The sequence below is a fragment of the Bemisia tabaci genome, chromosome 1 (genome assembly GCF_918797505.1).
Source record: "Bemisia tabaci chromosome 1, PGI_BMITA_v3".
Classification (NCBI taxonomy): domain Eukaryota; kingdom Metazoa; phylum Arthropoda; class Insecta; order Hemiptera; family Aleyrodidae; genus Bemisia; species Bemisia tabaci.
The window spans coordinates 90,750-334,542 of NC_092793.1; the positions used below are offsets into that span (position 1 = coordinate 90,750).

General features: G+C 39.3%; 4 protein-coding genes and 1 long non-coding RNA gene across 10 annotated transcripts in view; 3 read left to right on the forward strand and 2 right to left on the reverse strand.

Moving 5' to 3' along the window:
• Positions 1 to 5,613, forward strand: part of LOC109037969 (uncharacterized) — a 10,107-nt gene extending 4,494 nt beyond the window's left edge. Inside the window, exon 2 of the long non-coding RNA XR_011899391.1 lies at positions 2,487 to 5,613. This is a non-coding gene — a long non-coding RNA (uncharacterized lncRNA). The remainder of the gene's footprint in view (positions 1 to 2,486) is intronic.
• Positions 1 to 79,284, reverse strand: part of LOC109037968 (major facilitator superfamily domain-containing protein 12) — a 97,304-nt gene extending 18,020 nt beyond the window's left edge. Inside the window, exons 1-5 of one of the 3 annotated variants that reach the window (XM_019052861.2) lie at positions 78,891 to 79,284; positions 51,485 to 51,813; positions 36,107 to 36,190; positions 34,032 to 34,227; positions 21,434 to 21,551 (exon numbers count right to left, since the gene is read on the reverse strand). In XM_019052861.2, the coding sequence (XP_018908406.2) occupies positions 21,434 to 21,551; positions 34,032 to 34,227; positions 36,107 to 36,190; positions 51,485 to 51,722 (636 nt within the window). In that variant the 5' untranslated portion in view covers positions 51,723 to 51,813; positions 78,891 to 79,284. The remainder of the gene's footprint in view (positions 1 to 21,433; positions 21,552 to 34,031; positions 34,228 to 36,106; positions 36,191 to 51,484; positions 51,814 to 78,890) is intronic. The other 2 variants (XM_019052858.2, XM_019052860.2) reach the window with 2 other exon arrangements.
• A 9,657-nt stretch (positions 79,285 to 88,941) lies between these two features.
• Kdsr (3-ketodihydrosphingosine reductase) lies at positions 88,942 to 199,008 on the forward strand. The gene is made up of 7 exons (XM_019052783.2): positions 88,942 to 89,356; positions 154,701 to 154,869; positions 162,012 to 162,154; positions 181,096 to 181,287; positions 181,521 to 181,688; positions 193,012 to 193,113; positions 198,451 to 199,008. The coding sequence occupies exons 1-7, from the start codon at positions 89,324 to 89,326 to the stop codon at positions 198,556 to 198,558; spliced, it is 915 nt and encodes a 304-aa protein (XP_018908328.2). The 5' UTR covers positions 88,942 to 89,323; the 3' UTR covers positions 198,559 to 199,008.
• On the forward strand, positions 102,716 to 110,262 carry LOC140223703 (uncharacterized). Its single transcript, XM_072297533.1, has one exon. It carries the CDS (start codon positions 102,803 to 102,805, stop codon positions 105,041 to 105,043), a length of 2,241 nt encoding a protein of 746 aa, XP_072153634.1. The 5' UTR covers positions 102,716 to 102,802; the 3' UTR covers positions 105,044 to 110,262.
• Positions 199,009 to 203,895: 4,887 nt separating the features above from the next.
• LOC109037925 (arrestin domain-containing protein 3) lies at positions 203,896 to 243,204 on the reverse strand. 4 transcript variants are annotated; one of them, XR_011899415.1, is made up of 8 exons: positions 243,003 to 243,204; positions 240,308 to 240,460; positions 237,875 to 238,083; positions 225,507 to 225,689; positions 215,019 to 215,207; positions 213,811 to 214,006; positions 209,261 to 213,306; positions 203,896 to 206,319 (listed from the first exon to the last, which is right to left on the reverse strand). XR_011899415.1 is itself a non-coding variant. In XM_072297635.1 (8 exons), exons 1-7 carry the CDS (start codon positions 243,115 to 243,117, stop codon positions 213,296 to 213,298), a joined length of 1,056 nt encoding a protein of 351 aa, XP_072153736.1. In that variant the 5' UTR covers positions 243,118 to 243,204; the 3' UTR covers positions 203,896 to 213,032; positions 213,261 to 213,295. The 4 variants fall into 4 exon arrangements, 3 of the variants coding, with proteins under 3 accessions (XP_072153736.1, XP_018908330.1, XP_018908331.1); XM_072297635.1 differs by having other exon boundaries at positions 203,896 to 213,032; positions 213,261 to 213,306; XM_019052785.2 differs by having other exon boundaries at positions 203,896 to 213,306.
• Between the last annotated feature and the right edge of the window lie 589 nt (positions 243,205 to 243,793).

Here is a 243,793-nt window from a genome sequence, read left to right on the forward strand (position 1 = left end):
TTTGGTTATCAGCAGGTCTCTCTCTCCGGATTTGAGGCAGGAATCCAGGGGCTCAGGAACGATCCCAAAAGAATCACGGCTATCACCACCTTACCTCCTTCAAATACTGTGAAAAGGTGCAGATCCTTGTTGGGAGCTTTGAATTTTCTCAGACATTTCATTCCGAATTTGGCTGAACTCACAAGACCGTTTATTGACGCCATTAAAGAGAAGCCGTTTCGATCGACGTGGCAGTGTCAAGAAAATTTTGGAAAAGTAAAAGACATACTATGTAAGGACCCCGTGCTGGTCCCATTTGATGGAACAAAGAGGTTATTCGTCTGCACCGACGCATCTACTGTGGGAACTGCAGGCGCACTTTTGCAAAAAGATGAAAGAGGTTTCTTCAGAGTTATTGGATACACGTCAAAATTACTATCACCCAACGAGAAAATGTGGTTCTCCAAGGACATTGAGTTGTTAAGCGTTGCCCGATGTCTCGACGAGTTCCGAGAATTTTGTTTCAATCATGACGTCACAGTAATTTCAGACAACATAGCTTTGAAGTTTTTCTCAAAGGTAAAAAATGCAACTTTAAGATTGCAAAGACTGGCGTTACGAATTGAGGAGTATAACATTAAGGTGGAGTTTATTAAAGAAAAAATGAATACGCTTGCTGATTATTTATCGAGGAATATCGCGAATATGGACGAAAAAGGTGTTTTAAGGAAAGAAGAAGAAGAGGAAAGGCAAGAAGAATTGATGATAAGGAGCATTGTATCTGAGGACGTAAATGCATTTCAGGATCTAAAACTGCGGCAGAGTAAGGACGATTTCTGCAGAGACATGATGGCCGCACTAAAGCAAGATGAGGAAAACGACTTTCCTCAAGAAGAAAAGGACAAATTAAGAAGATTATCAAGGCAATTTGAAATGGTACATGGTATTTTATGCAAAAAAACATTCATCAACAACAAGGCTGGAACTGTGGTGGTTCTACCAGTGTGCTTGATACCCAAGGTGCTACACTCTTACCACTCAGCCGTAGTAGGGGGAGGACATTGCGGTAAGACGAGATTAGCCGCTCGAATACGGGAAAAGTATTACGTTCAAGATGTACAAAGAATTTGCGCGGATTTTGTGAAGACGTGTAAGCAGTGTCAGAAAAACAAGGGAACTTCAGAGAAAAAGGTGACGGCAATGAAATCTATTGAAATCCCTCCCGGTCCTTTGGAGTGTTTAAATTTAGATACGTCTGGTAAGTATTGCAAAAGTATAACGAATAAATACTACATTGTGTCGTTAGTGGACTATTTTTCTCGATATATTGTCTCAGTGCCGGTGAACTCTATTGATGCGAAGTCAATTGCTGATGTGATTTTTGAGTTTATTTGTAAATTTTCGTGCCCTAGAGTGATTCGTTGCGATCAAGCGGCGACGTTTTCAGCTGATCAAAGAACTTACTGACAGATTGGGCGTAGAGATGAAATTTTCTGTCAGTTATATTCATATCACAAATGGATTGGTGGAAAGATCTTTCAGGACTTTGGTAGGTATAATAAATTGTTATCCCGAGAAAAGTAACAGTAAGGACTGGTGTCGCTTGGTAGGTCCTGCTTGTTACGCTTATAATGCAACCCCACACGTAGGTCTCGGAGTTTCACCGATGGAAGCACTTTTTGGAGTGAAACCAAGGCTGATGATCGACGTACCACTGTTTCCAACTCCTTCACAGCCTTTGGAAGTACAGGACCGGTTGAGATGGTTGGAAGAGGTGAGAATCATTTTAAAAAAGAATTTGGAGAAAAGTCAGGTGACTCAAGCAAATAATTTTGCAAAAAGGCATCGGATAATCACTTTTGAGCCGGGGGAGAAGGTCCTCATACGATCCTGCAAAAAAAGTGGGGGTAACGGAGAAAATGAGGAAAAAGTGGGAAAAGGAGGGGGTGGTTGAAGCAAAAATAAACGACGGACTTTACATGGTAAGGTCAAACGGTGTTTCCCAACAGTTCCAGATCGACCGGCTGAAGAAATTCTACGAAGGAGGCAAAGAATAGAGAATCTTGAAGCTAAAAAAAAAAAAAAAAGATTTGGCGTTAAAAGAAATTTTTCAGAAGATTTGAAAATTACTTATAGTTTTATTTCTTCTTATTCTCTGGTCGTAGGAATTTTTGTGTTCCTATGAAACGTTGTAAAATGCATGGATATTAGGATATAAGGTCTAATATATTATATGAGAATAAGGTTAGATGGTTGTAAATATCAGTTCGTTTACCTAATTCGTAAGTGTTTAAGAAAAAAATTTTCGGCTAAAATTCCGTCTGTATGCACAACTAAACTGCGGCAATTCCGCTTACGAAGAGAAAAATAATAAATAAACATACACATATAAAAATATAAAATATAATAAAAAGAGGAAAAAAACAAGCTGGTAGTCTAGGAGGGCCATGTTGGGTGTTTCGACGTGTAAATTGTTTTGTTCTGATGTTTCACTATGAAATTTTTAGCGTTGATGTTATTGACCGGCGTCTGCGGCTCGACATTAGCCGAGGTGAAGATAGAAGAACTGTCAACAGACGTGCTGTTTGAAAAACTTGGAGGAGTGGTGTACACAGCAAATTCGTATTCTGCGGTCATCAGATTCAATTTGAGCTTGCTGCGGGAGCAGGATTTGAAACTTGAAGAAGATTTCAGGGTCTTAACATCATGATTAGAAGGAGAGTCGGCAGCGAATCAGATGCTGTCCTCTTTCGTTGTGAGTTTAAGGAAATTGCACAAAGAACTCTCGGAGTTCGAGGAGCAGACGGATTCGCTTTTCGATTTGCTGCCATCAAAGAGAGCAGGGAAAAGGGGACTCTGCGACGGACTCGGGAAGCCGCTTTCTTGCGTTACGGGAGTGGTGGACCGAGACGAAGCGGACGAATTACAAGCGAATATTCAAGAAATGGAGGCAAAGGAAGGTGATTTGAAGTTAGAAGTATCCGCAAATAAGCTAATGGTGAAGAATATACTGGAACAAGCGGTAAACAACACGGAGGTAACGGGATCAATGGCTAGGAAGTTGTTTGTATCGGACAACTCGATAGCCGAATTGAAAGAATGGTCAGCTGTAGAAACGAAATTAAGAGCTTTGAACTTTTGGGTGCAAAAGATCAAGATGGACAGAGGAGAACTGAGGTTGGGATTGGAAAATGCATTAAATAAAAGGTTGAGCCCTGAATCACTCGCACCCAAAAAACTCAAGACAGTTTTGGAAGCAATTGAGGCCTCAATACCTAAACGATTTGAATTAATCACGGATAAGGAAGGATTAGAGGAGTTTTATGCTGTAGTTCAGGTAATGGTCAAAAAAATGGGGGAGATTCTGGTGGTAACACTGGAAATCCCTCTGAAGAAGGTTGGCCTAGACTTAGAACTGGTTGGGTTGCATGCGATTCCGATCTATTCCCCGGAAATTTTACATTTCGTTCAGGTAAAAGTGGAAGGTTACATAATAATTTCGAGAGACTTTAAGTATTTCACTCTCCTGAGTGAAATAAGGTCCAGGAGTGTAGGAGGAGCCGGGACACCTGGCTGTGCGAGGTTTCGGAACCATTGATGGAAGGCACGGACCAGGATTGTGAGTACGCCCTCTGCTGCCATTTGGGGCTCGAGGCATGTGAAAGAACGATAAGAGCGGAGTCGTCGAATTTTTACCAAAAAATCCTGGGAGACTGGGTATTTTCGGTGAAGAACGAGACGAAAATAAGTATGAATTGTGACGGTGAGTACGATTTCAAGTGGTTGAGGGGAGCGGGCGTACTAAAAGGTTCTGGTGGCTGTGAGTTGGGAGGGGACGGACGCCTTATGTTGGGGGGTTCGAGTGTAACGAGCATGGTTAAGGGTGATTGGTGGACCCCTAGGTCTCCTGAAGGGAGTGAATTAGGTTTGATCTCGGGAAAAGAGAAGGAGGAGATAAGATTGGCGGGAGAGGAAGGAGACTTGTTGCAGAGGGTTCAAGCCTGCGTTAGAAAAGCGAAAGGTGACATACAACTGAGTACGATCCTGGGAGAGTGGAAAAGCGAGAGGGCGAGTAGACCGTGGATTACACCTGCGACTCACATGTGGTCGTTATCAGCGGCTATGATGGTATTCTCTGTAGTGGCTCTAGGGGTGGTCGGCAGGTTGTGCTGCTTTCTGAAGAAAACAGTTGACCTGGACGGCTAATTTTCAGCTACATGTTTTTTTTGTTTTTCTCCTCGCGGTCATCAAGGGGACCTCATGAGGGGTTTAGCTCTACAGTTTTTCCTCTCTCTTCTTTCCTGATTTTTTATTTATTTTTTTTTTTTCTCTCTGTCGGTTTTGTTCGCGTAGTATAATTGTATGTTTTTTTTGGCATTACCTTACTTCAGTTCTCATGTTTTTTTTGTCTTTTAATTATTTTCGTTGTACATTCGTTTAGTCATGTTTTGTTCATACTAGTTGTAAATTCCTTTCAAGTTTTATGATTCTGACAATGAGCATAATTTCTCAACTCTTGAGGGTATCGGAATCTAAGGGAATCAGGTATATTGGAATGACCTTGCAGTCTTTCTCGCTTTCAATGCGGGCTGTTGCGTCACCGTTACCATAGAAATGCAGTTTTTGACCATCTTTCCAGTGTGCATCTGAGTGGTAGCTTGAGTGGATTTTGATTGTCCTTGCTTCGTCGGTATTTTTTCGGTGAACGAGGACTAACTCCTGTTCGGATCGGTGGATCCAATGGTATCAGGGTTGCCCCCCTGAGCACAAAAAGGGTTGCATCAGTGAATGACATGCTTGTACTTTGTTATGAAGATGTGTTCGATGCTTAGGGTAATACCTCCCTGAAAAAAGGTGCATCATTCGATGCTATGGGTAATACCTCCCTGAAAAAGGTGCATCAATGTTCGATGCTTAGGGTAATACCTCCCTGAAAAAGGTGCATCAATGTTCGATGCTTGAGAGGACGGCCAAGGAAATGGAGAGCGAGTAGTTGTCAGGGTTGCCTCTGATGACATCATTAAGGATTGGATTTTCTGAATCCATGAGTTTACATTAGCACAATAAATGCAAACATTAATGAGGTTTTGATTTATTTCAGTTTGATATCAAGAGTTTACTTTAAAGAAAAATGGAAGTCGATTCAAATTTGAAGCTTTAATGGGTGATGCGGAAGCTTACTTGGTGTGAAACTACAGGTATTGGGGTTAATGGCTTGCTATTCCTGATTGCAGTGGATGAGGTACACGTTGAGTTGAGTTTGAATATTCAATGGACGGAGAAAGATTCAAATTCTAGGATGAAAAAACAGAAAGAAGTAGTTCCCTAAATCTTCGCCAGGTAAACTAATTTTTCCCCCAAAATATAGCCTGTATGAAGTTAGTGTGGCAGGAAATGAGGAGGTGTGTTTGCCGGAGGAGCTCTGGCAGGATCGCTGTCGGTGGCGGTTGGGTGTTGCGGAGCACACAGAAGCGCTGTGAGAGCGAATTTAATTCAGTATGAAGAATCTGTGAGTCCTTGTAATGAACGTAAAGGACAATTTAGTCGTTCAAAAATATTATTAGAGCTGCGCATGGAGTAAGTACGGAGATTTGATTATAATATTATTATTGGCAAAAATTGAAAATATTACTAGCTAATGAGTAATCAGTAACGGGAATTTTATACTCAAAGAGCATGAAAAAGAACAGTTCTCGCCAAAATTCAGGATCGGGTGAAACATTCATACTTTTCGAAATTTGAAATTCATAGTGAATACTTCCTCATGAAAATGTCACTATTGTGTCAATCGATGCTCAAGAGGGGAGGTGTGTATGCGGTGCGTTAAACGGTTTTTTTCACTTCCATGAAAAGTCTCAAGTAAATTTGTAACAGATAAAATGATGATAGAAGACCTGAGTTAAGATGTGATCCGCTGGTCCATTACATTGCGAACATCTCGTCATCTTGAGTTTGGAGACGTCAAAATTATTTGACCCGTTAGGTATTACTGGTCAGTTAATAGTGACAGCTAAACTTACCATCCAGGACTTATGGAAGTTAAACTTCACTGGGATGAGTCTGTACCTCGACTGATTTTTAAGAGTTGAAGACATTTTATTCTGATAATTCATCCATTTCGGATCTAGAAGTTAAGATTTGCCATGTTGCTGAATGATGTGTAAATTGAGTTACAAGGGTTTGCAGATGCTTCAGAGCAGGCACGGTATGCATCTATTTACTTTCAATTAATGCATAAAACGAGATTTAATGTCATCTTTTGATCGCAAATTCATCAGTTGCACCTCTTCACTCAATATTCATTCCAAGATTGGAACTATGTGCAACTAGGTATAATTTTATCCAGGTTACTGCCTCAACTCGTAACTGCGGTGTGTTTAGAATTTGTATTAATTGGGCATTTTCATTCTAAAACTGCCTTTAGTTAGATTCATGAACTTCCTTCCGTTGGAAAATGTTGTTGCAAACAGATTTGCTGAAATTTAAACACTGAATTTCAATGTATAGTTATGTCATATTGAATCTGATTGTGAGATCCATTCAGCTGGTTCAATTTCGCGGAATTGTTTCTAGGGGTCAGGTAAAAACCTGAAGATTTCTCTCATATTTATCTGGATAAGTCAGTGACGGTAGAAGAGGCTTTGAAAGAGTGAAAAAAGAATTGTCTATTGTTTACTGTACCTGATTTGGTTCAAAAATCTCCCTATCAAATAAAAAATTAGGAAACATGATAGTTAATGGTCTAGTTTCAGTATATTTTCGATCTTTATGTGAAGTGCAGTTGTTGAGCATCGATTGCCACTTCGTCATTTTTTAAGAATTGTAGCTGAATGCCGAATGAATTTTACATTGTAATGAGTCAATATTACGTATTAATAGTATCTGAAATAATACTACCTGATAATATATCCTTGGTTGCTGATAACGAAACCGTAATTGTATGTGAGTTTACTCACTTTTAGAAGAATTTGAATGAATATAATTTTAATGACACGCTGTGAAATCGCCAAGAAAGAGTTGCGAAGATAGTGATACAAATGGAATAATGTTAGTTCCGGAAACGCAGTTAGGTTTTGAATCCCTGCAGGATTCAAAGGGGGCGGCATGTTGCGTCACCGTTACCATAGAAATGCAGTTTTTGACCATCTTTCCAGTGTGCATCTGAGTGGTAGCTTGAGTGGATTTTGATTGTCCTTGCTTCGTACATTTTCTACTTTATCATCCCTTTGAGGTCAAGATATCTTCAGTCTCTTATGTTCAGTATTTGTCATTTCAGTATCTGTCATTAAACTACGTGTGTTCTGTAAGTCAATTGTATTATTTCTTATGGTATTATTGCACTAAAGCTCATGTTCTTAGCACGAGATTGGAGGGGGAGATAACCTCATCTTTTTTGGAATAAAACATGGAGAAACACGGGCCATTGTAGATAGCACTAAGAAAGCGGGTGGTGGAAATGCCCCCATTATATTCTATGTTTATTTTTGTTAAAAAAAAAAGGGAAAAAAGCGTTTTCAAAGTTTTTCGGGATAAGTTTTATACTCATGTTAAGCATTCGTTCCATTTTCAATCTCTAATTTTGTGTATTTCTATTTAATTTATTATAGGCTCTCGGATTCCGTCGAGGACAGTAATGAACGTGAAGGTGGTTCAGACGCCCTTGATTGCAAAATTTTTCAGGCAAGCGTAAATTAGGGAGATTGGCGCCCTAATACCTGCTGAACCGGAAGCCGGCTGGGAACTTTATTGACTCAGTACTGATCCCTTGTGCTAGCGGGCACAGCTAAGCAAGTCCCTGACCCGGGTCACGGTCGAAGATCATCGGATGCGACAGACCGGGGATGTTCTGAGAAGGAGTTGGCAGGAGTCTGGTGGAAGGTATCTGTTCCGACCTGTTGCGGAATTTTGGGTTCCGGCGGACGCCAAGGAAAGGCATGGTATCATGCAGTCATCGCGGTCTACAAAGGCGATGGATGGTCGATCGCGGCAGGGGAGTCTGTACTGGACATTCTGCCCCTCTCACTACGAGAACAGGGCGTAGAGGCGACCTAGGTGAGGACGAATTGAGTCAGCGCGGGTCTGCGTAGGTGCTGGATGGGTCTTCGCGATTCTGCGGTGATGCTGTGGACTGCCGCGGCTCACGGTGGATCGAGTCAATGGGAGAGGTCGGTCATGGAGCGTTGCGCTTCCAATGTTACGAGGATAACGAATATTCCTGGTCATTTGATCGATTATGAACTACTAATCTCATGTAATTTTTCGCGTAGAATTCATTTTTGATGTTATTTTTGGTGAACAACGTACCTGAAGACCCGTATTTGTCCATTTTGTCGGGAAAACTATACAGGTGCAAAGTTTAGGCGTCTGTGTTTTTCTTCGTAGGACGGAGTTTTTAATTTTTCATGATGGAAAAGGATAAATTATGAATGAAATTGTGAAAACTTACTAATAAGTGTCACAAATACGCAAAAATACCTCCTCAGTTATGAGCTGCTGCATCAGATAAATAATTCCCTTCAAAGCAAAGTTAATTTCGAAACTTTGTCATAAGATATCGATGATATCATTCTTATGCATGAAGATCGTTGAGAAAACAAATGAAATACATTTATGAATTCTTTGAAAATATTCAAGATCACTTTTACTTTAAATTCATATTTACATTCAGAGGACGGAACAGGGACTTAGAGTAGGAAAAACACTAGATGGCTAGAAAAAAAAAGGAAAGAAAAAAAAAATTTAAACATGTAACAGTCATCTGTCATCTGCTTCTCTTTATTCTTCTTCTTCTTCTTCATATTCAGTTCCCCATCACTCTCATCCTCGTCTTCCGCTCTCAAACCGCATCAAACTTAAAAAACAAGCAACGCAAAAAACCGCAAAAATTCCAAAATTTCCCGGACTTGTAACGTTAAAACGTACTCGCAGTGTAATCAGTTTCGCACTGACTGCGCTTTGTTTACATCGAAATAGGTGACAAATTAAAAAGTATGTACGTATTTGAAAGAAGCATCGGTTATCAGAGTTCACCAGTGACCGGTCGCGCGCGATCGCGGAGGCCAACAGATAAAATGGCATCATAGTCAGGGGCCAGGCAAGTAAAGGGGGGAGGGTTACTTGCTAAAAGTTTCCTCAAGCTATCTACGCATACGTCCCAAAAAAGCTTTCTATAAGGGATATAAAGGGATGTCCGAGTGAAAATATGCCCGATTTTTTTTTTTAGTTCTCCTATAGATATGTAGTTTAGGAAATAATGAAAATACGAAAAACGGGCCAAAGAGCACGTCTTGATGGTGAAACTTGTTTTTCAGTTTCCGACGAACAGGAATCATACCTACCTGGGTCATTTAGCAGTTACGAGAGTTCACTGGTCGCTTGATTTTGGAGATAAAGCTCGCGCGCAATCTCGGAATGCAACAGAAAAAGTGACGTCACGGCCAAAGTGGCGCAAAGTGGCACCCAAATTTTGCGGGATCGTATTCTCAGGACTCCTACGAACATGCCTATACAAAATTTTCTGGCGGATGGTGGCGGATGGGTAGTTAAAAGTCTACCTTAACTTTTTTTTCCTGCATTTTGATATAAGCACATTAGTGCAAACATAATCATAGAAAAAATGGGCCGAATACAAAAAATTATTAGCGGTATGTGTTCTCCAGACTCTGGAAAATAAGAATCAATTAATGAAACCATCATTAATTTAAACAGAAGCAAGCTAAGTGCCGCGGCAGCTAACCGGTCGCTTGATTTTCGAGATAAGGCTCGCGCACAATCTCGGAACGCAACAGAAAAAGTGACGTTACGGCCAAAGTGGCGCAAAGTGGCACCCAAATTTTGCGGGATCGTATTCTCAGGACTCCTACGAACATGCCTATACAAAATTTTCTGGCGGATGGTGGCGGATGGGTAGTTAAAAGTCTACCTTAACTTTTTTTCCCTGCATTTTGATATAAGCACATTAGTGCAAACATAATCATTGAAAAAATGGGCCGAATACAAAAAATTATTAGCGGTATGTGTTCTCCAGACTCTGAAAAATAAGAATCAATTAATGAAACCATCATTAATTTAAACAGAAGCAAGCTAAGTGCCGCGGCAGCTAACCGGTCGCTTGATTTTCGAGATAAGGCTCGCGCACAATCTCGGAACGCAACAGAAAAAGTGACGTTACGGCCAAAGTGGCGCAAAGTGGCACCCAAATTTTGCGGGATCGTATTCTCAGGACTCCTCCGAACATGCCTATACAAATTTTTCTGGCGGATGGTGGCGGATGGGTAGTTAAAAGTTTACCTAAACTTTTTTTTTTCGCTTTTTGAGATGAGCACATTAGTGCAAACATAATCATTGAAAAAATAGGCCGAATACAAAAAATTACTAGTGCAATGTGTTCTCCAGACTCTGAAGAACAAGAATATGTCAATGAAATTAGCATTAATTTAAACAGAAGCAAGTTAAATGGAATAGAAAGACTCGGACGATTTTTCGCTAAAATAAAAAGTTACGCAAAGCCCCTCTTTGATGCCTTCTGTCACAAAAATGAACATGTTTCGTTCCAAATCAATGTCAGATCCTTAAAATATAACTCTTGAGGAACACTTTTGACCCTTAAAAAATGCGATTCGCCCGAATCGCCCATGACCGACCTGTACCATTGACTCGATCCACCGTGCGGCTGTGGAGCCTGTGCGATGGCATGCTGCTCCTTTTCACGGCGAGGACAAGGCGTGATGCAACTGGTGTGGTATCGTATGTGTTTGAGGGCGCTTTCCGGGAACTTGTTGATGTGGTGTCTAGCGACGATGGCAGAGAGATACCTGGACTGGTGGACTGGCAACTCTGGAGGGGAAGGGACACTCGGACGGTAAAGCAGGCGGTCGCTCGGGACTCTGTCTTCGACGGGATGACCGAGAGAGGAGAGAATAGTGAACCGGATACAATAATTGACAATAATTGTAAAGTGAAATTTGTAAGCGGCGCAGATTTTTTACCACTAGGGGCTTAGCGGGGTAAATTGGGGTTTTCTTGTGTGGGTTTTTCTTTGCTTTTGTTTTGTTTCATATTTTAAATTTTTTACCTGAAGGAAAAAGGGGGGGGGGGGTCATCACGACTGTTTTCGCTAAGACCCGGTGGGTCATGTGAGAGAGCATGAAATAGGACGGCACGATTTCCGGGAAATCGTGTGTCCTTTGGTGCAGCGTTCGGCGCCGTCTCGGCATCGTTCATGTGTCAGCGGCCGCGGTTTTCCGGACTGAAGTTTGGGCGAGCGTGCCGTCTCGGGGCCAGCTTTTCAGGGTCGGAGTTAAGCTGGGTAGGCTGAAGCTCTGGTTCTGGGCAGTTGGCTACGTGTACGCATAGAGGCATCACCGAGGTCCAGCGCCCTTAGTGTCGGTAGGGCCCACTAAGTGTAGTTTGAGTGTTTTGCATTGTGGTAAGAAATCTGGGCCGCCAGTCAGTAGTTTGTGGCATCGTTTGTTCTGTTTGAGTAAAAGTGTGTTAGACATATACACCCTGATACGTTCTTGTTCCCCCTTTTCTTCCATCCTCGAGCTACGCTACGCCCCCCAAGCAAGGCGGTTCGTGTGGGGACCATTGACCCATTTTATCCCCGGTCTATTACAACATGATCATTCCGGGGATACGTTCACTCAAAAAAAGCTCCGGCCGTGGAGGCCAGAAGCAGCGGACCTGGAGCACGGACTGGATGGGCTATATGGCACTACCGTTCGCCTACGCGCCTGACGGCCGGAGTGCTACGTGCAGGGACGACGCGGATTGCTACGGACATGAAAACCGTAAGTCGCGGCCTCGAGCGGCATAGGCAGCTTGCGCTCTCGGCGCTACTTACGGGCTGGTGCTGGACGGCCGGAGCTCTGCGCGCCGACGCTGTCCGCGACGTGGTGGATTTCTTCGGAACTACAGCTGAAAATTCACCATTAAAGTACATAGAAAAGAAAAACTTTCCAGCAAAGTTTTAAACATTGAGTGAATTATCTTGTGTCAATTTCTGAACAAGATTTTTTTTCTTTCCTTCTTTTTAAAATAGGTATATATTTCTTTGTTGATAGTTCATAACAATTTAGTTTCAGGAAAGTTATGGATAATTCACTGTCTAAGAAAGAAAAAGAGCATATGAACGTTAGCTTGTTGATCATGTTTCAGATATCAAGAGAGATTTGAACTCCTTGGCTGATAGTTCAGCAAGTCAATTTGAGAAAAGAGATGAATCTTAGAGAAGAGATGATGCTTATTGAGAAAGAAAATCAGCATATGAATGTTAGCTTATTCATCGTGTAGAGATATCAAGAGAAATTTTCAAAAACCTAACTTTAATGTTGCAAGCTTTCCTAGAAATAAATAAAGCACTGGGGAAGCACTGGAAGGAACAAATGTAGATAGATCAAAAATTCTTGCTACCTATTTTAAATGTAGAACAGACTGCCCAAGGTATGATAAATTGCTAAAACTCATTGCAGCGAAAAATGTAAATTGAAAAATCATTTTTATCACTTGGCAGCCCGTTCTCAATAAATGTAATTACTTTTACTCAATGAGAATTCAGCATTTGTCAAAAACAAAACCTGGTTCATCCCTCAATAAAAAATACGAATGCAAAGTAGGAAATCACCTAAATGATTAACAAAGGAAAACCACAGGCGTAGGTCTGGATACTTACAGATTTTTACTCCTTACGACTAGAAGAGCTTCAGAATCTTGAAAATGAGGTTGAGAATATTTCAAAGTGTAAATTCAGTAGTAAAAGTTGACAAAACTTCAAGATATAACTCTCCGCAATAACTACCGGATACAATTTCCACAAAATATTAGCGAAGAAATATACCACCGAAAATTGTCACACTTGTTAAAATTGTAGATCTTCCCTTCAGCAAACTGAAGCGCGATTCACACAAAATTTTACCACTATTACAGTACACTGAGCTCCCTAGAATTGGGATATGGAATCAGAGAGATATTCACAGCAACAATGTTTGCACTGGCTCTTATCGGATAATCAACGCAGGCAAGATTGGCTTATAGCTTCCGCTGGCGGACAGCTATTTTGGCAACAGAGAAGGGAGGTGTTGGATGTCGGAGAGTGAAATACTACCTACTCTCAATTGAAAACATTTAAGTATAAGCCAGAGATTAGATTGAAATGGAATAAAAAATCAATCCAATCTTATGAGCAAGCAAAGGTGGCACAATGAAGTTGCAATCGGTAAATAGACATTCTCGTGTCTGGGTCGTTTCAAATAAGCGTTCATATTTGAGACCACTATTTTTCCGAAATGCTAAAAATTAAAATTTGTTGAAAACCTTCGGTGTGATATTTTGTGTGGCATTCAAGACCTCAGGAATCAGCTTTAAGCAGTGGTGTCGAAAAATTGGCCTTGTGGCCTTGTGGCATATGGTCGCCTTATTGGCGCAGGTTACGGTAATGACGAAATTTGTTGTTTTTCGGCGATAAAACACACGAAAACTCATCAATGTTAATGAAACTGCATATTTGAGGTTAGGACGATACGTTACAATAGAACATGCTGACATTTTAAAATAAAAATGAATTCTTGCCACATTTTTCCATAGTTACGGTAATGACAGTAGTAAGTTACCCTTAAACACAAAATTCAATGTAAATAACACAAAATTACTCATAAATTTGAAACAAAATGTGATAATAACTCTCCATGCACTCAGCTTCCGAACACTTGTTCACTCAATGATAAACACTGTTGCTGCTGCCCTTTAGCGGCTAAGAAAACTCTTAAATTCGGCGGTTACGGTAATGACACGAAACTCAGTAACAAGCATAAATCATTCAAAAAATGCCGAAATAGTTGGATTTAAAACCTCTTCTTGTGATCAAATATTCTCTAGGATATACTGAAACTAATAATCCAGCTGAAAGTCAAATCAGTCAAACTTGTCTCGGTTTTATGATAGGCTAAAAATACCAAATCAGAAAAGTAACAGGTTACGGTAATGACATTTTGGACATTTGGAGCCCAAAAAATATTAAAAATGGAAGATCTTTGGGAAGAATGAGGTCCGAATCAGATAGAGGGTAAACTTTTGAATAGGAAACAAGAAGAAGGGAAAAAAAATCAATCAACTCGATGCAAAAAATTGGAAGTAACGTGGAATATGAAAGCTTATTTGAAACGACCCGTCTACATTATCAGTATTTTAGTGTGGCGGTAATTTACTCTGTGGGAAGATGCGTGGCAGGTAATTGATTGCTTTTCTTGGATTTAAGTTCTTTCCCTTAGTAGGGGGAAAATAAGTGAATTGCAAACGAACTTACAGGAGGAGAGGATATGAGCTCAGTGCGTAGGTAAAACTGACAATTTTCACTTAACTCTCGTCGCATTTCCGAAAGTATTTGACAAGCGTTATCACACAGAACTTTAGAATCAATCGTGCACCGCACAGAATCAAGAAAATATAGCGAAAACCTCCAAAATTAAACGAAAAACGAACACACGTAATGAGCAATGACCAACAATGACAAGCAATTTACTAGATTCTAACCTCAATAAACAACGCTGAGTGGTGGCTGCGATCGCTCCCGAAAATGTTCAAGGCTGGTGGCAACTTTAAATTCACGCACTGAATAACATTGACGTAAAATATTATAATTTTCTGCGAATATACACGTAGCCGTCTCAATTTTAATCTGATGGTGACGCCATTTTCCGAAAACTGAATCTCACCTCACTGCCAACGGCCGTGGAAGCGGTTGGTTCCGATCCTGAAACCCGTAACTTACGCTCGGCTCCTAACCGGTCTTACGGCCACGAAGGCCGCGCGGGCTCCACGGGACATCGGCCGCTGGGTCCAGTACTAGCTGGCGCACGGCGCGTTGACGCAGGATCACCAGTGTCCAGAGCAGCCGGGTCACAGGGCCGTAGTTTTTTTTTTTTGAGTGTTTAGTTTCCGAGATATGACCGCTCAAAGTTGGTCACATGCGCTTTTGCGCAATGTGAATGCGTGTTATCACTGATTCATTCGCGAACTAGGGGTCTCTTACGTTCAATTTACGTTGAAATAATTACACAGAGCAGTAAGGTGTACAACACGAGCCGTCTTTTCACCTTCGGCTGCCGATGTGCGACGTTGCCATTTTTTGAAGTGAAAACTCTTAACAATGCATAACTCCGCTGCATTTCAACCGATTTTAATGAACTTTTTTTTAAAATATTCCTCTTAAATAGAGCTATCTAATGGCATTCAGGTTTCTGGATTTTATTTACCTTAGGGAAGCACTTAGGTCGTTTAAGTATATGGTTCTTTGCAGAGATTTTCCGTACCAAAAATAGTGTTGCTTTTTTTTTCTTTTTTGGAAGGAGGTCTGTATTTCCCTCGATTTTTTTTAACATTCAAACTAGATTGGAAGATCATCATCGCTTAAAGTTTAATGCACAAATCTTGGTAAATTAGCAACACCACCTTCTCTTGTACAATGAGAGCATCGCTATCAATGTTTGTACACGTTAGAATAGTGATTAAAAGAATCCCTTTTTCAAAAGTTCTTTTTTTAAAATTCTGCCATTTCAAACCCTCCCAGAACCCCCGGGAAAAACATAGCAACACTTTTTTGTACGAAAAATCTCTGCAAAGAACCATATAAACGACCTAAGTGCTTCCCTAAGGTAAATAAAATCCAGAAACCTGAATGCCATTAGATAGCTCTATTTAAGAGGAACATTTTAAAAAAAAGTTTATTAAAATCGGTTGAAATGCAGCGGAGTTGTGCATTTTTAAGAGTTTTCACTTCAAAAAATGGCAACGTCGCACATCGGCAGCCGAAGGTGAAAAGCGGCTCGTGTTCTACACCGTACTGCTCTGTGTAATTATTTCAACGTAAATTGAACGTAAGGGACCCCTAGTTCGCGAATGACTCAGTGATAACACGCATTCACATTGCGCAAAAGCGCATGTGACCAACTTTGAGCGGTCATATCTCGGAAACTAAACGTTTCCCCGGAATGATCATGTGCTCGTTAGAAAGGTGAGAACCTGAACTCTCATTTAGACTGGTTTTTGTTTAGATTACGTCGATTCCACGATCGTGGTAAAATAAAAACAAAATTTTTGTGTCTATAAAAACTGCTAAAACCGCGTAAGTGCCGCTTAAAGCCAAGTAAACCCCAGAAAACTATACACCACTAGAAAGCTCTATTTAAGAGGACCATTTTAAAAAAAGTTCATTGAAATCGGTTGAGATGCAGCGGAGATATGAATTTTTAAAGGTTTCCAGTTTAAACAAGCAGTGAACTCCAACACAATGTGTTGATAAGGCGCGTCATTAACTCGCACATATCAACCCCTTTAGTTTTCATTTACAGAGATTTCAAAATAGGCAACTAGCACAACAAGAGAATTCATACGATCCAACACTGAGAGGTCAACCACGCACCTTGACGAGACCGTGTATTGTGAATGTAAAAAGCCATTCGAACGAGTTTAAGTTTTTTGATCTGCCCCAAGCAAGACCTTATCAGATTCTTAAAGAAAAGTGCTAAGTAATAATTTAAGCGAAGAAAGAAAAAATTTTGTCGAACTCCTGAAAGATAAAGTCGATTTAAAGGTATTTTGGGGCTAAAATACCTAAATCACCGGTATTATAAATCCCGTTATATTATTGAAAAGAAATTGACTCGATATAAATGCAATTGCATTAGATATGTTTTGATTTTGTTATTTTAAACGTATTTCCATGCAAAGAAGTTCAACCATGACCATGCTTTATTCATTCATGAATTGAAAGTAAGCAATCTACATCCCGAAAATCTACCAATTTGCCGTAAAAAATTGCAGAAACTTGATGTACCAAGTCGATGCACCCACTCGTTGAATTTACCAACCAATTTCGTGAGTGCAAATATGTAAAAATCAATATGCTATAGTCATTTTGGGTGCATTTACTTTTCATGAAACAATAATTTCAATCCCGAAAAACCATCAATTTTCCGTATAAAATCGAAAAAATCGAAATGTGTCGACTCCCTGACGTGAACATTGGATTCTACGTGTAAAAATACTCACGTATCGATATGCATATCAGAAAACCAGAACCAGAACAGAAACCATGTGTGGACACAGTTAGCAGTCCGCGGCAACATTCATTCAACAGAATAATGGTAAAAATTAGATAGGATTTTAGCCGCTTTGCCCGCCTCTCCTCGTTATTTACAAACCGTTCCTATACTCATCTCAAAATTTTCCTCAGAGCTTTGTGTTATTATCAGCTTCCATTTAAATCCCGGTTCGATGACCGAATCGGCTGCCCAAAAAGCAAGCCATTTTTGAAAGGTTCTAAGAGAAATTCGTGATATTATCGGCTCTCAGGAAATCACCCCATGCCTATAATTGGTGGTATAAATGTTTGAGTGCTTAAAATAATCGTATTCAAGAAACTAAGGCATTAAACTATGGAGTCAGTTTCTTTTTAATAATATAACGGAATTTACTCCCGGTGACTTAGCTATTATAGCCCCAGAATACTTTTAAAGCGCCTTTACTTTCCAGAATCTTGACGGAATTTTTTTTTAGCTTAAACGACTTAAGAGACACTGTAGTTAAAAAATATAAAGAATTTTCGATTTTGACAAAAAAAAAATGTTCGTTCAGGCACACCGTGTATTGTACAGAGTACTGCTGCTATTCAAACCTTATCTTCAGGTCAAAATTCTTACAAGGAAGCCCCTTGCAAGAGGCGAATTTTTTGTAATTTCTCCCAATTTTTTCTCCGTTATATAATTGAATTGCTTGTCAAATTCTGAGGTCAATTATACTTAATTGTAATTTATACATTTCTTTTTTTCCCTTCATTTTATTTTTTTTGTCTGGAGAAGTTTCGTCGATTTCTTCGGATTTCGAATACTGTAACTTCTCTTCTATTCGGCCGATTTTTATGAATGAGACCTCTCTTAATTCGTCTTTTAACGGAGAGTAAGAAAAAAATTGCTAAGTACACGCGAAACAATTTTTTTTGAAAATTGGACGAATCCTAGCGTGACGGTGAAATGGTTAATCAAGCGTAAAATCAAGGGTGAGGGTCCGGGTCGGGTCGCTCGGGAGGACAAAAGACACTGCCTCGGTGTCGGGACAGAGGTCCGGTGTGCGGGGAGGAAAAGGGTAAGTGGTTTTCTGTAAAAGCAAACTGATTTCTGTATGTGTTATGGTTAGCACATGGTCTAATGAGTTTTGAGGCTCATCACAGATTGCACTTACGTCTATCCTGGGTGGCCTTCGCTATCAGAGGAAAGGTACCAACTTTTGAAAAGCCTAACAGTGGTGTGGAGATCTGTCAAAGCAACGTTATGAACGAAACGGAGGAGTAAAATTCTCATTCCTAGAGTGCCGGCCTGGTCAGCCATCCTCGAATCAGTTAGCTTGTTTCTGCTTATATATGCATATTTTAAATCAGCGCGCCCCATTCTAAGGTTTTTTTAAAAAAAACCAAGAAACGTAGACTCTTGGTATTCATTACACATAAACTAGCGAGCCCCAGAATGAGAAACAAATTTTAATCATTATTATTGACGGATTAGTAAACTTTTTACACGCTTTGGAAAATCTCAAAAGTTCGCGCCAGTCACTTTTCGGTAAGGCACTAGGGGACTCGGTTATTGTATCGAGGGGGGGGTCGAAACGATCGCAAAGGCGGTATACTACGTATACGCGCCAAAATGGCAACGTCCCAACCCGGCGCTTCTAAGCAAAACGGCGACCGGTTTTGGGCGTCTCGGAAGCTACTGTAGCACCCCAAGTGTTCAAAGTTCGAAAATGCTTGAGGCATTTTTGGCCATTTTTTCACACACCTCTTCGCTGAATTGACCGAACAGGAAATACGTTTGTAGTTTTTGTGACAAGGAAATTAAGCAAAAAATTCTAATGTCCCCTAAAGATTGTTTGTAAAAAAAAGTATAGCCCGAAAACTGGATACAAAAACACATTGTTCTGAACGAATGAGCCGGAGTTTTTAAAAGCTGAAGAAGATTTTAATAACTTATCTTTGTTAAAATAGTTAAGACATTCTTATAAAAAATTTATGCATGTTAATAATATTTAAGAAAAGAAAAAGAAAAAAGGGACAAAGTATTAAAATGTACTTAATTTTTTTCATATATTCCTGAACAACAAAGGTACTTTTGAAAGTAGGTATACCATCTTTAAATTATCCATGATAAATATTAGTTTTTGCCCTTATCCTGGTTTTGCAAATTCAAAAAATATTCCGCAATCCGTTCTGACGCATATTCAACAATAAAAATATTCACTTATACAGCGCAAATTCGCCCCTCTAATACAGAAGCCTCGTTTGCTCAGTAGGTAGCGCATTCGATTCCTGATAGGCAGGTCCCAGGTTCAATTCCTGACAGGTAGAGAATAAATTTGAAAGTTGATCTCAAGGAGAAATAATTGACTACAGATTCAGGTAGGTAAAAAGTCTATTTTTTTCTTTACGATTCATCATTTTAATCAATTTTAGGAAGGAAGAGTTTTTTGCGCATAACTTTTTACGTAAAGAAACTTGATCTTTTCACGTAAAAAATCTTGCACTCTTTACGAATTATTCTTGTAAAAAAGACTACATCGGCATTTCATTTTTGGTCTATTTTACGTCTCTTTTTACGAATTTTTTTTGGTAAATTTTACGTCTTTGTGCTACTAGGGAAAATGCTACGATCGCAGTCTAGACCGTCCAAAATACGTCGATAACACTGCGCCCACGCAGTTAACTTTACATTGTGGGAAAAACACATTTCTGACATCCTGTTAATTTATCCTGTGTACGTTTTTCTTCATCGAAAAATAATGCAGTATTTTTTCTAAAATGTAATAAATGTAGGTACCTATTCCTTCTACATTAAGATTATATTTTCACGAAGTTACTTTAAATCATCATCTATACATCTAACTTTTGGTCGTCAACCTTGAGATGGGTGCAAAGGTTTCATCCTTATTTTCCTTAACCTGTCAAAAGAGGGTTATGCAAAACGGCCAAAAAGCGACCAAGCGTACCTACACTGTACCTACCCAACTTTGTGAGATGGTTGTAGGTACAGGTCATTCTGGGCCTCCATTTGGCTGGATTTAGACGAAATCCGCAGGGAATCAAGGTTGCCATTTTTTTAAGTTGTGACATTTTAACACGCATAACTTTCGCAGAAAAGCAGTTACAGAGCTCGTAATTATACCAAAAACGCAAAAAAATTATGATCCATCGACCTTTGCAAAAGTAACAATGTTTTGAGTTCACTGTTGCCACATTTAGGCCGTTTGTTTAATTTCAATAATTATTAAATATCACGTTACCGCTTAAAAGTGTGTTTGCAGTTAGTGGGGATGGAATAAAAACCTGTCGGAATTATTGTTCGTTCGATTTCGCATCCATCAATATGTTATGCTTTTCTGGAAAGCTTGGGGAATTCGAGGTATAGCAATTTAAAAATTCTGCAACACGCCATACACCCGATTTTGACGCTCTTTTCTGTACGTTTCGCGACTCCCCCGTGTTGAAACAAAACACCTAAACCAGACTGACTGTATACGAATTTAAGTCAGTTCATGTTTTGCGCTTTTTTGAAACGTTGACGTGATTTTTAGGAATTCACGTATGTAACGACGAAAATGCCGGTTTTCAATGAAAACCACCTCTGTGATCACAATTTAAAGGAGGTAATGATCATTCAATCATGTCCAGCTACGGATTCCAACCTAAACTGATCATCGTCGACATGGTGTTCGCCAATTTTCCCAATTTCCGTAAATTTGATAGGAATTCACATAGCGGCGGAGTTGTCAGTTTTCAAAAAAACCGCCACCACAGTCACAAAAAATGTATTACCACTCACTTAATCACGTCCAGCCACATATACGCCCAGCCACATATACGCCCAGCCACATTTACGCCCAGCCACATTATACGCCCAGCCACATTATACGCCCAGTCTTTTTCTGTCGTTGGGTCTGTCGATTTCTCGAATGGACGGTATCTTCTGCCTCTCTGCAACGGCAGTAGTGCCCGACAAAAACGATAAATCAAAATTGAAAGCTACCAAATCACCCAGGTGGTCTGATACGTAAGTTTGCCAAGGGACCAAGGTCAATTGATCTTAATTCTCACTTGATACAATTATTTCGATCCCTCGTTTTTGCGGGCACCACTACCGTTGGTCGATAGAGCGTACTTTTCTGCGTTTTTTAGTATGAATACGAGCTCTGTAACTCCTTTGTTGCAAAAGTTTTGCGTGTTTGAATGTTACAACTTTAAAAAATGGCAACGTCGATTCCCTGCGGATGTTGCCTAAATCCTGCCAGATGTAAGCCGAGGATGACCTATAAAATCACCTCACAAAGTTTGGTACCTACAATCTCCGCTTGGTCACTTTTTGGCCGTTTTACACAACCCTGAAATTGACGTGTAATTTAAAACGGCTCTACTTACCTGAAATTTATACGAATCAGCCGGGCCGATGAGATCCATCCGCATGCCCATGGAGTCATGCAAAAACAACCAAGCGAAGACGTACACCGTTATGTTAGAGCAAACTGATGACATATATCTGGAATACGAGAATATATATCTAAGCTTCTGTTCTTAGTCAAATAAGAGCAAACGTAAGTTAGGCCAAGTCTCTTATTGTTGCAAACTTGGAAAACAATAATTCAGAAATTAAAAGATTAAATGACAGGCTTGAAAGATGAGGGGATACGTGCAGTTTTCGAAAAAAATAAAGAATGTAGTCTTGAATTTTTCAAAGAATACATTTGAAGACTGGTTTTAGTTGAAATCATTACCTAATATTAATGTTTTCAACTAAAACTAGTCTTCCAATATATTCTGGGAAAAATTCACCGCTAAAAGCCAATTAATAGGCATAAAAAAGTGATCCTGAATTTTCTTTTCGCCATGAGGCTCCATGTAATTTTGAACCTTCATACACGTTGTTCTTGATAATACCTAGCAAAAACTAAACTTATTCCACTTGTCCTCCAGCCTTGAAATTGCATCAAGAGTACGGCAAGAATGCGAGCACCATCAGCACCTCCTACTTTATTCACACATACATTAAGCCGCTTTCACAGCGCAGCCTCGCGCTCTGCGACGCCTAATCGCCATTGCCCCCTGTCCTCCCAGAGATCATCAGGCCCTTTGTCGCCAACCTCTCACAGGACGCCCATGCCGTCGCCTTCCGAGAAGAACCCAATCGAAAACCTGCTTGGGCAACCGATCGTCTGCCATCCTTCACAAATGACCATACTGTTAAATGAATGAACGCACTTTGAGAAACTAGCCATACTATAGCTATACTCATAGTTACTAATTAACAATACCTACTTAATTAAACATGATCGGAATGGCATTTATGAATAATAAAATAAGGATTAAAACAAGAACCTTGATGCTCATAATTTTTTACTTACATAATTTAGTACATGCAGAGGTGGGAGCTGAAGCTTTTCAAACGTATGGCGTTCATCATCAGGGCATACATAGTGATAACAGCGAAAAGGGTAATAAGCAACAAGCACTAATAATCTGCATCATGCACAACAATTAATTACATAGCTCAAATAATAAATAGCAAAAGCTGTACAGGTATGAGAGGAGAGATAACCTAAAAAACCTAATTCTTGTAAGTAATGTGTATTCTATCATAAATAGTCAAGATTTTGCCAAAAAATTGAAAGATTACAAAATAGGTGAAAGACATTCAATGTTATCCTTTGATGTAGTAAAGCTGTACACTAATGTTCCTCTTAATGAACTAGAGGCACTCATTAGAAAAAAACTGATTGATTCTAAAAAAGTTAGCAGACTGTATGTGGATCAAATAATGAAACTCTTATGAACCATCCTGAAACAAAATTATTTTCAATTTGATGATAAATTTTATATCACAAAGAAAGGATTAGCAATGGGTGCGCCTCTGTCAAGCACACTAGTCCAAATCTATTTATGTCATCTCGAGGAAACTCATATTATGAATAAAAAGAACCCATATTTTAATCATATTAAAAAATATTTTAGGTACGTTGATGATATATATATATATATATATAAAGGTCGCTTTACAGCACTTCCTCGCGCTCTAAGACTCCTAACCTCCACTGCTCTCTTTCAAACCACAAATCTTGGGGGATTGAGCACCTTAACATTTCCGCTTCAATCCCTTCCCTCCAACCTTTCATTGGGCGCCCTCTGCGTCTTCTCCCAGGAGGAACCCAGTCAAGGACCTTCTTCGGCAACCTGTCTCCTGCCATTCTCTGGACATGACCATACCAAATGAGTTGTTTTGTCATAATGTCATGCACGATGGTCTGTTTGGTATCCATGATCTCCCGTACCCTCTCATTCCTGACGCGACCCTTTCTGGAAGTACCAGCGGATCTACGCCAGAGGTCCATCTCAGTTGCCTCTAAAACCTCCCGGGTCCGCTGTTTCATTGGCCATACTTCACACCCGTAGGTTACTATGCTCTTGACAATCGCGTTGTAGATCCTTCTTTTGTTCTCTTTGGAGATCCTTTGGTCCCAAAGGACTCATAGCGATTTAACATAGCGATTGCCCTCCTACCCTGCACATTCCTCTTCTTGATGGCCTGGTCCAATCTTCCATCCTGGGTTAGAAACACTCCTAAATATTTGTAAATATCGCAGCTTCCAATTCGCCGCCCATCCTCTAATTCTATACTTTGCTGATTCCCGCCAACGGTCAACTTCTCGGTTTTGCTGACATTCACCTCGAGGCCCCATTTCCGATACTCAGCCACCAACTTTCGAGTCATGTACTCAGCATCATCCTGATCGTGGGCAATAATTACTTGGTCATCAGCAAAGCATAACGTGTAAAGAGTTTCTTCATCATTCAGAGGGACACCCATTCCGGAACATTTTTTCTTCCATTCACGCAGTACATGTTCTAAGTATATTTTAAACAAGGTGGGGGAGAGGCAGCACCCTTGCTTTAGCCCCTTCGTTACATAAAAACCCCCCGACAAGCCCCCATTACATTTAATTCTTGCGAAAGTCCCTTGATAAAAAAGCTTAATTGCGTTAATTAGTCCACGAGTAAAATCAGATTTTTCCAAGGCCTCCCACAGTTTCACTAAAGGCAAGCTATCATAGGCTTTTTGCAAATCCACGAACACCAAGTGCAATTCTTGACCAACCGCCATCTTCTTCTCAATAACCTGGGTGATGCAAAATAGATGGTCGACGGTTGATCTGCCAGCCCTGAAACCCGCTTCCTCTTCTGCCTCATGATGAATCCATTCTTCTTCGATTTTAGCTTTCAATATCTTACCATAAATTTTACTAATCGTTCCGGTCACCGACAATCCACGATAATTATAGAGATCGTCCTTTTTCCCTTTTTTGTGGGTAGCTGTAATCCAACATTCTTTCCACTCCCTCGGGACTTCATCACCCCTCGCACATTTATCCATCAAGTCCCTTAAGCAATGGAACAGTCTGTTGGACCCACATTTAATTAATTCTGAGGGAATATATCCGGGTCGATAAACTTTCACATTCTTCAACTCCCTGACGGCTTTCACCACATCAAAGAGCTGGACTGATAAAGTGGATGCCTCATCGGTGTTTATCTGCGTGCCTCCCTGAAACTCTGGTCGCCTTTCGGTCAATAATTGTTTAAAATGTTCCTCCAACTGGCGGATCGATATCGGAGATAAAACGTTGATGATACCTTTTTAATGTTTATTGGAACTGACCGAATTGTTAATGCTCTGTTACGATATACTAATTCTTTATCGCTTTATATCAAGTTTAATTACTCTAGAAAAAAGGAATAGTAGCACTTTAAATTTTCTAGATTTATCAATTAAAATACAACCTGACAGATCCCTAAAATTTAATATATACAGGAAAGCTATGACTACAGATTTGTTAATTCCATTTACTTCTAATAGGCCTCGAGAACATAAGAATGCAGCACTTGCACTACATAGCTTAGCCTACCGAGCTTTTAATGTCCCAATGACAAGTGAAGATCTAAACCAAGAACTAAATGTAATTCGATATCTAGCTCGTAAGAATGGCCACCCTGCATATGAAGTAAATAAAATTATTACACATCATTGTAAACGAAAAGAAAATTGTAATGATAAAGATGTAAAAACCAGTAGTACTAATAAAAAATATGTTAGCTTGAATTACTATAATGCAGCTAGTCAAAAAATTGGAAATATTTTTAAAAATTTGGATACAAACCTGCTTTCAGATCCACATTCCATTGTACAAATTATTAAAAAAATGTAGATACTACTGATAATTTTAATTGTGCAGGAGTAAACTGTATTAGTTGTAATATTTGTAACGCCAAATACATAGGTAAGACCGAGCGTAACATCAAAACTAGATTAAAAGAACGCATACAGCGAAATGACTCTAATGTATTCAAACATGTCAAAAACACTGGCCATGTAATTAATGACATTGATAACAGTGTAAATAATTATGCCATTAGAAGAACAACGACCAAGGGATGTTGCGTGTACTTGAAAAGTACGAAATAAGGAAGGGCGTATTAAATCAAGAAAATTTACTAAATGTGCAACTAGATATAGGCACTTGTTCCAATGTATTGATTGATTACTACTGTTCCCTGTGAGTAATCACACTAACTACCGAACTGGTCATTTCCTGTTCACCTCTGTTTTATCTTGTTATGCTCCTGAATAGTTTCTTCATGCAGTATGTAAACAGCTCTTATCACTTGTCAACTCGCTCTCTCCTCTCATACCTCGGATTGGTTGTGCGCGGGCATTGGTCTGTCGTACCGGACCGGAGCCTTTGCGTGGGTGACATACTGCAGGCCTCAGCCATGCTGTTCCTAGCGCCAAGGGGACGGTCCTCTCCTTACAAAGCCTGCTATGGGCCCGTTTGCCGGAAATCCCCTAACGACCGCCCCCACCCAGGACTTAAGCAACGCGCGAAATCCCTACCATCGGATCACCCGGCATACAGCACCGGGGAGCCGCCCGACGGCTACGGAGGAGCGACGGCGTCAACCACGATCGGCGAGCTTCCCCGCAACCCCTCGGCGAAGAGTCCGAGCCCAGGGCCGTTCGGAACGGGGTATCACAAGTATTGCGCGATAGGGCCCCGGACTCTGAGCCCCGGCTTGTCAGCGGTCGGCCTCAAGGGCGTTCTCGCCCGCCCGATAGGCTCGCTCCTGTGTAGTTGACTTGGAACTGGGATTTGCGGGCCGGTCTGGACGGCTTGCTTCAATACTTGACGGTTTTTCTATCCCGAGTCGATTTGCCCCGGCATGTCAGCGGTCCGCGTCACCAGGCCGCCCGCCGCCAGGCGCTCGCTGTCAGGAAAAGCGCGCGCGTCAGAGGCGCGCGTCCGGCAGCTAGTTTAGATACGAACCTCCTCTACGATCGCGTCTCAGTGATCGAGACTCCTGTGGGCAGAGCCCAGGCCCGGCCGGCGGTTGACGCCGTCGGCCGGGTGAGGCGTGTCGTCGGCCGGGTGAGGCGAGTCGTCGGCTAGTTCGTCCCGCCGAGCGGTCCTAGCTCGGCTCCCGGCTGGTGCGCTGTGAGCTGCGGCCCTGCCTCACGGCCAAACGACAGGACAGAAACAGTGACCCCATCAGCGTCGAACCCTATTCGAGCCTTCAGCCCAGAGCGAATCGTAGACCGTCGATACCTGGAGCACCAGGCACGGTCGTTGCTTTTGACCGGGCCTTCGCGACTAGAGGGTCCGTCGTTTTGGCCTGCTGCCCGCAGCTCGAGTTATCGGGCGGTCCAGCAACTCAGCGGCCGGGAGAAAGCCCGGTAAGTCCGGGCCCGGGCCGCCCCCCGCAGGTGGTATTCCGAAGAGACCCACTCTAACCCGCGAGGCGCCCTTGCGGATTCGTCGTACCTAACGTGTCTCTCACACGTGCTCCGCCAGATAGGTAGTTCGCCCCTATGCCCTCTCACGGAGGGTTCTTGGCAGTCCGCCATCGCTCGCCGCGGGCATCGGTCGGTGTAAGAATGGGCGGATATTCTGCCGACCCGGGGACACGAGGGGATGCTGCCCTGTCCGCCCGGCTACCGCCCTGGGTGGCGGGTCCAGCGGGCGGACGTCGGAGTTAGCCCCGCGCAGAAAGGGCCACGCCGGCCCCCGGCGTGGTCGTCCGCCACGGATTTCCGCCCGCAACCACGAGGAGGTTCCGACTTTACGAGCTCCTCTTATACCTGTACAGCTTTTACTATTAAATTATTTGAGCTATGTAGTTAATTCTTGTGCATGATGTAGATTATTACTGCTTTTTGCTTATTACCCTTTTTGCTGTTATTACTATGTATGCCCTGATGATGAACGCCAGACGTTTGGAAAGCTTCGGCTCCCACCTCTGCATGTGCTAAATTATGTAAGTAAAAAATTATGAGCATCAAGGTTCTTGTTTTAATCCTTATTTTATTAATACCTACCTGATTAGGAACTCGCCATTCCGGCTGCAGCCTGCAGCTGACAACAGATCACATTTTTATTTATTTATTTATTTTATACAGGGTGTTCGAAAAGTCCCCTCCCCCCCTCTAACTTTTGACCTAATTGAGGTAGAGATTCGAAACATGGAGGGTATTCCTGGATCAAAGGGAGCTACTTTTTGACCCCCCCCCCCCCCAAATTTTGGGGGGCCTCCCTTCGGGGCTTTACGGACCCTAACTTTTTTTTCCAAATGGGAAGACCCTTTTTGTGATACCTCGTTCGAAAGAGCATAAAAAAAGAAAATTTTTCGCGCAAACCCGAAGTCATTATCTCAAACCGTTTCAAAATGGCGGCCGGTCAAAGTTCAAAATGACCGAAAATTGGCACCTCTGCTATTTGCACATATTTTAGCTTGAAACTCGGTATCTGGGGGTATTTTGGCACGAGAAAAACGAATTTAACGTTACACGGAAAAAAAAGTACTGTCATTTTAATCGTCGCGACTGCTAAAGGAACAGTCATTGGATGTTAATAAACGGCACAGCATCCCGGCTTTTAAAATAACATTACCTTTGTCTGTTATTATAACAGGCGCTTTGCTGTCACATTGACAGTAAATGAATGTAACAATGACAACAAAATCTGCTCAACCTACATCAACTAGTCTGTTACACTAGCAGCGCAGCTGCTGGCGTAAGCGTCGGTTCCCCATCAGATTGACGCTCACGCTGCTTTCGATTTAACAGCGGCCGCTGCTGTCGAAAAAGCAGCGTCGCTGTTTTCATGACAGCCGGTTCGCCTTTGAATTTAAATCCACGTTGCTGTCGATGCAGCAGCGCTGCTGCTCATGTAAACGCAAATTAGCTTTTGAATTTTCATTCACACTGCTGTTAATGTGGCAGACACGATGCCACGCAGCTGTAAAAAATCATGGTCATATACTTACATGCTTATGTAAATAGCTGATAATTGCTTAACTGGTTTCAAGTAAATGATACAAAAACCGTAGATAATATTCCGGTCAAAGTAACATTTACAGACTAAATCAGTTTCACAATGAGTTAATTTCACAAAAATTGAACAGCTTAAATGCACAAAAACACAACACAAAGTATACATCTTTGCAGTTCTCAGTGGAGCAGAATTAATCATGGCTTAGGGGTCGTCAACAAATTAAGTGAGGCACATTTTAAACCCTCCCTCTCCACCGGTTATTTTCTTTTTTCCAAAAAACCCAACTTATCACTCGCGGCCTGGTCAGATATCGCACATACCTACACTGTATTACACATTGAAACACTTTACGTCATTAAGACAATGTCACGTTGGCGTCATTAATAAAAACAACGTAAGGACCAAACAGCCGATTGTGCTTATGAGTTAAAATCACGGAGAATGTATTATAAAAGGTTTCAAAAAATTCTACCAAGATTAGGATTTGCTAAATTATCACTTCATTTCATTTCAAAACAGCCTAGATTTCTTTAAACTTAAAAAAGGAAAAAATCACACAATGGAATTAGGATTCTGCAAAAAAAAAAACCATCGGAAAGTATAGAAGATAGGGCTGATAGTATAATCTACGGGAAACGAAATCAAAACCGTGCCTGCATATAAATATGTAAGGCACGCTAAAAATGATAATTGTATGCACTGAACGCAAATCTAATTGAGTCGAGAGTGCGTGTAATGTCAATGGTGAAGTTGAAACCAAAAAACACAAATATACGGCAGAAGAAATTCCGAGTTGAACGAATTCATGATGATGCCTCAAAAAATGGCGTCTGCCCGCAACTGATTCCAGTGTGCCCAAATTTGCTTATATCGTAAGAGTTACTTTCCTATGGAGCTACTAATTTTGCAGATCGCGCACTGAGTATCAAAACTAATCACTTTCTTTGCCAAAATTCACTCGCAAACACAATTTGAGCACGATTTCGAAACGCAAGCGCAAGACTTCTCTGACTCAAAACCACTAACTGATGAGCAAACGAAATCCTTTAAAACAGTGACATGGCCGCCTCAGCGAACAGACTGGAATGCGCGAACAACGCCGAAGGAAGAAACAGCCGAACACCGGGCCCGGGCGGTTACAGTTCTGAGAATTTCCCTGACCGGGCCCATTGTCAGGTTGGCGCGCAAGCGCAACCCTCGAGAAGGAGGGTGGACAGTGGAGGCTGGAGGGTAAGGAGAGGTTTTCTGCGTCACCGCTCGTAGCGGGGGTGGGGCGATCGACGACTGTATATAACTGCGCATGCGCTCTGCGCCGATCGCACGGGACTGGCCGGGATGGGATGCTCCGTGCAACGGTCAGCATTTTACAGTCAACCCGCTGTTAAATTGTCCGCTGCTATTTCAACACCCTCGCTGTTGCTTTAGCAGATTATTTCTGCGAATTTAACGGCCTTCAAAACATTAGACCAACACCTGCCCGAATGTAAATTTAATATCCGAACGAATGTCAAAATAACGTGTGGACTGTAAAATGAAAAGCCAATGACAGTCATTCCAAGAGCTTCAGGAACGTTGATTTAATGAACCGCACCTGACGTTAACTCAACAGTCGTGCGATGACGGAATAACATACAGAATGTTATTTCAAAAGCATCAATAAGATGTTGAGCTAACAGATTTGCATACTTTTGTTTCAACATACTTAAAATGTTCAATTAGCAGTCACGACAAGTAAAAGAACAGAGAAACGTCAAACAAATTTAACATTCAATGTGACTGTTAAAATGACAGTTCTTTTTTTTCCGTGTAGATTTTTAAAAAGAACCGTGTTGTTTCAAAATGGCCGCCGGTTTAGGCTCAAAGTGGCCGAAACTTTGACAAACTCGATTTTTGCCGATGGATTCGCCTGAAATTCAGTATTTGGGAGTATTTTGACCCGAGAAGAACGAATTTGACGTTATATTTTTAAACGAACCCTAATTTATCAAAATGGCTGCCGATTAAAGTTCAAAATGGTCAACATGTGGTTGTCGTAATGGTTTGTACCGTACCCAAATACCCCCAAACACCGAGTTTCAGGCGAATCCATCGGCAAAAAGTCGAGGTTGCCAATTGTTGACCCTTTTGAACTTTAATCGGCGGCCATTTTGATAAATTAGGGTTTGTTTAAAAATATAACGTCAAATTCGTTCTTCTCGGGTCAAAATACTCCAAAATACTGAATTTCAGGTGAATCCATCGGCAAAAAATCGAGTTTGTCAAATTTTCGGCCACTTTGAGCCTAAACCGGCGGCCATTTTGAAACAACACGGTTCTTTTTAAAAATCTAACGTTAAATTCGTTTTTCTCGTGCCAAAATACCCCCAGATACCGAGTTTCAAGCTAAAATATGTGCAAATAGCAGAGGTGCCAATTTTCGGTCATTTTGAACGTTGACCGGCCGCCATTTTGAAACGGTTTGAGATAATGACTTCGGGTTTGCGCGAAAAATTTTCTTTTTTTATGCTCTTTCGAACGAGGTATCACAAAAAGGGTCTTCCCATTTGGAAAAAAAAAGTTAGGGTCCGTAACCCCCCCCTAAGGGGGGGGCCCCAAGATTTGGGGGGGGGGTCAAAAAGGAGCTCCCTTTGATCCAGGAACACCCTACAAGTTTCAAATCTCCACTTCAGTTCGGTCAAAAGTTAGAGGGGGGAGGGGACTTTTCGAACACCCTGTAATTTGTACAATTGAGCCTCTGGCCGGGGCTATATGGCACACGTCATATTCGGTACATGTCGAACAGATATATACAGCGATATACATAAGGTACAAGTGTCAAATTTTACAAGCCTACAAGTTCCTGAAGGTTATAGAAGGCTTTTTCGGATAATAAGAAAGCACGCAGCCCCACAAAGAACGACGTTAGGTCAGCATTTCGAAAGTGTAGCTTCGCACTCCAAGGCAGTGCGTTGCACATCTGTATTACCGAAAATTTGACATCTTGCTCAGTCCGTCTCAATCGAATCATTTTATTACTGAGGTTCTTGTGCCTACTGTTGTAATGATGATTGGGCAGGAGGTCAGAAAGCAAAATAAGAGCACTGGAGATGACAAACAGGCAATCCAAGATGTAAAGGGAAATTAGGGTAAACAATTTATATTTAACAAAGATCGGGCGGCAGTGTGAGTTATGAGGAAGATTGAATATGGTTCTGATAATTTTTTTCTGCATGACGAACACTTGATCAACACTAGAGCCTTGCCCCCACAGAAGAAGCCCATATCGCATATGAGACACTATGTGAGCGTGATAAAAAGCCATACAGCAGCTCAAGGTGGAAATTCTGGAAAGGTTGCGAATGGCCCAAGAGACCCTTGATAGTTTTGACACAACCGAGTCGGTCTGTCGTTGCCACGTTAGACCTGCATCGATATAAATGCCAAGAAATTCTATGGAACTTTCCAATTTTACACTGAAATTATCATTTAACATACACGTGGATTCTGGCAATGAAGAGGTAGTTCTAGGGGATACAGAATAAAGAATTGCCTGAGTTTTCTTTTGATTGACAAAGGGGCCGCATTTGCCTCAAACCACATACAGGCCTGTTCATAGACTTTACGAGGTTTTAGCTTAACATCGCCATCTGTAATTACAGCGGAAGTATCATCGGCATATCATAAAGTGGGATGAGTAACATTGGAAGGGAGGTCATTCATGTATATAATAAACAATAGTGGACCGAGTATTGAGCCCTGCGGTACGCCAGTAATTATGTGTAGGAAATCAGATAAGATGGTTCCTGCAGCAGAGTTGATTTTCACTCTTTGCTTACGACCAGTAAGATATGAGGCAATGAGGGCTAGTGAATTTGAGGACATGCAGCCCATAAAGTTGAAGCTTGTCGAGTGACAAGGAATGGTTTAAAAGGTCAAAGGCTATTAGTTAGGTCAAAGTGTAGACTCATAATCGGAATTTGCAATTCGAAAGCATTAATCACATTATTAATTAGATTATAGAGAGCTTGTGTGATAGATAGACCTTTCCTGAAACCGTACTGTTTATATGATATAGTAGGTCATTTGATTTAGAGTACCTGTATAGGGAGAGTAGCGACAGATCTGAAACTCCGAAAGTCCATCAGGCCTTCACTGATGCCTCCGCGAGTAAAGTTAGGGCCCAAAAGGGCAGTCAACCTATGAATTTCGAATGTCCAGAGCGATTCACAAATACAATTGTTACGAACCGTCGTTTAGAAAGAATGTATTTGGTTTACTTTTTGCATAAATTTACTTATTTTTGCGAAAGAACGCTTATTTATGTACATTCTTAGCCATCTTGGTTAGAATTGAAATTCGTAGACTGGCAGTGAAATTTTGTGTGTTAGAAGTTGCTAAGAAGGGTGGCTGCACTTTTGGGCCCTAAGCCCTCCATGAACCGATCTGTCGCTTCTCTCCCTATACAGGTACTCTAATTTGATTCGAAATGACAAAGGAGTTGCTTGAATAAGATTCTCTCTAGGATTTTGCTTACTGTGGACAGGATGGAAATGGGACGATAGTTTGAAATATCAATTTTAGAATTATTTTTGTAAAGAATTACCGTTGCTTGTTTTAGAGAGTCAGGAAAAATTCCTTATGAGAGATGCATTCATTTAGCAATAAGATGTTTTCGCTTTTAAATAGCCGTATCAAAGTCAGAGTTCGTGGGCTTATATTTATATACTGTTCATTTGATTTATTTTTTCGTTTCACTTGCAGCAGAATTCTGTGGTATCAAACAAAAATGTCGTGCAAAAGATACTGCGCAGTTCAATAAATTTTGCGTGCATTCAGACGATTGTTGTGAAAAAAATTGCGTGCAAACCTCTTTTATTGCGTGTGCTTTATTATTCCCCTAATACCCCGCCCCCTTTTCTCGCGGACTCTCTTTTCACTTTCCTTGCCTCCTTGTTCCTTCCATTTCCTCCCTTCCTCCTTACCTTCACTGCTCAACCTTTTTTCATTTACCTTTTTTTCCTTTACCTTTTTCCCTTCTCCTTTTTTCCGCTTGCCCTCCTTTCCTTCCCCCCTTTTTCCCCTCTCTTCTCCTCTCGTGACGCCCCCCAAAGGCTGGCGACCGAATGCGCCGCACGCCCTGCACACTCTCTTTGTCCGAGCCTGGCCTGAGGATCTGCAGACTACCGTGAGAGCGCAGGGGATCCCCTGTTTACTCTCCTGGGTGCACAGGGGGTCCCCTTGTCCATTCCCAGGAGAGCAGAGGGGGTCCCCTTGACCATTTCCAGGGGAGCATATTTGATCTCGCGTCATTCCCATGAAAGCACATCTGATCTCGTGTCATTCCCCTGGGAGCACATGAGATCCCGGGTCCATTCCCAGGAGAAATTTTTAATAGTGCCGTGTTCCACCCAAGCGAGTTTTTTTAGCATTTATATAAGCATTTGCATTCGAAATTATTCAAACATGACATTTCCTTGATTTTCCCAAATTTTGCTAAATCATCAAAAATAATGTGTATTAATAGCTACTTCCTAAATAATTAGAAGATATAAAAACACTGTTTATGTTTACGGCCAATCTGAGGTACACCTCTTTATTACTACTGCAATTAATATATAAGGAATCAATAAATTTGCTCAGAGGTAAATGAGGAAGATGCTTACCGAATCGATGTCAATTCTGCTCTCTCTTCTGTAACGTGCGTTAGCTCCGGTATCAGAGAAAGATGAGATATTTGAACTAAAGCCCAAGAAATTTGGAAAATTGTGATGCACGCTGCATAATAAATAAACTGGACCCATAAAGTTGCAAATCGTGGGTTGAAAATTAGAGGAAAACTAAGGCAAACCATAGAACTACCTGCTCTGCAACATAGCAAAACAGTGTCAAGAGATAAAATGGTACGAAGGTGAATGGAAACATTAAAAAAAAAAAATCTATAGTACATACAGCGTGTTCGAAAAGTCCCCTCCCCCCTTTAACTTTTGCTTGTTGCTTATTACCCTTTTTGCTGTTATTACTATGTATGCCCTGATGATGAACGCCAGACGTTTGGAAAGCTTCGGCTCCCACCTCTGCATGTGCTAAATTATGTAAGTAAAAAATTATGAGCATCAAGGTTCTTGTTTTAATCCTTATTTTATTAATACCTACCTAATTAGGAACACGTCATTCCGGCTGCAGCCTGCAGCTGACAACAGATCACAGGTTTATTTATTTATTTATTTTATACAGGGTGTTCGAAAAGTCCCCTCCCCCCCCCTCTAACTTTTGACCTAATTGAGGTAGAGATTCGAAACTTGGAGGGTGTTCCTGGATCAAAGGGAGCTACTTTTTGACCCCCCCCCAAATCTTGGGGGCCCCCCCTTAGGGGGGGGTTACGGACCCTAACTTTTTTTTTCCAAATGGGAAGACCCTTTTTGTGATACCTCGTTCGAAAGAGCATAAAAAAAGAAAATTTTTCGCGCAAACCCGAAGTCATTATCTCAAACCGTTTCAAAATGGCGGCCGGTCAACGTTCAAAATGACCGAAAATTGGCACCTCTGCTATTTGCACATATTTTAGCTTGAAACTCGGTATCTGGGGGTATTTTGGCACGAGAAAAACGAATTTAACGTTAGATTTTTAAAAAGAACCGTGTTGTTTCAAAATGGCCGCCGGTTTAGGCTCAAAGTGGCCGAAAATTTGACAAACTCGATTTTTTGCCGATGGATTCACCTGAAATTCAGTATTTTGGAGTATTTTGACCCGAGAAGAACGAATTTGACGTTATATTTTTAAACAAACCCTAATTTATCAAAATGGCCGCCGATTAAAGTTCAAAAGGGTCAACAATTGGCAACCTCGACTTTTTGCCGATGGATTCGCCTGAAACTCGGTGTTTGGGGGTATTTGGGTACGGTACAAACCATTACGACAACCACACGTTGACCATTTTGAACTTTAATCAGCAGCCATTTTGATAAATTAGGGTTTGTTTAAAAATGTAACGTCAAATTCGTTCTTCTCGTGTCAAAATACTCCCAAATACTGAATTTCAGGTGATTCCATCGGCAAAAAATCGAGTTTGTCAAAGTTTCGGCCACTTTGAGCTTAAACCGGCGGCCATTTTGAAAAATTAGGGTTTTTTTAAAATCTAACGTTAAATTCGTTTTTCTCGTGCCAAAATACCCCCAGATACCGAGTTTCAAGCTAAAATATGCGCAAATAGCAGAGGTGCCAATTTCCGGTCATTTTGAACTTTGACCGGCCGCCATTTTGAAACGGTTTGAGATAATGACTTCGGGTTTGCGCGAAAAATTTTCTTTTTTTATGCTCTTTCGAACGAGGTATCACAAAAAGGGTCTTCCCATTTGGAAAAAAAAAGTTAGGGTCCGTAAAGCCCCGAAGGGAGGCCCCCCAAAATTTGGGGGGGGGGGGTCAAAAAGTAGCTCCCTTTGATCCAGGAACACCCTCCAAGTTTCGAATCTCTACCTCAATTAGGTCAAAAGTTAGAGGGGGGGGAGGGGACTTTTCGAACACCCTGTATAAAATCATAGTTATCAACTTTGCCTTACACAAATCTGTTGCGTCTCATCATTGTGCCTTAGAAAATATTCAGTAAGCATAAAGATTGCAGAATTTAAACAATTAACAATATATTAAAGTCATTATACAAAACGTTCATATTCGGGCACAGTACCCGCTGCTATATCTCAACTTTTAAATTTTATAATAAAGTATACTTTATTTACTTACCAAATAAATGCCACGCCCTCCGACTTCCTTTCCTGTCTATTATAGTACCAACTACAGGTGTGGCCATGGCATCCACCGTCTGACCTGTTTTGAATCATAATTAATTATTGTTTTATTTACAGGAATGTACAGCGTTATTAGCTGAAAACCCAATTTTTTATAGGTATTTTAAATAACGTCTTGACATGTCTATAAAAAGGAAACGTTAATTGTTTGATTCTTGTTATCAAGCTGCCAAGATAAGCAATGATCTTCCAGTGCACCATCAATATCGCAAAGCGAATAAACTTAAGTAGGGTGTTATTAGAAGTTTACTAGGGTTATATATAAGAGGAAACACTGTTTTAAGACAATGTGTGATTCCAAATTTAGTGGGCCAGGGCTGCCAATAGGGTGTAGGTATGAGACTACATCCCAGTTGACTAACAATATTTTTTAAATGTTTCCAGCAAAAATATTATATTTTAACATTTCAATGTATTAACAAAAGATTTTAAAATATTACCAAAATATTTTAAAAAATAATTTTGAAACGCTTTAAAATTTATTTTATAAATATTTTTGCGGATATCGACGGCAATTGTCTCTAAATGAGCCCGTTTTATTCAGATTTTGAAAATATGACCTGAGTTTTTTTTTATATTACTGGTAAAGTTGCAAATTTTCCCATTTAAGTAATGTAAATTTTTATGTTTTGTCATAGTTCGTTTAATCGTTTTACGTAGCTAATTTCCAAAATTTTTGCGGTTATCGACAGGTGATAGTCGCTAGGTGAGCCCACTGTAATTAGATTTTGGAATTGTGACCCAAAATTTTTTATAATTTTCAAATTCCTGCCATTTTTCATCAGCGAGAATTTCTAATTTTCCGGAAAATTAAACTAAGCGAGTAATTAAATCAGTAGGTTTGAAAACACACCAACTCGGGTTTTTTTCGATTTTCACTTTTTTACGCTTTAGTAACACGTATGGATATAAGCATCTGCACGCAAAAGGACATTTTGAAATTGCAATCGGAAGTGCTCGAAACAGCGACGGGAAAAAGGAAGAATCGAAGTACTTCATTGGAAATACCAATTTTTGACCATCTCAAGGGAAACGGGTGACCATCCGATTTTGCTATTTTCTTTTTTCGGTTCAGTAGGTATACCTTGTACCAAGAAACTATATAAATATTTAAGCGTTATTCAGGTCGAAAAATATAAATTTTTCAGGACAGACTATGAAAAATCAGTACTTATCTGAAAGTCGGTGAGAACGAAAACACACCAACTTGGAAATTTTTAAAAGCTTAATTCTCTGTCATCAAACTCGGTGTATCGATTTCAACTTGTTGCTTTACGAAGTCTCTAAGGACTCGTCCTTTGGCACCAAAAAGGTTTTTCTTAAACTAACTTCTTCGCCCGCTCCGCAGTTTTAGGTGTTTCCTGAACAATTTTTTTTGCCCGAGTTGGTGTGTTTTCGAACTCACTGATTCAATTGTAAATCTTGGTCTGTTAGTAGGACAAGGTAAGTGAATCGAAGGTATGCTCCTTTACTACAGACTACCTATCCAAAAGTAAAAAAAACTCTGTATTTATTTTTTTGGTCCTCAGAATTTCCGAGGTCTTACAAAGTAGCGGTTTAAAAGACTCATTTTTCACGAAAATAAGTCGAAAGAGGATATAAATGAACTGTAAGCAAGTGCTGAGGATGCAAATGTCATGAGAACTTCCTGAGTTTCAAAAAAGTTCCAACTATTTTGCACAATCCTCTAAAAAATGTACTGCTCGAAAAGCAGGATCGTACTATTATCGTAAGGGAGAAATGCGGTTAGTAGGGTAAAAATGGCGACTTTAGCGCAGTAAAATGTCCCACAGCGTTGCACGATGGTGCAGAAAAATACGAACTAAATTACTGTGTTGTAAGGTGCTTATTGTTCAATATGGCAACGCTGTAAAAAAAAGATTGCATGTTGCCCCTTCAATATGCGGGTTATGCAATGGTGTAATGTAGCCCCTTCAATACGCAGGTTATGCAATGGTGTATTCTTCAAGATGGCGGTTATTCAACAGCGTTGCCGGACGGTGCACTTAAATAAATGATTTAATTATTGGTGAAATTTTGCAACATCGATTTTTACAGTGTTGCCGGATGGTGCAAGAAATTAGTAAATTCTTCGATACAATGTTGCCAGATTGTGCAAAAAATCAGATTTTTGGACTTTTAAAAATTTTTGGTTTCGAAAGACCGTATTTTACAGTATGGGCCTGGTATCGGATACTGGATTGTAGGGTCTGATTCGAGAAATTGAAAAATTTTCGAAAAATTACCCTCGTCCGATCCGCCGCGGACGGATGCGATTCTTTTCCATTATCGAAGATCGCAAAACTGTACGGACCAAATTTTGATGCGACTTTTTGTTTTCGAGATTTCGGACTTGTAAAATTTTCGGCTTCGAAAGACCGTACCGTACAGTTAATGGGCCTGGTATCGGAGACTGGAGATTAGGGTCTGATTCGGGAAATTAAAAAATTTTCTAAGTCCCGCGCTGGAAAATATTTTTCGGAAAATTACCCTCCTCCGACCCACCTCGGACCGATGCGATTATTTTACACTATCGAAGATCTGCAAACTGTACAGACCGAATTTTGATACGAGTTTTAGTTTTCGAGAAAATACAACTTTTACCTAAGTCACATGCGTATCTTATGTGCATATACGAGTTTTTATGCTTGCTTGAATACATGGGATTCTTGACTTTACTAATGACAGGTTGTATGTCTGATGGTAAAAACACATCTATGAGACATACCTGTCTTATGTGTATACGTGATTTTGTTCCTTACATTGTTTTCAGATTGTGCAAAATATTCGGATTTTCGGACTTGTAAAATTTTCGGGATCAATAGACCATATCCTCCAGTATGGGCCTGGTATCCGAGACTTGAGAGTATAGCGTCCGATTCGGGAAATTGAAAAATTTTCGGAAAATTACCCTCCTCCGATCCGTAGCGGACCGATGCGATTCTTTTCCATTATTGAAGATTGGAAAACTGTACGGACCGAATTTTGATACGACTTTTTGTTTTCGAGATTTCGGACTTGTAAACTTTTGACGGCATCCACGATATACCATATCTTACAGTGTGGGTCTGGTATCGGAGACTGGAGATTAGGGTCTGATTCGGGAAATTAAATAATTTTCGGAAAATTACCCTCCTCCGATCCGCAGCGGACCGATGCGATTCTTTTACACTATCGAAGATTGGAAAACTGTACAGACCGAATTTTGATACGACTTTTAATTTTCAAGAAAATCCAACTTTTTTTTTTTTCCTAAGTCGCATGGACCATATCCTCCAGGATAGGACTGGTATCAGTGACTGCAGAGTAGCGTCTGATCCGGGAATTTCAATTGTTAGTGGTGTGCGCTTGGAAATGTGGATCCGAACCTTGTGTTTTGGAACTAGCAACTGGGATTGCATATTGCAATTTCAGTTTGATGAATCGAAAACTTGTAAAATTTTCGGGATCAATAGACCATAGTCTCCAGGATGGGGCTGGTATCGGTGACTGGAGAGGAGGGTCTGATTCGGGATATTAAAAAATTTTCAAAGTCCTACGCTGGAAAATATTTTCAGAAAATTACCCTCCTCCAATCCACCCCAGCCCGATACGATTCTTTTACACTATCGAAGATCGGAGAACTCTTCAGACCGAATTTTGATACGACTTTTCGTTTTCGTGAAAATCCAACTTTTACCTAAGTCGCATGCGTATCCTATATGTATGTACGAGTTTTTATGCTTGTTTGAATAAATAGATTCTTGACTTTTACTATTAACCGGTTGTATATCTGATATTATAAACACGTCTATGACACAAACCTATCTTATGTGTATACGCGGTTTTCTTCGTGGCCTTCGTAAATTACGGTCCTCGCTCCGTCCAGAGTTCAAAATTCATCGTGAACTAGCTGTCTGTTCGTGGATCGCACAACGATGTGAAGTCTAGTTTTAGTTTCTACAGATCAAGGGAATCAGAAAAACGTAAAATTTAATTGCGGATAGCCCGGGGTCTTAGAAAATGCTCCTTTGAAATGATGATGTTTTATTTATTTATTTATTTCATAATTTGTACAATTGAGCCTCTAGCTGAGGCTATGGCACACGTCATATTCGGTACATGGTGAACAGTTACAGCGATATACATAAGGTACAAGTGTTAAATTTTACTAGCCTACAAGTTCGTGAAGATTATAGAGGGCTTTTTCGAAAAGGAAAGCACGCAGCCCCTTAAAGAACGACGTTAGGTCAGCATTTCGAAAGTGTAGCTTCACACTCCAAGGCAGTGCGTTGAACATCTGGATTGCCGAAAATTCGACATCCTGCTCAGTCCGTCTCAATCGAATCATTTTTTTTTACATAGAAAAAAAAACGAATTAAATTACAATGCTGTATGGCGGGTATTGTACAATAAGGCAACGTTGCAAAAATTGTTCAACGAAATGGCAGGGTAATATTACTCCTTCAATATGCGGGTTATACAATTCTGATAATACGAGGTATTGGATGTAGCCCCTTCAATCTGCGGGTTATGCAATGGTTTATTTTACCCTTCAACTTGTAGGTTATGCAACATAATTGCTACTGATTGAATTACCGGTGATACTTGACAATATGATATTTCTTTGTGTAACGAGAGTTGATGATTTCGATTATTTACCACAACTTTATATGAGAATGTTGTTGGTTGATGATTTTGATACTTTACCATAGATTTAAATAGAAAATCAATAAATAATCGATGGTTTTAGCTCGATATCTCGAAAACGGTGCGTCTTTGACGAATTTTGACGGCACCAAATGCACCGAAGGCTTATTTGGCATCCGCTAATCCTCAATAGAGTCCCTTTATACCCAGAGTTACGACAACTCGATTATCGGCTGACTGGCAGCCGGCCTTGGCTGGCCATGGAAGCCGAAACGAGTGCACCCAAACGAACGATATTGAGGGATAATGATCAGGAATCCTGCGATGTCTGTCACACAAAAACAACAACATCAACAAAGTGATCAATTAAAAAGAAAATGAGATTGGTTTGCGAATAATTTCTTAATCTATTTTCATTTTGGACCTATGGCAATAACAATTTACTCTTGATAAACCACAATTAGGTAATATTTTCATTATTCTTGTTCACATTCAAGGTACCGCCATCTTGGTGCACTCGTTTCGCCCTCCATGAGCGAGAACCAATCAGAATTGGATTTTTTTTTACGCCACTTTCAGCCCAATCCTGGCCCAACCAAAAGTGAGTTGTCGTGACTCTGGGTATAAAGGGACTCTAATCCTCAATTATGAATGCAATGAGACCACCGGGAAGCCTTCATAACAATTGGACGTATTTCTATCAAACGGACCTAAGCGATATAGGGTGAGGAAGGTACAGGGGCTTGGATTGGCGGCGGAATCCGGCGTCCGGCTTAATTATTCCGTCCTGTGCTCGCAATGCTTTTCCATAGCGTTTAGGTCCGTTTGACAGAACGCGCTATCCCAGATTCTAAATTCCTAAAAAGGAACTCAAATTAGCGCCTAGTTCCGCTTGATAGGAATACATCCAATTAGGAAGCCTAAAATCAATTAATCCATTATGGACAATTGGTTTTCGCTCGATATTTGGTACTGTACAAGTGAAATTTGTATTGGTTATGCGGTAGTGTTTGTAATAACATAACATGAATGGTCTCTCCTACAACGCACTCTGACGCTCTGCGACACCCAAACACCACATGGAATAGCGTGTTGAATAGGAGTGTTAATTATTTTTGCTCGATATCTCGAGAACGGTGCGTCCTAGACGATTTTTTGACGGGACCAATCCGTTACATTTCGATTATAAATTCAATGAGACCAATGGGAAGCCTCCAAAACAGTTAGGAAGCATAAAATCAATCAATCAATAATAATCTTATGGGATCCACCGTATTGCTTTCAGGGATGTGTTGTAACCCGCGATGGACCGTTCGATCTAACATTTAAGGCAGGGTAAAAGATTGATATTCGGGTCCAAATTACTTCACACTCGATAATTTACCATCGTTTTAAATAGAGCACCTGTATATAGCGAGAGTATAGACCGATAGGAAACTCCGAAAATCCACAGGGCCTTCACCGATGCCTCCGCGAATGAAGTTAGGGCCCAAAAATGCAGCCAACCTACGAATCTCAATCATCCAGAGCGTTTTACTAATACAATTGTTACGAATCATCGTTTATAAAGCATATATTTGACTTAGTTTTCGCATAAATTTACTCATTTTTTGCGGAAGAACGCTCGTTTATGTACATTCTTAGCCATATTGGTTAGAATTGGAATCTACGGACTGGCAGTGAAATTTGGGCGTTAGAAGTTGGTTAGAAGGGTGGCTGCACTTTTGGGCCCAAAACCCTCCATGAAGCGATCTGTCCATACTCTCGCTATAAAGGTACTCTAGTTTTAAATAGGAATACATCAGTATTCAATTATTTCGATTCATTACCATAGTTTTTAATAGGAATACATCGATGGTCAATTATTTCGATTCTTCACCGTAACATTAAATGGAAAATCTAGTCAGTTGATGATTGCGAATATTTACCGTAATGGACCACCAGACGAGTTTCTTCGCCAAAATTTTACGTAAACCATGATGCGCACACCGAAAATTACCGAAATATGATTCTTGCTGTGTAAATTTAAACTACCCGCTCATGAAAGCTCAATGCTCCGCGTGATTCACATCACACGCTAAACGTTATCACGACAGTTTTTGCGATATAAAAATCTTGACACTTTGGATCATAGCTATAGCAAATTGTTTACAATTTGAACAACACATGATGGGAAATGAATACTTATTGCTCGATTGAGAAGCTTGCTGAAAGCGTTGTAGTGCTCCATTTGATTGTCGTAGAGCTTTGAGTTTCGAGCAGTTCAAATTCCCCGTAACCAATGTGAAATGAAAACGTTAATATCTTCGTTAGGAGTTGGTTTCAGTAATTTAGTTGCGTGAATCGTGTTCTCCATGAAGTTATGGTTAAGATACACGTATCAGAATGCTTAAATTCGCACCTTGTCTAGTGGTCCATTTTAAATGGGAACGCATTTGGTTATGTTTTAAGTGGTCCATTTTAAATGGAAACAATACTCGATGATTTCGATTACTTACCACAACTTCATATGAGAATGTTGATAAAAGATGATTTCGATATTGTACGTCAGATATAAAGGTAAAATATCAATAATCGATGGTTTTTGCTCGATATTTGGAAAACGATGGCGCAGCAGCGTTGCCGGACGGTGCACTTAAATAAATGATTTATTTATTGGTGAAATTTTGCAACATCACATTTTACAGTGTTGCCAGATGGGGCAAGAAATTAGTTAATTTTTCGATACAATGTTGCCAGATTGTGCAAAAAAATTCGGATTTTCGGACTTGTAAAAATTTTCGGTTTCGAAAGACCGTATCTTACAGTGAGGGTCTGGTATCGGAGACTGGAGATTAGGGTCTGATTCGGGAAATTGAAAAATTTTTCGGAAAATTACCGTCCTCCGATCCGCCGCGGACCGATGCGATTCTTTTCCATTATCCAAGATCGGAAAATTCTACGGACCGACTTTCGATGCGATTTTTTGTTTTCGAGATTTCGGACTTGTAAAATTTTCGCAACGAAAGACCGTATCTTACAGTATGGACCTGGAATCGGAGACTGGAGATTAGAGTCTGATTCGGGAATCTCCATTTTCAGTAGTGTGCGCTTGGAGATGCGTATGGGAACCTTGTGTTTTGCGATGTGCGACTGGGATTGGATATTGCAATATTCAGTTTCATGAATCAAACATTTTTATTATTCTACAATTCGGTACAATAAACAGAAAAATCATATAAAGAAAAGAAAGCTATACAAGTTAAAATAATCCATGCTGATACATCCCAGTATCACCCGTTGGACATACATCGGGCACAGAGACAACGTTCTGAATAATTTTGGCGCGCTCTAACTTGTAAAGGAATAAGATGAGTGACTTATATCTTCATTGTGAGAAAATGGAACACCTCGACCGCTCGACTCTAACTCATAAAAATGGGTACGAGCCCAACTTAAAAACGTGCAATCATCTTCAAACTTCCATGAGATGACCCCTCAGGTGTTGTCTGATAAGTAAACCAAGAATTTTCCGACATTTTCACTTGTGCAGCGAATAGCGGCGGTCGGCATCACATTGTCCATTCTGCGTGTTAAAAACAAAGTGCTCCGAACTCCAACTCATAAAAATGGGTACGAGCCCAACTTAAAAACGTACAATCATCTTCAAACTTGCATGAGATGAGCCCTCAGCCGCTGTGAGGTCAGTAAAGCAAGAATTTTCCGACATTTTTACTTGTGCAGCGAATAACAGCGGTCGGCATCACATTGTCCATTCTGCGTGTTAAAAACAAAGTGCTCCGAACTCCAACTCATAAAAATGGGTTTTTAAGTTGGACTCGTTCCAACTTAAAAACCTGCAATCATCTTCAAATTTGCATGAGATGAGCCCTCCGCCAATGGTCCATATCCTCCAGTATGGGCCTGGTATCGGAGACTGAAGAGTAAGGTCTGATTCGGGATATTAGAAAAATTTCGGAAAATTACCCTCCTCCGATCCGTAGCGGACCGATGCGATTCTTTTCCATTATTGAAGATTGGAAAACTGTGCGGACCGAATTTTGATACGACTTTTTGTTTTCGAGATTTCGGACTTGTAAACTTTTGACGGCATCCACGATATACCATATCTTACAGTATGGGTCTGGCATCGGAGACGGGAGATTAAGGTCTGATTCGGGAAAATAAATAATTTTCGGAAAATTACCCTCCTCCGATCCGTAGCGGACCGATGCGATTCTTTTACACTATCGAAGATTGGAAAACTGTACAGACCGAATTTTGATACGACTTTTAGTTTTCGAGAAAATCCAACTTTTACCTGAGTCGCATGGACCATATCCTCCAGGATGGGACTGGTATCAGTGACTGCAGAGTAGCGTCTGATCCGGGAATTTCAATTGTTAGCGGTGTGCGCTTGGAGATGTGGATCCGAACCTTGTGTTTTGGAACTAGCAACTGGGATTGCATATTGCAATTTCAGTTTGATGAATCGAAAACTTGTAAAATTTTCGGGATCAATAGACCATAGTCTCCAGGATGGGGCTGGTATCGGTGAAGGAGAGGAGGGTCTGATTCGGGATATTAAAAAATTTTCAAAGTCCTACGCTGGAAAATATTTTCAGAAAATTACCCTCCTCCAATCCACCCCAGCCCGATACGATTCTTTTACACTATCGAAGATCGGAGAACTCTTCAGACCGAATTTTGATACGACTTTTCGTTTTCGTGAAAATCCAACTTTTACCTAAGTCGCATGCGTATCCTACATGTATATACGAGTTTTTATGATTGTTTGAATAAATAGATTCTTGACTTTTACTATTAACCGGTTGTATGTTTGATGTTATAAACACGTCTATGACACATATCTTATGTGTATACGCGGTTTCCTTCGTGGCCTTCGTAAATTGCGGTCCTCGCTCCGTCCAGAGTTCAAAATTTATCGTGAACTAGCTGTCTGTTCGTGGATCGTACAACAATGTGAAGTCTGGTTTTAGTTTCTACAGATCAAGGGAATCAGAAAAACGTAAAATTTCATTGCGGATAGCCCGGGGTCATAGAAAATGCTCCTTTGAAGTGATGACTTTTTTTACATAGAAAAAAAAAACGAATTAAATTACAATGCTGTATGGCGGGTATTGTACAATAAGGCAACGTTGTAAAAATTGTTCAACGAAAATTGCAATCATCTTCAAATTTGCATGAGATGACCCCTCCGGTGTTGTCTGATAAGTAAACAAAGAATTTTCCGACATTTTCGCTTGTGGAGCGAATGGCAGCCGTCGGCTTCACGTTGACCATTCTGCGAGTTTAAATGATTGCACGGTTTTAAGTTTGGCCCGTACCCAATTTTATGAGATGGAGTACGGAGTTCTTTCTTTTAAACTCGCAGAATGGTCAATGTGAAGCCAACCGCTGCTATTCGCTGCACAAGTGAAAATGTCGGAAAATTCTTGGTTTACTTACCTCACAGCGGTTGAGGGCTCATCTCATGCACTTTTGAAGATGATTGCACGTTTTTAAGTTGGCCTCGTACCCATTTTTTTGAGTTGGAGTTCGGAGCACTTTGTTTTTAAAACGCAGAATGGATAATGTGATGCCGACCGCTGCTATTCGCTGCATAAGTGAAAATGTCGGAAAATTCTTGCTTTACTGACCTCACAGCGGTTGAGGGCTCATGTCATGCAATTTTGAAGATGATTGCACGTTTTTAAGTTGGGCTTTTACCCATTTTTATGAGTTGCAGTACGGAGCGCTTTGTTTTAGGAAACGAAACTTGCTGCAAGAAGGATAATTTAATTTTTCTATGAACATTAATTTTTGAAGTTGTTGCTTGCATTGACTCAGTAAATTGAGCTGATCGGATGTTTTGCGCGTTCTGTCAAACGGACCTAAACGCTATGGAAAAGCATTGCGAGTACAGGACGGAATAATTAAGCCGGACGCCGGATTCCGCCGCCAATCTAAGCCCCTGTACCTTCCTCACCCTATAACGCTTAAGTCCGTTTGATAGAAATACGTCCAATTGTTATGAAGGCTTCCCGGTGGTCTCATTGCATTCATAGTTGAGGAGTAGCGGATGGCAAATAAGCCTTCGGTGCATTTGGTGCCGTCAGAATTCGTGTAGGACGCATCGTTTTCCAGATATCGAGCAAAAACCATCGATTATTTATTGATTTTCTATCTAAATCTATGGTAAAGTATCAAAATCATCAACCAACAACATTCTCATATAAAGTTGTGGTTAATAATCGAAATCATCAACTTTCGTTACACAAACCAATATCATATTGTCAAGTATCACCGGTAATTCAATCAGTAGCAATTATGTTGCATAACCTACAAGTTGAAGGGTAAAATAAACCATTGCATAACCCGCAGATTGAAGGGGCTACATGCAATACCTCGTATTATTAGAATTGTATAACCCGCATATTGAAGGAGTAACATCACCCTGCCATTTCGTTGAACAATTTTTACAACGTTGCCTTATTGTACAATACCCGCCATACAGCATTGTAATTTAATTCGTTTTTTTTTCTATGTAAAAAAAGTCATCACTTCAAAGGAGCATTTTCTGTGACCCCGGGCTATCCGCAATGAAATTTTACGTTTTTCTGTTTCCCTTGATCTGTAGAAACTAAAACCAGACTTCACATCGTTGTACGATCCACGAACAGACAGCTAGTTCTTGATGAATTTTGAACTCTGGACGGAGCGAGGACCGCAATTTACGAAGGCCACGAAGAAAACCGCGTATATACATAAGATAGGTTTGTGTCATAGACGTGTTTATAACATCAGACATACAACCGGTTAATAGTAAAAGTCAAGAATCTATTTATTCAAACAATCATAAAAACTCGTATATACATGTAGGATACGCATGCGACTTAGGTAAAAGTTGGATTTTCACGAAAACGAAAAGTCGTATCAAAATTCGGTCTGAAGAGTTCTCCGATCTTCGATAGTGTAAAAGAATCGTATCGGGCTGGGGTGGATTGGAGGAGGGTAATTTTCTGAAAATATTTTCCAGCGTAGGACTTTGAAAATTTTTTAATATCCCGAATCAGACCCTCCTCTCCTTCACCGATACCAGCCCCATCCTGGAGACTATGGTCTATTGATCCCGAAAATTTTACAAGTTTTCGATTCATCAAACTGAAATTGCAATATGCAATCCCAGTTGCTAGTTCCAAAACACAAGGTTCGGATCCACATCTCCAAGCGCACACCGCTAACAATTGAAATTCCCGGATCAGACGCTACTCTGCAGTCACTGATACCAGTCCCATCCTGGAGGATATGGTCCATGCGACTCAGGTAAAAGTTGGATTTTCTCGAAAACTAAAAGTCGTATCAAAATTCGGTCTGTACAGTTTTCCAATCTTCGATAGTGTAAAAGAATCGCATCGGTCCGCTACGGATCGGAGGAGGGTAATTTTCCGAAAATTATTTATTTTCCCGAATCAGACCTTAATCTCCCGTCTCCGATGCCAGACCCATACTGTAAGATATGGTATATCGTGGATGCCGTCAAAAGTTTACAAGTCCGAAATCTCGAAAACAAAAAGTCGTATCAAAATTCGGTCCGCACAGTTTTCCAATCTTCAATAATGGAAAAGAATCGCATCGGTCCGCTACGGATCGGAGGAGGGTAATTTTCCGAAATTTTTCTAATATCCCGAATCAGACCTTACTCTTCAGTCTCCGATACCAGGCCCATACTGGAGGATATGGACCATTGGCGGAGGGCTCATCTCATGCAAATTTGAAGATGATTGCAGGTTTTTAAGTTGGAACGAGTCCAACTTAAAAACCCATTTTTATGAGTTGGAGTTCGGAGCACTTTGTTTTTAACACGCAGAATGGACAATGTGATGCCGACCGCTGTTATTCGCTGCACAAGTAAAAATGTCGGAAAATTCTTGCTTTACTGACCTCACAGCGGCTGAGGGCGCATCTCATGCAAGTTTGAAGATGATTGTACGTTTTTAAGTTGGGCTCGTACCCATTTTTATGAGTTGGAGTTCGGAGCACTTTGTTTTTAACACGCAGAATGGACAATGTGATGCCGACCGCCGCTATTCGCTGCACAAGTGAAAATGTCGGAAAATTCTTGGTTTACTTATCAGACAACACCTGAGGGGTCATCTCATGGAAGTTTGAAGATGATTGCACGTTTTTAAGTTGGGCTCGTACCCATTTTTATGAGTTAGAGTCGAGCGGTCGAGGTGTTCCATTTTCTCACAATGAAGATATAAGTCACTCATCTTATTCCTTTACAAGTTAGAGCGCGCCAAAATTATTCAGAACGTTGTCTCTGTGCCCGATGTATGTCCAACGGGTGATACTGGGATGTATCAGCATGGATTATTTTAACTTGTATAGCTTTCTTTTCTTTATATGATTTTTCTGTTTATTGTACCGAATTGTAGAATAATAAAAATGTTTGATTCATGAAACTGAATATTGCAATATCCAATCCCAGTCGCACATCGCAAAACACAAGGTTCCCATACGCATCTCCAAGCGCACACTACTGAAAATGGAGATTCCCGAATCAGACTCTAATCTCCAGTCTCCGATTCCAGGTCCATACTGTAAGATACGGTCTTTCGTTGCGAAAATTTTACAAGTCCGAAATCTCGAAAACAAAAAATCGCATCGAAAGTCGGTCCGTAGAATTTTCCGATCTTGGATAATGGAAAAGAATCGCATCGGTCCGCGGCGGATCGGAGGACGGTAATTTTCCGAAAAATTTTTCAATTTCCCGAATCAGACCCTAATCTCCAGTCTCCGATACCAGACCCTCACTGTAAGATACGGTCTTTCGAAACCGAAAATTTTTACAAGTCCGAAAATCCGAATTTTTTTGCACAATCTGGCAACATTGTATCGAAAAATTAACTAATTTCTTGCCCCATCTGGCAACACTGTAAAATGTGATGTTGCAAAATTTCACCAATAAATAAATCATTTATTTAAGTGCACCGTCCGGCAACGCTGCTGCGCCATCTTGAAAAATACATCGTTGCATAAACCACAGATTGAAGGGGCTACATTACACAATTGCATAACCCGCATATTGAAGGGGCAACATGCAATACTTTCTTTTTACAGCGTTGCCATATTGAACAATAATCCCTATACAACACTGTAATTTAATTCGGATTTTTCTGCACCATTGTGCAACGCTGTTGGACATTTTACTGCGCTAAAGTCCTCATTTTCATACTCCTATCTTTGTCCTCATACACAATCAGCAGAATTAGCATTGTAGCCACGGCCGCCATCTTGGATTTTGAAATTCAAAAAATCTGACTAAAAATTCGAGTTTCCCGTTGAAAAATACCTCCGGATACCGAGTCTCACGAAAATCGGGTGAATAGGAGCCGACTTAGCATTTAGCCACGGCCGCCATCTTGGATTTCGGAATTTTGATAATCTGACCAAAAATTCGAGTTTCCCGTTGAAAAATATCTCCGATTACAGAGTTTCACGAAAATTGAGCGAACAGGAGTAGACTTAGCATTTTAGGCCACGGCCGCCATCTTGGATTTCGAAATTTTGAAAATCTGATCAAAAATTCGATTTTCCGTTGAAAAATACATCTGGATACCGAGTCTCACGAAAATCGAGCGAATAGGAGCCGACTTAGCATGTTAGGCCATAGCCGCTGTCTTGAATTTTGAAAATTTGAAAATCTGACCAAAAATTCGAATTTCTCGTCGAAAAATACCTTCGGATACCGAGTTTCACGAAAATCGAGTGAACAGGACCCAACTTAGCATTTTAGGCATTAATACACAACAACGCCGCCAGGGATGAATCCGTCCATGAAGTAGTACGACTAGGAGGCTCCAATCGTGGCATTCTTCCAAAAAAGCGCGAAAACTTATCGGTTTGAAAATTCAGATTTTAAACGCCAAGTACATTTTTTTTCAATACGAGATTAAAACACAGACCAGTTTTGAATTATCGACAGTATCACCATGATTCCAATTATACACTGCACAACATATCATTCGCTCACAAGAAAAAACAATGAATTAAAATAAAATCATGGCAAGGTCCACAGCCGAAAATGGCGACGATTCCCATCTACCAACGCGCGCTCTAACCAATGGTGGATGTACCATTGGTAACATCCACTGCAGACACCGATCGGAATAGCAGCTCTAGGTGCTAGGATCAGAGCCGCTAAAATACATACGGTCTAAAAAGCTCATCATGGCGTCTTTCCACGGCAGTAGATCTACCCAGAAAGAGGAAACAACTCAGGCGCACAGCATTCCGCGCATGGTCGGTCCGATGTCCTATTCGATTTCTACAAAAGTGTACGTTTTAGATAGAAAAAAACGAGGAAAAAAAGTTGAGATCCGTGATTTCATCCGGGCTCTTTTAAGAACAGCTGGGTATATCAAAGTCTCCTCTTTACTTCTAAAATTGAATGTCCCATGGTTCGGAAACCACCCACCTTGGATAAATGAAATATTCTGGGGATGATATGAAAACTGCGTAACGGTCGGACAATGAGTGTTTCTACACAAATAAAATTAATATAGTAAAAAATCCGAATCGGGTCATTTTTGAACTGAGATTCAATTTACAATGATCCATACACGAGACGCTACAAGATTTTCACGGACACCATGTATTAACTCATAGACGTAAGAAAGTGATCTGATGAATTGCTTACCTATGAATAAAAGATATCCGGCGTAAACAGGTGGAAAACCAATGACTATTTGATAAAATATAAGAGCATATGAGAACCACATGGCTGCACAGACATCATTGCAGATATGTCCCAAACCATATGCATATCTCTCATATTTGGCCAATCTGAATGTTTCTTTTTCATCCAGATCGCTCGAATCCACCAGGAGAGGGCTATCTTCTGCCGTTGAATGTATTTCATCTTCCTTTTCAGCCATGTTCTCCGAGCAAGTTAGTGATCAAATTTTATTACGTTCTGTCACTCGCTGATAAAAACTTCTGTTTGTCTATGTAAAAGAAACATTTTACCTGAAAATTTTAATAAGAAAATAAGAAAAATTAATCAACAAATTACTTTTCAGATACAAAGTACTTGAATAGATATTCAACTTAAATTATATGATTGAAATTTGCTTGAAAAACAATCGAAAATAGAGGGAACATCAATGACTGAAGTCGATCACTGCATCTACCTATATCACTGTCTAAATTGTTGTATACTTAGGTCTCAGCTCATGTTTTATTTCTGTAAAAATAAATTTAACCGTCACATTTCCCAGAAACCTCACTGAAAAATATAATACTTATGCTGTTTTCGCACCTAGTATGTCAAAACTGTGTCTGGTGATCCGAAGATGCTGCCTTTACTGCCCTGGCACTAAGCTTTACATCCTATGAATGCAAAGTCAACTGCGTGGGCAATCAAGGTAGCATCTTAGGACCGACAGACATATTTTTGACATCCTCGGTGCTAAAACAGCATACCATTTTTTTCAAGGCGTTTGTGAATTTCATTAATTTACATCAAAATGTGAGCAGACACTAGGCATACCGGGGTAGTCCGGGAATCATCAAACTTAAAAAAATTGGCGGTAGCTTAACCTAACTAGAGGAATCTGCTCTGTTATTGACAATCCACAATCTGTTAAATTTTATCTAACAATATTTAAATACCGCTGTTAAATATAAATTTAAAAATAGTATTTGAAATCTACCGGCATACCGGGGTTTTCAGGGACTGGAAGGGGTGCGCCCCCTGAACCCCCTGTCACTCGCTGCGCGAGTGAAATTCGGCACATTTCTGATTAGTTGGACATTCGCACTATGATGTATACATTTTGGAGACTCTCAAGACAAAAATAATTTTGTAATAGAACCTTGTTGCCGGAGCGTGCCATCACTTGCACATTAATAAGTATGTGGAAATGAGGCAATGATGGGGATCGATCATTTCTTCAAAATTGCATTTGACTGGGACGTTAGTCTCATCGGGTGGAGGAAAGTGACAACCGTGGATCTCTTGCGCAATTTGACTTGCTGAAGTAGCAAAAGTTCATCTTTACTTCGAAAGAAGATCATCGGTGGCATAGAGATTACTTAAAAACTGCTCAACGATAATATAGTCCGAGTTCCGAATAGCTATGAGCCCACACGTTTTTTTTTTTTTTTTTTGGCGCGTGTTCGTAGTAGGTATACCGCCTTTGCGATCGTTTTGACCCCCCACTCGATACAATAACCGAGTCCCTTAGTTCCTTACCGGAAAGTGACTGCCGCGAACTTCTGAGATTTTCCAAAGCGTGTAAAAAATTACTAATCCGTCAATAATTATGATTTAAAGTTTTTTGTCATTCTGGGGGTTTCTAGTTTATGTGCAATGAATACCACGAGTCTACGTTACTTGGTTTTTTTAACAAAAACCTAAGAATGCTCCGCGCTAATTTAAAATATGCATATATAAGCAGAAGCAAACGAACTGATTTGAGGATGGCTGAGCGGTTCAGCACTCTTCGAATGAGAATTTCACTACTCCGTTTTGTTCAAAACGTTGCTTTGACAGATCTCCACACCCCTGTTATGCGGTTCAAAATTTGGTACCACTGCTCTGACAGCCAGGGCCAGCCAGGGCAGCCGTAAGTGCAATCTGTCATGAGCCTCGAGACTCATTAGAATATTTGCTAAACGTGGCTCATGCAGGAAGCTACTTGCGCACATATGGAAATCTACCTACCCCTTTCTTCCCCGCGCGCCTGACCCCAGCGTCGGCTTCTCGAAAAACACAATAGCTCGGCTCCCGGCGAGGCGGCCGCCGCTTAACTTACGCTCGATTAACCATTTCACCGTCACGCTAGGCTTCGTCCAATTTTTAAAAAAATTGGTTCGCGTGTACCTAGCAATTTTTTCCTTACTCTCCGTTAAAACACGAATGGAAAGAGGTCTCATTCATAAAAATCGGCCGAACAGAAGAGAAGTTACAGTATTCAAAATCCGAAAAAATCAACAAAACCACGACCTCCCCATGAAAAAATTAAATGAAAGGGGGATAAGAAGAAATGTAAAAATTACAATTAAATATAATTGACCTCTGAATTTGACAAGCAGTTCCATTATATAACGGAAAAAAATTAGGAGTGATTACAAAAAATACGCCTCTTGCAAGGGGCTTCCTTGTAAGAATTTTGACCTGAAGACAAGGGTCGAATAGCAGCAGTACTCCATACAATACACAGTATGCCTCAACGAGTTAAACATGTTTTATACGTCCAAATCGAAAATTCTTTATATTTTTAACTACACTGTCTCTTGAGTCGTTTAAACAAAGAAAAAAAAAAGAAAAAAAAAAAAATCCGTCGAGATTCTGGATCGTAAAGGCGCTTTAAAAGTATTCTGGGGCTATAATAGCTAAATCGTCGGTAGTGAATCTCGTTACATTATTAAAAAGGAATTGACTCTGTAGTTTAATGCCTTAGTTTCTTGAATACGATTATTTAAACCACTCAAATATTTATACCACCAGTTTTAGCCATGAGGTGATTTCCTGAGAGCCGATAACACCACGAATTTCTCATAGAACCCTTCAAAAATGGTTTGCTTTTTGGGCAGCCAATTCGGCCATCGAACCGGGGTTTAAATGGAAGCTGATAATAACACAAAGTTCTGAGAAATATTTTAAGATGAGTATAAGAACGGTTTGTAAATAACGAGGAGAGGCAGGCAAAGCGGCTAAAATCCGATCTAATTTTGGTGTCTTCCTGTTGAATTGATGTTGCCACGGACTTCTAACTGTGTCCACAAATGGTTTCTGTTCAGCATATCGATACGTACGTATTTTTACATGGAGAATCTAATTTTCACGTCAGGGAGTAGACATATTTTGATTTTCGACTTTATACGGAAAATTTATGGTTTTTTTCAGGATAGAAATTACTTATTATTGTTTCATGAAAAATAAATGCACCCAACATGACTATAGCATATTGACTTTTAAGTACATATGTGCACTCACGAAATTGATTCGTAAATTCAACGAGTGGGTACATCGACCTGGTATATCAAGTTTCTGCGCTATTTTATAGCAAATCGGTAGATTTTGAGGATGTAGATTTCTTACTTTCAATTCATGAATGAATAAAGCATGGACATGGTTGAACTGCTTTGCATGGAAAGACGTTTAATATAACAAAATCAAGACATCATCATCATCATTAATTTATACAAACTTCGAATGATTCAGACTTTCAGCGATTCTACCTTTTTCTATTTCACTCGAGAGGTTGCCAGATTGTGCGATAAATGTGAATATTTTACATGGATTTGAATTGGGAAAAGTGCTAAAAAAGCAACTTATCTGGCAACAATAGAGTCCGGGAGGGACGAGAGGCAGCCTACCTGGGAAAACCCATGATTTAGCCGAAAATGTCATTAAAACAATTGATTCCGTTTGAAGCATCAACTGCATACCAGGGAAAAGCTATTTTAAAATAATAATTGTAAATGGACACAGATGCTATAGAAAGGGAAAAAGGAAAGGGAAAGGAAATGAAATGAGGATATGATTACTGATATGCAATCTGAGAGAATAAAACAAAAACCTCAGAGAAATCTGTATGCAATGAATGTATAAGAAAAAAACACGAGTGGGCTCATTGGCATCACGAAATCATTTTTGCACATGAATAGATGTGTGGAGATAAGGCGATGATATGGATCGATCATTTCTTCAAAAACGCATTTGACAGGGACGTCATCCCATCGGGTGGCGGAAAAAGACAATGCATGGATCTCCTTCCGCGATTTGACTTGCTGAAGTAGCAAAAGTTCAACTTTACCTCTTAAGAAGATAATCGGTGGCGAAGGGGTCTAAAAACTGCTCAACGATACTATAGTTCCAGTTCCAAGCAATGATTCCACTCGTGTTTTTTTATTATACTTTCATCGCATATAAATTTCTCTGATGCAATGGTTTTATTTTATTGTCTCTGATTGCATATTAGTAGGTAATCATATCCTCATTTCATTTCCTTTCCCTTTCCTTTTTCCCTTTCTGTAGCATCTGTATCCATTTACAATTAATATTTTAAAATAGCTTTCTCCTAGTATACAATTGATGCTTCGAATGGAATCAATTGTTTTAATGACATTTCGGGCTAAATCATGGGTTTTTCCAGGAAAGCAGCCTCTCGTCCCTCCCGGACTCTATCGTTGCCAGATAAGCTGCTTTTTTAACACTTTTTCCAATTCCAATCCACGTAAAATATTCATATTTATCGCACAATCTGACAACCTCTCGAGTGAAATAGAATCGCTGAAAGTCTGAATCCTTCGAAGTTTATATTAATGATGATGATATTAATGATGTCCTTTCACATGGAAAGCACAACATTTTCATGAAGTGCCATGGAAACCAGGTCACTTCCATAGAACTTTTGTGGGAATAAAGTAGGTAAAATATTTCTTTGTGAGCTCGACATAAAACTCACAACACTTTCATGCAGCTCACATCGCAGGCATAGGTCTTTTGCCACACTGTGTAATGAAGGGAAGAGAACTTTAGCGTCCAGCCCACCTCCAAACTAGGGACTTCAAAGAGGCTCATCGATGGAACTGTTGACTGTTGAAAGCCAACAGGCTTTGCCGACGATCTTTGAATGTAACCGATTGTGTTTGAGATACATCACAGATCAGATCTGAAAATTTTCAAGGAATTCCGTGCAGAAATGGCTGAGAAATAGAAGAATTGGTGCCAGTTTGAGGGCCCCAGTTTGTAAGTGGGCTGGACGCTTTTAGTGAGATCGCTAGTAGCAAAACTAGTTGCACCAACCGTCGTAACCCAGAGTGGCATCCAGGACTATGAGCATAATATCCATACAGTTGGTCCGTAGTTGTGCTTAGCTTCTTTTTGTATTGCCCCGGCAAATATTTAAGATATGATTACTTAATGTAAAAATTAATAAAACCGCATTTGTTGGCATTTAGAGTTAAGGATGAAGAAATGTATAGCATGATTGCCGGTGATACGATAGGTAAGTTTATGTTGGCAATGCTCAACTTCAAACCAATTCGGCGGGTAGTATGAAAATACGGAAGGATTCGTATGCCGTAATATTTCTCTTAACTGGAGGGTTTCTTTTGGAGTTCAGTGCCCAACAAGATCAACCCATCAGCTGGTAGGTACGTGAGACAAGAAATCCAGAAGGTACTGTCCCGTGAACGCAGGAGCAAAACCAAAGGGAAAGGAAAACCGATATAACACTCCAGAAAATGTTTACTGGTCAACACCATGTGTGGCTGTGTAGAAAGTACATTTAAAAGTACGTTTGAAGTTTAAATTGAAAGTATAAGAGATCAGTTTAATCGCTACCTACCCTGATCGCCGGTAATAAGTTTACCGGCTGCTGTACCCATCTCACAAACATTTCATCCAAATCATTGCACAACCTAACAACATGGCCGTAAGTGTTCTGAGAATAATTATTTTTCATCAACAAGAATATATGTTTCAAGAATGTTGGACAACATTAATTATATTTCCCGGGCCTGATTATTTTTTCATGACCACTTTCTTTTTTCAGCCCTGAATATTTTTTCTCGGTCATTTTTTTTCTCTCTGTTAGAATATCTTTTTGCCAAAACGGCAAACTATAGTTTGGCATTGACTTAGAAATTGCATATTTTTACATGAATTTCGCGAAACCCCAAAATGGGAAATTTTAATTTGACTTATGCTCCAGCAGGCGCAATATACGAAAATTTCCCATCAGAGCGCAAGTGTCGTGTTTGAAGCATAACCACAATGTTCAAAACGCTCTACAAAGTGCGCGCCAGGAACTGCTCGCGATGGTTCGAACTAGAGATGCAAGATTTTATCAACTTTAACAAATTTATAAAATGAACTTTTGTGAATTTCGATGATTTTTGAAAACTTCTGTACTATATGGGCTCAGTGTGACATGAAACTGTAAATTCTTTATTTTTTTAAAAAAAAGTAGGAAAAAAAGAGGGAGAAAAGAAGAAAATAGAAGGATACCTAAGCCAAACGATCATTTGTTGCGGATTGCGTTAGCTGCCCCATAGAAATTTTTGAAATTTCTTTCACTTTTCAGCAAAACGGGATTTGGTTTTGCGTGTGTGCTTCAAAGTGTTTAATCCTTTCAGACCTGACGTGCACTGTAATGCACGTAACTTTGAAAAATCGTAGCGCGATTACTATTTATGCCACAGGTTTTCAACTTGGTGTGTGCTTGGTCTGTGCCTCTAGAAGGCCATAATCTATGCCAAAAGAATACATACAGCACTCTTGCCGCAATCACACGCTTTAGCAGCTGAATGTGGAAGTAAACTATCATTGCCCAGCGGCTGTTTCGCGAATTCGAGTTATTTTCATCCAGATGTGTATCAAATCTACTCGAATAGTTCAAACAAATCCGATGGTTCCTGAGAATCGTCGCGCTGAGTTTTGCGCGTCACGCGCAAAATTCAGGCATTGGGCCGATGACTTCCACATTTAAGCCGCACATTCAGCTTGCTTCCACATTCAGCGTGTGATTGCGGCATCTTCTATGAATTATCTGAGAACTAACATCAGTATACCAACTGAAATTTTGGAGAAAAAAATGTCCAACTTCGCCGTTCTTTTGTGTCCGCCCTAGAAAAGATATCGGGTCAAAAAAATTATGCTAGCATCGACGAGGGCTAGATCAGGCTGCACACAAAGTTTGCCGGAGATATTCAAAAAAGGTACCTGGAAAATCCTGGAAAAGTGCCTGAGCACTTTGGTGTACGTCGGGTCTTAAATGTGGAACGTTGGTACTCAGGTGTTGTTGCTTGCCCACAAAATAGTCGTGAGATGCATGTGCTAAAATGCTCTCCCACTTTTACGTAGATTTGAGAAAATTCTGATTAGAAAATGAGACTAAAAAGAAAAAAAAAATATTTCATGTTTTTTTTCTTTCAAATCCAGTATCTGAGACCTGATGGGTGATTTCACGATAAGAGGAATAGTCGTGGTTATAAACCACGACTCTAGTCGGGGGTTATAAACGACATAGGGCAAAAATATTGAAAACTAACGTGATAAATCAATAAGAATAATACCCCTGAACTTATCCATGCTAAAAATTATCATTATATTTAATAATACAAGACTTTAAAGTCCGAAAATTTCCGGTCGGTTTCGCGTCGCCAACCCCGATTTTGAAGCAAAAAAGCAATTTGCGGTAATAAATTAGTACTGACCATGGATTCTTTGGCAATATTTGCGGAAAGGAGACTCTAATGTTCAAGGAAATTGCCAGTTTGAAGTAAAATGTTTATTTTTAAGTGAGAAAAGTCATTAGAAAGAAGTGTCGCCACATTTGGCAAAATATCTTTGCAGTTGTATTAAGTGCAGTGTTTATCTCTCCAGAAGGAGTCAGGAGTTTCAAAACTATCATCAAATTGTTCGCTGAAGTCTTCTCGACAAAACCATTACCGAAAGGTAAGTCAGTTTTTTTTTACAGTGAAAACTTCAGTTTTTATAAAAACCAGTGATTTTTAGGTGTGTAGCACTAATTCCCCACTAGGTACACAAAATCCTCAATTTAATATTTTCAAACTAAAAGGAGGTCTCCAAAGTTTAGAAAACTTTCAAGGCAGCATTAGTTCCATCTCATAACTCAAGAACTGCCAAGTCTCATCTTTTGTATCATCGCTTTTATTTCACATTTTCAAGTTTCGGTTACGCTGTGTCGGTTCGGTTACGTAACCGACACAATTTGGCAGGGCCGCCATGTTTGCGTGGTGAGTAGTGAAAAGGAAGAAAGAAAAATCGACTCGAACTGGTGAAAAGATGTATTTCCATTTTCCGGCAACTTTCAACCTCGCTCTATTAGCACTACCCTTTCAGTCATACCACATCAACAAGTGTATCGGGGCCGTCTCGCCAGAATTGTTGATTTTTTAGCTATTTTTTTGCTCTTTTTAAAAATTCTGCCTCCTTCTACCCGACTTTTTTTCAATTTCCAAAGAGTGTGCCAGAATCTGAATTAAAAATATTTATTCTATTCTTGATCTAACCGAGGGAGGTCTCATAAGCATTATATATACTATGGTTCCTTTAGTACGGTGGCTAGTTGCAACTTAGTGGCAAATCGTGATACAGTTTAGCGGTTTTCGGGGGTCAAAGTAGATGGCATTTTAAAAGTTTTGAGTCGAAGAGGCATTTCAAATTTACCCAAGTAGCATTTTGCAACGAAAAAATTGCAATTTAAATGAAATAAAATTTCCAGATGATTTCAACTTTCTTGCAAGAAAATTTCAATTATTTAACAACATCTGACCCCCTCATTGTAAAAAAGTTGCAATTTTTTTGCGAAGAAATTTCAATATTGACGACCTTTAAATTTCAACCCCTAAATTTTCCGGGGCAATTAGAATAATTTGGACTCATACTTTCCTGAAGTCCTACGACGTTTAGCAGCGGAAAATACCGGACGTCCTCGTGTGGACTAGAACCCGACCCGCGAGTGTCATAGCCGAGTACTCTGCCACTGAGCCACAGGGAGCTGATGAATAGGGTTAAAATCACGGCTGTTCAGGCTGTTATAACATGCATTGCGTCAGTGCGCGGCTCAACTTTCATGATAGATTTGATTAACGCCGTGTTATCTCAGGCTTCTTTCTTTTGCCTATTATTATTTTTTTTTCTCGTTATTTTTTTTTCGTGTTATTTTTTTTTTGTATTATTTTTTTGTGTTAGTTTTTTTCGATAAGACGTAATATGTACTTACACTAAATTTACACTGGTGTAAATTACACCACATACTAACTTGAGAACTTAAAAATATTTTTAAAATATTTTCGAAACTTTATCTTAAGGAATATTTTAAAAATGTTTACAGACAATATTTTTGAATTATTTTAAAAATATTTTTGGTAAACATTTTCAAAATATACACTTAAAAAGTTTTAAAACATTTTAAAAATATTTTGAAAATATTTTATTTTCAATATTGCCATGAAAATATTTTGATAAATGGGTTAGGTGAGACATTTAAGTCGAAAAAACTTTAAAACAACCAGAAAATTGGATGCCAGGCACATGGCGTGAATATGTTTCAACATGATTGCACCGAAATTGCAGTCTTTATAGTGCCTTGAAAAAGAAGGTTAGGCAACAAGCATAACCTACATTTCTTGCAAACTCATTCCAATGAAATTGCAACTTTTTCAGCGCCTTCAAATGAACGTATAGGCAACAAGCAAAAATTGCAATCAACTCACAATCCATTGCAATGAAATTGCAATCCATGCTACTTGGGTAGTGGCAGATCCAAGATGGTGGCCATTCAAAATGGCGTCCGGGCACGTACTTTGAGCCGCTATCGATCGAGATCCACTGAACCGATTTAATTTTTCTTTTTTTTTGTTTAAAAGGTAATTTACAGGAGAATATAACAAAATCACGAAATTTTTTATTTTGACAATATACAGGGTGTTTATTCCACAAAAACCGGTTTTTCAGAAACACAGAAATCGTTTACATTTAAATAACTTTTCAGGATGGGCGTAACAGCAATTTAAGATGTATTTTTTCTGAAAGAGCTTGTTTTTGGCTTTCCAACGGTATATTACACTATGGGTCTTTAATTAACAGTTTGGGTAATATCTTAATCCGCGCGGCGGCGGCGCGCGATGGACCTCCGAAATAGCAGTGTAGCGCATACGCCATATCGCTCTAGTTCCGCTTCTACTGAACCAATTTCAAATTTTTTTGTTTTGTTCGGAAGGTGTATCAAAAGAGAAATTTGAAGACAGCTAAGGGGGATCTGAGCCCCCGACTCCTTTTTTATTCAATATAGAAAATGTCTATTTATGTGCTTTTCAGTGTTTTTTCCTTCTTGTACGTTGGCTTAGTGCCGAAAAAGGGCAAAATGCTGCGAATCGTGTTTTGCCACTTTGGGAGGTCAAACAAGATGACATTTGAAGAGTTTTGAGTCGAAGAGGCATTTCAAATTTAGTGGCAGATCCAAGATGGCGGCCATTAAAAATGGCGTTCGGGCGCGTACTTTGAGCCGCTATAGATCGAGATCCACTCACTGAACCGATTTAATTTTTCTTTTTTTTGTTTAAACGGTAATTTACAGGAGAATATAACAAAATCACAAAAATTTTGATTTTGACAATATACAGGGTGTTTTTTCCACAAAAACCTGTTTTTGTGCATTGAAAAAAAAAACCTTTAACCCATATAACTTTTAAAATTGCATGATTAATGCCACTTTAAATATGCAACACGTTAAAGAGCGTGTTTTAAGCTTTCCAACGATATATTATATGATGGGTCTAAAATTTCAGGTTTTCGCAACACTGCGATCCGCGCGACGGCGACACAGCGCGGGCCTGCATAAATTAATCCAGGGGCATATGTCGAAAAGAAGCCTCCCGTGGAATAGTGAATGGAGTAAGTGTGGAAAATGGCCTAATCACTTCTTTTCGATGTGTGGAAAAATGATTTTGATGTTGTCAAGCTCAATTTTGCGTCCAACCCCTCCAATTCAAGATGGCGGCCAAAATGGGGGCTTGGGGGTTGAAGATGTTGGAATTTGTTTTTGATGTCGTGTAAGGGGTCTATCACTATGAAACTTCGGTCGTAGAGTCCGCATTTGAGGTCCAAAATTGTCTCCGGCTCAAAGGGATGCCCAAAATCCAATATGGCCGCCATAATTTCCACGATAGGGTCAAATCTCCGAGAGTTGCGTAAATCTGCCGAGTAGGATATCTTTCACAGGGTTTTCTGGGTCGTGAATTTCACCGATGAGGTCAGAATTTCACTACAGGTTTATTGAAGCCCAAAAACTTCAATATGGCGGCCAACATGGCTGCCGCTCAGATAGTGAGAACGGTAGAGAAGTTACCTTTCCGTCTTTGAGGGATTGGCTGATGGTGGAATGTTTGGTATCGATTTATCTTAAATCTCAGCTTACTTTCTGCTTTTAATAAAGAAAAAAAAATTTAAAGTCGTACTGAGAATCCCGCTCTCCAAAGTTGGAATCCCCCTTTGTCCGCGGAACTCCCAAGGGTGACCGTTGTATTCAGAAAAGTGTATTTTGTCCTTAAATCGAGAAAAGTATTTTCTTGGGAAAAATCAGGAAATACGTTCTTGAACATGTCCTAGATGTACTACAGACAGCTATCGCTACCACTCCGATGTACTAGATGACTACATACGGAATCAGCGGAGTACATAACATGCACGAAAATTCATCATTGTATGCATGGTAACTTCTCTACCGTTCTCACTATCTGAGCGGCAGCCATGTTGGCCGCCACATTGAAGTTTTTGGGCTTCAATAAACCTGTAGTGAAATTCTGACCTCATCGGTGAAATTCACGACCCAGAAAACCCTGTGAAAGATATCCTACTCGGCAGATTTACGCAACTCTCGGAGATTTGACCCTATCGTGGAAATTATGGCGGCCATATTGGATTTTGGGCATCCCTTTGAGCCGGAGACAATTTTGGACCTCAAATGCGGACTCTACGACCGAAGTTTCATAGTGATAGACCCCTTACACGACATCAAAAACAAATTCCAACATCTTCAACCCCCAAGCCCCCATTTTGGCCGCCATCTTGAATTGGAGGGGTTGGACGCAAAATTGAGCTTGACAACATCAAAATCATTTTTCCACACATCGAAAAGAAGTGATTAGGCCATTTTCCACACTTACTCCATTCACTATTCCACGGGAGGCTTCTTTTCGACATATGCCCCTGGATTAATTTATGCAGGCCCGCGCTGTGTCGCCGTCGCGCGGATCGCAGTGTTGCGAAAACCTGAAATTTTAGACCCATCATATAATATATCGTTGGAAAGCTTAAAACACGCTCTTTAACGTGTTGCATATTTAAAGTGGCATTAATCATGCAATTTTAAAAGTTATATGGGTTAAAGGTTTTTTTTTTCAATGCACAAAAACAGGTTTTTGTGGAAAAAACACCCTGTATATTGTCAAAATCAAAATTTTTGTGATTTTGTTATATTCTCCTGTAAATTACCGTTTAAACAAAAAAAAGAAAAATTAAATCGGTTCAGTGAGTGGATCTCGATCTATAGCGGCTCAAAGTACGCGCCCGAACGCCATTTTGAATGGCCGCCATCTTGGATCTGCCACTAAATTTGAAATGCCTCTTCGACTCAAAACTCTTCAAATGTCATCTAGTTTGATCCCTGAAAGCCGCTAAACTGTATCACGATTTGCCACTATTTGCCCTTTTTTGGTAATTAACCACTGCACTACTTACATAGATATTGTGGGTAAGAACAGTTGCGGCTAACTGAAATGAAGGGGAATAATTAGCGAAATATTGAATAAAGGTCATTGATGTATGAGAGTGGAATTCGTTTCCGTAAATGCAAAACAAAAATGAAAGTGAGATTAGAAGATGGTAAAAAATCTTGACTTCAAAAGATATCAATTTTTTTAGGTTTAAGAATGAGAGGCCAGTGTTGGGAGAACTACTCGCTTAATCGCGAAGCACCTTCTCGTAGGAAACAAATCCGATAAGGTTTCCTTACATTGGTGACTCAGGCAACTAAACTTGCTTCAAAGGTAAGCTGGTTGCGTCAGAGACTAACAGAAGGGGACCCCCAGTAGAATTAACTGCCACTTCGCTCGTTGTAGTTCAGGGGCGTACGTGCACTTGAAAAATCTTGACCTCAAATGATATCAGGCATTTTGAGGTTTGAAATGGAAATGGAATACAAGAGTTTTAGCTATTTTTCTTTTCTCCTTTTGTAATTTTTGAGAGATTACTATTGCCTCCCCTCTCTTTCTTTAATTTTTTTTAAGATCCTTACATATCTATTAATATTGTAACAAGATCTCATAGGTTTGGCGGAATTCATACCCTTTTTGAGGGTTTTTTTAATGTACATGCAAAACTTCTTTTTTTACAATGATTCAAACTTGTGCTAATATGATAATATCTCAATCAAGCCAAATAGTTTTTCTGTGATGTTTAACAATAATTTTCTACATGTCATTTACCCCCCCCCCCCCCCAAAAAAAATATTAGAACATGAATATTTTATGATCATAATTTCATAATTTACGATTCAAACAGTTATCGGATCGAAAATTGTTCCGGTACTTTTTATAATCTAATAATTTATAATTTAGAGTGTAAGTCCTATATTATAATTTTCAAAAAAAAAGAATAAAAAGAAACGGCATGTTACATAGAGCCGACACGGCAACACTGTACGCCCAGCCGGGTTTTCTCGTAGCGGCGCCGCCGGCGTCCCCCAAGATCTCGTCTCTTCCCTTGTCGCCCGGTTTACCCAAGCTAACAAAAGTCTGGTAATCATTGATTGTTACATGACTTGTAGAAAAACGTAAAAAAATATGAGAATGAACCCATTGCGATCATTTCATATAAGATTGACGTGGAAATGTCGCAAAAATAAGCTTTAAAAAAATAAAATGGCATCAAAGTTTTGATACGTAAATTTTAAAAATCACAACATCATAATACGATACTAAATATAAAATAAACTGCACAATATACGACTTGAAAAATTTAGTTTCTTATTCGATTTTACTGAAATAAACTGATGATGTATAATATCCAATGTTATTCAAGAGTTATCGAAAAACTATCTGAAGATCTAAAAAGTTCCAGTTGACAGATCGCCTATGTTCTCGAGAATGCTAAGGATCCATTTTAAAACACAAGCGCCTTCCCAACGTGATGCAGAAAAAGATTTTAACCACGTAAAAAAGTCATACATTTTCTGATGCTGCCTAAACTGCTGTGATAGCGAAGAGAGCAGTAAGTGTCAAATTCTCGAAATCGAAATGACGTGAAGTGTTTTCCTTCGAAATTCCTCAAATCTCTATTAGATGAAATCACTGAAACAGTTAAAACAGCAAAATTCATCTTAATCATATGGAAACGAGATATATATTAAGGAAGCCGGTCGTACGCAAAAAATGACATAATTTCAGGCAAGAGAGCAGTAAGTGACATTCCAAAGAGCCAATGAAATTAGTGCTTTCAGGTAAAGTGCGACCCTTCTCTTCCAATTTCCAACCTGAAAATGTGTTTGTTGTGCGTCCAAAACGCAGCCACGAAAGCATGCAGAAGCATGCACTTACGGCTGTCTTGCCTTACATGTATATGAATAATACCTCTTTTATGTAATTGAAATAAAATCGGTCGATTTTTAATCATCCAAACGATTTTTAAGAGTCATTTGGTTGATAAGGGGCAATTTGACAATGAACGAAGGCTTCTTTGAATAAAATTTTCCGGTCAGAAGCTTCCCAGTCCGTTTTTTCTCAGAACTTCATCTTTGCACTTACTGCCCTCTTCGCTATCACGGCAGTAAAGCGTGCATACGTGTATTGTATGCCAGCGGTTTCGACGTGCCAACTGTCCTTTCCAGACGGAGACAAGAAAAGTCTCTCAACCCCGCTTTTAAGGCTTCGGATCGAAATTCTTCATTACGTAATAAGATGACGTAATAGGATGAACGAGGTCTCCTCTCATCGTATTACATGGGCTCGCATACGTGGTCACTGTTATAGCGGTTTAGAACATGGTTGTCGCATTCCTTCAAAAGCCGCAGAATTATTACGCCAACTCCCGCAAGGGATAAAATGAAATGGGAAATGCTATTGGCGAAACGAAATCAATTCAAATTAAGTATGTAACTCTTCCAGCAAAATTGTCTGCGCGAAAATTTTTAATTTTAATGGAATGAGTGTGGTGCGAATAAAGACGCTACGGTAATTTTTCGTTGGACAATACCACCGAAGATAGCACTTAAACTAAGGCCGATATGAAGTTCTGCCTAAGAAGCCTTCTCTGCTATTTGACCGATTTTTATCAACGAGGCCTCTTTTTACTCGTGTTTTAACGGAGAGTAAGGAAACACTTGCTAAAAACATGTTGCACAATTTTCAAAAAATTTTGGTTTTTTCTATAGTAGGAGGGTGAAATTGGAAATCACGCGTAAGTAATTAGGGTTCGATTGTGGCTCGGATCGGCATTGTCGCGCGAACTTGAGACGGTCCAGGCCGGAGTGTTGCTGTTGCCAGTGTTTGCAAGAAATACCCGCGGCTCAGGGATCGTCGTTCGTGGGCCCTACCATAGGTGTGCACATAGGGACCTGCGCTACAGATTTTTTCCTCCTTCCCCTCTTAACTTGTGTACATCATAGAGAGTACAATAGAATCGCAATGTTCTGGAGCGCCGAAGAAGTCAACTTATTGAGGCTGTTTTGTCCAGTACGGTACTGGCAGTACCTACTCCTAGGACTAGTGTGTGGCGACTGGCGATGCCTCATGCGCCGCGCCGGCGCGGCGTTCGCCCGATTGTTGAAAGTTTAAAGCAGCCCGATAAGACATCGAATCGCGATATGTTGCATGGTTAAGATAGGGCTATGTCTTGTCGTGTCGGGCTGACATAGTTCCCACTTTCCGGTGAACAAGAGGCTCGGAATGGCCCGTTCATGGATTGACTTCATCAGCACTCAGTTACACTGCGACTCTATTGTACTCTATGCCGTACATTTAGGAGGCGCGCACCTTCGCACGGACCCAAAAATCTTTTGACCATTTTTGATGTTACGAGATACATGGAAATGTTTGATTTTGCTGTGCAATGAGCGCCTTATTAGTCTTATTACCAAAGACAGAACGGGGGGGGGGGGGGGGGGGGGCAAAACAAGTTGACTCGTATCTATTTCGAGAAGCTGAATCCGAAAGAGACCTCGATTTTTGGACCGCTTTAAGCAAAAAGGAACCAAGCCACATCAGATATTGCCAAGTTTAATCGGGCGATTTCTTTTTTTACACGAACGGTTGTGAAGGAGTTAAGTGCAAACAGTGAATTTTCTGCATAGTGCGAAGCAAATTCCTAAAAATGTTTAACGGCATCCGCACGAACGTTCTCTTATAAACAATTAAATTGCTCGTTTAAATGTGGCAATAGCTGATTTGGTTCGGTTCCTCCATGCTAAACGTGATATATTTCCCAATCACCCTCCCATTCGCTAGAAAAGCAAAGTATTCTCCAGAAAAATTGGCACTTTTGAGCATTTTTGGTGTTTGGTGTTGGGTTTTGGTGTTTGGTTTTGGGGTTTGGTGTGGCGTCTAATTTTCACAGAATTGACGAGTAGATCTGCTGAAACAGATTCTCCTCGGCCCTAATCCCTAAAAATTGGAAAAGCCTGGAGCATGGAGATCCCACGATGTCTACGGACACTAAACTTTGTCTAAAGTTGGCTGAAGGTGCTAGACACGAAGCCATTAAACCAGCAGAAAGAAAAAAGAAGAAGACTGGTCATTACTGCTGAGTTCGAGAACGGCGTCTATCATTCTCCCTTACCTCTCAGTTCTCAAGGAAAGCCAAGTCTTCCCGGGAAAAATGAGCAAATTTGACTCGTTTTTATGCATGAAATTTATTTTTATAAAATTAAAAAATAAAAAATATGTATAATACATTTTTTGCACCCTTGGTAGAGTGATTTTTATGTATTTCGAGCGGCTTAATCCGAAATTGACCTCCAGTTTTTCCCGCCATCACCCGCCAGTTTTCCAGTAGGTAAATAAATCAGATTTTCTCGAACCTAAAGAGGTGTGTGAAAAACGACCAAAAATGCCTCAACGCACTTTCGGTTCCCGGATTTTTCGGCGCGGGTGTTTCGGCACGGGGGTTTTTCGGCGCGCGGACTTTTTGGTGTATTTCAGTGGACAGTAAATCTGGCACCTCTGAACTCGACACACTGATCAATTATCTTGATAGTTTTGTGGAAGACGTGTTTTGTCTTTATTTTTTAGTGACAAGGGATTTTTACTAAGGACTCAGCTAATTTTAATAATTTATACCTACGGAGTTATAACAATTTTTTAGTGCCAAGGGATAAACACACTTTTTTTACACTTCCATGGCCTTCTATTCCGTTAAGTCCAGCTAGTGGGCCGAGCTGGTGAGGTTTCATTCCTACCCCTACCTCTCTTATTCCTCTCCTATGTTATCGTTGTTTGGAAACTTATCTGGCAAAAGGGGGGTAAGAACTTCCAAGACTTTACTATATTAAAACATTTATGTAGCAAATTCTTAGAATTTTTTGTCAACCACAACCACAACTTCCACTTTATTTGTCTTCCTCTCCGGAATATTCTACCAGAAAACCGTTCTGTTAAGTAAGGTAAACAGTCCTTCCTTGTATTCTAAAAAGTATAGAACGTACGCCGAACAATCCTTTGCCGAATCACCCGCTCCGAAAAGTCCTGCGAAGAAAAGTCCGGACACCCGCATTTTCGAAATTTGAACGCTTGACGTGATAAAGTAGCTCCCGAGACGTCTTTAACCGGTCTCGGTTTTGCTTGAAAACGCTGTGTTGCGCCGTAGCCATTTTTTATAATGGGAAACCTTTAAAAATTCATAATTCTTTTCCACCTCAATCGATCTCAATGAACTTTTTTTTTAAATTATCCTCTGAAACAGAGCTTTCTAACGGTGGATAGGTAATTATTTAGAGTATCTCGGCCTTGGGCGGCATTTACGCGGTTTTTGCAGTTTTTGATAAACACAAAAATTTGGTTTTTGATCTACCACGATCGGGGAAACGACGAAATCTATAATAAAACCGGTCTAAATAAAAGTTCATAGCCTTTCACCTCTCTAACGAGCACAAGGGTATGGTTTCACGATAACTGGAATAGTTTTTTCGCCGTAACAGACAACACATTTTTCGGTCATATTTTTGGTAGTAATGACAACCTCTAGATTTTTTTTGCATTAATCTACACAGGGCTACGTGTTATAATGCTTTTCAAAGATTTATCGCTCTACTTTTCAATTTTTATATTTAAATGGCCGAAAATGTGCTGTCTGTTACGCTGACTTTTTACCGCGTACAAGTAATGAGGCTACGGGAGGGGGGGGGGGGGGGTTCAGACCCCCTTGACCCCCCTTTGTCTACGCCACTGTATCTTACTGTAAGTTATAGTTCATTCAAAACATAACACTGTTGGGTTTTATTACATCCCTAATACTTTTACCTCATGACTAATTAGTAGCTTGCGTCCTTGACATTTTTTGGAGGGGGCCAAGCAGAAATGTGGGGAGGGAAGGCTCCCCCCCCCCAACACACACACACCCTCACCACCACACACACCCTCACTCGCACACACATCCTCACGCACACAGAAAATTCCTAGTTCCGCCCATGATTATTACTCAGTAGGTCACCTCTGTATCGACACATCCGCAGAACACTTCAAAGTGCAATTGGCTACAGTTTTTATGCAATTTTTACCCAAGTGAAGACGTGATAATTATTGCTGTTGTGATTCCATGCTTTATACTCCATCAGGATGAAATGTATTTAAAATAGGTACATTTGCAATTTTAAGTGTTAACGTACTCAGGCACCTCTGACCTACGGCAGTGAAGTGTGGCCCATGAAAGAGCGTACCAAAAAGATTCTTAAGGCAACTGAGATGGATTTCTGGCGAAGATCAGCCGGAATCTCGAGGAGAGATCACGTAAGGAACGAAAGAGTCCGTGAGATCATGAACGCCGAGCAGAACATCGTGCATGAAATTATGACCAAACAGCTTGTCTGGTATGGTCATGTTCAACGAATGGCGGATGATAGGTTGCCTAAGAAGGTGCTAGATTGGGTTCCTCCTGGGAGAAGACGTAGGGGACGCCCAGCAAAATCGTGGATTGGTGGCATTCAAGATGAAATCACGAGATGCCATCTACCAGATGACCTCTGGATCAATAGGCAAGGATGGCGATTAGGTGTCGCAGAGCGCCCGAGCGCGCTTTAAAGCGACTGGAATGTATGTACAAGCGGGATCGTTATTCCTGCGAAAAATAGTTTTCCGTAACCCGCCATACACTTTAGTGCACCGCTATAGTGGCCACAGAATAATAGCTCTCGCACCGATTCTACATTCACGACTTATCAGTTATCAGCGATTGGGAATCCCACGTTTATTTTCTTGCTCTTTTCCTCTTTCCCCTACTTTCATCGTTGTCTCCACGGTCAGGCCAGTCGGTGATAGCTGTATGCCTTCGAGGCTTCCCTCCGGTTCCATATCTTTTCCCCATTCTTCACCACACCGCAATCGGTGGCGAGGCGTGATTAATCGATTATCGATATTTCTCCATTTGAAGCCATGGTAAAGAATCGATTATTGAGGTGTAAACACCCTGTCTATCGATCTTTTTCCATAGATTTATATGGGAGATCAATCGATATATCATAAAGCACGTCACGCCACTGACTGTAACAGTGTTGAGAGGTGTAGTGAGCCACAACGTGGACATATTGGATGAGAAATGGATCCCTTGAAAATAAAAGTTAGGTTCATGCTTAAGCGCCCGCAGTAGGTCATCTACAGCCAAGGCCAAGCTATCAAGTATTAATAGCATATGAATAGATTTTTTTTTAGCTGTAACTCAAAATTTTCGCTCCTATTTTATTTTTTAAATAAATATTACAATGAAGGATGGGTGCCATTAAAGTCTGATTTGAAGTATCTTTAGCTGCTGAATCCGAAAATGGCCTTGATTTTAAATATTATGCACCGTTTTCCCAAAAAAATTGAATCAAAATTGAATTTCCCCACAAAAAACTCCATTTTTTTTAGAAACCTCATTTTGTGGGAAGATAATGGGTCAACGCAAAAAATTAAGGTCAATTTTGAACTCAGCAATACAAATTACATAGAAGCTTGTCAACTATCTAGTTTACCATAAAGTCCACCGTGTTCAGATTTTTTTCATTTTTGGAGACCTGTGTTTTTCTATGATCAGTGACTTTTAAGTGCCTACTATTCCTAAAATATGTAACTTACTGAGCTAATATGGGCGCTTCTTAATGCTTTAGTGTCTAAACTACAAGAATACTATATGGTAGAACGGTCAAATCTGTCCACCACCCCCCTCCCCCAAGGGTGAGACTTACTTGTTTAAATCAAATCAAATGTTGCACGGTCTTAAAATGGTTCCATGTTCTAAAAAAACGCCAAAAGGATTTGGAAAAAAAAAAAATTTAACGCGGCCCGCACAGCACCTACAGATCGTTATTTTTCCGATATTTTTGGCATTTTAACCGTCTTTTTTTATAGTTTAGTTAGTGACAAAGATTTGACGCTAAATGTTAACGCCAAACATGGAGATGGATTAATGCGGAGGTGTTGCATGTGTGAGGAATTTGCGATTTGACTATTGATTCTTATGTAAAAGTCCGCGAGAAACACGATGGTCTCACTGATTTTCTCTGAAATCAACTCCCTAGCTCCAAAAACGGTCTCAAAGTTGAGGCTGTAATGATCCTGAGAGTCCACGTCTACGTAAAGACAAACTCTCCATGCAAAGATAGGGAACAAATATATTAGCAGGGTAACTGAGAGCACGGCAACCCTAAGGGTTGCCGTGCTTTCGTTGCTGCTCGTGCTTTTAGAGTCCCCAAGTAAAGTGGCAGCCCTGACAATGTATTTGCTCCCTATCTTTGCATGGAGAGTTTGTCTTTACGTAGAGGTGGACTCTCAGGATAGCGTGGGATATTTATTCTGGATAATACTGTGGTTTCCTTTTTTATTCAAACTTTTGGTGAAATTCTCAGGCAGATCATTATCATTTAAGTGTTTTTTTATGAGTATTTTTGAAAACAAGCAATGAAAGAGAAATTGTATTATTCTTCTTAAATTACCGAAAACTTGGGAGAAAAATTGGAATGGTGAAATTAGACCTCTTAAGTAGAAACAGTAATAGCTCATGCCTCTATGCTCATAATTTCAATGTGACTAACTTCATACCCTAGTATTCTATGCTGAACTTTTATTGAAAAACCTGAAAACTTTGGATAGGGTCTTCTTACCACGATTTGAGTTTCCTACGAGCATTCCCTTCTCGGAGAGGGGTTCAGAAAAGTTTGGTAAAGCAGCACAAGTTTACGCTATTTTCAGGTTCAAAGTTTATTAATCGTACTGAGTAAAAATTGTAAAATTGAACGTATTGAAGTGACCGACAGACTTCTAAAATTTAAGAAAACATAGAAAATTAAAGCCTTTAGAAGCATCCAAGCACCATTATTTCCATGAGAACCGCGTCAGTGCTGCGGTTTACACGAGCTTAAGACGTGGGTCTAAAAATCCATCCTAAAAAATAATCAGACAAGAACCTGAAAAAATAAATAATAACGAGTAGGTATCAACACAGCCGACGACAAGAAAGACGTATTCGGGCCTTTTTTTTAACTTTTCTCCCGAACCCAAGTAGCAGTGATCGCGATAAATTGCGATTTAATTGGAGAATGTATCGCGATTTTATCGACGTCGCGATTTATTGCAATATTATCGGGAGAAAAATCGCGATAAATTGCAACAAAATCGCGATATTATCGAACGCGATTTTATAGAGATAAAATTGCAATAAATTGCAATTTTTCATTAACGCATGAATGACGCATATGAAAGATGTTTCTATTCCGCCGCCGCCGTTTTTACCGAGATCCGTTGGTAACTTAACCATCTCATTTTTTTTTATCAATTATTAGTATAATGTTACAAAGACAGACTGGTAAGCTTACCTGAAAACCGGTATTTTTACTGATTTTTCCAGGTGAGAATACCACTTTTATTGGTAATCAATCCCCGGTAACTTTACCATTTTATCTCGGTAATTCTACCACAGTCGATAAAAACTATTGGCGTTTTTCCCAAGGTCCATCGGTAACTTTGCCATCTCACTATTATTGGTAATTTTACAGAGACAGAATGATGAGATTACCAATAGAACCTTATTTTACCAACCGTATTTCAAGGTATGAAATAAAATACAGAGGAGGGAAAATTAAAAAAAAAAAAAAAAAAAAAAAAAATTCCAATGAAAAATCGGTGTCAGTCAACGCAAAGACATAAGTTGTGAGGTTGCGAAGCGCCGATCCATGTATAAGAGGCTTCAATTCGCACACGCAAGTCATATAGCGGTCATAGCATAGTGACAATGTGCTGGCCTTCCACCGTAGCGATTGGGGTTCGAATCCCCGCGGAGGCTCCGGGGATTTTACGCTCGTCTTCGTCAAAGGACCTGACGGCTGAACCTAACGGCAATCGGCTGACAACTTTAACCCCTTTTTTTTTGGCGATTTTATCAATCGCTAGGATCATCAACATCTGAGCGATCATCCTCGATCTTATCGCGATAAAATCGCAATTTTTTCGGGCCGATAAAATCGCAATAAAATCGCGAAAAGATCGAGGATAATCGCTCAAATGTTGATGATCCTAGCGATTTTATCGCCGATAAAATCGAGGATAATCGCGACTTTATCGGCGATAAAATCGCGATTTTTCCGTTGAAAAATGCTACTTGGGAATCGGAGCGACACCTCATTGGCAGCATACAGCAGAGCATTGAGAACTCACGCTTCGCGTCATCGCGCCTTCAATTTTTCAGATGCAGCACGGACGTCCATCAAGGACGAATAGTTGTATCTCTGCGCCGTCGTAAACGCGCATCCTTTCCCTCCCTCCCTATCCATATTGTGTTTGTTTCCGTTTGTCTCATTCGTAATGGTGCTTCAAGCACTACGTGAATATAACACAGCCGAAGGTAGGAGAGATGTGTTCGGGCCACTTTTTAAACTTCCCTTCCGAATCTGAGCGACACTTCATCGGCAGAATATAGCACAGCATTGAGAACTCACGCTTCGCGTCATCGCGCCTTCAATTTTTCAGACGCAGCACGGACGTCCTTCAAGCACGAATAGATGTATCTCTGCGCCGTCGTTAACGCGCATCCTTTTTCTCCCTCTATTTCCATGTTGTGTTTGTTTCCGTTTGTCTTATTTGTAATGTTGCTTAAACTAGAGCGGGGCATTGCGAGTTCACGACTCACGCCATTGCGTCTTACATTTTTCATTTGCAATCCATCTTGCGAGAATAGTTGTATTGTTCTTAATTGCCAAATCTTCATTATTTTTTTAAACAGTCAGTTAATCGTGTCAGATATTTAAGTCAAATAAGCTATAGGGTACCAACCCCTGTGAAGTTCCTTCCTTTTGGGTGCTTCAAATGCTAATCAAGGTCATCTTAGCTCTTTCGGCAAGAGATATGCCACCCTCCTCTCAACATTCTCAGTATTACTTGGTTTTACAACATCTCGATTTTATTGTTGAATATTTGGCGTTTGGCCCACCGTTGATCCTGAAAAAAATAATTTTTTCTAGCTTTCTCATTATTTCCTTCTGGTTCCTAACAATTGGCGAGATGCTTTCTACCAAAGTTAACTAATATTGAGGATTTAGATTTCTTCAATACGTCTTCAAGGACAGGCGTGTCAAATATAGCGTAGAAGATTGTATTTATTTTTATTATATTGTTTTACAATTAGGTCAAATGAAATAAAGAAATCTCATATGGAGCCAGACTATAGCTTTGAAAGGCTTTGGGCTTCAACTTTTTTATTTTGTTGGTATTGATGTATTTTTGTTATACTTTGTTTCCACATTTCTGTTGACCTATGATTTTTTTTAAATGCTGTTTCATTTCTACTCCTCTACTGATGATATAAATTATTTTAATTTCAAAGATACAAAACTTACATCTTTATTTAGGAGTTTTCTTCTTCCTGATTAATTTATTCTTTGCATTGATCACATTATTGGAAGGAACTCATTGCTTGAGACAGAAAATACATTTAATTTAAATTTAATACAAATCTTCAATAGCATTATTTAGTACTATTCACGAAAGCTTTCGTAAGAGCAAAATATTTCATCCACAAACGACTGAAGCATTATTTACAGTTTCTTTATCTTATCAAGTTATGCGCTTATATCAATTATTTCTTTTTTTTTGGGGGGGGGGGAGGGGGGCGAGTATTAAATAAAAGGAAAGAAAATACTATGAAGATTAAACACGATTGAAACATGATTAATATTTTTTTTAATTTCGTATCATAATCAAGACAATACCTGATAAAAGGAAGTGATCCATAACAAACGACTTGTGTTACACAAGTTTTGAATATTTTGACTTTTTAAAAAGAAAGTAATATTAAAAAGAAACAAAAAATCGAAGTAATTTTCAATTAGCTCAAACACAAAGGCTGGTTGCCCCCCCCCCCTCCCCCCTGCTTGCATGGCGCCTTACACTGGCGCCTAGATATCAGCAGGGCCAGGGCGCCAAGAGCGATGGATCTTCTGTCCTCTTCGAAATGAAATTAAACTAACCGACTGTTGACCCAGTGAGACAAGTCTTGTCTTCCGTATCAGTAAAAGTGGGCGACGGATTCGATCAGATATGACGTGTGATCGTATATTCCGGATAATCGCAATTTGATGCATGCTGCAATGAGGGGAAACGAAGATGTGAGAGATACGGTCGGAGAAGATGCGATATCAATGAGGGGAAAGGCTTTCTTCTCTAACATGACTTCGAGCCCGGGTAATCTCCTGTGGTCAACTGAGTCATGTACGGCGGGTTACGGAAAACTATTTTTCGCAGGAATAACGATCCCGCTTGTACGTACTCAGGACCGACTAAAAAAGCTTCAAGCTCAATGACAAAAAACTGCGATTTCAACATTACGTAACAAAGAAGTGACCTTTAAATAAAAACACTCAAAAAAAGCTCCGGCCGTGGAGGCCAGAAGCACCGGATCTGGAGCACGGACTGAATGGGCTATATGGCACTACCGTTCGCCTACGCGCCTGACGGCCGGATTGCTACGTGCGGGGACGACGCGGATTGCAACGGACATGAAAACCGTAAGTCGCGGCCTCGAGCGGCATAGGCAGCTTGCGCTCTAGGCGCTACTTACGGGCTGGATGGCCGGAGCTCTGCGCGCCGCCGCTGTCCGCGACGTGGTGGATTTTTTCGGAACTACAGCTGAAAATTCACCATTAAAGTACATAGAAAAGAAAAACTTTCCAGCAAAGTTTTAAACATTGAGTGAATTATCTTGTGTCAATTTCTGAACAAGATTTTTTTTCTTTCCTTCTTTTTAAAATAGGTATATATTTCTTTGTTGATAGTTCATAACAATTTAGTTTCAGGAAAGTGATGGATAATTCACTGTCTAAGAAAGAAAAAGAGCATATGAACGTTAGCTTGTTGATCACGTTTCAGATATCAAGAGAGATTTGAACTCCTAGGCTGATAGTTCAGCAAGTCAATTTGAGAAAAGAGATAAATCTTAGAGAAGAGATGATGCTTATTGAGAAAGAAAATCAGCATATGAATGTTACCTTATTCATCGTGTAGAGATATCAAGAGAAATTTTCAAAAACCTAACTTTAATGTTGCAAGCCTTCATAGAAATAAATAAAGCACTGGGGAAGCACTGGAAGGAACAAATGTAGATAGATCAAAAATTCTTGCTACCTATTTTAAATGTAGAACAGACTGTCCAAGGTATGATAAATTGCTAAAACTCATTGCAGCGAAAAATGTAAATTGAAAAATCATTTTTATCACTTGGCAGCCCGTTCTCAATAAATGTAATTACTTTCACTCAATGAGAATTCAGCATTTGTCAAAAACAAAACCTGGTTCATCCCTCAATAAAAAATACGAATGCAAAGTAGGAAATCACCTAAATGATTAACAAAGGAAAACCACAGGCGTAGGTCTAGGTACTTACAGATTTTTACTCCTTACGACTAGAAGAGCTTCAGAATCTTGAAAATGAGGTTGAGAATATTTCAAAGTGTAAATTCAGTAGTAAAAGTTGACAAAACTTCAAGATATAACTCTCCGCAATAACTACCGGATACAATTTCCACAAAATATTAGCGAAGAAATATACCACCGAAAATTGTCACACTTGTTAAAATTATAGATCTTCCCTTCAGCAAACTGAAGCGCGATTCACACAAAATTTTACCACTATTACAGTAACACTGAGCTCCCTAGAATTGGGATATGGAATCAGAGAGATTATTCACAGCAACAACGTTCGAGCTTGCTCTCACTATCAGATAATCTGCGCAGGATGGGATCTGTACAGTTTCCGCTATCAAACAGCTGTTCTTGTAACAGAGAGGGAAGATGTCAGAGACTGCAATACTACTCACAGTTGAAAACATCTATGAGTTAGAGATTAGATCGAAATGGAATAAAAACTGTATCCTCTTACACAGGCAGAACAAAGCAAAAGCAGTGATGATAGAATACAGTCAGCAATAAATGGATATTCTCGTGCCTACATTATCAGTATTTTAGTGTGGCGGTAATTTACTCTGTGGGAAGATGCGTGGCAGGTAATTGATTGCTTTTCTTTAATTTAAGTTCTTTCCCTTAGTAGGGGGAAAATAAGTGAATTGCAAACGAACTTACAGGGGGAGAGGATATGAGCTCAGTGCGTAGGTACTACCAAAACTGACAATTTTCACTTAACTCTCGTCGCATTTCCGAAAGTATTTGACAAGCGTTATCACACAGAACTTTAGAATCAATCGTGCACCACACAGAATCAAGAAAATATATCGGAAACCTCCAAAATTAAACGAAAAACGAACACACGTAATGAGCAATGACCAAGCAATTTAGCAACTAGATTCTAACCTCAATAAACAACGCTGAGTGGTGGCTCCCGAATATGTTCAAGGCTGGCGGCAACTTTAAATTCACGCACTGAATAACATTGACGTAAAATATTATAATTTTCTGCGAATATACACGGAGCCGTCTGAATTTTAATCTGATGGTGACGCCATTTTCCGAAAACTGAATCTCACCTCACTGCCAACGGCCGTGGAAGCGGTTGGATCCGATCCTGAAACCCGTAACTTACGCTCGGCTCCTATCCGGTGTTACGGCCACGAAGGCCGCGCGAGCTCCACGGGACATCGGCCGCGGCATCCGGTACTAGCTGGCTGACGGCGCGTTACCACCGGGATCACCAGTGTCCAGAGCAACCGGGTCACAGGGCCGTAGTTTTTTTTTTGAGTGAAGCACAGCCGTTTTTCGCCAAAATTCAACGACGGTAAATTAAACACCTGGTCATTTACCTCAGCTCAATTTAAGCATGCGTTTTCCCCATGAAATAGTGACAAGGCGACGTAAAGAGAGTTAGAGGAGCAGGAACTCACCATCTAAATTTGTTCGCTTCCGATGAGTCCGTTTAATATTTGAGGCCTCCAGCTCCCAGCAGGACGAGATGGTGCTCTCCAACATAGGTACCATACCGGAGATAAATATGTACTTGGATCATTACCTACATCGCTACAATGTAACCGCAATCTTAAGCGTTTTTATAGACGACAAATCGAGTGAAAATCACAGTGTATTGTAAAATGGCGAGTGGCAACAATGACCGAGCCCACGATGGCAACTGGTTTTATTTCGTGGATCGCGACTGGAGTACGATCTTGTGAGGAACGCACTGGCGTTCTTACATCACTCCTTCTCTCGTGGTGCGTTGTAAAACACTGGCACACGTCAAAACCGTGCCGCGCCGCCGAGGATGCACCGTTGGGTAACTTTTCGATTCGACGAAAGGAGGGATCTAGTGCAGTGGTGTGCTGTGGTGGTAGGAGCAGCTTTCCCCCACTTTAGGTATTCGGTATCGCGGCTCTAATGTGGCTTCGACTTGGAACTTGGACCCTCAGGAGGAGGTTGGAGTGTTATTTGTCGTTTATCGTTCGTCCGTTCGGTAACTCACCGTGGGAGCACTTTCACCCACACGACAGGCGCGTGCGATGGCACGTTTAAGGGGGATTGTCCAGGCAAATGAGCCAAAACAGAGGGCATACCTACCCTAGTAGCAGCGGTTCGTGAAAAACATGGACAAATTTTTTAAAAATTTTGAAATGAAGATGCGCAACACAAACAGACTCGTAAAAAACTCGTAAAAAAAGATTCCAGTTGACGAATTTGGAATCATTCCTAGAATTATACACGTATAAAACTTGTGAGCACCTTGTGAGAGACTCATGTTTAAAAATAGTGCTGCCACTGAAACCTATTTTAAACAGGTTTTTCACGAGTTTTTTTACGTGTAAAACTCCAGGAATAATCCAAAATTTGTTAAATGGGATTTTTTTTTCACAAGTTTTTTACATTTTTAAAACTTCATTTCACAAGTTTTTCTGTTCTATTCAGATTTTTTTCTTTCTCTTAATTTATTTTATCATTTTATTTTGTGTGTTTCATTGTGAATTGGAAATTGATAATCCAATTAATCCCAAACACACAGAATAAAATCATGAATGGAATTAAGACAAGAGAAAAAAACCTGAAAAGAACAGCTCAGCCATAGAATTCTGACCCATCTTACAACTTCTTTAATGCAGAAATAACTGTTGGAATGCATGCTAGATTCATACTTCCCGCATTCAATACAAATCGATGTTGTACACCGGTGACTCGAGTAGTCACCACCACCTCTCTGTAGGTACTCTACCTCTCTGTACAGTTGTGGGTAGAGTACCTATATTGAGAGAGTATGGCCACTGGGGTTACCACCTCTGATTGGCTCAGACATCTTAGGCTGAATGGAGCCCTTAGGACCCAAAAATGGCGGACGCCATAAAGTTAATGTAATGCAAAATGATTCAAAATGTAGTTGTCTTTGCTTATCGTAACGAGAACTTTACCCAAATGCACTATTGCGACTTTTTTACATATTTTAAGGCTAATCGTGTGCAATTTTTGAGAAAAATGATCTTAGATGTAGTAAGGTTGGCAGCAAGTGTGGTTGGTGATAACCGTCAAAAGTTGGCAATGACCCCCCTCCCATCGTCAAAAACCAAAACAAAGCACCGCCATTTTTGGGTCCTAAGCCTCTCCATGGGGCCCAGTGGCCATACTCTCTCAATATAGGTACTGTAGTTGTGGGAACGCTAAAGGTTTATGTACAGCTGCGTGAAGTAAGAAATTTCTCCGCGCAGGGGGCGCCACCGCTGTGTTTTGATTTTTAGGTCCGCGCTTTTAGAGTCCGTACAGCTCCTAGTAAGTCCTTGAGCTTTTATGAAAGTTAGGGGAACTTCTGTTTAAATTGAAGAGTCATATGTTCTAGTCATAACATTCTTCTTCCTATTGACACTAGAACGACGTAAAAAGAAACTTCTGAAGCTCTGAAATTTGATCCCAGAAAAAAGTAGGGTTAAGCATGATGACCTTGATGCAACCAATCGCGATGGATAGCTCTCAGCGGTTGCAGATATCTCTCTCCCACCGTGAGCTGTCTCTCTCGCACTTACAGATATCCCGTAAGAGAAACTGGGATCAAATTGTAGCTTTTATTATTAAACTTTCAAAGCTCGCGTTTGTTTCTAAGGATTCCAGACGTATGCTGCTAGAACTTATGAGTCTTAGAATTTAAGATATCTATTGTGATATTTAAATATTCACTGATTTCGGAGTCGGATTTTAGCAGCGCGACGTGGTGGATTTTTTCAGAACTACAGCTGAAGATTAACCTTAAATAACGTTAGCTTTATTATTCTATGGCAGAACTTGCAGCAGAACTAGAGTACCTATATTGAGAGAGTATGGCCACTGAAGTTACCACCTCTGATTGGCTCAGCCATCTTAGGCTGAATGGAGCCCTTAGGACCCAAAAATGGCGGACGCCATAAAGTTAATGTAATGCAAAATGATTCAAAATGTAGTTGTCTTTGCTTATCGTAACGAGAACTTTACCCAATTGCACTATTGCGACTTTTTTACATACTTTTAAGGCTAATCGTGTGCAATTTTTGAGAAAAATGATCTTAGATGTAGTAAGGTTGGCAGCAAGTGCGGTTGGTGATAACCGTCAAAAGTTGGCAATGACCCCCCTCCCATCGTCAAAAACCAAAACAAAGCACCGCCATTTTTGGGTCCTAAGCCTCTCCATGGGACCTAGAGTACCTTTATAGACAGAGTATGGCCATTTCTGTTCCGGTTTTTCATTGGTCGCGAGCGAATAGGCTGACACGATGCTCTTAGGGCCGTAAATAAACAAAGAGGATGACTGTTATCAGCAAGCAAGATTGAGGTTATGCACATCTTACATCCTCCTGTGATAAAGGTGTGAGGCGGTTTAACAATAGTTTTCGTGTTTTTTTCGTGTGTTATTCGTAGATATGCTAGTTTAAATTGTTACTGCCGTATAATTGAAATTTTTGTCAAATTTAGCTTCTTATCGATGTTACGGTGAGTCGCCATCTTGTTTGTTAATTTACGGCCCTAAGACATAGAGTACAATAGAGTCGCAAAGTACTGGATCGTCGATGAAGTCACTTTTGGAGGCTGTTTTGTCCAGTTCTCCGGAGACTAGTGTGCGGCGACTAGCGATGACGCATACGCAGAGACTCGCGCTCGGCGCTCCCCACTCCCGACTCGGCTCCGTTCGTCGGCTAGGTCCACACACATTGAATCAGCTAAGTAGGCCAGTAATAAGTCTGAAATTGAGCCCATATATGAATATTATCTAGGAGTAACATACATTAATGGATTCATTATGGCTTAGAATATCTATTTCAAGCAAAATTTGCACAAATTAATATCGATGGAATTTAAAAAAGTCGAAAAAACACAAGCAGTCGTTGATTTCTCCATAAGCAACCGTGTTAAAAAACGCCGGTTGGTTCACACTTTGTATAAGTCAGAAATTAAATTCCTATATGAATATTATCCCGGAGAAACATACATCAATGGATTCATTATGGCTTTGACTATCTAATTATGGCAAAATTTGCACAAATTAATATCGATTGAATTAAAAAATGTCGAAAAAACACAAGCAGTCGTTGCTTTTCCCGTAAGCCGCCGTGATAAGAAATGCCGGTTGGTTCACACTTAGTATAAGTCAGAAATTAAATCCCAATATGAATATTATCTAGGAGTAATATACATCAATAGATTCATTATGGCTTTGACTACCTTTTAATGGCAAAATTTGCAAAAATTAATGCTGATTGAATTATAAAATGTCGAAAAAACACAAGCAGTTCTTGATCTCTCCATAAGCCGCCGTGTTACAAACATAGAGTACAATAGAGTCGCAAAGTACTGGAGCGCCGATGAAGCCAATCCATTAACAGGCGTTTCCGAGCCGCGTGTGCTCCGAAAATTGTGAACCATTTGGGAACAGTGGCGTAGGAAGGGGGGGCCAGGGGGGGCCTGGCCCCCCCCAAAATTGGAAATAGTATCATCTGGCCCCCCCCCAGAAATTCTGGATGGTGCAAAAACACCATCTTTAACAGTAAGTCTCTGTCGCCGTGGCCCGTGAGAGGATGCCTATCTTCCGATTCCGATTTTTTTCTAATTCATAATTCATATCTTTATTTTTTGGTACATGACAAATGCTCATTCGTTCATAGTTACGTCTTGCTCATTATATTATATTTTACTTTGCATGGGCTTTTCCTAATACAGAACAATGATTCTGGCATTCACTAAACATTTATTTCGCAATTTTCACACAAATGAGTGGTTAAAAGTGAGAAAATAAATGGAATAACCTGTTGAATGCAACAATTTCAAAGTATTTTAACCTTAAAATGCATAAAACTGGGTGAATTTTATGCAGAAATTGAAGGAAGATTAACGCCACAAGTGCCTCGAGATGCGCTCAAATAGAGTTAAAATTTCAAAAATTTTCCGGGGGAGGCCCCCCCCCCTGACCTGGGGGGTATTCCATACCCCCCAGACCCCCCGGTGGTGGGTAGAGTACCTTTATAGACAGAGTATGGCCATTTCTGTTCCGGTTTTTCATTGGTCGCGAGCAAATAGGCTGACACGATGCTCTTAGGGCCGTAAATAAACAAACAAGATGGCCGTTATCAGCAAGCAAGATTGAGGTTATGCACATCTTACATCCTCCTGTGATAAAGGTGAAAGGCAATTTAACAATGTTTTCATGTGTTTTTCGTGTGCTATTCGTAGATATGCTCGTTTAAATTGTTACTGCCGCATAATTGAAATTTTTGTCAAATTTAGCTTCTCATCGATGTTACGGTGAGCCGCCATCTTGTTTGTTTATTTACGGCCCTAAGAGCATCATGAAGCCTAAAAACTCGTTGACCAATCAAAAAGCGGAACAGTTTTCCTGTAGTAAAAAGATACGAATGGCCATACTCTGTCTATAAAGGTACTCTAGGTGGGGGGGCCAGGCCCCCCCCCCCCCAGCAAAATGGCCTAGCTACGCCTATGTTTGTGAACCCAACGGCATTTTGTAACACGGCGGCTTATGGAGAAATCAAGAATTGCTTGTGTTTTTTAGGTATTTTATAATTCAATCAACATTAATTTTTGCAAATTTTGCTATTTAAAGGTAGTCAAAGCCATAATGAGTCCATTGATGTATATTACTCCTGGATAATATTCATATTGGGATTTAATTTCTGACTTATACCGAGTGTGAACCAACCGGCATTTCTTATCATGGCGGCTTACGGGAAAAGCAACGACTGCCTGTGTTTTTTCGACATTTTTTAATTCCATCGATATTAATTTGTGCAAATTTTGCTATAATTAGATAGTCAAAGCCATAATAAATCCATTGATGTATATTACTCCTGGATAATATTCATACAGGGACTTAATTTCTGACTTATACCAAGTCGTGTGAACCAACCGGCGTTTTTTAACACGGTGGCTTATGGAGAAATCAAGGACTGCTTGTATTTTTTCGACTTTTTTAATTCCATCGGTATTAATTTGTACAAATTTTGCTTTAAATAGATATCCAAAGCCATAATGAATCCATTAATGTATGTTACTCCTTGATAATATTCATATATGGACTCAATTTCAGACTTATTACCGGCCTACTTGGCTGGTTCAATGTGTGTGGACCTAGCCGACGAACGGAGCCGAGTCGTGAGTGGGGAGGTGGGGAGCGCTGACATGGACCCAGAGAATAAATAAGGACCACCAACTCCGGTTAGCGCTGACATCAGCGCTCCCTGGCAGAGGGTGTAGTGAACTAAACCGACGATTGGGTCTTCCTGTTTATATTTCCATGCACCACTTATTTAGGCTTATCCCTCAGTGGTGCTCATACAAGGTAGATTTGTGCTCATAGAAGTTTCTAGATCCTCGTATCCTCGTGGTCGCCCTGCAGTTTGAAGAGTTTAGTGTGAAAAGTTTCCCATTTTCATTTCAATCTTCGTCAGTCTTCGGGTTCATGAACTGGTAATAATGTGAAGTGTTTTTTCTAACCGTTTTACTCATAGCAGCAACTGCTGTTGAGAAAGCCAAAGGAGGTGTGTATGTAGTATGCAGCAGGAATCAGGATTGTACTTTTAGCCGAAGGCGCTTCTCTGTTAAGTGAAATCTTTTTAGTGAGAAATAGTGTTGTACTGATAAAAATCAACTGAGTGTCACAAAATCAAAGATACTTGACTTCAAGCATTACCTTTAATTTGATTATTAGCAAGTCTCTTTGATTCTGCGTCAGAAGTTGACTGAATCATCTTTGCTCGTGTTTTGATAAGATACTTCAAATCAAAGTCTTTCGCATTGGCCTCTGCAGAAGGTATGTATCTATACCATTCATTAGTTTGCGAAAGTAAAATGTATTAAAGTATCTAAACAAATTAATAAATCATAGATAAACAAAGAACATTGCATGGAATAACATACTATAGAGGTACGATCGTGGACCATTGTGGCGTTAGTTCACCGCACCCTCTGCCAGGTTCGCTGCGAGCGCGCGGTAACGGTTTTTAACACAGGATTCAATAGGGAGTTGGGAGTCCTTATTTATTCTCTTGGTCCATGGCGCTGAGCGCGAGTCTCTGCGTATGCGTCGTCGCTAGTCGCCGCACACTAGTCTCCGGAGAACTGGACAAAACAGCCTCGAAAAGTGACTTCAACGGCGATCCAGTACTTTGCGACTCTATTGTACTCTAGAGTCCCTTTATACTGAGAGTCAAGACAATTCGGCTCATGGATGTCACAAACGGGAATAAAGATTACAGAAATCGAACGTTTTTCGTAATCTTTGATCGGCCCATTCTCGAATTCCTTTCTTCGTTCCTTCCCTCATTCCGTTTGTTCCTTGCCGAACCCGTAATTCCCCGGTCCATTCCAGATTATAATCTTTGCAATCGGTGAAACTGTAATCTTTATTCCCGTTTGTGACACTGTGAAGGCCTAAAATACGGGAACCAATCAGAAATGGATTCAAATTGTCTTGACTCTCAGTATAAAGGGACTCTATTGTACTCTATGGTTACAAAATGCCGTTGGGTTCACACTTGGTTCACACTTTTCGGAGCACACGCGGCTCGGAAACACCTGTTCATGGATTGGCTTCATCGGCGCTCCAGTACTTTGCGACTCTATTGTACTCTATGCCCTATGAGCATCATGATAGAAGAATAAAAACTCGTTGACCAATCAAAAAGCGGAACAGTTTTCCTGTAGTAAAAAGATGCGAATGGCCGTACTGTCTATAAAGGTACTCTAATGGGACCCAGTGGCCATACTCTCTTAATATAGGTACTCTAAGCAGAACCATCAATTCCTACTTAGAATTCCTGGCCATTGGAGAATACGTGTGAGAGTGTGTGAGTAATATCTCCCAAAAACGAAGGGAAGCCGCCGGGCTACGTTTGGCGGGTTGCATACGTTTCCCGGTTATCTCCCTTACATTTAGTACAGTGACATGCATTTAATACTTTTTTCCTTAATTTAAAATGTGATTCTGCCGAACAAATTTGTTTCTTTCGATAAAACTTGCCAAAATATTCAACTGAAAATTCCACGCCTAGAATAAATTCACTTTCTCATGTAAAAAAATCAACTTTTATAAGTCCTCCCCAAAGACATAAAGACGGAGGGCTAAAAGCAAAAAATGAAGCATCTTTTCAACCACCTCTACTATTGGCTAGAGGATTGGCGGCGAAATCGGGACAAGTTTGAATTCAAATATAGGGCGGGAACTGAATAAAATAATTGCGGAAACAAAGTATTTTAGGTTGATTTTTGCCCAAATTCAGGTACAAACTCATATTTTTTTAACTCTAGGTTAGTTTCCGTCCGTCGTCGACCGATTAATTTCATTTGGGAGTAACGTTGATCTAGAACTGTAACGGCCTGTTTGAACCTGCAGAACCACCATCAGCAGAAGAAAAACTAACTTTATCTGAGATGACTGCCTATTAACAAGCAAGAGTAGGTGTAATACAATAGGACGCAGTCCCAACTTTCTTGATATATTCGTTTTAGGCATTTAAAATACGTTTCGAAGAAGAAATATGGAAAAATTAAGAGGACAAGTTCAAATCAAATTTCCGTTTGCCGCCATGGATTCCCGCGCTCATTTACACACTCACACAAGCACCCAGCGCCAAACCAGGCTTCACTTTTTCCCCGTGCTTTCAAGGCCTAGATACACACGGCGATTAATCGCCGCGATTGCAATCGCGGCGTTTAAACGCAGGTGTATTCGGTCAATCGCCGCGACGGGCGAGTGAAATTCTCGGAATTTCTCCAATCGCCGCGATTGAATCCAAAGTAGGATTCAATCCTACTTTTTGGGCGAGTAGATGCATTTGTTGAGTCCTGTTTATTCTTGATGGATGCGAAATCCACCAGTACATGTGGTCTACATGTGTTTTTGTTTACGTTCTTCTGTCTTCGAGGTGCTCGTCAATTAGTTTTATAGTATGTTTATTTTTACATTTGATGCGAAAATTGTTAAAATTGCAGCAGAAGTGTGTCCGTTCATTAGCCACTTATTATTCAAGAGAGGCACCAGAACTTCAGAAATAGGAAACATTATTCAGTTGAAAATCTTCATCTTCATTCCATTAAAAAAAGGCACTAGTCTTTTGGGCACAGTACTTACGACTATCCTGTTATCAATATGATCAACTAGATAAGATACTGATCATTTTAAGGTTATAATAACATTAACAATTAGCGCTGATCGCGGCGATTAATCGCTAGGTGTATACGTGATCGCACTGATGGCCTCTGTTGATTGTATTGCGTTGAGCGATGCGACCCGAACCAACCCAATCGCGGCGATTAATCGCCGTGTGTATCTAGGCCTTTAGATACGAGCGCTCCGTCTTTATGTCTTTGGTCCTCCCCATAGAGTACAATAGAGTCGCAAAGTACTGGATCGCCGATGAAGTCACTTTTCGAGGCTGTTTTGTCCAGTTCTCCGGAGACTAGTGTGCGGCGACTAGCGATGACGCATACGCAGAGACTCGCGCTCAGCGCTCCCCACTCCCGACAGTCCCGACTCGGCTCCGTTCGTCGGCTAGACACACTCTGAACCAGCTAAAATAAGTAGGCCGGTAATAAGTCTGAAATTGAGTCCATATATGAATATTATCTCGGAGTAACATACATTAATGGATTCATTATGGCTTTGAATATCTATTTCAAGCAAAATTTGCACAAATTAATACCGATGGAATTAAAAAAGTCGAAAAAACACAAGCAGTCGTTGATTTCTCCATAAGCCACCGTGTAAAAAAATGCCGGTTGGTTCACACTTGGTATAAATCAGAAATTAAATCCCTGTATGAATATTATCCAGGAGTAATATACATCAATGGATTCATTATGGCTTTGACTATCTAATTATAGCAAAATTTGCACAAATTAATATTGATGGAATTAAAAAATGCCGAAAAAACACAGGCAGTCGTTGCTTTTCCCGTAAGCCGCCGTGATAAGAAATGCCGGTTGGTTCACACTTGGTATAAGTCAGAAATTAAATCCCAATATGAATATTATCCAGGAGTAATATACATCAATAGATTCATTATGGCTTTGACTACCTTTAAATAGCAAAATTTGCAAAAATTAATGCTGTTTGAATTAAAAAATACCTAAAAAACACAAGCAGTTCTTGATTTCTCCATAAGCCGCCGTGTTACAAAATGCCGTTGGGTTCACAAATGGTTCACTATTTTCGGAGCACACGCGGCTCGGAAACGCCTGTTCATGGATTGGCTTCATCGCCGCTCCAGTACTTTGCGACTCTATTGTACTCTATGGTCCTCCCCTATGGACGCTATTAGTGGCGACGTCATCATAGGGATTCTCCATTATATCGAATTGGATCCAAACAATAACATTGGCATAACCTCTTTCAATGCTACCAATGCGAAAAAATCGATAAATATCGCTTTTCTGTGACGTTGCACTAATAGCGTCTATACGATCCCGTGTGTTTTCGGGAGTTACGAACATTTAACCTCAAACCCATGGCCAGGAATTGGGAGATGGGAGATGGTATTGAGAACCATCAACATCAACAATTCAACAACATCAACCTCTGTGACTTGAAAATCGTGACTTCGAATGCTCCTGACTATTACAATTCCTTAGTTCGCGCTTGTAGTTATTTCAAGGACAAGAACTCTTAATTATACACGTCCTTAATTACATGAATTACAGTCGTAATCATATCTACTCATCAATTTTCTCCTCTGGTCTATGCTCATGGACACTTCAGGAGTTAAGTTGGTCAATACTCAGCTTCTTACTGCACACCCAACTCCAGCAGTTCATCCTCTGACACTGAATTAAGTACCTGTTTGTGTGTGCATGACGCTTGGTCTTTAAGATGGTTCATTCAATTTCCAACAAACATGTTTTGGTAAGTTAAATCTTCTTAAATTTCACGCAGACAAACTTGAATCATGTACTGTTTCAGCATTAAGAATTACAAGGATCAATAGTTACTGGTGTCAAGCCTATGAGATCCAAGACTGGAAACTGGGACTATATATTTACATGCAGTCGCCTGGTTTTGACCTACTGCGTGGTGTTGGAGGGTTCCCATTATGATAGCTCCGCGAAAACTGGCCGGAACCCAATAACCTTGGCACTTCGGAGCGCAGCGTAGGTTCCCTCGCACAATTGCAAAACTACGTGATGATTCATCAACTCTTTAATTAACAATTGCCATTTAAAAGTGGAAGTGGTTTTGATACTTCCCATAAAGCATAGCAGGTGCGTAAGGATGATTTCACGATAAAAGGAATAGCCGTGTTGTCGTGGGTTATAAACAACTTAGGGCATACTTAACAATTGAAAACCAAATTAATAAATCAATGAACATGATGTCCCTGAACTTATCCATGCTAAAAAGTATCTTAAATTATGATTCAAAAATGTCCAGTCGGTTACGCATCGCCAACCCCGATTTTGAAGCTAAAGAGCAATTTGCGGTAGTAAATCAGTTCTGATCATGGATTCTTTGGCATTATTTGCAGCAAAGAGACTCTAATGTTCAAAAAAATTGCCATTTTGAACTATAATGTTTATCTTTAAGCAAGAAAAGTCGATTTAGAGAATGTTGCCACATTTGGCAACGTATTTTTGCAGTTGTATCAGGGTGATTCACGACAAAAGGAATAGTAGTGTTGCTGCACATTATAAACGATTTGGGGCAAACCGATTGAAAGCTAAGTCGGTAAATCAATAGAAGTAATGTCCCTGAAGTTGTCCATGCTTAAAAGCATGATAAATTATGATTGTATTTAATAATATGAGACTTAAAAGGCCGCAAATGTCTTGTCGGTTACGCGTCGCCAACCCTGATTTTGAAGCAAAAGAGCTATTCGCAGTAATAAATCAGTACTAACCGTGGATCCTTTGGCAAAATTTGCTGAAAGGAGATTCTAATGTTCAAGAAAATTGCCAGTTTTAACGGAAATGGATATTATTAAGGGAGAAAAGTCATTAGTAAGAAGTGTCGCCACATTTGGCAACATATTTTAGCTTAGTTATATTTAGTGTAGTGTCTATCTTGCTGGATGGAATCGGGAGTTTCAAAACGGTGATCAAATTGTTTGCTGAAGTCCTCTCGACCAAACCATTACCTACTAATAAGTCGGCTTTTTCCCCCAAGAAAACTTGAATTTTTATGAATAGTCCAGATGTGGCGGATCAAAATCCTTTCAATAGCGAGAAAAATCGGGAAAGTTATCCATTCGGGTATAAAGGACGCTCACACAAAAAACCCCATGAATCCGAGTTGTGCTAAACCCATGGGAGGGGGGAAAGGGTCAAATTTGGGTATTTTCGGTTTTTTCTTGACTTTAGCGCTTTAAATGTTAGCTTGAGCGCAAAAAAAGGTTGTATTAAATTTGAACTATCGTAAGATGCCCGACAATGAGTGTACCTAAGACTTCGGACCCCCTTGCTTCCCCCTGCTCGCCCCCTCCCCTCCAAATTACGTTATTTATGACCCTAAAATCGGGATTTTCAGGTGTTCCCATTTGAAGTGGTATTAATATTACTTAGTATCAATGCAACAATACTCGTGTCTGCTTTGAAAAATCTTATAACTTGCGGCAAAAAGAGCTCTAAATACTCTTAGCCTCATTTGCATTACCGCCCCACTACCCCCAAATAGCCTTACCACCTCTCCAACTATCCTCTCCCTTTCCCTCAATCAGGTCATTTTTTGGCATTTAACGACCTAAATGGGGGGAAAAATGATTAGGTACCCGCAATGTAAAATGTACGAGTAGAATTGTTTAAAAAAAATGCTTAAGCCCCATGCAGCCCCCCCCCCCTTCCCCAACTTCCACAGAAAAAAAAAAAATTTCAACTCGTCCGATTTTACTCCTTGTAAGATGACACTGTGCAACCAGACAAACGGTAGGAAGTGATCCTTGTACAGTTCGTCGTGTCGAGTTGGGTTGGGTTGGCACAGGGTTGGAAAGATGAAATGATGAGACAGGCGCTACTTAGGCCAATGAATAGAGATAGATATGAAAAAGAAACATGGCATAGCTCCTTACAATGGGTATAAGTAGGAACACTACAGAACCAAGAGTTCGAGATCATGTCGAATGACGTAGTCACTAATCAGTCTATACATAAAAGGCATGTACGGTTTTTTTCCACTGTGTATCAATATTAGAGTCAAGATTTCCCAAACCACAGTGAGTGAGCAACATCTACCTATCTACTCTGAAGCTGAATTCTAGGAACCCTTCAGAAAACCCTTTTATGGCAAGCCAATTATGATGCACTCAAACCATACCACAGTTTCAGAAAATCTTTATGTTGATGAATCCATGCTAGTTATGAAGGTTCACTCATAAGAAAGAGGGTTATTCAAAATCGGCGATTTTGGCGGCCCCCCCCCCCCCCCCCTCGCCCCCCTCTTGGATTTTGCCCGGAGTTGGATATGATGTTCCCTATCACAAGACACGCCTTTTTCCGGCTTTAGCCGACTGCACACACAGCAATTTGGGACCTGCAAATGGCACCTCGGTGCCGCTGTGTTGAGTGTTGATCGTGCAAACTGCGCGGCCCGCGCAGTTTGCACGCTCACCGATGTAACCGATGAGCCACTTGCAGTCACTTGCAAATCCCCACTTGCTGTGTGTGCAGTCGGCTTAAGGCAAGTTCACCCAAAGTTTTTCCCGCGCGCTACAGCGCTGCCAAGTTGAAAGCAGGCAAATACCGTAAGTGGCATTAGAATTGAGCCATGAAGTTGCGGTTTTAACAAAAATTCTCTAAAAATTGCGCAATTTTAGGAAATGACCATGTTTTTAATGTTGCATTAATTTTAACATGCATTATTCTTGCCAAATTTTCGATGTTTAAATTCGACAAATCTTACAAATCCTCAATTATCCAAAAAGGCTATCTTTTGAGTTGTCTAATCGATAGTTCGCTCGATTCCGCATCCATCGATATATTATAGCTTGCAAGGAAATTTTTTGTTTGCGAGGTATCATAATTTTTGTAAACAGCTTTATGAAGCGACGACGCTTCTTGAGTCCAGGCAGACAGAAGTTTTAGCCTCCAAAAACACCGGGTAACATCAATTCCATGGTTTCCTATGTATTTTTGGCGCTGAATCCAAATTTGAACGTTTAAAAAAAAATTGTTGCCCAAAAGTTGACAAATTTGGCAAAAATGGCTTAAAATCGGTCTTTTTTGCGGATTATGGCCAGTGGCTTGCCAGGAGTTGATCAGACGACAAAAGTGATTATTTCTATAGTTTAAGTTATCGTTGAATTTTCAACAAACTAGATGCAATGTATTCTGTTCACGGCCAAATAAAACGCACAAGCGGAAAACTGAAAAAAAGCACCAAAATCGACACTTTTGGCGGTTTTTGTCCTGCGTGTTTCATGTTTTCCGACTGAATGAACATTTCTTAGGACAATCTGAATTATACAGAGTGTAACGACAAACTATTGTATGTTTACATGTATAGATAAGAGCCGCTTTAGCAGCGGTCTCTCGCGCCCTGCGACGCCTAACCGCCATAAAACCTTGTTCTCCCACAGGACCTCAGCAATTTGGAGCGCTCTTGTTCCTTTTCAAGCCCCTTATTACCCTTTCCTTAGCGTCTTCTTCACTTTGGTATTGTTATTTTTTTCTATTTAACTCCATTTCCTCAGAATTATAAAATTAAAATGTATACTAAATAAGAATAGGGCGATGAATGATTAAGGTCAAATACCGCCAAAATTCAACAAATGAACGTAATTTTGGCAAATGCGTCCCGTCTTGTATTAATGAAATCAGTCTGAAGAGTATACATTTTATTCATTAATTTTTAGCAGAAAGTTTTCCATTAATGTTTCAAAATTTGATTTCTTGACACGATTCGACCAAACTCACTGTTTTATAAATTTTTCCTCTCTGGACTAAATACACTATTTATTAGTATCACACCAAAAACACTTCCGTGTAAAAATGACCCGCCAAGCTAAAAATATAAATATTCGTCGCCTCAAATGCAATGATATCACATGAAGTAGACGCCAAGCGAATTTCCTGAATATAAATTGTAAGTTTCTCCTCCCTTCAACATTATTACCGGAAAAACAAAAATTATAGACAAAAAAAAAATAATTTAAAAAAAAACCGATACAAATTTATAATTTTTTTTTTGTACAATTGTACTACAAAAAAAGATGATAAATTTGTATCCCTTTTTTAAATTATTTTTTTTGTCTATAATTTTTGTTTTTCCGGTAATAATGTTGAGGGGAGGAGAAACTTACAATTTATATTCAGGAAATTCGCTTGGCGTCTACTTCATGTGATATCATTGCATTTGAGGCGACGAATATTTATATTTTTAGCTTGGCGGGTCATTTTTACGCGGAAGTGTTTTTGGTGTGATATCATGAAGTTTTTCGTATAAATGATCACAAACAAATAAAAGGAGCAGAATAGTCTGATTTTTATACCTACATTTATTTCGTTTTCAATCCAAGAGAGATTTGAAAACTTCTGCAGTGTCTGATGGGGTAGGTATTGATGAGCACTTGAAAGGTACCTGATTAATGAAATATAATGTAATTTCTTGACATTTTTAAAGCAAATTTTTAATAAAAATATCGGCCCGAATTTTAGCATCTTCCTCGACTCGAGACCTCGTTTGGATCACCTCCAACTTTCCTCAAGTGACTATCGCTGGAGGAAGTCTCGAGGTTTTCGTAAGGGAGGTCCTGACGCTCCTTTAGGGAGATCTGAGGAAACTTTAAAAAAAGTGATGATTCTTTTTTCTGGCTGTAATTTTTTCACCAGGTGGGCGAGAAAAAAAAGCGTAGAAGGAAATTTTTTCTCATTGTCTTGATTCTCCTTCTTTTTCTAGAAACATTTCCATAAATGTATGCTAATTTTCGCTTTAAAGAGAGACTAGAGGTCATGGATGTCCACTTTCATCCGAGCTGTCGATCATTCATCAAGTCATACTGAGTTGCTGTATTCTTATTTCTTTTTCAAAAAAGACTTAAGAGAACTCCAGTCTTGCTTCTGAAATGACTTGAGTGACAAGCTTTTGGAAACGACATAATTACGCCTTCATTGTCATTTACGCACTTATTTCGTCAAAAAGGACGTGAGTGGCCTGAGGCTTTTTGCCTCATAAACCTATGTGCATTCTGACAAGAGTAGACGTACGTGGCTTTCGGTTAATGTTCTAGAATGGCTTAAGGGGCATTTTTTTTTAAACGAGCTAAGTCATCCGATCCTGTATTTTTATTGTTCAAGTAAGATGTACAGACTAGGTTTTAAGTTCTGATTGGTCCGGAGTTAAACTACCCAACACTGAATTTTCGGATTTTTAGTGAGAAAAATTTCTGAGTAACTCATTATCCCTCCATCCTTTCCTCTCATCTCTAGGTGCCTCCATACAAAATAAACACAAAAATTAACACATCGGATGAAACGTGGCCATACTTTTTCAGTCAAATGAAGCCAAGAAAGGATAAATAATGGATCTCAGATTCCCAACAACTGAGAAATGAGTCTAAGAGGAACATAATTAAAAATAATTTCCACTGGTTAGGCCTCCAAAGAATGAACTCCTTGAGAAAATTAGAATTTATGTATCAGGCAAAATCCAGTGATAGCATGGGTACCTGATATTGCTAAAATAGTGATGAACTATTTGAAAGCATGCACAAGGACAATAACAAAAATATGGACACGCATCCTTTGACATTGTGCACCTTGCCCCTGAAAAAGTAAAAATAAAATTAGGTACCATAAAAACTAGAAAAGAAACGAATTAATGAGAAATGTTTCCAAGGCAGGGTAGAATTAAATGAAAAAATAAGTATTACCTACTTGAATAATCTATTCACAGATCCTGAATTAACATAGATCAATTTTGTAAGTAAAAAAAAATCATTTGATTGAGGAATTCAAATGCTTTTGAGGAGAGAGAAAGAGATCACTTTTAATTTATGAGTACCTTCACCAAACTTATTATAGCAAAGCAGGTACTCAAACGACAATGCATGTTTCAAATCAAGGTTGACAAGGAGCTTGAAAGAAAAACTCTGTGCTCTGGAAGAAGGAAAGTTGAAAAGCATGATGTCATAAATACTCACAGGAAATTGAACTCTTTCCACGCGATATTGTAGAAGATTTGAAGGATGAGAGCGTATATGGATAAGAGAATTCAGAGGCTGATGTGTTGCGTTGAAATTGACAGCTGTGGACAATCAATCCATGGTCTCCGCAAATTTTTGAATATCAAATCAGCGGAGAACCATGATTTTTGAATGAAACAGTCATTAGCTACCTACACAAACTGACAAGGTAAATTGCTTTCTGAAAAGGCAGCTAAGAATTGGCGATCTTGGTAATTTCTTGAATATGACGCTTGATGAGAATAGCATTCAAACCATGTCCCTTTGCTGCGACGAGATGGGATTAGCGAATATGACTCAGTAAGTACAGATTCTGGGTTCACTTTAATAACTTAGGGCCGGGATCAAACCACGCACATCTTGATTTCAAAAAAGTTTAAGCACTTAACATACCATCCCAAAGAAAAGCATCATGATAATCAAGTCCTTGATTATGCAATCAGTTCTGCGCCTGATGCTGTTAGAGCTTGCTCATTGCATGTTGAGACTAATGTCATTTTCTGATCAGCTCTGAATCAGCACCACTTAATAACACGTTAATACATGGTAACAGATGGCACCATCGGCGAGTTGTGACAAAAACAATACAAGAGCTTTATAGAAACATACACTCAGCGAGCTCAACAACGCAACGCTCACTAGAATAAGACAGATTTTCATGAGCTATATAAATCACTTTTAATGCAGACAATGCTCATGATTTTAGAGGCCACGTTGAAAACTAATAGTAAATCATGTTCAGTATCTGGAAGACGAAGAAGAATATCATCGTCATAGTCACAAATCAGTTTAATACAGTGTCGAGTGCTTAACATTGACTCAATAGAACTTGCGCTTGTGAAAACCACCTGCCAACTCGGCGAATCACAATCAAGTGAGGGTATCGTTTATAATGCTTGATAAGTTACCTGAGAGAAAGAGATATTCCTTTCCTATAAATCAGGAATGAAATAATAAACCATGGGGTTTCATGGCTAGTACCTATTTGAGATTGAGACGCGGATGTTTGGATGTGGCTACACCATCAACTTTTTCCGGAGAATAGGTAAATCACGCACTTCCGAAAATTTCCACGCAGAATTCATGATGGTATAAAGGTACATGATGATGATGAAAATAAGTAAGAGAAAACAAAGGCTTAGCCAAGACATAGCAACAGTATAAAGGGGCTCTAGGTGTGTAGTCCGTATCAGCTGTTTCCTCAAAGACGATTGGGGTGCGGTGGAAGCTTCAAGTGCTTGAACTATGATTATTTAGGACTAAATCACATTTAGAAACATATGAACTACAGAGAAAAAGAATTAATAACTTTAAAACGATTACAATTCACACGATTTTTGACAATAATTGACACTGAACACCTGTGATAACAATAACAAAACCTCGAATGGCCGCCGGCCGCCGCGTAATGGCATGCGTACTCTAGCGTCAGAAATAACTTACGAACCGGGAACTTATGATTGAAGCCGCTAAACTTTAATTTGACGCACTCTTCCGTAATAAATTCCCAAATTGTTCTTTTATTGACACTGAAAGAGTTCATTCAAGTGTTTTTGTTTGGGTTTGATAAAGAAAAGCGCGCTAACAATGAGAATCGGCAGCTACATTCAGGCCAGGAGTTCTAGAAAACGAAGGAAGTCCGGTAGCGTTTTATAATCTTTAAAACGTCATATCTCCGTTAATAATAAGTTTTGAAACATCAGACACCAAAAGGTATGGCCTTTGAATCTTGGAGAATCATCATGCCAAATTTAAACATGATCCTTTGAGTAGTTTTTTTGCTACGGGGTGATAAAAGTTAAAAAGCAGCGAAAACCGGCAATTCCTAATATTTTCTGTAGTGTATACCGTCTACCGACGGTTATCGGGTTATCGCACCGCGTGTGTGTGGTTGCTGCAGAGTCGTTTGAAGGCGTTTTCCGGTCTTACTCTGGGAGGTTTAATTTGGTTGTTCTCCTTATATTTATATTTTTAGCTTGACGGGGAGATCTACCGATTCGCTCCGTGATACATCTAAATTGTAATCTGCAATCTAAATTGCATCTAAAGTGTATAACATTGCACGAGAGATACATGTATAAAATTCAAAAATAAGAAGTAAACAAAGAATATAGGGCAAATATCGACAAAACCAGCAAAAAAATTCAAGTATTTTGTTTAAGCTTGGCAACGCTGGAATAATTTCGATTTTATTTTATTGTTCAATTTTATTGAATTCTGCTCACGTTGTTCATCAGTTTAGTCAAGAAACATTCTCTTAATCCGAAAACAAGACACGTAGGACAAAAACCGCGAAAAGCGCCAATTTTGGTGACTTTTTTTCAGTTTGCTGCTTGTCGCGCGTTTAACTTTGCTATGAGCAGAAAGAATTTAACACAGCTAGTAGATAGTTTAACAAGTTTTAACTGTAGAAAAAATCACTTTTGTCGTCTGATCAAATCCTGGCAAGTTACTGGCCATAATCCGCAAAAAGGCCAATTTAAGCCATTTTTGCCAAATTTGTCAACTTTTGGGCAACAATTTTTTTAAACGTTCAAATTTGGATTCAGCGCCAAAAATTACATAGGAAACCATTGAATTGTTGTTACCCGGTGTTTTTGGAGGCTAAAATTTCTGTCTGCCTGGACTCAAGAAGCGTCGTCGCTCCATAAAGCTGTTTACAAAAATTATGATACCTCGCAAACAAAAAATTTCCTTGCAAGCTATAATATATCGATGGATGCGGAATCGAGCGAATTATCGACTAGACAACTTTTCATTCAAATCAAAAGATAGCCTTTTTGGATAATTGAGGATTTGTAAAATTTGTCGAATTTAAACATCGAAAATTTGGCCAGAATAATGCATGTTAAAATTAATGCAACATTAAAAACATGGTCATTTCCTAAAATTGCGCAATTTTTAGAGAATTTTTGTTAAAACCGCAACTTCATGGCTCAATTCTAATGCCACTTACGGTATTTGCCTGCTTTCAACTTGGCAGCGCTGTAGCGCGCGGGAAGAATTTTGGGTGAACTTGCCAAAGCCAGAAAAAGGCGTGTGTTGTGATAGAGAACATCATATCCAACTCCGGGCAAAATCCAAGAGGGGGGCTAAATCGCCGATTTTGAATAACCCTCTTTGAATCGCTATTTTCAAGTTCCGTTTGCTGCCATGCTTAGAAAAAACAATCACCACTCTACTCCCGCGCCACTACAGATTTTGAGTTACGGACCAAATTTTACGATGTAGCAATAAATATTCTCTGATTGAATAGAATAAAAGTGATGCTTCCTACAATACTTACTTGTTGATAATGTCTCTATTCTTGCTGACTTTAATTTAATATTTTTATCATTTTCCTTCTTTTTTCTTTAAATTTCCTTATTTTACATGAGCCTGTTTTATGACACGTAAGGCACAGGTGCGTACCCCTCTCCCGTGTTAGCAATTCCTCTCCCGTTAACATCTATACTTTCGTTTTAATCCTTGTTTGCGCTTACGCCAGAGTTGGCCGCCCAAAAGTTCCAAACCTTTAATGTTGTTTTGAATTTACCATCATTATTAGTTTAACTATCGATTCCTCCGACGCAAAAATACCCGCTCCCCGAGCTGCCGCCATTACACTTGGGGCAGGTAAATCGCAAAGGAACCCCGAAAAAATCGGAAACTTTTGTATGGTGATAGGGTAAATTGTAAACTCGGCGTCGATGGATCCCTCTCTCTCAAACTACTGATCATATCAAACTGCTGGCAAATCAAATCCTAGGATGCAGTTAGCGATCGCAGGATGGCGTTGGCGACTTCGTTTTAGAGAGTGAAGAGCTGGAGCAGGTCTGAGCGGTGCTAGAACGAGCGGGAGCGCTAGGCAGTGCCGGAACGTGTGGCCGCGAGACAGTGTCGACGTGCGGTGAAGCATGGTGCCGGAAGTTGGCCGTTATATAGCGCCGTGCGCTAAGAGCGGGAGTCAGTGGGAGGCCAGAGCGGTGAGCGCGGCATAGGAGAACGTTAGCGACTGTAGGAAGACGTTAACAACTTTAGATGACGTTAGCGACTTTAGGATTATTGTAGGTTAGATTACGTTAGGAGGGTTGGTAAGGTAGGTTAAAAAAGGTTTTACGTAGAAAAATATTGCATAGTTACCTCTCTCGACATGTTTGATTATGAGAATCACTCTAACATATTAAATATCAAGTCGAAGATTTAAAAACGTACTGCATTTCGAAGTGGAGGTAATAGGTTAAAAGAGCGCCAAATACCAACTATGAGATTTGCCGGCAGTTTGACAGAAGGATGAACAATAGTTTTGAAAGATCCATCAACGCCAAGTTTACAATTTATCCTAAGTATCACTATCCAACAGTTTCCGATTTTCTTCGGGGTTTGTGATTTACCTGGTTTGCGGTCTATACTCGCATCGCAACTTTCCTCATAAGTGTGACGTTCCATTTCGCAATATTTGTAAAAACCCTTAAATGTACAGATTTCGCCATTCGCTGTCCTTTCGTTTATTTTTACGTGAGTGTATGCATGAATACAATGAAAATTGCCGTCACTTTGTATGCGTGGAGTATCTGTCAGCTCCACATTGCAGCCCCATCTATTTGCGCTCTTTGTAGAAAGCAGGGATGGGGAGGGGGATCTGTTTGCCCTCCTAATATTTATTTAATTTTTACTTCAATTAAGTTGTTTCCTCTGGAAATGATATAATATCTTCACATGATTGATGGAACATTTGCTACATTCATTTGACCTTTTAAGGGATGGTGTTGCATGGAAACTCAACTCTGCAAATGTTACCATTTTTTAAAATTTCATACCAAGCCGTGTCAAACTCAAAGATGACCGAAAATTTTTAAACAACGCACCGTTTTATACTTTAAATTTCATGTACTTTCACGTAGTTACAGTGGTTCATTGATCAGACACTTCTAAAATGCGTACGAATTAGGAAAATGGAGCTAAAAGCGGCCTTTTTTCTAAAAAAGGTCATTTTTGATCTCGGAAGAAATTTTCCTACTGGCGAATGTAAGCACATACTTATAAGGATGGTGAACACACTTATCTAGATCAAAATGTAACGTACTTTTCAGTTACGCCGTTTATTTAAACGTTGAAGCTGAATCAGAATGGGTCTTTTTTCAAGGCTCCTTTGGAAATGAATTTTCCGGATCAATTTGTTAAGTTGTTAAAGTTCTCTCAGAATAAAGACGGGATAGTAACAGAGCCCGTATAGAAATGAAACTCTAAATTCATCATAGAGAACAAGTGGAGAAAATAATATACTGAAATGAAAAGGGTTCTGAAATTAGTAGGAGCGTAGCCTTAGGCGGGCGTGCCAGTGGAAGGAAACAGCCTTAGACGGGCGTGTCTCTTAATGCATGAGTAAAGCAGCCTTAGACAGGCGTGCCTTTTAAAGCATTGAGAAAGCAGCCTTAAACGGGCGTGCTAGAGCAGCCTTAGACGGGCTTGCTCGCTGTGAGTGCTTTGAACGAGAAAAAGCAACTGAACTGAAAGTGGCTCCTGCCGCGGTATTTATAAGGGTGGTTACATAATCATGAAAGGAGGCGTGATGTGATTACATAATCGGTGATAACTGGCCTGGCAGTTACGCAACTGGTTATACAACCGCTTATCATGCCCCGGCCTGATTATGCAACCATTAAGTGAAATAATAAAATCATTAAATCCTTGGCGTGTCGAATGCCAGGAAACAAACAAACTAGAAATTTAAAAGAAAATACGAATCTCATAATTTGCATGCCCAGTTTGGGCAAAATAAACACAAAATTGACTCTTGTCCCATTCAGAAGCTCTTCTTAGTCGATCAAATCTCACAAATCCTAAAATGTTAAATTTTATCACAAATTTTTTACATAAAAACAAAATTCAGTGTTAAGACCCCTCTAAAAGGTTTTATGGCAAACTTGATCGACCCTAATTTACAGAGAATTTCATAAACTTTTTAATGCGCACCTTGTTTTCTTTATCAAACGCCTTTTTGCACGTAAAAAATGAGAAAAAACGTGGGAAATTTTTCCTCCAGCAAATTTCAATTTTGTTCAACTTTGCCCTCGCATTCTCTCGAGAGACACCAATAAGATAAATGAAGGTACTTACATTCCTTAAATACAATTTTACAAGCTTTCGAATGATTACCATGGTTTGATAAGAAAAATTGTTTGCAGCCATGAGAAAACACAAAAACCTCAGACAGAGCCTTGTAATTGAATTTGTAAGTTTTTGACGTCTCAAAAATTGGCTTATAAGTACACTTAAATACCTTAAAAAATTTATTCATTAACATTGTTTCAACTTTCATGTGCTATTACACTGGTACCAAAAAATTTACTCCAAACAATAAGTACCAAACTTGATTTTGGGTATATGTTAAGAAAGTTGTTCTAAAGCGATCAGCCAGGTTTTCCGATAGACAAATTTAACGCCATATTTAACCCTCTTTAAAAAGTTCACAGTATCCATTTCAGGTATGAAATTATTAGGAAATTTTACGTTTTAAACGTTTATAACCATAGATAAATCATATTTTTAGTTTCCAACTTTCAAAAAGCCGAAAATCGTTGAAATTCTAGAATTTCTAGAGAAATCATTTCTCAGCGTGATTCCCGTAAACACGCTTTTCAGTCGCATCCTGTAAAATTGAATGGAAAACCAGTGTTGTATTCGTCCTCAAAATTGTATTATCTATCTGAAAAGTACATATGAGTTGTACTATTGTCGAAAACTAATTGATCGAAATCGCTGCAAACGGAAAAAACAGCTAAATTTGTTGTTAAATGTTGACTTCATGCTTTTGAATTATTCGCCTCACAATGAGGCCATAAAATATAAAATGGTAAAACGGATAAGTGTTCCTATGTAAAATGTATCTTTATCAAAAGTCATATCGGCTGAAGAGAAAGTTCGAAATTTTGGTGTCGTTTTAAGTGTAAATTTCCAAGATTAAACTCCAAAATACTTGTCCAAGTATGTTCAAAATGTTCAATGTAAGTCTAAAAGACAATTCATTTTTTTCAGCTGCGAAGTGACATTTGGAGAAAAGAAAGGATGAAGCTTGATTTCATTTTGAGCTCATTGCAGCCCTAAAGGTATCTCATTGGAACTGGTGCCTGAAGAATATGCTTAAATCTGGTGATAAGTATATTTTTGACAAGTGACTCAGAGAATATATAAAAAAAAAAATGGAGACTGTAAGTGAACTCTCTTGTAACAGTGGTGTTCTCTTCTATGGGTGTCAATTCTGCTCCAAAGTTTTTCCGAGGAAGACCAGCTTGAATCGTCATGTAAGAGTATGTTCTCGGAATGATAATGCCAATAAAACTCTTGCCAAATGTGAAGTTTGTGGTCGGCCGTTTAATCGAATAGATAATCTGAAAAAGCACTTGAAAAATTGCACAGCTAGGGTGACACAAAACAAGCAGATGAAAAAGCGAAGTTGCCTGTATGAAAACTGTGAAGCTAATTTCTACCAAAAAGAAGCCTTGATTCAACATCTGACCAATATTCATCGTCATAATTTCGAAGAAACGTCCCGTTTGAACTTTCAATCATATGAAGATTTTATTAGCTGGAAAAAGCAAATTGAGGAAGAAACATTTGCACATTTCATCAAAGTCAATGGCAAAAAAGGCGCTGTTCAATATTTTTACTGTCAGCAAGATGGTGAGAGAGATAAAGTACAGTGCAGAATAAATTACTCAAATTTTAAGGATCAAACGAAAACTGGAAAAACTTGCATTGCATACATGAAACTAATTGAACTAGAGGGAACTAGTTTTGACGTATTATTTCAGCCCATGCACTGTCATCTACTTAAACCAAGAGAAACGAGTCAAAAATATGCCGATGAAGCTTCAGGTGCAGAAGAAAAGCCAGCAGTGGCAGAGTCTGTTGAAGTAATTGAAGTAACAGAGTTATTGGATGATACATTAATAGACGTTGAAAACCACGAGGATTTGTTACTGGTAGAGAGACTGCCAGATAACGAGACAACGGTCATTAATATTGTTCAAAATTGTCTCAGGGAATGTGATAGTCCTGTCATTCTATATAAATCTGATAATCCAGAGGTTTACGTAGGGCCGGAAGAATTTCAAGATATGTCCGTTATGGCTGATACTTTTATCCTCGGCATCCAAACGAAGGAGCAGCGCGAAATGTTCGTCAATGGCTGTCAAGTGGCTCTGTCACTCGACACATCTTACCGTAATGAAGGGAGATCGTACCAAATTTTGAACTTGGTAGTACCAGATGAGAAAATGAATGAGTATCCAGTTGCTCATCTCATCACAAATAGTATGAGCTCATCAGTTTTGAAAATCTTCTTTTATTCGATTCTGTTTCACTGTCAAGATGTAACAATAAATTGCATAATTTCAAATAACGATCCCGAATTGAATGAAGCAATTCAATCTGTTTTTAGCGAGAATGTGCGGCATGTGTTTTGTATTTGGAAGACTTACAAAGATTTCTTGCTGAACCTTTCACAGTTTGCGCCTGAAGAGCTTCACTATGAAATGTTTCAAGCTTTACAATCTGTAGCTCATTCTGATAATGAAATTGTTGCCCGTAACATATTAGAAAATTTCAAAGAATTGTACTCTGAACTTTCGCCGAATTTTTTAGAATTTCTGTCAAATTATGAAAATCATTTGAAAAAATGGATGCTGTGTTTTAGAGATTTCAACAATTCTGGCATCAATACAGTAATGCTCAGCGAGGCTTACCACAACAAAATATTAAAACACATGAGGCGGAAATCAAAGTGGAATTTGGAAGACTTCATTAACCTTCTACTTGAGCTTGAAGAAGACGACTACCTCCGAAGAGCGAACGAACAAATCCTAGGGGTTTCTTTCGGTTTGAGCGATCCTGGAAACAGTCGCCATGAAGAAGGGGTCCTTATTCCTGACGATGCAGTTACTTTCTTGTTTCAGGATCATTGGGAAATAAAGTCGAGTACCAACATCAGCAAGTTTCATCTGGTAGTTCGTGTAAATCATGAGTGCACAGCTGAATTGTGCTACAAAACATGTTCTCACTGCCACGAGCTTTGTGGTCACCTATACTATTGTACATGCACTGATAAGCACCCCATGTGCAAACACATTCACAAAGTTCATTTATTTTTTATTGGCTCCCAGAAAACTACTTGTGAATTAATTGGACCATTAAAGCCATTCGATGGAACAAAAGCAAAGCCAGTTATTGTTGGAGGATTCAACCTAGCGAAAACCAAAAGCTCTCAAGATCCGTGTGAAATTCCTCGGAAAGTCGAAATTACTGGTCTTTTAAGGGACTTGTCAAGCTTACTTTCTGACAAAGACTTATCATTAGCATCTCTAAAGTCTACAGATGAAAGACTAAGAGAACTTGTCGACCTATGTAAAGTATCCGTCTTAGATTATCAGAGGAACTTATAGCATTTTACGAGCACACTACGTTCGGATTTCTGAGAGAGCTAGTTCATAAGGTTTAAATCAGGATGTTGTTTAGTCAACGTAAACTTACACAAAAATCTACCAAGCTTGTATCTTTTGAGAGGTTTTTGAAGGCAATGCCTTTCAGAATTGAGTATGCCTCTGTGAAATACCAAAAAACCCGCACGATCCTAATGGGGAATCTCCCTCCGGTTAAATCTGATGAAACTTGGGTATATTTTATTTTTTTTTTTTTTTTACTACTACTTCAAATACCACACAATCCTTGCGCTTCCAGTTAGAGCCCCTCCCCCCTCCATTCCTACCATGTACCAGCCCAAGGCAACCGTTGTTTGAGACCATCAAACTCGGGTCGCCTAGCCGGGAATCGAACCCGGGACTCCCTGATTGTAGAGCCAGCGCCACAACCACTACACCACAGGAGGCCGACTAGCCCAGCTAGTCATTCTAATCAAAAGCTTTCATGGGCTGAAAGAGATCCCATGTGCAGTCTTCGAAATGTTTGCCGTTTTATTTGCGTGAACGGAGCTCCCGCCGGCCGGACTCTTGTGCAGCGCTACTCGTACCCTTCTCCTCCAGTCCACTCCGGCCCCTCTTCGCTTCCCCGCCACCCATACCCAAAGCTCAGATTCCGACGCTCACGAGGCTGTGCCTATCATCACCAGGCCGTGTGATAAGACGGCATGCGGTGCGGCCCGATGCGATGATGGTGAGCAAAGCCTCGTGAGTCCGCGCTGCGGGTACGTGTGGGGCGGAAGCGGTGAGGGTCCGGAGTTGACTGCAGGCTGATTATTTACATGCTGCATCTATTGACCACGGTAGACGTGGGTTGAGTATCTACGAGACAGAGATTCCAAGCGATTCAGAACTAATCTCAATAGATGCAGCCATACATCTATTGATAGATGCGGATCCCCCAACCCTCAGGCACAAGATGCAGTGACATCTATTAAAACTGTGCTTCTAATTGGCCGACCGGTAGTGCCGCGGCGGGATTCGAACCCACAATCGCCTGGATTGGTTACGACTGAATATCGACGCTGCTGTCCACTGCGCCGCAGCTGCTGATAGGACGAGGTTGAGTCAAACGCAATAAATGTTTTCTTCGGAGGTCAGGGTTCCTATGCGCTTCTTCTTCTTCACTCGGAGAATCGAGTTTTCTGCTCGGTTAGAACGAATATTTTTCTCTCAACGCAATCGTTTAACACTGTATTCCAATTTTGCTGATCTGTCTCTTATCTATCGGGTGAAATCACAGTGTAGAATCGCAAAAAGTTTGATCATAGATGCGCCATAGATCAGATTTGCAGATCTATAGCCGGGATCTATGAAAGTAAATAATCAGCCTGCTGGAAGGGAAGGGCACGAGTAGCGCTGCACAATGGTCCGGCCGGCGGGAGCCCCGTTCACGCATGTAAAACGGTGAACATCTCGAAAATCGCACAATGGATCTCTTTCACAGCCCATGAGAGCTTTAGGTCAGAATGACTAGCTCGGCAACATATCCAAGTTTCATCAGATTTGACGTGGAGAGATTCCCCTTAAGGATCGTGCGGGGTTCTTTGTCTTTTATGCTCTCAGTCGCTCAGTAGATCAGATTAGATTTAACACCTGGGGGACAATCACAATGCCCAAAATACGGAAAATCCAAGGAGTTTATTGTGATTAGTTGTCTGTTTAAATTACACGTGCCCCCCGAGGAGGTGCAACAGAGCCAGTCGCTTATACTGCAAGTAAAAATCACAATGAAAGATTTCTTTAAAATATTTTCTCCCCTTTGAAAGTGCATCAGTATTCAAGATAATTTTTTTTTTTTTTTTTTTTTTTTTTTTTTTTTTTTTTTTTTAAATGCTGTTTTCAAATTTAACCGAAAGTTTGTTTAACCAATTTCTGTAAGGGCACCCAAGAAAATTGTTTTCCACAACAAAAATAAACAATGAATACTTGTTTTTTTTGCTTAAAACATTCCTCAGATTAATAGAAGAGTTATCAATGCCACGGAATTTATGTTTTTTAATAATAGACAATGATTAACACGATCAAAAGCTTTTGCTAGGTCAACATGAAGGCTACTGCGGGCAATCGTTGTTCAAATGGATGATAGATTTTACAAAAGATCTGTTGAATCGCCTGTATGATAGGTATACTTTTCCAGAATCCAAGTTGATTTTCTGTGGATACGTAGTTGATTACTTTGATTGTAATTATACAATTCGACAAAGATGTTGAGGAGCCTGGACTCAGTGAAGTTAGAATATTTATATGTTACGGGTTTGACCTCCGTGATGTGAAAAAAGAAAGGATTTGGCTTAAAACCCCAGAACTAGGGTGGTTTTGCCTCCCTAACACACGATTTCCGGCTTTATATCGTTGTTTTCTTGTAGGGTCATCTACATATTAAGGAACATCAGGTTCGTTCGATTTGGCTTTTTTATATGATGTGGATCTCACCTCACCAATAATAATTTTGATTGTTCTTTGGTCCAAAACCCCCAATTAAGGGAGTTCTGCCCACCCGAATGTAACATTACCTGTAACCCCAGTAGCAGAACAAATTTTTGTTTCTCTAATAAAAGTATAAAAAAAACATATCTGCTATCTAAATGGTGGTTTTACATAAAAAACGTGTAACGCTTATATAAAAAAAAATCAAGGTTCAGACCTGGCCATAATATATTAAAAATGATAAAAGCTAGATAAGGTAATTTTTTTATTTTTTTATACCGGGTGTCCGTAAAGTAACTGAAAAGTGGGTATAATTTATGAACAAAAAAAGATAAAAGGTCGCGGTTTGTGGCATTCTTCATCATTCAGAGGGGGAAATTTTTCGACGGGGGGTTTTTCTTGGTGGACCCCCCTGGGGGGCCCCAAGGGGGGGCAACTTTCAAAATTCAAATAGCAACCCCCATTTTTTTAGACATGGTTGAAAAGAACTTAAAAAGACAAGGAAAATGACGCAAATAAAATTAAAATCGGTTCGCTCGTTCAAAAGTTACAGCCGGTCAAAATTTTAAATTGACCACTTTTCAAAAAATCACCGTTGAGCTCCCAATTACCGAAAAAACAAAAACAAACCTGGAATGAAAAGTTTGGAAAGTGCCCTTTAAGGCAAGGAAAACCAACTGACGTTGTCACAAGTTTGGATGGCATTGTTTCAAAATAAAATTTCGGAAAATTCAACATGGCGGCAAATTTGAGGAAACGCGAATAATGAAAATTCCAGAAAGTGTTATCTTTCAAATACCCTCTAGTTTAAGGAAATCAATGGTATCAACTTTTTTTCCTTTATTTGGCCAAGTAAGAGCAATAATTTGCTGACGTGAAAGTTGGCAAGCGAGACCCCTTCAATCGTTGGAGTATGCGACATCACATGCACAGGATTAAGTGTGCTGTCAAAAAATGAAGCCGATGTGAAAAAGCGCTCCGCCTTTGGGATGCTTTAGAAATGTTCAAGGTCCTCATCCTCAAAAAATAAGAAAAGAGAAATTAATCAATTTTTACCCACAAACTTGGTGAGCCAAATTAACATGGTATATCCTGATGGGGTAGGGGCGGTTGACATTTTTGACATTTCTCTATCTGAAAATTGAAAACGCAAGAATAATTGTGATTCTCTAATTCCTGGCACTCCGAGTTGGCCAGAAGGATATCTGCTACGCTTTCAATTCCGAAAACGCCGTTCTACTCTTGATTATTATCTGAGTTGAGATTATCTTATTGACAGCCTCAACCTCACGATTTGAGGAACCGATATTTTAGGTAATATCTGATGCAATATCTGATCGGTAACACTGTTTACGAATCTGAAATCAGTATGCTAAGTTCTCTTGATCATACTGCGTTCTGATTTAGTTGGCAATTACTATTGTAAATTTACTATTGTTTGCAGCAAAATGAAGATCACTTTGAACATTTGACGGAATAACAGAGCATCAGGTATAAGAACTTCCACTTTAAAAAATAATAAAAATAAAAAAATTGCTTAATTTTTCTCTTCTTCTTTTTTGAGAATGAGGACCTTGAACATTACTAAAGCATCCCAAAGGAGGAGCGCTTTTTCACATCGGCTTCATTTTTTGACAGCACACTTAATCCTGTGCATGTGATGTCGCATACTCCAACGATTGAAGGGGTCCCGCTTGCCAACTTTCACGTCAGCAAATTATTGCTCTTACTTGGCCAAATAAAGGAAAAAAAGTTGATACCATTGATTTCCTTAAACTAGAGGGTATTTGAAAGATAACACTTTCTGGAATTTTCATTATTCGCGTTTCCTCAAATTTGCCGCCATGTTGAATTTTCCGAAATTTTATTTTGAAACAATGCCATCTAAACTTGTGACAACGTCAGTTGGTTTTCCTTGCCTTAAAGGGCACTTTCCAAACTTTTCATTCCAGGTTTGTTTTTGTTTTTTCGGTAATTGGGAGCTCAACGGTGATTTTTTGAAAAGTGGTCAATTTAAAATTTTGACCGGCTGTAACTTTTGAACGAGCGAACCGATTTTAATTTTATTTGCGTCATTTTCCTTGTCTTTTTAAGTTCTTTTCAACCATGTCTAAAAAAATGGGGGTTGCTATTTGAATTTTGAAAGTTGCCCCCCCCCTTGGGGCCCCCCAGGGGGGTCCACCAAGAAAAACCCCCCGTCGAAAAATTTCCCCCTCTGGATGATGAAGAATGCCACAAACCGCGACCTTCTATCTTTTTTTGTTTAAAAATTATACCCACTTTTCAGTTACTTTATGGACACCCGGTATAACGCATGCATACGAAAGTGTTAAAAGTGAAAATTTTTATGTAACAATTATATGAACAAAAGGTCATCATTTTCGTGAGCTTTTCGCGAATTAGAAGATTTTTTAGTACGTTTGCGAAAATTTCACGAAAATCATGACTTTTTATTTACTGGTTACGTAAAAATGTTCACTTCCAACACTTTCGTATGCATGCGTTATATAAAAAAAATTAAATTTCGTACATGATCTTTATCTTTTCCTTCTACGGTTCTGCTACTAGGGAATCTGATTTCGCGATTTTCTCATTGCTTTTACAGGGTGACCCAGACCTACCGTACCAGGCCTTTTTCTCGGTTAATGTAGATCGTACGAAGTCCTGGATCGCGGGGCTGAACAGGGAACCGACCCCAAAGAATCCGAATTTCATGGTCCCAGAGCCCCCCGGCGCCCCTTGCGGAGGGGGGGGGGGATAAAAAGGGATTCGTATTTCAAAAGTCAGGGTTCATGTCAAAATTTTGAAATTATTCCATCGGAGTCAGGAAGTACAAAAATTTGTAACACAAATCGACACCAAGAAATCTAAAATCGGCCCATTCGTGTTCAAAATACCGACCCCTATAGGTGGGGGACAGAGCCTCCTTTCAAAAAATTCAAGTTCGTTAAATTGACGTGAAGACCCGGAAGAAATGTGTAGTCGACCTCAAGGAGTCCGAATTTGAGGGTCCCAGAGACTTTTCTGATGGGGAACAGGGGTAACCCCCCCCCCCCCCACACACACACAATGGTTAAATTCAACAGTTCTAAGTCCCCCAAGCCCCATCACAAAAGTCTCAGAGGATAATGGAACCCTCCAATTCGGGCTCCTTAAGGTCCATTATCCATGAATACACATTTTTCCGAGTCTTCACGTCAATTTAACGAACTTGAATTTTTTGAAAGGGGCTCTGTCCCCCACCTATAGGGGTCGGTATTTTGAACACGAATGGGCCGATTTTTGATTTCTTGGTGTCGATTTGTGAAAAAAAATGTTGTACTTCTTATGGAAACTCCTGGAAACTTAACTCCTATGGAATAATTTCAAAAGTTTGACATAAACTCTGACTTTTGGAGTACGAACCCCCCCCCCTTTTACTCCCCAAGGGGCACCGGGAGGGGGAGGGTTCTCTGGAACCATGAAATTCGGATTTCTTGGGGTCGGTTCCCCAATCAGCCGTGCGATCCCGGACTTCGTACGACCTACATTAACCGAGAAAAAGGCCTGATACGGTAGGTCTGGGCGAGCCCGTAGTTATTTATAGAAGGGAAGGCACTCAAAAATACCTGATATTCCTTTGATGTGCTTTATTTCACACATTTCCTCAGTCAATTTTTTGTTTTGTTCCTGCACTGTTTTTGTAGTCAGGTTCTTCTGGTTTGTCTCTGTTTGTCATCACTAAGTTTTGCATTGAGATTAAACTCGTCTTCTCTCACCAATAGAATTTTCATTTATTCTTTAAATCATTTCCTCTAAAAACGCCTGCCCCAAACTGCAGCACCAATTGCTACGCAGCAGATTTTTTTTGTTTTGTTTTTTTTTTTTTAAGAAGTAGCTGATTTTCTAATGGAACCTTCAGAGGAAGGAAAAAAACAGGTTGACCAGATTCTTCGCTCTGGTCCGACAATTCTTGGATGTATGCATTCTTAGCAGATATGCGATTTATGTGGAGCCCCTGTTTTCGACTGGGGTCACCCTAACTTACCTAGAAAGGTGTCGAAGGTTCAGCTCTCTTGAAATTTCTTCCCTACTTTCAAACTCTTTTTTGAGGCTCTGGTTTTGTTTTCACATACACCAGAACGTGTCTCAAATACAGTGTGTCAAGTTTTTAATTAATCTTCGTGCCTCTCTCGACCTTTTTCTGAGTTTTTGGCGTTTTTTGAGTGTTTGTGAGGCTTGTTTTGGACTTTGTTTTGTGCTGCGTAGAGTAGAGTTAGGTAATATTATTGCCAACTCTACACAGCTCCGCATCAATTTTTAGACTTTGCTCATGAGCATTTCGGGCGAATTTGGACTACATTGTATAAGCTACATTATTGTGATAAACTAACCGCCGCGACGACACATCGCCCTGGCTCATTTCATCAGAGATACGGTGATTTCAAATTCGGATTCCATACGTTGTGTACTCTCGCTACTCTTCGACCGGAGTACGAAATCTGATATGAGCCAAGCTCATATTTATTCTTTCACAGCGTACTCTATGAGACGGTATACGAAACCGTGTCAATCGCCGCCACGGCAGCCCTCTCTCCTCCTGCCACTCGCAACTCGGTCCTGAGAGGTAGGTTTCGTGCTACTTCCTCGGCCAAAAAATAATCATGGGTTGTGCCCACTGCAACCAACGACAACATGAATAAAAAGACTGGGGAGACGGTCCAGTGGACGAACGAAAGCACCCTCGCCAACACCAGCAGCGGAAAAACGCACAGCCAAAGTAAAATCAAAACCACAAAAACCGGTCCATCTCTTACGAATACTCTCAAGTCTGCGACCCACGCAAGCATCGGCATACAAAGCACATCAATAATACCAGTTCAAAATGTTAGTTTTTGGCAATTATCGCCGACTAGAGTCACGCAACTGGATTCTGGAGAAAACTCATCTCAACATAAGACTGATGATCATGAAGCTCATTTTGATCTACATGAACAAAGAGACGCTCTCATAAACGAAATTATTGCTCTGACGGAAGACATGGTAACTCTTATAGAGAAAAAAGTCCTTAACCAATGCAAGTCTTTAACTAGGAGGAGAAATAATTACTAAGAGAGAGTGTAGCATAATCAAAAAATGTCAATTAAACCAGGAAATGACAATAGGGTCTCTTATAAATAAACTTAAAAGACACAAAGTCAGCCAGCCAAGTAGGGCGTAGGGCACATGAATCTGAGGCAGATGTTTTTAGCCTCATGATCACCATTGTTTTCAAAAAATTTAGATTTAATGGAGAGTCTGAAATAATCAATAGATCAATAATAACAGGCAAATCTGATGACGAGACAGTCCTAATTTCTACAAACATAAATTGTTTAGGAAATAGTCAAATGTAAGCAGATCTAATAAGCAATGTGTGTTGGAAAAAGTAAATGGAGATGTTGCATGTGTGATGGATTTGCGATTTGACCATTGATTTTTATGCAATAGTTCGCGAGAAACACGATGGTGCCACTGGTTTTCTCTGAAATCATCTCCCAAGCTCAAAAAAAGCTCTCAAAGTGAGGCCAAAATGGAGGGGATATCCCACCCTACCCTGAGAGTCCACCTCCACATCAAAACAAACCCTCCATGCAAAGATAGGAAGCAAATACATTAACAGGGTTGCCACTTTATTTGGGTACTCCAAAACTGAAAACACGGCAACCCTGCTAATGTATTTGCTCCCTATCTTTGCATGGAGAGTTTGTTTTGATGTAGAGGTAGACTCTCAGGGTAGGGTGGGATATCCCAGCCATTTTGGCCTCACTTTGAAAGCTTATTTTGAGCTTGGGAGATGATTTCATGGAATAGCAGCGGCACCATCGTGTTACTCGCAAACTTTTACATAAGAATCAATGGTCAAATTGCAAATCCCTCACACATGTAACATCTCCATTGTCTGAAAGCTACGCAAACTAATTAGTGCAGTGGCTAATTACCAAAAAAGGGCAAATAGTGGCAAATCGTGATACAGTTTAGCGGCTTTCAGGGATCAAACTAGATGACATTTGAAGAGTTTTGAGTCGAAGAGGCATTTCAAATTTAGTGGCAGATCCAAGATGGCGGCCATTAAAAATGGCGTCCGGGCGCGTACTTTGAGCCGCTATAGATCGAGATCCACTCACTGAACCGATTTAATTTTTCTTTTTTTTGTTTACACGGTAATTTACAGGAGAATATAACAAAATCACAAAAATTTTGATTTTGACAATATACAGGGTGTTTTTTCCACAAAAACCTGTTTTTGTGCATTGAAAAAAAAAACTTTTAACCCATATAACTTTTAAAATTGCATGATTAATGCCACTTTAAATATGCAACACGTTAAAGAGCGTGTTTTAAGCTTTCCAACGATATATTATATGATGGGTCTAAAATTTCAGGTTTTCGCAACACTGCGATCCGCGCGACGGCGACACAGCGCGGGCCTGCATAAATTAATCCAGGGGCATATGTCGAAAAGAAGCCTCCCGTGGAATAGTGAATGGAGTAAGTGTGGAAAATGGCCTAATCACTTCTTTTCGATGTGTGGAAAAATAATTTTGATGTTGTCAAGCTCAATTTTGCGTCCAACCCCTCCAATTCAAGATGGCGGCCAAAATGGGGGCTTGGGGGTTGAAGATGTTGGAATTTGTTTTTGATGTCGTGTAAGGGGTCTATCACTATGAAACTTCGGTCGTAGAGTCCGCATTTGAGGTCCAAAATTGTCTCCGGCTCAAAGGGATGCCCAAAATCCAATATGGCCGCCATAATTTCCACGATAGGGTCAAATCTCCGAGAGTTGCGTAAATCTGCCGAGTAGGATATCTTTCACAGGGTTTTCTGGGTCGTGAATTTCACCGATGAGGTCAGAATTTCACTACAGGTTTATTGAAGCCCAAACACTTCAATATGGCGGCCAACATGGCTGCCGTTGCGGAGTGAAATATTTTGTTGAGGCTCGTATCCTCGAGTGAGGTATCCCTGCATGGGTTTTTTGGGTCGTAAATTCCACAAATGAGGTCCAAATACCAAAACAGGCCCATAAAAGTTCTCCAAGAACCAAGATAATGGTCAACATGGCTGCCGCTCAGATAGTGAGAACGGTAGAGAAGTTACCTTTCCGTCTTTAAGGGATTGGCTGATGGTGGAATTTTTGGTATCGATTTATCCTAAATCTCAGCTTACTTTCTGCTTTTAATAAAGAAAAAAAAATTTAAAGTCGTACTGAGAATCCCGCTCTCCAAAGTTGGAATCCCCCTTTGTCCGCGGAACTCCCAAGGGTGACCGTTGTATTCAGAAAAGTGTATTTTGTCCTTAAATCGAGAAAAGTATTTTCTTGGGAAAAATCAGGAAATACGTTCTTGAACATGTCCTAGATGTACTACAGACAGCTATCGCTACCACTCCGATGTACTAGATGACTACATACGGAATCAGCGGAGTACATAACATGCACGAAAATTCATCATTGTATGCATGGTAACTTCTCTACCGTTCTCACTATCTGAGCGGCAGCCATGTTGGCCGCCACATTGAAGTTTTTGGGCTTCAATAAACCTGTAGTGAAATTCTGACCTCATCGGTGAAATTCACGACCCAGAAAACCCTGTGAAAGATATCCTACTCGGCAGATTTACGCAACTCTCGGAGATTTGACCCTATCGTGGAAATTATGGCGGCCATATTGGATTTTGGGCATCCCTTTGAGCCGGAGACAATTTTGGACCTCAAATGCGGACTCTACGACCGAAGTTTCATAGTGATAGACCCCTAACACGACATCAAAAACAAATTCCAACATCTTCAACCCCCAAGCCCCCATTTTGGCCGCCATCTTGAATTGGAGGGGTTGGACGCAAAATTGAGCTTGACAACATCAAAATCATTTTTCCACACATCGAAAAGAAGTGATTAGGCCATTTTCCACACTTACTCCATTCACTATTCCACGGGAGGCTTCTTTTCGACATATGCCCCTGGATTAATTTATGCAGGCCCGCGCTGTGTCGCCGTCGCGCGGATCGCAGTGTTGCGAAAACCTGAAATTTTAGACCCATCATATAATATATCGTTGGAAAGCTTAAAACACGCTCTTTAACGTGTTGCATATTTAAAGTGGCATTAATCATGCAATTTTAAAAGTTATATGGGTTAAAAGTTTTTTTTTTCAATGCACAAAAACAGGTTTTTGTGGAAAAATCACCCTGTATATTGTCAAAATCAAAATTTTTGTGATTTTGTTATATTCTCCTGTAAATTACCGTTTAAACAAAAAAAAGAAGAATTAAATCGGTTCAGTGGATCTCGATCTATAGCGGCTCAAAGTACGCGCCCGGACGCCATTTTTAATGGCCGCCATCTTGGATCTGCCACTAAATTTGAAATGCCTCTTCGACTCAAAACTCTTCAAATGTCATCTTGTTTGACCTCCCAAAGTGGCAAAACACGATTCGCAGCATTTTGCCCTTTTTCGGCACTAAGCCAACGTACAAGAAGGAAAAAACACTGAAAAGCACATAAATAGACATTTTCTATATTGAATAAAAAAGGATTCGGGGGCTCAGATCCCCCTTAGCTGTCTTCAAATTTCTCTTTTGATACACCTCCCGAACAAAACAAAAAAATTTGAAATTGGTTCAGTAGAAGCGGAACTAGAGCGATATGGCGTATGCGCTACACTGCTATTTCGGAGGTCCATCGCGCGCCGCCGCCGCGCGGATTAAGATATTACCCAAACTGTTAATTAAAGACCCATAGTGTAATATACCGTTGGAAAGCCAAAAACAAGCTCTTTCAGAAAAAATACATCTTAAATTGCTGTTACGCCCATCCTGAAAAGTTATTTAAATGTAAACGATGTTTGTGTTTCTGAAAAACCGGTTTTTGTGGAATAAACACCCTGTATATTGTCAAAATAAAAAATTTCGTGATTTTGTTATATTCTCCCGTAAATTACCTTTTAAACAAAAAAAGGAAGAATTAAATCGGTTCAATGGATCTCGATCTATAGCGGCTCAAAGTACGCGCCCGGACGCCATTTTGAATGGCCACCATCTTGGATCTGCCACTAAATTTGAAATGCCTCTTCGACTCAAAACTTTTAAAATGTCATCTACTTTGACCCCTGAAAACCGCTAAACTGTATCACGATTTGCCACTAAGTTGCAACTAGCCACCGTACTAAATTCAAAAATTGAATGTTCACGTTTTGATAATACTAGAAACAAATCGTCCCGCTTATGTTGCAATAAAAATAAATCGAACTTTCTAATGCTAAGTGACTCACATGGAAGGAACCTGGCTCAAAGGATCAGAGAGTCAATCAATAGTAATGAAAGTATTATTACATCTATTTTCAAACCTGGTGGAACACTAGAATTTGTTATAAATGATTTAGTCTCCTTGACAAAAAATTTCACTAAAGATGACGCAGTATGCTTTATCTGAGGATTCACTAATTTTAATTATAGGACAAACATTAATTTTGGAAAAAAAATTAGAAAAAATCTGTAAACCAAAAAAGTAAATCCATGAACAATGAATGCCGCGATTTGACCTGCCAAATCGTGCTGTCTCTGCATTTGTAAGCTTTTTTAAATCCCATCCTATCCTTCTACCTATAATAGTTACCGGATCTATGTCAGCAATTCTTTCGTTCACGATAACTGAATCGGCTCGTGCGAAAACCGCTAATGTCCATTTTTTTCAATTTTGAGATTTTTGGGTTAAAATACCCTCGGAGGTCAAACACACTCATTAATGTAGTGAACATGTTTGTTCCTTAGGTTTGAAGCCCTTTTCAGGGGGAGCCGTGGTCCGAATCATGCGAAAACCGCTAATGTCCATCTATCGTTGTATGCCTAATTACTGTACAACAAACCAAAATAAAAAAATGTCTCCTGAACGACATTAGGTGATCTTTATGCATTTTAAGGCGCTGAATCTTAATATGACCTCAGTTTTTTTCCGCCACCCTCCAATTTTCCGGAAAAGCCGATTTTACTCGGAAAAATGATCATTTTTGGGCATTTTCGGTGTTTTTCCGACTGTTATCCCGATTGTTAAATTGGAGGGTGATGGAAAAAAACGGAGGTCATATTCGGATTCAGTGCCTCAAAATACGTAAGGCCAACCGTATTTTGCCCGAGAGGCATACTGAAAAATATGCGTTTTCGATGTTTTAGAACCGTCCACGCACAAATCATGCGAAAACCGCTAATGTCCAGTTTATTGCTGGGAGTTTAGTGGCGAAACTTATTTTAAGTACCGCAACTGTCCGGAATTTTATTTTTTTAACCTTATGTGAATGATAATCTACCGCTTTAACATCTTCAGAATGAATTTTGAAAATATCAAACGGCTCCAAAACTCGGCGATTTTTACGTATCATGCGAAAACCGCTAATGTCCAGAGTCCTTTCTTTTTAATTACTCCATTCCAGACAGAAGAGGAGCTGGAACCTGTTAGGGATCCTTTTCTACAATCCACTCTTGTAATAATCAACTTCTCAACATTTTTTAATCCCGCATTTAAAAGGCTTCTACAGTTTTTTGCAGTTTACTCAAAATAAGAGAAAATGGACATTAGCGGTTTTCGCAGGAGCCGATTCAACTATCTTTAGATTTACGTTAGCTGTCTCAAATTTAGTAATTTTGTCCATTTTGATCTTATGAAGAACTGTATAGATTTTCGGTTAAATCGCATTTACCGTTTACTTTCTAAACGGTAATTAACGTAAGTGCCCTACTTACGCTGTTTTCCACTAAACTGTTTTTATGAAAGTTCCATTCCTTGGTTTCCTTGGTAACCTTTGTTTGCTATCAGCTTATTTCCATTTCTCGGCCAAGTCAACGGATTTTATACCTCCTTTTTTTTTTTTTTTTTTTTTTTTTTGAATCATTGCCAGGTTAGTTCTAATTCTTTTGCCAGCATTTATTCTACCCCTCCCCTCCCAGCTCATTTTTCTAACTCCCGTAGCCCCCCCCCCCCCCCAACTGATTTTATTTATATTTTTTTTTCTTATGGCATGCCTTGCACCCCTACCATCATATTGTGGGGTTTCATTCGTAGGGATAAAATATTGTATTGTATGTAGATCTTCGATATATCGTTCGATATAAAGCAGGATAGACAGGGATATGACGGAATTTATTGATATTCACCGGGATAAAAGGTAGGAATTTTAAGAAAAGGGGAATAATCGTTCGATATAAAGCAGGATAGACAGGGATAAGACGGAATTTATTGATATTCACCGGGATAAAAGGTAGGAATTTTAAGAAAAGGGGAATAGTCAGTGTGAAACGGGGTAGATAAGAATTAAATAGGATAGATAGTGATAAAACAGGGTAATGTCTATCGATCTTCGATATATAGTTCGATATAAAATATGATAGACATGGATAAAACGGGATGGGGAACGACATTGATATTAATTGAGTTAAATGGAGGAAGTTTGAGAAAAGGAGAATAATTAGTGTGTAACCGTAAAGATAAGGATAAAACAGGATAGGTAGGGTTATCCCACCCTTCGATACATCGATCTTTGTTTATCGATCTTTGATAAATTGCCCGATATGAAACAGGATGGGAAAGTGGCATAATCCATTTGAAACGGGATAGATAGACAAAATCAGGACAGATATGGGTAATATTTGATATAGATAGGGATAAAACTGGATGTATTGATATTCACCGGCATAAAAGGGATGTTTATCGTGTTTGAAGATTTTGCTGTGTTTGTTGTGTTTGATGTATTTGTTGTGTTACAAGTGTTCGTCGTGTTCAATATGTTTGCTGTGTTTATTGTGTTTGATGTGTTTAATGCGTTTGTTGTGTTTGATGCATTTGTTGTTTTTGATGTTTTTGTTGTGTTCGATGTTTTTGTTGTGTTTGATGTTTCATGTGTTTTTGTCGTGTTCGATGTGTTTGATGAGTTTGCTGTATTTGTTGTGCTTGATGTGTTTGATGTGTTTGTTGTGTTTGATGTGCCTGTTGTGTTTAATGCGTTTGTCAAGTTTGATGTGTTTGTCGCATTTGATGAGTTTGCTTTATTTGTTATGTTTGATGCGCCTGTTGTATTTATTGCGTTTGTTGTGTTTGATATGTTCGTTTTGTTTCTACTCAACTCACCTATATTCTATCTACAAGTGTACAGGGCGTCCCAAAAGTCCCTTCCAACCCTTCTAAAATTTTACCTAATTAAAATTTTGAAACAAAACTTCGGGAATGTTCAAAGATCAATGTAAGCTACTTTCAGGGCCCCCAAACTTTTGCGGGGGGGCTACGGGTCCCAACTTTTTTTTTTCAAACGGCAACATCTCCTTTGTGACACATAAATTCAAAGAAAATTAAAAAAGAAAATTTTTGGCACAAACCGGAAGTCAAACTCTTGATTTTTGACAAACTGGCCGCCGGTCAAATTTCAAAATATCGGAAATCTAAATCCCCGTTTTCGTCGATGGATTGGGATGAAACTTGGTTCTCATAGGTTTTTTTGAACGAGAAAAACGATTCTGGCATTATTTTTCCGGAAAATTTTTGTCTTTTTCAAAATGGCGGCGGTCAATATGGCGACCTTGAGCGGCAAGAGAATAAATTAGGCTGCTTATCGGTGAATTTGCATGAAACTTGGTATCAGGGGACACTTCGGCATGAAAAAGACGAATCTGTCATCAGATTTTTTGAAATTCTGAATAACTTCAAAATGGCGAGGAAAATGGTGGAAACTTGGTATTACGGACGTTTACGGGTGGATTCGCATGCTGCCATTTTGAAAGTATCTGACATTTCAGTCAATTCATTGCATTCAAAGTCATTCAAATGCATTGCGGAAGAGGCATGTTTTGTCAAACCAAAAACCAACAGGACCCAGAGTTTCATTCGCATCCAACCGTAAACGTCCGTAATACCAAGTCTCTGCATTTTCCAGATGCAAAAGGATTGATAAGCATAAAACTGCATTCATCCCGTTTAATCTAAGTTCATCCTAATTCAGTAACATTCATCCTTGCCGGACAAAGAATTTGATTTTAAATTAATTGAATTTTAAATAAATTAAATGTGTCGAGTTTTATAAATTGAGATTAAGATAAAAAAAATCTAATCACACATTGGTAGGTTATAGGTTATGTCACATTTTTTTTGTCTACCGGATCAAGACTCCCTTCACCCTCTTAACCCCTCACCATAAATTGTGCTGAACACTTATCAAGTGGATTGCCGATCTCTCCAATCAAAAAAAAAAGAAAAAAAAGTGTTTACCAAACAGGAAAAGATTACAGTAACGCCATTTCAGTTCACCTTAAATTTCAAAGTAGGCAACACGAGTTTCTACGTGGTTGAATGGCGGTATTGTCGTCGTGAAATGACAGTTTGCCTTCAATGATTAGTGTAGGCAACACAAGCTCTCACGTGGTCGAAGAGTGGTATCATCGTCCGTGCAATAGACGTCCTCTGTCTGCTAATTTGTTTTTATGTCATTTCGGGACCGCGTTTTTCAGTAAAGTAGTTGCTCCTCTTAACTGTTATTCATTAAGCTGTTTTTATCTTTTTTTACTTCCCGTCCGAGCACATGAACACTAAAAGAGAGAGATGAGGATGATGATTATGATGCTGATGCTGATGATGACCATGAAGAAAAAGGAGAACAACGAATGGTGCAGAACAAGAAGAGTGAAAGAAAATAAGTTAGAATAAATTTAGATAGAAGAAGAAGATAATGAAAGTGGGAGAAGCAAACAGACAGAAGAAATGAAAAGTAAAAAGAGGAAAGCAGTGAGAGGGAGATTGAAATAAATAAGAACGTGGAAATAGTGGAATAGCTGTTTCATCGTGAAATTGCACGATTACTTGGAACGTTTTTAAAAAATAGCATTTCACCAAACTGGAGAAGATAAATTAACGTCATTTCATTTCGCCCTCAATTTCAGTTTAGGCAACAGGAGCTTCCGCGTGGTTGAAAAGCGGTATCGTCGTTAAATGGCACGCTCACTCAGGCAAAATAAGCTCCCATGTGGTCGAATAGTGGCATCATCCCCGAAACAATATCGGCCTAATGCTCCCCGTAACTAAATTTTTGGTGAAGCATCTAGACCCGTGACTTTAGTCACGGGCTTTCCACTAGTTATTTAATAGAAACATCTCTAACCTGAATAGTAAGTTTAGCTACGTAGGAATAATTCACCATGTTGAAATGCCTAGATCAAGTTTCACAGCTCACGTTCCTTATATGAACACTCAAGGTAATTATGCACTGGCAATGAGGATTGTGTCCACGTGTGAGACTCCTGCTAATCATTAGAAATATACCTAGCAACAAGCAACATTATATACATGTAAACTAATAAAACAGGACAAGGCTAAAGTAGCTGCCCCAAATGAGAATGTCCTAAAATCCTCCTCGAAGAAACATTCATCTCTTTTAAATTTTAATATTCAAAGCCTCAAGATAATTGATAAACCGCACCTACTTGCGCTTGAATTAGGAAATCTGCGCACCCCGCTTGGTGTTACATGATTTACAGAGACTTGGTTTAAAGCTGGTCAAACCATCCCTTTAGCAAATCACATCTATGCTGATACCAACACAAGGCGATTTACCAGGGAAGGTGGGTCAGCCATTAAATTTACGTTAAATATAACATTACGAGCTCTAGTCTACACAAGTTGAATGGTCTTTCAATTGAGAACAACTGTGAAGTCTCTGCTATCTCCGTAAGAAAATTTGATAATTTTTGTTTTTTAAAACCCTGGATCGTAACTTCTATATACAGGCCACCGACTGGTGATGTATGTACTCTCTTAGAAAAACTGGAAATGACACGTAAAAGTTTATTTGAATGAAATTGCCCTTACATTATTGCAGGCAATTTTAACGTTGACTTTCTCAACTCGCAGTGTAAGGATGTGAAGTCACTTTGTAGTCTAATAACTGAATTTGGCATTAATTGTAAGCCATTATTTTACGATGAGCCCTCCAGGATCCCTAAAACTACGGCTACCCTGATTATTAATTGTTTTTCCAACAATCAATCCACAGACTCCTTCATGTGGGATCCTCGTCCATACGACCACCGAGAAGAATTTGCCTCTTTTAACTTTATTTACCAAATGGGCCTGTTGCAAACTTTTACTAGTGCAAAAATAAGAGTCGTCTCCATCAGTAAATGTCTGAAAAATCACGATGAGCGCATTGGGAAAGTTTGAAATGCACTCCTAACTTCACAATCTGCGTAAGAAATTTCCGTTTTTTTTAGCTTCCCTCTTCAAAAACGATACTACGGCACAGGTGAACATTTCATTAAAGGTGTCGTTCTACCTATACAACCCCCGTGCACTGGGATACTACACAATATTCAACATTACCGACACCGATCCGCCAAAAGACATGTGCCTGAACGAGATTCTAGCCATTTGTTGACAACGCAGCCTGTTTACATTCACGATTTCTTCGCGTTGATGAAGATCCGCTTTAGTAGACCTTGTGCTCCCGCTTGCGGTATGCGAGCGGAAGCTAAACTTAGGTGCCATGTGATGGTAGCATTTTCATATTCCTTGCCAAATTGGTTTAAAACCAGTCTTTTTTGGGCTGAATGCGTGAACGGATGTAGAAAAATTATTATTATTTACTGGGCTCAAGAAAATGAATGACCATAACAAATTTTTGACTGTCTGATTTTGGTCGGCCTCTCCCTCCCCCTCCTTCCACCCTAAAATATCTAAAGAGCGGGAAATGCTACCTATTGGAAACCTTAAAAACCCTTGAAACATGAATTTGTGTTGAAATATTTCATTGGGCCGCTTTACTGTGTACCGTGGTTCCTTAAAACCTCTATATCTGATTTTCGCGGAAATTGGAGGTCACCTCAAAGAAGCATCCGAAAAAGTACTGGTTTGTACCGTTTGTGCTTTTGTATATGGTATCTCTAGGATATATATGCTTTCTAAAAGTACCAAAGATAACCGCGCAACGAACCGCAATGACACTTTCCCAGTCTACAATATTCTGAAAAATTCATTTTTTAAGGCTTATTTGTCGGGCAACTTTGATCTCATGCCCTGCAGCAAAAAATCAATATTTTTGGGATCTGCAAAAGCGAAAATACTCGTCATGCAATGGAGTTTACCAGTCAGATGCATATAATGGTGTGAGGTTCACGAGTGCACTGTGAAATAATTGAGTATATAACGCGCGCCTCAGGTTGCAGAAATCTGGGTTCATCACATTCCACATGCTGCATATCTATCTACGAGGAAACCGCAGATATAATGAATATTTTAGATATTCCCGTGTAATTTCGTAATCAGTAGGTATCTGAGCATCGAATAAGATGGCTTTGATGAGGGAAAAAAAATGTCGAAATATTGCATTTCGCGCCGCTACGAACACGATCTGGCCCATAGTGATAGCGGTATGGTTGAGCCGGCCATCTGAATATTGTGATCATGTATCTTTTCACCTCACGTTTGTTATTAGAATAATTGAACTGACATGGTCATTTATCCTTCACATGAGCCAGCTTGCAGTATGGTAAGGCTAGCCATCAGAATAACCTATGCTCTTAACTTTAATTGCCAAAATCGCTCTTCCCTCTAAGTAGTAGCCGCAGAAAATGATGGCCAAGCTAATTATTGAAATTTTTGCCCTAGTGAGCTCTTCATTGTAGCATTTAGTAGTTGGAATGATGAAAATGATCAGTTGTAATAGCTGATGCAGTATATAAAACAGTGAGTGCTGTGGATGTTCAATAGTTGAGTCAGCATTTTTAATTGATCTGCTTGCCTTTTCAATAGCAGCACACGTTTCTTAGTGTATCTAGAATGAAATTTAAAATTAACTAGCTGCTCCGGGCGCCCTACGGGCGCCCTCCACAGCTAGCAATAGTGGTGCAGAAGCTTAATTGAAATCGAGGCAATTAGTTGAATCTATTTAATAATAATGAATAAAATGTCTGTAACAATACGTGTTGATAGCAATACGCTATACTGCAGTTAATAAGTCAGGGTCAGTCAAGCCGCAGAAAAGTAAGATGCCAGGATATCAAGAAGCTGTGAGACAGAGCAGCCGAGGGATTGCGAAGGAATGTGGGTGGCGAGTGACGAACGACAATGCGACCCAAACCTCCTTCTTTGAGGTTGGTGGGAAATGAGCTATACCAAAGAAAACGGAGATTGCCGAAAGAAAGTGGTGGGAGGGGTGGCTGAGAACGTAGAGGGGGGTACCTAGGGACGGGCAAGCAGGTAGCGGCCGGACGACCGCTCGAAACAGCTGAACTATACTCGTCGATAAAAGTAAAAAAAGTTGAGAAAATCGAAAAAACAATTACAGCCTGCAAATCTACAGATCAGAAGCTTTCATTTAAAAAAAAAGCATGCAAATCGGTCCGGTGGTTCTCTCAAAGTTAATGTCCCAAAATGCGGACTTGAGTCTGAATAAATGGGAGAAAATTTGAGCCCAGCTAAACTTCACTCGTCGATAAAAGTAAGAAAATTTGATAAAATCGAAAAAACGATCACAGCCTGCAAATCTGCAGATCACAGGCTTTCATTTAAAACAAAAATCATGTATATCGGTCCGGTGGTTCTCTCAAAGTTAACGTCCAAAGATTCGGACCTCCGTTTTAATACATTGGAGAAAATTTGAGAAAATTATAGGAGAAAATTTGAAAAAATCGAAAAACAAATTACAGCCTGCAAATCTATAGCTCAGAAGCTTTCATTTAAAAAAAAAGATCAGGAAAATCGGCCCGGCGGTTCTCTCAAAGTTAACGCCCCAAGATTCGGAACTTTGCATTTTAATATATAGGATGAAATTTTATGAGAGAAATAATACTACAGTGTTTATTTATTACCAAATTACACTAAAAGCAAAAAATTCATTTAGCATAGTTGAAATAAGATTTCAACTGATAACTAAGGTAAAATAAAACGGTTTAATTAGTGATAAAAATATGAATAAACCAACAAATAAAATATTAACTTACTCCCCAATAATTTTAATGTTTTGGATACACAGCCTAAAAAGTAGACGCCCTTAGAGCGTAAAATTATTTCTCTCTTAAAAAATTTCAAATAATTTTGAATTTCATAAAATTAGAGCAGAATACAATGTTGCTAAAAAGAAAGGGCAAGCATAGATAAGTGGATAAATAATATTTAAAATTTACTTAAAATTCTGGTTGGTATGAGGTTCTATCGATACAAAATGAAAGATCTTTTAAGTACAATGAGAATTTATTATTTTAAATAAACTGAGAAAAAAATTAAAGAAAAAAAATTAAATTGAAACTATGAGCTAAAGAACTATCTTACATTTTGAAGATAAAACATTTAACATAAATCTTCAAAGCAAAATAAAAACAAAACAAACTTACATTAATGGCAGGTTTCTAATCTTTCGAGTATTGAATCTGTTTTCACATATACGTAGGAAGGAAAATCTACCGGAATGATTCCAGTTGGTTTTTTTTAAAGATATTATTTGCTTTCATTGCTTTTAAATTTAAATGACATTTAATTAAAACAAAAACTTACTAAACGCCAAAAACATCTGGAAAGCAAATAACAATTTACTTTAATTTTACCAATCTGGTTGATTTTATCTACCGCTTCACTGTGAAAAGCAAACCAAAAATAACAGGTAATGTTACATCTAAGAGTAAAATAAACCATTTTTCTTCCTCTGAAAATCAGTACTTATTGCAAATCTTTCAATGTGTTTACAAAGACCTTTCCGTTTCACACATCGAAGCTGCTGCTAAAGCATACAGCTGATAACAATAAAATACTAAAAAAAATTGATGAGGAATAAAAATAAAATGCACCTTGAGAATTGAACAATTTATTTTTGTGTTTTGGCAAAAACCTAGCACAGCTTTGATGTCATGAGGTATCTGGGTATTTATTTTTTGGAAAAATGAATAAAAATGCTTACACTAGAACACTGCAAATGAAAAAAACGAAACATTTCAAAATGAAAACAAACCATGAAACAACTTCAAGGTGATAACTATTACTTTTCTCTCAATTTTGCTTTGAAGATAAATCAAAATATTAAAACTATATGATTTGAGGGTGGCTATCAACTTAACATTATTGTCATTTTTGGATTAATTCTGTTAATTGCTATGTTTTTAATATCATTCTCAACAAAGTGTTAGGCCCAAGAAATTCAGATATTGAACTCTGAGTTGAGATCAGAAATAATTAGAATCACACAAGTAAAAAGAGGGAAAAATAAAAAATAAAAAAACTGGGAGATAAGGTGACTAACTAACAATTCCATCTATTCGCCGAGAAAGCCTTCCATTTGCTTGAGTAACAGGAATTGTGGACCTCAAGCCAACACGAAGCCTGACTCATTAAGAGTGAAGTAACATAAACTGTAGCCCTTTACTCTACGGCTAAGCAAGGAAAAAGAAGACGTAGAAATTTACAGTTCGCCCCTACAACATCTCCCGGTTTTCTTCTTCTTTTTTTCCTCTTTTTGCTCATAATTCTTCTCATTCTCTTCGCGCTCATAATTCTATCTGATCTCAACTCAGAATTTGAAATCTTTGTTTCTTTGGTGTAATCTTTTGTTGAGAATAATTTTAATCCATGAAAGGCACTTAGTACTTAGCACTCTGTAACACACAAAAAAATAATGAGAGGCAAGGAGAATACAAAGAGTGAAAAATTGAAATTTGCTCAAGGAAACTTAACTCTACTAACTAACTTAACCTAACTCGAGGGAATGAGAAGAAATATATTTATAAAAAATAAGAGAAACAACTAGGTAATCCCAGTTGAGAACAGCTAAAAGTTAACTTTAAAGGCCAGAGTCTATTCAAAAAAATTTAAAAAATGACAACCACTTAAAAAATTAAACAAAGGTATAAAACATAGAATAATATAGAATGAGAAAAATTATTAATGAAATGCTCATAATGAAAACACAATATATTAGTATGAAGTATTTCGACAGTTGCACTGAATTTGTCACATGGTTTAGGTGGTTTTTGTCTCAAGTTAGGAACTTAACCTTGAAGAGAGTCATTGTATGACAACCTCTTTAAAACGAAGAAATTGGTAAAATATTGGTAACAAAACAACTTAATTGAACCTAGATTATTTACAAATGTCTTTTTCTTAAAATAAGAATGAAAAATGACTGTTGAAGTACTTCAGTAGATACTCTTCACAAGAATATAACACTATTTTCCTGAAAAATGTGATGTGAAAACAGCAGTAAAAAAATAATGAAACAAATAATTAACGGCCACTAAACACAAAATATTAATCAGCTTTTACAGTTACTTTACATTCTACCTTAGAAGTAAGAATGGAAAAAATTAAAGGCTGGCTTGAAATATTAAAGCAGAAAAGAAATTTGTTATTTATGGTTTTATAACCCTGAAGTATTATTGAATATTTAATCGAAGAGTATGCGTTTAGGTCACTCATTTTAGGTCACGCCTGCCATCTTGAATTCTAGCAGACACTTTTATGGTTTCTTGTCTTTAAAACCTCACTCCGCTCTCTTTGCATTCTAATAAAGGTAGCCCATAAGCTACTCTCATTCTTTCCAATTACTCATACCAACAAATTTACATTGAGTAAGTTCAAGATTACCTCTATAGTACCTTCAATTTTTAAAATTTTTCTGGAGAGTCCCTCTGGAATCCCAACATCCAGCCAGGGTTTCCTTTCCAGATACACTAGCAGGGCGGCAATTTTTCATGAAAAATAAAATCTTGAGATTTCACGTGAAATATGTCATGAAATATCAGAAGTTTATGAAAGATTTTGAAAAATACCTGTCCCTTCTCATGTTTTGCAAAATGGAAAAATTGTAGCTTTCTTCTATTTTTGTATGTTTAAGTCCAGGTTGCATACTCTAGCCCCTTAAAAATATGAAATATTTCACAGCCTTGTAAAATGTCATGAAATATTTCACTGAAATTTCCAATCTTTCATTTTTTTCTTATGTTTCATGCCACCTTGCCCCTAGGTCCAGTCACTTCAATTCGTCCCGGGGCCCATAGAGGATTTGGGCAGACTTGTACTGGTTAAAAGGAAAGAACCACAATGATACATACTTTCAGAATCAAGATCCACTGTCAATCTTCTTATGCCCTTGGCAAAAGTTGCATCCCTTGGAATTTTACTTTTTGCAAAAGAAAGAATACTTTTTTTCAAATGTGGCCAGATATTGTGAAGTAAGTTTCTCTGTTGCTCATATCGAACACTGAAGTCAATTTCAATCTGAAAAGAACACCAAATAAGTCTTTAGAGCACTTGGACATTAAAATACTTTGCATTGAATGAACTTATGAAAAAACAAAAATACAGTAATAAAAGGGAAAGTTTAATCAACCATACATTAAAAATAAATCAAGAGCAGAAGAGTTTCTTCCACTATAGTCATAGTTGCTAAATCTAGACTATCAAGGCGTATGGTGAAAAAAATCAAAATTTGGGTTCCAGCCAAAATTTCCAGGGCACGAAACACCTATTGAATTTATAACATCTTGAAATTTAAAATCCTGAGTAAAAAACAACTCCACCAATGACAGATTTTAAAGTTTATTACTTACAAAGATAATCAGTGTTCTACTTTTTCAAATCCTAGTACTAAACCATTTACAGAGTGCAACTTATTGCACAACTCGTTGCATTAATACCTTGCATTTTGTGTTCAAATTATACTCGTTGCATTATTTTCATAGAAAATATATTTTTTCAGAGAACTTTTATCGCTCCCAGCACTTGGTCTTATGATTCCAAATGATATTCATTTCATCTCATTAGTTTTCAAGCAGACTCAATATGGCATCAATACAGAAATGATTGAAAGTTTTTAAGAATCCTATAAAAAAAAACTGGTCTTTATAAAATTAAATATTTTGGTGGAAGAAAAGAAAATTAAGTTTTGAATCGCGGAAATGAACTTACCAATTGAGATGCATTCGCTAAGCTCAAGATGGGGACCTTTTCAATGTATTCATCAATGGTCGATTCTGACGTTTCAAAATCATGCAACCTCCGATTAGCTGTTGCGGCCCATTTCTGCACTGCTAACTCCCATGGATGAATACGCGATTCTAACCAATTTAAGTCCTCTTCGTACTGTTCGTCACTTAGTTCTGAAAACACAAGACAAATTATTTTACTTACAGCATAGAATACACTGGTGATTAAAATTGGTACCCATTTGTTAAAATATTTTTCATTTTTAAAATATATTTGTTAAAATTTAGTTACCTCCTGTCCATTTCTTTTTTAGCTTGTGCTACTGCACTATCAAACATTTTGAACCCCTGCTAGACGGATTGATAAGAATAAAATATGCTCTGATTTAGCAAAATGTTATTCACATTTACTCACAGGCTCTTCTGTACAAATTAAAATTGAATCGCAGAATGAAATACGAGTTTGTGCTGTAGCCTATAGATGGCTTAAGCAAGATTTTTCATCAGTTCGATTGAAAGGTTGATTCACTCACAGAAGTGGAAACCTAACCTAAGTATGTGGTGCCATGAACACCTAAAACTTACAGCCGCTGTGATGCATAGTTATAAATATAATCACACAACTCGCAAACCATATCCTGAACAAAAACATGCTTCCATAATACAATTGGACGTATTTTGGCGGAAGGGCATCATGTGGAAATGAATAAAAGCAGACGGAACTATGTTGCACGCAAATAATCCTGTACAGATAGTTCCTTTAGATTTAACTCATGTTCACATAGTTCCGTTTAGCATGAATACATTGAATTGTCATTAATGGTTCTAGGGGAAAAGGTAAAATCTGAAGACTTTGCATGCAGAGCCTTGCAAATATTGGGGGGGGGGGGGGTGTTCAGCTCAGGCAGCTTGTTGATGATACACTCAGCCAGGGCTCAGAACTCTCAACCAGCTCAGCTCGACTTAGAGGTACAATTAAGATGCTTAAAAATCTCTTGCTAGCTTAGCTCTAATGAGATATGATTCACTTTCACTTTAGTGGGGTCCAGTTACATACAATCCTGTTACAAGGTTCGAAAATAGTCGTTTGATTCCTTTGCTACAGCCCAACCTGAGGGTAGGCACATGTGCACTTCATCAAGGAGGAATAATGAAAAAAAAGTCTACTTAAATACCTTAGCGATCATACGTTTGGTCCTGCTGCTTTGGTTTTTGCTACATCTCTCATTCTGGTACATGTTGCTTCGTTTCAAATTCACAAAAACTCACAGCTCTGGGCACTGTGGACTCGCATCACTATAGAAAACACTGTCACTAGTGCTGAGGAGAAAATATGGCTCCCGCTCCAGTTCATCATCACATCTTACAAGACTTGTCCAAAACTACTTAGAGACTTTGGTTATGTCTGATAACAGCATGGGTATTGCAGCTTTCGTTCGCTGCCGACCTGGGTGGTCCAGTAGAGGGAGTCTAGGCATGCGGTATAGTTCACATGAGTAGGATAGTAACGCTGCACTCTAGCGGAGGGATACCCAACTTACGTGCCGTGATAGTGGGATAGGAGCTAAATAAACCCGCGCTGATTCAAATATTAAAATTGGCTGCGCCCCTGGTTATACGTGATAACTCACGTAACCATACTTCTGCCGGTCCCGCCTGATCTTCCAATAGCTATTCGGGAATAGTTGATCGAACTATCCGCTTACCTTTTTCAGAGTACCACCCTTGCTCGAGCCCTTAAAAATATATTTATAAGCAACATACATTCACCAACTATGGTGGTATAGTTACCAACGTGATACCATTTTTTTCCGTGTACTTCAACAATTCGAATAATTAATATGAACTTATCTATCTCCCCCTTTTCATTTATAAAAATTACAAAATGCACTGGAAAAAGTATTCCCTAATCTCAAGTTTATTTTTCTTCTTTCATTTAAAGTTCTTGGTGCAGTACGGCGGGCATTTCTTGATTGCGGTGTTTCAGAATATCCGTTACAAAGTGTTAAAAAAGTTACTAAAAAGTGAAAAAATTTAAAAACGTAGTACGTGGCTGTACCTATACCTTTTAAAGCGAGAAAAATGTTGTCATAAGAACATGTTGATGTAAATGTAATTCTTCTCGCTAACAACATGTTCTGACAACATTTTTCTCGCTTTGAAAGGTATACAGCCGAGTACTACGTTTTTAGAAAACTTTTATTTCTTTTTTGGCAATCTAGGCACGAAATACCTGGGTTACCAGAGCCTAAAATAGATGACATTTTGAAGGGCCCTCGGAATACAACACAAGATCGATAACGTCGCTTCTCTGACATGAAGGGCGTATCTTGGTTTCCGCATGAGCCTCACACTGGGACAAAAAATAGCTTGCATGTAGAATTCAGACTCTTAATAACATTTACTGGTAAAAAAACACATTGGATCTAGAGTCCAGACTCTTGAAAACATTGGCAAGAAAATGGACTCTTGATTCAATCAGATTTAAGCTTAAATCAAGAACCAAGCCTCTTAATTTGAGCGGATTTACTTTTGATTTAAGCTTAAATCTGATTGAATCAAGAATCCATTTTCTTGTCAATGTTTTCAAGAGTCTGGACTCTAGATCCAATCTGTTTTTTTACTAGTGTAATCTTATTGTTAGTGCTTTGTTATGTGAATGAATGTGATGTGAAAATTTGCCACTTGCTGTTGTAAATCAAGAACTTACTTGATGAGTTCAGAAAGTAAACCTCATTACTATCCATGTTATTTAACAGTTTTCGATAATAATGGTTATGGGACTTAGAAATACCTTCAAAAGACTGCAAAGTAAGTGTGCTCCAACGACAAGTTTTTAGCGCATTTAAGCTCTCAAGAGCAAATTCAGAGTCTCACCGATGGGCTACACGGCCTTACCCTTATCTGCCGCAACAGGGGTATCTCAAAATCTACTCACCTATAATTTTATCCGTATTTTTCAGTTTTACATGATAAAAGTACCGGAACAAGGTAATAGAACTCTTACGGTTCCCTAGAAGGGTCGTTTAGGCCAGTATTTTCACATTAAATTTTCATTGCTTGCAGAGCCATTCTTGGGGTCTGCCGATCGGTCACATGAACTGGAAATCGTCTGCCGGGCCTGAACTAAGTTAACATGCACCCATACTATACGTTTGTACAATATAAAGGTTAGGGAAGAACGTTATAGTACTTTTCAGGAGCCGAAAAGTGGCTCATCCGTTCGATTTTATCGCATTTTTAGGGTTGCCGATCGGTCGCATGAACTGGAAATCGTCTGCCGGGCTAAAACTAAGCTCACAAGTACCCATATTATACGTTAATATGTTACGGTCAATGTGCGGGAATGGGGAAGTGTATGTCATTGGCCGGCCAATGTTGACCGTGGCCGGGCGTTTCGGCCGAAGATGTCAATGGCCAGCAATTTTGGGAAATGTTTTCTTAACAATAAAACCGTCACATATTGACCGGCCCCTGATGGCACTGGCCGGCCAATGTACCGTTTGGCCGAGGGGTGACGGCCAATGTTGGATCTGTTATCATTTATCAATTGAACGTGAGAGATTTGAGTGACCAAGCGGCAACCGCGTCACCGTGTATCCTGCAATGCCGGGTGATGATATGTCTCAAAAATTAAAACTCAACGTTGCTTCTTGAAATAATTTTTACAGCTGTGGGATAAAAAACAAAAACGAAAAAAAAATGCTCCAATTTTTAAAGTCGAAAGAAATGTAAAATAAATAAAAAAAACCTTCTAAAAAATAAATCAAACAGCTGTAGTAATTACACATTCACTCATTTGTTTCCTCTCATGTGGTATGTTTTCAGTTTTACGGTGTTACATAATGTGAACAAACAATGGCCGTCAGTCATTGGCCACTGTCGTCATCGGCCGGCCATTGTTCACCTCGCGGTGAAAATGTTAACAGTGACCGGGCTTTTTGGCTGATGACATGATTGGCCGGCCAATCATGTCAATGGCCCTCAATTTCGGCCGATTCTATCATTAGTACGGTGTGTACGATCAAAATCGACGATTTTTTTATTGGAAATTGCCACTTCGGGAGGTCAGACTAGATGATCAAATAAAAGTTTTTGTCTGTATAGAACCACTTTCAAATCCGTGCAGGATCCAAGATGGCGGCCGTTAAAGATGGCGGCCAAGCGCTTTTTTGAAGTGCTATATCTCCGTTGCTAATTGTCCGATTTTGATTTTCTTTATTCTAAGTGAAAGCTAAAAGGGCCTGAAATATGAATAAATTATAACAGATTCAACTCGGCCAACAATTTGTCCAAAATTTTACAAAAAATTTTTTCCTCGAAAATTCCTAAAATTTCAAAGCAAAATAACATTTAACTGAGCAGGAAAATTGATATTTTCTCCTCAGTTCAAGAGATGGGTCTTAATCTCGCGTTTAATTTGATACCAAAACCATTTTTGTGCTACGAGTGGTTATCCCGCGAGAGCCATTTAAGTGTCGCGCGATCGGCCGCGGCGCGCGATTTCCACCCCGCGTTCATGGCCACGGGCGCGCTTCACACGTGTAAAACGCGCTGTATCTCTCCAACCATTCGTTCGATTTTCAAACTTTTTGTCTCATTTGAAAGCTACTGTAAAGACCTTTTCAAACAATGTGCATTTTTACATTTACCTTTAAATAATTTGCCATATTATGAAAAAATACGTAAATTTTTTAATTTCGATCACCTTAACAGCGGTTGATTTTTTGTTTCTGAGCGTAGGGAGAGCCCTTTATTTTCTTGAGGTGAGTGGAGGATTTTCTGACCTTCAAAACGATACCAAAACCTTTTTTTTGTGACGAATAGAAAACGCGTGAGGACGATTTTGGTCGCGCGCTCGGATAGAGGTTCGCCACTTATGCGCCGTGCAACCTCGCGTCGGCCCGCGTTCATGCGCTACACAACTGGAATATTCGCTGTTTTTTGATCATTCATCGCACAATTTTCATGAAAATCGTTAATTTTGGAAAATCCTTTCATACCCTCTTGACACGAAATGAATACCTATAATTAAAAAAAAAAAAATACTCGAGTTAACACGATAAATATGAAAAAAATTTATAACGAACTAATTACTATTCCTTAAGTTTTTATGAGATGGAGATGGATGAAACCGCAACAAACTTGATTCATTACACTTTTACGACGATATATTGCCAATAATCAGCATTCTCATGGAATTTTAGGAGCGATTTCTACAATTTTCTCGCTTAGAGGCGAACGCTACTATTCAATTAAAATTGATCGCAAAAAGATCAGCGGGCTTAGAATCCTTCCCTGCAACCAAGTGCATAGTGCATGTGGAAAAAATTTTCCGATGCAACAGCGGCGCGGCGTTTCTCCCTCTTTCGTCCCCGATGGCACTTCCAGATGCCTGTTTTCACACCCTGGAAAAATATACCTGTATGTCGCCTCTATTTTTGGCGGTAAATAGAGGTTTCAGCACACCCTTTGCGTTGCTGACCAGGTAAGGCAAGTTTGGGAGCGCGCTTTGTCTCCAGAAAAAGAAATTCCTGGCCGTGAGAAGTACGAGTTGTTCGAAATGAGAGAAAGTTGGTCATTCATCTGGTCAAATCTTCTTTCCATTTGGAACGGCTGTCGGGAGATTGTCAAATGCAATTGCAAGTCTGCCTGCACAAAGAGATGCTCCTGTGTTAAAGCTCAAGTTCAATGCACTTTCATCTGCACGCAATGTTCTGGAGGTGCTCGTATTAGTCATTGCAGTAATAGTTTAACAAAAGTTATTATAAATTGACCAAATTTTAAAACAATTCCTACCAACGCGAGTACATCATCGATGCCCCCCTTAGTGTAGAGTCCCTTTATACCCAGAGTTAAGACAACTCACTTTTGGTTCGGCTGAAAGTGGCCTAAAAAAAAATCCAATTCTGATTGGTTCTCGCTCATGGAGGCCGAAACGAGTGGACCAAGATGGCGGTACCTCGAATGTGAACAAGAATAATGAAAATATCACCTAATTGTGGTTTATCAAGAGTAAATTGTCATTTCCATCGGTCCAAAATGAAAAGAGATTAAGAAATTACTCACAAACCAATCTCATTTTCTTTTTAATTGATCAATTTGTTGATATTGTTGTTTTTGTGTGACAGACATCGCAGGATTCCTGACCCTTACCCCTCCATATCGTTCGTTTGGGTGCACTCGTTTCGGCCTCCATGGCCAGCCAAGGCCGGCTGCCAGTCAGCTGATAATCGAGTTGTCTTAACTCTGGGTATAAAGGGACTCTACCTTAGTGTGCCTTAAATGTCATGCAGGGCGGTTATCGGGCACATTGTGAAAGAAGGGGGGGGGGGGGTATCGTGGCTGATATGATGCTTGGATATGCAGAGTTTCCTAAAAATTGAAAGTCCGAAGAAACTCTACTACGTGAACTTTTTGGAGTTCCCAGATTCGTTGTGGGGAAGGATTCTTAACACATTGACCTTTTAGCGATCAATTTTAATGGGTCAGTTGCGCTAATTACAGAATCGTGTTTTGACGCGGGATAACCACTCGTAGCACAAAAATGGTTTTGGTATCAAATTAAACGCGAGATTAAGACCCATCTCTTGTACTGAGGAGAAAATATCAATTTTCCTGCTCAGTTAAATGTTATTTTGCTTTGAAATTTTAGGAATTTTCGAGGAAAAAATTGTTTGTAAAATTTTGGACAAATTGTTGGCCGAGTTGAATCTGTTATAATTTATTCATATTTCAGGCCCTTTTAGCTTTCACTTAGAATAAAGAAAATCAAAATCGGACAATTAGCAACGGAGATATAGCACTTCAAAAAAGCGCTTGGCCGCCATCTTTAACGGCCGCCATCTTGGATCTTGCACGGATTTGAAAGTGGTTCTATACAGACAAAAACTTTTATTTAATCATCTAGTCTGACCTCCCGAAGTGGCAATTTCCAATAAAAAAATCGTCGATTTTGATCGTACACACCGTACTACATTGGCCGGTCAGTGACAGCATCGGCCGGCCCCCTAACATGACATATACAATACTAGTCGTGATTAGCTCGCTTTGCGAGCTGACGCGTCTATCCGGGGAGTGCCCCAGGACCCCAGTTCTACGCTTCGCGACGAACTTGCGACTCGCTCCGCGAGCCACCACCGCCCCGCACAGTTTTTTAACATTGATGAGGAGACAACATCTATGTCTTAATCTTCTTTTTCACCAAGTTTTACAGAAATTGATGTTCTAAGAGTCCGGACCGCGTTTTTCGCGGACCGGGCCGCCATCCTGGATTTGGAAATGTTGAAAATCTGACCAAAAATGCGAGTTTTCCGTCGAAATACACCTCCTAATACCGAATTTCACAAAAATTGATGGATCGGAAGCCGAGAGAACAATTTAGACCACGTTCACCTTTTTTGATTTTTGAATTTTGAAAATCGGACCTGAAATTCTAATTTCCCGTCGAAATACACCTCCTAATACCGAATTTCACAAAAATCGATCGATATCAGGAAGCGATATAGCATTTTAGGCCACGACCGCTATCTTGGATTTTGAAAATCTGACCAAAAATTCGAGATCCCCGTCGAAAAGTACCCTAGATCCGAGTTTCACAAAAATCGATCAAACAGGAGCCGACTTAGCATTTTAGGCCACGGCCGCCATCTTGGAATTGGAAATTTTGAAAATCTGACCAAAAATTCGAGATCCCCGTCGAAAAGTACCCTAGATCCGAGTTTCACAAAAATCGATCAAACAGGAGCCGACTTAGCATTTTAGGCCACGGCCGCCATCTTGGAATTGGAAATTTTGAAAATCTGACCAAAAATTCGAGTTTCTCGTCGAAAAATACCCGTGGATACCGAGTTTCACGAAAATCGATCAAACAGGAGCCGACTTAGCATTTTAGGCCACGGCCGCCATCTTTTGGAATTGAAAATTTTGAAAATCTGACCAAAAATTCGAGTTTCTCGTCGAAAAATACCCCTGGATACCGAGTTTCACGAAAATCGATCAAACAGGAGCCGACTTAGCATTTTAGGCCACGGCCGCCATCTTGGATTTCGAGATTTTGAAAATCCGACCAAAAATTCAAGATCCCCCGAGAAAAATACCCCCGCTTACCGATTTCCACAAACATTCGTCGAAAAATACCTCCTAAAACCTTAAATTTCGTCTATAAGGCAGTGACGTCACGCAACAGGATTGAACCTGTTCGGCGCGATGCGCGTAAACAACTGCGTATCTCCAATGTAATACTATATGGAGAAATAACTTTTCGCTCTTGCGGGCATCCAAAAATGTTCTTCCATTTTAATGCACCATTTTGTGTTCGAGCTGCATCGATTTCAATATTTTTGACGTAACACTCAGATTTGTAAATGATGAGGAATAGCTGGATGTATATAATTTCACAGTCCACTTACTGGAGAAATTTCCATTTATTATGTTATTTTTAAATACTTAATTAAAAAAAAAAAAAAAAAAAAAAAAAAAAACGGATTTCGACCGTTTTAAGAGTTAATATTTGCTGCGTCCCGACGCGACGCAGCGCCTGCCTTCTCACTTTGTATCTGCTGTTTATCTGCTGTAAATATTAATAGAAATTCAGCAATCAAGTAAATTGACCAATCCCACAAACCTAAGCCGGAAGAATGCAGGAAAAATTGAGTTAAACCTTATACCTTGGACCTTGAACCTAGAACCCTGAGCGATGCACCGTTCCTCAACTCTTCGAATGAGGAGCCCTTTACGAGCTTTTCCATTGTTTTATTGTTTATTCGAGTCACTCAGGTAGAATCCCACACCTTGACGTTTCTAGCGGAAACGACATATCTCTCACGCTATTAACATTGGACTTAAGTGAATTGTGCTTTAAAAGCTCTACAACATTAAAAGTTCGGGGTTTCATAATTGTTTGCACATCTACATCTACTACAGATGACATACATGTAAAGATCATCCTTACCGGTCCGGCAGTTCGTCAGAAATAGTGCTTCTAAGATTTTGCTTGTAGCTGTATAATATAGAAGATAAAAGTTAAAAAAGAACATTACAGCACTTGTCAGGAGTCGAAAAGTGGCTCTTTCTTTCGATTTTATTGCACGGAGGAGCCGGTTTTGGGGTCTGCCGGTCGGCCGTATGAACTCAAATTCGTCTGCCGGGCTAGTATTAAGTTTATATGTAGGTACCCAAACTATACGTGCGTACAATATAAAGGTTAGGGAACAACGTCAAAGTACTTTTCAGGAGCCGAAAAGTGGCTCTACCGTGCGATTTCATTGCGCGCTTTTTTTCCATTTTTGGGGGGCGCAGCGACCAGAGGAACAACTTTTAAAGTCTGATATTGCCGAATCCGTTACTAGGGAGGTCAGGACTATGTCTTCACAAAGTTGCAAGCGTGACCGAGTAGTGGCGCCAAAAATGCAGCGGGCTCTTAGACTATAGTATCATTTTTGAAGCGGGAAGCTAAAAAAAAACGAAATTTCTTACGCAGATCGTGAAGTCAGGAGTGCATTTTAAACTTTGCCAATGCGCCCGCATCGCCGCATCGTGATTTTTGAGACATTTGCTTATGGAAAACACCCTTAATTGAGAGTAATTCTGTCAAACAGAACTATGTGCATTATGACCTGAGCCCTATTATGCATAAAGTCTTGTGGGTCTCAGGGCTCATGTCTTAATACACATAGTTCCGTTTGGCTAGAGTCCCTTCAGACCCAGAGTTAAGCCATCTCAATTATCAGCGGGCCTGGGCTGGCCTGGCCATGGTGTCACAAAAGTGTGCACCCAGACGAACGACATTGAGGGATAAGGATAGGGAATCCTGCGATGTCTGTCATCCGAAAACAACATCAACAAAACTGATCAAAACCTAACCAAAGACTTTGCAATAAAATAAAATTAGATTGATTAGTGGATAATTCTTAATCTATTTTCATTTTGGTGCGATGAAAATAACAATCCTTTCTTGATAAACCACACTTAAGTCATATTTTCATTACTTCTGTTCACATTCGAGGTACCCCCATCTTGGCGCGCTCATTTGTGACTCCATGAGCAAGAACCAATCAGAATTGGATTTTTTTAGGCCACTTTCAGCCCAACCAAAAGTTAGGTGATGTAACTCCGGGTATAATAGACCGAGAGCCAGCACCGAATTATCCAACCGGAGAGTATAAGAATTTTCACATACATTCTTAGATCGGGACACTCGAGTGTAGCAAGGATCGGGCAGTCTGGCTGGTCATAGCCGCTGGGTTCAAAATTTGAGACCCATCAAATTTCCGAAAAATTGCGTAAAATTTAACCGGAAAGTATCATAGTTGATTTTAGTCTCCTATTGTAGGGGTGACTTCCCTGATTAGATATCACCTTGCCAGACCGTCGAACTCCGCTGGGAAAAGGTTGCCACACCGCCCGAAAGTTCCGAAAAATTGCGCAAATTTTAACCGGAAAGTATTATAGTTGATTTTAGTCTCATTTTGTAGGGGTGACTTCCCTGAGTAGATATTACCTTGCCAGACCGTCGAACTCCGCTGGGAAAGGGTTGCCAGACCGCCCGAAAGTTGCTAAAATCGACCTTTTCTGCCTCATTTGAATGCACAATAGTCCATAGCCAACCTATCCCAAAATAGGGGTTTACCTTCCACATTCTGGAAAAAAATCTCTAGCATATGTATCCTATGTGTTTTTTAGCGCTAAGTTCGAATCTGAACTTTGCTACCTTCGATTTTTGCCGCTAAAGCCGCCATCTTGAAAAGACGTTGCCAAATCTCATTTTTGTCCAAGAATCGGTAATAACTCGTTCCCTGTGCGTCGGACGACGAATAAAAAAAAAACTTTCGCAACTTCGTACTTTCGCAAAGCGAAAGTACGTTAAATTTTGATTTTGAAACATGCATCAAAGTTTTGATACAATGCGCCGTCCACCAGAGCGCGCTGAAATCCGCGGAAATTTGAAAAAATTGTCATTTTTGTCGTTTTTCCTGAACACCATTTTTTCTGGGCGATTTTTCGGCGAAAATGGTCGTGGAAAAGTGAAGTCAGCGAAAAATGCTACAAGAAAGACTCTCAATTTTTGGACTAATGACTGTTTTTACAGAAGTTAGGAGCGCTTGAAGTCGAAGACACCAACGGCCGAAATCGGCGTCAACGCTGTATCACGGTTCTGTCATATTATAAGGATTGTACTTAATATGGTTTCATGACGTATTATTTTAGCTTTGAGGCATTGAATCTCGCTGTGAACATTACAGTTAGAGGTTTCAATTCACCCAGTATGGCATCCCTTTCTAGATCCCTGCTCTGTCCCTATTCCCGCAGGTCTCGCAAAATTATGATGGGGCACTTTCCTTTCAGGGTCTAAATTTTTTCGATCCCGGGGGAAAAAGAGTTTAAGTCGCCTAACCATCATTTCAGCATCATTATTAGGAATGTGAATTGTTAGTCGAACCAATTTTAATATCTGAGGTTCCAAACTTTGCGAACAGGGTCACAGGAGCGAGGAGCCTGAACATTGAAGTTCCTGCCAACTTTAATTTTCAGGTCCCTGTGACCCTGTTCGCGAAGTCCGGAACAGGTTTATCGTCAGGTTTTCGAATATTTCAGGCGTCAATGCTTTTTACCTCTTTTTCTCGGGAGGAACCCTCCATCAAGGCACTTTCACAGAAATCACAGCAACATAAATACGAAGATAATATTCAGTAAAATACTCGGGGCGATTTTGTGTCTCACGACACCATTACCAATCGCTAAAAAGAACAAAAAGAAAAAAAAATAAAATCAAAAGAAACCAGCATGGCGCACATGGTGATGATCAACATACTGAGACAAGTACCATCACCATGTAACGCCATGCTGGTTTCGTTTGATTTTAATTTCTTTTTTTTATTTTTGTACTTTTTGGCGGTTGATGATGGTGTCATGAGACACCGAAACGTCCCGTGCATTTTTATGTATATTATAGCCTTATTTCCGCCGTGTCCTTTGTTTTCTTTATGCTATTTCTGTTTTGGGCTGCCTGTGTACTTATGTCTCTGTTTCATAAATACAAATTGGGCACCGAATTAGGCCGTTTTCTTATACCCAGCGGTCAACTGTCACATAATCTGTTCGGCAGCAGCATTTGAGATTTGCAGGAAAATATTTTTATCAGCTCCTCCGGTTTAGGCTTCTTCCCTACTAAGTATCGGCGACAAGTAATTCTTTGTAGGCACGCAGACATATTTAATCCAAACTTGCGGGTTCGTCCTAAAAGAGTGTTTTTGGGCTTCCTCCGTGGAGCAAGGCAACGAGTCAAATTTTGGATTGCCGTTTTTACCAGGCTTCATACCATCATTATTCAGCGAAGTTTCTTCGGAGTTTTTATAACCTTACAGAGCAAAAGCTGCACACGTGTACACTTAAGGGTGCACAGTTTTGTGCGGAAATGTATGGAAAAATCCATGCAGGAGGATTTCTCACTCAAAGAGGAAGTAGCAGAATTCGACGATTCAGAAGCCGTACAAATTGATTTTAAAGACGTCGATGATAACCCTGTTTCGGGGACATACTCCTCCCTACCAACTCCAATATTAAAAATATCTGCGTCCCTGCCAGCTTTGGAACCCGAAGCTCAAGCTTGGAGAGCCCAAGCCAAAATGCCGAGATTTTAATCATTTCATTCAGCTTCCAACATGCTGAGAAGAGTGCCAGGTTCAATTATTCTGATAACTTCAAGCGTGCGCAGCTGACCATGTGTTGAATTTTTTTGTAAAGATCGGAGATGCTACTCCCATGAAGGAAATATTTCCAAATTTGATTTGACTAAAAATTAACATTCTTAATAATAATGCTGAAATGATGGTTAGGCGACTTAAACTCTTTTTCCCCCGGGATCGAAAAAATTTAGACCCTGAAAGGAAAGTGCCCCATCATAATTTTGCGAGACCTGCGGGAATAGGGACAGAGCAGGGATCTAGAAAGGGATGCCATACTGGGTGAATTGAAACCTCTAACTGTAATGTTCACAGCGAGATTCAATGCCTCAAAGCTAAAATAATACGTCATGAAACCATATTAAGTACAATCCTTATAATATGACAGAACCGTGATACAGCGTTGACGCCGATTTCGGCCGTTGGTGTCTTCGACTTCAAGCGCTCCTAACTTCTGTAAAAACAGTCATTAGTCCAAAAATTGAGAGTCTTTCTTGTAGCATTTTTCGCTGACTTCACTTTTCCACGACCATTTTCGCCGAAAAATCGCCCAGAAAAAATGGTGTTCAGGAAAAACGACAAAAATGACAATTTTTTCAAATTTCCGCGGATTTCAGCGCGCTCTGGTGGACGGCGCATTGTATCAAAACTTTGATGCATGTTTCAAAATCAAAATTTAACGTACTTTCGCTTTGCGAAAGTACGAAGTGCGAAGTTTTTTTTTATTCGTCGTCCGACGCACAGGGAACGAGTTATTACCGATTCTTGGACAAAAATGAGATTTGGCAACGTCTTTTCAAGATGGCGGCTTTAGCGGCAAAAATCGAAGGTAGCAAAGTTCAGATTCGAACTTAGCGCTAAAAAACACATAGGATACATATGCTAGAGATTTTTTTCCAGAATGTGGAAGGTAAACCCCTATTTTGGGATAGGTTGGCTATGGACTATTGTGCATTCAAATGAGGCAGAAAAGGTCGATTTTAGCAACTTTCGGGCGGTCTGGCAACCCTTTCCCAGCGGAGTTCGACGGTCTGGCAAGGTAATATCTACTCAGGGAAGTCACCCCTACAAAATGAGACTAAAATCAACTATAATACTTTCCGGTTAAAATTTGCGCAATTTTTCGGAACTTTCGGGCGGTGTGGCAACCTTTTCCCAGCGGAGTTCGACGGTCTGGCAAGGTGATATCTAATCAGGGAAGTCACCCCTACAATAGGAGACTAAAATCAACTATGATACTTTCCGGTTAAATTTTACGCAATTTTTCGGAAATTTGATGGGTCTCAAATTTTGAACCCAGCGGCTATGACCAGCCAGACTGCCCGATCCTTGCTACACTCGAGTGTCCCGATCTAAGAATGTATGTGAAAATTCTTATACTCTCCGGTTGGATAATTCGGTGCTGGCTCTTGGACTATAAAGGGACTCTACGTTTGGCAGAAGTACGTCAAATTTTGCCGTAGCAAAAGTTTGCAACAGGTCCATTACTCAAAAAAAAAAAACCGGAACCATTAGAATATACCTACTGTTCTAATGAATGTCGACTCGACCTACTGAGTCAAATCACTCATTTTTGTTTTAATTTTAGTGCTCAACATGGTGAAGTTAATGCCAAACTGGACAAATTCTGTCTTGATCTATTCTCTGTCATTGATCTTCACTTCTCTTTAAATCCAGTTAAGCCTTTTGCTTACAAAAGAATGAGGAATAGCACCCTTAATGGTCTAAGTATACAAAAATCAAGGATACCATGAACTGGACTAAACGACAGGCCTTCTTAAGTACAGTAAACTCTTTAATAAAACAAAGAAGTCTTTAGAAAATGCCCTCTATCGTGAAAGGCGCAAAAACTGCGAGACTTTCATTAGGCATTCTAAAAACTGATCTTCTGCCATCTGGAAAGTTGTCAGTGAGCAATTACCCGGCAAAAGCACTCATTCACCGATTAACTCTATAGTTTACAACAACACAGATATTAATGGCACTGCTGAAATAGCAAATGCATTTAATGATCACCTTACTTCGCTACAGAAAACTTTCTCAGTTAATCCTGAGCACAAGGTAGCACTAAACATGGTGCAAAAATCTCTGAAAACCCCTCATCCTCCGTCCTTTGAGTTTCAACATACATAGGTATATCAATGGAGGAATTGTGTAATTAGGAATAGTGATGCCAGGGCATAACTCTTGTGCGGGACTTTTGAAAAAAAAAAAGCTAACAAAAAAGTTTTCTGATTCTTATAACATTACCAAATTCAAGAAGCGTCTAATGATGAATTGTAATCTCTATTTTCGGACAGCATGCCACATGATTGCGTCGGAGCCAGTATGTTGTTGCGATATGGCAACAGGAAAAATGTTGGGCCAGAAGTTAGCCGGTATGTTGTTGCCTTATGGCATCTTGCCGTTTTTGAGTCGAAAATAATATTTCAATCATTTTTTTTTCTCACCAGTCTAGAAAATTTTCAATCTAGATAGTGTAGGCAATGACTGTGATTTTTTCACGGTCTCTGAAGGCAAGCTAAGTCATTCAAAACATTCTCTAAAGTTGGGCTACTCCTTGAAAATGGCCTCGTTAGAAAAACGGGATCATACAGGGTTACCTTTATATCTCGGGACCAACCAACTTTCCGCAGGTCCACGCGCACGCTGCTCAGTTGCTCCACATTTCGCCCTATAGCCGCCCCCCCCCCCCCCAAGCTACCACAAAGAAATGCTTCGCACTCTGCGCCGGAATGAAGGTGGGGGGAAACCCTTCAACTCCACGCACGGACGCACGCGCCCGACCACTGAGGTAGCCACAGCTGGCCCCGGTTGACTCGGAGTCCGCGGGTACGTCACACCCGAGAGCCGCCTGAATGGTGTATCGGCTAAGGATATGCCGCACCAGGCGCGACTCCCGCCCACCGGAAGGGAAGCTCCCCCTGCGGGGTTATTATTATTATTATTATTATTATAATTGTACTTTTCTCACAAAAATATAGTTTGTGATAATAACCTCATTGAAAGACGGACCGTAGCTAAGTAAGTCTTTCAAAGCTAGAGCCTTTTAAAATTGCTAAAATTTGAGGGCTCATTAACATTTTTTAAAAAAGGTGGTAAAATTGTAAAAAGGTGTTAAAATCGTAAAAAGTTGTTAAAAATTTAAAAACAATTGTCAAAGTAAAAGAGTTGTTAAAAAGAAAAAATTAAATCTACATAAACTACTATGTTAGCAGTCAGTTACATAATAAAAAATAATAATACAGTCTCTGCCCCGGGCTTAGGAAAGATCTAGTGATATTACAGGTGTGCAGGATCACAGCTTTCTGGCTTTGGGTGTGAACATTTTCACTTAAGTGGAGCTGCTTCAGATGTCTCAGGAAAGAATGAGGAGTGACCCCCGTGACGGATATTATAAATGGTACAATATTTTAATGCCACTTACGGAATTTGCCTGTTTTCAACTTGGCAACGCTGTAGCGCGCGGGAAAAATTTCGGGTGAACTTTCCAATGCCGGAAAAAGGCGTGTCTTGTGATAGGGATCAACATACCCAACTCCGAGCAAAATCCAAGAGGGGGACAAAATCGCCGATTTTGAATAACCCTCTTTCATGCATTCTTCCAGAAGTGCACGATTCTTACGCTTATCGATCCCACCACAAGTACCCCCCTTGAATGTGAGAGTAAGTTCCTAAGTACTTTACCTGTTTTTGGCAGTTACGTAATTACAAAAAAAGGAACAAAAAGAAAGAAAATAAAAAAACATCGAATTTTGCCCCTTTGTCTCTTCTTATCGCTAAAATTTAGAACCTGTGTAGGTATGCAAAAAACCTTTCTCCACTTTCACGAGCCGAAAAGACAACAACAATCATTACTTTTTCAGTGCATCGTTTATAAATAAATTAAAAGATTCCAACACTGTGTTTGCTATTGTGCTACCCCTGAACGATTCATTCTGCTTCCTTGATGAAAACAGCTCATATTAGCTTTTTTCCCCCCTTAAATGGCATCATTAACAAAAACAGTTAAAGTGCTTAAATGGACTTACTCTCACATTCAAAGGAGGTACTTTTGATATTTTACCTTACTGACACTCGACAGTTGATTTTTTCAAAGTCTGGCGACAAAGATCTATTTATATCGTTGAGCTCAAACACAATGCGACCCAATCAATCAGCACCGCGTGGTTGGACCAATGCACCCCGTATTGGACACATTAGACGGCTGGCTAGGCTGGCTGGCTAGAAAGTCAGTGACCACCCTCAATGAGGAAAAAGGTAGGAAACATTGCGAGGGTGTCTATCAGGGGTCGACCCATGCTGACCGCGCGTACCGCAGTCAAAGGGTAGCGTGAGGCAGCCGGCAGCCGCCCGCTGTGGGTGTAGCGCTGCCCGTCTGTATAGTATCAGTTTTATTAGGCTTGAGACTTCATACGAAAAAATACACAAGTATTCCACTCCTGTGCTGTATGATGTTGCCACATGGAAACAAGTGGATACTCTGGCAAGAAATTACTGTGTGTTGTTGCTGTATGGCAAAGAGCTTTTTTAAGCTTCAAAAGTTAAAGATAAAATTAAAATTACGAAAAAAGCTCAAAGGCGTGTCTTTTTAATTTCATTTTACTATAGCATATATTTTTTTCATCAAAATCGGCGTCGCAAAAAAATTCCATGCAGTAGAGGGTCAAGCTAGGGGCTGCGTGCTCTCTTAATCGAAGGCATATTCTGTAAGCTCCAGGAACTTGTAGGTTAGTTTGCTTTTTTACTTGTACGGTATGTATTCACTATATAGGATATCCCAATAGTCCGTGCCTACCATGGTAACTTTTGAACGGATAGAGATAGAAAAACGAAACATTGGGGATGTTTCTATTTCAAAGGGGACAGTCCTTCTAAGGGGCGTCAAAATAATTGTCCCTGTCCCTCATTTAGGAGGAGGGCCCCCAACTTTTTTTTTTTTTTTTTTTTTTTTTTTTTTTTTTTTTTTATGGTAACCCCTACCTTGTGATTCATCATTGGAAAGAACACTAAAAATTATGAATTTTGTTCCAAACTGCCGATCAATGTCTCAATCTTTGACTGGTCGAAGGTCATATTTTACGTATTTTCAAAAAATGGTTCAAATTATCTAAGAGCAAAAAATAAAACAGGAAAATTTACCAAATTGTATGCACTTTAAAATAAGAATCACAGAAATCACTTCAAACTAATTTTAGGAGAGAGGGGTTTGGGTTGACCCCCCAAATACTTCAGTTCAAAGGTCTTACGATTTTCCTGCGAAAAGAGGTCATTTTCCCTAATTTTACCTCAACATTATCTCGGTAAGTTCAAAATTATAGCTCTACGTTACGTTCTACCGGGCAAACTTTAAAGAAAACGAATTTAAGCAATCATAAATTTAATCACATTAAAGTCTTTAAGAGTTTTTGAACTTTGCCTGATATTTTGGGACTTGAGAATGTAATGTTGAACTGAGTTTGAACTTACCGAGATAACGTTGGGGTAAATTTAGGGAAAATTGGTTCATTTCACAGGAAAATCGTATGAATTTTCAACTGATGCATTTGGGAGTCAGGAACCCCCTCCCCCCCGTAAAATTAGTTTGAAATGATTCCTACGACTTTTACCTAAAAGTGCCTAGAATCTGATAAATTTCATCGTTTTATATTTTTTCTACGATAATTTAAACCGGACTTGTGATTTTTTGAAAATTGATCAAATTTGACCCTTGACCTATCATCGCTGTTGAGGCAAAATTACGGTAAATTGCCTCCTTTTGCGAGAAAATCGTATGACGTTTGAACTGACGTATTTTGGGGTCCGACCACCCCCCCCCCCTCATAAAATTAGTTTAAGGTGATTCCTGTGAGTATTACTGAAAAGTGCTTACAATTTTGTAAATTTTCCCTTTTAATTTTTTTGTTCTACTATAATTTGAACCGGAGCTATGATATTTTTAAAAATACGTAAAATTTAACCTCTGATATATTATAACTCGGTCAATAATTAAGATATTGATCTGCGGTTTGCGCCAAAATTCATAATTTTTAAGGTTCTATCCAATGATGTATCACAAGGTTGCGGTTACCATTAAAAAAAGAAAAGTCCCCCGCTCCTCCTGAAGGAGGGGCAAACATTTTGAACCCCCCTAGAAAATGGTCCTCTTTGAAATAGAAACATTCCGAAAATTTCTTTTTTGAATCTCTAACCATTCAAAAGTTAACAAGGGGGGGGGGGTGCACGGACTTTCGGGACACCCTGTATATCGCTGTTCGCCATGTATCGAATAAATGGCGTGTGCCAAAGCCTCGGCCAGAGGCTCATCTGTACAAATCTATACTAATAAAGCAGACTTCACGTTGATTGACTCACTCACTGACTGACTGACTGACTGACTCACTCACGTATCAGCGGATCTCGTGAACGGGAGGCCGTGTGACCCTGAGATTCCGCACTGGGATCCCTCTCTACCCCGAGGCGCCGGATAAGGGAGGATTTCGCGATCCGCCCGCCGGTTCGCGGGATATCGCGGTCCGCGCGGGTCGATTTTCCCGTAAGGACAACGGGTGCGAGAGAGAGTGCGAGCGAGATGGAGCGATTTCCGCGGCTCGCGCTCGAAGACAGCTGATAAATTTTACGTGTGTTCTTCTGGTGCGCGCAACGGGTGCGAGGAAGATGGAAGGAGTTCGGCGTCCAACGAGTGCGAGGAAGATGGAACGAGTTCTGCGTCGCGCTGTTGGAAACGCCGCGCCATGATTTTTGCGAGCTCCGACTCGTGCATTCATTGCCGGGCTACTATGTGAAAATCTGGAAAATCTGTCTATGCATCGGCATAGAATAAAGAGACTGAAGTAGTCTCTTCATTCTATGGCATTGGTTCGCGCATTGGTTCGAGTTTCCTTCCGTTTTTTTTTTTTGCAAGATTATTGAAAAATGTGCTCCGCGGAACCTTTCGTTTTGTTTTGTCTTTTTTTTTTTGAAAAAATTTACCTGCTCAAATTCGAAAGTAAAAAAATTGTTGTGATTTAGTCTTCACGTCGCCTGGGGTTACTTTTTGTTACTTTTATCTTGTTTTGAAATGATTAAGGCAAATTCTCGGGAAATTTTGAGAGAAGCTGTTGCTTGGCTTCAAAAATAGAATAAATAAATAAAAATGGAACATAAAGACGGTGTGCAACGCTTCAATCGGAGGAGAAGCGGGGGTTTGACAGCAAGCAGAATTGAAGCGAGCAACTATTTGAACTCCGGAGTGGGTATGTGGTATCATACAAAATTGAAGGAAAATCATACGTTTTCGCCCATCTCAAGTAACAGATGTTTATGAGTTTTATGCGCACATGCGCGTCTTAATTCAGTCAGAAATTCGCGTGTAGGTATGCCACGATATTGATGTGAATAACGCGCAATTGTAATGATCTTAAAAATTCGCTGGGAACACGACGTACTTGCCGTGATACCGAGGTGATTATCGTGTAATTTCTAATTTGTTTTACAAAATCCCTGGATAAATCAAGTTTTCTCCGCGATGTAGATGACAAACCCGCCATTGCTGTGAATTAAACGAAACCGCTGGTTAAATCCCGTAATTTTCGCGGCTGAAACTCACCAGCTGACTTCAATTGAACATTGAACTGACAAAAGTAACAAATCTTCATGAAAATAACCAACTTTTGATTGGGTATTTTTCATTATTATAACTATCATGTGAGCTTATTGCAGAACGGACCAAAATAGCAGCATACTACGAATCTCTACTTTTTAATCAAACCAGTGCGTCTCGCCAATTTTGAAATAGTAGATAATAATTCAGAAACACAATTAGTAACTGATCACTAATCACAGTGATTGCTGATGGTGGGGTTTTCCTGTGCGTAGCACGGGTTTCCTGCTAGTCTATATAAATAAAATCGTTGGGGGTTTAACTGTAACGCTTATTTCTGGAGTTCTACCGGACCGATTTCGACGATGCTTGACTCTGGTTAAAGCCCTTGACGTCCCGATGTCCGCAAAATTTTCAGACTTCCAAATTTTTCAGCCTCTTTCGCTTAAGACGCTTTTAAAGCCAAATCCACCCCCCTCCGACCTTAAGTTTCCGAGAGTTGCGGTATGTTTCCGTTGTAACGCCTAATTTGAGAGATCTACCGGGGCGATTTTTACGATTTTTGGGTCGACCGCAAGCTCCTAGCTTCTAGATGCTCGCAAAATTGTCAGACTTCCAAATTTTTCAGACTCTTCTTCCTGAGACGCTCTTAAAGCCAAATCCACCCCCCTCCGGCCTTAAGTTCCCGGGAATTGGTTATGTTCCTGTTGTAACGCCTATTTTGAGAGATCTACCGGGGCGATTTTTACGATTTTTGGGTCGATTGAAAGCTTCTAGCTCCTAGATGCTCGCAAAACTATGAGAATTTCCAATTTTTCAGCCATATCTGTGTAAACCGCTGAGAGATGCAAATAGACCCCTCTCCATATTACTACTACACAGCCTTCACCCAACGCCGAAGGTCAAACTCGGACTCAGTCTCAGCACTGCTCTGTCTGAATAAAAGGAAGCCGCCCCAGATACGTGGTTCCATAAAACTGTCGAAGCGGTGCGATGACATGGGTTTTCCCGTCCTTTTGTCTAACAACCCTCGAGCCCGAGACTGCTCGCTACGGGATCGCAGCCCTATTGTCTCATATGCCAAACAAAATCTGACCCTCAAAATTTAAAGACAATAAAAATGCAATTTTTTCTATCATTCGGAAATTGTTTTTACAGTGTATATTTTTCGATTCGCGGTGAAATTTTGAGCAGAATGGTGGTCAAACTAATGAAAATACATGATTCTACGGTACACTAAGATCGATACCACAACTGCTGCATTTATAACTTGCTGAACGATATTTCCGTTACTTATCAACATATCACGACGAAATTTAGTTCATTGTAATATACTTTTTTAGCAGAGCGTAAATTTACTGAGAAAGTTGAAATCGAACCCGATGAGAGAAATTTCATCAATTTTTTTGGAGCTCCACTAGGCCGAGCAGGAAGGGAAAAAAGGATGACGAATTGGACTGAGTTAAGCAGAAAGGAACCAACCCACATTTTGGAAAAAATTGAGTTATGAGTGGTTTTGAACTTAACCACTGCTCTACTATCTATCGCCAAAAATTCAAAGTTTTTGTTGGAGCAAATTTTGCAGAAATTGAACTTGAAGTTTATATTTTACATTGAGTCTTATGCAGGAGCCAAACTTTAAACCTCTTTTTCTCGGTTCGATCCCGATGTGGCTTGGTTCCTTTCTGTTTAACTCCGTCCAATTGAGATCTATTGCTGCCGCCTGGTCTCCTGACTGTCCAGGCCCAGCTGTTCTTGAACGCTTTGACGAGATTTTGTCGGCAGACGAGTCAAAACATGATTTTCCGACCAGGGAGCGACATCCAAACCTCGCGCTAATCCTCTCATTGTATTTTTATTGGAGTTATGTCCGAATACTTTGAAGAAAACCGAAAATGGTCTCTTTTTTAAAGCGTAGTGTTTGCAATTCTGCCGTGCTAAGGAAGAACGACATATGAACATTCGGGAGTTGCCAAATTTTCTTTGATAAAATGTTTATTTTTGAGGAAAATTATGAATATTTTCCCCATGAAATATTCAGACGTTTTAGATCAAATTAAAAACAAAAGTATCCAAAATTTTCAAAAATTTTCCTGAAATTTAGTGGTTTTCCAGGGGAAATTTGGCAACGTCTGAAGACTCATACGGTGTTCTTCCTTACCAATGCAGAATTATGTTTGTCCCTCCCGTTACCCCTACATCAGCTACCTTTATCGAAGAGCAAAGGAAAACCGTGGGAAAAAACAGGAAACAAAATGTTTTCAGGACTGAATTGCTTCCTTTGAATTGCTTCCTCTGAGTTGCTCCGAAAATCAGTCTATTCGTGTACGCTGCCAACTTAGCTGCATCCTGCATCTCGAGAGCAACACTGATTAGATTTCGAAATCTCGCGACTTTTTGAGAGGTTGCCCATCGCTCATCTGCTTTCGTCGGATACGTTCTTTTACGGTTATGTTAGTTGATCAATGGGTACTTAACAATATCTGCTCAATTTTTCTTTCTTTTTTCACGGAACAGTTCCGATTTGTGAGTGTCCGATATTGAGTGATACTATTTTGCCTCTGTATTCGCGAGATACGTTCTTTTGCGGCCGCGCCAGTCGATGAATGGATATTTAGCAATTTCTACTCATACTTTCTTTCCTTTCTTTTTTTACGGAATATCCTCGGTTTTTTAGTGTCCAACCCAGTGCGAGGCTATTGTACACCTGTTTTCGCCAGAAACGTTCTACACAATTTCTACTCATATTTTCTGGGTGCAAATGTGCGAGATTGTTGCGTCCTGTGCATGAAGTTTGTCTCTTTTTAGTGCGTATACTAATTAATGAGTCTAATAATTTACACATTCAAACAATTCACTCGAATTTTTTACGCAGAATGTTCCTTGAGTGAGTAGCTAACGACTAGGAGGAGTAACTCCAAATTTACATGTATTTTGCCGGTCAGTGCCGAGTAACCGAAAATCCTTCTTTTATAAGGTAATACGTTTTGTACCCCGTTCGTTCATACTTTTGCGCGAAATTCATTTGAAAATACATCCATTTATATGATGGCCAAATGCATGAGATGCTTTTTTTCATGTAACATTCGAAATTGTCTCTTTTCTTAAGTCCTAAATTTCTCTACTACTGGCGCCACCCGACGTATGATTGTTTAAGTCTGTAGCTTTGGCGTGGTGTTGGCTGGAGTCCTGGAGGACGCCAGTGAGCTACTCCTCCTGGCCAATACCAAGTGCGCAGGGCTTACATTGTCATATTCCGGAGGGACTTCGCCTTATTTAACTCACAGTTAATGCCCCCCCCCCCCCCCCGAAGAAAAATCCCTTACAGGAAAACTATCCATAATGCTTCTTGGCAATTTCGCGTAATTTCGTTTTTCTTTTGAAAATTTACAAGGAAGATCATTACGGAACTGAAAACAGGTAAACTAATTTAGGAAGGAATGCCTCTCGTATTCATGTATTCAGAAGAGTTCTTATTGGATTACATTACTTTATCATCTTTTTGCATTTACGGCACGGAATACGGCTCGCTTGCGAGCCGTAAGTCACTCGCGAAGCGAGTGACCGGGGGTCCAGGGGGCGGAGCCCCCGGCTAGACGCGAGGCGAGCGAAGCGAGCCACAGCGGCTAGTTATAAATAAATAAGACATTGGATTCATTACAGCACTACCGGCGTCGTCTTCCAATTCCTCTGTCTTTCGATTTTTTAAAAAAAAAAAAAAAAATTAGGCATCAATACCTGTACCTCCCTACTTCTTTTATAATGGAGACACTAAGAATATGCAGATTTACAGAAATGTTCATTTGAATTAATCATAAATTAGAATAAAGTTTTGAAATTCTGTCCTAATGACCAATAGCAGTCCTCACTCTTGCAAATGGTGCATCAAAATCTATCTGATATTCCCTCGCCTGAAGTTTCTTTGATTCTCTGAATACTTTTCATTTATTCTCTTCAAATCTCTCCCTCCCCCCCCCCCTCTTGATCCCCTTTTGGCCCCGGGATCCTCCTGAAAAATGTTTCTTTTACACTTTAAAAGCTCAAGAGCCCTTGTACAGTGTACACTTCGTCTGAGATCCTCCAAGACGCCTTGAAAACTTTCTTTCTAGCATCTTTTTTTAGCATCGAGAAAACTTTTTTTCTCGTTATCGAAGCTGCAAGGAGTCTAAATTTGATAATTTCATCAACTCTTGTAAAATAAATGAGTCCTCTTTTTAAACTATCCAATCAATCCGTTTTACTGGAGAACAATCGAGAATCGCGGATGTACTCAATGATGTCTCATCGCATCAATATGGTTTCTGGTTGTATCGCTATCACGAGATACTGTAGAGGATAAACAAATGTTTTATTGTTGTAATTATAATAGTCAGGTAACCAATGTGGTATTTTATTAATGATTTGAAAAATCATGCACATCAAATATTTTTACTTTCCCAAAACGACGAAGAGGAAGAGGGTAGCAGCAGTAGGATAAAATCTTAAAGAGGTGCCTCAGCAACGGCGGTCATTCTCACCTCTGCACTGTAAATACAGAAAGCATGGGTAACGACTGATGAGTAACATGTCAACTGAGATCCGCCGTCCAACGATAAAAACGGATTTAAAGTAGAGTTGCCAAGAGATGCTCGGAAATAATTGAGGTTTTCACGAATTAAAGCAGCGGTGGAGTCGGTGTAAAAGGCTGTAAACAGTACACGGTGGAAACATAGGCGCTATCTTAAGTGAACGTCCTAAGGATGAATCGGCAGATCAGAAAAAAATCCGCTTGGCTCCAAAAAGAGGTAGAGTCGTACAAAATGGTACAAAAGTAACAATCCGTTGTGACAAACCATCCCTGAGATATAATGATCGTTGAAATAAATCTGCAGCCTTCCTCATTGATCTAAGAAAAAGAGAAAGGTTTTTAGAATAAATTGCACGAAAATATATAATCGTTGTACCTACATAAATTTTTATGTTTCTTGACTCAGGTGACCGGTGCCAACAGTGGTATTGGTCAGCAGGTTGCAATTGAAGCTGCAAAAGCAGGAAGTAAAGTCACTTTGATTGCCAGAAACATCGAGCGGTTGCAAGCAAGTATTCAACTCATTGAGGACTGCAAAGCCTGGACAGAAAAACCGCAGACTCAGTTTTATTCGCGTGAGAAAACTAATTATATCATTTAACGTTGCCAGGGAAACTTCATCCATTTAACTTATTAGGATCAAAAATCTAAAAATTGGGAAAATAAGGCCTCTATTATTTATACCCAACTTTTGAAACAGGGAGGGGCTTGGCATCAAAAAAAAAAAAATCAAAAAACGAAATAATTAAAGTGATCACTTTGATTAAAGATAAAGACAGCGAATTTCAAAAAGCTTTTTCCAGTGACTAAAGTCCCATTTTCTATAAATGCTGATTGAATGAATTCCTTGATTTGCTCATTATGTGTGTGTTAGGTGTGGGAAATAAGGAACAAGTGAATTACGTTGAGGACGCCATGATGTCTGTATATTGAATGTCCTGCCGAACCGACAACTGCCCCGGCGGCTGGGCTCACAAGCGGCGTTGCAGGTCTCACCCTGACAACTCCCTTTTTTCTTTCTTTTTTTTTTTTTTTTTTTAATGAACATACAATGTTTGGCAACTGCCTAGTCCACTATAATTATGCATACATAACATATAATAAAATCAAACTTGCATTTATAAAGTATCAAGACAAGATCGAACATTATAGATTTATGGATCAGACAAACAAGTGGTACGTTTTGTCTTTGTTGTTTGGATTTTTGCTTGATCACAACTTAGTCCTAAGAATTAACCAGACACTATAGATTTATGGATCAGACAAGCAAGTGGTACATTATAATTATGAATACATAAGATATAATAAGATCAAACAAGCATTTATAAAGTATCAAGACAAGATCAGACATTATAGATTTATGGATCAGACAAGCAAGTGGTACGTTTTGTCTTTGTCATTTTCAATTTTTTAAGACTTACGGATAGTCTTTTGGAGAAAACCTTGCTGGAGGTTTTCTAATTCTGACGTCACTTTCTTCAATAAGATCGGGTTCACTTTCTCCAATTTCATTAATATCATCATGTAGTATTTGCTTGTATTCTTTTGTATGCGTTGTATTTGTCAGTGAAACAGAGGTTGATTTGTTTGTATGTGCTGTATTTGGCAGTCAGACAGAGGGTGAGGGAAGATCAGAACTAGCCTGAGGATGATTTTCTGTGTTTTGTTTTGATTTGTTAGAAACAATTTCGAATGAGGTACTTTTTGCTTTTGTTAAGTTTAGATCTTCACTGAATGTGACTTTTTTGTTAACTTTGGGGCGATTAAGACTTTCCATATGTGTTTGTAGGTGAGATTGTGAGTAAGGTGGTTTCAAGAAAACACGATTTCTTCTGTAAGTTATTCCATTAGGGGTTTGCACAATATAAGAGTTGGGCTCGTGACATTTTCTCATGACTGTGACTGGTTGCTGTACACTAGAAAAATCTTTTTTGAAATAAATTTTGTCTTTTACATGGAGAGGCTGCAGTTTTTTAGAGCCTTTGTCATAAATTTCTTTCATTTTGTGTTGTCTACTTTGTAACGGTTGTAAATATTAAGAGGAGTCTATAACTGAGGGTGCTAAGTTTTCCTTAACCGTAGGTAGCTTAGTTCTTAATGACCTAGACATAAGCAATCGACTTGGGGTTAGAGCATCCTCTTTGGGAGTATTCCTGAAGTTTAAAAGAGGAGAGTGAAAATGCTGATCAGTGTCAACACATTTCTTAATTAGTTTTTTAACAGACCTAATTGTATTTTCAACCTGGCCGTTAGACCTAGGGTACAGCGAAGATGAAGTATCATGATGAATTTGCCATTCTGACGTAAAATGTGCAAATTCTTTAGAATTAAAAGGAGGACCATTGTCTGACATGATTTTAACTAGTATGCCATGGAAAGAGAAGATTTATTTTAAGGCATTTATTACGAAATAGCTTGTTGAAGCCTGTTTTAAAGAGACCACCTCTGGATATTTGGAATAATAGTCCACAAGAAGCAGATATTTTTTTGCCACTGATTTCAAAAAGATCAATGCCTACTTTTTCGAAAGGAAAATCAGGTATTTCATGTGGTTGAAGAGGTTGTTTTTGATTGTTGTTGGAAAATTTCATGCATGTTTCACAGCTGAAGCAAATATTTTGAATATCCGTTTTCATGAATAGCCAGAAAACTAATGACTTAGCTCGTTTAAAACATGCCTTAAACCCCAAGTGACCTTCGTGAATATTAGCTAAGATTTCTGGACGTTTTGATTTAGGTATAATTATACAATTTAAATTGAAAATTAGATTATTGTGTACATGAATTTGTTCTTTATATTGAAAGTAAGGTTTCACTAGATCATGACATTTGTGTTTTGAAGGCCAACCTTCAAGATAATATTGTTTTAGAAGATTCAAAACCTCGTCACCTTCAGTAGCATTTATTAATACTTCCTTTTTCTCCTCTGACATAGCCAAGTCAATGGAAAAATCAAGAATAGCAAGTTGGTATTCCAAATCCTTTTCAATCTCAAGGGAATCCGGTAAATTTTCCTTAAGGGGTGCACTGCTAAGAGTATCAGCAACCAACAGCTTTTTGCCTGGAACGTACTTGACGGAAAGATCATAACGTTCAAGTTTAAGCATAATGCGTTGAAGTCGTAAAGGGATATTTTTGTAAGGTTTTCGGAAGAGAGTTATTAATGGTTTGTGGTCAGATTCAACATATATTCTTTGACCGTAACAGAATTGATCAAATTTTTTACAACCAAAATATATAGCTAGCAATTCTTTTTCTATCTGTCCCCACACTATTTGTGAGGGTGTTAGGATAGTGGAGCCAAAAGAAATTGGTCGCCTAATTTGACTGATAACAGCACCGAGAGCATCCTTTGACGCATCGACAGACATGGTTACAGGCTTCTTGGCATTGTAATTTGCAAGGACCGGCGCATTGCATATCAAATCCTTCAGATTGTTAAATTCTGTTTCATGATTGGGCGCCCATTGCCAAAAGCTATCTTTCTTCAATAATTTACGCAGGTTTTCAGTTTTGAGAGCTAATGTAGGAATGAAAGATGCAAGATAATTTACAGTGCCAAGAAACCTCTGCAAGCCTTTCTTGTCTGTAGGAGGAAGTAATTTCTTGATTGCTTTGATGCGATCTGGATCTATTTCTATTTGACCTTCGGAATAAACTTCCCCGCAGTATTCAATTTTTGTTTGGAAGAATTTACTTTTCTTGAGATTGAACTTAATGTCCAACTCCTGAGCACGTTTTAAGGTTTTGTGTAGAGCTTTGTCATGCTCCTCTGTAGTTTTACCGTGGGCACAGAAATCATCGATGAATATTAAAAGATTATCAATATCCTTGAATTTATCCACCATGACTCCTTGAAAAATTTCTGAAGTTGCGTTGATACCAAAAGCAAGCCTTAAGAATTGATAACGACCGAAAGGTGAATTAAAAGTGCATAAGTCAGCACTGTCTTTGCTTGGTTTCAGATTCCAAAAACCAGCAGTGATATCTAGTTTGGTGTAGTATTTGGAATTGGATAGACAAGTTCGAATGTAATTCTGGTCAGGAATAAAATGAATTGGACGATCAATGGCTGTGTTTAATGCTCTGGGATCAAGGCAGATTCTGAGTGAATCGTCCTTTTTGCGGACAATAACAAGTGAGCTTACCCAAGGAGTGTAGTGATCCACTTTGCGAATGATTTCTTTCTCTGTCAATTCCTGAAGATGCGTTTTGAGTTCATTCATTAACTTAAATGGTAATTTTCTAGGTGGATCACATATTGGTTGAACATTAGGGTTTACATTAAGCTTAACTTCAAAGTCTTTGAGACAACCTATGCCTTGGAAAACATTTTCATAACCTCTAATATATGAATTGTTTGGAGATTTTGATGTGTCGCGGACCTCGATGGGATTGATGAATTTCAACAGATCAAACTGTTTGGCGGTGTCGAAACCGATTAGTGTTTCGCAGGTCAGGTTTACGATGTGGAATTTTAGGTTGTAACGATTGTTATTAAAAGATGCGGATAAATGACATATACCACAAGATGGAATAGGTTGACCCGTTAGGGTTCTCATATTTACTTTAGAGGGTATGATGATGTCTTCGTTGAGGTTAAGTTGTTTGAACACATACAGAGGTAGGACATTTGTTTGGGCACCTGTATCGACTAAGACCTGTAAAGAATGGCGATTTATTTTGATACTAATATACCATTTGCTGTCAGATGATTTTGAAGATGACAAGTTGTTAATGTATGTAGACGAGTTTTCAACATTGTTGTTAAAATTGTGTGTATTACATAGGGTGTCCCAATAGCACCGGGACTGGTTCTGTAACTTCAAAATTAAGATAGATACAGGCATGATTTTGGTCTCATTTTAAAGATCAACTCAATGCCTATCGATTAAGACCAAGATCAGCTCAATCGGATAAAAATTGACCGAGTTATGGCAATTTGAAATCAGTGAGGAAAGTTTACCCCTACGGTTTTTAGGAGTATTTTTCGCTCAGCAGGATTCAAAATGTTAATATTCGTATCCGTTTTCCTCCGAATCTTCCATAACTTCCTTTTGCTTTTCAAAGTACCGTCCATCAAACCGGATGCACTTTTTCATGCGCTCTTGAGACTTATCCAACATCGTTTTCCAGAATTCTTCCTCTGGAATGGCGTCGAAAAAGTTTTGAACTGCATTCTGGATTTCGGTCTTCGATTCGAATCTTCGTCCGCGAAGCTCCTTTTTAAGCGTAGGAAACATCCAAAAATCACATGGAGCCAAGTCAGGGCTAACAGGGGGATGAGGGATTGTTTCAACTCCATTTTTACTCATAAATTCACTTGTTAACGTGTTGTTCGATGTGCGAGGCCGCGCATTGTCTTGATGGAGTATCCACGAAGCTTTCAAGTCTGGCCGTTTCCGGGAGATGTGCATTCTCAACTCCTTTAGCACTTTGCAATAATACGCACTGTCAATTATTGTGTTTGGTGGTACAAAATGTTGATAAATGACCGATGGACCGATGTAATGGCCGATTTTTCGATTTACGGCGATGAAGAATCTTCCCTAAAAATCGTAGGGATAAACTTTCCTAATTGATTTCAAATTGCCATAACTCGGTCAATTTTTATCCGATTGAGCTGATCTTGGTCTTAATCGATATGTATTGAGTTGATCTTTAAAATAAAACCAAGATCATGTCTGTATCTATCTTAGTCTCGAAGTTACAGAACCAGTCTCGGTACTTTTTGGACACTCTATGTAGAATTGTGAAAATTGTATGTATTAGAATTTGGAGATAAAAGTGAACTGGTAGTTGAAGTAGAGAAGTTCATCAGTTCACTAGAGGATAGTTAAAAGTTCACATTGGATGATGATGTTGCTTCGTGAGCAAGATTTGAAACAGAGCTGTGATAAACATTGTCATGTGATGATAATTTGACATGATTGCTAGAGAAGTCATTAGATACTTTCTTGGTGGGACTGAAAGAGACATCGACAGCAGATGGTGCGTTAGTTGGTAAAAATTTAGCACAGCTACAGGAAATGTTGTTGATGAACAAGATATCATCGTCTGACCATTCAACATTTAGATTGTGAAGTTTCCTTTCAGGGCAAGAACGGGCAAAATGATTTAGTTTACCACAATTGTCGCAAGTTCTACCATGAGCAGGACACTTGTACGCATGATAATGTTGGTCACAGTTGGAACAGTTTTCTCCTTTGGGACGATAGTTGAAATGACGTCTGGGACTCGGGCTGCGAGAACGGCTAGAACTCCGAGACGATGATCGAGACCGGTAGTATCTTGGATGAGGAGAATTTCGACGATGTCGGCTGTTCCTTGAACGTTAATAGGGGTAGGCAGAGCGAGAATTGTAGTGATTTACGCTTGCTGGAGAATAGGACCGCCTGGGTTTTGATGGTGATCGGTACCGTTCGTACCTTGATGGAAAATGGCGATTTGATGATGATGATTGCTCGTTTAAGACATTGACCTCAGGTGTTGATTGAAGTTGCTCCATACGATGTTTGGAGAGTTGAATTTTTTGGGCAAATTCAAATGTCTCAGCGAGCGTTGACTTGTCTTCGAGAAGTAAGCGTTCCTTGATGCTTGAATCATGAAGACCACAGATGAACAGATCTTTGACAATGCTGTCTTGAATGTCACCAAGCTGGCATGTGCGAGAAAGATTGCGAAGGTCAGTGACATAGGATTCATGAGTTTCATCCGCTTTTTGCTTTCTGCTAAATAACTTGATTCGGTCAACAGTTGCGTTGGGCTTGGGTGCGAAATGTTTGTGAAAGAGTGCAACCAGGTCAACAAATTTGGTTTTGGATATGTCGATTTGGAACGATTGGTAAATGGTGAAGGCATTACCAGACATGCACTTGAGCAGAAGAGCGTTTTTTCTGTGATCAGAAGCTGTGATGGGGTCAGTGGCGACAAGTCATATCTCGAACTGCGCATACCACTGTTTCCAATTTGTGGAGAGGTTTCCCTCGAATGACATTGGAGGGCAATCTGTATTTAAGTTTGAAATTTTGAAGCCTTTTCAGATGGGAAATGGGAGAAACGACGGACGACGACGAGACAGAGGATTTTAGGGTTTTGATGGTAAGGATAAGGACAGAGGTTAGGCTGAGCATTAGGCACAGGACTTAGAGTGACATTAGAATTGTATGAATCATACTAGGACATAGTTCGGACGGATACGTGGACAAACAGACTTTTCGGACGAGGACAGGGCACATTGACAGGACTTACATTGAATTAGGACATGACTGGACTAGATAAGGCATGTGGTGACCGATTGCGGTTAGGCTTTTGCGACCTCGCGACACTCGACTTGAACTAGACATAATTTGGCGACTAACAGATCACAGAAATAGAGCTTCAGACCATCATACGAAGAGAAAGAAACCGAACGAACTGAAAATGATAAAGACACACACCTGACACCATGTTAGGTGTGGGAAATAAGGAACAAGTGAATTACGTTGAGGACGCCATGATGTCTGTATATTGAATGTCCTCCCGAACCGACAACTACCCCGAAGGCTGGGCTCACAAGCGGCGTTGCCAGGTCTCACCCTGACAGTGTGAGTATTTTCATGAGCGTGCCGAAACTCTTAATTGTTTGGATAATATGACAATTATTGCTGCTGATGAATTTCCTCACTTACTTTGTAATCTGCTTGTACTCTTCTCATAAATTATTTACTTTGTTTAGTTGATCTGAGCAAAGACTTCGAGAGTATCCGAAAAGTATTTCGCCTGGCTGAACACAAGTTTGGTCCAATTTACATGCTTGTGAACTGTGCTGGAATGGCTGTCTGCGGCTCTATCAAAGACACTCCCATTGAAGACTTTCATGTAAGTGGTCGAAGTCTCCAATCACAAATAATTAGTGATATTCATATGTTCAAGATCTCTTTAAAGGCAAAGTAGGAAGATTAGTACGCACCTTGGCATCGACAACATGTGGTACATTCTAAAACAAACGCCTTCCATCAGGAGCTACTTTTTTTCATTTTGCACGACTTTGACAAGCTTTTGAAGTCGCACTGAAAAAAGCTAAACCGAGCATAGAAAGTGTCCGCCGCCCGTATTTCTGTAATTACTCTTCTACAAACTCTCTAGGAGACTTATTTACGAGTCAGATTGTGAACTTTCACTGGTAGGCGACAACCCTCCCCCCCACCATACCTAATCATCAACTGCATGTGCAGAACCCATACTGTTCATACGAAGTTATAAAATGAAAATCATGTATCTACCTAATTATGTTTAACAACATCTTGTAAATAGTCCTGGAATTCTCGTGGGATCAATTTGTTATTTTTGATTGGATGGTTACGGTTCAATACCTATCTCACAAAAAAACCCTTGGGAGGGTGCCATTTGGACGGCAATAAACCAGAGAACTTGACCGTCCCGATTTTACAGATAAACATATGATATGAGATTCTAGGGTTTGTCTCATGCTGGTAGTCCACCCGTTTTTCGAAAAAATAAATAAACAAAAATATGAAAAAATAAAAAACAGGAAATAATAAAAAAAATTGCCGTCATGCCGCAGAAAAGGAGCAACTTCTGTAATTTTATCAACTGTAAGTGAATATTTTGATTTCTGCTAAATCAAAAGCAGATGCCAATAGGTACCCACCATAGAAATGGTACCCAATGCTAAAGTGATTTATCAAACGTTTCTGCGGCATGAGGGCAATTTTTTTTATTTTTTCATATTTTTATTCATTCATTTTTTCGAAAAACGGGTAGACTACCAGCATGAGACAAACCCTAGAATTAATTGCCGTCCCGATTTCTCATATCATATATTTTTATCTGTATAACCGGGACGGTCAAGTTCTCTGGTTTATTGCCGTCCAAATGGCACCCTCCCAAGGGTTTTTTTGTGGGATATTACTTCATTTTCCATCAGATATTTTACTTAAATCTACCAGAAAATGATAACCAATGCCTTTAGAAAATAATAACGCCATCCACGATCTCACAGTGTAGATTTCTTAAATTTACCATCAAAAAGCGATCCCTGAACTCCTGTAATTGGCTTCAGTTGGACACGTCAATTATCGCTGCTTTCATGCGACGTAGGATTGCGTGCAGTCAAATTGAAGGCGTTTTTTCTCTCTTGTTTTCTGTTTGTTTTTGTGTTTACATTTCTAACTGGTCTCACTTTAAAATCACAGATGACAGAAATTTCTTATTGAGGAATATTAATTTTGTGAAATTAAAATCTCACACAAACGATTTCATGACAGATTCAGTCTAAATTACACAATCATTTAGAAACCTATGTACCTACTTTTGTAACCTTTTTTTAGGACCTTTCAAACATTGTCTTTTGAAACAGTTAAAACAACCAACATAAGTGATGTTGACTGCGAGAAAAAATGCTTCAAATATTTACTAGTTGTATTAATTTTTAAAAAATATTGAAAAAGGGCGAATACTACAGACAAAAGAGCTTGGCCGCGGTGTAGCAGTCATTTTGAGTAAGACTCATATGAAGGCGTACTAAGTGAAGTGATTGAATGCAAGTGCTCAGTTGTAGACTTAAATTTAAAGTTTATTTGAGCCGCGAGTTTAAAGAATTATTTCAAATTAATTATGCTTCTCTCAAAATGTAAAAACAACACTTGACTCCTTCATCTGTGATATATTTCAAATACATAATCCATTTATCCCACAAGGAATCAGGGAAATAGGGGGAGCTTGTAAATGGTGACTTTTTAGGGAAGAGGCACTAAGTTCAACTAATGGAATGCAAAGGAGCTTAGAAAATTAATGTTTTTGATCAGTCTTTTAGAGTTATCGACTCATACAGGTAGCTATTTGGAAACAAATTTTTGTCTAAGTCTTGATTCTCTTTAAAGAAGATAAGATATGTTGAACTGTATGGAATTCATCTGCAAGAATTGTAGTTGCATTCTAATTTGAGGCATTTCCTTCGATTAAAATTGTATTTTCTTTCAAATATACGGTGAGTGCCTGGCTTAAAATAATGATTAGACATGTTATATTTGATTTTTACAAAATCTTCATCTAACTACCAACATAAATCAATGTCTGTCTCCTCTTGAAGGGAACCCAGAGGCTGAAGTAATTGAGAATCCCTTTTTCTCAATATTCACCCGATGATGTTATCATTGATCCGCTGTTGATGAGTTGGTGAAGAGAATAAATATTTTCAGCAGAATTATTATTGCTAATTTACAATTTTGTCTTAAAGAGGCCTGAAAAGCCTTCTTGGGTGACATCAAAGAAAGCTTGCTAGATACTTGAAAAAATTTCTTGGAGGTAAGTTTCCTGTTCTTGTAAATGCAAGACAATTATGCAAAACCAACAAAGAAAGAGTTGATACCATTTTTAATTCTTGCAATGAAGCAATAAAGTGAAAACAGAGAATTTTCTATTTTATCCACAGTTTAATAATCATTTTATATATTTGATTTATGGATGCATTTAGAAATACATGTAAGATTTGACTAAGATGACTGTACATAAGCATGGACCAAGAGAATAAATAAGGACTCCCAACTCCCTATGCTAACCTGTGTTAAAAACCGTTAACGCGCGCTCGCAGCGAACCTGGCAGAGGGTGCGGTGAACTAACGCCACAGCGGTCCACGATCGTACCTCTATAGTATGTTATTCCATGCAATGTTCTTTGTTTATCTATGATTTATTTATTTGTGTAGAAACTTTAATACATTTTACTTTCGCAAACTAATGAAATTGTATAGATACATACCTTCTGCAGAGGTCAATGCGAAAGACTTTGATTTGAAGTATCTTATCAAAACACGAGCAAAGATGATTCAGTCAACTTCTGACGCAGAATCAAAGAGACTTGCTAATAATCAAATTAAAGGTAATGCTTGAAGTCAAGTATCTTTGATTTTGTGACACTCAGTTGATTTTTATCAGTACAACACTATTTCTCACTAAAAAGATTTCACTTAACAGAGAGGCGCCTTCGGCTAAAAGTACAATCCTGATTCCTGCTGCAAGTGCTGCACACTACATACACACTTCCTTTGGCTTTCTCAACAGCAGTTGCTGCTGAGTAAAACGGTTAGAAATAACACTTCACATTAATACCAGTTTATGTACACGAAGACTGACGAAGATTGAAATGAAAATGGGAAACTTTTCACACTAAACTCTTCAAAACTGCAGGGCGACCACGAGGATACGAGGATCTAGAAACTTCTATGAGCACTACTGAGTGATAAGCCTAAATAGGTGGTGCATGGAAATATAAACAGGAAGACCCAATCATCGGTTTAGTTCACTACACCCTCTGCCAGGGAGCGCTGATGTCAGCGCTAACCGGAGTTGGGGGTCCTTATTTATTCTCTTGGTCCATGACATAAGTACCTAACACTGAGATATAAGTAGTAAACAGAGTGAAGACAAAAGAGAGAGGGCTATTTACATAGAAGCATTTTTTATATAAGTTTATTTTCCATATAATTTCCATTTGTAAAAAATGTTAATAGGAAGAAAGAACATTGGCAAGGGAAACTATCAGAAGATAGGAAGCTTCGGGAGGGTTCAATTTTTGTTACCACATCTAGTCCAGGCGCCTGGTAAGTCTACCTGGAATTTTGGGTACACAGCAATTTTTTTGGCCTACTTTATGTTTTTTGGGTCGCTGAATCCGAATCTGAAGTTTCCGCACGCGTATCTGGTGAGCATTTTCCGCTATTTTGAAAAAATGGCCTAAAAAGGCCTTTTTTTGCGGTTTTTTTGATATAGCGGCTACGGATGAGGAAAAGTCCCGGATTTAGCTAATGTTTTGAATAGCTGACATAATTTGGAAGAAAATGGTGTATACATATGTTAGGTTTGCTTAAAAATTGAGGAAGATGCAGCATCGTGAACATCGCGCCTATTCACGTTTTCGCGGCGCACCCGTCAACGCGCGATCCGGCTCGCCGCGGTCAGCCAAGTTCCGAAGCGTTCTAAAATTCCGAAATCCGAGGTTCCTCAATTTTTGAGCAAACCTAGCATATTCATATACCATTTTCTTCCAAATTTTGTCAGCTATTCAAAACATTAGCTAAATCCGGGACTTTTCCTCATCCGTAGCCGCTATATCAAAAAAACCGCAAAAAAAGGCCTTTTTAGGCCATTTTTTCAAAATAGCGGAAAATGCTCACCAGATACGCGTGCGGAAACTTCAGATTCGGATTCAGCGACCCAAAAAACATAAAGTAAGCCAAAAAAATCGCTGTGTACCCAAAATTCCAGGTAGCCTCATTTTTAGCTACCAGGCGCCTGGACTAATCAAAAAGCTGACTACTTACTTGGTGCTGGTTACTTACTTGGTGTCATGAAAGGAACAGCAAAGACTATAAGTATGAGTATAACTTGGACTATATATCGATGGCTAAAGTGAAAATAAAATGGTAAATCTGAGTGTTATGTTGTAAATCTTTACTCACGTTTTAGGGTTTCAAAAAAGACTAACTAGAGAGAGTCAAGCAAAATTGTCACACTCAAGAGTGGTGTATCAGAATCCCATCTCCTATTTTAATTTTGTAGGTACAGGGAAACCAACCAACACCCTTACTCGAAATTTGTTGTAAATTTTCTTACTCTCATGAAGTCATGTTCCACAAAATTTCAAGCAAAACTGTCAGTTGGTTTTTTTCCAAAGATTTAAAACATGGGCTGAGATTTTGAAAAACTGCATGTAATGTGACGGTTCAGCTTAACTCCATCCAACTATCAGTTTATCTTAAATTTTTGGTTGATTTTTTTACGCACAAAAAGTTTTTAAGTGACATTTTAGCTGTTTTATTTAAAATTTAGTGTCTAGCATTGATGATTTTTTCCATTCCCTGATAATTACTTATTTCTTTTTAATTTCCTTGGAAATATTCCCTGATGAAAACCAGGGATTTCTAATCATTAATCTCTAACTTTTCTTGAGGGAAAACAAGATTTTCCTCCGGGTTTCAAGACGAAAATCAACTTAGCTATATTTAGTCTGGTTTCTCCTTTTAAGTCAAGTTCAGCAGACACCCAGTTTAGAAAAATAGTATGATCTCAGAGCAAAAAGAGAGGAATGTTCCTGCTATGGCCATTCCCATAGAATTTGCCTAATTTTTCCTGATATGTTTCATTCCCTGATGGATTCCAGTATTTTCTGAGTTTTGCAGGTCCTCGAAATCATGCTTTTTAAAAAAAATTGAACATAATTGGAGATCATGTTCTTCTCTCATTAGCTGGATTATCTTTATTTTTTTTCCATGACTCAATTGATTTTGGTTGTATCATGAGCAGGAAGCATAAATTGACTGATTCTAATATATAGACTGTAAATGCTAATTTTTCCATTTCAAGCTAATCCATTAATCTGAACACATAATTGTGTTCCTCATGATATTTTGACACGGGAACATATCTTGTGGTGCTCTCAGTCATACCCTGTCTGGTGTTCTATTCAGCATAGAACTGAAATTCTGATGATGAAGGAAAAATTAAAATATGATAAACATGAGAAGAAAAGCTTTAATGAGCTGCCTCCCTTCATCATGAGAGTTACAGTCATGTGCTAAATTTAATTTTCGATGACAAAATCACTGGATCTCTGACAGTGTAACTTAAACTCTTGAAAATTTTTGGTAGAGTTAAAGCATTCACACAGGCATTGGAAAGCGTTGGCCTTCTTCTACAAAGCTTTAATAATATCAAAGTATATTTTATTGATATCAATTTTTTTTAAGAGCAAAAAATAGTAGAGTAAAAATCATTCCTCAACCAGATCTTTTGTTTTTTCCTTTCCTGGAAGAGAATAATTCAGCCAAAGTACTTCTGCTACTGAGGATGTAAGACAATGTTCTACAAAAAGAACATGTTATTTTGATTAAAAATTTTGGACTGCAGGTTGTCATTGTCCTAGTAGGCTTCCTACAAATCTTACAATGGAGCATCCTTTGGCCAGCTTCCTCCGTACTCCATGGTCTAGGCCTGAAATTAGAAAAAGAAAAAAATCATCCACCTGGAGGAATAAAAAAACACAATTCTAAACATTAATTTTAGACAGGATTTTAAAATTTTCAAGAGAAGGAAACTAAATCATGGTATATAATCTGGAAAAATCTTCATCAAGTTTTAGATAAGATAGTAGAATTACTATCCAATATGTTAGTCATAGTTACTGTCATTAGATAGTCAAAGATGTAAAGGCAGTGCCTAATAAAATGATCAAGCACGTAACGCTGGTGCACTTCCCAACCAACATATCTACGTTTGCAATGATACAGACTTCCTGTCATACTTACTCAATTTTTAAGTGAAAAACTACTCAACGTCAAATCGTAAAAACTTTCTAAATTCCCCTCTTCAGTGTGTTGAAGATCCTGTAAAAACTTCCGAGGAATGATGATGATTTGTTCTTTTTCATAAACAATAAATAAATGGGAGCTGGGATTTTAAAACACCAGAGGAAATTGATAATTTGAGAGTTTCATTGGCGATAAGCGGCGTATTCATGTATAAACAGCAAAAGCGTGTACCTTGATTACAATGATCAATTCCACTACTCTTAATTCATGTTTTAAAAGGAAACCAAATCAACATCATAGCTTCAACTTTTCATAGAATGTCCTTCTCACAAGGTAGAAAAATAGACGGAAGTGTATCGGTGGTGAAACATCTTAGCTCAGTATCTCTATTTGCGATGCAGCACCATTTCTGTCACATTTTACTAACTTTATTGAAGGACCAATTATCGCTGTCATTGAACAGAATTCTTTATGAGCTCTATTTGCATTTTTAAAAATGACCTCCGAATATTTTATAAAAAAATCTCTAATAATAGACTGCTTTAATGACTAAGTCATCGCAGTTTTGATGGTTCAGTTTTAAACAGACACATAACCTTGTCGTAGTCGCACTATGGTGATAAAGTGCATCTGATTTTCTTGTGACCAAATGGATTTATGACTTGTTGATGACACAATTTTAATCAACTACTTAAGGTGATTCGATGGACGCCATATTTTGTGTCAGAACGGCATGCAATATATCGCATCAATTGGTTCCATTTTTTCAGCTACTCGTCATTTTTCTCCAATTTTGAGATCGCAATTCTGTTGTCAGGAGACTAAAGCACTCACTTACCAATTTTAACAAAGAAATTCAACGTAATAAAGGCGTGGTTTTTTTAGAGAGAAAATATCGCATTCGAGTGCAGTTTCCGTAGGGATGCAGGGAAAAATAAGGGATTTACGAAATAAGAACACTCGGTTCGGTGTATCGACTTTTTCTTATATTGCACCGGAGGTTATGAAAAAACTCAGCTGATGAGAATCGTATTAATTTTTGCTCTTACGGCATTGCCATATTTCAACTCGCCTCCTCAAAAATTAATTTCATTATTCATGAATGCTCACTGGGAAAACATGCAGGTCCAACATTTGTTGCAACGGATGAGGGAAACCCAGAAAAACCTCACCAGACCGAAAAAAATTGCAAACAAATTTAGAATTTTGACTTGAATTATGACAAATTTTTGACTTAAATTTTAACAATTTTAGAATTTTGAATCCACTTGAATTTTGACGAGTCCACTTGAATTTTGACTTGCTGATTTCTAATTTTGCTAATTTTGAAGACCCATCCCTGGTCTTAATTTTTTTGAATTTTGTGGTGGATAACAGCTTGGTCAGTAAATCGGCTAGCTGATCACCTGTTGGAACATATTTCACATTTATTAGCCCTTTTTCTACCTGTTCTCTAGAAAAATGATACTTTACATCTATGTGTTTTGATCTTTTGTGGCTACTAGGATTTTTCGCAATACTTATACAACCGGTGTTGTCTTCATAAATTGAAATGGGAGTTATTGCAGTCATATTAACACTACTCAGAAACGATTTCAACCATAGAGCTTCCCTGACAGCTTCAAAAAGCGCCATATACTCTGCTTCGGTGGATGAGGCAGCCACAGAGTTTTGCTTTTTGGTATTCCAACAAATGATACAGTTTTCAAATAATTGAAATAGGAAGCCTGTCGTACTCTTTCTATCGTTCTCATCTGTTGCCCAATCAGAATCACAGTGACCACTCAAGATATCCGTAAAATCAAGTTTCTTTGTATAGGTCAATTTCAAATTCCTTGAGCTTCTTAAGTATCGTAACACCCTTTTCAAGTACTGCCACAAGATCTTATTGTTCTTGCTAGTATATCTGCCTAAAATACTTATTGCAGCGCACAAATCAGGTCTTGTGCATATCATTATGTACATCAAACACCCAATGAGGTTCTGAGAGGGTGCTTCGTTCGCTTCAACTGAATTAAGTTCTACAAAATCTAATTTACTTGGAAGTGGGGTGTCAACGGCACTACAATCAGCCATATTAAACTTCTTCAAAACTGTATCAATATAAGCACATTGACTAAAAGTTAAAATCCCATCACATCTCTCAACTCTAATTCCCAGAAATAATCTAATATTTCTAAGGTCCACCATACGAAATTCACTCATCAAATATCGTTTAAAATTATTCATTGTTTCCATATCTTTGCAAATAATTACGACATCATCAACGTACAAAACAACATAAATGTTTTTATCAACACTTCCTTTGTCCAAAAATAAACACACCGATCAGTAGGTGAAGTTTTAAACCCTGCTTTAATGAGCTTCACATCAAAAGTCTCAAACCAACATCTAGCGGCTTGTTTTAGACCGTATAAAGATTTATTGAGCTTGCTTACTTGATTACCATCACTTAAAACTCCTTCAGGGATTCTCATATAAATTTCCTCTCTCAAAGTTCCATTTAGAAAAGCTGTTTCTACATCCATTTGATGAATTAGCAAATCAAATTGGTTGGCAAAAGCCACCAGAATTCTGAAACTCGCTATTCGAGTGACAGGAGCAAAAGTTTCATCATAGTCTTCAGCATATTTTTGACTGAAACCACGAGCAACTAACCGCGCTTTATGTTTTTTAGGTTTCCCAAATTCATCCTTCTTAATTGTAAAAATCCATTTACAATCAACAATATTTTTATCCTCAGGCTTTGGTACACGACTCCAAGTCTTGTTGAATTCGAGAGAGTCAAGCTCCTCTTTAATAGCCTGTTGCCATTGAATTTTATCAGCTCTATTCTCAACTTCATTAAAAGTCTTGGGTACATCACAGTCAATGGATTGTGCATGTAAAATGAATTCATCAAGTTCATTTAGATCACTCCTCCTTGACCCAAAAAACTCATTCTCACGATTTTGGGGCTTCAAAACACAGTTTTTATCCATCTCTACATAGATCCTCGCATCACCCTTTTTGTCTTTACCAGAGTTATAATCCTGTTCTGCGCTTTTCTTTATCTCAAGTTCTTTATGAAGGTCTGATTTTGACTTACAGTCAGATGCATCAGTTCCTTCTTGAGTTCTCAGTTCTGATGTTGACACACAGTCAGTTGCATCAGTTCCCTCTTGAGTTCTCAGTTCTGATTTTGACGTACAGTCAGATGCATCAGTTATTTTCTCACTCTCTGTATCCACAGAGCACTTTAACGCAGGTCTGGATTCTAAGTAATTTGTTTCATCGACAATTACATTTCTAACTCTGACAAATATTTTCTTCTCCGCATCCCACACTTTATATCCATTTGGTTCATAACCAACTAAAATGCCTTTAAAGGATTTTTCATCAAATTTCCTTTTTCTAGTGTCATTATGAACATAGACTCTAGATCCAAACACTTTCAGAAATTTTATTTGCGGCTTTCTATTGTGCCATGCTTCATATGGGGTTACAGCTGAACTCAAGGCCCTCGTTGGCGATAAGTTTACAAGATATGTGGCTGTAAGAACAGCTTCTCCCCAAAATACTAAGTTCAACTTAGCTCCACTAAGCATTGCACGAGCTCGCTCTGTAATCGATCTTATCATACGCTCTGACACTCCATTTTGTTGTGGGGTTCGCGGGATCGTAGGGTGATACGTGATGCCTCTTTGCACACAAAACTGTTTAATCTCATTAGAAAAATATTCGCCACCATTATCGGAATATAGATTAACTAATTTTAAGTTAAAATGAGCTTCACTCTTTGCAACAAAATCTTTAAAAACAGAGAAAACATCTGATTTGTGTTGAATCAGGTATGTGACGCAATAATGCGTGAATTCATCTACAAAAATCACAAAATAATTTTGATTTAAATGCGTCGGAGGAGTGATAGGACCTGATACATCCGAATGCACGATGAAGAGCGGTCTTCGCACATACGTTTTATCCTTAGAATTTTGAAATGGCAATTTGGTTTGCTTACCACTAATACAAGCTTCACATAAATTTTCGCTCGGCATAACATTTTCAATTTGATCTACGTCATCAATAAGCTGATACCTTTTTAACTCTAAAAATTTAGCTTTACTTATGTGACCTAATCTTTCGTGCCATAATTTGTACTTATCAAAAGATGATGCACTGTAAGCCATTGTTTTGTCAATCATGAAGTTCACAGAAAATAAATTATTAAATGGCTTACCGATCCTTACAACCGTACTTCCCTTTTTTATTGTTACTCCTTGCTGATTGAAGATCACATCAAATCCAGCTTCCTGAATTTTTCTTACAGACAGCAAATTGTACGGGACTTCCGGACAATACAATACGTCTTTAAGGACTCCTTCAAATCCTGGTTCAATCCTCACTGGAATATTTCCTTTCTTGTAGGCAAAGATATGAGCTCCGTTTTTAGCCACTGATATTTTTATCGGAGGGTTCAGATGTACGAAGCTTTTGAATGCACTCTCCGTTTTTACGATGTGAGTCGAAGCTCCAGAATCCAGAATGAAGGTTAGGTTGTCATCACTGTCCGAACTATTCGAGTTCTCCTGAGCCATGAATGCAAAACTTGAGACAGTCGAAATACTTTGATGTTTTTCATTTTCGGTAGAAACATTGACGGACTCATTCCATTTGCTTTGAGGATGAGTTGTTTTTGATTTCAAAGTTTTCTTGTAAAAGACACAATCTTTGATCATATGATTTTTCCTGCCGCAGTGATAACAGGCTTTAAAATTATTTCGATTTGCTTGCTTTGGTTTTTGTCTAAAGTTGTTCACAAATTTAGAATTTCTGAATTGTCTTCTTCTTTGGGAGCACTGGTAGCACTGTCACTTGCTTGGAGAATTTTCGCGCTGTTGTCAGATTGATCAGTTTTTAATTTTAGTTCGTGATCTAACAATTTTATTTTAACGAACGCGACACTTAAATTGTCATCACTCAATGTTTCAATCGCTGTGATGATACCATTATAGGCCGGGGGAGGGTCACAAGAAGGTGAGCAATCTTGTCTGATTCCTCTCACACTGCACCGGCAGCTTGCAGTTCGGTGAGCAGATCATCGAATTTAATAAAATGCTTTATCAAAGCAGTATCTGAGTCAAACTTCAGAGAAAATAATCGCTTTTTCACGGCGATTTGAGCGGCAATACTCTCTCTTTCATATAGGTCATCCAAACTTTTTATAACCTCCTGAGCCGTCCGCTCCGGAGTTGCGAAATGCAGATGAGAATCTGCCAAATTTTCAAGCACGATAGCTTTTGCCAGCACATTTTTGCATTTTTTGTTTTTGCGCAGTTTCGATATCAGTATTAAATGCGATGTTTTCTCTCGAAAAAAATCACGCCTTTAGTACGTTAAATTTCTTTGTTAAAATTGGTAAGTGAGTGCTTTAGTCTCCTAACAACAGAATTGCGATCTCAAAATTGGAGAAAAATGACGAAAAGCTGATAAAATGGAACCATTTGATGCGATATATCGCATGTCGTTCTGACACAAAATATAGCGTCCATCGAATCACCTCACACTAAACTTACACAGAATTTAGGTATGAGGTTATCATCCATTTTGTTTTGGTTTGAACCATTCGTAAGAATGACATAGCCACTAAATCAGTCTATATTCTATTAATAGAACGTATTTATGCTAAATGGAACTATGTGCAAGTGGAAAGATGGGGTGTGCTCCTTAGTTGAGGGCCATAAGAATGAATGGGGATTTTAAGCGCCAGTGACGTCAGCAGTGACAACCGGGCTGAACGATCTCGTCACTTGTTCTTGGGGCACTTTAACTCATGAGCCCTGTCCACAACGCTCTTGTCACATGTTAACGGCTCACAAGTTAGCGCTCAGTTCCTTTTGATTTAATGTCAAATCCCGTTTTTCCATTTTCTCAAAAGGAACTACGTCCACTTTACATTGTTTCTTATTCAGCTTCTACAAGCACACCCTATCTTTCCACTTGCACATAGTTCCATTTAGCATAAATACGTCCAGTAGATAAAGGAAGATAGTAAATTTTGAGAAACATCAGTGGAGATCCAAGTTTTTGTAGTTTCACCATCAGTAGTGAAGAATGATTTAAATACTCGTTACCCCGCTCAATGCAACTTTCAAGTAGAAGTAAAGAATTTTCCTATGAATAGATGAGTTTACACCAAGTCACTTTTCCTTTTGGGCTGCAAAAATCAAGCGAGATAGGTACACGAAAATGCGTCAACGTTCAATCTGTATCTGAAACTAGCCGTTCTGGACGCGCTTTGCGCGTCCGTCACGGCCAGCCAAGAGGCTGCGCCCCCTGGACCCTCGATCACTCGCTACGCGAGTGACATTCGGCTCTCTCCGCGAGCCATTTTTCTCAGTGATTGTACATTTGATCACTAAGATGTATACATTTTGGAGACTCTGGAGGAAAACGTGATTTCGTCACAGAACCTTGTTACCGGAGCATTCCATCATTTGCACATGAATAGATGTGTGGAGATGAAGCGATAATGGGTATCGATCATTCCTTCAAAAACGCATCTGACTGGAACGTCATCCCATCGGGTGGCGGAAAAAGACAATCTATGGATCTCCTTCTGCGATTTGACTTGCTGAAGTAGCAAAAGTTCATCTTTACCTCTTAAGAAGATTATCGGTGGCGTAGGGGTCTAAAAACTGCTCAACGATAGTATAGTTCGAGTTCCGAATCGCAATGAGCCCACTCGTGTTTTTTTCTTTTATTTTCATCACATATAAATTTCTCTGATGTTTTTGTTTTATTCTCTCTGATTGCATATTAGTAATCATATCCTCATTTCATTTCATTTCATTTCATTTCATTTCCCTTTCCTGTTTCCTTTTCTGTAGCATCTTTGTCCATTTACAATTATTATTTTAAAATAGCTTTCCCCTAGTATACAATTGATGCTTCGAACCGAATCAATTGTTTTAATGACATTTCCGGCTAAATTATGGGTTTTCCCAGGAAGGCAGTCTCTCGTCCCTCCCGGACTCTATTGTTGCCAGATAAGTTGCTTTTTTTGCACTTTTCCCAATTCAAATCCATGTAAAATATTCACATTTATCGCACAATCTGGCAACCTCTCGAGTGAAATAGAAAAAGGCAGAATCGCTGAAAGTCTGAATCCTTCGAAGTTTATATTAATGATATAAAAAATATAATCACTAAAACGAATACGTGTGATGCAACCATGACTTGGTGTATCTAGTTGGTTTGATGAACCAAATTAGATTGAAAGATGTGCACATAGAATGTATTTCTGATCTCTTTAATTCCAATTTCAATACATTATAGGGCTGAAGACAGTTTGCTAAAATCTTCCGATCGACATTTACCGCCAATGCTGTAGGTACTTTGCAAACCAGAAACTTCGAAGGTACCCAATAGACAATATCACATGGCAATGATATTAGAATTAATTTAGTGATAAATACTTAGTAAGTACGTGAAGAGTTCTTCTACTAAGATATTTGTTTACAACTTACCTACAAAGTTTTCATGAGAAGTATTCTACTTTGTTTCTCTCTGGTTCATCATTTGGTAATTTGGTCCGTCTGTAGCAGATTATTACGTTGACCTCGTTAATAAATTTTAAAAGCATCGATAATCACTTCATCAAATTATGATAATCACGTCGAAGCAAGCGATATCGGCATTTATCTTTTATCGTCACGCATTTTTGTTGACTTTTTGTTTTTGAACAAAACGAGGAACGAAACAACAAAGAGGAACGACGACGGAACGGCATGGAACCAGTCATTGGTCGAATTGAAATCGATTACTATCGATTGATCGATATTTCACGAGAGATCGAGTTAGAGGATTTCGATTGATCGATACATCGATGCTCCCGATCCTTCAAAATTTTGCAAGGCAAATAACTTTTTTCAGAGAAACTTTTGAAAGTTCTAATTGCAAAAAGGCGCAATGGGCCTTCAAAACGCGTCGATTCATGTATGGTGTTAAAGGGTTTTGTTGAGCCGTTAAAGAGCTTTGCCCGCTGTACTGAACATTTTGGCCCGAAAATTGCGATATTAAGTTGATTTTTGTATTTATACACTTTAACGAGGCTAGTATTTTTACGTGTACATCTGACGCCTTCAATATTACGTGTTACATCTAATCATACTCTTAGCTCTGTATTGTTACTTGTCTGTCGGTTTTAAGGTTTTTTTTCTTTATTGCCGTCCGCGCCTGTCGAGCGCTATAATGTTGCACTTCTTTCCTTGCAATACTCTTTTTTGTTCTTTAATTTCCAGCTCACTTTCGTCAAATTCACTCTCGATTTCAGATTTTTGATCAAGTACTGGCGTTGAGGGTGTAGAAGAGCCAGGTGCATAATCCAGATTCTCATCCAAGAATATCATAATTTCCGGTTCACTGATTGCTCCTTCCTCTTCCTCTCCTTGTCGATTATCTCCCATTTGAAAATCATCGCAGGATTGATTGCACATCCGACAGAGATTGGTGCATCGTAAACAAAGACATAAAGACGGAGCACTAAAAGCAAAAAATGAAGCTTCTAGAGCTTCTTTTCAATCACCAATCGGGACAAGTTTGAATTCAAGTGTAGGGCGTGAACTAATAAATAAAATTGCGGAAACAAAGTATTTTAGGTTGATTTTTGCCCAAATTCAGGTACACACTCATATTTTTTTAACTTTAGGTTAGTTTCAGTCCGTCGTCGACCGATTAATTTCATTTGGGAGTAACGTTGATCTAGAACTGTAACGGCCTGTTTGAACCTGCAGAACCACCATGAGCAGAAGAAAAACTAACTTTATGTGAGATTACTGCCTGTTACCGAGCAAAAGTAGGTGTATTATATTAGGACGCAGACCGAACTTTCTTAGTATATTCGTTTTAGGAATTTAAAATACGTTTCAAAGAAGAAATGTGCAAAAATCAAGAGGACAAGTTCAAATCAAATTTCCGTTTGCCGCCATGGATTCCCGCGCTCATTTACACACTCACACAAGCGCGCAGCGCCGAACCTAGCTTCACTTTTTCCCCGTGCTTTTAGATACGAGCGCTCCGTCTTTATGTCTTTGATCGTAAACCATTTTTACGGTACGCATAGGTCTTGCGGCATAACCTTTTTTGTACTTGTAGGAAATTAGCTTTAAAATATTTTTGGGAGCTGGTGAATTCAAAGTTTTTGTGGGCGTTAGCCCATTTTTGGTGGCTTCTCAACTCCAATTGCAAGGATCCTTTTTCTCACCCTGCCGCTCCTGGACCTGAAAATAAGTTCGGAATGAATGCTTCTGCAGCCTTCTCAGTTGGTGGCAAGGACCCAAGATTCTGTTTATTTTGAAATGTAGATTTGATAAAGCAGTCATATGTGTACTTATTCGGAGAGACTTTATCGTATCTTTCTGGCCGTACAGTGCAAGGAACAGATTCTTGCTTGGAGCAGAAATGATTTAACGCGATGATTTTTAGTCTTTAAATTCCTCTGCACATTTGATAAAATCGTGATTTTTCTTCAAAGTACCTATTCCATAATTTGGCTTTACCTTGATTATAAATTCCCGAGGTACCATCACACCCAGTACCCAAGTAGCATGGATTGCAATTTCATTGCAATGGATTGTGAGTTGATTGCAATTTTTGCTTGTTGCCTATACGTTCATTTGAAGGCGCTTAAAAAGTTGCAATTTTATTGCAATAAGTTTGCAAGAAATGTAGATTATGCTTGTTGCCTAACCTTCTTTTTCAAGGCACTATAAAGATTGCAATTTCGGTGCAATCATGTTGTAACAAATTCACGCCATGTGCCTGGCATCCAATTCTCTAGTTGTTTTAAAGTTTTTTCGACTTGAATGTCTCACCTAACCCATATAGCCCAACATATTTTGAAAATATTGTCACCTTTATCAAAATATTTTCATGGCAATATTGTAATTAAGATATTTTCAAAATATTTTTAAAACATTTTAAAGGAATATTTTGAAAATGTTTACAAAAAATATTTTTAAAATAATTCAAAAATATTGCCTGTAAACATGCATGTTAAAAATATTCCTTAAGAAAGTTTTGAAAATATTTTAAAAATATTTTTTGAAAATATTTTTAAGTTCTCAAGTTAGTATGTGGTGTAATTTACACCGGTGTAAATTTAGTGTGAGTACCTATTACGTGATATCGAAAAAAAAAATCAGACAAAAAAAATATGAAAAAAATAAATAACACGAAAAAAAATAAATAATAGGCAAAAGAAAGAAGCCTGAGAAAAACGGCGTTAATCAAATCTATGATGAATGTTGAGCCACGCACTGACGCAATGCATGCGATAACAGCCTTAACAGGCGTGATTTCAACCCAGCTCATCAGCAGCTTCCTGTAGCTCAGTGGAAGAGTGCTCCGCTCTGACATTCGCGGGTCGGGTTCAAGCCCACTCAAGGGCGTCCGGAATTTTATGCTGCTAAACGTCGTAGGACATTAGGTAAGCATGGGTTCGAATTATTATAATTTCCCCGGAAAATTTAGGGGTTGAAATTTAAAGGTCGTCAATATTGAATTTTCTTTGCAAAAAAAAAATTGCAACTTTTTTACAATGAGGGGGTCAGATGTTGTAAAATAATTGCAATTTTCTTGCAAGAAAGTTGAAATCATCTGGAAATTATATTTCAATTAAATTGCAATTTTTTCGTTGCAAAATGCTACTTGGGTAAAAGCGTGAATTAAGAGAATATTATCTGCGATTATTTCATCGCTAACACTTTCTCGGTTGTACAAAGATTTGGGATGTATTACCCCCAGCTGGCTTCATGAAAAAATATTGCGATTAGCAATACCAGCGACTAGGTATATGTCTTCACCCACCACCAGTGCTGATTCGAAGCTAGGATCCAGTTATATCGCTTTCTGCACTATGAGAGCATCTGCGTCTTCCTTTGCTTGAAAACCCCGAAAATTTGCTGCCTTTAAAATTTTCTTCACCATGCAATTAATAAATCTGTTTTCCTTTCTGTCATTAGCTAAAAACCTTTCCTGTGGAAAAGCGGGTATCGTCATATTGTCAAACAATATTTCATGTGAAGACAATTTTCGAGCTCTCGTAGCTCTTTCTGCGTGTTCTGTGCTACAATCAAAGTAATTTTCCGGATTTCCATCAAATACTGTCGCGGCATTTAGGGAGTAGATAAATTTCACGCATGAACTAGGAGTTCACGATGTATTGATGCATAAGAAAGGGCATTCGAATCAGTGTTACATTTGTTTGTTATATAGGAACTTTACATAAAATGTTACTCGAAATATCAACGATTAAAGATCATATTGCATTCCTATAGTGAAACGGGAAATTGTATTTAAACGAATTGCGCCAATAGCAATAAATGCCACTGTGGGAAGGGGAAGGTGTAATTTGTGACATTTGATGATTATGGTCGGGGGGGGGGGGGGGTATCGTCGCCTACCAGTGAAAGTTTACAATCTGACTCGTAAATAAGTCTCCTAGAATAATATGCAGAAGAGTAATTCCCTACAGAGATACGGGGGACCCTGTCCATGCTCGGTTTAGCTTTTTTCAGTGCGACTTCCAAAGCTTGTCAATGTCGTGCAAAATAAAAAAAAGTAGCTCCTAGTAGAAGATTTGTTGCTCTACAGGTTTAACAATGAGCATTCTTCTTGTAGATTCGCCCTGAGGAAAGTTATTCACGAGAAAAGCGTAAGGTGCGCGAAGTTTGAATTATGGCGGTTTTTTCGGCGCGTTCTGACGGTTTAAATTTCAGTCATATCAAAAAACTGGTAAGAACTTATCCTCTTTAAAATTGTATGTAATTTAATTTTGAAAATAACTACTTTCACCACAAAATCAAACATAAGCGAGATATTTTCGAGAAACAAGAAGTTAGGCCAGTTTTAGGCCATTTCTTCACAGTGGTAGGTTTATCGGCGAAAATAACTTTGCACTACTTAATGCGAAATTTGGATTTAGCGTCAAAATAAACATCTCATCACTCATTCAAAAGTGTACCGGGAAATTTTCCCCAAGATTTTCCATATTGCCTGGACTAATACTGAACCAAGTTTGGTCATGATGTCGAATACGATGTCATTCTCGACTCCCATGATCTGGCGCACTCTGTCATTGTGAACCCGAGTTCCTTTAGAAATTCCAGCCATCCTCCTTCAGGAATCCACCTCCGTTGCCCCCAGCATACCGTGTGTCCATTTTTTCAGCTGTGAAACTTCACATCCATAAGGACGAAATATGTGTTTAAATTTTCAAAAATACATGGAGCCTTATGGCGGGAAGAAAGCTCTAATCTACAATTTAATGCTTAAAAATTGGATTTTAGTCGTGATTGGTTCTCTGCATATATTTTGAGACTAGTTTAGTTGAAGTCATTGATATCCCAATTTTGTTAAGAACTATACTCATGCACCTTGTTCTTTGCCCTTTGTACGAATTTTTTACCTTAAACTACGGTATTGAACATAACTCTTTCATTTTACTTACAGCTTATGCATAACTTGAATCTGATGGGCACTGTACATGCCGTGAAGGCGGTCCTTGAAGGTATGACCGAAAGAGAAGAAGGAATAATTGTAGTGACATCATCCTTGGCTGCTCTATTTGGCATATATGGGTACCCAGCATACACTTGTTCAAAATTTGGACTCAGAGGATTCGCCGAGACGTTGAGGATGGAGGTAAGAATCAGGATTGTACAAAAACCGAACAAAGAGGTAAATAAAATTCATTCAATAAAATGTAAGTTTTGATTTATGTGTGCAGCATTTAAATATTCGTAACCACAAAAAGCAATAATATTAATATCAATATGTGCAAAATTCCTCACTCTTAACTCGAAAGGAAGTTTTCTAGCTCTCAAATGTATTAATTTAAACGTGATTGCATTTGGTGTGTTTTTCATTGGTTTCAGGTCAAACCGTATAATATCTCTGTGACTTTGGCTCTTCCTCCAGACACAGATACGCCTGGTTTTGCTAATGAAGAAAAAACAAAACCAGAAGAAACAAAACAGATTTCTGGCTCTGCAGGCTTGATCGCTCCATCGGTTGTTGCCAAACAAATAATGAAGGATGCTTTGGTGAGCTCATTATGAGAAGGCGATTTATATTTGTTTGTTTTCAATAGCACTTTTATTTGTGTGTAAGTCAAAGTCTGAAGTTTGCTGCAATTTAGACTACCAAAATTGAAAGTATTCTGGAAACAAATTTGAAAACAGTAGCACCAGATACCTCCATCCTGGCCAGTGGCCATGTGGAGCTCTGCTCTATCTAGCACTGTAGATACCACTGAGTCCACCTCTATGATACAGCAGCCCACTCGGAAGCAACGTACCTATCTCTTTTTTTTTTTATGAAATCTAGGGTAATTTGAAATTAATGCCAGTCTAGTCTTTCCTGAATTTTGCTCAGTTTCATTCATTTCTCCAGAGTTTCATGCTTTTAACTCAGAATTCTGAAAATTGTAAGGAGATTTCAGGGTAGTTTTTAAAAAATACATCAGCAAAACATCGATGATTTTCTTACTGACAATTTTTTACGCATTTCAAATCGCGCGAAGACTTATGAAATAGGGATTCTATAGCTACTATAGGTTCTACAGGTACTATTCAACTGAAATGGTTTTTTTCATGCAGGTATCACAAAACAAAATGCATTCTGTTGACTGTTTCGTGCCTAGAACGTGCGTCCGATAAGATTTTTTAGTTAGATCTGGCAACCGGCCTGTGCCTGGCTTCACCGCTGCGCCGAGCGCCGCAGCGCGGCGTGGCGTCAGGCCCCTTCACGGCACACAGTGGAGTATTATACCCGAAAAGCTGGCGGAAAGTCCAAAAAAAAAAATGTGGTAAAAGCTTGGTAAAACAGGTAAATAATGATTCTCTGATATCTACTGCATGACATTGTGACAACAGAATCCGCTTATCACTACTGGATGGTCGAGGAAAAAAGGGTAAACCCAGCGATTTCACGCGCATCTTAGCTCTAGTTCAGTATTGCTTACGTTCAGCTTTTCAATCAAAGTGTGTATGCAGTGACAGGTACAAGCTACATCTGCAGGCTTATTGGTAGCCATTATTTATGGTAAGTAGTCCCTTTTTACATATATATTACTATAATTAGAAATTTGATTGTCTGGCATGTATATGCTGTTGTCAAATCGTTCAGTAAAATGGGAATTTTCCATGAAGATGCTTAAATAAGATAATTTCTGAATATGTGCCGGGCTGTGTCGGGCTAAAAATGAAAGATTTTCGTAGACTAGAGCCCAACCGCAAGATTTTCCCGCAAAATTTTTTTACCCATATTCACCCTTTGAATTTCTGAGAATTTTTGAAATTGAGCTTTGTTTTCAAGCAAAAATCACGTACTTCCGAAGTTTGGATCCTACATATTTTTCAGGTCAATAATGTGAGCCTCAGCATTAAATGGAAGTCTCGTGACACTCCTGGAGTTCTTTGTATGTGATTCACACAGATTTGATATGCGACGTTGCCAAATTTACGTCAATTTTTATCGAGTGTGCCACTATATTACGCTGGAAAATTCTTAAACGAAGTAGTTTCTGGATATGTATCGGGCTAAAAATGAAGAATTTTCGTAAACTAGAACCCAATCGTAAGATTTTCCCGCAAAAATTTTTTACCCATATTCACCCTTTGAATTTCTGCGAATTTTTGAAATTGAGCTTTGTTTTCAAGCAAAAATCACGTACTTCCGAATTTTGGATCCTACATATTTTTCAAGTCAATAATGTGAGCCTCAGCATTAAATGGAAGTCTTATGATACTTCTGGATTTCTTTGTATGTGATTCACTTAGATTTGATTTGCGACGTTGCCAATTCTACGTAAATTTTTAGAGTGTGCCACTATACTACATTGAAAAATTTGTCTGTAATTTAGGCTCTTTTCGGACTAAATATGGATCCTTACTCACACTATGAACCCTTCAGAAACCCTTCCCCACTCCAGAAGTGTCATGAGACTTCCATTTAATGCTGAGGCTCACATTATTGACCTGAAAAATATGTAGGATCCAAAATTCGGAAGTACGTGATTTTTGCTTGAAAACAAAGCTCAATTTCAAAAATTCGCAGAAATTCAAAGGGTGAATATGGGTAAAAAATTTTTGCGGGAAAATCTTACGATTGGGTTCTAGTTTACGAAAATTCTTCATTTTTAGCCCGATACATATCCAGAAACTACTTCGTTTAAGAATTTTCCAGCGTAATATAGTGGCACACTCGATAAAAATTGACGTAAATTTGGCAACGTCGCATATCAAATCTGTGTGAATCACATACAAAGAACTCCAGGAGTGTCACGAGACTTTCATTTTTAGCCCGACACAGCCCGGCACATATTCAGAAATTATCTTATTTAAGCATCTTCATGGAAAATTCCCATTTTACTGAACGATTTGACAACAGCATATACATGCCAGACAATCAAATTTCTAATTATAGTAATATATATGTAAAAAGGGACTACTTACCATAAATAATGGCTGCCAATAAGCCTGCAGATGTAGCTTGTACCTGTCACTGCATACACACTTTGATTGAAAAGCTGAACGTAAGCAATACTGAACTAGAGCTAAGATGCGCGTGAAATCGCTGGGTTTACCCTTTTTTCCTCGACCATCCAGTAGTGATAAGCGGATTCTGTTGTCACAATGTCATGCAGTAGATATCAGAGAATCATTATTTACCTGTTTTACCAAGCTTTTACCACATTTTTTTTTTTGGACTTTCCGCCAGCTTTTCGGGTATAATACTCCACTGTGCGGCATCGGCCGTCTCGCTCTTAGTTCTAGGCGAGGTGTAACAAGTTTTTTCGGAACTCCATGATCGGCGGGCGGGGAAGGAGAGACAGCATGTGTCCTAAGCACTCTAAAAGACTGCATGGAAGCAATGGAGAAGTCATTTGCGCCTTCGGGTTTTCGCGAATAACTCGACGTTTTGAGTCCATTTTCAAACGAAATTCTTACGGACAAAAGTTTTAGAGCATATAATTTTACAATCGAATTGCAAAGTTTCACTTCTTCGAGCTAATTACCAGCCGAGATAAAAGCTTCAGAATCCGAAAAAATTCATTTGGGACCACTACTGTGCATGTGCAAGGGACACACGAATCCACCGATATGTGGTGGCGCTCTACGTTTATCGATCGATGTGCCATGCAAATTTTTAAAAGTTGTCACGCCCGGGCGTGACGACAGGCGTTTCTTAGGGAGGGCGCGCCCTCCCTAAGAAAGGATGCACAGTAGGGTGTCCCAAACTTGAATCATCCAAAAAAATTTCGGATCATCGATGTGTGGATTTATTGTGTTAGCATGTTAAAAAGAGGTTGCTCCAAAAACGCCGATTTCCCCCCCCCCCCTGGATTTGGCCCAAACTTTGCTCAGATGTTGTACTAAGTGTCCGCGATGCTTGGGCAAAATTTCAGCCCCCTCGGATAATTAGGGGGGAGGGGGCAGGGGGGCAAAGTTGCAATTTTTTCAAAACTTTGAAAATCCATATCTCGCGAATGGTTTGAGTGTAAGTGTTGCGGTTTGCGCTAAAAAACGTTAAAAAATATTCTCTACACGAATATTGATGCTGTTTGCATGGTTGCGTAATTTATCGTGGTTATAAATCGATTTTTTCGATTTTGAAGGTTCTACTTTTTTTCGTTTTTCGTCTCTCCTCTCCAGGCGATTGTTGCTATGTAAATAAAAACCAGTTGAGGTGATTTTCCATGAAATTCTGCATCTACCACACTTTGTTTGACCTTGAGGAAACGATTCATTCTTGAGTTATAGCGATTTTTCTGCGCGTTCCCGGTTACGCGCGGGCGGCATATCGGCGGCGCTCCATCCCCCCCCCCCCCCCCCCCGGGCGAGGCAGAGGTTGTTTCACTGCTAGGGCCTTATATTCATGCTGTAGGCTGTAATTATTGATATTTTCTCCTTCCCCCACCCTTCCCCTCCTATAGATATGTTATTTATACTTCGTTATACAGGGTGTCCCGGACCACCCGTACCAGGTCTTTTTCTCGGTTGGTTTAGGTAGTACGAAGTGGGGGACCGCGGGGTTAAACAGGGAATTGACCCCAACGTATCCGAATTACATGGTCCCGTAGCTCCCCTACCCTCCCTCGGGGGGTAAAAAGGGAGGCACAATGTCTCCCGACTTTAAGGATCGTGACCCCCTCTTTACTCCCCGAGGGCGGCATGGAGAGTTTCGGGACCATGAAATTCGGATACCTTGGGGTCAATTCCCTCGTTAACCCCGCGGTCCCCCACTTCGTACTGCCTAAACCAACCGAGAAAAAGACCTGGTACGGGTGGTCCGGGACACCCTGTATAACGAAGTATAAATATACATATCTATAGGAGGGGAAGGGTGGGGGAAGGAGAAAATATCAATAATTACAGCCTACAGCATGAATATAAGGCCCTAGCAGTGAAACAACCTCTGCCTCGCCCGGAGGGGGGGGGGGGGGATGGAGCGCCGCCGATATGCCGCCCGCGCGTAACCGGGAACGCGCAGAAAAATCGCTATACCTAACTCAAGAATGAATCGTTTCCTCAAGGTCAAACAAAGTGTGGTAGATGCAGAATTTCATGGAAAATCACCTCAACTGGTTTTTATTTACATAGCAACAACCGCCTGGAGAGGAGAGACGAAAAACGAAAAAAAAGTAGAACCTTCAAAATCGAAAAAATCGATTTATAACCACGATAAATTACGCAACCATGCAAACAGCATCAATATTCGTGTAGAGAATATTTTTTAACGTTTTTTAGCGCAAACCGCAACACTTACACTCAAACCATTCGCGAGATATGGATTTTCAAAGTTTTGAAAAAATTGCAACTTTGCCCCCCTGCCCCCTCCCCCCTAATTATCCGAGGGGGCTGAAATTTTGCCCAAGCATCGCGGACACTTAGTACAACATCTGAGCAAAGTTTGGGCCAAATCCAGGGGGGGGGGGGGCAAAATCGGCGTTTTTGGAGCAACCTCTTTTTAACATACTAACACAATAAATCCACACATCGATGATCCGAAATTTTTTTGGATGATTCAAGTTTGGGACACCCTACTGTGCATCCTTTCTTAGGGAGGGCGCACTATGGTCCACAGACTGGATTTAACGGAACTTTATTCGAAAATGCACTGCAACGTTATAAAAGGTGTTGGATCTTATATTTTTTGGGTCGCTAATTTCATTTTACATCTTAGTTTAACAAAATAGTAACATCCTGACCGAGAAACTTAACTTCAAATGTGATTTCTAACGCTTTTAAGACTGAAGATTTTTTCCACCCTATTTTGACATGTATAAAAATAATAACACAAGTGTCTCTCGGTCGAGATCAGATAATTCTCATGTATTTTTAAGCGGTAAATCCGAATATGACCTCCGTCTTGGTCCATCGCCCTTAAATTTTCCGGAAAAGCTGATTTTACCCGGAAAAATGGACATTTTTGGTGTTTTTGCGACCGTTGACCTCTGCAACATGTAGGTAAAATTTTTTCTAGGTACTAAATAGTACTATTTCGATGTATTTTGATCTACTGAGTCCGAAAATGACCTTTGTTTTTTCTTATCACCTCTCACTTTTCCGAAAAAGCGACTTTTTCCCGGGAAAATGAGCAAATTTGACGTATTTTTGTCATAACTGCAATTCATGTTGATAAATTATACTGGACCCGTGGTAAAGCGATTCTGTCAAGTATATTAAGCTGCTAAATCCGAATATGACATAGGTTTTGGTTTATCACCCTCCAGTTCTCCGATAATGCCGATTTTTCCGCGCCTTTTGAGTAAAACCTTTCCCGGACTCTAAGTGTGTTAAAAATACGGTTTAAAATTGATTCCTATGTTTGATATATCGATTCTTATGTATTTTGACTTGCTAAACCCAAATATGACATTAGATTTTTCCTATCACCCCTCATTATCCCGGAAAATTTAATTTTCCTCGGAGAACGAGCTTTTTCGGTATTTTTGCGCCAATTTTTCTATTCTATGGAGTTGTAGCGATTTTCCGAGTTCCTCTTTAGGTCTTCTCTGACGTCTTAAGAAACATTCAACCGGAGTTCAACCTCAACTTGCCTCTTACAACCCCCCCCCCCCCCCGTTTTCCTCAGAATACGGAAAATCGTCGCAAAAATACCAAAAAAGCTCGTTCTCCGAGGAAAATTGAATTTTCCGGGATAATGAGGGGTGATAGGAAAAATCTAAGGTCATATTCGGGTTTAGCAAGTTAAAATACATAAGAATCGATACAACAAACATCGAAATCAATTTTAAACCGTATTTTTAACACACTTAGAGTCCGGGAAAGGTATTACCCGAAAGGCGCGGAAAAATCGGCATTATCGGAGAACTGGAGGGTGATAAACCAAAACCTATGTCATATTCGGACTTAGCAGCTTAATATACATGACAGAATCTCTTTATCACGGGTCCAGTATAGTTTATCAACATGAATTGCAATTATGACAAAAATACGTCAAAATTGCTCATTTTCCCGGGAAAAAGTCGCTTTTTCGGAAAAGTGAGAGGTGATAAGAAAAAACAAAGGTCATTTTCGGACTCAGTAGATCAAAATATATCGGAATACTTTTATTTTGTACCTAGAAAAAATTTAACAGTCGCAAAAACGCCAAAAATGCATGGAATATTCCACATTTTGATGTACGGAGGTGCACTCCGAAAAAAATTGATTTCGACGGTTAGGCGCAAAAAGGCGCAATTTAAATTGACATCATTTTAAACTTAAGGATATGTTGAACAAGATTTCTCAATCCGCAAAGCATTAACTAGAATTAAAAAAAAGTTAGAGCTTCCTAAAAATTACGAATTTTACTGATTTCTAGCATTTTTTGGCGTATGTTTGGAGCGTTCAAAAGCATACAAATTTCGGTTCAAAATTAATGAAACGGGGTGAAAAGGAAGTCACTTGCCATCAGGTGGATCCATGTTGCCCAAAAATTTACATAGATGAGGCGTAACTCGGTAAAATAAACACCGTGTAACGCACCACCGAATGCAAGGTATCCGAATTTCATGGTCCCGAAACTCTCCATGCCGCCCTCGGGGAGTAAAGAGGGGGTCACGATCCCTAAAGTCGGGAGACATTGTGCCTCCCTCTTTTACCCCCCAAGGGAGGGTAGGGGAGCTACGGGACCATGTAATTCGGATACCTTGGGGTCAATTCCCTGTTTAACCCCGCGGTCCCCCACTTCGTACTACCTAAACCAACCGAGAAAAAGACCTGGTACGGGTGGTCCGGGACACCCTGTATAACGAAGTATAAATATACATATCTATAGGAGGGGAAGGGTGGGGGAAGGAGAAAATATCAATAATTACAGCCTACAGCATGAATATAAGGCCCTAGCAGTGAAACAACCTCTGCCTCGCCCGGGGGGGGGGGGGGGGGTGTGGAGCGCCGCCGATATGCCGCCCGCGCGTAACCGGGAACGCGCAGAAAAATCGCTATAACTCAAGAATGAATCGTTTCCCCAAGGTCAAACAAAGTGTGGTAGATGCAGAATTTCATGGAAAATCACCTCAACTGGTTTTTATTTACATAGCAACAATCGCCTGGAGAGGAGAGACGAAAAACGAAAAAAAGTAGAACCTTCAAAATCGAAAAAATCGATTTATAACTACGATAAATTACGCAACCATGCAAACAGCATCAATATTCGTGTAGAGAATATTTTTTAACGTTTTTTAGCGTAAACCGCAACACTTACACTCAAACCATTCGCGAGATATCGATTTTCAAAGTTTTGAAAAAATTGCAACTTTGTCCCCCTGCCCACTCCCCCTAATTATCCGAGGAGGCTGAAATTTTGCCCAAGCATCGGGGACACTTAGTACAACATCTGAGCAAAGCTTGGGCCAAATCCAGGGGGGGGGGCCAAAATCGGCGTTTTTGGAACAACCTCTTTAATATCCTCAAATTTGAGCGAAATCGGATGATTTTTAGTGCTGCCGCAACGCGTTTTTAGAGCGGACTCATCGTATGTTGAGACAAAAGTCAAGTATTGTTTAGATCACCATTAGTGGTGCCATCGACTCAATACCACCTACCCATACCTTCCAGTGCAGAAAGAGGTTAGGAACCGGTGGTAAAGAACAAAATACATGGCTTCTTATGGGGACTGCTGAAACGAGTGAGTGATCGAAATGAAAATTACGTGCAATTCACCACAACTTTAATTTCAAACGTACACTTGAAAATGAAGGACTTAAAAGCATGCTGGCCCAGGTGAGATAGTCTGACTTTAATTATGATTTGTATGCTTGATTTACTTATATTTCCCACGATACTCTCATTTAAGACAATTAATTACTACAGTAAACACTTACCTCTGCACAAAACGAGTATTTCTAGAAAGTTACTTCCATCTTCATATTGGAAGACTAGCCGTTACCTTTACCGAGGATACCTAACCTCTTAACTTATTTTTTGGCGGTGAAAGGTTTGGGTAGGTGGTATTGTCTGACTGCATGTATTAACTTGTTGAGTGGTGCTGATTCCGGGGTAATCAGAGATTGACATTTGTCTCAACATACGATGAGTCCGCTCTAGTCGCGGCGAAAATTTTGGAGACTCGCCTTTTAAAGGCATTTAGCAGCAATGGAGATGTTGCATGTATGAGGAATTTGCGATTTGACCATTAATTCTTATGTAAATGTTTGCGAGAAACACGATGGCGCCACTGCTTTTCTCTGAAATCAACTCCCAAGCTCAAAAAAAGCTCTCAAGTTGAGGTCAAAATGGAGGGGATATCCCACGCTATACTGAGAGTCCACCTCTACATCAAAACAAACTCTCTATGCAAAGATAGGGAGTAAATACCCAGACAGGACTGCCACTCTATTTGTGGACTTTAAAACTGAAAACACGGCAACCCTGCTAATGTATTTGCTGCCTATCTTTGCATGGAGAGTTTGTTTTGATGTAGAGGTGGACTCTCAGGATAGCGTGGGATATCCCCTCTATTTTGGCCTCAACTTGAGAGCTTTTTTTGAGCTTGGGGGTTGATTTCAGAGAAAACCAGTGGTACCATCGTGTTTCTCGCGAACTTTTACATAAGAATCAATAGTCGAATCGCAATTCTCACACATGCAACATCTCCATTAAAGGCATCATATAATTTTTTATCGTGACTTGGCATAGTATATTTAGGAGTAATAATGTTTGTTCTCACGTTCCAAACCTAAACATTTTACTTCAAACCCCTTAAAATCGGCAAAAAACTCTAATTTTCTCTTTTAAGCAACTAGTCTAGAGTAGTCACTAGTATGAGTGTTAAGGAAAAAATTAAGAACAAGCTGATTTTTGGCATAGGCGGTCCTTACGACCCCCTGAGTCTCCCCCTTCCCTCCCCCAAGAAAAGTCTTCATTGATAGCATGACGGGTGTGCAATTTATGGAGGAGGGGGGGTTTAACTGTCCCAAAATCGACTTATTCGGCCAAAGCACAAGAACGGTTGCTCTCATCACTAGGAATAGCACCATTTTCTGAATTCTTGTAAAATTTTGGAGCCATATGCCTCTGTACCGTTTTCCTACAGCCCCCGGTGCCTCCCAAAACTGCTAAAACATCATTTCGAGACATATTTTTAACGATAATTCTGCAGGGAAAGTTTGATTAGGGCCTGTTCAACGATAAAATCTACTTTTTGTGTGAATTTTATGTACGATTCAATGTCAGCTCATTGACTACTATTCACGGACAAAAGTCCGTGAGGTGCGGGGAGAACCCCCGAACGTCGGTAGAAAATGTAATCGCGGAGAAGGGGGTGCTTTACCGTGTTTCTCCAAGCTGATCATGCTGACTTGAATCTCTATGAAAATGATTTAGGATTCAAAGCATATGGTAATTGAAAAATAAACTGTACTAGCTGCTCCGGACGCCCTACGGGCACCCTCCACAGATATCCTCGAGTTAGGTTCCTATGGTTACATCCTATGGTATGGTATGAGTTACATCCTATGGTGGTGCAGTGGCTTAATTGGAATCGGAGCAATTAGTTGAATCTATTTAATAATGATGAATAAAATGTCTGTAACAATAAGTGTTGTTAGCAATACGCAATACTGCAGTTAATAAGTCAGGGTCAGTCAAGCCGCAGAGAATAAGATGCCAGGATATTAAGAAGCTGTGAAGCGGAGCAGCCGAGGGATTGCGAAGGAATGTGGGTGGCGAGTGACGAGCGACGATGCGACCCAAACCTCCTTCTTTTAGGTTGGTGGAAGGAGAGCTATACGAAAGAAAACGGAGATAGCCGAAAGAACGTGGCGGGAGGGGTGGCTGAGACCGTAGAGGGGTGGGGGTACCTAGGGACGGGCAAGCAGGTAGCGGCCGGACGACCGCTCGAAACAACTGAACTTTACTTGTCGATAAAAGTAAGAAAATTTGAGAAAATCGAAAAAACAATTACAGCCTGCAAATCTACAGATCAGAAGCTTTCATTTAAAAAAAAAAGCATGCAAATCGGTCCGGTGGTTCTCTCAAAGTTAATGTCTCAAAATGCGGACTTTAGTCTGAATAAATGGGAGAAAATTTGAGCCCAGCTAAACTTCCCTCATCGTTAAAAGTAAGAAAATTTGAGAAAATCGAAAAAACAATTACAGCCTGCAAATCTACAGATCACAGGCTTTCATTTAAAACAAGAAGCATGCAAATCGGTCCGGTGGTTCTCTCAAAGTTAACGTAAAAAGATTCGGACCTCCGTTTTAATACATTGGAGAAAATTTGAGAAAATTATAGGAGAACACACAGTTCAAATTTTAGCAATTTGTGACTGTCGTGAGTTTCGAAACAAAAACACAGCGCCTGCCGCCATTTTTTAAAACTGAGCAAATGAGCACAAGATATATAACTTGGCTGATACCCTTTAACGTATGGTACCTATGCACGATTTCAATTTAAAAAGAAACAAACATATATTCCTGTTTCTGTTCCTGTCCAGGGAAAATTCCTGGCAACTCTCTTCTTTGTCTTGTTTTCAACAATGCAGGAATTAAACATTTGCTAAACAAGCTCATTATTACACATATAGGCTTAGTCTCTATTTTAAAATGTATATAGGAACAGAAATTACGCAACATTGTTATCGGAGTTCGCGTTTTTTCAGTTTCACGGTCGATACTAATGTGTCCGTATGCAAGTACTTTACATTTCACCATTGAGTTTTTCTATTTCGCATAATCTCTTTTCATCATATTGCTTTTGTCTTAAGTGGTCAACTCATCTATGGATAAGGGCATTCCTTCTTGAAAGAAAAAAGTTGCTTCATCTTAATACGGGCAGGTTTACTCGGTCACAAGATTTTCCCAGCGTCTTTTCTTATCTCTCGTCTCATATGCTGGTTTTGATTTGATTTTAACAGGCAGGCAATTTCTACAGCACTGTTGGGATTACTGGTGCAATGCTGAAGAATGTAACCGCTGGGATGGCTCCTTATTCATCTATTTGTGAAGTGATAACGCAAGTATGACTTATTGTTTTATTTTCCTGATCATTTAAAGTAACAATTAGGCACATGTCAAGAGGGGGAAAAAAGGAAAATAAACCAGGTCTAAATATTTTATTTGGACAGAGCTTAGCAGTGAAGAACCAAATCATGTCCAGTGGGAACCATTGAAAAGAGGTTTGTAGTTTTACCAATGGTGTGTGGGTGGGTTTGGTGATGGGCAAGCTGTAGTGATCCCCCCCCCCCCCCTCCAAAAGAAGAAGAGCTTCCTTTATGTTTTCAAAAAATATTTAAACTGTAAATTAGGGTGTCCCAAAAAAAGAGGGACCCTCGAAAAGGTACGTTTTCTGGTTAAAAAAGTGTTTCGTTTGGTTAAAAAAACACTTTTCGCCATGTTTCAGCTTTTTAGGTGAAGTTTAAGTGCTGCCGCATCGCACATTAGTGAACTTTGCGATCCCAATAATTGAGATTTTTGACGATTTTACGATTTTTTCTAGGGGCAAAGCATCCAAGATGGCGGATGTGGCCGTAAATGACCTTACTCAGGGGATCTTTCATTCCTCGGAGACACGCGTTTAAAGGGGAGCTCAGAAGACGCAACCTCAAACTTGTTCTTCATGGATTGAAATTGGAAAAATATCGGAGAAAATTATTGTAGCTCATGCGTGGTAAATACTTCAAAAAATGCAAAAATCAAAAATTACTGAACAAGCTCATGGTCGAAATTCGGCCAGGAATTCGAATTTCTCGTCCAAAAATACCCCCTACAACCAAGATTCACCACGATAGATCGAGCAGGAGCCGAGATAGCATTTGAGGCCACATCCGCCATCTTGGATTTTCGAATTTTTGAAATTTGACCAGAAATTCGAGTTTCCCGTCCAAAAATACCCTCTCGCACCAAACATCATAAAGATCTATCAAACAGGAGCCGAGATAACATTTTAGGCCACATCCGCCATCTTGGATTTTCGAATTTTCAAAATTGGACCAGAAATTCGAGTTTCCCGTCCAAATATATCGCCTGGTGCCATAAATCAACAAAATCGATCGAACAAGAGTTGAGATAGCATTTTAGGCCACATACGCCATCTTGGATTTTCGAATTTTTAACACTTGACCAGAAATTCGAGATCCCGTCCAAAAATACCTCCTACTAGTTAAAATCCGAAAGATCAATCGAACAGGAGCCGAGATAGTACTTTAGGCCACCTCACTAATCTTGGATTTTCGAATTTTCATTTCACGGTTCACGGATTTGTTGACCGATTCAAGGATTTATCGATCAATTCACGGATTATATGAACGAATCATGGGGTTGCCAATCGATTCGCAGATTCGTCGATCGATTCGCAGGTTTTTAATCGATTCACGGTCGTCAATCGAATTAATGCCGATCAAATCACGTCAATCCGTTCACGTTCCAACTTTTCGATCGATTCATGTCGGTCATGTCGGATTCATGTCAGTCATGTCGGATTCATGACACCGGTTTTTCAATAATTTGTCGATCAAGCCTGTGTCGATCGATTCAAGCTTTCATTTTTCGATCGATTCACGTCAATCGAATCTATAAACCCTCCCGTCCAAATTGCATGCTACCTAATATCTGCCACCATTCTCGAAATATAAGCAAGTCAGTGTAGGTATCCATATTTTTGGCACACCCTGTTTTTGGTAGAATATCTTTCCGCAGGGACAATGCACCTCCCCCCTTCCTAGTATGATGTAGAGTCCCTTTATACCCAGAGTTAAGACAACTCGATTATCAGCTGACTGACAGCCGGCCTTGGCTGGCCATGGAGGCCGAAACGAGTGCACCCAAACGAACGATATTGAGGGATAAGGATCAGGAATCCTGCGATGTCTGTCAGACATGATGTCTGACTCAAACAAAAACAACAACATCAACAAATTAATCAATTAAGAAGAAAATGAGATTGGTTTGTGAATAATTTCTTAATCTATTTTAATTTTGGACCGACGGAAATAACAATTTACTCTTGATATACCACAATGAGTCAGTTAAGTCATTTTTATTTATTGTGTCATTCGAAAGTAGTAAGTGACCGAAGCTTACAGTTTTTTTCCTAAATTTTTTTGATGACTGCAAACGGGAGAAAAGTTTTTTTGAAAGTGCCAAAAATTAGAGTGGCCTAAAACGGTGTTTGAACTGCGCGCTCGTAGGTTCCGCATGTTACACGTCACGATCAATATGGCGGCGGAATGCGTAGTGGAAGAATACACGACGGCGTCGCGTTGGCGGTATGTTTTTGTTGGTCAATTGAAGGTTATGTAGGTTACTTTGTTTGAGATTCATATCCAGTGTTCTTAATTCTCTAAGCTTTTCAATCAGAATGCGATACAGATGTATGTAGGTTATGAAACATTCACATAGAACTTACTTAACCTCAAACGAGAAATCGTGATGTCAACATCGGCAGCGTGGCGGTAGTAAGCAGGTCGGCTCCGGCGCCGCCATCTTCCCGTCTATGACGCGTATAGTTCGAAGATTCATGGCGGTCGGTTCAAACACGTTTTCGAGGACCCCTAAAAAGGAAGCGTTATATCTACGCGGAGACAATTTTTCGTGAAATTTTAACATACGCATCGTTCTTCTCGCACCGAAAACTGTAAGATTCGACTATTTGCAGGCAAATCCCTCCCGAGCTTAACTGACTCATTAGGTAATATTTCATTATTCTTGTTCACATTCGAGGTACCGCCATCTTGGTGCACTCGTTTCCGCCTCCATGAGCGAGAACCAATCATAATTGGATTTTTTTTTAGGCCACTTTCAGCCCAACCAAAAGTGAGTTGTCTTAACTCTGGGTATAAAGGGACTCTAGTATGATGGGAAGGAGGGGTGTTTTCTCTATTGAGGTTAACCCTCCAGTGTGTAATAGTGACATCACGGTCGTCTCCCCTATGCAGTCAGTGCTAAAACAATCTATAGCTCCTAATTGCAAAATGAGCTTCCCCGGATTTTTCATTTTGCAATAAGGAACTATAGCCTTTTTTGTAATTTTTGGGAACAGTGTGATGTTTTCGAAGAATCTGTCAACACAGTGTGTTAAAGAAACTCCATAGCTATAAAATGAACCATCAAATCGCAACAATGATCGTTTTGAGGAAAAACGCCAATGGTTTTTGCAAAAGTTGCTCTCCTAAAAACCTACCGTACTGCCTATAGTTGCGAATAGCAAAATGCTAGGTATCCAATTGACCATTCTGCCGGGCAAGTATTTTTTAAAACTTCGGAAACTTGGCCGAGAACGCTGTTTAGGCGCAAATGGGATACATTTCAGCGAGTTAACTGTTTTTTTTTTAAAGTTTGAAGGAATATTTTCATCGTCGTAAAAACTGAAGGTAGTTGACTGCTAATAGACTACTTTTGATATAAATTACACATTTGAGCGTGCAGGACGCGGAAGTATTTTTTATAAATTTGGAAACTTGACCGGAAACGCTATTTTGAAACAATGATGCATTTCGGCGAAAATTGATCATTTTTAGTGTATTTTCCGAAGGAAATACACTCTTGCCTTCTCCCCTGATGTCAGACCTGGACCTATATATATATATATATATATATATATATATATATATATATATATATATATATATATATATATATATATTATATATATATATATAATATGCAGTTTTTTACGAGGTATCGGTCACTAATATTAGTGACAGATACCTCGTAAAAAACTGCATTTCATATAAATGACGGTCAGAACAAATCGGTGAACAATCATCAATCATCTGTTTATTTATGAATGCATTTCCGACTCATCGTGGTTTTTCCGATTTTTGCTTGGTTATGTTTCCCTCATTTTAAAAAATTTCCGAGTGAAACTTTTTGCGATGTAAAGAAGAGGAACAGGACTACCATTCTGCGAAAAAAAACGGAGATCGAAGTATTACATTTCGAATGGTGGGGGCGAGAAGTGGGGGGAGGTTCAATTTTGTGGGCGCGATAACTCGCGCAAATTAAAAGCTTTCCCCCCGAAATTTTTACAGAAGGAAGATCTTACTTAGTTCTAGGCTGGTATTGAATTTGAGCGAAATCGGTCGAGCCGTTTAAAAATGGCGAGCTTTGAACGTTTTAGGCGGGGGGTGTGCGGCAAAAGAGGAGGGAAGCCGCACAGTGGGTCACGACCTGAAAATTGGTGGACAAGACGGCAATGTTGTCGCACAGTGGGTCACGAACTGAAAATTGGTGGATAAGACGGCAATGTTGTCGTACAATGGGTCACGAACTGATAAGCTGATAATTGGTGGACACGATGGCTATATTGCCGCACAGTGGGTTACAGACTGATAATTGGTGGACAAGACGGCGATGTTGTCGCACAGTGGGTTACGGAGATATTCATCCATCGTCATTCAAGCTTGCCACAGCGTTTGTTGACATTTTTTCTTATCAGACATTACATGAGGATCGTTGTTGCAATCTGGCGACATGAAGTCCTTATTCGAATAATCAATGCCTCCATAAGTGTAAACGTAAATCCAACCTCCAAAGATTGATAACTCCCCGCCCCTCCATTCGGAAGATACACTCTTCCCGCGGTGGACGCGCGGGTTACTTAAAAGACGGAACAACTAAGGCCGGACACTCAAACTAAAAAACGCGCGCGAAGCGCGCGTCCTGAGGGGGCTTGGGGGGGGGGGGGGCGAAGAACCTCCTAACACCGGCGCGGAGCGAAGCGGAGCGCCGGTTTTTTTAAATTTCAGATAGATACCGCTGGCGTCGTATGGACCGAAGGTAGTCGACTTCTAAAAGCATAGTTATGACAAAAAATAATTGTTTTGGCCCCAGAGCCAGTTTGGAAAATCTCTGAACTCCTTTAGAGCGTAATATTGGGCTTAAAATATCCTTCTACCCTTTTCTCCCCTCCCTTACCTCTTATATATTGGCTGTGCTGGATGCATTGCCTAAGGTCCGAAAAACACACGGAGGGCAGTCCAGTTGTTAATTAGTGTTATATTATCTCAAATTCATTGATGGTGTTTTTAGTGAAGTGGTTAACTTCAAAAACTCCAAGTAATACGTTGAGGATTGGAGAAGTGAAAATATAGCGAACACGATAATCCTTATCACCTTTTTGCGGAGATATCTCAAAACAACGCAAAAGTTGAACGGGTTTGTATAAGCGACAGTAGCGGCTCCCTTTTCCTTGGTTGGAGATCTCCATAGGCTTGACGCGGTCGCTACAGCTCCTTGTGATATACTCTCATCATTTAGTGCCCTGTTTTTTGCAAATCTTTTCATCAGATAATTTCATTGATTCACTATGCAGGTTAGTAATTATTTTAGATCTAAAATCGGACGTTTATTTTCAGGTACTAACGATGCCAGTTTTAAGGATCGTATCAGCCTTCCTTCTGGATAGTTTTGACAAAATTTGCAAAAGGTGTAAAGAAGATCGTGATGAGCAGAAAAACTCGTAATTTACTATGTTATTACGCAAAAATGGCAGTTTTTCTCGTGTTACAATTATTTTGGAACTCAGCAGAACTTCCAGTTCCTGAGCATCCATTATGAAAATGGTTCCCTCAGAAAGATGCTACCAGGTCATTGTAAGTACCTTGTAAGTACCCTCTATTAAAATTCTACTCCCCCCCCCCCCCAAATAAACAATACTTTTCGAAGGTCATAAAATGGAATGAGTGGATGAATGAATCGGTTTTGCACTCCAGTATTGTGTTTTTCATTTTTTCTGTTATCCGCTGTGTTGCATTAGTGATAACTCGACTTTTCTTACTATAATCATTTCATAGATCCTGTTGAGTTATTTTTTCTTTTACTCTAGCATTGACTTTCTGTTATGTAGAATGCATGATCATAGAATATTTCCGTACACTCTTGAATTGAATAAATTTTAACCTTTACTTATCTTCTGTTCGTGTTGAAATCCTAAAGTGTTTTTCTACTCTCCCATTCCACCTCAGATGCAGAGGGTGGGGGGGGGGGGGGAGGGAGAGAGCAACAAGGAAAAAAGTAAAGTCAAATAAAAAACTTCTTCTCATTATACTGTCACTGTCACCTTCCAGCTGAAGTGCCACAAGTGTCATTTAACACTAGTCTGCCAAACAAGTTTATTCCACTAGTTTGCCAATACCGGGTCAGTTTAGACCCATATTTAAAAAACACAGATTCTTCTTTTTTATTAGTTTATTTTATACCTGCACGTATTTTAAATGATGTTTTACATAAGAGAAACCTAGAATTATTAGACTTATAGGCCTAATATTTTTTTCCTTTCAAAGTTTAGATTAGCCAACATTCAACATACTCATGAAAAACGGGAGTGGCCACCGTCGTCGTGTCTGTCGTTTCCTAGATAACATCGAAAGTTTCAGCAACGTGGAAATCAACGTAGACCTTGAATCATTCCGGGAACGTACAGGGTGATCCAAAAGTCCCTTCCACCCCCTCTAAGTTTTTACCTAATTGAGGTAAAGATTTGAAACTTGGGGGATATTCCTAGGTCAAAGGGAGCTACTTTTTGGCCCCCTCAAATTTTCAGGGGGGCCCCTAGGGTGCGTCAAAAAAAATGAAAGTCTGAAATGTTCCGCTCCCCAGGCGGCAATCGATGACGTTTGGTAAAAAAACATGTTTGCCAAAATTTGGGCCAATTTCAATCATTTTAAATGGTGCCAAAGGTCAATTTTGTGATGAAATTATGATATTTTGGTTTAGACCTCGATTTCGTACAAAAAACTCGATTTTACGCTGAAATTGTGCGTTTACGAGAAAAATGTCAAAGAACTCGACTTGTAGAGGATGAAATTTTGCACTAGGAGGACGTCTTTGTAACCGATAAAAATCAAATTGAACTAGAAAAACTCAACTCGGTATTTATTTTTTTGGTCCTCAGAATTTCCGAGGTCTTACTAAGTAGAGGTTTAAAAGACTCATTTTTCACGAAAATAAGTCGAAAGAGGGTATAAATGAACTGTAGGCAAGTGTTGAGGATGCAAATGTCATCAGAACTTCCTCAGTTTCAAAAAAAGTTCCAACTATTTTGCACAATCCTCCAAAAAGTGTACGACTCGAGAAGCAGGATCGTGCTATAATAGTAGGGGGAAAGTGCGGTTTGACCGGGAAAAATTGCGTAACAAACTTTCCCTATGTAATCGTCATCAGTAGGTCCCCCTGAACAACTTCCTAAAAGTTAAAAATGGCCCGACCCCGGAATATCCCTCAAAAAAGTTAAAATTGAAAATGGCGGCCGTAATAAGAGGGTCCGGGAAATCGGTATTTTAAAATGCTCATTCTGTCTCATCATGTGAGGTAGCATTTCCTATGTAATTTTGGTCGTAGATTTCATAAATGAATTCCGCAAGGCCCCTTCTGAGCTTACGTTTCTCTCGGTAGTCGTATGTTTCCTTTAATTTCCTTTATTAAATACATTTATAACATCAAATTTAAGTTTCTTGGCCATAAATACATGAAAATAAAGACACTTCACTTTCCTTGTTCCTTCGGTGAATATTTAAAAAAATGCAACCTCCTGCCTTTCACATTTGGCCGCCATCTTTGATTTGGAACGCCCCCTTTGGCCGGAGGGCCTTGCGGAATTTATTTATGAAATCTACGACCAAAATTACATAGGAAATGATACCTCACATGATGAGACAGAATGAGCATTTTAAAATACCGATTTCCCGGACCCTCTTATTACGGCCGCCATTTTCAATTTTAACTTTTTTGAGGGATATTCCGGGGTCGGGCCATTTTTAACTTTTAGGAAGTTGTTCAGGGGGACCTACTGATGACGATTACATAGGGAAAGTTTGTTACGCAATTTTTCCCGGTCAAACCGCACTTTCCCCCTACTATTATAGCACGATCCTGCTTCTCGAGTCGTACACTTTTTGGAGGATTGTGCAAAATAGTTGGAACTTTTTTTGAAACTGAGGAAGTTCTGATGACATTTGCATCCTCAACACTTGCCTACAGTTCATTTATACCCTCTTTCGACTTATTTTCCTGAAAAATGAGTCTTTTAAACCTCTACTTAGTAAGACCTCGGAAATTCTGAGGACCAAAAAAATAAATACCGAGTTGAGTTTTTCTAGTTAAATTTGATTTTTATCGGTTACAAAGACGTCCTCCTAGTGCAAAATTTCATCCTCTACAAGTCGAGTTCTTTGACATTTTTCTCGTAAACGCACAATTTCAGCGTAAAATCGAGTTTTTTGTACGAAATCGAGGTCTAAACCAAAATATCATAATTTCATCACAAAATTGACCTTTGGCACCATTTAAAATGATTGAAATTGGCCCAAATTTTGGCAAACATGTTTTTTTACCAAACGTCATCGATTGCCGCCTGGGGAGCGGAACATTTCAGACTTTCATTTTTTTTGACGCACCCTAGGGGGCCCCCAACTTTTAATTTTCAAATGGGAGGACCCCCTTTGTGATAGGTCGTTCGAAAGAGCATAAAAAAAGAAACGCAAACCCGAAGTCAATATCTCAAACCGTTTCAAAATGGCGGCTGGCTAAAGTTCAAAATGGCCGAAAATTCACACCGGTTATTTGTCGATGGATTTGCGCAAAAATCGGTATGGAGGGGTATTTTGACACGAAAAAAACGAATTTGACGTTAGATTTTCAAAAAAACCAACATTTCCAAAATGGCCGCCGGTTAAAGTTTAAAATGGCCGAAAATTTTCACCTCGGTTTTAAGGAACCACGGTAGGTACACAATAAAGCGGCCCAATGAAATATTTCAACACAAATTCATGAGTCAACGGTTTTTAAGGTTTCTAAAAGCATTTTTCGCTCTTTCGATACTTTAGAGTGGAAGGAGGGGGAGGGGGAGGCCGGACAAACCCACACAGTCAAGAATTTGTTATGGTCAAAAATTTTCTTTAGCCCAGAGACTAATGATAATCTTTTTACATCCGTTCACACATTCAGCCCAAATAGGACTGGTTTTAAACCAATTTGGTAATGAATATGAAAATTCTACCATCACATGGCACCTGAATTTAGAGTGAGTTGAGTTGGCCGTCGCTGACACCAATATAACTGATGAAATTTTAATTTCACTCTTGGACTTAAAGTAATGTAATATCGTTTGATTGAAGTCACTCAGATAACTAAATATTGACTTCTTTAAATACAACTATGCCTATTTTAGTGTTACACCCCTCCTAAAAGCTATTGTCATTGTATAAATAATGTGTTATTTTCGGTAAGTAACGGTATCCTGAGCTGTGTACGAGTCGGTTCTTGAAATTGCGTTATTTTTATACCAACGTTAATGTTTGATCGAATTAGCAGAATTCGAAATAGATTCCTCCTGCTCCTCTAAGATATCACCCTCGAGCACGCAAGATTTCATGAATTACAGTTCAACAGTGAAGTTGAAATTTCATCGGTTATATTGGTGTCAGCAACGGCCAACTCACTCTTAACTTAGGTGCCATGTGATGGGAGAATTTTCATATTCATTGCCAAATTGGTTTAAAACCAGTCCTCTTTGGGCTGAATGTGTGAACGGATGTAAAAAGATTATCATTATTTACTGGGCTCAAGAAAATTGTTGACCATAACAAATTTTTGACTGTCTGATTTTGGTCGGCCTCTCCCTCCCCCTCCTTCCAGAATAAAATCCAGAATCAGAATAGAATCCTTTCCAGAATATCTAAAGAGCGAGAAATACTACCTATTAGAAACCTTAAAAACCCTTGAAACATGAATTTGTGTTGAAATATTTCATTGGGCCGCTTTACTGTGTACCGTGGTTCCTTAAAACCTCTATATCTGATTTTCGCGGAAATTGGAGGTCACCTCAAAGAAGCATGCGACAAATATGGTTGTACCGGTTTGTGCTTTGGTATATGGTATCTCTAGGATATATGCTTTCTAAAAATACTAAAGAGAACCGCGCAACGAACCGCAATGACACTTTCCCAGTCTACAATATTCTGAAAAATTCATTTTTTAAGGCTTATTTTTCGGGCAACTTTGATCTCATGCCCTGCAGCTAAAAATCAATTTCTTTGGGATCTGCAAAAGCGAAAATATTCTCCTTCCAATAGAATCACAAGGTTAGAAGATAAGAGCATTTTTCTGTTCGATGGTTTTGTTTTTCCCCCATTTTATAAAAGCACAAGATCCTCTTTTTTATCAAGCAATTTCTTCAGCTTTCGACGTCCAAAACCTACGTTTAGACATTTTTGCTGGTTTTTTTGACACAAAATTTGGAAAGAAGAGATCAAATTACCGTAGGATTCACAATGTTTTGAACGATATGTATGATTTAGCGGGAGTTATCAATTAAGCGCCGCTACGGACACGATCTGGCCCACCGTGCTTCTGTCCGTAAACCAAAAATGACACATGTTTGGCAGACTAGGGTTAAGCTTACAATTAGACGCTATGTTGCTGGACATCTCAATATTGTTTTAGTTTTGTCTATAAAACTTTTGCTCGTACTTTCACGAGAATTTCGGAACTAATACCTGATGGCGAAAGATATATCAAGTAAAATTTAGAGGTGATTCTGTTCAATAATTTTGCCATAAAAAGTTGGATAAATTTGAGTAATTTAGAAAAGTAGTGCCCAGGCAGAAATGGTGCTTTTGCTTGATACTTTAGGCGGAAGGTGACAATATATTCATTCATCAGTCTACAATCTCTGGAATGGAGGACATCATTTTAAACCTACAACTGGACGACTGGCTTGTCACCAAGACTCTAGGTGATTGTAGTCTGCGGATTAAAAAGTCGTATTTGTTTTAACTTGGGACTCCGGATAAAATACGATGAAAAGAAAATACAATTTATTTTTAGGAGCTATAACAGGGTTTCAAATTGCTTACACAAATGAATAAAGTTTTAAACAATAAACAATAAACAAGCCGAAATGCTGCATCTGAATGACTTCGACAGAAAAGTGCATGTTCTTTTCTGTTTTTGCATAGAAAAACAAAATATTAGTCAAATAGACAAGTCGATACTAAGAAAAACAACAGGTGGAGTTAAAAAAAAACAAACAAACAAACAAAAATTGACCCTTCAAAGAATTGTGCTCTCTGTATAAACATAGGAGATAATGCAAAATAGTACATATTTCACTAGAGGACTACGAGCAGTTTGAAAAGTAAGCATTATATCTCACAACACTGTGCGCACATAGTATTACAATCAGGACTTCAGACAAAATTTCAAAAATAGAGGCTATCAGTAATTTTTCAAATGGTAAACTAACTAATACCTGAATACCCAAGTATGAAAATTAAGGCCATTTGATGAGTTTGCAGATGGCTACACACATAGGCACTTCAGTGGAGAAAGACCTATACAAAAAGCATGACGAACATAATTCACATAGCATGAATACGCCCAGAAGTCAATTGCAACCTCGTAAACAATTGCAACATCACTATTTCTAGAAAAATATCTCTCGGTTATTTTTCATTAGTCACCATCTTTTTTTTTCTTTGGACTTTGTCCAAAAGTCCAGCATGAGGCATCATCCTCCTAACTTATGAATACACAGAGATAGCGATTGGAAATTTTGTGAGTGCTTCTAGGTGAAAAGAAACTACTTTTGGGACCTTCTAAACTTCCAACGGTATCACCCGAAAAATGGGTAAGAACCCCGGGGGATATAGAGGTAGTATAGGGTTTATGGATCACCCTGTATGTTTAGATGAACACATTGTTCGCTCCATGAATATGGATGAATGGGCGAGTCAAGATAGCGAACTGCGGTTTGACAGCTCCCATTAATAACTCAACAGATCTTGGATAGGCTTTCATGGTGCCGAAGTGGAAAATAACCTAGCGAATTTTGGAGCACATCTGTAAGAGTCTAATGAGGAGGATCTTCCACTTTCCTCGAAAGTTTTGCAAAGGAGAAAGGAAATTTGTAAACCAAATTTCTAAAAGTCTTATAATCAGAAGGAGAAAAATATCGAATGCCTTTTACAACAGTAGGGGTGTTGAGAACGTTTGAAACCATATTTTCTTCAATTGAGGAAGTCTCCTACATTCTTAACGCCTCTTCAGTTCTAGAAAAACACAGAAGTCACAAGGTGCTAGGTCCAGATTTTAGACACGATGAGGAACGAGAAAGAGAGACCAGCCTCATCCTTTTCCCCTCCATCAAATAATAAGCGAGGTTTGGCTTGTGCAGTCAAACAGAGAGGTATCTTGGTAAGTATCCATGTGTCCTTCATGTCATTTAGTTTTAACCAGGCATAGCTTCGAAAAGTTTGAGACACCTTAAGACAGACTGGGGTATCAACTGTTTGTTTTTATTCATCTTAAGGCATTATTGACTTTAAATCTTTGTCTTAAGATGCATTTTGTTCCTAAAAAAACCTGACTGGAAATCGTTTAAGGTTCTCCACGTGAAACGATCTTGAAAAAACCGTTATTCTCTTCACTTTTGGCCAACTGAGCACCACGTAGGATGTTTGAAAACCATTTAGTTACTACTTGAGATAATGAGAGTTGAAGTTTGCAATCTCTGTTGGTTCACTCATACAAGGACCAGTGGCATTTATTGCGGGACAGCCTATGAATTATCTGAATTCTGCAACTTATAAATACCAAAGGCAACTTTGTAAAAAAGAGATTATTTTCACGAGAAAAAATTGAATTAATCTCAGCTGCACCACACATTGTAAGGTTAGTTCGACAGAAGTCAGCTCACATAAACTGAACAGTCGAGAAAGAGCAATGGATAATCTTAATAACAGTGGAAGCTCATAACTGAGCTATAAAAAACCTTCTCTTTAATCACCATTATCAGATGAAGCAGTAAATGAGAGTTTAATGTAGGTAATAAAATAATTAACATTATTCAACAAAAAATTATTGAGCACAGAGCTTCCACTACTGACGGACCTCTTATGAATGATGCTAATTCCGATTGAAATTGATTTTAAAAAAGTAAAAAAGGACATTCACATACTCCCTAGGAGCTGATGCACTTCTACAAATTGAAGATGGAAAGAGTGGCGCCTTAGCGCCCCTCTTTCTTTCCATCCCTATAAACCCCCTTCTAAAGACCCTTAGGTCTTTTCCAGCCTTACTTGGATTCTTGACAAGCCCACAAGTATTGCAACTATCATTCACAATGATGGCAATTATAATTATTGTTCGAAACCAGCATTTAGCATTTGAAACGCTACTGCGCCTATGGGTGGGCTGGGTTCCAAGAGATGTTTAATAACCCGTACCTGAAAGCAATTAGGGAAAAGGTTAAACATTGAATTTTTCTGCATATTCTTACTATACAGGGTGTCCCAAAAGTCCATAGCCCCCCCCCCCCCCCCCCGATAACATTTGAACGGTTAGAGAACCGTTCAAAAGTTATCGGGGGGGGGGGGGGGGGTACGGACTTTTGGGGCGGAAAAACGGATTTTGGAATAGAAAAACGAAACTTTGGGAATGTTTCTATCTCCAAAGGGACCATCTTCCAGGGGGAGTCAACATTTTTGCTTTTCCCTTAGGGGGGCGGCCCCCCCCCATCCTTTTTTTTCAAATGGTAATAACCCCTGTTTCGTGATACATCATTGGAAAGAAGATTAAAAACTAAGAATTTTTGGCACAAACTGTCATCAATATCTCAATTTTTGACCGAGTCATGATAGGTCAAGGGTCAAATTTGACCTATTTTCAAAAAATCATAACACCGGTTCAAATTATCGTAGAGAAAAAAATGAAACGGGAAAGTGTAGCAAATTGTAAGCAGTGTTCAGTAAAAATCACAGAAATCACCTCAAAATAACTTGGGGGGGGGGGGTCAGACCCCCAAATACGTCAATTCTAAGGTCATACGATTTTCCAGCGAAAGGAGGCACTTTTCCTTAATTTTGCCTCATCATATCTCGGTAAGGTCAAAATTAGTTCGACGTTGCGTTTTCAGGTCCCCAAATTTCGGGCAGAAGTTAAAATAATCGAGAATTAAGGTACTCAAATTTGACCGTCTAAATTTCCTTTCTTTTCTTTTTCCTTTTATCTCTTTCTTTTTTCATTCTCTCCTTCCTCCCAGAAAAGAGTCAATATGCTTTAGTATCCATCTGAATGAATAAAGAGAGAGAACAATTTAATACATGCTTGATGTGGATACCCCTCAGTTGGCAGGGGGAGGAGGCCTATCTCCCCCTCCCCCATCGAACTTAAAGTAAGGTCAAAAAAGGAAAAATCGTATAAAGAGAAATCAACCATCTATACCCCACCCCATTACCCCCTGCACGGTCCTGTGACAGGCCTCTGTTCGGAAGAGTTTCCAACCTATACACAAGTATATGAGCAGCTCACATTTTAATTTTGGCACAAGTAGGATCATGCAGTATGTGAGAAATTAAAAGAAAACATAAATTTCACAAAGTAATGGATTTGGAGGAAAATTAAGAAAATAATATCATTAGCAGGTTATCAGCATATTTGCTTTTGCATCATTCTAGGACCCACATTGAAATATCTCTGCCTTGAAAGTGAAGCGTATTACTTAAGAAAATACAATATTGCTTATCAAAAAACGTGAAAAAATAGTAAAAACGATGAAACCCGCTTGTTACCAAATCATGAGTTTTTGGTAACCCCTCACTTTAGAGTGTTCCGTTTTTAGACAACCATCTCAAACCTTGCTCCCCGGGCTTCTTCCCATTCGTTTTGGTCCCCAAAAGACAATTCTGAAGTTTCAGCACCATAGCTGAAGTCTACACTTTCCCCCAAAGCGATGAAAATTTTGGGAGCAATTACATTGGTTTAAATGGGGAGAAAATAGGCCGATTCGCGGAACTACGTTTTTCGGTCGTAAAATGCGCCGAAATGATTTCAAACCTGACCATCTCTTGTGAAGTCGTCCAGAGGTCTGTTTTGAATGAGAAAATTCCACTTTTGATCCAGAGATGGGAGGAGGGGGGGTCACGGCGCAGTTAGTTTGGAGGCGCTGCGCGCAGCAAAATGATAGCATTTGACAGTTTTTGATCAACCTCAAAACAGGCTCTCCGAAGCTGAAGAGGCTAATATATCTCATAAATTGTAATCAAATAATTTACAAGAGTTGTTTTCATCCCTTCAGAACTATTTTCGACCATTTACACTGTTGTCAAAATTTACTCGAAATTGGAAGGAATTTAGTGTATATTATGTTCTGCACTTGAGTGATTTTGGCAACAGTGTAAATGGTCGAAAATAGTTCTGAAGGGATGAAAACAACTCTTGTACATTATTTTATTACAATTTATGAGATATATTAGCCTCTTCAGCTTCGGAGAGCCTGTTTTGAGGTTGATCAAAAACTGTCAAATGCTATCATTTTGCTGCGCACAGCGCCTCCAAACTAACTGCGCCGTGACCCCCCCTCCTCCCATCTCTGGATCAAAAGTGGAATTTTCTCATTCAAAACAGACCTCTGGACGACTTCTCAAGAGATGGTCAGGTTTGAAATCATTTCGGCGCATTTTACGACCGAAAAACGTAGTTCCGCGAATCGGCCTATTTTCTCCCCATTTAAACCAATGTAATTGCTCCCAAAATTTTCATCGCTTTGGGGGAAAGTGTAGACTTCAGCTATGGTGCTGAAACTTCAGAATTGTCTTTTGGGGACCAAAAGGAATGGGAAGAAGCCCGGGGAGCAAGGTTTTGAGATGGTTGTCTAAAAACGGAACACCCTACCCTCACTTGCATGGTGGTGTTCCTAGGGGCCACCTGTTCATCACTTTTTCAAAGAGGAATAATTTTATAAAAACTATGATCGTTTGTACGAACCAACGATGGAAATCCATCAGAAAAGGGTATTCAATAAAAATTACAAGCACCAGTTGAATTCGACTGGTTTAAATACTAAAACTTGTCAGAAAACAAAGAGAACCTCCAGCTGGTGTTTTGAGTAACCTCGAAACGAAAACGTGCTTTCTTGTAAACGAACAACTACATGCCAATGCTACCAACAGATATCATCTGGGACAAAATTTTCCCTCATTTAAGATAATATTCTTGGTCTTCTGACACAACAACCATGCCCACGCAGGGCTCCAAGATTCGATCAAAAATTTTAAAAAGGTGGTCTCTGGGAGGCCTCACCATGTAAGTAAGGGTTTTAATACGGACTTTAATGACTTACTAATACGGACTAAGGGTTTTAATATGTCTTACTAGGACTACTATTACCTTTTTTTGGAATTATGAAACATTGAACAAAATCCAGGTGAGGCAGGAAAAGGGCCTTCGCTCCACTCCTTTCCTGAGAAACTGGAAGTGAACTAAACAGTTTCAGCAGAGCACCATACAAAAATAAAACTATATGACCACAAAATCCATGTTGACTGGCTTAGTTCTATCACACAACCTGACCTTTTCTAAGATACTATGACTTAGATCAAAGCTTTGTATAAAAGCTGTTCTACCTTAAAAAGAAAAATAATAATAATATAAAAAAAAAAGATGAAAACATTGTTTCTTTCAGACACTGCTGTACACTTGCATGTGCTGTGATACTGTACAAAATATTATTATAATTACTCATATGGTCAAAACTTGCTAGCATTTTTTGTGCCACTCTAAATGCAGAAGAGTTGGGCACTTGAGGCAGTGATGTAATAAATATGGAGTTTTCGACGAAGAAAACTCAAGGTACGAGGTTTTGATTTCACTGAGTCTGGAAATAAAAGAAAAAAGGTTTTCGTTGAGTCAACAATTGTTGACGTCCTCGGGCAGTAAAACGCAAAAATGGGCCCTGAGCATGGTGTCAACAATCACGATGTCAACAAACAAAAAAATATCTTCCTTATTAATAAATTTAGAAATTAAGTCTACAGGAGAGGTTTGGGTCACGTATAGTTAGATTAGGGTAGTTTAGGTTAGGACATGTATGGTTAGTTTAGGTAGGTAAGGTTAAAGTTTAGGTAAGGTTCAAGTTAGGTAGGTGAGGTTAAAGCTAGGTAGGTAAGGTTAAAGTTAGGTAAGATAAGGTCGGGGAAAGTTAAATTCTGTGAAAGCGGGTTAGGTCTTGTAAGTTAATGTTGGGTAAGGTTATGTTAGGTTAGGTTAGAGTAAATAACATAGGAAAAACCAAACTTGAAATTTGAAAGATGTTATGAAGGGAAGTTTTCAGTTTCGTTGACTTCGTGATCATCCCTTACGGGCGTCAGAATTTTTTTATTTTTGGATGACGATGGTGTCAACCAAAACTATGAAAAACTGTTTGTTGACACCATGCTATGTATCCCTTACTTTTAGGGGAAGTTCAGTTCCCTAACGACACTATCGCTAAATATCTTGGCCTCCACCTGGATTCCAGGCTCAGATGGGAAGTTCACATTAAAAAAAAAGGTCGCTCAACTGCGACTTAAATTCTAAAATATGCAGTGGCTCTTGGGGCGCAAATTTCGACTTTCCCTACAACTAAAGTTGCTTCTCTTCAAGTCAATGTTGAGGCCGGTTTGGAGTTACGGTTGCCAATTGTGGGGTTGTGCATCCAAGTCAAATCTAGATAAAATTGAAGTAATGCAGATGAAAACCCTGCGCAGCATTGTTAAAGCAAAATGGTATGAGAGAAAAGCGGATATTCGCACTGACCTCAACATCGACTCAAGGAGAATTACAGCATCAAGATGTACTCTGTATATGAAATGAGACTGCATCGTCATTCCAACCAAGAAGCGCTTGTGCTCCTGGAATGGGACCGATGCGGTCGCAGGCTGAAGTGACATCAACCCTATGAGCTTGGAATTCAGGGTTTCACAAAATTATTCCCTTAAAACAAGTTTACCTGGGTCTTTGACCGGTGACGGTCAACCGCAGTCTTAAATAAAACAAATGACTTTGAAAGTAAAAACAAACAGACATTCTCATTAGTAATAAATTTGTATCTTAACCTTCCTCCTCAATTCATAGAGGCAGTGGCAAATAAGATAAAATGCATATAAATAATGGTTGAGTATTTTACAGTTAAATTAAGCTTTAAAAGACATCATATGAGGACTTATCTGTAACAATAGCGGATGTGAAAAATTACCTTTTCAAAACACGCTTAAAAAACTGTTTTGTTCACACAAAACTTTAATATGTTTGGCTCTGGCATAATGTACAGATCTCGAAGATCACATCTCAAGTATTTTCTCAAAATTTTCTCGATACCAAAACAGTTTTTTGAATGTGTTTCGAAAAGGTAATTTTTCACATCCGCTATTGTTACAAATAAGTCCTCATGAGTCTATAAGTGTGTATTGTACGATGTTATATTTTCTTGTGCAAATAAAAAAAACCTATGCTGCGTAATCATAGAGGAGTGAGATTCATTCCTTTATTTCTACTTTCAAGAATCGTTCTGGAATAATTTATTTACCAGTTAACAAGGTGGATAAATGGTGCTGAGTCCACACCATTATCACGAATTAATCAATGAATTTGTAGAAAAAATACTGAAAGATCCTTGTTGCCTCCATTTAGCTTTTACCTACATCTTGCCAATAATGCTGGAAAAATTGAGCAAATGAATCCATAATTCTTAACACTTCGATAATTTTCTTTAGAGATTTTACATGGGTTTTAAGGCATTTGTAAGAGCAGGAGGGGAAGAACTCTAATTCATTGATGGACGAATAAAATGACTTCTTCATTGATTATGAATCATGCTATTAGCATTAAAAATCTCACTGATATCCTAGTTTTTTGCAGATCCTTTGAATGCATTTGTGCAACTGTTCCATGCAACCTATCAGACTTCGATTCTAAATTTTTCCGACACAAAAGCAAGATATAAAAATCACACAACCACACTTAGATTCTTGTAATACAATATTTGGCACAGTAACTAAGTAGTTTAAACTTGGAAAAATCGAAAAAAGACAACAGTTCAAGTATTACATGAGCAATTTTGGCTGACTTTCAGACCCCTCCCTCCTATAGTAATGCATTCACAAGACAAGCTCTCACCCCTCTGTATGAAATACAAAAGTCTAGTCTTGACTGTCTCTCTTTTTTCCAGAAAATAACAGATAAAGCCTGAAAAATAGCTAAAAAATATTTCTATTAGAAAATATTTTAATAAAAAAAGAGGGGAGGCTTGAGTAAGACTGGGCTCAACCCCCCTTCTCCTCGCCCCTTGCAAAACAAGCTGAGATTCTCTCCAAAGTAGCTTCAGCAATACTCAAACAACCTCTTATACATTATAGCAACAAATAGGAAAAACAATTTTGGTAACGGAAAAAAATAATGGTTCTTTTGAAGAACTTGGCACAATATGGGTCAAATTTCAGCTTAACTAGAGGTACTTGAGATAGCCAATTTTGAGTATGTCATCGCATGGTAACATTCGAGAATTATAAATATGTTTGTAAAAATAAATTTTTCAAATGGAAGTTTTTAAATAAAGTTTTTACATTGCATGACTTGAATTGTAACATACTAAAATCGTGAGCGTTCAGAGGATTGCACTTCTTATTTTCTTTTCTGCAATTTTTGAAGTTAAAGGCTAGAGGCAAGTTAGTTAATTAGCGGTAGTGGCTACCGACCTCTTAGACCGTTTCATGCCTTACCTGCTTCATTATCATTCACACTGGGCAAATGATCGAAACTGAAACTGCAATTTCCACAAAAACATACTTGTAGAAATTTTGCACAATTTTAACTTTCCATCAGGGTTAAGCTATGAATGCAATGTGATGAAAAAATTGGGAATTGATTAAGGGACAAAATCCCATATTGAGTGTACAGAATCCTTTTAAAAAAGAAAAAACATAGGAAAAAATTGCACTTACATTTACTCTAAAGAATAAGGAAATCTGTGTTAAAATTGCCAAGTAAATACGTGAGTAGAAGAAGAGCTCGTTGAAAATTTAAAACTTAGCAACTAAAGAGAATATATTTGAAGGCAAAGCAAACGGCGTGAAGCCAGTTTTTACGTTGCAGTCAGAATTGGATCGAGTTTCACAGAAAGGAACCAAGCCACATCAGCTATTGCCAAATTTAACTGGGCAATAGAATTTTTTACGAGAGAGCGTTTGTGCGGATTCCTTTGAAATGTTTAAGGAATTTGCTTTAAACCGTGGAGAATTTTCACTGCAATTTGCATGAAAATTCGCAGAACCGTTTTTATGTAAAAACTTAAATTGCCCAATTAAATTTGGCAACAGCTGATGTGGCTTGGTTCCTTTTTGTTTAACGCGGGCCAATTTCTCTCCTGCAAGTAATATGTGCTTACGATCATTCAGGACCTGAAACAGACAAAAGTTTAAGAATAATATGAGAAAATTTGAAGTTTCTTACATGGAAAGAACAGAAATCACCGAGAGATTCACAGATAAATTGGAAATATTATGATCATAGTTGGATCAAAACTCAAATTCATTCACTCTTTCTTTTAATAAAATTAAAAATTTGTCTTAAAGTAAGCACACTACTGAAACTAAAAGTAACAGAAAACAGAGCGAAACAAAGGGGACACCTAGATAACAAACTGTGAGTTAACATATTAAATAAAGAAACCGGACATTGAAAACCTCAAATAACTTAGATCAAAAAACCTAACTAACTTAAACGGACACTCAAAAGCTTGTGAGTTGGAGTTTTTAAATCTTTGGTTTCTTAATTTCATTTAATCGCACTAATTATCGCGTCTTATAATCTTCAAAAGGAAGAGGAGAAAATTACAGACTTTCACACTTTCGCAAGAAGTGGCTCTTAACATCGGAAAACTTATGAACCCTTAGTAAACTCACTGATAGTTGGATAGATATGGCTGGGAGGAGCGGACGGAGCTACTGGGTCAACAGAAAATCCAATGGTTGAAATGTCCGGTGTTCCTTTTTCCAGGCTAGCAGCAGCTGAGGGGAAAGCAAGAATCGGCGTGGATCCAAAAGTCATGGGCACCTCCATTTCCAAATTTAAATGGGCTCCACTAACTACTGTCACAACCTGAAATCATTGCAAAGCGAATTAGGAGCTGAACAAGAACTGAAGGCTCTTCCTCGAAATCCAAAGTATGATAGCATTTGTGTGCATTTCAATCAACAAAATCTTATCATTATTTCCTGATATTTTCCTGGTCTGGTGACTTCTTCCCTCCAATTGCAAAGTAAATTAAAAGACACAAAAGTTCAAATCTATCACACAACAAGGAGTTTTCAGGACAAATTTTATTTCAGATTCCGTATCTTTAAATCTGAGTTTGCTGTATTTTTAAGTGTACTTCTTTCCAGGTATGTGGCTTGGACAGGAGGTAGATCAGGAAATGATGCAGTATACTGTTACAAAAGAATGAGATAAAAAGGAGTAAAATCATCCTGCAAGATGGTATTTTCGTCATCCTTCATACTAGCAAGAATAACTGCCATTACGAGTTCTCCAGCATAAATACATGCATTAGTGGAGCAGGAGGAAGCTCGCTTCGAGAGAAAACATTTAACACTGAAAAAACGTTTCCAAATGGTCTCATAAGTAATTGGACCCACGGTGAGGCAATGATTAAATTTCGTGTTTGACTGATGAACAACACAGGACTAAAGTGGAATAGATTTACATGATCAATGGCTTTTTTGTTCGGCCGACTGAAATCTGCGATGAGAGCTTCCTATTGGGCCGAATGAGTGACTAATTTTCAGCTCCCAAGAGGATGCTTCAACTAGTCAATAATTCTGCAAGACAGGGAGCTGCCATTGCAGATCTCCTTCAGTCTACCGAACAAAATAGCCCATCAATAACACATGTAGCATGTGTATGTACAAATAATGTGCAATGTACATTATTTCGTCTTGCAATCGAAATTATTCTATCGTTATGAAATAAATAAATAAAAAAACTGTCGAGTAAGTACTCTTCTAAAGATGATGGTTCATTTGTTCTAGACCTAGAATCTAAGGATGAAACACCAATGAACTAATAGCTATGGATTGACAAGGAAAATCTTTAGACCTCAGAAACCACTCACTTTTAAGACATAATTTATGATTATGATGGAACAAGTTGTGAGATTGTGGAAGGGCATCTGCGGAACAGTGAGAGTGTGCGTCCATGTCTTAGAGTTATTAGCACCCACTGCTTCAAAGTCAACTTTAACAATGCTCGTGTTGCTGGAAATCTCTGCACTTTGGGAACCTCTGGCTTTGTAGGTAATAGTCTGAAGCACAATAGAAAAAATGAGGCACTTTGCTGAAATCAGAGGTAGCTGTTCAGGATTTTCTTTTGATAATCTTCCAGATTACGCCATCTCGGATCAAGCAAAAACTTGGAAAGCCTACAAAATCTTCGGAAAATGCTAGGAAGAAAAATAAAAGCAGTATCCTTCCACAAAATTATGAATTTGTGATCAATCTAGAATAATTAATCATTGGATAAATATGATACTATACTATCTGATGAATAAGCATTTGTATTTTCATTCATACTTCACAAAGGGTAAAAAAATTAAAGTTATAACTTTCCTTGGAAGAAGCTAAACCCCGATCTAGCAATTCTTGGAAGATAATTAACCCCTGGAATCAAAACACCCAACTAACTTTCATTGACCCATCATAACCTGGAGAGGCGTAGAAAAGTTTAGTTTGATGTAAATGTTGTTCACAAACAATCTGACCATGATATTAAGGATGATGTATGAAGCACGGTGGTAAATTGTACATAAAATTCTTTTTTAAGCAATTCAAGGAATTCTAAAAGCACGAGCAAGCCGGCCAAACCCTATGTGGAAAGATGTAAATTGGCGATTCAATGATTTTTTAGTACCTACCCCTGTGCAACAAGGATCCGGTGGTCTGGCAGCCCGAACCCAGGGGAGAACCAAATTACGCAACCGTAAATTTTGAAATTTTTCGTCATTTTTAGGTGGAAACATGTATGTCTGATTTTTGGATTATTTCATAGGGCTGAGTGTCGTGAATCATCATCACTAGGTCTAGCAGTCCAAAGCCGGGGAGAAGTGGGCACCAGACTCAAAAAAATGTTAACAAATTTTACCTAATTGTCATGTGGCACGATATAATTTTCGTTGAGGGCTCGATTATAAGGTGAGAACATGCTGAAAACTAAAGTTCCAATCTGGCAGTCGTAAGGTGGTGGGGGAGGGGCGCCAGACCGGAAATAAATTACCCACAAAATTCGAATTCGGCTCCTCAACGCTAGCTCATGAGACGCCTGATGTGCTTTTTTCAAAAGCATGTATGCCTGATTTCAGACTTATTTTGTATGGATGATTGACCTGGATAAGAGTCCCTTTATACCCAGAGTTAAGACAACTCGATTATCAGCTGACTGGCAGCCGGCCTTGGCTGGCCATGGAAGCCGAAACGAGTGCACCCAAACGAACGATATTGAGGGTAAGGATCAGGAATCCTGCGATGTCTGTCACACAAAAACAACAACATCGACAAAGTGATCAATTAAAAAGAAAATGAGATTGGTTTGTGAATAATTTCTTAATCTATTTTCATTTTGGACCGATGGAAATAACAATTTACTCTTGATAAACCACGATTAGGTAATATTTTCTAGAGTAATATTTTCATTATTCTGGTTCACATTCGAGGTACCGCCATCTTGGTGCACTCGTTTCGGCCTCCATGAGCGAGAACCAATCAGAATTGGATTTTTTTTAGGCCATTTTCAGCCCAACCAGATGTGAGTTGTCTTAACTCTGGGTATAAAGGGACTCTAACCTGGATGGTAATGGCCTGGTCAGGCATTTAAAAACCGGGGGGAAGAGGGCGCCAGACTCAATAAAATTTTGACGAATTGTACAAAATTTTATGTGGAAAGATATAATGCTCGTCGAAGGCTCATCTAAGAGGTAAGATCACGCTAAAAACAAAAATCATGGTCTGGCAGTCGAAAACTGGTGGGGGAGGGGTGCCAGACAAGAAGTATTTTCAAAATTCAAATGTTAACATTTTTAGGGGTCACATTCATTCATTTTCATCTATTCGCACGACCAGAGTAACGTGCTAAGTTTTGAAAAACCTAAAAAAGTATTGAAATGTAGCAGCATTGTCCGTTACACAATATTTTCAATTGGACTCCTTCTCATCGTATAGCCCTGAGGACTGAAGAGGATGCTTGGTCAGGGTTGATGCGAAGGGTTAAATGATGAACGCTCGCCCTCAAGAACCGGGCAAGCTTATTGCACTGAGCCGTCACTTATTGCAGAGAAAACTGTGAAAACCCTTAAATCTGAATAGACAAAAGGAAGCCGACGCTCATACGTGCCGGGAGGGTTTGCCTGCGCATGCAAATTTACCTGACAGGAGGAGAGCGGGTATGGAAGGGTAATAGGTGTCAGGTGGCGGGAGGGTGTAAAGTCGTAAGTTCTTCATTTTCGTGCGAAAAGTAACAATCCTGAAGTAACGATAACCAACCACATAATAAAAGGCACACCAAATTTTGTGTCAAAATATTGTACCCACAAAACTAGTCCTGTGGACAGCAGGTTGTAGTTTTCGTACAATTTCCACCGGGACACTTTCATTCCGCTATCGGTCATCGGGTCAAGTGGAAAAAGTTAGACAGCAGAAGATGGATACAATGTGCTTCATTTGTAAGAAAGGTACAAGTGCAGGCAAAGTTTTGACATTTACAGATGGATCATTAAAAATGCAAACAGTATCTTGACCTAAGGGTGGCGTTTAAAGTCGTCTACAGTGACTGTATTCTACTCAGTGACTGTGGATTTGGTGTCTGCAACGGAATCTGGTTATCATGTTTCGCGTTATCTTAAGTTTAGGGCCGTGAGTGCTAAAGAAGAGCATACACCGACTGCTCCAAGTCCAGACGCGCTATTGGATCCCCCACAGTTCATTTTAAAAAAATTAAATTTTCCTGAAGATCACCTGCGCTTTTTTTTTAGAAAAGTGTCAAGGAAGGTCTCTAGATTGAGGAATTGAAAACCGCAAAATCGCAAGTGGGGCCGTTTCTTTCTTTTCGACTTTTCCGGATTTTAAGGGTAAAATGACGGCCTAAGGGCCAGATTATGCCCGTAGCGGCGCGGGATTCAATTTTTTGACTTTTATTTTTCCTCATCAGAGGCATCTTAATCGATGCTCAGATACCTACTGATAACGAAATTACGACGGAACATCTAAAATATTCATTATATCTAGGGTTTCCACGTAAATAGGTATACAGCACATGAAATACGATGAACGCACATTTCTACAACCTGAGGCGCGCGTGGCATACTCACTTATTTCACAGTGCACTCGTGAACCTCACACCATTACATGCATCTGATTGGTTAACTCCATTGTATGAAAAGTATTTTCGCTTTTGCAGATCCCAAAAAAATTGATTTTTAGCTGCAGGGCATGAGATCAAAGTTGCCCGAAGAATAAGCCTTAAAAAATGAATTTTTCAGAATATTGTAGACTGGGAAAGTGCCATTGCGGTTCGTTGCGCGGTTCTCTTTAGTATTTTTAGAAAGCATATATCCTAGAGATACCATATACCAAAGCACAAACCGGTTCAACCATATTTGTCGCATGCTTCTTTGAGGTGACCTCCAATTTCCGCGAAAATCAGATATAGAGGTTTTAAGGAACCACGGTACACAGTAAAGCGGCCCAATGAAATATTTCAACACAAATTCATGTCTCAAGGGTTTTTAAGGTTTCTAATAGGTAGCATTTCTCGCTCTTTCGATATTTTAGGGTGGAAGGAGGGGGAGGGAGAGGCCGAACAAAATCAGACAGTCAAAAATTTGTTATGGTCAACAATTTTCTTGAGCCAAGTAAATAATGATAATCTTTTTACATCCGTTCACACATTCAGCCCAAATAGGACTGGTTTTAAACCAATTTGGCAATGAATATGAAAATTCTCCCATCACATGGCACCTAAGTTAAGAGTGAGTTGGCCGTTGCTGACACCAATATAACCGATGAAATTTCAACTTCACTGTTGAACTGTAATTCATGAAATCTTGCATGCTCGAGGGTGATATCTTAGAGGAGCAGGAGGAATCTATTTCGAATTCTGCTAATTCGATCAAACATTAACGTTGGTATAAAAATAACGCAATTTCAAGAACCGACTCGTACACAGCTCAGGATACCGTTACTTACCGAAAATAACACATTATTTATACAATGACAATAGCTTGTAGGAGGGGTGTAACACTAAAATAGGCATAGTTGTATTTAAAGAAGTCAATATTTAGTTATCTGAGTGACTTCAATCAAACGATATTACATTACTTAAAGTCCAAGAGTGAAATTAAAATTTCATCAGTTATATTGGTGTCAGCGACGGTCAACTCACTATAAACTCAGGTGCCATGTGATGGTAGAATTTTCATATTCATTACCAAATTGGTTTAAAACCAGTCCTATTTGGGCTGAATGTGTGAACGGATGTAAAAAGATTATCATTAGTCACTGGGCTAAAGAAAATTGTTGACCATAACAAATTCTTGACTGTCTGGTTTTGGTCGGCCTTCCCCTCCTTCCACCCTAAAATATCTAAAGAGCGAGAAATGCTATTGGAAACCTTAAGAACCCTTAAAACCCCTTAAAATATAAATTTGTGTTGAAATATTTCATTGGGCCGCTTTACTGTGTACCGTGGTTCCTTAAAACCTCTAAATCTGATTTTCGCGGAAATGGGAGGTTACCTCAAAGAAGCATCCGAAAAATATGGTTGTACCGGTTTGTACCATTTATGCTTTGGTATATGGTATCTCTAGGATATGCTTTCTAAGAATACTAAAGAGATCCGCGCAACGAGCCGCAATGACACTTTCCTAGTCTACAATATTCTGAAAAATTCATTTTTTGAGGCTTATTTTGCGGGCAACTTTGATCTCATGCCAGCTGCTAAAAATCAATATTTTTGGGATTTGCAAAAGCAAAAATATTCTCCTTTCAATTGGATTCTACTGAAAGGAGAATATTTTCGCGATTTTTTTTTTTTTTTTTTTTTTTTACAAGGATAGATGATAAGATTACATTTTTCTGTTCGATGATTGTGTTTTTCCTCCATTTTATAAGAAGCATAAGATATTCTTTTTTATGGAGTAATTTCTTCGGCTTTCGACCTTCAAAACCTGCATGTAGACATTTTTGCTGGTTTTTTGACATTAAATTTGGAAAGTGCAGATCAAATTACCCTAGGAATCACAATGTTTTGAACGATATGTCTGATATAGCAGGAGTTATGAATTAAGCGCCGCTACGGACACGATCTGGCCCACCGTGCTCTGAGGGAAAGACAACAACTGAAGTAGCAGTATTTTTAATAATTTGTCTTAATTTTTAATTACTAGTATTGCTGTTCCAACTTTGCATGTACATTGCCTTTCAAAGTTTTTTTAACTGTTTTCCGTCTGACGCTATTTTTAGGAAGCCATTATTTTTTTTATTTTGAAAGAAATCTGGATCCTATCATAGAGTATTTGAATTTTCTTGACTTTCTTTCTTTCCTTTTTCATTTTTCGTATTTAATTTTTTCGGAATCGTGTTTGTGTCAATTAGTATTTAGCTGAAATAAGTTCTAATTGTATGAGTAAACTTTTTAACCTGAACTACTTTTCCTAGAGTCAATGCGGCTATACCCTGTGTCATTTGCTTCCAACTTTTTCTTCTTTATCTCCTTTATGAGCAAAGGATGTAAAGTAATGCGCTGTTTCCATTCTTTGGTTTTTGCTTGTTTATCTCTCATTCTTACCCACTGTCCAAACGTGGCCACAAAACTTTGACACTTTTTATTTAAAGTAGGTAAACAACGCCCCTTCATAACGCCGGGTTCATATCATAATTGTTGGATGTCCTTGTGGTATCTGCAAAATTGAAGGGTCTATGTTGTGATGTAAAGTCCGACCAACTAATTTCATCTGAGATATTTTATAAATGCTGATCACAGTTAAACTTTAAAATAATAAAAACCGAAATTACTAAAGGGAGGAAAATAACAAAAGATAAGTACGACGTGTTATTTTATGAATTAGTCTCTTGATAACAGTGACTTATTTTTTTTTAATGAAGAAAAACAAGATGATGGATCCAACAGGAAGACATTAGGAAATGTTGGGTATGTACTACAGTACTTTCATGTCAATTTTTTTTTTTTTTTTTTTTTTTTTTGTGTGTAGGTATAAATTGTTATTTTTTGCTAAATTTTGGAGAAAATATTGCTTTAAGAACGTGATATGTAAATTGATTTTTTGGGAAAAAGAAAATACCATCATTAATTTGGGCGAACACAGAAAATATACATCAATATTTGGGTTAACATCTCCCTGATTGTACGAAGGATGAATATTTTAGTATTTCTGTTTCAAAAAAGTTGACTTTTGTCTTCAGAGATACAATGATTCTAGTCCAAGTCAATTTGTTTTATTGAAAGGAAAGAAAAAAAAAACCGGCGCGGAGCGTTTTTGGGGGGGCAAGCCCCCCCCCAAGCCCTCCCAGGACGCGCGCTTCGCGCGCGTTTTTTGGTTTGAGTGTCCGGCCTCAGTTGTTCTGTCTTTTAAGTGACCCGCGCGTCCACCGCGGGAAGAGTGTATTTTCCGAAGGGAGGGGCGGGGAGTTATCAATCTTTGGAGGTTGGATTTACGTTTACACTGTTGGAGGCATTGATTATTCGAATAAAGACTTCATGTCGCCAGGTTGCAACAACAATCCTCATGTAATGTCTGATATGAAAAAATGTCAACAAACGCTGTGACAAGCTTGAATGACGATGGATGAATCTCCATAACCCACTGTGCGACAACATCGCCGTCTTGTCCACCAATTATCAGTCTGTAACTCACTGTGCGACAATATAGCCATCGTGTCCACCAATTCTCAGTTCATCAGTTCGTGACCCATTGTACGACAACATTGCCGTCTTATCCACCGATATTCAGTTCGTGACCCACTGTGCAACAATATTGCCGTCTTGTCCACCAATTTTCAGTTCGTGACCCACTGTGCGACAACATTGCCGTCTTGTCCACCAACTTTCAGTTCGTGACCCACTGTGCGACAACATTGCCGTCTTGTCCACCAACTTTCTGGTCGTGACCCACTGTGCGGCTTCCCTCCTCTTTTGCCGTACACCCCCCGCCTAAAACTTTCAAAGCTCGCCATTTTTAAACGGCTCAACCGATTTCGCTCAAATTGGTTACCAGCCTAGAACTAAGTAAGATCTTCCTTCTGTAAAAATTTCGGGGAGGGGGGGGGAAGCTTTTAATTTGCGCGAGTTATCGCGCCCACAAAATTGAACCTCCCCCCACTTCTCGCCCCTACCTTTCGAAATGTAAAACTTTGATCTCCGTTTTTTTTTCGCAGAATGGTAGTCCTGTTCCTCTACTTTACATCGCAAAAAGTTTCACCCAGAATTTTTTTAAAATGAGGGAAATATAACCAAGCAAAAATCGGAAAAACCACGATGAATCGGAAATACATACATAAATAAACAGATATATATATATATAAAACATGAATTCAAGCGGCATGCATATTCGTAATCTACGACCCATAATCGATGCTCATTACATGGTCTTTGGTCCAGGTCTGACATCAGGGGAGAATGCAATAGTGTATTTCCTTCGGAAAATACACTAAAAAAACCAACTGAAATGTTAGACATACTATTTTCATATCTTTCTATTTGTATCAATAGGTACTTTTTGCTAAACTTACGAACGTGGAATGCAAATTAACTTTATTGAAAAAAGAAAATAACATCATTAATTTGGGTGAACATGTGGCTTGCTATATGCAGGAGGTATATTCCAGTATTTTTGTTCAACAAATTAACTCACAAGAAAATGTTCGTACATTTGTCATCTAGTATTAATTATATTTTGATGATTAGTCTAAAACATTCAATACAACCAGTAAAAATTAACCCTCAAAATTGGGCATCGAACCCCCGATCGCCCTTCTCCCGCAAACGGGAATTAATGTGTGGCGGCGTAGACAACTGGACTATCACGACTCTTTGGGACCGGTAGTAAAAAGAGCATTTAAAAGACTTGGACGATGGGCGGGGCTTATCACAAGAGTTGTCCTTGACGCTTCGTAGCTTCTGTGATATGAGAGAAAGGAGTAAGCGCATTTCTGTAGGAGCCGTGGTTCGCACATGCTTTCATGTGTCTCGAGGTTCCTTCCAACATGCATTCGCAATTGCGGCAGTTGAGCTGAAGCAATATTTGCGTATTCATGAATTAAATCAATCAATTGAGTTCTGATTTAGGCTCCATTGTCCGTAGAGAGTCCTCCAGAGCAATTTTCCACCTTGTGCGATGGTTATTATTTCTTTATTTTTATATTTAAAATTTAAAGTGGGATAATGGCGGCTTCTGAAGAGCAACGAGGAGGGCGGTTGTTTGCACCGACGAACAGAAAATTGATGGCGAAAACTAACCAATCAGAACCTCCCCAAAAAAAGAATTTGCCTAAATTCGTTTTACGGTGGTTTTGCGCAGATTTACTAGTTAGACACGACATCTCAAGGTAAAAACAAACTCGCGGAAAGCGAATTTTAGAATTCTACACGACTTGACGTTGTGGAAATATCGGGGTGGTGATGAGATAAAATAAGAGAAAAAAAATCTGAGCTATGGAACGGAATGTATAATGTCCAAAAAAAAAATAAGGATAATGAACAGCGGAATATCAAAATGTGAACACGAACATCAAAAACATCAAAAATATGAACACGAACAGCGAAATATCAAAATATGAACACGAACAGCGAAATATCAAAATATGAACTCGAAATAATATAGCAGAAAATAAACCCCCAGTCAAAAAATGAGGGGAAAAAAAATAGCTGGGGACCTTGCTCGGTGTCTGTCGCAAGAGTGTCCTGGCCTCGTTTTCCGAGGACCTCCAGGACTCATCCTCTCTTCCTTCTACCACTTTTCGTCGGCCAACCCCCAAAGTTGGCCCATTGGTTGATGTAGGTCAGGGAGAGAGATGCTGCGACATGGCGTTGCAACTTGTTGCGGCTTTTGTCACTGGCCAGGCAAGGTAGCCCTTGGTCATGTGGCTGATTTGGGGGCCTCGCAAAGACGCTCTTTCTGACTGGTCACTCTTAGCTGACTCTTGTGGCCCCCGTACCTTGCAAAAGCCTAAACGGCTCTCCAAAGCCCCCCGTGGTTCCGGGAGCGTGAATGCTCGGTGTAGCGGGCGGCGATAATGGCCCATAAAAAGTCACCGGAGGTGAGACTCAGGTCCCGGCTTTTGTGTGGAGCTCGCGGTCCGCACGGCCTGGCTGCGCTTGTCGCCGCGAGAGGGAGGAAACAGGGGTAGTTTGACTTGACGTCAGTGACTGCATGTCTCTCTCCCTCGCGTACGATCAGGCCGCAGCTATCTCTCTTCTCGGCCTGTGGAGAACACAGGGCTAGGCGATGCTGCAACTCCTGCTCTGTTGCCCTTTCAGCCATATCGCTTCTGCAACGTTGCCATTTAGCCATATCACCACAACGTAAAGATATGATTGGCTAAAAAACGCAACGATTTTTGATACATCCGAAAATGAACCAAAGACCGGACACTGGGCATTTTGCTCAAGGTCACAGAGACATAGGGTTTACATAGCCATAGCAGCGGAACGATTGCAATATCATGGGAAACTCCGTTCCCATAACAAAATTGGTATTGGTAAAATAGATATTCCTATTGTTTCTCTAAAAAAAATAATGAAGAAGATGACATTTTGAAACGCTGCAATGGAGATACATGGTTTTGTACTTAGGCCATTTGGATGAGATTGAAATAAAATGATATTATACAATTGTTTCAAACCGATGATCAACTTACTAATTTACAATATAGCTCGGAATTCTTTTGGGTCGGTGTTTAAGGAAATCCTGGTGCTCGAAACTCCTCTGAGTTTTCGGAGCAATTGTAACGATTCTTAGTTTCTGGAGGTTTTGTGAGAACATCAAAAAAGTAGAATTAGATCAGAAGGTAAATAGGATTAATTTTACCTGCATCAAATATGTCATTCATAAAATTACGTTTGAGATGATTATGCTTGCTCCGGTCGTGAAATTTCGCAAAGCTTACGAGATCGGCATGAAATTCAAGCACCATTCAATAAATACAGCATTTTCAAGGTCTTGCAACTTTTATTACAAAACCGTGGTAGAAAATGATGCTCTTATCATCACTGCATATGGGGTCCTCTACCAACTTTTCATGGAAACAGGATGATCTAATAGTCCTGCATCACCGATGTAACATAGTCTTGAGTGCTGGCCTCTTTTCAGGGTGGTCCCTTTGAAGTTTTGAGGATTCCCAAAGGTCATTTCATTGGACCACAGAGCACTCAAGTCACTCTCTCACACTGTTCAAAAGCTAGAGGGGCAATGCCTTATACAGGTGGTGCGGAACTTTTGGATCGTCCTACATGATAAATTGATTCAATTACTAACCAAGACATCTTAAAAATCTAAAATAAAGCTATGACAAACTTCTAAAAAAAAAAAATCTGATACCTTCAACAAGTCAACTGTAACTCCTGTTACTTCAACGTTACTAGCGTTATCAACTTCTATGGTGAATGGAAGAGATCCACCAGAGACAAATCCTGTGTATGGTAAAGAAAGCACAGTAGTGAGGGGACCAGATTTACAGCATAAGCAACAAAAATATTTGTTTTCTTCCTTTTTTACCGGTGCCTGTAAACAATAATGAAAATAATTTTTTCATTCATGCACAAAGAAAGTGACTACACGGAGACAAAGGGTACTAACCCACAAAAGGAGATGGAATTCAAAGCATTATAACTCTAATTTTAAATTTGGGAGTAATTTTTCTTTGAAAAACTGCAATTTACATTTCAAAGTTTTTTTACAAACAGAGTTTTCGTTAGTATTGTTTATTCTAACTTTTTTTTAATATGTTCAGTTTTTGGATTTCATTATCATCAAAATCTGCCTTAGAAAAACTTGAAAGATTTTATGGTACAGAAAATCTAAAAATCATTTATGTGCCTTGATCGAATCGATTATGAGTTAAAATATCGTCATCGACCAAAAACACAATAAAACCTTTGATTTTGGTTAAGAAAATGACCGTAAAAAGCATGCTATGTCTTCCTAGAAAGTATCCACCATACGGTGCATAACGTTTGCGCACAAATTTTTTACCGATAACGTTTGCGCACACTTTTCACGAATATCATTTGCGCACACTTTTTACCGATAACGTTTGCGCACACTGCACTATTTGGCAACGCTGCAATGATGCTACGCGTGTCGACCGAAAACCGCGGAGTTTGTTTTGATCCGGGCGGTCATAGCATCGCTTCATGATAAGACATTTTCTTGCAATGCATTGTCTGGCAATTAGTGACCCAGTCAAATGTCATGACAAAAATGATTCAGACGAAGAAAATAACCCGGAGGCTGTAAATGACTCTTTCAATGCAGACGAGCCTGATGAATCCATTTCTGAAAATGGTGCTGATGAAACTTGCTCTTCAAATGCAACCTGCCCTAAAAACAGCCCTAAAACCCGTCCTTGCACTGAAGATGATTCCGGTGAAGACAGTGACAGCATTTTTAGCTGAAGTAACAGCAAAAAATCTGCCAGATACCTAGAACCATATACCTTATTTTCTTAACTTTCTTCATTTTCTATTTTCTTCTTATTAACTTATTTATTCATTTACTTATTGATTGCTTATTGGAATTTATTTAAATGAAAATTTCCCCTCGTCCGTTTATAAATTATCCGTCCGTTGAATTGTCTTATCACGAAGCGATACTACTGACGCGTCATTGAAGCGTTGCGAAATAGTGCAGTGTGCGCAAACGTTATCGGTAAAAAGTGTGCGCAAATGATATTCGTGAAAAGCGTGCGCAAACGTTATCCGTAAGAAAAGTGTGCGCAAACGTTATCCGTAAGAAAAGTGTGCGCAAACGTTATGCAGCCCCACCATAATGGTTCTTCTCTTTGTGTGATAAGTGATGAGTTTCAATTAGTTTTGTGGCACGGGTCTAATTATGCTGTTGTCTATTTGACGGGGATGTTTCTGGAGCCTCCCTCCTGTTCTAGCAATTTTCTTTACTGATGAAAAAAATTACTTAAAGAAATACATCGAAAAAGAACTGGCGCAGGCCCGCCTAGACGCGCGCGTTTTTTCGGGGTTTAGTGCGCATGTACTTGTTTCTTCTTTTTAAGTGTCCCGCGCATCCACCGCGGGGAGAAAGAGTATTTTCCGAAGTAGGAGTAGTGCACTAGCAGTCATAGAATCGCGCGTCCGTAAGCCATTGGATATGAATGATTTTTTCAGATTTTTCCTTCCCCTGACCCACTGTGCGATGGAAAGCTTGTCCTAAAACCTCTTTCCCCTCACCCACTGTGCGACGAAAAAATCGTCCAAAATCTTTCTTTCCCTCACCCACTGAACGACAAACAATTTATCCGAAATCTTCCTCCCCTAGACCCACCGTGCAGCCCCGCTCCGGCCGGCTACCCTCATGCCACGCACTCCCGTCTAAAACTTTCGAAAATCGCCATTTTCAAACGCCTCAGCCGATTTTGCACAGATTCAATACCAAACCAGTCCTAGGGGAGAACTACCACCCATAAAAATTTCAGCTCAAAATATTCATTTTAACTATAGTTATCGTGTGGATAAGATGTGACCTTCCCCCAGTTTCGAGCCCCATCCCTAAAAATCTAAGTATTGCCTCAAAGGGGTGTATGCAAAATCGACAAAATCTCCCTCCCCCAACATGGATTTTGAAAAACTTTCAACATGTTATTCATCATCATATGATACGCCTTTTCCCAAAATTGCAAGGCCTAAAATGAATATTTTCCCGCGTAGCAGCGTTGCCAAGTTGAAAACCGTTGGGTTCCGTATATTTCGAAAGACAAATGATATTGAGGTGTGGGTTGCCCTAAAATTCTTCAAAAATTGCGTTTTTTTAAAGTATGCATTCAATTGATCGTTGGCGTGATTTAAGATTACAAAGATGCCATTTTTCACACTTTCTGAAGGGCCAATTTTTTATCAACCCTAGTATTACATCGTCAGATGCCAGATTCTCGATTTGAACAAGAAGCTGTCCATTTTATTTGTCGTACTTTTCCGTACATTTTAATATATTATACCTCCCAAGGAAACGATTGGTACGCAAGAAAAGAGCTATCAAAGTTTAAGTTTTGCGCACGCCGACTGGAATCCAGACGCTCATAGTTGTCTGCACACCCCCTCCCTTGCCACCGACAAGCTTTACGAGCTCGTACAGGTCATTCTCGTGTACTGTTTCGCGTACCTTCCGTTTCTGGCCTGGCCTTCGATGAATTTGTAGGGGCCTCGCGGTCCATTGTTGCCATTTCTGACCCACTTTTAGGGTTTTTTCAATTTCACTCAAATGAAACTTAATTTAAACTGGAAACAATGCACGTTTTCGGAAGGAAAGTGAGCAATGAATGTAAGTACGTGTGTATCATTTTCCTACGATAGGTACCAAATTTTCGAGAATATCGTTGCAAAGAGCCAAAAATGGCAAAAATTTGATAGATCGCCACGCTCAAGATTCGAGAAAGTGAGGCACAACTTTCATATTGACGTAAGTAACAGCTCTTACACATCCAGACAACAGATCAAAACAGCATGGTTGTACCTGGATTCCTGTGATGTGAAAATTGACCCGAGATGTCACGTTTCACGGCCTTTTTATATTAGAGGTAGCTCTTCTGAATGTTATGCGACCTTTAATCACACTCTTATGGAGTGCACAGTATGTTTTTTCCCCCATGCGTTTAATTTTTGGCCATAAAAATGGCCTCCGCTTAATTTAAAGGGACCTTAGGGTCCACTGTTGCCATTATTGGCCAATTTTTACGAGTTTTTTCAATTATACACGTGTTAAACTTAATTTAACATGAGACTCGAGTGCATTTTTGAATGCAGCGGAAAGAATTACATATATTTTGTGCATCGTGACTTTCTTACGCTGCCAAATTTTTGAGAGAAATCGTAATAAAGAGCCAAAATTTGATTAACCACCACGTCAGTGAGACGTATTATAATTATCCGTGTTAGTTACTTATAGTAATAACAAAACATAAAATTCATATTTTCCACATGAAAGCCATTATGTACTTCCTAAAACCTTTGACGTGATAATAAATTCGACTTTCCGCACTTTCGGACGATTTTCTCGAAAGTTTGGCAACGTCGGAAAATGATACACGCGTATTTACATTCATTCTTATGCTCCTTTCAAAAACGTATACAGTTTCCAGTTTAGAAAAGTTTTACTCAAGTGAAATTGAAAAAAAAACCCTACAAATGGGTCAAAACTGGCAACAATGGACCGCGGCCAGCTTCTTGTTCAAATGGTGTGCCGACATAATCCCGCGACAAAAATACCGCGCGACGAAATCTCGTTGTCAAAATCCCGCGCGACAAAATTCCGCAACGTTGGAAATCCCGTGCCGAAGATAACGGCTGACAAATGTGTGCCGGAGTGTAGGTAGAAGCATAGGAGACACCCCTCAATATGGAAACTGATAAAGGCTTCTAAGGAAGAGGAGCAATTATGCCGGAAGAAAATTGAAGACTTCATTGCCGGGAAGCCCCCACACACCCCCGCCGGTCCGGAAGTCCCGCCGTAAAAAAGGGCGGCTTTCACTTGCGTTCCCCTGTAAAATCATTCGCCAAATCCAAAGAAGAGAAATTGCACTCTGGCAACGTTGCACTATGCGTTTCACACTGACCGATCTTGAAAACCAACTTATATAGATACAATCTCAGCGATTTTTCGGGCAGTTTGTTTTGACTCTGAATGAATAGGTAGTATGAGCCAAACTCGTACTTGGGAGTAATGACTTGCCTCGTTATACAGAGTGTCTCACAAAAAAGGAGCCACCTTGATTATCTGCGGAACGCGTCGGAATTTCGAAAAACGGTAAAAGACGTGTTCGTTTATATCGTGGGGGACACCTTTTGGCGTATTTGACATTTTCCCAAACCGCGGGAGGGGCGCGGGGCGGGGTAGCCCCACCCGTAAGTCGAACTCTTCAAAGGGTACCCCTACTTTTTATTTCAGAGATCAATTATACGCAAAAAAAAAACAAGCCACCCTGTCCAAACCGAATGTAAATCAGACAATTTTTCAGTGATTGGCAGAGGTTGAAACATGTTTTTCATGCTCTTTTCAAAAATTTCCCACGCCCAATGGAATTGCCATATCAAACCAAGCTCTCCGCCAAAAAAATGCTTTAACATTGCACTTTCGGTAAAAAAAATAAATAAATAAATAAATAAATAAATAAATAAATGAAAAAAAAAAAAATCTGCACTCGAAATCTGGAGCACGTGGAGCCCTTCTTTGCGACATTAAAATTCGTTTTACCAAACATTCCCGAGGGGCGCTCATCGGAAGGGAGTAGTAAGTTTTAGAGAAGAATAATTATTATTTTTTCTGAAGCATAAGAAACCGTATCCATGAAGAAACAGCTAGGTAGAAAAACAACGCACCGCGGAAAAATAGCGTCCTCAGAAGTATCAAGGTCCAGCTCAAATCATTCAAACCCACCGAAAGAAAGCTAATTCATTTGTTTTTCTACTTAGCTGTTTCTTCATGACATGGTTTCTTATGCTTCAGAAAAAAGAATAATAATTCGTGTCAAACACTTACTACTCCCTCCCGATGAGCGCCCCTCGCAGAGTTCGGTAAAATGCATTTCAATATCGCAAAAAAAGGGCTCCGCATACTCCAGTTTTCGAGTGCAGCAGATTTTTTTCTTTTTTCTTTTTTCTTTTTTTCTTTTTTTTTTTTAATCGAAAGTGGAATGTTTAAGAAGCTTTTTGGCGCAGAGCTTGGTTTGATACGGCAATTCCATTGAGCGTGGGGAATTTTTGAAAAGAGCATGAAAAAACTGTTTCAACCTCTGCCAATCACTGAAAAATTGTCCGATATGCATTCGCTTTGGACTGGGTGGCTTGTTTTTCGCGTAGAATTGATTTCTGAAATAAAAAAGTAGGGGTGCCATTTGAAAAATTCGACTTACGGGTGGGGCACCCCCCGCTCCGCCCGCGGTTTGGGATATTGTGAAATACGCCAAAAGGTGTCCCCCTCGATATAAACGAACACGTCTTTTACCGTTTCCCGAAATTCCGACGCGTTCGACAGATATTCAAGGTGGCTCCTTTTTCGTGAGACACCCTGTATGTAGAAGCAAAGAAACAATTGATTAAAGGAAAAGAAATTGCAGATTACATTTACCGGTATCAGTGCAAAACTATTTCGAGGAAAAAATATGTAAGGCAGATCTCCTTTAAATTCCTCCCCAAGACAGGCAAATGATTCTCGGAACTTTTCTTTTTTCAGTATGACGTGAGCCTATTATACCTGATTTTTTTTTTTTTTTTTTTTTTTTAACATGACTTGAGTTCAATACACTCGATGACTTCTGTACATGAAAGTTTCCTTCCGCGGCCTTCTTTCCTGATAAAGTCCTGATTTTGGGCCGACCAGGTGAAGATAATATCTTTTCCCTTCATATTCACATCCTAACATTCCTATTCATATCATATCATTCCAGAGTTCAGCAATTATGAAGGTAGGGGAATAGGGAGTTTCTAGACTTAACTTTATGAACTAAAAATAATTTCAAAGAATTTCCTGTCAACCGAAGCCTAATGCATATACATCTTTCCTTCCGAGATTTCCTGCGGAGGTATGTCTGTCAATTTTTTTAAAGCAAATTTACTTCATTCTACGTTCTTCAACTCACAAGTCTGGAAAACAGTGTTGCATTTTACAAGCTAGAGGTATTATGAAATAAATACGTCCGGACACAAGTGAGTGCCCCCATCCCTCAACGCGGGACACAATTGCACCTTCATATTTTTCCGCCAGGACGTAAGTGCAATGTTTTTTGACCGCGGGACGCAAGTCGGATGCAGCTGCCATATTTGAACGTCTCTCATGCTACTGTATCACCCCTGAACAGATGGATCATAGTTGATAGGGGGCCAAATCTAATGGGGGATGGAACAACCTCTTTTGGGGAAAGGCATATCCTATAATGAGGAATAACATACAGGGTTATCCAAAAGTCACTGACCACCCCTGTAACTTTTATCCAAATTGAGATAGAGGTTTGAAACTTTGGGAATGTTCCTCGGTCTAAGGTAGTAACTTTTTGGTCCCCCCAAAATTTTGTGGGGCGGGGGCTAACTTTTTTTTTTCAAATGGCAACCCTCCCTTTGTGATACCTCATTCGAAAGATAATAAAAAAAGAAAAGTTTTGGTGCAAACCACAGGTCAAAATGTTCATTTTTGACAAAATGGCGGCCGGTCAAAGTTCGAAATGGCGGAACTTCATTCATTTTTGACAAAATGGCGGAAATTTGGCATCTCCGTTGTTTATTGACGGATTGATGTGAGACTCGAAATCCTAGGGTTTTTCGAGATGAGAAAAACGATTCTGGCATCGGTTTTCCAGAAAAGTCAGTCCTTTTCAAAATGGCGACGGTCAAAATGGCGGCCTCGAGCGGGAAGTGGATATTTAGGCTACATATCGTTGGATTTGAATGAAACTTGGTATCTGGGAGTATTTCGGCACGAGAAGGACGAATCTTTCATTGGATGTCTGAAATTTTGACAAATTCCAAAATGGCAGCGGAAAAATTGCGGGAAATCAGTTTTACGGCTCTTTACCGATGGATTAGCATGAAATTATTTTATATTTCAAGAATCTAATGAAAGATTCCTGTTTATCCAGGCAAAAACCGCCAGGATAGCGAATTTCATGCAAATCCATCGGTAAACAGCCGTAAAACTGATTTCCCGCAATTTTTCCGCTGCCATTTTGGAATTTGTAAAAATATCAGATATCCAATGAAAGATTCGTCCTTCTCGTGCCGAAATACCCCCACATACTAAGTTTCATGCAAATCCAACGATATGCAGTCTAAATATCCACTTCCCGCTCGAGGCCGCCATTTTGACCGTCGCCATTTTGAAAAGGACTGACTTTTCTGGAAAAGCGATGCCAGAATCGTTTTTCTCATCTCGAAAAACTCTGAGATTCCGAGTTTCACGCCAATCCGTCAATAAACAACGGAGATGCCAAATTTCCGCCATTTCGAACTTTGACCGGCCGCCATTTCGTCAAAAATGAACATTTTGACCTGTGGTTTGCGCCAAAAATTTTCTTTTTTTATTATCTTTCGAATAAGGTATCACAAAGGGGGGGTTGCCATTTGAAAAAAAAAAGTTAGCCCCCGCCCCCCCTTAAGGGAGGCCGCCCCTCAAAATTTTGGGGGGACCAAAAAGTTGCTACCTTAGACCGAAGAACATTCCCAAAGTTTCAAACTTCTATCTCAATTTGGAAAAAAAGTTACAGGGGTGGTCAGTGACTTTTGGATAACCTTGTATTAAAAAAAGGTTAAAATCCATAAGGAGGGTTGTCGATTTTGCATAAACCCCTTTCAATTTTTATTTGCATGACGGTGGCTGTGATAGGGCTCTATAAAAGGCAAAAAATTTCTCAAAATATCTTGCAATGCAAGCAAGACATAGCTACTCAAAATCGAAAAATCTCTGTAAGGGGGAAATACAGACATGTATATATACCATACATACCATACATATTATGCATACATACCATTCATATTTACGTACAGGCATTTATACGCTCATTCAGCCACCAAACAAGCTCACTCGTAAAGAACAAACCATATTAACCAGACTACGCATCGGTCACACTAATTTCTCTGACCTGTTTCCTCATCAAAAAAGTGGATCGGCCTCACTGTAATCCCTGCAGAACTGCACTTACAATCAAGCTCATTCTCTGCCGTTGCAGTCATTTTGAAAAGGACAGAGGAGGATACCTCAACCCAGATCTAAACCTCAAGTCACTCCTCTCCAATGAAGACAGTACCAAGAAAACCCTCAACTTCTTGAAGAACACATACCTTACAATTTTAACTGTAAATCAACAAATTATATACAAATTTCAAACACTCAAGTTTTTCCTGTTTAATACTATTCTAATTTTTGTCTCATATTACATATCTCAATATTACACTACTCCAGTTCTAAGGTGTGAATGGCCATAGTTGTTAAGGCACCTTATCAAATAAATGTATTTTCAATCATTCAATCAATCAATCATATGTAAAAGCACCTATACATAAATATATGAAAAAGTTAAACACTAAGAAGCGGCCCAAAACTGTATATAACAAGGTGGAGAAATGGTGCTGGGTCCACACCATTTCGCGGGGAAACAAAGCCAAGAAATACAAAAATTAAAATTAGAGTCAAAAATAAATTTTTAGAACTCTAATGCGCACCAGTACGAAACTGAGGGGGGGAGAGTGTTCAGCTCAGGCAGTTTGCAATAGAATATTAAATTGGAATCACGCCTCTCTCGGCGTTTTATTTTTGACTCTAATTTTAATTTTTGGTATTTCTTGGCTTTGTTTCCCCGCGAAATGGTGTGGACCCAGCACCATTTCTCCACCTTGTTACATAAATATACAGTGTGTCCTAAAAGTCCGTAACCCCTCCCCCCCTGGTAACTTTTGAACGGTTAGAGATAGAAAAACGAACAGGAACCGGAAAACATTTCCGGCTATATCATGGGTTTCCCCAGGAAGGCAGCCTCTCGTCCCTCCCGGACTCTATTGTTGCCAGATAAGTTGCTTTTTTAACACTTTCCCCAATTCAAATCCATGTCACATATTCACATTCATCGCACAATCTGGCAACCTCTCGAGTGAAATAGAAAAAGGTAGAATCGCTGAAAGTCTGAATCCTTCGAAGTTTATATTAATGAGATGATGATGTATGTTCTTGTTTTATACTGGGTGTCCCGAAAGTCCGTAACCCCCCCCCCCCTCCCCCTGGTAACTTTTGTCAGGATTTGTAAAAGAATGTTTAATTTGGACCATTGCGCAACTGAGTGTGCAACTGAGGCATCTTTATGTGCATCAGCATATTTTTCTAGCGCTGGGGCAATCCGCTCCGCTCAGGCAGTTCAGTCGAGATATTCCGTAAGAATGTAGTCGGTCCACTCTCTAAATATTTTGTAATATCGGAATAAACATGTATGTGTCGCAAATCATCTTCACCTATCACTCTGACCTCAATTCCTAACCACTTCTAAACGGGTTCAGATAGAAAAACGAAACTTTGGGAATGTTTCTATCTCAAAGGGGACCATCATTTAGGGGGGTCCAAATTTTTGCCCCTCCCTCACGAGGGACGGGGGCCCCTCAACTTTTTTTTTTCAAATGGTAACCCCTATCTTGCGATACATCATTGGAAAGAACGTAAAAAATGAAGAATTTTGGCGCAAACCGCAGGTAAATATCTCAATTTTTGACCGAGTTATGATATGTCAAAGCTCAAATTTGACCTATTTTCAAAAAATCATAACTTCGGTTCAAATTATCGTAGAGAAAAAAGTAAAACGGAAAAATGTAGCAAATTGTAAGCACTTTTATGTAAATATCACAGAAATTACCTCAAATATAATTTTAAGGGGGGGGGGGGGTTCGAACCCCCAAATACGTCAGTTCCAAGGTCATACAATTTTTCCCGCGAAATGAGGGAATTTTTCCTAACTTTGCCTCAACGTCACAACGACAAGTTTAAAATTGGTTCAACGTTGCGTTTTTAAGTCCTCAAACCTCGGAAAAAGTTTTAAAAAAAAAATAAAAAATAAACGATCAAATTTAATCACCTTAGATTTCGTTTTTTTTTCAACTTTTTCCGAGATTTGAGGACTTGAAAACGCAACGTTGAACTAATTTTGAACTTGTCGTAGTGACGTTGAGGCAAAGTTAGGAAAAATTCCCTCATTTCGCGGGAAATATCGTATGACCTTGGAACTGAGGCATTTGGGGGTTCGGACCCTCCCCCCCCTTTAAATTATATTTGAGGTAATTTCTGTGATATTTACATAAAAGTGCTTACAATTTGCTACATTTTTCCGTTTTACTTTTTTCTCTACGATAATTTGAACCGAAGTTATGATTTTTTGAAAATAGGTCAAATTTGAGCTTTGACATATCATAACTCGGTCAAAAATTGAGATATTTACCTGCGGTTTGCGCCAAAATTCTTCATTTTTTACGTTCGTTCCAATGATGTATCGCAAGATAGGGGTTACCATTTGAAAAAAAAAAGTTGAGGGGCCCCCGTCCCTCGTGAGGGAGGGGCAAAAATTTGGACCCCCCTAAATGATGGTCCCCTTTGAGATAGAAACATTCCCAAAGTTTCGTTTTTCTATCTGAACCCGTTTAGAAGTGGTTAGGAATTGAGGTCAGAGTGATAGGTGAAGATGATTTGCGACACATACATGTTTATTCCGATATTACAAAATATTTAGAGAGTGGACCGACTACATTCTTACGGAATATCTCGACTGAACTGCCTGAGCGGAGCGGATTGCCCCAGCGCTAGAAAAATATGCTGATGCACATAAAGATGCCTCAGTTGCACACTCAGTTGCGCAATGGTCCAAATTAAACATTCTTTTACAAATCCTGACAAAAGTTACCAGGGGGAGGGGGGGGGGGTTACGGACTTTCGGGACACCCAGTATAAAACAAGAACATACATCATCATCTCATTAATATAAACTTCGAAGGATTCAGACTTTCAGCGATTCTACCTTTTTCTATTTCACTCGAGAGGTTGCCAGATTGTGCGATGAATGTGAATATGTGACATGGATTTGAATTGGGGAAAGTGTTAAAAAAGCAACTTATCTGGCAACAATAGAGTCCGGGAGGGACGAGAGGCTGCCTTCCTGGGAAAACCCATGATTTAGCCGGAAATAACATAAAACAATTGATTCCGTTTGAAGCATCAATTGTATACTAAGGGAAAGCTATTTTAAAATAATAATTGTAAATGGACACAGATGCTACAGAAAGGGAAAAGGGAAAGGGAAAGGAAGTGAAATGAAATGAAATGAGGATATGATTACTAATACGCAATCAGAGAGAATAAAACAAAAACATCAGAGAAATTTATATGCGATGAAAGTATAAGAAAAAAACTCGAGTGGGCTCATTGCAATTCGGAACTCGAACTATACTATCATTGAGCAGTTTTTAGACCCCTACGCCACCGATAATCTTCTTAAGAGGTAAAGATGAACTTTTGCTACTTCAGCAAGTCAAATCGCGGGAGGAGATCCATGGACTGTCCACCTGATGGGATAACGTCCCAGTCAAATGCGTTTTTGAAGAAATGATCGATCCCCATCATCGCTTCATCTCCACACATCTATTCATGTGCGAATGATGGCATGCTCCGGCAACAAGGTTCTGTGATGAAATCATTTTTGCCTCCAGAGTCTCCAAAATGTATACATCTTAGTGATCAAATGTCCAATCACTGAGAAAAATGGCTTGGGGAGCGAGCCGAATGACACGCGCGTAACGAGTAATTGGGGATCCAGGAGGCGCAGCCGCAGCCCCTTGGCTGGCCGTGACGGACGCGCAAAGCGCGTCCAGAACGGCTAGTATATACATACAGTTAAAGCACCTATACATAAATGTATGAATCAACAACATCCATACACATGAATTTGAATGGTACATATTTTCATGATCTACGACCCGTGATCGGTGCTCTTCACACAGTCTCAGGTTTGGGTTTGACATCATAAGAGAATGAAAAAATACACTAAAGAAAGAAAAAAAAATAAAAATGCTGGCTCTACAACACCTATACTTAGAACAAAAGAGCACTTGATAAAAGTTGTAGAGGCTTGGGTATACTGGTCTAGCGTTCTAAAGAAGTCCAAAAGCCAATATAATTTTAGTAGTAGGGTAGTTACCATAAAAGACAATATTTGGGACTCTTACTTTTGCTTGTTCATAGAAGTTCAGATCTAAAGGAGTGACAACTCCAAAAGAGCCCTCGGCATGCTCATCAAATTTCCAAGGGCGATCAAGGGTTGCTCTCACTTTATATCGAATGAACCCATTTTCACCCTCAAATGACGAAGGGGCTGTGGTAGGAAGCGAAGCATTGAAAGGATAAGTATGCTCTCCACTAGAAATCTCCACCTCACCTGAAAAAACCAAAGAAAAGGAAGACGAAGGAATCAGACACCATACATGGATAACCCTCATCTCCATGACCACGTTGTTGTGTCAAAGATCAATAAATTCGGTTAGTTCCATAAGCAGGATAACCAGCAGAATTTCCCAAATTGGGGCTAATTTTCTTTCACTGACCATTGCATCAATCTTACAGTTTACAATATACATAAAGAAAATGACAGTTGGGAGATAAACGAAAATTAAATATTCAAATGCATGAAGTTTTGACGAAAATTGATATATTTCTTATCATTAAATTTAACAAATATTGCAGGGCATACTTAAGGGCTTCATTGATCTGCTTGGAGAACGATATTTTAAAACTTTCTAGCACATGGCGGGAGAAAAAGCTGGAAAAATATTATACATTTGGTTTTTATACAGGGTGTACCAAAAGTCCGTCCCACCCCTGCTAACTTTTGAACGAATTGAGCTAGGGTAATGAAATTTTGGGAATGTTCCTATCTCAAAGGGGACCATCTTTTGGGGGGCTCAAAATTTTGGTCCCCCCTCAGGGGGGGCGCGGGGGGCTCCCAACTATTTTTTTTCAAATGGCAACCCCTATCTTGCGATACCTCATTCGAAAGAGCATAAGAAAATTAAGAATTTTGGCGCAAACCGCAGATCAATATCTTAATTTTTGACCAAGTTATGATAGGTCAAAGGTCAAATTAGACCTATTTTCAAAAAATCATAACTCCGGTTCAAATTATCGTAGAGAAAAAAATAAAACGGGAAAATGTAGCAAATTGTAAGCACTTTTATGTAAATATCACAGAAATTACCTCAAATATAATTTTAAGGGGGGGGGGGGAGGGTTCGAACCCACAAATACGTCAATTCAAAGGTCATTCAATTTTCCCGCGAAATAAGCCAATTTCCCCTAGATTTGCCTCCTAATGATCTCAGTAAGGTCAGAATCAGTTCAACATTACGTTGGCAAGTCCCCAAATTTCGGGAAAAGTTAAAACAAACGAAATTTAAACGGTCAAATTTAATCACCTTAAATTTCCTTTGTTTTAACTTTTCCCGAAATTTGGGGACTTGCCAACGTAATGTTTAACTGATTCTGACCTTACTGAGATCATGTGGAGGCAAATCGAGGGGAAATTGGCTTATTTCGCGGGAAAATTGAATGACCTTTGAATTGACGTATTTGGGGGTGCGAGCCCCCCCCCCCCCCCTTAAAATTAAATTGAAGTGATTTCTGCAATTTTTACTTAAAAGCGGACACAATTTCCCGTTTTATTTTTTTCTTTACGATAGTTTGAACCAGAGTTATGATTTTTTGAAAATAGGTCAAATTTGACCTTTGACCTATCATAACTCGGTCAAAAATTAAGATATTGATCTGCGGTTTTCGCCAAAATTCTTAGTTTTCTATGCTCTTCCGAATGAGGTATCGCAAGATAGGGGTTGCCATTTGAAAAAAAAGTTGAGGGCCCCCCGCGCCCCCCCTGAGGGGTGACCAAAATTTTGACCCCCTCCCCCAAAAAGATGGTCCCCTCTGAGATAGGAACATTCCCAAAGTTTCATCACCCTAGCTCAATTTGTTCAAAACTATGCGGGGGTGGGACGGACTTTTGGTACACCCTGTAGATAGTCTCTGTGGCACCTAAATGAATCATTGAAATTACTGTTTTTCGGGATGAAATTGATCAGAAACATGTCAAAAAAACGTGTGTACTCGAGCTGAAAGATACTTTTCATAAAAGATTGACACCACAAAATTGTTAAGATAAAAAACTGAACCTGAAAATTACTCAAACTTTATACTCCACTGAAACTAATTTATTTTGATGCACAAAAATGTGCTTGAAAAATGTCCTTTCAGTTCGAGGAGCCACTGTTAGTGGATACTTTTTCCATGTCAAAGTGACATTGTAATAACCAAGGCACACTGACTCTCAATTTTTACAGACTGAAATATTTGCTGTACCTACATCATATATATCATAAAAATGTCACATCAAAAATTAGTACCATTCAACATAAGTTTACATAGTGACAAATGGGCCAACAGATGATCAATACATTTAGATTGATGTCACATTTGTCTATTCATTTCTTTCCACAGTTCCGACACCTCACCCAGACTCAAGCAAAAATTCAGCAATATTAATTTTACTCAATGCTGTCCGATCCTGAATTTCACTTGTTACTTAAAAGAAAGAAAGGTTCCTAGGTACTTACCACTGCCACCCAAGATGTTATAATGATACTCAAAGAACATTTCCTCCCCGGTGACATCATCCATGAAATTTCTGGACTCTCCATTGGGCTGAGTTTCTGTTTTCTCATGTTGAAATCTAGTTTCTGCTTTTCCAATAAAGCTAACCTTCAGTGCTAGACAAAAATATAAAATTATAAATAAAAGATCTCAAAGCATGTTGAAAGAGAACGTTTTCAATAAGAACATCTTAATATCTGGAATGATGTACTTAATTACTCAATATAATGAAGAGGTGCCGATAAGGTCCACTTTAATACCTTGAAATTTTGGACAGAACTCAAGTTGGCAATTAACACAAGGTACTATTATTCTGTATTATCAGGCAAGTGTTATTTGAACAGGATTTCATCTGTGACAGAAAACAAACTGAGTTTGCACAATTTGGAAAGTAGAACCAAAAAACGAGGATGGGGCAAGGACAGAGCTGGATTAAGGTTTTAGCCGCCTTCTTCCCCTCCTAGGTAGGTATACCATGCAATATCTTATAGAAACATGCGATAAGCACAAAATATAAGTTTCAGAATCACGGCAATAGCTTAATCTGCTTAATCCAATTCTGCAATGGCTAGAAGGATGCACATTTGTGCAGAAAAGTGTTGCAAACAAATATTTTAGGAGGGGAAAATAATTCTTCAAGGAAAGAGGATTTGTGACACAAAAATGGCAAAAATGAAGCCTAAAATGAGAAACGCTTAATGAAAACTAGATAAAAAATTAAATAATACGTCGATGATAAAGTAAGAAACCACCTATCTGCATTGTGGTGTTTCAGAATTGCCGCGTCCATTTTATTTTATCAAAGAGAAACAAGCCAACTTTATAGCTTAAAGTTAGCTAGGATTCAGCCATCTATCTACGGACCACTTACTTACGCTGTCTGGCATCCAAGGTGGCGGTCGAGATTTCTGAAAAGTCATGGGGTCTCCAGGATCTACTGCGCGAGGATTGCTACACAGATTGAAGTTTTTGCTTTTCTTTGAGGAAAGATTTTGCGACAGCAAATTCGTCCTTCAACAATTTAAATATTTTTTATCCCTTACATTGGTCTGACGAGGATAAAGTTGCTAGAGGGGCCGGCCCTCATGGAGCATGTGCAAATGCTGTGTAATTTAGCGTAGCGAGTCGAAAAATAAATTCTCATGTAGAGGGCAAATTTGTCACCTTGAAGTTGCCCATAATTTTCAGAGAGAATTGAGGTGACTCACCCGTAGATAGAATATTTCAAAGTGGAAGCCAGTAACACACTGCTGCATGCCATGCAGGTTAACCCAACTTTCATCCTCTTCAAATCCTTTCAATAGTTCCTCCCTCATTTTTTTCTCTCACAAATAATTACAGGGCACTCACTACCTTAGTAATTGGCAATGCCTACAATACCCCAAAACCCCTTCCTCTTTTATCCTATGTCTCTCCCAAGTCTATCCTCTTCTAAAGAAAAAAGAAGGAAAAAAATCCAAAATTTGCTGCCCCCCCCCCCTCAATATTTGCCGCTTGGTACCATGACACCCTTGGCTCTTCCCTAAATCCGGCTATGGGCGAGATGTCATAATTTGACACTCACAGTTGCCTTTGATGTTTAAGCAGTTGATGAATTGCTTGATCAGGAAATTCAGGTTTCAACTACTGATCAATTAACAGGTGGACTTCTGACCATTCATCCCAAATAAATGTACAGAAATAATACCTTATTTAACTGTTCCCAATGCATGAATGAATAAATCCGAGCAATGCAGTTAAATATCAACTATATCTTTCTGATTTTGGCATGAAAAGGACCCCTCACACCTCTTATGGGAAGCTGCACCATGACCGATCGCCTTCTGACTTATGTCATTCGATTCTCCTCAAGATGCTGATCAAAAGTTATAATTGCGCCAACTTTCTACGATGCACCATTTTTGTAAAAAATCAAAGAGAAGCTTCAATTATTCGGTGATAAAAAGCCAGAAAGATTCCTCATTTCAGGGCTCGATTGACAAGCGGCTGTGTGTCAACAAGGAAATCATGGGGACTCCGGCACCAAGCGGCAGTCTTATCTCGGATTCCACACGCCGTTTTGCTCGACCATCCAAATCAGATTCTTGAGGAGCATAAGAACAGGAAAGTCTGAACGTCTACCGGGCGAGTGCAGAAGGGGACAGCCCCTGAGTCGGAAGGTACAGATAGGAGGACAGACACACGCTACGGTTTTTCCTGATTTACATCGGGCCTGTCCTCAAATGCTTTGTTCTTTTTTATTCATATTCGCCGAATAATTGAATCTTCTTTTTGATTCTTTGCGAAAACGGTGCGTCGTAGAAAGTTGGCACAATTATCACTTTTGGTCAGTATCTTGAGGAGAATCGAATGACATAAGTCGAAAGGCAATCGGTCATGGTGCTGCTTCCCATAAGAGGTGAGCAGGGTCCTTTGTGAGCTTGTACTGTGAACTGTGTGTTGAATGTTTAATTGAAGTAGGTACATAACTGTTCTCCCAGAAATCCGGCGTGAGTCAGGCCCACCCTTCTTTTCCACCTCCTCTCTCATACACAAATGATAATGATACCCCTCCAAATTCAATTTGCGTAAGTATGACTTACATGGAATTCCTAATGGTGAAGAATGCGAGTAAAGGAGCAATAGTTACGTGAGATCACGCGAGATTGAAGTACATACCCCTGACTTTCTTCGACTTATTCAAGCTCAAAACTATTTTTCCAGACACTGCTTGCCCTGCATAGTAGGCACTAGTCGGGCTATCAAAAACTACTTTGAATGATTCTAGCCCCATTGATACGAGAAAACACCGCACTACTTTCGTCTACCTGAATAAAGACTAGAGGATTACAAAAATAAAAAAATCTCCAAGCGACCAATAATAATAGATCGTATTCGATACATCAAACGGGTGAGATTGTATCGATATCGATTGGTTCAAAACATAAACATGGCCTCAAAAGTAAATTCAGAAATCTGAGAGAACGGATCTTTTGAAACAGATTTTTTATTCTTTTGAGTACCAAATGCCAATGCAAAGTGAAATTGTCAGGAAATTTCTCATTTTCAGCTTATCCAATTGCAATCCTTGCAGTTTGGTATGAGGTTATGTTCTATTGTTTTGAACCAAACGATACATCGAACCATTATCGAATACGGTCTATAGACCGTATTCGATAACGGTTCGATGTATCGTTTGGTTCAAAACAATAGAACATAACCTCAAACCAATCTGTAAGGATTTTAATTGGAAAAGCTGAAAATGAGAAATTTCCTGACAATTTCACTTTGCATTGGCATTTGGTACTCAAAAGAATAAAAAATCTGTTTCAAAAGATCCGTTCTCTCAGATTTCTGAATTTACTTTTGAGGCTATATTTATGTTTTGAACCAATCGATATCGATACAATCTCACCCGTTTGATGTATCGAATACGATCTATACGATGTTTACTTTTTGCAGGCAAAGAC

Coding starts and splice junctions, on each gene's coding strand:
- LOC109037925 (XM_072297635.1), bottom strand. CDS start 243,117: ATGGGGCTAGAATCATTCAAAGTAGTTTTTGATAGCCCGACTAGTGCC. Junction 225,690..237,874: donor ACTTCTATGAACAAGCAAAA/GTAAGAGTCCCA, acceptor TATTGTTTACAG/GCACCGGTAAAAAAGGAAGA. Junction 214,007..215,018: donor TCATAAATTATGTCTTAAAA/GTGAGTGGTTTC, acceptor CAATGATTTCAG/GTTGTGACAGTAGTTAGTGG.
- LOC140223703 (XM_072297533.1), top strand. CDS start 102,803: ATGGAGACTGTAAGTGAACTCTCTTGTAACAGTGGTGTTCTCTTCTAT.
- Kdsr (XM_019052783.2), top strand. CDS start 89,324: ATGGTTCATTCAATTTCCAACAAACATGTTTTG. Junction 181,689..193,011: donor AAATAATGAAGGATGCTTTG/GTGAGCTCATTA, acceptor TGATTTTAACAG/GCAGGCAATTTCTACAGCAC. Junction 193,114..198,450: donor TTTGTGAAGTGATAACGCAA/GTATGACTTATT, acceptor GTTTATTTTCAG/GTACTAACGATGCCAGTTTT.